This window comes from Chaetodon auriga, chromosome 15 (assembly GCF_051107435.1).
Source record: "Chaetodon auriga isolate fChaAug3 chromosome 15, fChaAug3.hap1, whole genome shotgun sequence".
Taxonomy (NCBI): Eukaryota; Metazoa; Chordata; class Actinopteri; order Chaetodontiformes; family Chaetodontidae; genus Chaetodon; species Chaetodon auriga.
Window position 1 is genome coordinate 23,600,597 of NC_135088.1, and position 210,990 is coordinate 23,811,586.

Here is a 210,990-nt window from a genome sequence, read left to right on the forward strand (position 1 = left end):
AATGATCACATTATGGTTTACACAGCATTCCAACTTTCTTGCTGGGTTGATGCATGCTGTTGCGTAAATGACTGTCGTCTTTAGGGCTGCATTACAGTAGACAGTGTGGTAGTTGCTCCATCACCCTCAAACTACTCATGTTCCCATATTGACTCACCTGAGGCAAATGATAAATTGATGGATTTTTCCACATCCATGTCCACTTGGCAGGGTTTCAAAACGGTTCAAATAGGCAGCTAAAGACACTCAAAGTAGTCCTACTAAAATAAGTTGAAATTTTACATATGCACCTTGTAGATGTCTATTAATCATTAACCAAATGCCAACTTTGAGAACATGATAGCTTACAGTTAGCTCAGTATCAGTGAGAAGGAGACAAGTGTGATGAGGTATGTGACATAAAATTTTAAAATTACCCTCTCCATCCAGGTAAGCTCCTGACTTTGCAGACTACAGTGACCAACCTCATTATGCAACACTTTGTAATTAGCTGTTGCCTATTCCAAATGTTTAGGTGTTTCATCTTCACCCCAGTGTAGTGATGGGCACGGCAGTTCTTTTAGATGTACTGAATCTCGAGAATCAGTTCACTAGAAAGATTCGTTCAAAAGATTCGTTCACCGAATCACCGAATCATTCAGTGCTTGGCAGGAGGAGCCTGCCACTCCTGAATTGATATATGGCTGAACGGTTCAGGTTTCAGTTCAGTTCACAGCTTCCAGGACCGGGAGACGAGAGTGTTGTGACTGTGTTGCTTTGACAAACACATTTGTAAATATAAAACTCGTTTATAAATCATGATGTTTTAAGTGTCCTGTGGTATGCTATTTAACTGGTCTACTCGGCAAATTGGGCTCAGTGAGTGATCCGTTCACTGAACGTATACCCCACAGTACATTCAGTGAAGGATTCACACTGAATATGCACCGTTCCCTCGCAAATTGTCGCAATGAGATGATCAGACAGTCACGCATTTTCTCAAACTGCGGGTTTTATACACTACTTGTTACATGCTGTATCCTACTGTACGTGAGTTGTTGCGGTGGCAAATGTAGCAGAGTTTAAAAAAAAGCTAGTTTTCTCCGAGGTACACTTGAACATAACACACCCCTATCTCCCTCCGTCGCTCCTGCCTAGTGCCTGCTACAGCCGGTGAGTCTCACTCTCTTCTCATTACTGCCAGCCTAACGTTTTAAGTTTGTTTATCTGGAAACTAAATCTGTTAAAACAACGGGGAACAACGGTCGCCATGAAAGTGTATCCCTCAGAGGAAAATGATTCAGGAGAGTGTAGTTCACTGAGTGATTCATGCGTCGGTGACGCGGCGCAGTCGGCGCGCGCGGTCCCTCTCTCAAGTGATTCATTCGTTTCTCAGTTCAGTTGAACTGTCAGCAGCGCCGCCTACTGACAGTTCACTTTCTCAGTTCACTTTCTCAGTTCAGTTGAACTGAGAAACGAACGAATCACTTGAAGTGATTCAGTTCAGTACGTTCACTTAAAAGATTCGTTCTTTTGAACGAATCGTTCGCGAACGAGACAACACTACCTCAATGTAAATTGCCTTAACTACACTGATAATACCTTTCCAAACAGGTTTGTGGTCCTGATTCCCAAACAATAAAATAAGGGTGATGAGATTCAGCTAAAGCTGGTAGGACTCAGTCAAATGCTCAAGGGCATGGCAGATTCATATGGACATATGTCTAAATGAAGATATTTTCTGTTCATTGCACCTCCTGGGTCTCAAAGCACTTTATGGTATTTTCTGCATGTCAACACTTACTCTTTGTGTTAAGGAGAAACTATTCAAAAGGGCCACAGTTGTTCTAGTGGATATTCCAGTAGGATTAGTTCAGTGAAAGTTTTAGGGCTATCAATATATTTTCCAGGGGAAAGTGGAACCCAATGTCCTTGTTATGCTCTTGTATGAACACAATGTATACATATACACTTCTGAATATTTCATAACTGTATGTTCAAATGTATGTCTTTCTTCTTTAAATGTGAGTAGATTTTTACCCTTTATACTGTGAGTGCAATAAAAAATAAAAATAAATAAAAATCAAGGACTCTGGCAGTGGTTTTGCATGCTTTGTCACATTTACCATGAATTACATTTATCTTGTGTGATAAGTGTAATTCATGGTAAATGCTACTTTGCAGATCATCATGTTGTGTTTCAGATATTTGTATTTTTCTTCTTGCTATTTTTCCCATCTTCTGCACATCCATTGGTTTCCATTCATTTTTGTATAATAATCAGTTAGTCAGTGCTTTTTGTCTTTAACTTTTTGTCAAAGTCACACTATTCCTATGTGGTTGTGCAGTCTGCTAATTTATTTATGTACACAAATGAAATGAATGAACTCAATAGCTGCCTGAAGCAGTTGGGAAAATACTTGCAAAAACACTGAGAATGTCCTTTAACACACTGCAGAGAAAATGTAAAGCACATAAAATGATAGGAACCACTCTGCTTAACAACATGAAAAGTCATCTTACAAAATTTAAACCTTTTAATAAATAAAAACTGATGTAATATACACCATTATGAATATACAACTACAACAAGCATACCAAGACATTTGAAATACAAAAAACTGACACTTCAATTTAGTTACTTTAAAAGCTTCAATTTTTAGGAAGAGTGGGGGTGAGCAGAAATTACAATAGCCATACATTCTTGTTAGTGTTTGTGCCAAAAAATATAAAAAGCATCATGAGCACTGACTTCTCAGAAATGGTGAAAATGAAAAAAAAAAAAAAAAAAAAAAAAAGAGTTGTTACATATCTGGATTAAAGATTTCCATGAACAGACATGTTGAGGTACTGAGTTGTCTACACCTGTAACTAACAGTGAACACACTCACAAGTTTTTGTTGTTTTCCAGAAAGTCATGATAACAAAAACAAGTTAAAAATGAAGTCTGCAACTCAAAATAGTTCTACACATCTCAGGAAGACTGAACAATTAAGAGGAGACAATGAGTTCAGTTTGTTCTTCTTCCACTTGTATTGCATTTTGTGATGAAAAAAGAGAGATAATTAGCTTCATGTGACTTGTACAAGTTTTCATTCTCCAAAAAGTTGAGTTGAGTGTTTGCAGCAAACCCTTTTAACTAGTTTTAAACAGCATCTTTATAACACAATATTTCAAGCTTCCTCTGGTCTTCAAACATAGTAACACTGCAGGCCCCTGGCAAGCAACAGCCTCTATCTAGTGGTGGGCTTTGGAGTAGTTTGGTTGGAGAAGAAACAGTCATGTCGACTTGAAAGTGACTGGAAGTCTTTATGTTACTCGCTCCTGTCACCATGTTGATGTTGGTTGTACTGCACAATAAAAGGGTACCTGCAGGGGTGAGTTGCTATGTTTACTTGACCTGAAAGAAAGACTATAGAGGGATGTGAATGTCTAAGATGAATACCGTATCAAAAGTCAAGATGAGCAAATTTGTTCACTCAGCACCAAACACAATGTGTGGATACTATTTGCAACCACCAATACATTAGACTTTGAAGCACTGTGAAGTTCAGACCAAAATAAACAAGAAAACTGTAAACGCAATCCCAAGAAAATCATTATGACATGTATTCAAATTTATGTCCTATTAAATTTCCTTACTTAAAATTTTGTCTCTCAAAATGTTAGTCCTAACTGACCTGTGTGTTCCCTGAAACAACAGCAGCCAAAGAAAACCATCTAGACACATGACCAATCCAGGTCACATGATGACTTACTGGCCAGCAACCTACAGTACAGTACAGGATTGTGTAGCTACATTTTGTCTGAAGCAAGGAAATAACAAACTTAAAAAAAAGCACCACAGATGTTTTTAAATAGCACCAGTTGTCAGAATGTATATGACATTTTTTTTTTTTTTTTTTTTTTTTTGGCAATGTACAGCACTGAATTGAATGTCACCAATGTCTAGAGTAATTTTTAGCAGCTGCTGCAATGCTCAACCTCCCCTTTTAAACAAAAGGCAACAGAACGTTCATCGCATTAACTTGCACATGCTTCAGTTTAGAACCAAAAACAAACCAAAAACAAACATTTGGATCCCCTTATGTCAGTTCAAAGCAGCATCATGAAGCACTGTGTCTGTTACATACATACGGTATATTTATGTGCTCTGCTGTGATACAAATTGAAAGAGAGCACCATAGTAGGGAAAAAGGATTCTCACCAGTCTTTCATGTCAAACAATATCTAAAAAAGACAAATATGTGACTGCAGAAGCCAGCCTGGTGATCAACAAAATAATCATAATAATAATAATAAGCTAGCAAGAAGCTAACTGTCCTCAAAAGAACAAATAAGTGTGGTAAGATGATGGCTCACAAATAATTCAACAACTACATTTGCTATTCACACCAAATGGACGTTGCTATAATTACTAATTTGTTGTATCCATCTCTGAGAGTCTGTGTAGTAGACAGTGAGATATACAGTACAGTGACAGCCATTTTGGTGTACCATTCTTTTTTTTGTACACAACTAAAAACCTCAGACGGACATCATATTTCTCTATTTTGTGTAAGATTCTGCATTGCTACAGTATAAAGCAGCAAATGGATATAAAAAATAATAGAATATAGACTTATACATTCTTGAAAACAAGTACTGTCCCCAAATATAGATACTCATATAACCATTTTACTTCCATGACGCTCTCTGTCCCTATGTGTGTGTGTGTGTGTGTGTGTGTGTGTGTGTGTGTGTGTGTGTGTGTGTTTGTGTGTGTGTTTCTCTATATTTCCTGTCTCTATAATATTAAAATTCTTCTTCTAATTTCTAGCATTTAGAATTTTTCCATAATCACATATAGACATTGGTCTGTTACATCATGTTATAATGTGTCACTGAAGCAGACCCTATACTACCCAGTTCCCACACTCTTCAATATAGTTGATGTGCCTCATATTTTCTTCTACAAAAAAATATATATGACAAGGTTTATCTATTTGAGATATTATTTACACAGTGTAATGAAACTTTTTTTTTTTTTTTTAAAATCTCAAGTCTATAATGCCTTTTTGTACACTCATGTTTGGACAACACTTGATACATTATAATATCTAATTACTTTATTCCATGGTGCTGTATTGATACACTGATGGCAAGTATCTGCAGTATTTTGAATTACAGGAAGACTGACTTTAAATGAGCCTGGTTATGTCTCAAGTTTAGTTAAATGAAGGTCTCTGCCTCAAAGCATCCGTCCTGCCAGGAAGAGAGGATATTTCTGCAATTCGCTCTTGTTTTGGTTTGTTGTGTAATTTGCCTGTGGGTCAGTCCACAGTTCCTGGAAGTAGTATCTATTATAATATCCATTTCCTTTAAAGGATGTTCTACAGAAACAAGAAAATCTATCTATTTGCATCTATTGCAGTTCATGGCCGAAATGTCAAGATAACATTATAAGCAATATGTCAGTTCTGACCATGGGCCAAAATATCAATATGTCTGTTTATTTACAGAAATTCTCATTTGGGATAAAATTGTCTATTTTTTTTATTTATTTATTTTTTTTTTTTGCTTTTGAGGAAATAAGGAAAATGGCAGTTTTAAGTGTTGGGTGCAGTGCATTTCCACAGCAACTAAACATGGTCTATTAAGTTAAAAATAAACCAATAAAAAACATTTTACTTGCGTGGTATGTGTTAGCACCAGAGACTCTCCACTCTTAGCATATGGGACGAAAGCCAGTTCAACATGTCAAAAATGTAGATATCCTCAAAAATATGATGGTAAGTCTCTTAATGCATCTGAAAATGTGTAAAGCCAGAGAAGAACGACACCAAACTCTGAGTCAGACTCTTGTTCTCAGCTCAAGAGTCAAGAGTGATACAGTACTGAGATTTTCTATATAAATTGTGTTTTAATGAGTGATAAAAAATATGTCATTTTTTTTTTCACCACAAACACAACTAATTCTAAGATATTTCAGAGTCTTGTACAGTACCATCAACTGCAAATCATCACTGCTATCTCAAAATGTGTGGCACTATTGGGGGCTCATATGACATATGGTATTTCACAAAGAATCAATCATTTTCTAATTTTACATCTATGTACTGTACGTAACACAAATCAGACTGCAGTTTGACATATAGAGCATCAAAACTGACTTCATTTCTTTTTACTCCAGACTACAGATTGTGAGGTAATGTTCACCTAATATTTACTATAAAAATATTGATTGATCATTGATCGACATCACAGAAGTAATTAAGAGCAAATCTACCTGCCCTAATTACTTCATCATCTAGAAACATTTGTGGCTGCTGTAACAGCTTAAAATCCACTGAATGTATCTAACTGCATGGCATGTGCTCTTATTGCATCCCAATGCTACAGTGACAAATCTGCCTTATAGGTCAAATCTGAAAATCTTGTCATTCAAATTTAGTTTCATTAGTTGCCAGAATAAGTGTACAGCAGTGTGATTTATAGTATTTAGAGTATTACAATTGGGTCTTCCCATACAGTCTGTGGTTTTACTTATTTGTTTTAGCTCATTCTTCTCATTTTACTTTTCAGATAAGCACAGCTGTTTTGTTGATCGCTGCTTCAAAATTTGAGATTTAACAGATCACTGATACAGCTACAGAATGTTTACTCTGCTAATGGTCAGTCCCCATTTTTGTCAGTTGCATTCAAATGTTTATACCATGCAAATAATATCTTTCACTATACAGTATGTACATGGACACATTGCTCAGTGGCACATTAAGAGGTATACAGTACTTCTTTGTTGAGTGCAGGCTGACCTCGTACTCAGCCTTGTTAAGATGCCTTACCCATCCAGCTCACACTGTCCTCCCTTCACATAAGTCTCATTAAAGCCCTTGGTGATGAAGTAACTGCACAGTCACACAAAGCTACAATTTCCCACCACCGCTTGTTTGAAGAGCTGTCTTGTCATTTTGAATTTTCAGGGTTTTCACTAAGTTGGTGTAGTCAAGTTTACATGGATTCATTCTCTCTATATTTAACCAAAACATATGTAAAAAAAAAAAAAACCATTCTGGTGAATCTTCACTATGTATAGACCAATGTACTTAGTTCAGTTTAGTGCTTTAGTTCAGTTAGTTGATCATTTTGGATGTGGTTTCCCCGAAGCATTTTAGAGGTGATGTGGAGGCTCACCCTGTTTTTTCCACTGACGGTGGTTAGAACAAACCTCCACTGTGCTCTGAGGGAGACTTCACTGTCAAACTTGAACTTGGAAAATATATATACTGGCTTTGCAAACACACTCACAGCAGCATCTACATAAAAACTATTTCCATATTGAAATAAAAAAATGGAAATATATTTTATTTTAATTTTGTAATGGCATGCATATTATTGACCAATTTTAATAAAATATGCAATTTCTTATTTTACATTTTACAATATATATACTAATTATATCTACAAATTTCAATAAAGAGTCTTCTGTATATTTCACTTATTTTTTCACATCTGTCAATGTTTTGGTTTCTTTTAAAAGTGGGATAATTACAATATGGAACAATATCTTCAGTGTTCAGTTGGCAAAGTGCATCAATTATGATTTTTCAGGTAAAATATATGCAGTGAATTGTAAAGTTAATTGCTCAACAGAAACAACATGATAGGTATGTATATTGGGACATTATGTTGGTACAGTATGTATATTACAAGCTATCACTGTTAATACAGTTACTTTTGTTTTAAAATTTTCATTTAAACTCTTTAAAGGTAGTTGAAGGATATTTAGACACCTATTCTACTGATATAATATTGTCCATTCCAAAATCTTATATCATTGATAGAAAATAGTGAATATTTTTTAAATATTTCTTAGAAATGTTCTGCCAGTCTTGCCAATTTCTTAGCAGTGTAAATATAGTCATTATAATCCTAAAAGGGGAATTAATTGTTAATTGATGGCAATCACTCTGCCCCTTTAGAGTGTTTACTTTGTCTTTTCATACACAGTGCTATATGCAATGACTTCTGTCTGTCAAGAAAGTACATCAGAGTTTTTCAGCAAAACAAACCCCTTGCCTTCATTCATTCAACTGATTTCTTTCAGAGCTCTGCTAAGAGTACCTACAGCAACACAAACATCAGAAGGTCTGTAGTGAAACATTCAATAAACCAAAATGTCCTTTTGAAAGGAAACTCTGGCACTCTTCTTCATCTATCTAACAAAATACCTTTCTATGAGTGGCATAAAAACGATGATATTCAACAGCAACAAGGTACAATTACATTTTTGACTTGTAGAACATCATGCATTAGAGTACCTGCAGTTTTTTAAATATCACAGTAGCTATGCCATAATAAGGCTTTTATGGAAGAAGAGGTCCTAGTTTCTCTTTCAGTGTGATTTTGAATCCAACCACGACTCCAACAAGCACTTTGTAACCACAGATTATTTTAAACAAAGGCAGCAGTGCAGCCTTTCCTCCTTTCTTCCTGTATATAAAAAGTCCCTAAATACAACAATGCAGGAACTACAGTTGAGAAAATGGAAGTGGCATTTCATTCTGACTGAATGATTCCTGCTGACTTTGTCATCTTTGGAAGTTAAGATAGTGGCTGCACTTTAGTTCCAGATGCTAACATTACATTTTTACAAACTGTACTGTTATTTCCACAATAAATGCATTATAATGACACACACACAATGTTCAACTGTTACTCCAACCTTGGAGACATAACAATTCCTCATAAATAAAGGCACTAACTGCTTTACTAAAACAGCTGTTTTTTTTGTTTGTTTTTTTGTTTGTTTGTTTGTTTGTTTGTTTGTTTGTTTTTAAACCAATCCTCGCACATCTGTACAATGCATTCATAAAATGTCTTCCAGGTTGCTTGAAATAGTCACAAGTCCAATTATTTTTGCTTATCTTTGTATGATAATAGATGTCAGGAGACTTTGAATTCCCTGCTTTATTTAAGAGATGTAAATGAGAAAAAAAAATCACATCTCTTCTTCTCTCCTCATGCACTTTAAAACTCAGTTATAAGAGGTCAGCTGTCAGAGCAGAACTTTTGAAACCTTGAGGCTGCTCCTTTTGCAAGCATTTATTGTGGAAATATCAAAACAACCAATTTAAGTCACTTAAAATGTGGCTGATTTTAGAAGACTATGTTGGAGTTGCAGCTGTGTCAGAATCTCTTCAAAATCACAATAAAAATGTACATAAATAAATAAATACATAAAAACTGCACATTGCCCCTGAACATACCTATGAGCAATACGACTCCAAAAACAGTTCAGCAGAACATGGGCACTGCTTTCTTGTCGTATTTAGAGCCCCAGATATGTTACCATAACATGTACAAGGGAATACAACTTCTGAAGAAACTGAGCACCTTTTGAGCAAAACTGGAAAAAAAAAAAAAAAAAACAGCAACAAAAGCTTAAATTGTTACAGTACACCTTCATCTGCTGTTGAGTCTAAAATATGATGGAGCAACAGCATGAAATGTGTGATATAGTTAAGTTTCTGATGTTATGGCACTTTTCTTGTCCAATAAAAATTCATTTTAGCCCCTTTATATCCACATCTCTGTGTCTGTTAGACAGTCAAATTCAATCAGCTCAATCACAAGAATCTTTCAAAATGAAACTGAGCAACATGTAAACAAAACTGCTGACACCAGTTTAGTACAAAACTCATAGTTTGTGTTTCCTTCAGTGCCACACACTATTTGCTTAAGGGATGACTGTACTCTTAGTGTTTCCATTTCAAATGACAAGCACATACAGAGACAAAATATAGAGGCTATGAATAGAAAATGGAAAAAACAGGTGGGTACTTAGACGCACACACACACACACACACACAGACACACAAATAAAAAATTGAAATAGAAATAAATATTAAACACAAGTGAAGCAGGCGACCAACCAGAAGCTCCATTAAGGCCAAACAATGCCATTCTGCCCTCTTATATGTATGAAAAAAATACTATCATATGCTATGGCACAAAATCTCATCCTCCACTATGTATGGTTGTTGTTGCTTTCTTAATTGAATTGTTTTTGGCATACTACAGTTCTTTCTGAATAACATTGGGGATTGTCTACACTACTTAAAGTAGAAGTACTGGAGGAGATGTACAGGAACAGACAAATCAAAGGAAATTGACAAGATTTTGCTCCAGTGCAAACTATTATGAGATATGAAAAGCTAAAGACTGAGCAGCCAATTGGAGCAATTAAGTGACTACTTATAATTGAATTACCACGTTTCATTGTGCCTGTTAAGGGCTTGTGTGTGTGTGTGTGTGTGTGTGTGTGTGTGTGTGTGTGTGTGTGTGTGTGAGAAACATAAATATATAGTAAGCTCCTGGTGTTCACTGCTGGATTACATCTATTCACTAAGACTTAGTGAACAGATGTCATCCAACAGTTAGTGACTAAGTAATTACATATAGTGAAAGTCAGTAGAATTCCTTCTGTAGGCCAAGTAGTCCAGGACTGTGTTTCTGTTTGTCAGACATTCCTTAGACAACAAGCCCATGTCCTGCTCATTTACGCCAGAGCAAATAAGATGAGTAGATGAGCAAAGGTGAATTTCTTCACTTATGTGACAGAATTGTCATTCTCCAAGATCTGAATTAACTAAATGTATGTACATCGAACAAAGCAGAGGTACATATAAGAATGGAAAGCTAGAACACATCATTAAAAGAAAAGCATGTGAAGTAAAATGATTAAAGAGATGGAAAAGGCTAGTTTGTTCTGCTGGCTGATCCTGGTGGTTGTGTGGTCTCGTGTCCTGTGCTCTGAGGTATACTTGGTAGAAAGTGAGAACACCATATTTGTGAGGTGAGTTTCTCGGCAGATAAGAGACGTTGCTGGCGGAGAGGATCCCGTGGAAGGTGCTGTAAACGGAGACCCACAGGGCTTTGGGGGGGATTGGCTCAGCACAAGAAACATGACCCAAGCCTGGAAAAGCCTTTCAAATAAATTAAGAATGGTAACACTGGTAAACTAGGATTAAAAAAAAAAGAAGAAAAAAAAAAAGAAAGGAAGGAAAAATAGGAACTGGTAACTGTGGACTGATTCTTATTGTATTTATCTTTTTGCACTGGAGTAAAATTTTGGAAAACTGTGACAGTTATTGTTTTGATCTGAATTGGCAGACTAAACTTTTATTCATACTTCTTTTTTTTTTTTAAAGGGAACACTACTTGATTTACAGATCATTCTTGTGCATTTGGGCATCGCAATCACTCATAAAAATAATCAAACCTTTTTCAGAGGAAAAGACTGAGAACCAGGAATCCAATCTGTGACACCATTCCGATCAACAATGCTTTTTTGTTGACAGTAAATTGGGACCAGCACTTTAGACGTTATCATTAAGCTGTAGTTTTTTAATGGAAAACATAAGTTTGGTCTCTGAAAAAAATTCTTCTTTGGGTTTTGATCTGGTTTCCGATTCTTCCAAGCACATTTGTTGTCATCACAGATTAGCTTGTGAACATGGCAGAATGCTTACTAATGCCGATTGAACTGACCAAGGGCGTAGCTAAAGAATATACCAAATCTGAATGCTGAAATTTAGTGCTATTTCCCTTAGATAATAAATTGCAAACATCTTTAATTGATAGTGTTGTTTTTTCCATCTGGTGTGTAGCTAGTGTTATTTTGGAATGGGGCGTATTGCATGGTTGTGACCTTGTCCTCAAGGGCTTTTAGAGGAGGGTGGCATGGTCTAGGTCTATGTTGTCCATGCTGGCCAAAATAGCTTTCTGGTCCTCCCGGGGTGGGCGGCGGTAAAGCAGAGCAGAAAAGCGAGTATATGGGTCATGGAGGATGGGCCGTTTCTTCTTCTTGCGGAGGTAGAGAGCTTCTTCGGGCTGGAGTACCTGAGAGGTGTAGGCCTGCTGGGTCTGAGAGGTGAAGACACCTGGTGGAGGGGAAATGAAAGGCAGGTGATTGGCACCAGAACTTACAGTGGTATTTTACAGGCAATTCTGCTCACCACTAATTATACCATGTTATGTGAAACCATGAGCATGCTCCACATCAATATCTATTGCAACTAAAAATGCAATTGATACAGCAATTCCCTGAAGTAAAACTGTCACTTTTAGATGAGGCCACAGAAAGAGTTTGAACAAGTTTCTTGAACAAAATGTGTCTCATGTATCTAGATGTTCAGTTTGTGTGTCAGCAGTTATTTTTGTAATAGGAAAATATACTTTTGGGAAACCTACTTATTTGCTGTCTTGCAGAAAGGTAGATGAGAAGACTCAACTCTCATGTTTGTACACTAAATATAGTATGGATGTGTAGCCAGTTTAGTTTAGCTTAGCTTAGCATAAAGACTGGGAGCTGAGGGAAACAGCTAGCCTGGCTCTGTCTAAAGATAACAAAATCCACAGCACTCCTAAAAGTTTCTATTGTATATATTAAATTTTGACAATAACACAACAGTAAACAACTATTTGCCATGTAAAGATATAGTGGAGTAATGGTGTCCTGAACAGAGAATGAAGTCACACACCCTGTGTGTGTGTTCCTATTGGCTGTTCTACTAATGCAGATTGACGTGAATGTATTGACTTATATCAGGTGAGGAAGGGAAGCTAAAAAAGGTGGAATCCAGACAGGTTTTGCAATTGTATGGAACGATGTGGCATTTCACCATTCTCTTCCAGTCACAAAGGGTTTGGATGGGTTTACAGCCCATTCCTGGATGATGTCACTTTTTCCTCCAATAGAGGAATTCTTGTCCTTATGGAGGAGGACGGTTTATGATGTCCTTTTGGACAAATGGACGAATGCTGGACGTGTGGACTTATCTGTAGAACATTGCCAGGGATGGATCAATCATCACCAAATTATTTCCCAGGTGTATTGCAAGAGAGGACATGAGGTGTGATGTGGATGAGAACTTGTGGCCAAATGCAGAAGACAGGCATGACTAGTAAAGTTGTATCTATATGCTATCCCTGTATATCTATGTAGCTATCCGTTATGTATGGTGAAAATGAGTACACATATTCATACATTCTCAACCATTCGGTATAGGACGTTTGGTTCAGGATTTTTGTTTATTTCTGCAACTGGCACAGAACTCGGAACACAAATTCAAATTCTATTAACAGTTAGCCATTTTAGTCAAACTGATATACTGTAGCTGCCACCCGAATGGCAAGCAGAGCTGAGAGACTAGAGCTGAGGGCTCTTCCCGTGACATTTAGATCCAGTTTAGCGGAGTGAGACAAAAACAGACTGCAAGCCAAATCCTTCTCACTGCAGATCTGGACTGTGCCAAAGTAATAACTAATGCTATAGGAGCAGAGAGTCATAGAGAAAACAGGATTTAAGCATACATATGGTCAAAGTGTTTCAGCCCACCTATAATTTGCCTTCATGTGTGCCTCTTAGTCAGTCCGTGGTATCTGCCTTGTATAAATGAGCACAAGCTGCAGCTGATCAGGAATTATCAACACGTCAGAGTCTTGCGATTGAGCATTACGAAGTTTATGTTACTTATTTTTTCTTACTGACAACATGTTAGTATTTACTTAGTACCTTTAATTTTACAGTAATAATTGTGGTCAGTAACCCACTGCTAAATGTTTACATTATTCAAAATAAATGACATGTAATTTTGTAGATGTTTTTGGTTTCTCTGCTGAACAGAACTGTGACCCCAAAACAGAGGTATATACGGAACCATGAATTTTATGTAGCCTGGTACTGTTTGAAATATACTGCAACATTTGGAATTCTTTTTTTTTTTTTTTTTTTTTTTGACATATAATGTTCGGTAGCATAGTCCATGCAATAAAGAACTGACATTATTCTTGATGATTTTTGTGCATGCCAAATCACTAAATACATAATTAAATCAAAAAGACTGTTGCGTTGAGCAGCATGATGGTAAAGAGAACTGTTGGAACAGTTTTGAATAAATGAACTCTGAGAAGAAAATGTGAGAGAAATGTGAGTTAGTCATGGTAAAAAACATACACTGCTTTGCCAAGTCAAATCATTATTAACTTTGCTGCTTAGTGTTTCAAAGGCTTGTTATTTATTGTATTGTCTTGTGATAATTTAGGTAAAAAAATAGAATAAAATAAAACAACATACATTTTAATGTGGTGACTTGGAACTTTTGGGTGATAAAAGGTAGTGCACACATTGTTATAACTGTACCTAAAAGCAATATTACATATGCTTGTTGAATTAAAAGGGCAAATTCATGTGGCAGTTTTGACAAGCAAAAAAATGCATTTTAGCTGTGGTCATTTTGATATGTCAAGTCTTTAATAATATCACTGTGTAGGAACAGGGTTCATACCTGTTTTCTTTCTGGTCTTGGAGTTATTGTTGTTCATCGTTATCTTCTTGGCCTTTTTAATACGTTGGTATCTCAGTGCATCAATCCTCTCAGACCCCGAAAGGGCACTCTGCGCACCTCGACGTTTTCTGGATAAAGAACAGAGAGAGGGGAAAACGGGTAACTCCAGGCCAAACATAGTCAGTGGACTGTGTTTCTGCACTACGGAGCGCAACAAAACCAGAAACCCACACGGTTTCAAAACAGCACTGCTCGTGCTAAGCAAGAGGCGCAGCACATTGCCTAAGGATCAATGTGAGACACCTACAGAGCTGTGCTCTGAAATCCAGCAGAGGCTTTTTCTCAAAGGTTTGAAGAACAAAGTGATTCATTCTGCTATTACAATACCTTGTACATCATCTAGATTGACAACTAACAAATATTTTGAGGTTTATGATGATTATGTTTTCCAAAATTAGTTCATAAATCCAGATGGTATTTTCAATTGTGCAGATAAAAGATATTTTGCTCAAATTGATCCAAACAATCTTTATCCAAATAAAAGCAAAGAGTTACACAATCCCTGAAACAATCTATTTACCTCAGGATGTAGATTAGAACAGTCAGTAAGGTTTTTGAGAGGATACAACATTTAAAAAGGCTGGCACTGTTGGTTTCAGAGGAAAATTCTCCAAAAACGAAGACTATTTTGCACAAAATGTAAGCAAGACTTTTCAATTGATATGTTTGCAGATTGGATGATTCTTTAGAAAATGTATCTATTCCACTCTGAAAATAACAGGTGCAAATGTTTCCTTGCTGTGGAGTGTATATTTCTCAGCTGCTCATGGTGGCATCTACAGTCCTCCCTCCCATTCATAGAGGCACTTATGATTTGGCAGCCCACAGATTTCTGCCACAAACACACACTTGGTTCTCTCAAGGCACAGAAAACAATTAGCATTATAGAGAGGCCATCTTCCCACCGTGGCTGCAGAGAGAAACCGATGGTCGTTAGTATAGGGGGAGAATCACAGCTGAGCAACAAAGCATCATCAATATGTATTCATAGACATGGATACTGTCTACAATGGGCTTCACCATGCTGACAGGGGGAGAGATGGCGGGAGGGGAAAATGACTACTTGGGAACAGTCACATAATGAAAAATAAGCCAAAGAAAAGCGAAGCACTAGGACAACAAATGTAACAAGAATTTACCCATATAATTGTTTCTTTTTTTGAAACGGAGGAGCAATATTTAGCGATGGCATGCATGGCAGTTTGCACATGGAACACGACTTTAAAGGGGAATACATTCAAAAGCACTTCATTGGGCAGTTCACTCAAACATTGGGGTCCTCAAGCCCCCTGTGTGTCCCCCCTCTGCAAGCCCTTGGTGAAATATTTGTTCCTTAGGATAAAAAGAAGTGCATAAGTTGTTTTGGCAGGACACTTGTTTCACATGGTACTGAGAACTGTTCTGCAGTCCAAACTTACAAGTGCAATTGTATATTACAGTAGATGGGTTGATTCATGCTCTACACAGATGCTTTATACAGGGGATTAAGGCCATGTGTCCACCAGGAATCTGCATAGAGTTATTTTGGCAAAAGAGAAGCTTGCAGTAAGTGTTGGTCATCCTATTGCTCTGTTGCTGGTTGCTGCTAAGACTGGTGCAATTCTGAAAGGCTGTAATATTTTTTAACTTCTTGAAACTAGCGGTGCTGAGACCTTTACACATGCTAGGCTTTCATCACTACAGGAAACATGCAACAGCATTTCTACTTACTTGTTAATGCAAAAAAAAAAGAGCTGTGAATGATGGCTCCCAGTGGACACACAGCTTAATGTGACGTCATAACGCCAATCTTACAAAATATTTCTTGGAGATTGGGGTCCAAAATATTTTCAATTGGTGTCATACAAGCATCTGTAAAATATAAATAGCAGAATGTGTCACGCTTGAGGAGAATGCTACAAAGCTTTTAGAATATGATCATCGGAAAATAAAGAAACCTTTCATAAATACACAGTACGACACACTTTGCAATAATCTATATACGACAGAAAGACACAAGACACCAAAATAAATTGGTGGTCATACCCGCTGAGAACAGTACATTTGCTTCATGTAATAAAAAATAGCATTATCTGGATGTAACTCCAGTTCAATGACTGTATGTGGCCATCTAATGGACTTCACTATCGGTTATTTTTTTAAATAAAGAAAGCAATGAGTAGCACAACACCCTTTGTTATAAGCATTGTCCTTTGCTGATCTGATGAGGCTGGTCCTTCAAACCCCTACTAGGTCCATCTTCAGACTGGCACAGATGAGGCCAGGATTATCTAGAGCAGCTGTATGTCAGTTTAACATCTTGCTGGATGTTAGGTACAAATGGTGAGTTGTAAGAATGGCATGTTGATGACTGCTTCCCACTCATGCTCCTTGAGCATCAAATGGCTCCCCCAAAGATGCCTGTGTCTGACCTACTGTACATAGTGCACATGGTTCTCTCACAGTTAATAGCAAAGACATGGTGTGACATCCTGAGAAAGGTGGCCATCTTAGTGTGGGCCTCATCATAATGCTTGACAATCTCCTCTGCAGTTTGGCCTTGTAGTGGGTGAGACAAGCAAATGAGCCTTCCAAGATTGCTAGGCTAGAGCTGCTCCCTGACCACTATTAGCATATCAGAAATTGGACAGGAACAAGCAGTAATTGATTCTTTCCTGAGGAAGATGGCTGAATGGGAGAGATGGCTTCCCACTGGGCCAAAGGGAAGAAGGAAGCAGGCACATACTGACTGTATTCCCGGCATGTGCAATCCCTTTGTTTGATTGCTGGGTCTTGACCACGTATTTGGTTGCAAAAGCCATTGCCAAGAGCGAGGCACTTTGCAGTACATTCTGTTGTTTCTTGGCAAATGACAAATGAGCAAGTGGGGACATATTAACCAAGCCTTACTACCTGGCATGTGGCTTTAAGAGAAGCTGGTGGTAAAGTCATCCACTTGCATTTTGATTATACTTCACAGAATATTTTGTTTGCTGTTTCACAGGATACTACAACGGATAACACGTCAAGCATAAAAACCTCTGTTTATGATTGTAGCTATAGGCCATCTGCGGAGACCCATACCATGGTGTCACACACAAGCATAAACAAAGCTTTAGTTAACTGCAGCTGCAAGGAGTGCAGTGGGTGTATTGAGTCAACATGGGGGTGGAGCAAAAGGAAGGCTTATCCATGATGATAACTCAACCCTATCTAAATGGATGACAAGTGCATTGATCTGTCTCAAGGTCCTGAGGCAGAGGCACACTTGGGTAAATCAGAAGTGAAGTAGAGAGCTGAGCTTGTGCGAAATACTGTCAACCTAATGTACAATGTCAAAACTTTATCAAATTTTAGGAGACATTTTTAAGGGCTTGCTTCATTTAATTTTTGGCCATGGCATATGGGACATAACTTAAGTGTAGTTTTACAGTCATGGACGAAAGCATTGGCACCCCTCTGGAAGTGTTGGTTTTCTAGCAATAGTCACACACTTTTGGAGGTTTTCTGATAAAATAACCTATGGATTAATAACCTATATTTCTAAGGAAGGCATGATGTTTTCTCCTTGGATTTCCAAATATTTCAATAAATCAATCTTCTCCCTCGCCTTTTACTGATTTACAGCACCAGAGGAAGCAAAATAGCCCTAGAGCATCACCGGGCCACAGCCATGCTTCACTTTAAGCACGATGCACCTCTCAGGGTATTCTTCATTCTTCATCCTCCAGACATAACCACTGGTCAGGAGGCCCAAAAAGTTCTAGTTTTGTTCTGTTGCTCTATAGAATTAACTGCCAAACCCATTGTCACTGATTTATATGGTTTTGGTTCAGTATTCTGTTCTGTTCATGCCTATGAAACAGCAGTATGTATGGATGAGGAAAAATGAAGCATTCACTGAAAAGTGCACCCTGTCTAAACTGAAGCATGGCAATAACTAGGTGATACTATAGGGCTATTTTGCTTCCTCTGGCACTGAAAATCAGCTGCATGTAAAGGGGAAGGTAGATTCATTTAAATATTTGGAAATCCTTGGAAAAAACATCATGTCTTCCATAGAAATCAATTGAACTGTAATGTTAGTCAACTGGAGCCTACTGTCCTTTAGAAATGGACTGATATTTGTCAGTAATGTTACCAGAGCTGAAGTCTGACTACCCATAACCTTAACACGAGATTCTAACAATGAGAAATGTGCTTTTATCAGTACAAAAGACACTTGTTGTGAAGGGGTGCCAATACTTTTGACCATGCAGTTTTCATTTCCCGCATTTCATCCAGCATTTTGGTGGTATTTTGTGTTGAATTTGGGGAAACCAATTGTTGTTTTAGTTGTGTTAAGTTATTGAAATGATCCTGGTTTGGTTATTTTATCAGAAAACCTCCAAAAGTGTGCGACTTTTGCTAGAAAACCAACACTTCCAGAGGGGTGCCAATACTTTCGTCCATGACTGTATCTCTCCACGATACGTGTTTGTGTGTAGAAACATGTATGAAGCTTAGAACTGTTCAGTGACAGAATAGTCCAGTTTGGCCATGTACAGATGTGAACTTTGGCTTTTGAACCACATCATTGTATTACATATCAACTGGTGACCTTTGCCAAAATAATTTTCAGAGTAATGAATGAAATAATCAATAAATGCTTGACTGAATATTTAAATTGGTTTGAGGCTGATAAGATTACTACTGCCTTACTTAAGAGTGAACCTGAAGTAGATTTATATGTGATGAGGTACTGTAATTGTTCTGGTACTGTTAACATACTAAAAATTTGCATGAAAATGTGGTCAGTTAGCAAACCACTCAAGCATGAAATCATGTCGGTGATACATCTCTGACCTAATCTATTACTTTAGCTAACAGACGCAATATGCATCAGTCAGAATGCATAATGTACTGAAGACTGCAGAACTTAAAATGCATAGCTACTTTGAGAAAAAGGAAAAAGGAAAGAACTGAAATTAACTACACATGTTGACTGAAGGAAGGAACAAATCAAAACAAAGACTCAAAGTCTTGTATTCCCCTTTAAAGGACGAGGTGATCAAAAAAGTCCCACCTGCTAACCCCCCCCTTTCAGACATGGATCCAACCCTTACCTATTGCGGTGTAGAGGACCTGGTCACAACAACGCTGCCCAGATAGCTGAGATCAATCAAAAACAAAGCAGGTAAGACTCCAGGAGCCATCAAGAACCACCATACTGCCCCTAATTCATAATGATGGAGACATTGCAGTACATGAGAAGCGGACAGGCCCTGTGACACACTTTGCCCAACAACCTCTCCTTGGTAGCCAGACCTGGGAGTGTCCTGGGGGCAATTAAAGGGGTTGGGCAGAGGAGGGTTGCAGAAAGGTAAAGGGAAGTAGGGTGGGAGAAAATCTGAGAGTTTGGAAGTTAAGGGAGAATTGGTCATGCAGTCAGGTTACTAAGGCCGAGGATGGGCCGCAGGGCCTGCCAAGATGAACTCTTCTTAAAGCATCCCTCCGCATGATTAAGGCATCTTCAAAGGCTTGGAGCTAGACATAACAATGGGTGTTTGTTTTTTCTGGGGAATCAATTTGATGAATATTATGGGATTCCTCCTGTTAGGTGAAAGCAGGGTAACGCATGATACAGATGGAAAAACAGGGATCCTGTGGTGATGTCAGCAATTTCCCAGGCTTTTAGGGGCTTGTGCCAAACTATTTACACAGTGCACTGGCAATAATATTTTTCATCTGGATGGACTGTAGCCCCAAAAGGTCTGAAATGTAATCTGTGAAGCAAATGCATTTTCTTATCAATTTAATAAATAATCTGTTTCACAATTTATCTTTATTATTTTTTTTTTTTTTCACTGGAAAATGAAATGTATTCATCAAGGTGATAACTTTTGGAACAGTGCTTCACAGATTTAATGATACCTCTAACTTGATGCCTGACATGAAAAGCAGCATTGACCAAACTGACTAAACTGAAAACTTCTCATCAATGAGCTCATCAACCATACAGTTTTCATTATTATTTTTCACATAGGACTGTTAACGGTTGAAAAAAAGCATAAACTATACTATAAAACTAATTTGCCACAGAGATGATTTTAAAAACTGATGGATATTGACAGCACTTCAGTAACCAAAATGTCAGAGCAACTTCACACATTAAAGCATTATGGGTTGTGGCAGATGACTTTAATGGTATCCCTCTCTGCATGCCTAATGCACCTACCCTGAAGCTGACAACTGGGGTGGAGAGGGCTCAGATGGAAGGATCTCCTCCTCAGTCCTCCTCTGAGATGGTATCTGCCCAAATATGTTGCTGCTTTCCATGGGGGGTGATGGGGAGTGGGAAGCTGGGTAGCTGGTTGCAGAGGTTGCGAAGGCCATGTGGGAACGGTAGCTGGGACTTGCTCTCCTGCTACCCGGGCCTTGGGCAGGTGAGGAGGAAGGGGAAGATCTCCTTGAGAAGCTGGCTGTGGAAGGAGGGAGGAGGGTAATCTCAGACATCTCTCGGGGTATGGGGGGTTGGGTAATGCTGGGACGTGGCCGGGGACGTACTACAATCTCTGGGGAGCCATCATGGGAACTAAGGGGGCTTTGCGTGAGGGGTGAGAGTCGAGAGGGCTGGAGAACCACCTGATGCCTGCCAGAATCCATCCTGCGAGCCTGTCTGGGGCTGAAACGAGGGGTGGTTTCAAACCATCGTGTGTCCAGGCTACTGAATGTGCTGGGGACAATATGGGCCATTGGATCGGTGAAAGGCAAAACCGGCACACCCATACCGTGGCTTGTGTGTCTTAGCTGCCCTAAATGTGCCTCTTGCATAGGTAAATGCTTGGCTGGGGAGCCATGAGGCTTGGTCTTGCTAGGAGACTTGCTTGAGTGGCTCTTTGGGGCTTCCAGTGGCAAGACAGCTGGGTAAGTGGGCATTGGAAGGGAGGAGGGCTGGAAAGCACTCAGGGGAAGAACATGAGGTGGAGGAGGATAGGGAGAGTCATGGCGGAGATGCAAAGGGTGATGTGGTGGAAAAATGAATTGGGGCCCCTCCAGACTTGCAAAGGTGAAATCCAGTCCCTGCCAAATCTCCGGTGACCGAGAGGAAGAGGTGAGTGTCAGAGGAAGTGGGAAACCAGAGACAGCATATTGTGGGAAATCACCATCCCCCATTTCTTCAGGAATCATGTGGTGACCAAAAGGACCTTCAGCAAGGTATGGAGGGGAGGACATGACAGAGCTGAGTGGGCTGGTATCAGGCATGTAGAAAGGAGGTGGGGGATCATGATCCCCAGGAGGGCCTAGATAGCCATAAAATGCTCTGTGATGGAGAGAGCCTCGGATTTGCCCTGTGGCCTGGAGCCGACTGCTCTCCATGATGGTCATACCTTCAAATGGTCGCTGGAAACGAGGACTGTAGGCTGGAGGTTGCAGGTAGGATTCCTGACTGGAAATGGGGGAAATCTGGTGAGGCCGAAGGGGGGCCATAACTGGTGGCAGAGGCCTGGGATCATCATTCTCTTCATCTGATTGCCGGAATTCAGGATAGAGGTCTGATTCTTCCACAAAGGGGAAGCCCTCAATTCGCCGGGGCTTAATAGACATTTCTGCATCAGTGGGATCTATGACAAAGCGTCCATCTGGGCCTCGGCTGATGAGTTCAATGGGTGTCGTTGCTTCGGCTTCTTGCTTGGAGATGCTGTACTTCTTGCTTGTTATTGCTCTTTTGGTCTTCATATATAAAGACAATTCCTCCTTCTTCCCTGGACTTGGTGGTGGTTTCTTCCCACGCTGGTCATGACTATCTTCAGATGATTCTGACGGAGATGCCTTTGAACGAATGCTCTCTGGGCTCACCTTTCCTGAAGATGACCTACAGAAAAGAATAAATAATATTTATTTGAAAATATATTAAAAATACAGTAGCCAGCTGATGGTGCTGAAGACAAATCCAGCTACAATAAAACAAACATGACAAAACACCTCACACATGGAGGTAAGTAATGAAAGGGCAGCTGTAAAAAATTACATCAATGACAACTACACTCCATTTACAGGATAAGGACTTCTATTTCAAAACACCTGTTTATCATGAGCCATTTGTGAACAAAAGTATATGTGTATTGCTACTGCACCATCTTTTCCTTCAATCTATCGGTCTTTTGCATATTTCTGGGAAAACTAAGCATGGGAAAAGGACACATCATGTGCTTTTGTGCCCCACTGTTATGCCGCCAACATATACTTCACTTGAAAAAGTGAGGGTAGGGGAGTGTAGATGCAGAGGTCTGATGACACAAGACAACTGTGCTTTTGTAATGTTTTTGTAAAGGTGCACATAAGGAGGGGATATCACACTCTAAATAGACCAGTGTGAGTCTCTAACATAGACTATATTAATTTCATGCACAATTCCAATACAACAAAGTGAGGAAAACTGACAACAACAAACTGGCGTGTGGTTACCCACACATGGCCTTTCACCCTTGCTGCATCTGAGGTGTTAAGTATTTGGACAGTGATACATTTTCAACTGCTCAATTGTTCTGGCACATTTGATTTAAAACTAAATAACTACAACAAAGAACTGAAAGTGATGGAAAACTTGGCCTCACATCGTAAGTATTTCTCTTAAAAAATTAAATCTTCATGATTAAAAAGTAACAATGTTAAAAAAAAATTGGGTATTATTTATTGAGAGTTTAACACTAAAAAAATGCTTCATCAGGACTGTGTGGGAGTGGTGTAGTTTGATTAGACTGATTGACACTGAACAATCAACAATCAATTGATCTTTACTGATGCTGCTGTATTCTGGAATTTCCCCTCACGGGACAAATAAAGGAATATTGAATTGAATTGAATCAACACACAAACTGTCATCAGATTCTGATTCAAAAGTTGCTTAAAACATTTGACATCACATTTTCCCAAGTGAGCCCAACTTTTTCAAAGCAGTGAGAAAAAAGAAATAAGATATGATATTCTCCAAAATATATAACCAAAACTTAGCAGAAAATATTGTGTTCATGTGGGAGAAAATAGGCTTTTGTGGCCTTTACAGGTTTCACATTTATATTGATTGTACATTGTAGGACTTGCAGCCCTTTAATACATAGTTCCCTAAACCTTTTGACAACATAACACAAAACAGGGGTACATATGGATACAAACACCCTCAAGTTAAAGTTGAAAGTCAGCAATACTGTGTTTTTCTTTCAACAATGTCTATAAAAATAGACATGTGTTTCTCTGCGTGGCAGACACATTTCAGTAGATATCTAAAAATGTGTAACCCTTACTGAGTATAAAAAGTTACACTCAGAGCTAGTTACATGGGGAAAAAGCCTCTTTTAATGCCATGAGCATTACTTTGCCATGAATATGTTGGGATGTAGGAAGTATATGTAGGAGAGGCTTTGATCCAAGGCACGTACAAACTAATGATAATAGTCGTCAATCAGAGCTTGGAGCGATACAGACTGCCAAAATCTGTCAAAACCAGGTCAAAGGTCAGTCTAATCAGAAGCTAGTCAAGATGGCCCCACAGGGGAAACAGTTTTTTTCTGCAACCAGCTTTGGGGTTGAAAAGTTCAGGCAGTGACACATATTCATATCAGTTGTATGTGAGAAGATGACAAGTACCCAAAACACTTTAAAATGTATGATATATTAAATGATCTAGGAAATATGTTCCCCTTTAGCTAGATATTTTTGTTAATGACTATAAAACATGTTCTTACAGAAAGGAGGAAATGAAAACCATGATTTGATTTGAAGCCACAATTACTTTATTTACTGGAAAATGAAACATATAGCCAATCCTCAGTGGAATAACAAAGGCTTGTGCTCACAACTGCCATGCTAGAAATATTAGTAGAGTATACTCGAGTGTTTCTACGGCGACTGCCAATGAAAAACAGTGTTACATATGATATTCCAGGTTTGTTTCCAGGGTGCAATCCCTCCTCATATGGTTTCTATGAAAAATCACATCAGATTTATTGACAATATACATGGTATATAACAGAAGCACATACATCACAATGACTACACTTGTCTTGAAACATAATTGCTGCCTTTTCTGTGTCCACATAGAAGACTGCTCATGCAATATTATTATTTTTTTTTAATAAAACCATGCAAAATGTGCTTACGTTGTCTCCTATGATGATATTAGGACTACAACCAAAAGGAATAGTGGCCAAAATGATCAAATGCAGGTTCTATAAAATCAGAATTCTCCCTTCATGTGTTTAGTACATATTACAGTAAGAAATACTGCCGATGCTCTTCAAACTGGCTGTATCAAGGCAAGAAGAACATTTAGGCAACACAGCAAATACTGCCTCATTAAAGAGAACCTGCATGAAAATTCAGTGATCATTGCTGGTGCTGTAAAATTATAGCTCTTTCAAATGTATTCCTAGATCAACAATTAGATAAAATACTGAGTATGTTTTCATAAGCTTATGCATGCTGTCATGGTCAGTGGTTGGCACTGATGTTGTAATCTTTATGAGCTAAAAGTGCAGAATGACAGTTAAAACACTTGACTTCCATTTAACAAGGTAGATTGATAGGTGGAGTAAAGAAAAGATGACTCTGACCTCTTCTGGAAGAAGAAAGGAATAGCTGTGAAGTCTTTCAAAGCCGAAGTGTCAAAAAGAAAATGTTTCACATCACTTTGACATGCAACAGTGATGTAAAGGATGAGCAAGGACAGTCACAAACAGCTCAAATCACAGATATACTCACAACGCTTGAGTAGAGTGCTGTGCTGTGTGTGGATTATGTTAAAGGAATAATCCAGTGTTTTGAGAAATACACTTACTTGCTTTATTGAGGGAGTTCGATGAGAAGTTTGATACCACTCTTATATTTGGTAAACATAGGCTTGCAGCCAGCATCCAGTTAGCTTAGCATAAAGACTGGAAATGGAGCAAAACAGCTGGCCTAGCTCTGTCTAATGGCGACAAAATCAGCCTACCAGCACCACTAAACTTTCCAAAGGAACACATTATGTCTCGTTGGTTTAATCTATACAAAAACTGAAGTGTAATCACAACAATTCAACATTTTAGGGTTGCTAGTAGGCTGACTTTGCTACCAACTGTCTACCAGAAGCAAAAAAGTGCATTTCCCAAAACGTCAAACTGTTTCTTTGACAAATGCTATGGAGTACTGTGACTGAACACACACCTCAAGATTTCATTGTTCTGGAAAGAAGTCCCTCAAGTTTAAGATACACATATCAGCAAATCAGCTGTATACTGTATAGTTTGGACTTACACTTAAAATGGCAAGAATGTTTTTAATGCAGTGTGTGGTGCAATTTACCACAATAAAACATGAATCTTTGCTTTCATTTCGACATCTGCCTTGGACCTGATGTTTTAATTAATCGATCACTAACATACAGTTAATGGTCATTATACTGTATGGAGTTGAGTAACAGGATCTCAGAGGCTAACAGCCTGATAGTGAGGACCAGGGGACACTTTGCTTAGCTAAGCATTGAGAATAGAAGCAGGGGGAAACAGTTAGTTAGTAAGCCTTCCCTATGTATTTACATCGTCACCCACATGGCAATATGGATTAATGATTTTTTTAAAAAAAAACCTAATAACAGCTGAACTTGATTGGATTTTTTCACCATCTTCTTACGATGAAGCTCCTTCATCATTCATCAATGGAAGACCACGACCAGTTTTGTTGTTGCCTTGTGGGGACATTTGGCCAGTAGCATGCAGATAGGTCAGGAGTCTGAGGAGCTGGGGTTGAACCAAAGTGCAAAGGGGTGTATACAGTGTGCAAGAACAGGGGGACAATGGTTGGCACACTCATTGAGGACTGGAAGGTTGGGGCCTGTACCTGCTTGCGTCCAGCCCCTCCCAGTAGGGCTCAACGCTGGGAATGAGGCTAAGTGGACTCCTGTAGAAGTGGGGAGATCAGACAGTAAGAAGAGGGAAGAATATGTGGGTAAAGAGAAGCCTGTCAGTGTGAGGTATTTTGAAAAAAAACAACAGAAAATGGGAGAAAAATAGCTTGTTATTATTATTAAATGGATTGGAAAAGACAGATTTGGAAAGAAACATTTTTAAGTCGCAGAGAAAATCTGAGAGAAAGAAATGTCAGAGAAAAAGTTTGAAGACAAGAAAGGCTGTCATGGAGCAACAAGAAGGAGATAAAGGCAAGAAAGAGGAAAGAAATAAGAATAAAGATGTGACCACTGCCTCTGGGACAGTTATTTATTGGTATAAGACCCTGAGCACTAGTCAGCTCATGCAACTCAAATTCCTCTTGGTGCATCCCACTGGTCTTGTTTTTTGCCCCTCACATCTTTGTTCCTCCCACTTAATACACATGAAGGGAGAGGAGGGTCAAGGAAGGAGAAATCAAGGGAATGTATATTTTGTGAAATGACAAGTCTTTCCCACTCATGATGTCTGAGCCAACATCACTTCCTGATGACAAGTCTACAGTTGTGGCACCGCTCTGTGACATCTTGTTGCCACAGAGTTGTGAAGCATGCTGTCATACACTGAGGCTAGCTTCCACACATCCACAGCAAATCTGTATTTGAACTGTTCAAGTCAGTTAATCAAGTAAGTTAGTCTTTTTAAGGTTTAGTTAAAGCCTGTCTGTGTAGAAATTTGATTGTAACAATTTTTTAAATTATTCAGATTATATGTGTTTAGAAAAATTTGACAATCCAGATGAAAGTTGGTGTTGTTCATGTTTCTTTCAGCTTATTACTCACTGTGAGATCCACTGGGAGTCAGAAGCAGTGATTGCTGTCTTTGCAGACAGTTGTTCTTTTTTTAATGCTACCACTGCGAGTCCCTGAGGTCAGATTTTAAACATGGGTGCTTTAATTTATGGGAAAAGGTTTTGTTTTTTTTGTAGGGTATCACTGTCTTTTAACATACATTTAAAGGTTGGTAATACTCTATATTTTCAAACTGTCCATAACTAGTATGAAAATACTAAAACCAAGAATGAGTATGTGGGGCAGCACTACAATGTACTACAATAAATTGGCTCATTGATGTGTTTTTCATTAGTTTTGGACAAAAATTTAGCTTTATGGCACAGAAGAATAAGATATATCAGGCTTTAGATATTTAAACAATACTTGTTAGTAGGACACATTCATTGCTAGTTATGATGTTTCCACAAGATTTGCTGATTACAAGAAAATAAAGGATAGCTCCAGACTTATTTCTGACCCATACCCAATAATTTTAACTACTTCATGAATCAGAAAAAACAAAATACAGCAAATGATAGGAATTCGTAGTTTTGTCCACACCAGCAGTTCATAAAACTGCCCTTTTGGTGATAATTGCATTTCAAGACAGCATCCATTTTACAGTAATTAACAACCTGTGGAGAAGTGTATCATTCTATAAAGACTTCCACCTAGGTTGGTCATATATTTTCTTACTTAGACTTCGCTTCTCCAAGCAGAACAGACCTTTCGTGTGGCATTTTGACAAGTCCAATGCCAGTGTACCATCATGATAGATACCTTCTATGGCTTACTAAAGAAACCACTATTATTGGTTCCACCTGTGCTCTTCCTGCTATGACATGTCACAATGTCTGCTGTGAAAAGAATCTATTAAGGAACCTGAGATGTCCTTCGTAATGATGGATTAGTTTCATTTTGGGATCACACACACAATAAACAGATCTGCAGTCGTGCTGTTATTAAACTCACAGCATTTTCTCGTAAGATTTGACATATATAGTATATATTGCACCATTGGATTCAGCCCATCTCACTTCATTAAGTGTACCACCTCACTTGTATAAAAGCATGTCAAATGTTTTCTCCGTCATTAGTGTAAATCTAGCAATGACTGTGGTTATTGGAAATCCATTGTAAAGCTTTCAGAATGCACAGAACACTGAGACTATTTGGATATTTTGTCGATGTTGTCAATTTGCTGTAACCTCCTTATGTTTCACCTTATGTATGTTCTGAGTTGTGTTTTTAGTCTGATTATTTGGAAAACCTCTTACCATCTTGTGATTTAACCTTTAAATTACCCATTGAGCAGCACATCCTCACGCACAATGGGTTGCAACTGGCTTGAACATGTGCAGGCACTACTTTTCAATGTGGACTCTCATTGGCTATTGTAGGCTGTGGACATGGAAGATCCTAACTGGTCACGTGAAGTGTAAATAGAAATGTCAGAGTACAGCGGCATTTTGATACCAACTTACACATACATACTTGTTGGAGTTATAATGGGGAAAATGTGGAAAATTAATATGACTGCTGGCTAATCTGAAATGATAAAGCAGCTTTCAGAGTATATTTATATTATTTTCCAGTCAATATTTAACAGGATTGGATTGTCTGGACCTTTGCCAAAATAACAAGATGCATTTGTAAATGGACAGGGCTATCAATCAGTGGATATGAGACTTCATAGGTGAGTTGCCTCAATTTTGTAATCATTTGTTTGTTTTTTGTTGCCGTTGATTGTACCTGCTTTTGTGATTGCATCTTGAAGCAGTTTGCATCAGTCAAATCACAGCAATCTTAGCTTTCCAACAATATGTTACAAACTTCAATGTAGCAGCAACATAGCTTCAGTTGCATTTTCCATTTTTTTCAATGGGAGTTGTTAAGTGTCTTGTTGTCTCGAAAGCAGGAGTCATTTATCGTAAAATGGAAAGAGCTGTTAGTTCTGAGATCAGCTTGCTCAGGGTGTCCAACTATTTAGGCAAAATATAATTCTCAACACCAACATGGGACTAACTCTATGTGGTTTGTCTTGAGCTACTAAGTGAGCTACTATAAGACAGAAAGCCACTAGAAAATGTGTACTATGTTCCTATTACAAAATCCATACAACACCCTGTCACTACTAGTCAGTAGGTCCAGTTAGATTTAACATTTTTGCTTCATTGTTCTAAAATTTTTCTGTCACAAACATTCAAAAACTAGCCTTTAAATGCACTTTTCTGTAATTAGCAAATGTAATCAGCAATTACATTTCAATACATCATCCATCCCCTTGAGTTGTGTATTGCATGCAACACTGTATTTGTACATTTGTTATGTCACAAACAGGCACCCTCGCAACTCCTGCAAGAAATCTAGCCTGCTGATAATTGGTTTGGTGCAAGTAAGAAACTGAAAAACAAATAAATAAACAATATACATTTTTGCATTCACAGTCACAAGAAACATTTGGGACTGACATCATGCCTAAAAGTTCTTATGTGAAGTTGTCATGTTTGCTTCAACAGCATAAGGTGATTTTTGCTGGGTCTCTGAAACATTTGCCATTTCTTTTCATAGAGCTGTAGTATGTATGTACATTAGGCGTTAGTGGAATACTGATTTTGGATTTTGTAAAACTGTCATAAAAGTTTTAGCATATTAAAAATAATGTACTTTACTATGGCTGCAATAACGTGAAGGTAGAGGGCTACGTATGTTCTCATAGAACTGGAGTTACATCCAGCAGCTATTATTTTCCTTGCTATAACGCTGATTCTGGTAACACAAAAATGTTGAATGTAACATTAAGACCAACGCACATAAATTTCTCTGTTGCTGGCTGCAAGAACCAATACGAATGTCTTCATCTTCTCCCATCATCCAAGGAAGTGAAGACCCAGTGGATTAACTTGATGAAAATGTACCCACAAAAACTGGAAAACTCTTAAGATAACAAATATAATATTATGTGTGCACTAGTCATTTAATTTGAAACTGGTCAATACAAAGCAGGATTCTTTTCAAAACTGAAGCTCAAGGATGGATTGATACTGACTTCAAAGTTTGAACCTGTAAATTTTGCCATTTTTATACTGCTTTACAGTTTATTTTGCTGATTAACCTGTTGAGTTTTGCATTAGCACATTCCACACTTAATGTGGCTAGTAGCATCTATTGTAGACACACACACTGAAGCAATGTTAAAGTATTTAATATTGAGGGACTATTAAGAGAAACTGTGTGAACATTAAGCCTAATTTCAAGTTAAATAAATATAGTTGTATGGTTGGATGTGGCAGACTGTTTTTTCATGTAGCTTTTGTGTTGTCTCACATAGCCAGACTGAACATTATCTCCACAATTCATGTAACACAAGCACAGGGGTTTCATTGTTACAGGAAAACCCCCTCTGCTGCATGCCACGTTTGTATGTATGTCTGTTGCTGCTGTATGTAAATGTCCTTCATAGACATGCCCATGCTACACTGACTACTGTGCCTGTGTAATATACTTTGGTGCAGCAGTGAGACAGTGTTGTGCATCATGTAGTTACTCACGGAGTTTCCATGCTTTTTCTGCAGTGGGTTATGGAAAGCGGGGGGTCTGGAAGAAGGGGAAAATACAGAAAAGACATTTACTGCCATTTAAGATCAGTTTGAAGTATATATGTCAATACTTTTTATGTTTGTGTTATAATTCCTTTAGAGTTGTCTGTCTCTTTTCAGAATTATTAAAAGAAAGGAATTACAGATGAGCACAAAATAAACTGGCTACCAGATCTTCATTTCTGGCATTCGGGCAGAGAGCAAACCCTAGAGATGTGTAAATACAGGCAAGGTTTAGGGAAGGATGTGAATGGATTGTTCTAAAAATCAGCTATGAATTTCACTTTAAGCAGGCCTCTAAGTTAGTGCACCTCGTATTTACAATGGGGAAAATGTCTTTTAGGTATTCATGATAAACAACACTGATCCAAGAGATTTACATGAAAGTTTTATAAAAACTTGATTTCCCAAAGACAACATTAGTGGTGCTACTGCAGAGCCCAGAGAAACAGGATAACAGTAAAAGGCAAAAGACTCTTTGTGGGGCAGCTGTGGCTCAGGAGATAGAGTGACCAGAAGGTTAGTGGTTTGATTCCTGGCCTCAGAAGCCTGCATGTTGAAGTGACCGGCTAGGTACTGAACCCCATATTGCTCCCAATTGGGATCCTGTGCATTGGTGTGTGAGTGTGTTAATGCTTGTGACAAGCCTCAGGCCACTTTTGTGTGAATGGGTGATTGCAAGCTTGTGTTGCAAAAAGCGCTCTTGTCTGACTAGAAAAGCATTATATAAATGCAGTCCATTTACCACTTACTTCGACAAAAACCGTAAAACATAAAGACTGACTATAGCCACAGCTGCCTTCTGATGTATCATCATGCCACTTTTAGTTTAGATTGTAACACAAACAATTAAATGGATGTTTCCTCTTTGAACATGCAGTACAGCAGAGAGGACATGAGTCAGATAAAGCAGCATGAGACTGCAGATCAAGTGAATGAATCAGAAGTGCAAGTTATATAAAATATGTGGCAAATGTGTCATACTTGAGTTTTTCATAAATGTATTCAAAGCCGATACAGTGATAAAAACAGCCAGCTTATGTTAAAACATGAAATGCATGAGGTGCCATATACTACTGTACATCATGAGGGAACCTTCTCAACTTATTTTTTGCAATATTTTAAAAGTTCCCTTAAAATTGGCTTAGTAAATGTGGAGATAGCTATCAATGACCAGGACTTTCCCCTCACCTCTTTTCCTCTTAAGCTTCCGCCGGCGTTGCTTGTTGACAAAGCAGGCAGCCATCGTACTGAACAGGACAGCTGCAGCCAGGAAACAGATGGTGGCCACAATACCAGCCACCACAGGTCTTGCTAGTCCACGTTCCTCCACCATCTCTGGGGGAGGGAAGAAGTCTGTGAGGCCAGCGGGAAAGAGTCAGGGACGTAAAAGCAGTTCAGTCTTAGTTCAATAGCAAAATGGTCAAGTGGTCAAAAAGAGGGACCTGACAGTTTGCAGGTGGAGATATGTTGGCCTATCCAGAGGTGGACAAAACGGCAGATTAATGGAGCAACATTTGGTAAATACAGCAATGTAAAATTTCACTATGCTCACCAGACTTGTACAGCACTCCATAAGATCAATGCTGACGTCAACATTCATTTTCTGGCCGTAAAACAGCAGGTGATATTTACTGTGAGATCACCACAGATATGAAAAAGAGCACACTGTCCCCCACAAGAACACACTGCGCCTTGATTCGGCAGCTATTTAACAATATCAGAAACGCAATCAGGATTTTCTGATGTTTTCATTTTGCAGGGTATGGATATAAGCCCTATTGCCATTCCCTCATTCCCTTATGCTTATTGCCAGGCTCTCTAATAACAAAGAGAAGAATCATCCAATCATTTTTAGGTTCCTACAGAGAAGCTTTTAAAGGGTCTATGAAAGGAAAATCCTTGCCATATCCAATGACACTTAAATATGTCAAAGCTGACCTTTTACGACTGCATGTGTCTTCAAAATAGGCATGATGACTTAGCTTAATGTAAATGCTTTTTCCAAAAATATGTGCATTTATAACTTGACAGTGTACAAACAGTGTAGAAAACTTCAGAGGCAAATGAGGTTTTAGTCATAGCACAAACCCTGATGATGAAGCTACATGTGCACAGTATCGCTTGAAGGCCGTTATTTTTGCTTTATTAACAATGACATTATTGTTGAGATCCCATCCGGACTGGTTCCAAGACAATACTCTACTTGGGAAAACAATTTGTGTCTGATATAAAGTTAAAAAAAAAAAAATTGAAAAAATTACATCTCCTCCTCCCTCATTGAAAAATCCAGAATCATGAACACAAGATGTCTCCTACTTCATAAGTAATTATGAGGTACTTGCACTTTACTTTTAATTGTACTTTACTATTTCCATTTCATGGTGCTTTATACTTCAACTCCACTAAATTTCAGAGGCAAACATGTACTTTTTAAACACTACATTTATTTGATAACTTGAGTCAGTAGTTACTTTTCAGATTCAGATTAATAATAGAAAATAGAATCAACAAGTAAATTATGACATATTATTATAGATTAAGACTAAAATTATCCTACCTTTACCAGCAGAACATTAAAGTGATGAACACACTATTACATCAATATGATCGAATAATTTAATACATCATTCTGAGACAGGCCATTTTACAAGCTGAGTACTTTAATTATTGCTCAAGTATATTTTGATGCTAATACTTTTGTAATTTTGCTTAAATAAAATTTTGACTACAGGACTTGTAGTTTTAACAGTGCCTTTCTACACTGTGCTATTGCTACTTCTAGCAATAAGTTAATTAAGTAAGGTATCTAAGCAGTGACACACTTAGGCTGTCTGAGGGATTGGGGCCAAAAAAAATAAAATGGGCACCAGTGGCATGTAGTGGGGCAGCAGTGTGCAGAGATTTGTGATGAATTTTTTGTTGAAACAGTTCCAAACTCTGGTTAAGATTCAACTTGTTTTATTATGTGTCTCAGATTTAAAGTATAACTACTGCACCTCCAAAAACAGAAAACTATTAACTATTTAACCATTCAGAGGGACGTATTGTAGAAGCTAATTCATTTTCTAGAATGGAGGGCAGCTTAAATGGCACTGCATCACATTTTCTCCACTGAAATCACAGTCTAGAGGGCACTTCATTATATTTTCATGCACACTGGGCCACTATAGAAGCCACCTTATCAAGTTTTATCTTCAACGGTTGCATCAAGGAGGGCACTTTTGTGGCATTACTTTCAAAGATGAGGCACTGAATGTGAAAACAGTCTTCTAGTGTCATCAATGTGCACAGTGAAGGTCAAACATCACAGTGAAGTAACTATAACACATTTTTGAGTGGAAGGGGACTTTAAAGGAACAGTAGAATATGAACTGTAACCCCAAAGCATGCCTCCTGCCTTCAGCCCAACATACATACACTTGTATGTATGCCTCTAGGTGGCAGCAACAATGTAGCCTACTGGAATTAAACATGAATCACCACCCAAGCCATAATGCAGTGCTTTTATAACTACTCATAAAGATCCTCTATCTAGACATTACTTAGGACAGCAGCAGATAAAATGCTTGTCCCATCAGAACTGCACAATCTTTTACAGTCTGACAGACATGACGTGTTAATGATCAAGCTGGAGCAGTGAGCACTTCAGACAGGAAAAAAACCCTATATGTTCACTTCTATCAGGCATACAGTATTTGAGATGATGTGGTCAGTCCTACATGAAAAACAGACATGAAAACAAGCCTTATTTATCACTAATTAGAATTACGGATTTGTTATCGGTTTCTTTTAGCACTGCCAGCTTTAACTGTAGGGAAACAGGAGGGAAACATGTTAAATCAATGAAACGTTATTTCAAAGATGACCTGCCCAAGGATGACATACTATACATGACAAGGATTGGATTTGTAAATACAGTAGTCTCTCACACTGGTCTTGGACAACCTGGCCTTGACTTTCAATTAGGATTCAAACTTAAAGTGACAGTAGAGTCCTTACTTATCTTCTTGAATATTCATGACATAAACAATCACTGTATGGAGTGCGACTATTTTGCAACCCTACAGTTGACCGCACTGTACCACATTGTAATGGTGCATTTCTCACAGTTGTGCTTTATGAATACCATTATGATAATGAAAACTCTGCCAATGTACTAAACTGGACAATACACTCTACAGCTACTTTAACTCCTACTATAGAGCTACCATTTTTTAAGACTGTCCTCCATTATTAAAGCTGGAGTTACAGAGACCTACATACTAATGATTTGCTCAGTGATGACCAGGGGGGACAATGTGTCAACCTTTGTTATGAACTTGTTAGAGTGGTTTATGTGCTGCAGTGAAGCATGACACAGCAAAATGCAAAGTACTGTACCTCAAGCAATATTGATACTTGAAATATCTACTGGTCAGCCAAACAGCTTTGTCATCTTTGGAAGCACATTGTGCATGCACATATTTTGAGTATGATATTGGTTGACAATATACATAGAGAAAGAAATAAATACCAGATGAACAGAGGAATGAGCAGTATTTGAGTATTTTGAGCAGCACATTGCATATCTCTCCACCTTTACCAGTAGAGGGCAGCAGAGTACATTGAAATCCAAGGAATTCTGAGCAACTCTTCCCTAAAAATGCTACCAACAGCTGCTCTTACAACATTATGTGTACTCAGTGACCTCTGCAGGGAAGCAACATCACATTTTGAGGGGTTTATTTTCAAATTCAAAACAGACATTCAGTTTTGAGGCCAAAAAAAGATTGGCTTTAATGGATCTTTGTTGTTTAGCATGAAGCAGCCCAGTGCAATCTGCGGGAGACAGGAGAACGATGATGTCATACTCTTCAGTATGGTACAAAGGAGTGTGCATGTAAAATGAGCTTAAATTTAATAGTGCTGCGTGAGTAAAATGTAAAGTTGAAGTTGCTGTGTGTGCAATACATCTATAGCCATTCCTCAGCTCAGAAATGATAAGATTGCCTAAGGTTAAAGATGAAGATTCCAGCTAGAGGTTGTTGGGTTGAATCCCAGCATTTACAAGAAAACTGCCTCTGAGTTCAAGGCAGTGAGTATCAAGAGGAACTGCTCCTTGTTCTCTCAGATTCAGATTCATTTTACATGCATATACAGTATACTGTACAATGGGGGGTTCGAACATTTGCAATTTGGACTTTCATATGATGAAGACAGGTGTAATTATGATTCATTAAATGATGTAATGGCTCACCTGTGCTGGACACTCCTACTATGTTGCTAGGTTCGCTGATCATGTCATCCATTATGGCCATGACACGGAACTCATACCATGCCTCCTAGGAGCAGGTGAACAGAGAGATCAACATTTAGAGGGGGAACCATCCAGGTCTTGTGTATAGCATCAGAAAGGTTCAGTCAGGCTGGAGGATTCTGTTTGTGTATCTGAAGACCAGCCAGCTAAAACACAAAGGTTTTGGAAAGAAATATTGTAGCTCAGTCACTCACCCTTACTGTGTCACAGTTTACTAGATTTGAAAGTCTTAATGTGAGAACAGCTACAAAAAATCATTGACTATCATTGAAACTCCCACATGAATGGCACAGTGGAACCAAGAAGTCATGCTTTGCAAGCAAATTTGGCATCAATCAATTTTTTTTTATTATTACAGGGTTTTACATTTATTTTATGTTTATTTTACAACCTAAGATCACATACACATACCACCCTGAACACACACCACCCAGCCAGTAAAAACAGTTGTATAACTTCTGTGACTCCGGGAGGAGCTTTCTGATTTTTGATAGTATTTCAGAAAATCCCACTCCTGACAACATATTGTTCAGGGATTATATACAGGGTTATCAGGGATTTGGACTTCACACTTGATATATTTAACAGTGAGGCTGCATCATAAACTATGGATGTGGATTTGACAGATGTGGGCATTTAGCAGGCAGGAAGTAGGCAAGTAGGGAACAGCATTTTTGGAGCTTGACCCATTCTTTCTCTCATCTGTTGCTTTAATCTTGACCATTCTTCATTCAGTCTGTCTCTCTCAAGTCCCCCAAGTTTTATGAATACGAATGTAAAAAAGATATATAATATGGATGATATAGTTTACTTTTCAATAATGGTTTTATTCTGACAGCGGAATGATTTAAACTGTAATAAGTGACCTGAATGTGGCTTTTTAAATGGTTTTAAAATCAATATCATACAATCATATTGTATTGGGAAAGCAAGAAATATACATAAAAACATGACAAGAATCTCATATAATCTCAATGGAAAATGAATAAGAGCAAATGAATTGATTACATGAATATCATAATGAATGACTAAAAGACATATTAAGCTTTTTAAAAACTTCTTTTCATCTTCTTGGTGTTGGCTGTGCTTACACAGTGCACAGCACTTTTACACAAATACACATATGCAGATAACCAAACATAACATGCCTCCTGGTAAAATTATCTCAGCCACTACAGTAAGAAATTTGTAGCAAAAAGTTATACAAGCTAGGTGTATTATGTGTGGCGAGAGAGCTGGAGAGATCTGTGTGTGGGTGTTTGCTGTGCAAAGAAGGGAGAGATAAAAGCATCTGCATTGAGCTGAAAGTGGTAGTTAGATTAAAGAAAGAATTTCAAACATGCCATGGCAAGAGAATTAGCCAGTATGAGTGAAATGTGAAATGTTGAAAAAGAGGAAATGTGTCAGAATTAATAAATCAGTAAAGATAGATTGATTTTCCTTTGCTGTATCAGGAAAGACTCCAGGAAATTCATTGTCCTCTAAACAGCACATTGTATTGATAATTTATGTTGATACAGTGTATGATATTGTATTTAATTTTGTGTTTCAATCTGTCTGAGGTGCTCAGTACAAGCCACGACCACAGCTGCAGAAACAAAGGCCTGTGTGTCTTTTGCGTGTTAGATAGAACATATGAGAACAAGAAATGCCACACAGTAAAACCCACAGAGATGGTCAGAAAGTGAGCCCAGTCAGTTTCTGCACACCTGCCCTTTTACTATGACAACCAAGGTGGACATAGCAGCACATTAGTCTACATATGCAGAAGCTGAGTTGAATATTTGTAATTTAGAGCATTAACGGCATAATTTGAAAAACAAGTCAACTTCTGCTGTGTGAACACAGCTTCAGTGTTCAGCTTCGTGCAATGAGTGAGTCATGAGTGATGAGTGAATATTGGAGTTACATTCATCAGGTGGACACAAACATGACTTCAAATGAATGATTTAGTTGTGTTGTAACAGCTGGATGTGTAAATAAGCAATGGTTTGCTGACAAGTTCACCTTGTCAACTTAAAAGTTGACAATATGTCAGTTTGTGTTCACAACTTGTTTCCGCTGCCCAAAGAAGCTTTCCAAATACAGTTGTAAATTAAATCTTACATAAATTATTTATTCATTATTTAAAATATTGTAGCTGACTGCATAGAGGCCTACTTACAGAGCAAACAGCTTATCAACCAAATAGCTGTCTGCTCATCTGCACATGCTGATTTGTTTACATATGTGGGGCTGCAGGTTATTGGCAACTTAACATGTGTAAACAATAGTGAAATACTAAGAAACAAGAGAAGACTTGGTTACTTTGCAGTCTTGAAGGAGACTGAACAAACTATTATGAGGACCATTGTAATTTACTTAGATGATCAGCCTTATTTATTCCAAACAGGGTACACAGACGAGGAGAACTGAAGCTAAGGTGATGAGTGCAAAGTTATTTTGATCTATAGTCAGAATGGACAGAATTCTTCTTTAATCAGGAATATAAGTATTTTCAAACCAAGACAAACAAGATAAAACATGTGATTTACTCTTGTGAAATACTTTACAATAACACCTTATTGTCTTGGTAAAATAAGGCTGCATTGAAGAATCACAAAAGGGATCTACAATGCTTGATAGTCTGCATCAGTCTACATAAAAGTAACATCAGGTAATAGTTGCATTTATAGCAGTCTGATCCTAATACAGTAGTTTTTATTTAAACCATAAAGATTTCAGTGTATGGCTTAACTTCTCTGAAAATTGGTGTTTAACCCTCCACCATGTCCCACACACCTCTTCAGCCTGGAAAAGGCATGTAGGTCTTGTATAATACTGTATGTAAAGTCTACAGTCCATGTCTTTTACCTGGATGAGGTCTCGGGCGAGCAACTCCGTCTCCCCAGCAGGAATGCTGTCATCCAAGACCTCCCATCGTTCCCCCAGACGAAACTCCATGACATAATGCTGGATAGGTGCTGTGTGATTGGCAGGTGGGATCCAGGTGAGCAGGACTCCCTGCTGCGTGCGATTGGCTGTGAGGCACCGTGGTGGGGTAAGCAGCACCAATGGTTCAGGGGTACTTATAGGAAATACTGGAAGAGCACATTAGAGATTTTGAATGACTCAGTTATATACATTCAATGAGCAGCTCCACCAGCATGATACCGTTGAATCAGCCCTCCTTTCAGCCCCTTTACACATGAGATTTTATATTAAATCATTCTCCAACATATGAACAAAATAGGTACTGTACTTTTATTCTCACTTCACACACACAGTTGTACCCTGACCACTTGTGGACATTGTTTGGATGAAAGATTTTTGAGTTCTTGCCATGATCCTCATTCACTATATCAAGTGGTCATTCTCATTAAAAACAACAATTCTTAATCATTATTTATTTATTCATGTTTTCCTTCAGTAAAGAGGACTATGCCCTAACAGATGTGTCAGGACATATGACTTCATGAACAGTGGATGACTTTTCTCCTTTCAAAAGGCTTTTTAAAGGAGAAGGACAACAAGCAGCCCCTGAGCTCAATGCTTTGTCTTCTTTGTTTCTGCTCCTTGGCTGACACACAAGGTGATGAAGCGTGAGTAGTTTTCCCAATTTGCAGCATGTCACTTATCTTTGAGTAATCATTTGTGACAGCTTCAATCCTACTGAATAAATGCCCCTTTCTTCGCTTCTGTAAGGAATTATATATTGCATAATGATTTAACAAAAGCCTAGCTTGAACTTTTACAATGTAGCTTTAACATTGTTGTCCTGATAATCTGTAATAATTTGTTTTTCCACTAAAAAGTTCTCTCATTAAATGTCACATTTAAGTACACAAATGTAAGATCCAACATAATGGGGCAGTGTCAGAACAATGTTTTAACAAACTGTAGCAAAAGAAAGATTGAGCAAATGTTGATTTCACCACCTGTGATGACAACAGTTGTCAGTACAGTTAGTGCGCTGTAGTTAATTACTTCTGTGAATTGTAGGATCACCACATGAAGAAATCTTGGCTGTTGTCTGGTTAACAGGTTCTTTCTCTGGATGCTAGTGTCTGTACATTTTGGTCACAGATGGTTTTGTGGAAGGAAAAAATGTTTTAGATTCTTGTAAAGTGTCTGACTAAGCACCTTTAGACATGAAGGCAAGGTGAAAATGAAAGCTTATAAAACATCAGCATGATCCTAACCTTCTCAGGATTTTTACATTCATCACAAGAAGTGGCCATTTTTCTTGACGTTGTGTACTTTTATATTTATATTAACCTGAGAACTTGCCATAGTTGCTCAAAATTGTTATTCCTTGTTTATAAACACAATATTCATATGGGAATGCTCAACACTCAATATTCATGAATTAAGGTTAATGACTATTGTAAAACTGAACACTTAATATATGAAAAACATGCAGTTTTGAATGATTTTTTGTTCCAAGTAGTTATTTTAGTTGCATGCCTGCGAAAGCCATTTCATTAATGGATCCCAGTGTTCCAGTCAAGCAGCACTGAGTATACTCACCTAGTGTGTTCACAGTGACAACCTCGCTGAAGGGGCCTGTGCCAAGCTTGTTTTGGGCCAGAACGCTGAACTGGTATGTTGTCTCTGGCTCCAAGGCGGGCACCACCATCCAGTCGTGGCCACCAGGCACGGGTACAGAAAGCCAGTCATGTGGACCTAAATGCTCCCTCTTCAGCCTGGACAGGAGTCAGGATGACAGGTGAGCAGACAGACAGAAAAGATTTGAAAAGAGATAAGTGATGATAAGATCATTTGTTATGAATTGAAGTCTACTTCATGTTGATATAAAAAAAAAAGTCTGTACAAAGGTTCAATCTAAAGTTAAATCTGAATTCTTTTTTCAGCATCATTATCATCACACAGTACAGAATATTACAATATAACATAATGTCATGGCATTTGTTTGACAATTGCACTCGGTCTGTGATTTGTTAGTTTTTAACAGGGGGGGGAGGCCCGAACTCCATTTTATGTTACAGAGGTGGTTTGGTCTGGGGGTGTATTTTCAGCAGCACAGACTATTGAATGACAATATTATGGGAATATTATAAGAATACTACAGGCAGCAGTGTGTCACTATGATTCTCATGCTCTTCCACAGCCACATGCTGCTGCTTCGATCATGAAGGTCATAGTACTCCACAGAGTATATACGCTACAATATAGTATAGAATTGAGTATTTTTAGTATTTTGTTCGGAGAATATTATAGATCCAAGATGAAACTGACAGAAGGGCAGTTACATATCCATCTGCTACTATGGACACCACCATGGATTTCTGAACACATAGCAGTTAGGCTACTGACATTTCAGAGTCATGGTCGGTCCCATAGATTCTAACGTGAACAAACTTGAGTCAGATGAAGGATCAATGAGTCAGGCAGACAACATATTCAACTAAAAAACACTCTGTCCGTGCACTTTCTCTGCGACTATAGGATGGAGAGGGGGGATGGAAGGTAAACAAGGGGGATGGCATCCCCCCCATCACCTACTGGTTCTACTTCTATCACTGATCCAACATCACACAATTTAAATACTCATTACACAAAGTTTTGAGCGGTCATTCACAACACTTGATGGTGATAAGCCCATGCTGCACTCAGCTTTGCAGGTTGCTGTTTGGCCATGCCATACATTCAGCGTTGACTGCACCATGACCAAATAAAGCAGAAAACTGTAAACACAGCTGTAACACTCCTTCTATTGACATACAGTAATAAAACAGAAATTCCTCTATGTTTAGATAGCAGTGTTTAGTCACGCAACACATCACCTACTGAGATTGGGAAGGTGACTGTTAACTGCATACAGTTGAGTTTTTGAGTATCAATATAACACTGGAAAAGTTTTTTTTTTGTTTTTTTTAAGCCCCTAGCGTAGAGTTTTTTAATACTATCTACTGATACAGTCTTATATGCTGTTTACATGTGTTTTGTTTTTCCCCTACATGATACAGCTGCACACTGCACACCTGAATGTAGGCCTCCACTAAAACGTAATATTAATTCACTTAAGATATGTTTGACAGTTGAATAGCCTGTCCTGTAAGATATTTGGAATAGTGCCCTGCAATATTTTACAAAATTTAAAAAAAAAAAAAAAAAGTGCCAGTGTGCATCTGTTTTCCAGGAGGGTTTAGACAGAATTTGGAAAGCTACTCTTCATCCCCAGCATGAACAAAATACTGATGTCTAAAAGCACTTTCTATGACATTGACTTTGGAAGCATGGACCACCTGAGAGATGACACTGAGATTGATCCAATCCAAAGCTGCACTGCTGGCATCACTCACTTATGTTTGCTCTCACCATGAATATCATTAATGAAAGCTATTGTCTGCTTTTTTATAATATATGTGTGTGTGTGTGTGTGTGTGTGTGTGTGTGTGTGTGTGTGAGCTGCTCTGCAGTTCCCTCATTGTTTTAATAATGCAAGATCACTTACAATAAACAGATTTGGGTTATAGTTGATCCTGATCCTGTGGTTTGGTTCTTAGACAATATTAATGGAGTTAAACAAAGATGACATTTTCCTTAAATCCTCAATTGCATACAGAATGCTGTTTAATGTTGTAGTGTCCTTTCCTGCTATAAAGCAATCTATAAAATGCTTTAAGTCAGAGCTTGTCACACACAACATGAAATGCAACACAGCCCAGTAGGCTAGTTTCTTTTTGACTGTCTGATTGGTTTCCAATGATTATACTACTACGAAAGTGGCTAAAAGTGATGTGTAATAATTTGATGATTTCAAAATGATTACTGGAAACTGTTTGTGGAGTGACCTAAGCTACTGTGCTGCAGTGACACTGCACGCAGCATCTCACTCAATAAAGCATTTCAAGTAGTAGTCACATTGCATACGAAGAGCACAGCAGAATGTTAAAGCTCCTTTTCTTCTTCTACTTTTCACCTGTTTGCACATGTCTGTGAACAGGTGTGCTGCATGTTTGGAAGTTAAAGTAGAGACTAGAATTACGAAACTTTTATCGGTGAAACCCAACTGTAGTCAATACTGTATTTGTCTGACAGTGATATTGTCTCATTAAAGTGATGCAGCTGGTGGCAATATAAAATAACATAGACCTTTAACTAAGCACTTATTTAAATAGTGTTATAACATCCTATAAAATCCACTGAAATCTGCTGAAATCCACATTTTTTTTTCTTTTTCTCTTTTTTTTGCTCTTATACCCATCAGCCAAAATGCAGATGGCTTGTGTGTAGACAGTACTTCGTACTCCTTTAAGAAAATCAAATACTGTATTTATTTAGCCACTTTGATATGCATTAAACCCTTACATCTCAGGATCAAGATTACCAGCAAAATGAAAACCAGAGAAAAAAACTGCATTTATATTACACTTTAACATTTTACACATCTTCACATGAAAAACATGAAAGTAACTTTATTACGATTATAATGCCCAGACATGGCTAAATCCTCAATTAATTAATTAAGTGAAACATTCAACCAAGGCCTTTTCTCAGTCAAGCAGCAGCAAAGCAGCAGCAGCAGCAGCAGCAGCAGCACGACAGAGAACTTCGGGTCATGTTCAGTTTAGTTGCAGCTGTTGTTATAAGAGATTATACAAAATTCAAATATCACATTAGGTTTTCCATGTATTTCCATTTTACAGCTATTCTGAACACAACCCTGGACAAGACATTTTCAGAGATAACAGAAGAAGTATTGGAAGAAGAAAAAGCAGGAAGCAAAGCATGCTGGGATGACTCACACATGGCCGTACCAAACTGAGAATGTCTGCTGGTAGCCTCCATCATAGCCCGCCTCCCAGGACACATTGGCCCAGGTGGAGGACGCCGCCACATGGACACTGGTGGGGGCGTGGGGGCTTGTGCCTGCAGGGAAGATGCAGCGAGAAAGGTTTTGTTAAAAGGGCACATTAGTCACTGACTGCTTTGCTGTGATACACTACATTAATTCAACTTGTCGAATACATTTACTGTGGGCTGGACCTGGTAATTTGTTTTTAAGCAACCAGCAACCCAACATAACATCTAACGCGAAAAAGAAAGTAAGAAAGGTAGCCTGAACAATGCAATCTTGAGAACTGGTCACAAATTACTTTTTGTAGGTTGTTTGTTACATGCCAAACATAAATAATGTAAGTAAAAGTACAAAGTATAATTTTTCCAGCCAAAATTCTTAACATGCATTTTTGGTTCTATTGTTTCTGGTTCTATTGTTTAGGTACTGTACTAAAGCCAAAACACCAGGAAACCAATCAGGAGCCAGCTCAATCCAGTTATTGTATTGCTCTTATTTGACTGGCTCACATCCAGAGAGGAAGTGCAGTACAGCCTGACAACAAGGCAATGGCAGGATTTTCCAGAGAAACTCAAATTTTAGAATTTCAACATTTCATAAACAGTTCTGGAACAAAATCATGGGAGAGCTTGCAGTGTGGTGTCCTTGAGAGGAGCGGTTGAGCGGACGATGGAGAGTTGCAGTTGCAGGATGCCAGAGAAAGTAATTCTAATACTGCTACATTCTTACCTGTGTTGCTACTACACAGTTACATGCTTACATGCTTACCTGTGTTAATACACAGGTAAGCATCTGTTCCAAACAGGTTTCCTCTTGGAGACTACCAAGTTAATCAATACAAAAAATGTCCACCACCAGCTACAGTTTTGATTTCGGGCTGCAAAATTGATAGTCGTTGGCTTGAAATGAGATTCTGCTTTTGTCTAGCTCTTTCTGAATACAAGGACCCGTTCCAAAAACAGTTACAAATGGAAATGTCTTGAATGTTTGAGCATAGGAACAGAAACTAAGAGACCAGGGCTCAGTGAACAGCTGTTAAAGAAAGAGATTCTGATGTAATATTTGTATTTATGTAAGTGTCTATGTGTATATGTGTGTTTGTCCATTTGTGTACATGTTGGGTACCTATGACTTGGACATGCGTGCTGGCAGTGATGCTCGTGGCAACATTGGTGGCGACACACTCCCACTCCCCGTGGTCCTCCTTTGTGAGTGACTTGAAGTGTAAGCTGCCTCTGGGCAGAACATTGTGCTTGCTTTTACTGGGCTTCCCTACCTACAGTCCACCCAGCCAAGCAAATACATTGTCAGCCAACAAAAGAGAGACGAGGAGAATAGGTTGGAACATGCAATTCAAAATTCACAACTTTCAAAAAAATATACAGGCCACACATACAGTAGGGATAGTTTACCAGCTGTCAAAACTACCAATCTATAATCTGACATCTTCTAAAATAATATTGCTTTCAAAGTCTGACATCAAATTATACAGGATGATGAATTATGAATTTCATAAGTGGGAGACAAAACAATAGCTAATCACACAGTAGTCAATGGGCAAGATTAAACATGCCTCATAATCAAGCAAACAATTGAGAGAATCTAATATGTTCCCTTGATTGCATATTTTATAGACATCGTTAAAATGTGATTAGAACCCCTAAAATGACATACAGTAGTTTGAGTTATTAAAATCTGAGCACCCACTACAGACAGGCAGGTTTCAGAAATGAATATTTCTCAATGGAAAACACTGAATGTGACACAAAACAACATGAAGAAATGATAAGAAACAGAGTGTGGCAGGTGTCCTACCTTCCTCCATGTGATGTTGGGAAAGGGGTCTCCTTCCGCCTCACAGGGAATGACCAGTTCTCTCCCAGCCTCCTGCCTGTACTCCCCTCCAGGAACCACTGAGAATTTGGGAGGGTCCTGTCCAGGGTGAAACAGCCAAAACAGGTAAGTAATAACTAATGAGCTGCTTAGGTAAACCTGCACTGCCTGCTGGATGCATCAGAGTTGTTTTCTTTTTAGGACAATCTAAAGGCACAGGCACGGAGTACCTTTAGCACCAGGGGAGCGGGAGGGGACCATCCCATGGAACCCAACGCATTGTAAGGCATGCAGGTATAGGTGCCGAGAGAGTCCTCTGTCACCTCTGCCACACGGATGCTGCCATCGTCCATTTGGCTCCAACCAGGGTACTGCGGATGGTTAAGTTATGGATTGTGTGTAAGGAAAAAGAAATGTTATGTTCTGGACCAATAATAATTAATGTTTCCCGTCAATAACTCAGGGTAACTCAATCTTTTCACTCAAATCAGACAGAGAAGCATTCTGAAAATGACGTAATTAACTGAATCAATAAAGCTTCAACCAAAGAAATTATGTATTCATTTCCAGTCTGAGGTAAAGTGAGTGGAACCAAAGCTGCACACCAGCTCACCTTATCTATCCGGAGAGGGAGGCCATCTTTCTTCCACTTAACCTGTGTTACAGGGGGGTTGGCATCTACAGGACAGCGGATGAAGCCGGGCAGACTAATGGCCACGTAGATGACAGATGGCATATTTACCACACGGGCAGGATCTGATGAAAAACATAAAGAAAACTGAGTGATTGAAGCTTGGGAAACCTGGTGCCTGGTGATTGTATGATGTGTATGGGGATGGGGAAAGATGGGGAAATCCCATACTTTCTGGGAAGTGATCTCATCATAAAATTATATATATATGTTCAACTCTGAACGCCAATGCACATTAGTTTGATCCTTGAACTGAAATTAAAGTTACACTATGCAGGATTTAACATTCAACCCGGACCCCTCCTGCCTGTCTCAACACCACCATAAGCACACTGCTTTACGCACACTGCAAGCTACTATTGTAGGAGTGTTCCATTTGTTGTAATGGAAAAGCTAATATTTTGAGCAAGCACACAGGGACCACAAGGGTTCAACTATTGTGTCACGCTATAGAAATGTTTTATCCTCCTGCACATAGTTACACCCTTTGCTATTCAATATGTTGTATAATATGTACAAGTATGTCGACAAAGTAGTATTACAGTAAATCCAATCAAAACTGTGTCCAGAGCTGTGTCTCCATTAGTGTCACTGATAAATGTTTGTTACTTTATATCCTGCTGAAAAAAACATTTTTTTTGCCAAATGAAACTATTGTCCCATTAGTTACAGACACTATCTAAAAAAACAAATTACTTCACACCATACCTGACCTGCCTCACCTCAAACTAAGCCTAATCAGATCAGCTCTCACATGTGTGAGTGTTATTACTATATGTGCTCCACATTAGCGGCTATCCTTTCACATTTTTCCCTCTGTATATTAAGTCTTAAATGTTTGGGATTTGAAATGGTGGAGCTATACCCTTTGTGCAAAGACATGAACACAAGAAGAAAGGGGGTCCATCTGGTAGAGAAAGGGTGCTAAGAGAAGGGAAAGGAAGGGAAAAAGAGGAGCATCTAAAAGTTCCCCATCCTAAATCCTGAATTCTGAAGAAGGGAGAGAGCTGTGTGGTGCTAAAATGAGGTCAAGAAGGAGTGCTTCAAAGTAGGCACTGGGTGATAAGGAGGAGAAATGGTGTGAGTGAGAGGAGGAGGAGGGGTGAGCACTATCAGTGGAGCGATAAAGGAAGAACGAGTGAGGCTAAGCACGAGCGTGGGAAAGAGAACAGGTGAGAGAGAGAGAGAGAGAGAGAGAGATGTGACTGGATGACGTAAGGTAGAGAGGAGCTTGCTAAGAAGAGGGGAGGATGAGGCTCTGTGACTGTGAACACAATAAAGCTGGCAAAAGGCAGCAAAAGGCATTTATCTGGCATTACAAAGGAGAGGAGGTGAGAGAGTGAGCCAGTGAATGTGAGTGAGTGCATGAGTGCATGAGTGCGTGACATGGTGAGACAGAGGGACTGAACGACAGCGAGAGATCGATTGACTGCACTGCTGCCCGAACAACTTTGTATTACAACTGATGTCCTCTGAAGTTCCAACCGCCGGCCCGGCAGCACTCTGCCACAAAAAGCCCAGAGGAGCACTGCCACCAGCACCACAGACAAGAATATCAGCCAAGTTTCTAAATATAGCTCTCAGACAGCACTATCGCTCACGACACGCCAGTTCCCACTGCAAGATGCTTTAGGGAAGTTATTCACTGGCAGGCATTTCAGAGAGAAACACAGAGAGGACAGAGAGAGAAGGAGGCTGTGAGAGAGTGATTTAAACAGAATGAGACAGAGGAGACAAAAATGGCATGAAACAAATGGAGAGGAGTGAATTTTGAGGATTTAGAGTAAGACACAAAGACAGGAAGAGGGAACACAAGGGAAAGATGAGAATAAGAGGAGAGAATAGGACAGACAGACAGAGAGAGAGAGAGAGAGAGAGAGACAGAGAGCCCTCTGCAGTCTGACAGGGAGAAGTCCTTGGTCTTACAGCGATGATGTAATCCCCCCTCACTTCTCCCTCCCTCTCACAACTGGTGTTGCTGCCTCTTATCATCACACGCTCACACACACACACACACACACACACACACACACACACACACACACACACACACCACAATCTAATGTACAGCCATCAAAGGAGGCAGGAGAGCAAGGGAATGCAAAATGTCTGTTGCCTTGACTACTGCCAGTGGTCGGTCACTGGTCGACGAGGCTAAAATCTCAGAGCTCATCGTCACTTGTCTCCTCCAAATAAGAGCCAGATGCTTTCCCAAAGTGACAAGTTCACCAGGGATCATCTCTCTGGAGCTCAGAGTGATGGATGGACTGAGTGACTGTTTTATAGGAGGAGAGAAAAGGAGGCGGCAACCCATGATGAAGACACAGGGAGGGAGAGATAGAAATGTGTTGGTGTGCAGATGAATATATATACATAAATGAGTGCAAATGAGAAATGAAGTGAGAGAGAAAGGAGAGGCAGTGAGAGAGAGGAAGCAGGAGGGACAGGCAGAAAGTAAGTATATGCCAAATAGAAAAGTGTTTTTGAAAAAGCAAATGGATGCTTGGGTGGGATTAGTTGTTTGGCTGAGAGGTGGAACAGTGTTAGCCCGGAGTTTGGTAGAGTGTCCAAATCGATTCCACAGTGCAGGGGATGCACCGAGCACAATTCCATCCAAATAAGACATGCAGTTCTATAGCAGTGTACGATTTGCCAGACATTTCCAACTATGGATAAGCTTTTGGTTAGCACTGAGGTCCCTTCTTCACAAAGTATAGAGATTAGGATTAGTCGTCTCAAACATCACAGCTAAGATACTACTCTACTAAAGCTAGAATTTGTCAAGACAGTCATTTGGTGATGTAGGAAGCACATATACCAAAACATCAAATAAAGAAATCTTTAACGCTACACTATGTTTTACATTTTTAAACAGAAGCCTTGTGATGTCAGCCTGACATTGCCAGAGCCAATAAAACATGAGCTCAGGGATTTGTCTGGTTCCCAGGTTATTGTGATGTTGCAACATTATTGGAGCTGTTGAAGTTTATTTAAAGTCAACTATTTTATGTTTGATGGTTTTCAGGGAAGCAGGCAGCACAAAATCATGCTATTTTCTCCACAAGGTATTAGGAACAATTACAGTATCCAGATAACCAAGGTACCAGTCTTTTTGCTAAAAAGACTTTTTTAACCAAACTCTACCGGCCAGTCCACATAGTCACTCACTGTCTCACAGAACAGCTACGCTTTCATTCTATCTAATGAATCAACCCACACTGACTGTGAAACAATCACATCATCACCCAGTTTTTGTTGTCCTCTGGCGCACTTAATTCAAGGCAGCTATTTAAACCATTTAAATCTGTTGTGCATTTACAGTAAAAAAGGTATCTACAGTCACTGATCAAGACTCCCAGGGGGACTATGAGCTTCTGCTTTCACTGTGGGCAAATTAATGTTATTTATTCTATTCTCCCCTACCCACGATGGTGGAGGGATTAAAGTTAAAACATTAATGTAATTGAATACATTCTAGACATTGTTATATTTGCATACATTTCCAGAATTGCACTGATATTGTATGAAATGACAAAACTGATGATAATAGAACACAACAGCATAACAACAACAGCATAAACAACAGCATACCATCACACGGTAATGGCCTGAGCTTAGGGTTTTACCAGGCAAATCTAGAGACTAAATGTGTTTCCTATTGTCCTGTATACTTTGTGCAAATGTATATTCATGACCACATCTTATCAGTCACTGCCTGTTTGCTCTGCAGAGATCCTCAGTCATTTTCTGTTCTGTGGTCACAGTTGTGTGGTTCATTAACTTAAAGTTGTTTTGTTCACTGTCACTCAGACGTGATCAAGCCACACCCACACAGTGCTGATGGATGAACATCAGCACGGCACATGACTTTTCAGTGTTAGTCTCCTCATGATCTGATAGCTGTGTGATGTTTGTACACAGACCTGGCTCTAAAAATGTTAAACAAAGAAAGTGGCCCAGACTGAACCACATGACACTATTCCAGCCAATCAGCAACAGGTGGTGCTCATGCTTCTGCACAAGACAAGAAGAAGGGGAAAAGGGAAACTGGGGGAAGGGGGCAATGGAATCAAGGACAGTAAGTCTGGCACATGCTAACATGCTGAACATCACAACATGATTGCATTGTCAAGAAGAAAAGATGGCCGAGAATAAGCCAAAGACGACATGGTTGGAAGAGCCAAAATTGAAAAAGAAGTGCGATGATAAGGTAAGGGCAAAGAACCACATCAACATCGGTGAGGCTTTCCAAAGTGGAGTGACCCAAACAAACGAAAGAGGAACCTTCACAATGTACCAGGGCAGACTCTTGAGTTTAGCACATATGATGAATGAAAAAGCAAAGTGTAAAAAGAAGGATACTCACATTGCACTGTTAGGTAAGCAGAGGCAGTCGGTGGTCGGCCCAGGCTGTTGCTAGGAGCACAGGTATATTTCCCAGCATCCTCTGGCTTGACTTGGGCAATGATGAGGGAACCATCAATAAGAATACTGACTCTGCGTTTTAGGTCACTGTAAAAATGAAGAGAAGGGAAACATTTCTGTTATATATAATGTTATTATAAATCAGTCAGGTAAGTGTGTTTTATCTGACATCGCCTCATCTGGAGGAATTCAGTGTGTAGATGTGATGACTCGCATGGACACTTGCATGGACTCCAGTTAATTTCCTATCTTATTTTGTTGTTACTTAATGTCTTGCATTCCAGCTTGTTTTACTTCCTGAATGTCTTATTTCTTCTCCCAAAAGAGCCTTACAGCCATTATTATTGTTGTGACTGAGTTCCTAGGGTATGACCTCTGCCTGGCTTGGATTGTGATTCTTGCCTAACCCTCTGTAAGTCCCCATTTCTGCGTACTTTTGACTTTTAGACCATTTGTTTGTACACATTTTAGCCTTTTTTTTCTGGATCCTTGTCTGTAATTTTTGTGCCACTGGCTGATTGTTTTGTTTATGACCTCAAGCTATTAAATAAACTTTGGAACTCTGTGGACCTCAACTCAGTGTTTTTGTCTGATCCTTGCATCACAGTAGAAAAAAAGGCAAAAATTTGGCAAACATCGAAGTCATATCTCAAAATAAGATTCATATGTACCAAATGAGCAACACATTGCAACAGCTGAGCTCTTCAACACTGAAGCTGCAAAAGCATTAACTGAAGAATATTTATGGACAGATGCACATTTATAGTCACGGATGTGCGATGTGAGACTTCAGTGAAGATGATGAGAGTATGTTTGCCCAGTGCCACATTTTCTTGCTATTTTTACTCATATTCCAGTGGATGTGTAACTCTGATGGTCATATAAATGATGTTCTGCACACAGCTTGATTCGTGATTCACAGTAGAACAGTTGCAGAGGAACTGTATGCCTAAAGGCTTCAAAGGTAGCTGAAAAACACAGGAAAATGTACTTGCCCCTGCTTATTAGTTACTGCCCTATAACACAAAATCATTACATTTTCCATTGTGACGTCGATTACTGATACCAATAGCAAGGGTAACTTTACCAGATGCAGAGGTTTGAGACTTTAAAAACCTCTAAAAACCATCCAGATTGAAGGCTTTGTGTTGGAACAGAAGAAGGGGATTTTGGTTCATGCTTGACTTAGCGTCACACACAGTGCCCGTAGATTTTTCAGCAGCACATTCATATCCCACAAATCCTACATTTCTTTTTCAAAAGGTGCTTGTCTATTGTGAGATCTGGTGTGTGTGTGTGTGTGTGTGTGTGTGTGTGTGTGTGTGTGTGTGTGTGTGTGTGTGTGCGTGTGTGTCTGAAGAACTATGCTTAAGTCACAGTCATGTTTGTGGAACAAGCTTCAAGTCCAATATCCTGTCAGTATAAGTATAGATTTAGTTAGATTTTGATTTAAGTATACATTTAAATAGGGTCAAGCAGAAGTTGTAACTGAGAAGAGACTTTGTTTTTGTGTTTTGTTGGTATAAAATTGCATTTTCAGGCTATCATGACTTGATCAAAAACATACTATCATTACAATATTAAATGTGCACTTCAACCATTTTGGATTGTAACTAATTTGTATTTTATCCACCAGGGTCCGTATTCACAAAGCTCCTTAGATTCCTCTAAGAGAGCTCCCAACTCAGCCTTAAAATTTCTAGAAAGGAATCTTAGCTTAAGAGTGATTCAGGAAGTGTCTGAGAGCAACTCTGAGCAAGGAGGGTACCGGAACTTTGATCTTAGTGAGGAGGTGTGGTTGACCCCGTTGCTCAGTATGACGCAGTCTTCTAAAAGCTGTGATTGGTTGTTACAAAAAGGAAAAAGACAAAAAAAAAAAAAGAAAGAAAAAAAAAATGCGCTCCGCACTCCTAGTAAAGAATGGACAGTAAAATCAACCAATCATATAGCTTGGACTGTATCAAGAAATTCTAAGTCGTCCTTTTCATTTCATTTTCCTTTTCATTAGCAAACCAACCTTATTGTGTAAATTAGTAGAATGTCCCTTTGAAACACAGTGTTACAGTACGACACAAAAGAGCACGCTGTGTTATCTCTCCCTTTAAGTTTTTATTTGGAAAGAGGGAACTGGAATGAGTTTTAAACCAGTCCTCAGATTTGGTTGTGCTCACTGGTGACCAGCCCCCTTTTCTCTTTGCTCCCTCCATTGCCCATTCAAGAGTACAGTGAGCAGAGGTGAGCTATATGAGTCTTGGAAGAGAAGCAAGTGAGAAGCAAGTCTTTTTCTTCTAAGGCCCCCATATTCTTTGTTCAGTCAGCAGAACTATTGCTTTTCAAAAAATAACCAGTGAAAGTGACACAACAACAGTGGTTACAAAATGTGTTGTCTCCATCAGGGATGATGTCATTGCTTTTCAAATGATTTTGGAATTTGAAATGGTTCTTCCTTCAAAAAAATGTCATTTCAGTGAGTTGTTAATGCTGCTCTGATTGAAACATGAGGGGAAAACAGATGTCTAGAAGCTCTGAGACTAAAAAAAGTTTTATGTGAAAGCCTTAAGTTCCCCCTATCCTCTTAAAAATACCAGTCAAAATACACCAACGCTGTTGCAGTATAAGCCATTGTGTGGACAGAAAAGCTCATGAAGTGGTGGTGGATGCTATGGGTGAGACTATTGTGAATTCTGCAAGGGCGAAGGCATGACGTGCCTTCACCATCATAGGATTCATAAACATGTAAAAAGTCCTGTTAGGAAGGTTAGCACCAGCACTATTTTAGCCACACAAAAACGCACAAAATCTCCTCATGTAAACAAAGGAGATAATAGTACACACTGTCACAAACTGGAGCCAAAAACTCTGTTTCTCATATGCCAGCACTGTAATGGACTTTTTGAATATCTTCACTCTGGAGGTAGTTTTCCATTTTCAGTGACCTAAAACTGTGTTTGTGTGTTAATAAAAGGCCAAAACGCACCGAAAAAGCTGTTTTGACAAAAACCCATGTACGTGTGAATTAGGCATTTGTTAAGTCGTCTCCTCAGTTTTCTTGTTCCTGGGTCTCTGTTTCTATTAAATACTTCCTGTCTCCTGCATTTGAGCCCAATGTACTCTGCTCTCTTTCTCATGACACAAACATAATTTTTGCAGGAAGGTACTCTGAAAAAAGGAGAGAATGGCACATCATTGCTTAAATATTTATCGACCCGTCCATCATGTTAAAGTAAGAAATGGTGTTATTTTGATAACCTGAGAAGGATGAGTGCTCAGCCTCAGCGTACTGCCAGCATTACAACGTATTCTGTCACCTGTCAGATTCTGTGACCTGTAGCACCGTAACAACCACTCTGTGTTCAGGTAAGAGCAGTGTGCATGCAGAAAAATATGATGTTTATTTATTTGATATTTGCTTAATGCTGAAAAAAACTGAATATTATTTGCAGCTTTTTGTTTTTATCTCTGCAGCTTTTGCACCATGCAATATGATTCAGGACAGTTCATAAATGTCAGAGAAGTAACTAAATATGTGTGAAAGCTCTACACCGTTTGAGTACAGAATCTCTGTGCTTTAACTATGTCTGCATTCGCCACCAAATAAAAAACAACTAAAAAAGATTTGAAAAGGGACTGAAAAAGGATTCAGACTGATGAGCTGAGCTGATAAGATTTGGATCTGGACTCAGTACATACAGATGATACTGCAGACCTGAGAGGTGATGAAGCAGCCTTCAGTTAAACAGGATGTAGAGCCAAAGCGTTGGCTTTATTCCAGCATTCCAGGCTTTGTTTCTTTTCTGCCTGTTTGTGCAGACTTAGAAATAAAACACTCGGATCTTGACTGTCTGCACTAGATAAATATTTCCTTTAGTCATTAAAAAAATTCACTTTTTCATCTAAAATGATCTTGTTTAAGTAATTATGCCACAACTATGTCCTTAATTTTTTTTTTTTTTTGAGGACAGGCAGTGAGACTTGTCTTCTTGTTTATCTATATTCCCTGGGAAACTCTTTGACTAGACTAAAAGCTGTGAAACATCAAAAAACAAACCGGGATCATCTGAGCAGCAACAGCACATAGTCTGTGACTCTCCCTGTCCCTTATGTAGATAATAGATTCATTACTGAAGGGCTAAATGTTCATGTTAAGGGTGTTATTTCAATCATTTTAACTATACATCAACTCTGAAAATTAAAATATCATTATCACTACCAGTTTTATCTTGTCCTTGTTTTACATTTTTAAAGGGTAGAAATCCTATTTTTGAAAGGATCTGCCACTATATCCTGTAAAGACCATGTGCTATTTTTATCTCCACATAATTAAATAATATGTTAGCTGGCATGAAATGTCAATACCAAGTCACAAAAGAAAAGCTCCCCTTTTGTCCTGCTATACTGCACACATGCATGAGAGCTCTTTTCATCCCTGCCTCTGTCTCCTTCAAAAGCAGTGCATTGAAGCAGATGATGATGTAATGTGATGCACTATGAATGTGTATCATGAACCTAACTTAACTTCAAGCTCTGGTGGCTGTGGGGCACTTTATGGGTAAGCAAAATGGACAATTGCATTGCCTCTGTCTGAACAGCTTGCAAGCATCAACAGAGGAAATGTCATCACTTGTGGCAACAGAGGGAGACTATTGACTGACATTTCTGGAGATCCATCGTCCAGAATTAGTGACACGCGTACCATCACAGAGTTGATGTACTTTTTTCTCTGTCAGTCTGTCTAAAAACTCATCATGCTAAAATGGCTCCACATCATGGCATCTCAATCCTTCTCTACATGGCGGACTTTTCTAAAAAATAAAAAGCGATGCATGTGGAGCTCACACAGAAACAAACCGCTTGAATACTGTACATACACATGCTTGTCTCAAAACCGTTTTGGACATGAAATATGAAACTTTGCTGGCTTCATTGAGCTGTTAAAGTGATTTACATAGATGGCTTTACACTTTATTCTGACTTGACATGACTGTGACAGAAAGATCTTTGCATGTTTGCGTGATATTTGCCACCGCCTGTGTGAGAGGAAGTGGTATTACTGCTAGAAAACAGCTATGAATTGAAAAATTTAATCACATCAAGGAAGAACAGTGTTTTCTGTTCCATCATTCGCTGTATCACTGATGCATTTTAAAATGTATTTTGCTGTTAAAGCCTTAATTATTTACCATTGTTCGGGGTTCACTCTCTTCTCTCATATTCATTTATTCATCCATGCAGTTGGATTTTGGAGGAGGGCTGGTCTGTTTATTGCTGTGGTTGTACAGCTTTTTTATCCTCTTCTACACTGCATCATGAAGGGAAACCCTTACACCAATCTGGCATGAGAAGAACTGTAAAACAAAATCTGTGTTTCAAAATGTATTAAACTGATTTTATTGTTTTAAAGCAAGCAACATGATACTTAAAGTTAAATACTTAGTACAGGAATCTTAATAAAGCAAAGACATACAGTTAATCTCTACCTATACTTATTTAGCCTTGTGCTGCAGCTTGTATATCCATCTGATGACATTTAATTCTGATTTTCACCATGTTTGAACTTTTACAGAAATGTTATGTGTAGAAATGTAGGATTGTTGTCATGCCTTTCAATAAAAGTGACTCCGACCAGCTAAATTGCCAGAATCTTTACTTAAGGCTTGAATGTCTAAAAGGGGCTCGACTGTATGCTCATACTCTGTATGACCACAACAGAGGAACATGAATCAGGATAAGACTGCTAACCCTGACTCAAGGAATTAACCAGAGGAGATCTGCTTCACTCAGTAAACTTCAGATTGTTGAAGCTAAATGAGCTCAACAGTACACCACTAAGTGATGCTGTCTTCTATTGCCTCAGCTGGACTGTTCTTTCAATGTGCATTGCCACTGAAGTCTGTTGCTTTACATTTCAGCTTTTTCTGCATATATCTAGCAGCATCCATCCTGAATAAGTTATGTTATTCTCCACCCAATCACCAAGCTGAAACAATTTGTATAAAACATATAATGACTACAGAAAACTATTTTGAAAAATACACATACTAATATTCTGCACATTTGAATCTTTGATAACAAGGATATTGTATTTAACATTGACTGTTCTTTCAACATTGATTTAACACTGACTGTCATGTAAAAATGACTTTTTTAGCTACTTTCACATTGCAGCTACTGGATTTTTTGTTAACATTATTTTAGGGAGCATTTTTTGCCTTGATAGTGACAGGTGAAGAGGTAGGAAATGGGGAGAGAGAGATGTAGAACATACAAGGATGGAGTCAGACCAGTAACAGTTTCGAGCATGCAGCCATGCTGCATGTGCTGTAACTATTTGTCTATCTGCTGCTAATAACACAGTAAAACAATTAGCCATCACTGCAAAGGCATTTCTACTTATTTGTTTATCAGTTTTTAGTTCTATAATTCCTCTTTAGCTAATATCCACCACAAAAACATTACAACACAGGACTCTTGACAGTGGCTGGTGAACAATAGGTACAGACAGGTGAGGTGATATGGTGCACAATAATGAACCCGATCATAACTTTACTTCTTGAAGAAGACATTATCCTCCTCCCAGAACCAGGTGTACGTCAGGTTGCGAGGGTAGGCCTCCGCCTGGCAGGTGAAGAAGGCGTCCTGCGAAATGTTCACTGTAATGTTCTCTGGTGGTGAGACAATAAAGGGAGGGCCTGTTGGAGAAAAACACAGTCTTGAAAAGGAGATACTGCACGGACACTTTGCCTCATTAGAAATGTATGATGATGGATTTTGTCAAAAAGGCATTGAGAAGATTTCTCATCACATATTATATTTTTTCTTGGAAGAAAATCCATTTTTGCTGGTGTGGAACCTGAAATTTGAAAAATAAGGAATAGGCCTGTCAATTTTTACTCAAAATTCAAATTAGTGTTCAAACACAGAAGAAAAAAAATCACACATTCAATCTACAATCAGTAGTAGAAGCAGTGGAGGCACCACAAACACTTTTGCCAGGTGAAATTTACTCGCGTGCTGAAGCACACATAAAAATCAAAGAGGCCATTCTAACTGGCTATCGACAAGGGATGCACCCTACTTTTTTCCCCTTTTAATGGTAAACCGTGTACAACAAATCTGTGTTGACATCAGCAAAGAAGAAGTTAGCCACTGGGCAGCAGAATCCTGCAGTGCCTTTGACTAAAGGGGCTAAGAGATCTAATGGAGCTAACAGCTAAAGGAGATAATAGAGCTACCAGAGCTGACAGCTAAAGGACTTAAACACGCAGCAGAGTGTCTGTTAGAAGAACTTTAAGTACTTAACAGTGAACTGCAGTTTGTCACAACACAACATGTGGTCAGTAAATGAAAACACTGAAGTACTTCAGCTGAGTACAGTCTAGAGGTAAAAGTACTTTGAGTTTGAAGTTGACATTAGAGACACCTTACATCAGTATTTATATTTCACCAAACTTCTGTCAGATATGAAAGTAACCAGATACATTTACTCCAGTTTTGTACTGAAGTACACTGTTGAGGTACTTGTACTTGATAACAAAAAGTGTATGTAACTTTCTTGATTATAAAATGCTTTATACAAATTATGTCACTAACAAACATGATTATAACAAAGTACAGGAACAACATTTTGATCTGGAGATGGTTTACATTCACTTTGGGACAGTTGAAATTGTTTTTCAGGATGGTTCCAGGACAGCGGTGGTCAAAAGTTAGTCTAGAGGCCTGCAAATATTGTACAACCCCACATTGTAAAAAAAAAAAAAAAAAACCACAATCATTTGCAAACAAAGTGTGTTAACCAAAAAACGTTTTATGAAGTATCCCTGATCCCATGTAATAATATCCTCCATACAATCATGTGTTCACAAAGTGCTGAACCTCATTCCATCCTCGCTTGTGAACGACTGGGCCTTTCGAGGATGCCCCTTTCATACCCAATCATGATACTATCACCTGTTACCACTGAACCTATTTACATGTGGAATGTTCCAAACAGGTGGTTTTGAAGCATTCCGCAAATTTCCCAGTCTTTTGCTTCCCCTCTCCCAACATTGTGTGACTGTGTGCCTGTCCACCGTAAGGCAGTCTGTTCTTTGTCTCAGAACTATGTAAAAAGACAGCACATACAGGACAAATACTGATCCTTTTACTGTCCACAGCATAAAACTAATGTGTGTGATGCTCTGCTATCCTGCAATGAACCTGACTGTACTGTCCACATAGGGAGCATGGATCCAGTGTGACATTCCCAAGGATATCGCACAGATTTTTATGTCTATGTAGTTTTTTATGTCTCTCAGTGGGAACTTCCCACTCAGCCACATCACATCCACTGTAGACACAACACAGGAATTAGTTATGTACTGGGTAAAGGCCATGTGGAGTATTTATGGTCATGTACACATTCTGTGTAGACACACAGGGATTAACTTGGGTGTATCCATTCTGCGTGGACATATCACATACTTATTTTGCACTCAGTAGAGGATTATGAAAATTTATTGAGTGATTCTGTGCCAGATGGATCATCCTGCTTGCATGCATGGATACATTTCTACCATGATTCTTGATTTGCAGTCACATCCTAGCTGTGACCATAACTACAGTCATATTCGGAGTTTGATCTGGAAGCTAAAAACAGCCTATTCTACCTTCATCTACTTTCAGCTACTTAACACCCTCTCTGTGGTTGGATTTGTCTGAGAGTATCACTCAGCACTTTAATGTGTAACTGTAACTGTGTGGATTTAATTCTTTCAAGAAAAGAGAAGGATCAAAAGACGGACAGGAAGATGGTCCAATCGTACAAAAAAAGTACCAAAGTACAAATGTCAGCCTCTGTTGCAGAGGAAGCATCAATGGGCCAAATGAGGTCATTGTCTGAGCTTGCAACCGATTAAAAGAGTACTAAGAGTCTACTGAGGGTTAAAAACAGAAAACACAGAACCAAAGCTTTGTGCTCAAGACTAGTGGGAGTGGTAAAAAGGAAGGAGTTCCACCAAAGCCTTAATACCTTGGCTGTGCAGATGACTGATGATGAAGGGATTGATGAAATGAAAAAAATGGCTGAGGTGTCCTCTGAGTTCAAGGCTGAGGAGTCAGTGGAGTCAATTTGAGAAATGCTAAAACCAAAGTGAAAACGGGGAATGAACTGATGTTCAGTAATCTTGTTTTTGTTTCACATTAGGTCAAGTAAAAATGATAGCTGCCAGAATCACCAGAAGAGGAAAAGCATCTGCCTTTTAGGAGCCTTTTTAACATTTGGCTCGAATGAGTTTCAAAACTCCTCAAGAAGAGGTCAGAAAACCTGGATTTCAATCCACCAAGAATGCTTCTTGGATGTATTTACACTTAGTTTTGTTTAGATCCTAAAGCTATGCTAAGCCAAGACACTTACCCTCAAGTGCTCCTGTCAGAAATCAGTCTATGAAAAACACTCAAAGTTCTTTTACAACGTAAGTCTGTATTCACACACACATTCGACAATCAAGATGGCGCCGTGGATGGCTGCCTCGGTGTGTTGGTGCGCGTTGTTTTGTTTTGTTTTGTTTTGTGTTTTAAACCTGTTTTTTGTGACGGTACCCGGAGCTCTTTCACCAGAGGAGAGCTCATGAACATCAGGGGAGCAACACCCGAGGATTTATTTCGTAAATTTCTGCTCCCAACAGTGGAAACTGATTCCTGTGTACAGGCAGAAACTAAAGCTCTGCAAACCTGTAGTGAGGACATCAAGGAAGTGGACCAGCAAGGCTGTGGAGGATCTCCAGGTGTGTTTGGACTCTACTGACTGGGATGTGTTCAGGACTGCTACCAACAGTCTGGATGGGTACACGGAGGCTGTGACGTCCTACATCAGCTTCTGTGAGGACTGCTGTGTTCCATCACGCACCAGGGTGAGTTACAATAACGACAAACCCTGGTTCACAGCCCAACTCAGACAGCTAAGGTTGGCAAAGGAAGAGGCCTTCAGGAGTGGGGACAAAGACAGATTCAAAGAGTCGAAGTACAAGTTTAGCAAGGCGGTGAAAGAGGCTAAATGACTACTCTGAGAAGCTCCAATACCAGTTCTAAGCTAAGGACTCTGTGTCTGCCTGGAAAGGGCTCAGGCAGATCATCAACTACAAGCCTAAAGCCCCCCACTCCATCAACGATCGACGCCTAGCCAACGACCTAAACGAGTTCTACTGCTGCTTTGAAAGACAAAGGGACAGTCCAGCAACCATCCCCCACGACACCTCCCAACAGCTCCAGCTCCAGTCACCTCCACCAATGCCCACCTTAAAGCCCCCCACCCACCCACCTCAGAGATGACCAGAAAGCAGCTGGACCAGATTCTGTCTCCCCATCCGCCTTGAAGCACTACGCTGATCAGCTGTCTCCAGTGTTCACAGACATTTTTAACACCTCACTGAAGACATGTCACGTGCCAGCCTGCTTCAAGTCTTCAACCATCATCCCTGTTCCCAAGAAGCCAAGGACCACAGGACTTAACGACTTCAGACCCATCGCCCTGACCTCTGTGGTCATGAAGTCCTTTGAGTGCCTTGTGCTCTCACACCTCAAAGACATCACTGACCCTCTCCTGGACCCCCTGCAGTTTGCCTACAGAGCCAACAGGTCTGTAGACGATGCAGTCAACTTGGCCCTCCACTTCATCCTCCAGCACCTGGACTCCGCAGGAACCTACGCCAGGATCCTGTTTGTGGATTTCAGCTCTGCCTTCAACACCATCGTCCCAACTCTGCTTCAGGAGAAGCTCTCCCAGCTGAGCATGCCTGACTCCACCTGCAAGTGGATTACAGACTTCCTGTCTGACAGGAAACAGTGTGTGAAGCTGGGGAAACACATCTCTGACGCAAAGACCATTAGCACCGGATCCCCCCAGGGCTGTGTTCTTTCTCCTCTGCTCTTCTCTCTGTATACAAACAGCTGCACCTTCAGTCACCAGTCTGTCAAGCTCCTGAAGTTTGCGGACAACACCACCGTCATCGGACTCATCTCTGATGCCGACGAGTCCACCTACAGGTGGGAGATTGACCATCTGGTGACCTGGTGCAAACAGAACAACCTAGAGCTCAATGCTCTAAAGACAGTGGAGATGGTTGTGGACCACAGGAAGAACTCAGCCTCACCTGCCCCCATCACCCTCTGCGACTCCACTATTGACACTGTGGAGTCTTTCCACTTCCTGGGAACTATCATCTCCCAGGACCTCAAGTGGGAGCCGTACATCAGCTCCCTCATCACGAAAGCACAGCAGAGGGTGTACTTCCTACGGCAGCTGAAGAAATTCAGCCTACCAAAGACAATGATGGTGCACTTCTACACAGCCATCGAGTCCATCCTCACCACCTCCATCACCATCTGGTACACTGCTGCCACCGCCAAGGGCAGACTGCAGCGTGTCATTAGGTCTGCAGAGAAGGTGACTGGCTGCAATCTCTCATCTCTTCAGGACCTGTACGCCTCCAGGATCCTGAGGCGTGCAAGAAATATTGTGGCTGATCCCTCTCACCCCGGACACAAACTCTTTGAGACACTCCCCTCTGGCAGGAGGCTGCGGTCCATCAGGACCAAAACCTCACCTGTAATTCTTTAATAGCTTATTTTTAGTAGATGTGTCATACACCAACCACCAAAACAAATTCCTCATATGTGTAAAATCTTACTTGGCAATAAAGCTTTTTCTGATTCTGATTCTGATTCTGATTCATACAACAGCATGGTTAGACAGCTCATTACAAACATTAACCATTCACACTGCATCAGAAGCAATTTTGGGTTCAGAAGTGCGAGTATACTTCAACACGTAGACTGCCAAGGCCAGGGATCAAACCACTGACCGCCTGATAAGTGGACAACCACTCTACCTCCTGAGTCACAGCCACTCCTAGTCGTATTAAGAGACTTGGGAAAATTAATTATTGCATTATTAAAACTGCCAAGGTGCAAATGACAGTGTAAGAATTTTCCAGCAACTACTGAACTGCATCAGCTGCCAAGCCAAATTACGCCGAAAAAAAACAAACAAAAAAAACCCTGTTGTTGAATCTCTCACTAAAATGCATTCGTTATAAGATTTCAAAATAACATTTATTTTGTTTGAAGATGATTTTAATTATTCTTCTTTTAGTTTCAGCAACATATTTGGACAGCTGTCGCTCAGGGGGTAGAGCGGGTCTTCCACTACTCAGAGGGTCAGTACACCTTTAGTCTAAATGTCAAATTGTCCCTGGGCAAGACTGAACCCAAGATTCCTCCTAATGCTGCATGTGAGTGAATTGTTATCGCTCCTGATGAGTAGTGGCACCTTGCATGGAGCCTCTGCATTGTAAGTCAAACAAGTGGTCCATTTCTTATCTCTTCATTTTCTGCCATATCTCTACCACACTTGATAATAAAGGCAGAAAATTCCAAACTAATTAAAATATGTTTTTATTTGAATGAATAAATAAATAAATAAATAAATAAATAAATAATACTGGTTGATTTTCTCGATTGAACTTTTGCAAACTGATTCAATTCAATTGTAATAAGCACAATGACTTTGTATATATGCACACTAATAGTCCATTATCATTGTAACAATTGACAGTATTGCAAATTTAATATAGGTCATGTAAACAGCATAATCCAGTTGGACTTTCTAAATTAGGCCTTATTCCGAATGGATCATTTTCCAATTAAGATATGGGATATGGCAATATTTTTTAGCAGCTTCTTGTTTGGACACATATACAGCGCATTTGAAACCCGCATCTCAGTTGGGGTTTTTACACACAGCCTCTTTCGTGTTTACAGTCAGCTTTGCCTACCTAACAGTTTGCTCCCTCTCCACAGCTTACTCATTTTCTTTAGCCATGTAAACATCTTAGTAGTTTTGCTTAGTGTCTTTTTGAGGTAAGGGTAAACCAGAATATCTAGTGCATGTATGTTACCATTATAGAGCACTGTAAGGATTTTCAGGCTAACATTTAACCTTATGTAGAGCAGTTTACAATATCAGTGTTTGATGGAAGAATATTAAATATTGTATGATTATGAAATATATCAAATTATATTCATCATTGTGGTAGTGAACTTTGCAGTACAATATCATTTCACTTTATCCATTAATAGATTAGAATTGTTCACATGGCCATAATCTACTACCAATGCCAAGTTCTCTTGGAGAGTGTTTTATCCTCTATGTACAGTATAGTTCCAAGACAGAGTACAAACTGCAATGCTTGCTCCAATTAGGATGACTGCCAGGAAATGTGGAAACTGAGCAGTACCTTGTCAGTAATTTAGCCCTTCTCTTTGGCATTCCTGTCATCTGAAATCCCTAAACACCAATCTCTGAATATTACTCAGACTGTCAAATATAAACATCCACCTGTGAGACAGCAATCATTACAGACTGGTTCATAATAACCTTTGAACACTTTCTCCTGACGATGAATGTACACATACCTGTAAACACCACACACACACACACACACACACACACACACACACACACACACAGATTTAGCCTCATATTTCTTCCAATTTATTCATGGCTTAATAAAACACAAAAAAGATAGACAAAAAATAAAAAGCAAATAAGGCACACACACACACACACACACACACACACACACACACACACACGCACGCATGCATGCATGCATGCACACAAACACATAAACACATATAACTGAGTTGAGCCAGTGTTGCAACTAAAAACTGCTAGTCCCATATGCTAGTTCTGATCTGTAGCCCACGGCCTGATCCTTTAACAGGCAGAGCATTTCCATCTGCCAGCCCCTTAGCAGGACAACCAGGACTAGCCTTGTGCTGGATGCATGTGTTTGAGTGTGTGTGTGTGTGTGTGTGTGTGTGTGTGCGTGTGTGTGTGCACGCGCGCGCGCGTGTGTTTGGGTGTGTGTGCCAACCCGCCCTATTTGGAACCAGCTGAGGGCTGGAGATTTGTTGGCACTGTAGTCTCTTAGCTGATCTGCAGCTCAGTGGCTTTCCAGGAGGGCCTCTATTAATCCGTCTTGCCCGTAAATTATACAGGACAGGTCAAACCACCACTCTGGCTCGGCCCTGGCTTTGTACTCAGTCACAAGTAAATATGTGATTTCTGTGAATATGTTCACCGTCTGTTCTCTGAAGAATGAAACTGACAACCAACATAAAAACTACAGAAACTGATCTCTTGAAAGCAAGCTGACACACAAAAAAAGTCATATTCATTGTAAGGAACAAGGTAAAGGGAAGAAATTCATACCAAGCTGACAAGCTGTTATGTATTGCTCTATACCTTTTATAATAATAATTTAATTATCTTATTAATTAATTGAATATTTAGTTTTGCAATGTAAGCCGAACAAGCAACTATTGTGAGCTTTCTATCTATGTTTATATCTATGTATAGAAAGTTTTACAGGATGGGTTAGAGTGTCCAACTGAATCAAAATCTAAGACTTGTCATCCTCACTGAGTCAATCCAGCCAGCTACAGCTACAGTGAGTTAGGTAACTGCCATTTTCACAATAGCCATATTTCACTAATATGGAGTCATTTCCATGTCCTAGCATTTTCCTTAAAACCTTAAAAGTCAACCTCATGATGCTGCTAGGGTAAAGGTCAGAGCTTTAGTTCTCATAGTCCAGTCTTGCTCTGTCATTCTTCTGCACAACTTGCACTTATTATGAAGAGTGCATGTCTTTCATTTAATTTAATTTAATTTAATCACTTCACTAGTCAAATCCTCTGTAGGACAGTTCATTCCTCTCTGGACTGGGTTCCACCCCATGATAATCTTCATGATTTTTAACAGTTGTTTAATTTAGCGATATTGCTTACTTTGATCACTTTAGACATATTTTTTTTTAGTTTCATAAATTGTCTCAATTGTTAATTGTTAATCTAGGACTTTTACTTACTTTGCTTACTCTATTTACTTTATTTTTTAGTTTTCATAAATTGTGGGTGTCAATGATTAATTCTATTTTCAATTAATTCTATTAATTGTTCGCCTGCTGCCATGTTTATACCTGTGATCTTGTTGTTCTGTCTAATCCATTGTACCAAAGGCTCAATAAAAATTGCAAATAGGATTGGATTTAGGGGACAGTCCTGTCTTGTTGATCTCTCCAGTTAAAATGAGTCCGTGCGCTTCCTGTTGATTTTTAGCTTAGCTGATGGTTTATCATAAAGGGATTTTGATGTATTATTAATTACTTGATTGAAACCAAATTTCTCCATAGTGTCAAATAAGAATTTCCATCTGACTGAGTGGAATGCCTTTTTCGTCATCTAAACTAACCAACATGGCCTGTATTTTATTTTTATTTATATGTCTGATAGTTTGTAGAGATCTTCTAATATTAGCGTGTGCCTGACGTGCAAGAACAAAACCTGTTTGATCCATATTGATTATACGGGGTAAAATTTTCTCAAGTCTTTTTGTCATAATTGAAGTAAATAATTTATAGTCCAAATTAAGCACACTAATTGGTCTGTAATTTGTGCAGTCTAATTTGTCCTTACTTCCCTTAGGTATAACTGATATAATCGTTTCTTTCCATGACGCAGGGGTTTCCCCTTCAGTCAGGACCCAGTTGAATGTTTTTATAAAATAGGTGTCAAAACCTCCTTCAGTTTCTTATACCACTTTGAACTGAATCTATCCACACCTGAGGATTTATTAGCTTTGAGTCTTATATGCTTTAAAAGTCTTTAATTTCCTGAATTTGGTGGTAAATTATCTTGGTTTTGGGTCCCTTATCTTGTATATTGCATTGTCTGCCTGTTGTTTTCTTAGCTTGTATCCTAATAGTTTTGATTCTTCGTAGTATTTTTGCTTTGTGTATAGCAATTTCTTTTGGATCTCTTGAGAGTATAACTCTTCAATCTGATTTCTTTTTTATTTCTATTTTAACTTTTGGGTCTGTTGACTCTTTATGTTCAGATCCTAGGTTTTTGAGTTCAGTCTGGAAGGTCTTAATTTCTACCTCTCTTTGTTTCTTAAGAAAAGTCGTCACTGGTCACTGCAATCACCCTCCCTCTCATTACTGCCATGCCCAGGTCATTTTTAGGGACAAGTAGAGTGGGCAGTGATCTGAGAGGTCCATTACTACAATATGGCAGTCTTGTACTTTGCTACTGTCTGTTCCAAATATTAAAAAATATTCAATTCTAGAATATGTTGAGTGTGGGAATGAGTAGAAGGTATAATCTTTAACTAATGGATTTAGGTGTCTCCAAATATCAATTAATCCTATTTCTGATAGTAGTAAATTCATTTTCTTTGTTATTTTTTTGGGGTGAGATATTCTTATTCCAGTTGAGTCAAGGTTTGGGTTAAGCGGAGTATTAAAATCACCAGCAAATATTGAAGTCCCCTGTGCTTCAGTTGTGATCCTCTCTATTACTTGGGTATAGAAATTTGGTTCTGAATCAGGAGGGATATACAAATTTCCATCAACCTTCCCACAATCAGTATGAATCTACCTTCCTAGTCTTTAATAGTAGACATATGTTCATATGTCATCCTTCCTGAAATTAGTATTACTGCTCCCCTAGTGTGTTTAGATTTATTTTAGGAGGAGAAGACATATTTAAACCCCTGTCTTTTGAGTTTTTCATGTTCAGCTTCCATCAGGTGGGTTCCCTAGTAGGCTCTGCATTTTCCCATCACTTCATGGGCATAATCATGGTCAAAGAAAATTGGTTTGTTGTTAAGATGAATTCTCTTTTTCCAAGCCAACTTCAATACCATTTCTTTGACATCATGCTGCTGAAAGTTTATCACAATGGACCGAGGTGTACTGTCAGGTCCCGGCTTCTGGGTCAAAGCTCTATGAGGCTGCTGAATCTGCAGGGACATACCGTCGGGGAGAGCCAGCTCCGTGGTCAGCAGGTTTTCCATAAACTTTATCATCAAGTCGCCCTCCAAGCCCTCCGATACACCATAAACCTGGATGTTGTTTCTTCTGGACCTACTTTACAAATCAGTGACTTTGTCTTGCAGCCTGCGTTGCTCTTTCAGCAGACTCAGCAGAGCCTCTTAAGTTGCAGCGCCGCTTGTTTCCATATCCGAAATGCGCTCCTCTGCCTCACTAATGGTCGTGACCTTGAGCCTGGTCCCGACTTCAGTTAGCTTCTGGTTTAGCTCATGTCTCAGCGTCGCTAGCCCGTCCTTGAAGTCTTTCTTTAAATCTCCCTTGAGGTCAGAAATAACTGAGTGAACGTCATTTTTGAAGTCGTGAATGTTATTCGAGATAACTAACAGTTCCCGAAGCAGCTTGTCTTTAGATTCGCCACTATCACTGCTAGCTAGCAGGTCGCTATTTTCTTTGTAGTTCGGCTCCATTTGTTTTTTGTTAGGCTAAAATTGTTCAGTTACCCTCCCTCTCCGGTTCGTATGGTCTCTTTTTTGTTTCCCCCCACTCATGTCTTGCCCTTCAGAGTTTTCATGCTAAAGTTTCCGAGTTGGGGGGTATTTTCAATAATGACTGAAACGGAGCAAATTACTATGCGTCTATCCTGAGCATGGCTTAACCGGAGGTCGTGACTTTCCATATAGATGATAGGAATTATCCTGGTGAAAACTGAGTGAAAGTTTTTCGTTTAGAGATCAAAATTCGACTCCTTTAGTTCAGACATGACCACTCAACTGTGTTCATGTGGGGCAGCAATCATTAAATTAGATACCCTGGAATGCCATGTTTGCTGCTTTATAATGATAAAGCATGATATCTTTTTTGGTGAGGAGTATCAAATCTAAGTATACTGCACCATTTGATACTGTGTACACTTTCAACTTGTGTGTAAAACAATTAGTGCACTGATGTGTGCATGACGTGGCACATTGTAGACAATAAATGATTCATTTGCTAAGTGTGCCTTGATTTTGTGTGTGTGTGTTTTGAGTGTGGACTGATACAGACAGATCGTTTTACTTACAGAACCTGACATTTCATTAAGAGCTGGAGGCAAACAGCTTGTCCATCCTCTGATTCTTTTTTTCTCTGTAGACCTCTATAAATAATAAAATACTCAGATGTATGAATACAATTGTTATGCTCTATCTAGTCTTAAATGTTCCTGCTATAAAATGCAGCTGTTAGTTGTCCCATCCTAATTTCAGAGTAGTCTAGTCCCACTCCTGAAAGTACAACTACATCATACACTATTTAAATTCTACCCAGCCTGTTTTGTTCTCATGGATGTGATAGTGCACTTGAGGGATCAACTAGCTGATATCACAAAGGTTGTGAGTGTTATACACTTGCAGCGAGATGATATGTTTACTGTTAACTCATTTCAAATGGAAAAAAAACTTTTACTGTTTCACTTCATAGTGATAACGTTGACGTGTCTGTCAGCTGCTCGCACCACTTTAGCTCAGACAGACTTTGGTCCTTTGATTATCATCACCATGACGTAGATGTTTGCAGTTCAAATGTGAATGTCTCGACAACTATTGGATGCATTTCCATCTGGTGCTCAGTAGAGTCTCGCAGAGCAGCTAGCATGATTGTACACTCTTGGTCTTTTAACATTTCTATTTCTACATTTATTTAGCAAGAAACTAAGAGTAACTAAGAAAGCTTTGGAATTGTTGGAACTGCTTTTAAAACGCATCACAACTTATTTTTACATTCATATTTTTACATGCACTAAACAATATACATAGTGTACCTATGGTACCTCATCACCATCTTAGTATTGTCACTGTGAGCATATCGGAATGCTGAGGTTTACATTAAACTTGCTCATAGCACCACTGTGCCAAAGTACAGCCACAGAGCTGCTAGCATGGCTGTAGACTCTAGTGGCTATTTTAATACATTTTTTCCGATAAAATTTTGTAGATCAAAATTTGACTGAGTGAGCAAGCACAGTTGGTTTGGGAGTTTACATAATTACTGTTGCTGTGGCTCAATGTAGATCATGTTGAGTGTCCTGTGGTGTACAGTAGGTCTGGCAGCTTGCTGTGTACATTATTGATGTACCTGAAACAACATTTCTACTAACTAATAGTAAACCCAGAAATATGCTCCATCTTTCTTGATTATAGGTACAGCTGTTTTCTATGTCCTTTCTCTATATGGCTATTCTTCCAAACCACTATCTTCCTGTTCCTCTCTGCTCTTTCCAACAGTAGGCCAACTTGAAGTAGTTTCATTATGTTGTACAAAATGTGTCTGTACACACTGAACTGACTGCAGACATTGAACAGAGAGTGCTAATGAAAATACTTCTAACTATACTTGTAACTATATAAATAACTGTAGTAGTCTAAATGCATATATATATATATATATATATACACACAAACACACACACACACACACACACACACACACACACATACATATATATTCTACATTTGCTTCAGATAATTTAATGTAAATTAAATCAAAAACATGTTATGCAATATCATATATTACATTTGGAGTGCTCTGTCTCCTCCCCTCATTAAAACCGCTGCATTTTAAAGATGAAGAAAGGAGCTGATGTGATTGGCTGCTAATGAAGGCCTGTCCAAACTCCACCTGCTGATACTTTATAACTCCCACATACCCACAAGAATGTGCTCATCCTACTTCATCTATCAAACATTGCATTGCAGGATTTTTATGAAAATCACTGTTTGCTCAGAGGGCATGAATAGATATTAGTATGTAGTTACTGTATTTTGTCAGACCCCTGGATTTAATATGATGTTAGATAGTTATCCACTGCAAGTGGCAGCACAGAAACTAGTACAAGGGTTTATCAGACTCTCATAAATTAGGTTCAGTTGGATGAGTGCTTTATTTTAGTGTGTCTTTTTTGACAGCTGATAGAGGTGCAGACAGGTGGTTTTGGATGGGAGAGGCATCATGTTGCTACAATGATATTTTCTCAGAGAAAATAAAAAATCACCCACAGCAGAGTCTCTTTCAAGGTGCTCTGATAAATGATACTTAATACATCCTGCACGGCACAGATTGTTGTGTACTGTACAATCATTCACACTGTTAGGATTTGTTTTCCTTTCCCCTTTTCCCCAGTGTTTTTTGTCTGTATGTATCTTCCCCTGTCTGTCTAAGCTGGGTGTGTCTCTGCACTCAGTCGGCTCCGCCTTGTCAGCAGTGCACCGGTCGAGCATCAGCCTGATTATGGTAGAGTATTTAAGGAAGACTATCGGCTCTACCTTTTGCCAGACTGTCCTGATTCCTTTGTGGTTTCCGAGTTCTTTCCAGTGGGAGTGTTGATAGTGTTCAGTCAGTTTCTCTGTTGTGTGCTCTTGTTGTTGTTCAGTGTTGGATGTTTGTATGGACTGCCACTTAAGTGCACTTTTTGTTTCAGTGCCTTCCTGCCTCGTCAGCATTTGAGTTGTGCCTCACCCCGTTCTATGGTGCTCTTTTGTTTGGCGTTTTCCACTCCGTGAGAGTGCGCTTTGTGTTTGTTTGTTCCGCTCAGATAGAGTGCCATTTAGGTTTTGTTTTCTCCACCCCTTTTGAGTGTGATTTGTGTTTTCATTATATTGTTAATAAATTCTTTTGTGTCTTTGAACCCTGTCTCCAGTCTGCATTTTGAGTCCAAAACGAAAACTTAAGGCACAGCCTAACACATATATACTTTGTGCAGTGTGTTTTGCTCTCTAGCTAGAGCTGACAGATGTCTGTCAAAGTGAGACATACAATGAAAAAAAGTTTTGAAAATGCAAGGACGAGTACTGTTTCCAAAATCACCTCTAAAAGGTCAGTTTAATTGTAACTAATTATCTGTGTGTACATGACTGTATAATGAACCATGGCAGCTACCACAGACCTAAACCACTGGCTGCATTGAAATGGCAAATGAATATCAGACAAACTTCTGAAATATGACAATAGATAAAACTGAATGAAATCTCTTTTCAACAGTTGGGTTGAAGCAAATAAAACTGATTCCAGTGGAGTGCAGTGGAGCTACATGTCCACCAGAAGAATTCTCAATTATTAAAGCAACAATTAAGACAAGTTGTTGCAAGATGAAAATAAAAAAACTTATGCTGCAAAAATTCAGACAAATGTTTTCACAGTTTTTTATCAAATAAGTTTTTATCAAAAGATTTCTGTGCCATAATAACATGTACAATTTTTTAACACTTCTAAGGCCACAGCAAATAAACATACCTTGTACTAGCAGCCGTGTGGTGTGAATGGCCTCTCCCTGGGGGCTGAAGGCTCGACACGTGTAGGCCCCACGATCCTCCCGGGTGATGGATAGCACCGTCAAACTCCCATCAGACACCTGAACACAAAAACATAAACATTTTACTGTTTAAAGTCTACTTTTTAGGTGGATTTGTGGTGACAAATAGCCTTTACCTTTGGTCTTCCAACCAAAGAACATTCGCTTTATATAGTATCACTGCACAAGATACTGAACCTCAAATTGCTCCTGATGCTGTTTCATCATGTGAGTGTGTGTGAATGGGTGAATGCAGACTTGTAAAAATGCTCTCATCAGAAGGTCAGTGGTCCTGATGCTTTGTGAACAATTAATGCTTGTAATGTGCACCACTATCTAGCCAAAATTATGTGAATGGATGAATGTAGACTTAGGCAGTAAAAGTACTTTGAGTGGTTGTCAGACTAGAAAAGTGCTACATAAATACAGTCCATTTACCATTTATCCACTGGGTCACTCTGTGGCCATATACAGTTAATGCACACACACACACAAACATACCTGTGAACGTTTTAGTCTAAATAAAGTTTTAAAATGTCAAACAAAGATATACAGTATATGTATGTACACAATTCCAGGACATGATATTTGATTAGGCAATATCTTCTTACACCATAGGGCTTAGTTTAAATGCAGGCCAGACAACTTTATTAGTATCATACATTTCAGACAGAGGCAGTTCAAAGTGCTTTATATAGTAAGGTGAAGAAATGCATTACAAATGTAGAAACACAATAAAATACAAGATAAAATCAATGCATATTGATTAATTTAGAAATATATAGAATAGATTAAATATAATTAAATGAAATACAAATAGAAAAATATGAATAATAGTAATAAACCACAAATACAGTTAAAGTGCATTTACAATGCAGTATTAAGATGACCCAAATTTAACAAAAGAAAATCACAGTGCCATAAAGAAACCAAGCATTCAAAGACACAGCAGAACAGTGGGTTTTAATTGAGTTTTTAATCGGTTGAAAAAAGAAGAAGAAGAAGAAAAAAAAAACCATTTAGTGCATTTACGTTTGTGCCACCAGATCCGCTGCATTGTAGCTAAAAGCAGCTTGTTTGGTTTTGACTCGAGGTACCACCAACTCACTGCTTCCAAAAGACCTGCTGGGTTTATACAGTATTCTTCAAGCAGAACTGTTTTTTTGGACCAATGCTGTGACATGATTTATAAACCAAAAGCAGTACTTCTTCTCTATAGCTAATAAGACACCAGTATAAAGATTTAATGTGCTCAACTTGTCTACTGGTCTGTAAGGGGAATCCATTAAAATAGCCCATCCTGCTGGAAATGAAGGCATGAATGGCTTTCTCCAAATCTTGTCTTGATATGACACGCAATTCTTGCGTGTCTGTGAGATGATGATATGTTGATGTAGTCATGGCCTTCATGTGGCAGCTGAAGCTCATACCCAAGTCTATTCAAATATTGAGATTACTAACTTGGCCTTTGTTTTCATAGCTCTGCAATCAAGCTGAGCAATAACTGTCAGTCTTTTTATTGAACTCAAACAAATTCAATTGTATCCAATTATGCACTTTCTCTAAGCACTGGCACAGTGAGTCAGGACCATAGTCATTTGATGAAACAGTAAATATACAAGTAAATCTGAATGTCATCTGCACAGCTATAATAAGCAATGTTATTGTCATGTATGATTTGACCTACAGGGACTAAAAGCATGTTATAATAGTAAAGGCCCAAGAATGGAACCATGAGAGTACTCCATATCATGGTGATCCATTCCGATTTATGATCACTAATGAAACAATATAGCCCCTCCCTTTAAAATACAGTATGATCTGAGCCAACTGAGGCCTGTTCCAAATAATAATAATACCATTTTTAGATAAAGTAATACTGCTGGCAACTGGAATTAAGAAAAGACAGATCTTTAAAGCCTGCTGTATTAAAGCAGGAATACAACTAATATCACAGCACCAGGTATATTGAAAAATATAATAGTGCTTCTCAGTCTCCTTTTTGGCTCAGAATACAATGAGATGTGATACCACTTGGAGCTGTCATTAACTGAGAAGCAGTTAGAAATGCATGCTACTGGTATTGGGGTGGGTTAATGGGGAGTACAGCTAGTGAGCTGTGAAAGCCAAAACTACCTAAAACTACAAGAATCTCACCAAATACACTCAACAAGAAGGACGGAGGGTTTATCAGACAATGTCTGCCAGGTTTAGACAAGGAAGAAGAATGTGTGCAATAAAAAAGCCAATTTATATGGTTCTTCTGCTTCAGTTTTTGACCCCACTGTCCACCATGAGTCCCACAATGTTAAAGGGGTGAAATGCTATATCAACCTATTGTATTCAGTGCCCTGAGTGCCCTAAGTGGTTCAACTTAACATGCAATGAAATTCCAAGGTCTTAAGATGAAATCAAAATTATTTTTCCTTGTCAAATTATTTTTCAGTCAGCTCTACTGTTAGACTGTAAAAGTCTGATCATAGAAGTGAAGACATTTTATGTTTAAGATAACATTATCCAAATCTGTTTTCATTATTGTAACTGCTTTGGGTTTGATTGAGCTTCTTTCATGGCAACTGGGCAGATATGAGGCTCTAATCTGGCAACAAAAGCTGCATCTGAGCTCTCTGTTACTTTTTGGTTTTTTAAGGCAGTAACTTAAGGAAGAACAGTGTGCAAAGTTTAAAGTGGAATGGTTCAGTTTCCCCCTCTATATCTGTGATGCGAAGATAAAAAGAAAAACTTTGGAAGATACCTACTTGTCTAACTCAGACTGTTTAAGCCTCATATTAGCTTTTGTTGAACTTTGGAATGCATTTTAGTTCAGAATGAGGACAGTACATTTTGTTCCCCATCACATCTGAAGCGCATTAGGAAGGGACCATTTAATTTCCAGTATAACAAGAGGAATGAACACAAGCAAAATCTGTTTCAATGTTCATATGGAAGCCTGATTAGTTTTAAGACAGACACGAAAAAATGTGAAACAACATGAAGCAATATGAGCGGCTTTCTTGCCTGCTTCTACTGTTGTTATTGACTTTAAAACAAGAGAGATGTTGGCAGTTTGCCACATTACTTCATTTTTCCAGTCCATTCCCTCAAATAAACAACCACATCTGACAGCAGAGAGGACAGCATGATGCAGCAGCTTCCAGTTTGCATGTGATTTGACAATTTTTCTTTCTCTTTTTTTTTTTTTTTTTTTGGTTTGCCGTGTTTTCACAATGATCCAAATTCAAGCAGTACCACCCAGATCCATCTATATATTTACTCACATGAAAGTGATCAGACTTTGGTATATTAACATCAAATGGTTATACCTACGTCTTCAAGCAGTGTAGAGCACATACTCATGTTAGCAGATCTACAGGTTTTACAGTTGGTCACCAATCTATATAAAATACGGTATAGTCTAGTGACCTGGAGAATGCTGCTGTCTCTGACTTGAACAAATTTAGACAGAACCAAACTGCCATTGCACATATATGAGTTTGGTTTTAGTTTTAAAATTTGTGCTTAATGAGAAAATTAACATTTGTGTTAATAGTATGTGCTGTACAGTATCTACCATTGAGTTCTGCATGTAGGAATGGAAATGACTCCCACTTTTATGAATTATTTAAATGACTGAGATGATTGCAACTGAAAGTTACCATGTATACACTGATCTGCTACAGTTACAAGAAGAAGCTCTGACAATAAACTCCACCAGGATAAATTCACAAAGTCAACCCCTCTCTCTCACATATGCATGTTGTTCTCTCTCTCTCTCTCTCTCTCTCTCTCTCTCTCTCTCTCTCTCTCTTTCTGTGAATGGTGTGTTTGAGCTTTGCCTCTGGTGTGTTTGTGTAGTTTCTCCTCTTTCCAGGCCTCGATGGTGGAGAGGAGGTTGGGGGGCTCAGGTCCTATCTGTTTGGCAGCATCTGGATGTTGCTCACCATCCAGATGCTGCCAGACATGGCATGTCAGTCCAGCTGGAAGGGATGCCTCTTCTTTTTGGGGGGGAATTTTTCTTTATCTGAATAGAGACTCTAAGGATGGAGGTTGTTATATGTTGTGTGGACTGTGATGATCATTAAGGTAAATATGTGACATCATCCATTGGTGTCTGAAGAGCCACTGTGAAGCTCAGTGACAGTTCCTGGGGATCCTGCATTTGTTTACTGAGTGCAACAGGACCCCTGCTTTGCCCCTGCAGCACCAATAACACAAATAATGAGTCAAAGCTATAAATATGATACATAAAGACATTATATAGTTATGTACCTTATACTTGGCACTGCTGACCATGAGGCTGCCTTCCCGCAGCCAGCTGACCGAGGGTTTGGGATTGCCGAAGGCCGTACAGGTCAAAGTGGTGCTACCCCCCTCCTTTGCCTCTACGTACTGAGGTGGCGTGTCCGTGAATGTGGGGGGCGCTGAGGAGTGAGGATAGGCAGAGGGTTAGAGACAAAGAATAAACAAGGACATATGGAAACTGTTTCGAAGGGATCAAGCACAAGTTACAAAGTTGCAGAGTTTATTTTCTTCTTGTCTTCTTGTTTTGACTCAACATATACTGGATAGTTGCATGCTGCTAACAGTATCTCACAATGACACTGTAACAATACAGCTCTGAGATTCCATTTAGTGAGCCCCTCTATAATACTCCCTCAATATATTCTTCTCAAAATATGATAATATAGCACACCGGCTGTATAAATAAAACCAGTGCTTAATTGTTAATTTCTTGGGTGTTGCTCTGTGTATGATGAACGATCTGCCAAACAGAAGGAAGACTGCCTTATTACACTGTGGCAAGCAAACACAAACACAGACCAGCTCAGACACTGTGACATTTACATGACTGCTGCTGGAACTCCTACTTAAAACAATTTCACAAAAGCTACAGTCAGTCCAACAAAGAGGTTAACATGCATTTTTGTTTTGAAAAATATGGCAACATTCAGCCAGGTCAGCTATGTTTAATACCCAAATTCTTTGGCTATCGGTGGGAAATGTTATGAATTATCCACTGGCTTTGCTAGTTCAGTCTATTTAGAAGTTCAAAACCTTTGAGTATTTTCTTGCACTCTCTTGTTTATTGTTAAGCATTAATTACCCACTGCCACTGAAACCACATAGTGTGTGAGCATTACTCAGTGCTTGCTAAGCATTGGGAGAAATTCCACAAATGAAGACAGAACTGCACTTTCAGCAAAATCCTGTAGTATTAACACTCATAAGATCAATCTATATGCTAACAAAACATTTATTTTTTGCAACACATACTGGCATATTTTGGCTCTTGATGAACATACATGGCAATGTGGAAAAAAACTGCCTCTTTGAAGTTTTCTCAGCTACATTAATCATGACATCTCTTGAATGCATGAAGTATTTATCTCTTCTAAAAAAAAGGAGGCAAGCAAGGAGTGACGAAGCTCTGCAGAGAGGGATGTAAGAGTCAACAAGTTCTAAACTGAATTGATACTGTTGCAACTAATACTAAATCTCTATTCCCGTGTTTGTATGTATGCCTCCTGTGTCTTACAGATCATGGCATCTGCGATCTTCCATTCTCCCATTTCCATTTCACTGTTTTCCTGCCTTTTTCTAAGTCAATGATGATGAATGCAGCATGGATTTTTTACTTGTTTGCACTATCCTTACGGTAAACACAAAATGTTTCAGTTTATCCCTTGAAGGAGTTTTAAATTGCCTTAAAGTGTAACAATGATGTGGAGAAAGGAATTTAACTAAATAGAGAAATGTAGATAACTGGGCTATTTTAAATTTTATATTAAATATCATCCACAAGCAGAAACCCAGGAGATAACAAAAACACTTAAACCACTGTCAAAAGTTTTGATGAGATGTTTAAGTGCACTGACACTGAAATCTTTGCAGGTACTGTACGTTCTTGGCAGCAGAAAATCTTCTCATTCCTCCTCTGAGGGACCAGAGTGTAGATAACAGCAGGAGACTGGCCAATCAAACAAATTACCAAGGGACCACTAAATAATGAATGTGTGTAAACTTTTACCTGGCTTTGCCTTTGCTGTCTGGCTGGTTGCACATGTCTCAGAGTCCACAATTTCAGATTTGTACCAGTACAGTAAATAAGTCGATGAAAACCAGGTAGTAGTGGAGTGCTTGTCACATAACTGAACAGGGAGAAGAGCTGAGGAGTAAACATGAATAGCTTTTATCCCTGGTGCTGTGTGCACATACACCAGCAGAGCATGCTCATGCATTTACATGCTCATAAAAGCCTTAATACTGGCAGTTTTAAACATCTATACACAGCCATATCTGTCCCTGGAAAATCCTCTGATCTGACATTTTTTGCAATACCAACATCGTTTTTCCAAATAAACAGGAGAACTTGTTTTTGTCCTTCTTCAAGGACATAAGTTCATTTAAGTCAGCGTTCTTTATCTCATTCTGTCTTCCAAACATCTCCATTTATAACCAGACCTCAGTTTTTTTTTAGTGATGTTGTACAGATAGTGACATGCCAGACATGCTGCATTTTATAAAACAATTTTTCTAAATCCTCTTTAGCTCAGAGGCCCTCTAGATTATGAGGAGGGATGATCATACAGGACAATTGGCACATCTTTCTACCAAAACATTCTTAAGCTGGTTTTCTAACTGCTCCACCCCCATTTAACCTAAACCAATGGCTTCCAGTGCACACACATGCCAGTGTCATTCTCTGTGATTCAATACAGATTTTGTTCAGTCATAATTCCTGTTTTGATATTCTCATCTAATCACCTTAGGACTGAAGCTGATCTGCTTACATGTGTAATCCTGTAGTCTCTCAATTGCAAACATGTCATTCCATCTGCAGCCATAAGCCCAGCCATAGTGCTAATTCCACACCACACGCTTTGCCACACCACAGAGATGGTGACCATACAAGCACTCTGACCATGCAGCTTCTTAGAGACATTTAAAGTATTTCTGATGATTCATTTAATATTCTTTGTAAGAAAATAGTGAAAAAAACAGCAAATGTGTTGACATTCTCTGCTTCCCAACCACAGGCCAGTCAAAATAGTATTTTGTCCAATTTTTTTATTCTTCTATAGTCAATCATCACTTCACATGATGGTGCACTCATTAGAAGCAATGACCTTGACCATTTTTAGACATGGCAGTAGATCTGGAGGGAAATGCATATCAGGGCATACTGTGCTGTTTGTTTGTTTACGTTTCATTCTCTGCTGCAGTACTTTATGTGAAGGATGATGTGTATGTATAAACTTTCATTTAATAAATTGCATTGGAAATATGAATATATTTTATATTTAAAAAAGTATGGTGGTTTATTATTATTTTGAAGAAAAAAACATTTCAGTTAACGATGAATGCCAAAGTTACATTACTGTCATGTGAATTGCAGCTGTGAGCAGATCCTATTTTTGTAACTCTCCTCAGTAGTGCATTCAAGGGCATTGTTAGTGCAAAAACTGATGTTGTGAAAGCTATAGTGTGAATATATATTTTATCACTTTAGTCTTTAAAAAAAAAAAACTGTGATGGATCTCCTTTTCCAAGCACATATGAGGTCTCTGCAAATTACTCCTATTCAACATTTCAACATAATAGGAATTCATGTAAAGCAGGAGCACCAAGAAAAGGTGTTGGAAGTAGTGTTGGAAGTAGTGCAAGTAGTGCAAACTGTGGTGAATTATATGTAGTATGACTGTTCTAGTTGAGTGAAATGCAGGAAAAACTGATCTGGAGTTTGTCAATTTTGTGCTGTGTGGAGGGAGACTGTGACTCATTCTTGACTACATCCTGTCATGGAAAATCTACAGGTAATAAGATGTGATTCGTATGTTCACCATGGCAGTGATTACCATCATGGGGTCAGAATACAATTGACCTATTTTGTGGCATACTGTATGTGACAGCCAATAAAATGTTAGTGCTAATGGCAGGCACATTGCAGGTACTGGCACAGAGCGTTACAGTGATATATACCAGACAAATGAAAATGCAAAGATATCTAAATGGACTGGACTGTGTTTTTGAAATGATTTGGGTTTCCTGGATAAGGTGCTGTGAGGGAACAGTAGTCTTGACTGGGTGTCTACAGACTCAAAATCAAAGATGTTTCTGTTGCTTTTAAAGCTATCACATTAATGGCATCTCTCTGTACCACCGTAGGAGGTCACATGAATAAATGCTTAATATCTACTGTGACAGTAATAATCTTGACTTTGGTAGTCTCTGTATTCTTCAAGCTTATTGCTCAGTAAATCGCTTTTGTGATTTCTCTGTGTCAATGCACAATGTTAGATTGGCAGATGGTAAAAGACATGTTGGTATTCCCTTCGGCCTCGTTTTGATAGAGCTGGGAATACTCATGCTGAGCTGAGCTGTGACCAAATACCATTCAAGCCTGGCTGCTGGCATGGTGTGAGTGTTTTTCCACAGCACAGCACGGTGACAGCTCCTTCCATGTCACCACAGTCGGCATCACATCAGGCTGCTCACATATGAAACAAGAGTAGGTGAGGTCAAAACAATGCATCAATAATCACCATGCACCATAATTAAAACAGGGCCGGTTCTGATTCTGTAATATTTTACAACGAACTGGGTTCATTGTACTCTGAAATACTTCTTTTTAACAAAATTCAGAATAGTAATGAAAGCTGTGGGTAAAATACTTCCTATGTTTAGAAAAATAGGTGTATTAACTTGTTCATTTTACAACTTATCATTTTCTTTATGTAGCATTTTGACATTTGACATTTTTATCCCCTTTCCCTCAAAGACCGAAACCTGTGCTGAGGATGTGTGTGTGTGTGTGTGTGTGTGTGTGTGTGTGTGTGTGTGTGTGTGTGTGTGTGCTTGCCAGTGCCAAAAACAGAGAAAAAGGAAAAATGAAGAGAGACATAAAGAGGAGCAGAGAAGCAGTACGGCAGAACTAAAGAGCGGGGAAAGAAAGACGGCAAAAAAAAGGGGAAAGACAGAGAAAGGGGCTGTTGTGCAGCATGCAGGCACTGCAGAGTTCTGCTGCAAAATACAGGGATGGCAAGCAGGAGGATGTGCTGAAGCTATTTTAGGGGGAGCAGTTGAAGACTAACCCTAGGAGATATGAACCTTGCTTCTTTGGCATCACCTCATGCTGGATTGGGGCTTGCACTGTGAGGGAAAGCGAGGAAAACAGTGGGAGTCTAAATCATCTTAGATGGAAAAAAAAGAAAAAGCAAACAGGGATGCTGTCCACAGGACTGTGTAAAGTTACAGTGATCCTCTTTATCCAGCTATCCATGCATCCGTTTTCTAAACCGCATAGCAGGTAAGAAATGCATATGTGTCAAACAGCAATAACTAGAATTAAATAGAAAGTACAACTAAAATAGAAGACTATGATTTAAAAGCTCATTCCATGTAATGACTGGGCTGGGATTTCTTTCATTCAAGCAAATAGCGTGCACAGTAATGACATCATTCGTACAAACACATCCTCTCTTCCTGCTCATCCTGTCTACTCACACTCTGAGTTTGAGGGCAATATAAGTTCATAGGAAACAAAGGTGTCAATTTGTAGAGGAAAAGTATCAGCACGATATAGAACTCGCACCCGCAATCTACATGCATCTCACTCGGAATCTATATGCATCACATCCTTCTTGTGCTCACAGTAATCACTGACAACCACTGATGTTTGACAATGATAGGGAAAGGTGGATTGCAAATGGGGGTCTATAAATAGAAGCACTGCTGGAGCCTCATGCAGCATGAGTATGTAGCAGGGCTGTGAACCTTAAAGATTCTGTCACTGCAACTCCTAAAAATAACAGTAACACTTAAACATATGGTGCTGCTACACCTAATTAAGCATTCAACACACTCCTACCATTAATGCCCAGATGATGAGAGTTAGGTATTCACAAACATGATGGGAGTCACATGTACAGCTTTACCACTGAAGGATGTGCACCAATGTTTTAAGTACCAACTGGTTCACTGTGATTGTATAATATCTACAGCCTGTTAGCACTGCATTACATCCACGATAGATGACATCTCAGAAATCACATTAAACTCTATAAACAGTAAGCCAAGAGAAAAAAATACATAAAGGAAAATAAATCAAGTAATACATACACACAGATTTATGTCCCTAAAATGTGGGTAATACATGGGAACACACACACACACACACACACACACACACACACACCTTTCATCTGCTGAGTCATCCACAGAATCAGCTAAAAATACAATTTTGAGCCTAAGTGACAGATAAATATAGAAATCATTCACTGTCACTTCTCGTAAACTTAAGAATAAAAGCTAATCAGGTTTCATACGACAAAAATACTCCTTTGTTTCAGAATACTTTTATTTTAGAGAACTGCAACTGTCTCCTCAGTGTAAAAAAATACAATTGCATTTTGGATAAATCACATCTCAGCCTAATTCCTATTATTTCATCCCTGTTTATGCATTTACATATGATAATGGTTTCACATAAATTAGATTAAAAAAATGAAAATCACTCACACATTCATTCATTCATTCATCTTCTATACCGCCTATCCCTTTCAGGGTTGCGGGGGGGCTGGAGCTTATCCCAGCTGTCAACAGGTGAGAGGCAGGGTACACCCTGAACCGGTCGCCAGTCGATTGCAGGGTCACATATACAGACAGACAACCATTCACGCTCACACTCACACCTAAGGACAATTTCTTGCTTCTTGCTGTGAGGCACGCGCACTACCTGCTGTGCCACCGTGCGGCCCTCACTCACACATTGTTGCAGAAAATCACTGCATCACTTTCTGACATAAAGTGCTTTATTTCCTTGAAGAATTAACAATTTGGCAGATGTAGGGCAAATCCTTGAATCTGATTGGGTTTTCTTGCTCTGATTATAGATGTGATTAATCATGTGACCACTTGAGAGTGATGGTGCGGTCACACCAAATTTCTGCCCCTTCATTTCTTTGTGGAATGAGACAAAACGTATCCCTTACAGTCACAAAATGATGGCGTCCTGTTTGCGTCATGCAGAGTTGAATCAGTTAATCTCTGACAAATGAAATCACAGTGCTTTCTAACATACAGCCAGTTTGAGAGAGTGGGTGAGACTGACATCTCATTCAGGAAATATTGATTGTTTGAATTTATGGAACTGCACTGTGAAATAACACAAGCAGCAGAGAAGGAGTACGGAAGCTCTGAAAGGCAAGGTGGAAAAAAAAAAATAAAACGGCCAATGTTTAAGTTTATCTCGTACGTACGAGGTACCATCTCGTACGTATGAGTTAGTATCTCGTACGTACGAGATAACTCGCAATTAATATTTTTTTTTTCACTTTTCCTTTCAGGCACTGGCCAAGCTATTTTGGAAGAAAAAAAAAATCTGAAACGAAAGGTTTTACCTTCTCAGTTACTTTAACTACAAATATCTGCTGTAAACCACAATGGGACTGAAAGATTTCTCCATAAAATATTTATATCACATAATTTTATATAGAATTATGAATGAAAGCTCCATGTGACAACACGTAGCTGTTCCGCCACTGACAGTATGCCACGTCATCCAGACTGACCTGCCATGCAAAAGTGAGTCGCAAGCGGCTCAAACATATTTGTAATCATTTTTATCAGGTGTTTGTCTTTTTCAATCGATGCTTTAAAGTAGTGGGCTAATGCACGTCATGTAGCCTACTGACTCTTGCGACAACAGATTTTAGATTCAGATCGTGGTCGATTTGGTTTTTTTTTTGTTGTTGTTGTTGTTTGTTTTTTTTACTGTGGTAACTAAGTGGCGTGCTCTGATTGAGTGGAGATGCAATCTATATCTATCTATCTATCTATCTATCTGAGAATGTCTTTTTATTTGCGTTATGTCGGTTTGTGTAATTTATGGTACCACTCAATAGGCTCTGTGCGCAAGCCTCGTGACGTACTTCCGATTCCGCCTGAAATCGGCAAACCAGTTTCCGGTTTACTTCCCTCTCCAGTCAAAACAGCGCTAAAATAAATACAAGGAATGAAAAATGAATCAACATCCACGAAAGAAGACGAAGTATAATGTGAGAGGGACTTTTAAGTTCCAGAAGACGGTGAATGGCTCTAATGAGCACTGTTGTGTGCCACTTTGTGCCGGCTCAAGTCGCTATAACAGTGAGCTTAGCTTCCACTGCTTCCCGAAGGACACCGAACTTCGTGCACAGTGGCTGCAGAAAATATGCAGGACGGGATTTTCGGTAACTCAGCATACGAAGGTATGCAGCCGACATTTCGAAAATGCCCAAATTCGAAATACCCCCAAAGGTAGACGGGTTTTAGCAGCAAACGCAGTGCCAACACTGTTTGAATGGAACAGTTACACAGCAACCAAGACAAGAGCCGGTGTTTGGGATCGCCGCCCTCGACTGACATCAAGCCCAGAAACATCACCTGTGCCCTGATCTTTGTCTGACACTGAAATGGACATAAAGTCAACACAGTTAGCACAAGAAGTAACAGTAAAGAACATACGAAGCAAACACAAAACTAAAAAATTAGCACGTTGCTAACGTCAGCTAGTCCAGTAATGTACTGACCAATAAATCACTTATCCTCGTACTGGTGAACGTAACTAGAGATGTAGAGACGAAACCCTTTTTCCCGTTTGCTCTTCGGAGCAGGGGAGTGGGCATCCACGATACGATGAACATCGTTGATAGATATCTTTGACAGATTATGCAGGCATCTTGTAAAGTTCATTGTGATGACTAGCTGACGTTAGCAACGTACTTTTGCATGGCAGGTCAGTCTGGATGACGTGGCATACTGTCAGTGGCGGAACAGCTACGTGTTGTCACATGGAGCTTTCATTCATAATTCTATATAAAATTATGTGATATAAATATTTTATGGAGAAATCTCTCAGTCCCATTGTGGTTTACAGCAGATATTTGTAGTTAAAGTAACTGAGAAGGTTAAACCTCTCGTTTCAGATTTTTTTTTTTCCTCCAAAATAACTGAGCCAGTGGCCCTGAGAGGCAAGGTGAAAAAAAATAATAATTGCGAGTACGAGATAAACTTAAACATTGGCCGTTTTATTTTTTTTTTCCACCTTGCCTTTCAGAGCTTCCGTAAAGGAGGGATGTTGCTGGGCTGCAGTGAGTGCAAGGACAGCAATAGAGGGCAATGACACAAAAGTGTCTGATAAGAAATTGTATAAGATACAACTTTGAATACTGCTGCTGTTAGCCTTCTGTCCATGCTAGCTCCTACGGGTTATGTCTTCAACCTTGCTCACACTGTTTTCCTGTTACCTCTGTTTTTTCCAACACCACACAAGTCAAATTCTCCAAGTGAAATCGGCTCTGACTGTCAGGCAAGACAGCTTTATGTAAACAGCACATTCCAAATTACCAACTGTGCCATTACTCTCAAACTCCTCTTACACAAGTAAAGCACATGAATGTGTATTCTTCACTTTCAACTTTTTTACTTTGAAATTAGCTCTTTAAAGCATTCTTAATTTTACGTATTAGAATTTGATATTTGATATGGCTCTATACCCACTGTAGCACATCTCTCACATGCAGAACACACCACTGCTGCAATCAAAGGCTGGACGACCTGCCTGAATGACTTCTTTCTGCCAGCCAAGCAGAGGTGGGACTTTTCTCCTGTGGAGCTGCATGTGAGTGACATCAGCAATCAGTAAAGCAGCAGGGACTCCCCAGAGACCTGGTCCCCTGACCCTGCCACTGCTTACACTGCTGTATGTCTCTCCATCAAAGGACCTCTATTTCACTGAGCATTTCGCCAAGCAAACTTCCTTGGCGTCAGCTACTCATCTTGCTTTCCAATGAATCAGGACAACGCCATAGCACTCAAGGCAGCTGCTGTCATATGTGGCAGTCCCATGCCACCTCCTGCCCTCCATATGAACTTTTATCTCCTTAGAAGATGAGAAGTTATTTGGTGATAGAAGATAATTCTGTGGAAGCTTTTGGGCGTGCCCCTGAACACTGCTGCAGGTGCACCAAGACTGACACGCAGCCACAGGATGGTGAGTGTGATGAGTATACCTGTTTTTATGAGGTAACAGCATGCAACCATATTTTCCCAGTAAGACAGTTGACAACATATACTATGCCATTGGCAACTATTTTTGAAGCAAGCCAGTTTGTCCTCATATTGACCTTGTACTAGTGAGGTCATACACTAGTAACTCAGCTATGTAACTAAGTAACTATGTCCTCACTGAAACACAGTGTCCTATTCAACAAACACCACAGGGAGGACATAGTGATTACAGCAAGATGTACAATACATCCAATTTGTGAAGCTCTGTAGTGGGATCATGTGTCATAATTGGAGTGATAATGTGAACCTGCAGTCTGTTAATTCTTGATTCCACATGGCCAAAAGTATTGTAGATTAAGCATTTTGGAATATGTCTAACTACATCATACGCACAGATTTTCATGACTTCGCTATTTCATATTTGGAAAATACCTTTTTAGTTTGACATCTCCAAATACATTTTGGTCTCATTTGAGTCCTGTTAAACTAAAAAAAAAAAAAAAAATCATTCCTTTTTGGTCACAGAAATCCAGCCAGCTGTGTCCTGTACAGCACCACTGACCAACCACTGATGACAACTGATAAAAGTGCTCAGGCTCATGTGGCAACAAGACACTAAAAACAGTGAAAGGAGTGATAAACACAAAGAGAGACAGAGAAAGGAGGCAGAAGAGGAAGCCTGAGGCCTTTAAACACTTCTGGGAGAGAGCAGAGGCAATGTGAAGTCAAACAGAACAAGAGCAACACTGATGAAACTGAGCTAATGTGCTGTGACCACAAGGGGGGACTGGGGGATGTACAGGACCGTATCTGGTGTGTCTGTTACCACAGCAACTGGTAAGAGTCATCATGTGCAGTCTGATTAGATGTCTTGATGAATGCTTAAGCCACCAAGTGAAGCCAAGAATATTCTTAGTTTCTGTGACAGAGTCCCATGAGCATGTCCACTTGTGTGGATAACTTTTTTGACACTCAGGTGTTTGTCTGGTGCTCTTCTCCAGAGACACAATTAGTGACAGAACATGTTATGTTTTACTCAGGGACAACTTTGTCAGTCCTCTAGTTATGACACAGCCACCTCAAGGCCAGTCATACACCACAAACAATGAGAGACAATCAGTGGAGACTTAACCTTTGGCTTTGTGGTTACTGAACAGTATCTCTACACAGGTGACCTTTAAGTGAAAATGTGACATTATGTCCAGAAAATAAGGAGAACCATCTTTCTATCTTCTAAGTCTATGTTCATAGTGACCAGTATGAATAATGCATGCAAATGGTACTTACCGTTGACGGTTAGATGCACCCAGCTGCCATTGTGGAAGGTGTCATACTGCTGCTCCAGCATGAGCACCTTACACTCATACCAGCCCTGGTCGTCTGAGCGCACATTCTCTATCCGCAGGGAGGACTTGCTGTGCAGAGTGGCCCGGCCTAGTCAACAGAGACAGAGATGAGGTGTCAGCAGAAAGGGACACAGAGAGGTGAGGATGGGTGGATTGAATTTAATGAAGGAAAGGAAGGGAGAGAGGGTACAGGTGAGATGTGAATGAATGAAGAGGGGAGAGAAGAGAAACGCCACATGAATGTTGAAGAGAAAATCAACTTTTGAAGAGTTCACATATAAATGTGCAGGGAGTATACTGCGGTGCATTCATGTAGGTGTCTCAGGGTAACAAAACAGTAAGCAAGATCTGTTTCTAAACAGTGTCACAGCTGCACAGTTAATGTGCAGCACAACATCAAAGTGCAGTTGTATATATGCAGTGAAATGTTTCATTCAAGCCACAGTGAGGCTAAGATGTCCTCATCTCCATGTGTGTGGCGGTCTATTTTAGAGATGCACTGAGGCAAGGACAGGTCATTACTTCCTTTGAGGAGTGGGAAGTGGCCAACATGACAACAGAGAACACTCAGGGTTACACAGGAGTCACAATCCATCAGAACACATAGCAGTTTTTGACTTGGTGAGTACTCACTCAGGAATAGCTGCATGTTACTTTTACAGATCAAAAGCTGAAAGAGGGGGATTGATGATGTTGCTCCAGGCAATCTGGCAACTGGATCATAACAGATGGCAACTGGCAATAAGGGCTATACAAATGGCTTTCAGGGAGCAGAAGACGGCTCAAAACATCAACATTATCAAAGCCTGGCTATCCCTCATTAATCCCCTAACTCGCTGCTATCCTCTCCACTTTGTGGGTATTCCTGACTAATTTTTGTTTGCCTTCCTAAATCCCCTCTGCAGCATGACACACCAGGTAAATATATCAGCTGCACTGGCAGCTGTCTCGGTGAGTTAAGGTAGACAGTCAAAGTGATGTTTGTTCCCAAGCCACATAGGCTTGGGAACAAACATCACTTTGTGTGTGTGTGTGTGTGTGTGTGTGTGTGTGTCTGTGTGTGTCTGTGTGTGTCTGTGTGTCTGTGTGAGATCTGTGTGTCCTGGCTAAGCTATTTATGTATCAGATTATATTTGTCCAGCTTCCAACCATGTCTGTCTCCTTTCTTGGCTGATAGGAGGGAACTGTGAATGTTACTGAGTGTAAGGTATGTATTTAAAATACTGTATACAGTATCTATGGATCCTTCACTATCTACTACTGTGTATACAGGACCTGACCTTTGATTCCACTTCCATTTCTCTTTGTCTGAGGGTATACAATATGTCCAAACACTACTGGGAGTCCTTTTTGGACGTGATGTATTCAAGCATAAAAGTTAATGAACAAGAAATCATGCATGGGCGTCTCTGTATAAACGCAGGGTACTATGCTGACAGCACAGTGGTGCTCAGGTTTTACATATGGCTCTTGCTTTGCTGACAGCATTTTTGGAATAACCCTGTGAATGTTCATGTAAATTAAGATGTGTTTAAGAAGTACAGAAATGAAAAAAGTGCATTGACAATCTGTGAAAATTGTTTTCAGGACGTGTGATGTCAAATTTTCAAGTCATCTACACCAGTGGTTTTCAAAGTGGGGGCTGCGGCCCCCTGGGCGCTGCCAGGGGGCGCTAGGGGGGCCTCAGAAAATTGGAGGGAAGATCAGAAAAAAAGCAAAAATAAAAAAATAATAATTATTAATTACTAATTATTTTTAAACCATTATTATAAAATATAATCTAATTATTTTTTAAATCATCATCATAAAATATAATTTATAAACATATATCATATCGAAATGTTATTTGCCATGTTCTGATTGCCTGGCAGTCAAAACATCGTTCATGACGTCATGAAGTCACGTGTAGCCCTGGCGGTTGGCACCATTTATCAAACTGCTTTGCTCCTCAAGCTAACGTAGCTAGCACAAAATGGACAAGTTTTTGACAAGAAAGAGACCGAAGGAACAGATCAACAGTCCTGCTGTGGAGGACACTGCTGCAAAAAAAACCTAAGAACTCCTGGCCAACTAAAATCAGAAGTTATGAGGCAGCATACATTAAGTATGGCTTTACAGCCATACAGAAAAATGGCCATGATTGCCCAAAATGTGTCCTCTGTCTGGAGACCCTCTCAAACGAGTGTTTAAAACCTTCAAAACTTCAGCATCAATTAACACAAAAACATCCGACAGAGGCCGAAAAAACAGTAGGCTTCAATTTTAACTAACTATTTTGTAGCATTGTCGGTGGGTTTGCAAAGGGGGTCCCCAGCCAGAAGCTAATGCTGTTTGGGGGGCCATGGCATGGAAAAGTTTGGGAACCCCTGATCTAATCTGCTGTGTTCTGCTTCTGTCATTAATATTCCTCAAATGTATTTGTAAATTAGCTCACAAAATATACAAAATAATAAAAGCCATGATGTTTTAACCAAGTACACAAATTAATAAAATAATAAAAAGTGACTTATGTTTAAAGCCCATTTTTGACATCCCATCCAAAAAATAAAAATAAAAATAAGTCCAGAGTGAGTCTAAATAAAAACTGTGTCTCTATGAAAGGTCCTGGTGGAAAAGAGTATTATAAACAGAACTGTATGTTGTACATTAAGGCCCAGCAAATCCCCACAAGTGTTTTCAATCACTCTGGCTGATTAGAGCTCCAGTCAAGTCAAAGTTGGGCTGGGAATTATGTGTGTCATAAGGACTAATATGAATGGCAGAGATGTACATTGTCCTGCTCTGACAGATGCAACAAATCCAATAAGAGTGAGGAAGATGTCAATTAAGCACAGTTTGTACACACCCACACAGTCCTGAGAAGAAGTCCAATTATGTAACACAAATGAAACCATCTGCGTGGATGGACCATGGGTCAGTACGGTTTTTAAAAACTGGACCTTGTGAAACTTAATGGGGTGTACGACAAGATCAAAATTGTCCAGAGAACAGCACAGTTTGCTTCAACTAGGTTGCACAATGTAGATAAATATATTTATTTGGTGCCTTTTTATTGGGCATCAACCTCATGTTTACGCATGTATTGCTGAAAAAATAGACTTGAATCATAAGTTAGTGCTTCAGGTCCTTAGACCTGAAGCGACCCGGCTGAAATGCGAGCCTGCATGGAGGCAGTGCAGACAGCTGCACTGACTAAAATGAGAGCGTATCTGTTGTGTGAGACATACAAGTAGAAAAAACAGGTTTGATAACACTTGTCAGCAAAATCCCTGTCAAAACCAATCATATGGAAAGCTAACACTGCCATAGAGACCAGGTTATGCCCAGGGTATAGTTGCAATAATGTTACTATTACAGACCATAATATATAGTCAAATCTAATGCTAGTTGTACCTCTAGAGGTATTTTTGTGAAAGTATTGCAAAAGTAGTGTAACTAGTAACACATTAATCTACACAGACCGTAACAATGTAAGGTAACTTATTGTGTCAAAACAACCTCAATGTCTGACGGTATGATTCTCTGTGTTTGCTCAGTGCACTGTTCACTATAGCTAGATACATTTTCACACCTCTGACAGCAAGAAAATGTCAAGCTATTTTAAGTACATACATAAAGCTTATCATTTTCCTGACAGGCTATACTTATGCAAATGATACTACCAAGAAGAAAATTTAAAATAAGTAAACACGTTGGACAGCACCAATCACTGTCATATTCAAATGCGAATTGCATTGCAATGCAGCAACTATCTGACAGTAGGTACACCAGGGTGCCAATTTTATTTATTTATTTATTTATTTTTGTTAGTTAAATAAGTTAAACTTTTCAACAGATACCAGATATGTTTGTTTTTCAGCAAATCACATGAGAGGAACAAAACCAACAAAATGTTTAAGTGTGTCTTTCACTACTTTCAGGCTTCTATACTCTGTTTGTGCTTCCAAGTTCCTAGCCTACTAGTCTTACTTGAAAACCAACCCAAAGTATAGTTTCATTTTTCTGAAAGGCTGAGTGTGTGTTTTGTGTGTGAGGTAATTAAGGAACATGTCAGCTAGTGCAACACTGTTGCTCTTTTATAATAGTTTTTGGACAGAAATGGAACTCTGTGGCACAGTCTAATTAGATATATCAGGCTTTGCACTCTAAAAATAAAAACTTAAATTTGTTGGCCTAACCATATTTTTTCAGCTAACTAAACAAAAATGGTTGAGTTGTGTTGTAAACTAATCAACATATACTCCAACTATCTTTTTCAAGTTTCTTGGCTAAAGTTGGTCTCACTTAATAACTTGAGTTAGCAAACCTCTAAACTGTGCATTTGAGGTCAGGACAAGTTCTAGAAAACTAGAGAACGTGAACTGGGGTTCCACCACAACCACACTGTGTCCATGTGCTGCCAACATCTCTTCGAGATTTTTTACTCTCAAGGTGAGTTTTTTGCTCAATATGGTACCAAAAGTCGGGGTTCACGCGTGTTAATTATACTTTATTTTATATATATATATATATATATATACACACACACACACACACACACACACACTTTATTTTATTATATATTTATTGGCCGTTTAACATTGGGATCTGGAGAAGTATCCCTCTCACGGCTAAAGAGAGTTCTTTCAATGCATAAATCATGTATAAATTAAATGGGAAGGACTCATTTAAATATGCAGGTAACTTAAGCATTGTTAAATAAACAAATGGGTGCACAGCCTAGTATAAGCGGGCACTGGGGAGCACACAGACACACTGAGCTCACTCGCTACCTGTGGTTGTTGTATGAGGGCTGTGTACACGTTGTGTATGTCGTGTTAGCAAGGTAGCCTGTTAGCAACTCAAAACGTGTTACCAAGCTATAATTAAACAGCCAGAGTCATCAAGATATAACACTGGACCGGACTAGAGTTGTTCCAATTCCAAGACCAGTATCAGATATGCCTCCTATACTGCCGAAAATGTCCGTCTGTTTACCAGTTAGCTACTTTAGCTTCGTTAGCTCCGTTAGCTCTGTTGGCTCCGTTAGTGGGGTTACAGTCGAACTGGAGCTCATTTATTCAACAAAATGAGCAGTGCTACAAATAACCGGTATACTGCGCACGTATGTCTTTGATGTTAAAGTTTAGTGTTACTTTAGAGACTAATTTTTACAGTCGGGAGTCACGTAAACATGACATACTGCTAGTCTTGTTCCAGTCGGTCGTCATGGAAACATGACGCTCTGTCAGTGATGTGGTTTGGACGAGAGTGAAAACAAATGTGTAGGAGATGAAAAATGAAACGATGTATCTAATCAGTTTATACCACCAGTACATATGACAACACATACTATACATACTATGAGACAGCACCAACAAAGAAACTCAATCTAATCTAAATATCAAATTAAATGATAAATTGGTGGACTGACAAGTTTGTGTATAGAGGATCTTATATGCTGTATATGCTGCATATTTTTTGAGTGTATATTTTGTTATTTATTTGTTTATCTTATCAAGTAACTGGACTTTTATTTCTTGTTGCAGTTGTCCTGTGAGGTGCAAATTTTGTGCCCTGCACAAACCAAGAGGGTCTCTTCAAGCACTATCGTCTGAGGCATGGAGGAGGAGCTAACTGGCCCTGTAGGACCCACAGGGCACTGAAAACACATCTTACAAGATCACATTGCAGGACAAGGAGAAGGGAGGAGACGTGCACTTTTTTTGTGAGTCTTGTGAATTCAGAGAAAATTGCACTCAATGCACATGTTTCATCCATCTTGCACATCATTTAAGAAATAGACAGACTGTGCATTGCCCTTTTTTGCGGTGTGAGTTTAAAACTAACAATTTAAAAACATTCACTTGTCATAGAAGCAGAAAACACAAACATAAACATGCCATTAGAACTTGTGTTAGAGAAAATGTAGCATGTGCCATTGCACCTGAAAATGTGAACCGGCCGTCAGATATCTGTGTTGAAAGTGAGACATCACAAACTGATGAGGATTCACATGACAGGGCTGAGGAAGAGTATATAGACATTGACACTATAGAACATAAAATTGCATCTCTTTTTCTGCGCATGCAAACTGTATTACATGTTTCAAAAAGTGCTTTACGGACAATTGTTGAGGAATTGAATGACATCCTCCATTTCACTAAATGTCATTCTCTACAAATAATCAAAGAGGTGCTAACCAAACATGACACTCAAGTAGATGATTGTGTTGTTAAAGAAATTAAGGATGCAACTGTAAAAAAAAATCCGCTTATTGTAAACATTGAAGCAAAAGGTGCTCTTTCCACTAATTACAGGAAGAAAATCTATTTTAACGAGCACTTCCCAGTGATTGCGCCAACTGAATACACATATAAATATACCCATAAATTGTATTGTATTATATTTAATGTTTAAATAAACATGTTTTACTGAACTAGTATTATTTGTATTTGTATCATATATAGGCATAATAGAAAAGTTTTAGTTGCGATAACTTTTCATGTTTGAGAGTATTTATAAGTACAACTCAAAATATTGAGTTTTGATGCATTTGAAAGGTAACTTATTTGAAACAAAAATAATTAGTTGAGACTGCTGAATTTTAAGTGTTTAAAAAAATCTAAATTTGAAGTTATCTCAAAGTTAATTTATAAGTTATCTCAACAAAAGATAATTTGTTGTCTTAAATTTATGTAGTTTTCGGACTACAAACGCAAACATCTATTGAGTTTTCATAGCCCTTTATTTTTTACGGTGTAGATACACAGACAATACCTGTTAGTAGGAAGGATTCCAATTCCATTCTGGATCTGGTTCCAAGTTGTTAAGATACCCAGATTCGTTAAGCTCTGCAGCCAACAAATCCCTTATTGAATCTTTCATTCATGATTTCTCTTAGATAGTCTCTTTTGTCTCTTTCTGACACTACAGGCATCTGGAAAGACTACTCAGCTTCTCTGGCTTCTGAAGTTGTAGCACAGCCCCCCAGTGTGGAGCAGACACCGTTTCCCATTGAAGCAAAAGGAAAAATGATTGAGGACAGTGATAGCGAGTTTCACAGAGCAGTGACTAAAGATGTGGTGAAACAACCTCACCCTTTGAGTAATTCAGTGGATTAGGTATGACGCTGAGTGAATAAAAACAGTACAAAAATTTACATACAGGGTGTCTTTATTACTCACCGAATAAAATACCGAAAAAGATTCAATAATTGAATTGAAAGGATTTGTATTCCATGAGTGGGTTTAGAACATGATTCAAATTCAATAAAACACTATTGAACCCCATCCCTTCTCGTTAGTAGGATCATTTCATTGTTGGTTTTGGTCTTTCATGGGATTGTTGACAATAAGAAAAATAAAGTCTCATCTTTTAAATGTGTCATTTTCTCTGTACCATATGATGCCACACACAGTTCCTCTGTTCACAAACATGCCTAAGAGTCCACAGGATACCATTTGATGAAGGGAAAACAAAGGAAAGTCCCTGAATCTCAATGCATCCCGTTTATGTTCTCCATTCAACACTTCCTTACACATAAACGACTGAATAGGTCAACTGCCAGCAGCTCCCAAAACGACCTATATAACCATTTCCAAAATAACATATACGATCATTGGAGAGTACCAGCGACAGGCATACTTGACCTTCATCATCGTCATGTCATGTCATCGTCATTTAAGGTGAAACAGTTGCCATTTGGAAAGGTTTAGGCACCAAAAGAGGTCTTGAAAGGGTCATGACTTAAGTTAAAATAAATACATCTCTTACCTAACATTATGTAAATTGCATGAGTTAATTATGTTGTTTGAGTTAAAATAAGTCAACATAGACTTTTGTTTTCACACAGGACATGAACATTGGTCTCCTGGGGGAAATTCCTGTGTTTGTTTGACCCATCCACTCACCCCAACCTCCTCCATATGCAGACTTCGTTGCTGTTTATATTACATCACCTGACTTTCTCCTTTGCTCCTATCAGAGGTTGCAGCCTAACAATAAATGTAAATATGGGTAATAAGCTGCTTGCACAGATGACCTATACAGATGTTTTTCTGGTGAGAATGGGCGGTCTCCATTGTATTCTGATCAGCCACATATACAGTAAATGGGATCTCCTTCCTCTTCAATACGAGAGCCCCCTGTACAGGGGGCAGCATGAGATGCGCGCAGCTCAGATGATCAATGCTCACACTAGAAAGCACTAATCCTAATTTGTAGCATACCAGAATACGGGGTGAAACTCAGCTAAAAGCCTCTACCAAGCATTGCCACCCAAACGAAACATAATTCATACCGCAATACATTGTATGGGCATATAACAAAAACACGAAAATTGTGTACATCCAATTTAGAGTGTCTGTTGTGTTCACCACTTCACACAAGCCACACAAGCCTGGCATTATATGAAAGTGGAGAGTCTGATGATCACGAAGATGTCTGCTTCCTCACTGTGCAATGAAAACTCGGCGAGCCAGCAACCAAAGATTAGCAGAAAAATATTTCGCAAAATCATAAAGTATGTCTTACCTTTGCTGTTTTGTGGTCAAAAGTTATATTCCAGCTCGAAAAGCGATGCTAATGTCTGCTCCTATGACTCTGTGTTAGTTTGAGAACGACCGCGAGGGTCCTGGTTGTTTACATAAAAAGGAGGGGGTTTCTAGAGTGGGGGGGGGGTGCTCACATGAAATACACTATCTGTAGGCTTACTTCCTTCTGGATCATCATTGGTGTTTCTATGGGGTGGGACTGCTGTAACTGCGCAGTTAGTTTCACTTCTCCGTCTCATTTACACGTGAATAGCTAGAGCGCTCAGAGAGGCTCACGGAGGACTCTGCTGAGCAGCCCGAGGTGTTATTTTACTGTTTTATTTGCATTTCATCCTTTTTTGAGAGCTAAGAACAACAGCAAGCAGAAAAAAAGGCTGCAACAGAGAAGATTCTGTAGCCTGTAAGCCTGTAAGAGATGACGGTACTCCGCTCAGATGCGCTCAGATGAGCGCCTGTGTTAAAACATCCGTAAAACTGCTCAGGTTCATTAATTTGGCAGGTACTTTTGCACAGTTACTCATCAGATATTACTTTACTAATTCGTAAATGAATTTGGCTACTATCACAAAAATTTCTACTGTGTTCAAGATGAATTTACTCTGACACAGTAACACATATCTTGATTCTGACACTTCTGTAGTAATCTCACAGGTCTTAGCTTTCTTTTGAGACCAAGATTATTCATACAGCCCTTGTAGTTGTGAAGATATACTCTATTTGTTTTGGGTAGGTCATTTCGGATAGGAGGCAGACAAAATAGGCCTTGTATTAAAGAGGCTAACTTCACTTAATCCAGGGTAGATAAAAACATAGGGAAAAAAGTGTGAGTTCATTCATCCATTTAAACTATAATGGAGACATGAAAGCAGATAAAATGGAGCCAGCTGGTCTGGATCACTAGTCAGCCTTCATTTTCCCAGGAAATCGTGTCTGGTGGCAGACAAAATTTCATAGTGAAAGCGAGTCTTATAGAGAACCAATCTAAATGCAGATGGGATCATTCTTCCAAAGCCATTACGTTGTGCAATCAACATTTACTTCATAATGATACCTAACCAGAAAAACCACCTATTGCCACTTTCACTACCAATGAGAATACCTCTCTATCACTTATTAGCACTTCTGTGAATGATATCTGTACTTCTGCCATCGGTAAGTAGGTTACCTGGTTAAATGGTTTATTTTTTGTCTGTTCAAATTGTGTTCATGGCTGATATACAATCAGGAGTCTGACCAGGGTGTTTTATTTTGAAAATTTATGCCGTTTCTGTGCCTGACTTCTTGTTGGGCTCAATCTGCTCTATGCAACTTGACATGGCATCTGTCAAAAATAAACTAGACTAGTATTCTCCACAGAGCAGAGCGGAGAGCCGCTTCTGGGGGAGAGAGACACCTGTAGAGTAAGTCATTTTAAACACAATGTCTCACAAATGTTAACATTCTTCTGTCTCTGCAGTGAAATACAGGATTTGCTTCTGAAAGTATTACTGTACGTGCCACAGATGCACAGGACATCAGAGCATGCTGACAATATGACGGCAGCAGTTTACAGGAATCCCCACTATAAAACATTTAGTCCATTTCAAAGACAGTAAAGCTGTCATGCAGATGGATTTAGAGTGGTTTAATATAGTGAATACTAGTATCGTCTCATCAAAACTCTCCTTTAGCCAGTCTGTTAGATTTGAAGAATGGATGATGTCATCACATGCAATTCAGGCCTGATTATCTTTTGAAACTATAGTCAGTAAGACAAAGCCTACATGGAGCCTTATGCACAGATACAGTAGTTATAGTCCCTCTTTATTTAAATTTATATTTAAACCATGCAGCCAAATTAGCTCTTGATGAATATGCAAATTAAGTCTATTCTACCCTGGGGAGCAGTGACAATGTGTCAGTATGTTGTTATTAAGCCCCAACGAGGTGTTTCTCTGTTAAATCTTCAAATTACACATAATTCACTGGAAGGGTTATTTCTCAGGTACACTCAAATGCTTCAAGGAGGAGTCATAAAGAAAGAATAAAAAAAAAACAAAAAAACAATCGCAATACTTAAATGAATCCATTTTTTATACATGCATGCTTCACCTGCAACTCTGAAGCCTTTGGATGCTGTTTAGCACTTTGCACAAAGACTTATTACCGGTGATGATAACACTCATCATTGTGAGCTGTATGCTGAGGTTGGTTGGCCCTCTCTCTGTAAAGCATGATAAACACTGGATTTTATGTATGTATAAGGCCAGCTTTGGTTGGATAATCACAACTATAATGTAACTGAGGTGGGTTAAATCAAGGGCAGCTGTACAAACTTTTCACCTCTCATCCAAGGGGCTTCTGCAGTTCTAACCGCCTGGTGAGGAGTCCCAATTATTTGACCTCTGTGGGGTCGTTATCATAGTTGTTGAAACCACTTGGGTGTGGCTGTCTGTGTAAATGACAGTCATTAAGGTTGTCATATGAGGCCAAGTTGTTAAATCTATTGGGAAGGGATGAAAGGACAGCATTATAGGTGGGTATAAGTACTGTCACAAACATTGTTCCTCTCTTTTCACAAAAATAGCCACCTTGAAAATCTATACATGGTTGTCCTTGAATGAGTGCCCCTTATCTTTCAGGTCTGAGTCTTCACAGGCAGTAGTAATGTCCATTTAGCTTCAGACAAAATTACAAATGTTCCAGCTGGTGTCTTTTGTGCTGGTAATGTAAACCAATGAAGGTTTAATGGCGCACTGCATGAGACAAATAGTCTCTCGGTGTATTTTCCTCCTAGCCATTGCAGTGAAATACACCAGCGGTCCCCAACCTTTATTGCACCACAGACTGGTTTCACGTAAAGCAATATTTTGACAGACCGGCAAAGAAACAAATAAAAACAAGTTATTAAAAATACAACTCACCATTACCCCGAATGTAGTTGTTGTAATCAGTGGGAGCATTGCGCTTGTTTCTCTTCAACGAGAAAACTTCATTGCCTCATTTGCAAGCTTGTCACAGCATTTCACGTAGAGCAGACTTGGTTGACAATCACCTGAAGCGATAAACCGGTATTTTAAGTAGGACTGCTGATATTGTCTCTTAAATGCAGCTTTCTTTTTCTTGGAAGTTGTAGGCTCTTCTTCTGTCTCATCATTTTGCCTTTTTCCCTTTCCAAAGAAGCTCTCCAAAGACATTTATTTTTTACTCATTTTTACTAGCTTGTGGGCTTACTTGTTTACTACCATATCAAGTGACCGAGACAAGCGGTTTGACATGTGAACAGAGGCACAGGCAGATGCAACTGATTTTTCTGTCTCTCTGTGCGGCCCGGTACCAAATGGGCCACGGACCGGAACAGTCTCATCAATTCATGTGTTTTAGGACACAAAGTCTCTGGAGTGGGTGCTATTCACTGTACAACAGCTTTATTCCAACATTCCAACAAGCAGACAATGACAATGATTTTCTGTAAGTTTGGTGGTTAAGTAAGAGTTCCTATTGACTGAGGTGAGAAGTCATAAAAGGGCTTTGGTGGCATTTAAAAGAATACTCCATCCTCTCTCTAGCCTTGTTTTGTATGTATTATTCATTTACTGCTCTCAGTGGCAATTATGTAATTATCACACACAAAGCCATTGTGACAAACTTCATGAAAGTCAAAAGCAATCCGCCGTTATCTATAAGTAGGGCAAGACCCCACAACCATAATTAATCATTTCAAATAACATCCAGTTCTGTTTTTGTGAGGAATATGTACCTATTCAAACTAATATAGCAAGATATGTGGGAGGGCCTTGTATTCAGTTAACTGATGACAGAAACACAAACGAACAACATTTTTTTAAAAAAGCAGCCAGCTGTTAAATAATGCAACATTTGTATTTCATTCATCATTTATGCAATATTTCTGAAATAAACATATACCTGCTAATGTTTTGTGGCTATAAATGCTTGTAAAGTCTCTCTAGTTAAAAAAAAAAAAAAAAAAAAAAAAACTGTTTTGTTTCTATGACAATAAAGTCATAAGTGAAAGGAACAGTGTCCCTATGGCAACTCAGCGGGACTTATGTTAATTGAAGAAATGAAGACAGTCCAGCTGTTCCTCCAATACTGGTCTATTCATCCAGTCGAGCCCCACTTCTTGTCTCTTCTAGCAGCTTCCTTTCGTCAACACATGGCAGTCTGTCACAGAGCTCCACTCCACATGAGTGGCATTAACTGTGATAGTATAAGAGGACTTGCCTTGGGTCCACATTTTCAACTTTGCATGAGTGGGTTCTGATGCTAATAATAATAATAATAATAATAATAATAATAATAATAATAATAATAATAATAAACTTTATTTGTAATGCACCTTATATTCAAGCAATCTCAACGTGCTACAGAGCAAAATTTAGCAAGTTTACAAAAAAGATCAAGGTCAATAAATAGTTAAAAAAAGGGGGGGGGGGGGACTTATATAGAACAACAATTAGTAAAAAGCTTTTTTAAAAAGATATATTTTAAGGTTTTATGCTGCTGACTGACATACTGTAGCTTGCGCAGATTCTCATATATACAGTGTTAGGACCTGGCAGCCTGTCTCACCCTTGTGTTTCCTTTTCCCTTTTCCCAATGTGGATTTTGTCTGTCTGTCTCCCCCTGTCTGTACAGCTGGGTGTGTCCCTGCACCTGGCCAGCTCCGCCTACTCAGAGCACACCGGCAGCTCATCAGGCTCATTAGGCACAGCTTAAAAGAACAGAGCTCTTTCCTAGCTGTGCCGGATTGTTCCAGTCTCTCCCTCCCAAGATCTTTACAGGCCTGGTTGTGCATTCAGTAGTGTTTCATCGTGAGTTTGCTAATGTGTTTCTTATGTGCCACCACATAAGGTGTGTTTCTTTGTTTCACTTGCCTGCCTGCCACTTCCTCGTGTGCCTTGCCTCAGACCCGTTGGAGCTCCCTTAGTTTTCTCCACTCCGTTAGAGTGCGTTTTGTGTTATTCGTTATTTTTCCACTCCTTTTGAGTGCGCTTTTTGTTGTAATAAATTTTTGTTCTTCTACCTGCCTTCTCTCTGGTCTGCATCATTGGGTCCTGTCGAAAGGATTGGTGACAAACCGTAAAAAATACAGTGCATTCGGAAAGCATTCACACCCGTTCACTATCCCAACATTTTGTTATGTTACAACCTTTTTCCAAAACAGATTAAATTCCTTTTTTGTCTCATGAATCTACACACAATACCCCATAATGACAAAGTGAAAAAGGTTTTTTAGAATTTTTTGCAAATTTATTCAAACTAAAAAACTGAAATATCGCATGTACATAAGTATTCACACCCTTTACTCAGGACTTTGTTGAGGCACCCTTGGTAGCGATTACAGCCTCAAGTCTTCTTGGGTGTGACGCTACAAGCTTGGCACACCTGTATTTACCTGTATGTATAGGATATTTCTCCCATTCTTCTCTGCAGATCCTCTCAAGCTCTGTCAGGTTAGATGGGGAGCGTCACTGCACAGCTAGCTTCAGGTCTTTCCAGAAATGTTCAATTGTGTTCAAGTCTGGGCTCTGGATGGGCCACTCAAGGACATTCACAGACTTGTTCGAAAGCCACTCCTTGTTGTCTTGGCTGTGTGCTTAGAGTCGTTGTCCCGTTGGAAGGTAAAACGTTGCCCCAGTCTGAGGTCCTGAGCACTCTGGAGCAGGTTTTCATGAAGGATCTCTCTTTACTTTGCTCCATTCATCTTTCCTCAATCCTGACTAGTCTCCCAGTTCCTGCCACTGAAAATCATCCCCAAAGCGTGATGCTGCCACCAACATACTTCACCTAAGGGATGGCATTAGCCAGGTGATGAGAGGTGCCTGGTTTCCCCCAGACGTGACACTTGGCATTCAGGCCAAAGAGTTCAATCTTGGTTTCATCCGACCAGAGAACCTTCTTTCTCATGGTCTGAGGGTCCTTTAGGTGCCTTTTGGCAAACTCCAAGTGGGCTGTCATGTGCCTTTTACCGAGTAGAGGCTTCCGTCTAGCCACTCTACCATAAAGGCCTGATTGGTGGAGTGCTGCAAAGATGGTTGTCCTCCTGGTAGGTTCTGTTATGAGTTGATTATTGAGCTGTGTTTGTTTGTTGCTTTGTGCTCATGTTTCCTTTTTTTTCTCCTGTGTTGGCTCATCCCGCTAATTTACACCTGCACTTAAGCCGCGTGGTGGCTTCGCCTCGCTGCCAGATTGTCTATGGCTCTTGCCTGACTTTCCAGCAATTTCTTGTCTTCCTAGCATCCTTAGATCTCTTGTTCTTGTCCTAGTCACCTTGTGCAGATTTTTGTTTGCTTCTTAGCGTTTGTAGCTTTTGGTTTTCTTGCATCGTTCCCTTAGTGGTTCCTACCTTAGTTACTTTATCCTTAGAGTTTGTCTGTTTTCCTACCCACTCGCCACGGTGTAGTTGATAGTTTAGTTTAGGGCTGAATTTGTGTTTGTTTTATATTTCGGGATTGTTTTGGTTGTATTTGTAGTTTTAATGGATTGTAATAAACCGTTTGTTTGTCAACGGCTCCCTTTGTTCAAGTGCTGTTTGTTTCAGCCTTTTTTGGGTCCAATCCAAAACTCTAGACTACTAGTCTTAATAGGTTCTCCCATCTCCACAGAGGAATGCTGGAGCTCTGTCAGAGTGACCATCGGGTTCTTGGTCACCTTCCTGACCAAGGCCCTTCCCCCCTATTGCTCAGTTTTGCTGGGACTGTGCTCTTAGGGACCTTCCGTGCTGCCAAAATTTTTGTACCCTTCCCCAGATCTGTGCCTCGATACAATCCTGTCTTGGAGGTTTACAGACAATTCCTTTGACTTCATGGCTTGGTTTCGGCTCTGACATGCACTGTCAACAGTGGGACCTGGTATAGAAAGGTGTGTGCCTTTCCAAATCATGTCCAATCAATTGAATTTACTACAGTTATAGTAAACAGTTTACAATCAAGTTGTAGAAACATCTCAAGGATGATCAGTGGAAACAGGATGCACCTTAGCTCAATTTTGAGTGTCATAGCAAAGGGTGTGAATACCTACGTACATGCAATATTTCATTTTTTTAGTTTTAATAAATTTGTAAAAATTTCTAAAAAAAAAAAAAAAAAAAACCTTTTCACTTTGTCATTATGGGGTATTGTGTGTAGATTGATGAGACAAAAAAAAGGAATATAATCCATTTTGGAAAAAGGTTTTAACATAACAAAATGTGGGGAAAGTGAAGGGGGGTGAAAACTTTCTGAATGCACTGTACACCACACATTCTTAATTCTCTGGCGTAAGTATGAACCCCACTGAACAATTTCTATTTCATTTTATTTGTTTTATTAGAAGATCAGTTTTCAACTAAGCAAGCTCCATTTAAATCTGAGCTCAAACTAGTCTGAATAACTTTGACAGAAGGGCAAAGCAGATTTATTAGCTTCAGGAAATGTCTGCTGGGGCCAGTCATTTTAAAATGTCACCATTCTTCTGGACCAGCTTAGAGATCTTCCATGACGATAGGTGACATTCAATAATGTAATCTGGGACCACTTCCTGCCATTTCTTTATTTTTTTCTCTGTCCCCCATTTCCAGTTTCATCTTCAGTTTCTATTGCTTTCTTCCTGCCTGGATATCACTTTATGTTCATCTCTTCCTCACTAAACTTTCTCATGGAAATGTTTAATATTTTGTCTGCCTTTTCTCTCACAGATGTTTTGCCCCTCTTCCTCTCTATGAAAAATATAGACAGTGGCTTCTTTGAGACCAAGGCCCTGGCTAAAATTGATTGAGACATCAGGATATTAAATTGTTTTTTTAAAAAAGCAAAATGAAGTTAAAAATGTATAAATATGGATAAATGTCTAAAAAAAAATGTAAGAGTCATAATTTTTGCAGTTAAAAGGTCAAAAGGTTGGAGAACATGTAAATGAGTATAGTTTGTTTGATATGTCAGGCCAGCATGTGTAGTCACTGTGACAGTCTAACTTGGGTTGCAGCATAATGTCAGTCTTTGTTTCTCTTTATTTTAATTGGAAAGCAAACAGCCAATTCAGGTGCGTGCCTAGGTAAAGGGGTGGGGCTTAGTCATAAGATGAGTAGGTTTCAGGTTTTGGAGGAATACAGACGCAAACTACCATCATCGAATGAACATCAGATGTTGTAAGAGAGAGAAACTTAAGGGCTGACGACCAGTTATCCAACCGTTTGGACTTGTTGCTGATTCACATGAGGAGACGGAGCTTTGTGACTGTAAGAGAGGACCTGGAAATTTTCTATGGACCACTATGGAGTACAGTTTCCCTCCTGCTGGTGTGCAACCACAGACTGTCGCTGCTGGTTTTCTTCTATGCTCTGCCTGCCACCCATTACCCCGTTTCCACTCACTTGCCCCACTGACTATCCCTGGATTAGTGAATACTGATAAACTTGCACATGCCATTTTATTTTGATTGCCTGTGGGAACAAGTGAAGCGGCCATTACAGTTTTTAGGCCTCCATGCTCCCAAGCCACGACTCAGACCTGTCGTTTAGTTTTTGGTTTGTTGCAGAGAGAGTGTGTGTGAGTGTGGGCCTACAGTATATTAGTTTATTATATGTTAAAGATGCCATGCACCTATGATATTAGAGCCTAGATAGAGGTAAAAGAGACTGAAAGGCAATAAGATAAACAAAGTATTATTTTATGTTTATTGATATTGGGTATAATTTTTTTTTTATATATATATATATATATATATATATATATATTTTTTTATTTTTTTTTTTTTTTTTTAATTTATTTTTTTTTTCTTTCATTCATATCCTTCAACTCTCTGCTCTAGTCAGGAATCTAACCATAGGTTCTGTAACTTAGCAGGCTTTCCTGTCAGGTATTTGAGCTCAGTTAGTGGGCGTATATGTATCTGTCAAGTTTGATGTATTTGGGTATTCTTGAGGCTGTACCAAAGGTGGAAACAATATTCCTAGCAAAAGGACAAATACATCTAAATCTAATCAAACCTAATCCTTGAAGACAAAGTGTGAGGGATGCAGAAAGATTGCACAAACACTATATTTTTGCCACAAACGTTCCTTCCTGCTGCCTGCTGAAGGTAAAAAGGCAAAAGGTACCTTTTCCTGTAACTGTTGTAGACAGAAGTCAATCAGTCAGCTGCCTTTCAGATTGGAGAATAGTGTCTGCCACAGTAATGGCGTAATGTTTCTAATAAGAATAAATGTGTGACACCGTATCCACATACACATGATAAACCACTCCCCTCAAGGAATAACAGTAATACTGTGATCTTAAATCTACTGAAAAACAATCACTGCCCCTTTAACCCTGGCTTTAAACCTTGATCTTATGAACATTTTACACAGATTAACTACAAATGTAAGTGTCCCAAATCTTAAGGAAATCCTGCAAAGGGCAGTGGCCAGAAGAATAAACAATGTCTACACACAAAAACCATGCATACAATGCATGCAGACAGTTTTCAAGAGACAGCTACAGGTGAAATGATGAGGTGGACATATCAAACATTGTTTAGGCTGTTTGCCAGTTTCACTGATTGTGTTATTATTTTTCAGTCTACACAGCTTTTTGTAAAATGTCATGAGGCACAGTTCTTAACTTTAATTTGGTTGATTGATGAGTGATGAATTTCTCTTAATTTATACTGGCACCATTGCTTCCCTGTTCATGATATTGACATTTAATCCTGAATTGTTAAGCACTTTATAAAGTCTGTTTCAATACGAGCACCATAGATTAACTGTCCATCATCTGTCTGATGTATAATAATGATAGTTTACACGCATATGCGATTAATTAGTGACATGGCACTATAAATAGCCACAGCATAGCGGTCGTGCATAGTGACAGCTGTTCTGATGCTGTTGGAGAACCTTGCCTACTGTTATTACTCCACAACACTCAAGAGGGAAATGTAGTGTAACTATTTAGATTATTATAAACTAGAGGGTGACTAATTAATCAGTTTGGCAGATGCAATTTTATAAACTACTGGTATCAATCTATCCTGATGGCTGCACAGCCTCCACCAACCACACGAGGACGGACATCACTGTTTTGCATGCTCCATACATGAAGTCAATGTGTAAGACATGTATGTCACTCTGTACCTGAGATCATTTCTATTTAAATGAAAGTACTTTATATAATACAGCTCTACTTGTAAATTATGAGCATAATAAGGTTTTTGTTTATGATATGGCATTATTAATGCAGTAGACTGAAGCTGCTTTCATGGCCATTCCTTCAACAGTTATTCAGTTCCTTTCTTTTAGTGTTGACTTTGTTGATCTCCTTTTTTCTGCTACAAATTATCATTATTATGTCAGCCTTTAAAAATCCACTACCAATTGACCTCCATCCAAAATGTGTGTGGATGACTTAATTTGTTATGACATGAATGAATGTATGATAAAAGCTCTTTAAATCAAACACATACCAAATAGGGGGATTATTTCTGAAATTTAATGATCAGAGGGAAGGAAATCAGAAGTAGGCAAGGGAAAAATCCCACTCACTGCCCGGGCAAATTTCACCTTGAGCACAATACATAAATAATCTGAGGTGGAAAGAGCTGCTGCCTCCAAAGGAAATGTCATCTCATTAAAGCTGTCTACATTAGTTAGTAAACATATTTATTACAGTCTACACTAGTGAGCACACCACTGATCAAAGGAAGCACTGTCAACAAGGTGATGGTTTATTTGATGGTTTAATATCTTTGTTTAAACCCTTTTACCAAACAGACAGATCTTGGTTTGATCCTCTGGTAAATATATATTCACTGGTTTCACTAAGACAAGAATCATGAATAAAATACATGTCATTTGGATAAACACCAATAAGGAAAATTTTATTATTAGCTCTGTGAAGGAGGTTATGTTTTTGGCTCGGTTTGTTTGTCTGTCTGTCAGAAGCATTACACAAAAACTACTGGCTGACTCTCATCTAACTTAATGGAAGGGTGCGGCATGGGCCAAGGAAGAACCCATTCAATTTTAGAGTGGATCCAAATCACAGCTGCAGGTACAGTACACAAATTATTTTTCACTTTCATTAATGAATGCTGAGACATTTGGTCGTGTTGGAATAAATGCCATACATCTTCAAATTCAGTGGATGGTTGTAAAATCAGCAGTGACAAAACATAGTCGGATGAAGGTGGATTGTGACTCCATATAACAATCCACATTCATAGGTACCAATAAGTGAAGTTCACCACTTTGTGAACACATGATTGTATGAAGAAGATTACTACATGGGTTTGGGAACACTTGAGAAAACCATCAGTTAACATTTAATTTGCAAATGAGTATCAAATGGAGCATTCAGGGACAGTGTCTTCATTGGAGAATCAGTTCAACTGTGACATTGCAACAATGCTTTTTTCTCAAATGAAGGTGTGGCTATGGAAAAGTAAATACACACATATCATGCCACTACTTATACTCTTACTCACATCCAAATGTGACATTCTAATAGTTTTGGAAATATTTCCAAACATACATATAGTGGTTATGTTTGCAGAGTTGCCTATCATAGACGAGTGGATTTTGGGCCTTGGTGGAGGGCTGCACTCGCGAAGTGCCCTTCAACTTATTACTGTAATAGTTTCAACAATTTCAGAGACACAGAGGTCAGGAACTGTAGAATGCGGACTGTTGGTTTTCACTCGTACTTCCTTGCCCATGTTGTTAGATCAGGAGGATGAGGGCGAAATGGATAAATTACACCTCGACCACACACGTTCTTTGTAAAAGTCAACAAAGCACCTCCTACTAAGATATTGCTCTGCTAGCTACCCACTAGCTAATGGTCAAGAGCATTTTTATATGATGGGCAGAGTTGGCGTGTCACGCAAAATCACATTTCATTGGACAAATTAATGTAACTGCCCCTGAATTCAATATAATGTAGATGTGTACTCCTGGGTGTGTAAGTACACTGTGACATCACTGTTTAGTGTTACTGCAGGTGAAGCAGAGCGTACTTCTGCATGTATCCAACCGCATCCATAAGTGATGCTAGCTGTGGTCAGAGATTCAACAGGCATGAAATTTTCAACCAGAAAGGGCAGACATATTGAGTCACTTTTTAAGCGTGAACATGTCGGTTTTCACCATCTTACCAGCGTATTCCGGGTCCACATGAGGAGGGTAGAAGCGAAAGTTGATGAAAAAGGGGATGGGCATTCCATACTTGAACCACTCCACCACATAGGGCTGGCCGTTCAGGGGGTGGGACACGTCGCATCCCAGGATGACGTTCTCTCCTGCACGTGCCGTCACAAACTGGGGCTCCTCTCGCACTCCGTGGGCACCTGGGGGAACAGCGTTCACAGTTTAGCCAGGTCGCAATCAAAGCTGGTCTACAGCTTGTGGCTCAAAGCAGAAGCTACAGGTCACAATGTAACAAAAAACAATGCTTCAATTTTTCATTTCCATATTTAAAAGTGTCAGTGGCTTTTCAGCATTTCACACAATTCCATTTTAATTTTAATCTTCACATAATTAATGCTGACTCTACTGCCTGTGCAATAATCCTGTAACCACAGGACAAGCAGAAGGAATCAAGGGACATATAGGCAGACACGCGTGATTTTCCTATTTCTTTTATTTTTCATGCAAACTAAGTTATGTCAACAGAGAACAGTAATGGCTAAATGCTATTATTTTTGAGGGTGTGAGAATAACAAATTCTACTTCTGGGTGGCGAATACAAGACCTACACCAGCTTTCTATCTTAGATGGTTAGAGTGTCCTATCTTAGCTTAAGGACTGGGCTAGCCAATAATTCCCTGTTTGACGGTTATGTGACTATTTCTTGACTCTGACCATTTGCCAGGCAACCAGTAGAGACTCCAGGTTGTAATTGGTCCTAGCCAAGCGATAATCCGGCACACATAACTCCCCATAAAACAGCAAAGTGTTGGTTCGACACAAACAAACAGAATTTAATTGTGTGAATTAATGATGAATTAATGTTTTAGAGGAGCTGGTAGGCAAATTTTGTGACTTTAGGACAGAGCCAGGGCTGCTTTTTCCCCTGTCACTGTGCAAAGCTAACCAGCTGATGACAGCACCATCACATTTAGACTTAGACTTGTACTTTATTGATCCCAATTTGGGAAATTCTTTTACTGGACAGGTATGAGAGTGGTATATTCTCATCTACCTCTCTGCAAAAAAAGCAAGTAAGAGTATTTTGAGTTTAGTAAATGTTGAACGATTCCTTTAAGGGCACTTGACAGCAGTATTTGAGGCAGGGGAAAAAAACACCTTTTCAAGTTCGGCCTTGTGTTATTCTTGAGCCAGTGTTGACACTCCATTCTTCACCTTTCTTTGACAAGCTTGCTTCTCTAATCCTAAGGGACATTTTAGCATCAGTCAATTTGAAGTAAACAACCTTGGTGTTTGGTAAGATGATTCCACTAGTTTGACAGAAATGACACAGCTCACATTAGAGATGGTCCAGATTGGAAATGGAATAGAGTTTCACCATGGTAGTGTTTGTGCGTGATCATACAAATGTGTGCAAAGTTCTATCACTCAGAAGAACAAAGACTGCTGTGACAAATCCAATGCTGAGCCAAGGCCAATGGGTTGGGAAAAGTGAGATTAACGACACTTGCACATGAATGTGATTTATCTCAACAGAATTTTTTTCACCTATTTCGTCTGACAGAATGTGGGCAGACAAAAACATGAATGAGGTAATGTGACAGTAATGCACCTGATGTTCAATCATACTTGGACCTTTAACCGTTAAAAAAAGAATTCACTAGCTCAGGGATCGAGCAATACCAGTGAAACTGTGTGTCTGCGGACAGGCTGCTGAACAGCCACATCGATCCCAGGCTAATTACTATGTAGCTTAGCTTTATGAGCGGAAACCCGGTGTGGTAGCATTTTACCAGTCGATACGGCTAATCAGATGTACTCAGTTCTTGTTCCTCTGTGGCCTGTAAGGGAGCCAGGCAGGCAGGTTCTTCTGCACACAGATGACGGCCTACTGCCTGTATTACCTCTCATTAGTGAAAGCAAACCATGTAAGGCAAACCAACGTGACCATTACATCTGCAAATAAATGGAGGAGACAAATGGGGCTGGGCGATATGGCTGAAAACTGTATCACAATATAAGTGTTTTATATCGGTCGATATCGATAATTATTGATATTTTTATGATGTATTTAAAATAAGGACCAGGAGACAAATAAATTAAATTTAAACATTTTTATTTTAAATTTAACCTTCCTCTGATTATAATCAACTCAGCTATCAAGGCAGAAAGGAAAGGAAATGTCAACACAACCATGGAAAACACTCAAATAATAAATGTCAATAAAAGTCTAAAATCACAATGAACACTCAACAATTATATCTTAACATTAAGGTGCAAAAATAAAGAATACGTAACAAATGCTTAATAAAGTCTAACAAAATAGTGCAAAGTGTAAAAATGTAAACATAGAGAAACCTGAGAACTTTTTTTCTGCAGGTTTAGTGCCAGGACGTTCACAAGCTGATTAAGCTTCTGGTGAATAAAGTGTTTTAAAATATGTGCAATGTTTTATAAACATAGGAGAAATTAAAATAAACTGAGGTCCACTTTACATCTGTAACACAGAAAATAAATGGCAGTCTTAGAAAAGTACTTTCGGCCAGGTATAACATTGAGGTCAAGCACGTGTAAGAGGTTTTTATAAGCTGTCTTCTCCACCGTGCTCAGTGGGAGTATGTCCTTATCTATATGATATGTCAATGTCTCCGTTGTGTCTTTGTGCCTTTTAGATGATTTGTCAGAAGGCACTGAAGCAGAGTAACTCTGCATGGCGGTCTGCTGCTTGTGCGGTGGTGCTGCGGTACGGATGTTGTTGGACGCTGGCGAATACGGCTGCGCTCCGAAGGGTGAGTGCGGCTAAGGTGATAAAACAAGTTTGTGGTATTAACCGGTCTTGGTGGGGATGATGGTCTTGCATACTTTACAGACCACATTGGTCTCACTACGGTCCGACTTACAAAATCCAAAAAACTGCCATACTAGCGAGCTGACTTTCCCTGTTTTATCGACAATTTCTTTGCTCACTGCAGCACTCACTCTCTATTTCTCATCTCAGTCCTCGCGAAGAATCAAACACGAGACAACGCGATGGCGCAACCGAACTTATACTGTTACATGATTGGCTGTTAGCGTGTCACTCCCAGTTATCAGTGATTACTCCCTACATTGCTAGGTTACCAGAGAGCGAGTGCCTTTGTTCATGCAACCAACCTTGCTTCGCGACTTGTTTCTTCCGACGAAGAAAAAAAATTATCGAATGTTTTATCAAACACATTTTTTATTGATATTGATTACGTGTCTATCGTGAGACATATCGTTATCGTTTTATCGCCCAGCCCTAGGGACAAATCACTAGTCTTGGTGTTATATTCTGTAGCAAGCAAATGTGAGTCAGTGGCAACACATGGAGGTACCATGTGGGCACTGCAGGAATTGTGACTAGTCAGATTGAGCTGCTTGTGTTTTCCAAAACCAGTGGAGATTGTTGAGGGTGAAGGCAACATGACTACAGTTGAAAAAAAGTCTCCAACATCTTCTTTTCAGTAACACACATTTAGCAAAGCCATCTCCACTGCAAGCCCCCTGCTCAAAGTCCTAAACACATAAATGAAATAAATGTACAGCATGGAATACTGACGCTGTAGTGGAGCTTCTTTCCAACCAATGTGTCTGTCTGATTCATTTGCACTGCTACAAGCATCAATGACTTATTAAATATAAATAAAATTAGTATTAAAAATGCAATATAAGCAATTAAAGACAAGAGAGCTAATCAAACTTTGTTCATCTGAAAGCGATCACTGTCACTTGCTGGAGTTTAGGTTATCACAGAATGATGGTTCAGTACTGACTAGTGAAAACAGCTAAAATGGCTAACTGTAAATAATGAAGGAATACCAAAACTAACCCAAAAGACATTCACTTATCAGTCTCTTCTTACTGCAACACAAAGAGGGGACATCACACCTCCTTAACCTCATGTACACATTTTTCCTTTGAACTGAAGCATGAGTTAGACCTACACTTTGTGTACAATCATATGAATAGTGTGGTATCTGGCTAAATAAAGAAAGGTTCCTACCAAAAAATGCTTTCAATATACAGTATATAGAATTACCACAATGAGAAAAACTTAAATGTGTCCATAATGTGACAGTTAACAGAAATAAATAACCACATGTATTCAATGAAATGTTTCAGAAAAAACAGAAAATGTAGAATTAAACCATGTACTGTATGAATGTAATAATCTGACATACATAAATGGTTTCAATTTATTATTATTATTTTTTCTTTTTCAGTTGGGAAATAACAGGAGATGCAATAACACATGGTCTAGAGGTGCTTGGACAAACCGTAGCAGAAAGATGAACAGAAGAATCACTGAAAGCAGTACAGGACAATGAGGCGGTAATGCTTGGGTTATCTACATTTTCCCTTCAGCAGAGGTGCTGTGTGTAACAGCAAGAACAAGGTCAGGAGAAAACAGCTTGCTAAAAGCACAAACACTCAAAGTATGACATTCTGCTGCGCTTCAATCCCATCAATTGATGTTTCTCCATTTTGCAATTACCAAAATGTGCTCCTTGTGTTATCTGTCTTGACTTGACAGCTTGAGCTTTCAAATGCATATTAAGGCTCCAGTAGAAAAGCATGAAAAGCCTCCACAGTCACCTTGAACTGAGGTCAGATGGAAAAGCAACTAATTGTCTAGATTTTGCACTAAACAGAAGATGTTTATCTTATAATTAGGCATGAATGTCAGACTAATGGAATAAATACACTCAAAAGATTCACAGTGAAATGGAAATCAACAAATACCAGAGAAGCTGTGTTTCCCCAAACTCAGGGCTGAGAGGCAGAGCACACATTCACCATTTCAACAGAGCACTGCAATCGCCTTGTAAAATACAATGCACAATATGGAATAGCTCAGATTACATCATTACCGTCAAAGGCCTGTAAGTGCCACACAGCATTCAGTATATAGCCCCCCTATGTAGCATATTACATCACTGAGAGGCTGCGTATCAGAGGAAGCCTGTAGATTCATGATTTGATGTGCATGTATGCTCTCGTGCTTGCTGGCAGAGCCAGATAATAACTAAGCAAGTGTGCTTTTCCCACTGGTGAACCCCCTGCCACACCACCCCCATCCCCTCACTGACACACACGCATACACGCACACACACCAACTCAAGCAGCACTACGTGTTGATTGGCTGCTGGTGACATCATGGCTGATAGCACAAAAACAGGTCTGTTGGAAGGTATGACTTCACTGTTTATAACTCATGAGAAGGAGTAAGAAGACACAGAGAGGTGAAGCAGAGCTGATTTGTTCATCCTCTTCCCCACCCATGAGGATTTAGCTCATTTACAATCAAAGACCCAGTGGAGGGCAAGGTATAACCACTGAGGTGCACTCTCACGCTCACTCACTCACACACACACACACACACACACACACACACACACACACACACACACACACACACACACACACAGTACCAAGAGTGTCAGCAAGGTGGAAGAGGAGTTCATGTTTTCTGGGAATTTGTGATGGTTACCAGGGTACTGTCACACTTGTTTAAGGTAGAGCTACAGAAGCCACTATCGCAAAAATATCAAAATATATTCAGCTCCAATATTAGCTACATCAAGGGAGACACCACAAGCCAATAAAATACAAATGTTTGTTCAGTAACCTGAATGAACTTTACTGTTGACCCCAGCACTGAAATCAATTTATAAAATGCTGTCATTTTATAGGTTAGTTCAAAAGTGAAGCAAACTATATCTGAATTTCCACAAAATTGTCAAAAGAAAATTGAAATGAATTCGTTCTATCCCCTGCTATTATGTGATTGAAATAAGTTGTTTGTGCAAGATTGTGTACATTATGTTCTCACAGATCGTGTTTACCTCTGAATGTGGCAAAAGCTTTATTTGAGCTTTGGGAGACAGTGCTCACATCACCCGGCCAGGAGAGGAGAGTGAGACCAAGAACACATTTGTCTAATGTGGAGACAGTGTGCAGAGGCATAGCAGTGCTGGTCGTTTGTAAGATCCTAGTATAGCTGGCCACAGTCCATCACTGTCAGGTTCTGTGTACGTTTTTCAGAGGTTCTGTTATTTAAAAATGATTTTAAGCATCTACGCATGCAGCAACAGACATTGCATTTAAAGTCTTTCCAGGCCAACTGTCCTGAAGTTTAAGCACCCAACTTGTTCATATTAATGGTGTTTTTAAGTGCATTTTATATTAATGCTTTTGCACAGTGCATTTTAACTCTAGTAGCAGTGTTTCAGAAGCGTTTGATGCAATAATGTAAGTGCAAAATGTGATACTGTCACATCCCTGGTTGGCAGCGGAGCAGAGGGGGAGTGGAGAGGCATACGCTGCACTGACACAGCAATGACATGTAACAGGTGGGGCTATTTTCCTTCAGCTAGGATGATCATCGGTTGACAAAAAAGTTCTAAACTTAGCCAAGAAGATCAATAGATCACAACTGAGAGAGGGAGACAATGAGGACGAAATTAGAATGGTAACTGGCTTCCTTTTTGAACTTGCACAAAAAGCTTTATTTTAAAGCAAGCCAATTTCAGTAAAATATTACAGAAACATTCACTCCCAGTCACTTGAGTTGCAGTTATGTAACATAAAATCTTCACCTTATAGACATTTAAAATAAATGTTCTTGCCATTGTTTCTTACATTGCAAAGAAAAGAGAGAATATTTAATATGATTTTGGTGTGTTAATGGTGTAGTCTACTTCATACACTCCAGTACACAGTGCAATTTATAGGTCTGTGTTATTTACGAGCAATATTTGTTTCCAAGTCCTAGGACGTCAAAGCTAAACTGTTCTTCTTCTGCCATATGACAGTATAACAGAGGACGTGTGAAAGTATAATCCTATGTGACAGTACAAACAGGCCTATTTTCACATTGAGGCCTCACAGAAAACAACATTCTATATTTATTCAAAGTGACAAACAAGACCGTGCATGAAAATTTAGTGAGATGCAATAAATAAACAACACAAGTATGACACATTACCACACACAAGACACACTCCAACATAATATTTCAGCTGAGACTCTGTGCTGGCACTTAAAACACTGAATATACTCAAGCGTCCCTCATTGCTGTCTCAGCTGGTCCCCTGGCTCAATGCTGGCTCTGTCTCACAGTGACAACTGGCCCACTCTGCTAAGTGCCAACAAAAATGAAAAATAAATGACATTTTTAAACAATACAACACAAATAATTGATGACCATAGCAAGGTTATTGCATTATTACACAGCCTATTACTCCTGCACCTGTCCTTGTCTTCCTATATCTTATTCCAAAGTTGAACTCTGCGATGGTGCTAATAAAACAACAGCTCCCTGAAAATAATGGAGACATGAATAATGTTGCCAGTCAGCCCACTAAGCCAAGTGGATGTACAATGTAATGGAGGGTCTCCACAAGTATTAACCAAGGAAAATAAGCCAGTTCTTCGTAGAAATGAATTATTTTCCAGCGTGTAAGTAATTCATATCATATAAGAGTGTCTAGCTGCTATCATGGTCAACTATTTAGATTCTAAGTAACTTACAAAATGTTTTATTTGTATTTGTTGACAGGGCAGGTATGTAGGTTGCAATATCTATGCTCAGATCAGGTAGTGACAGTCCAGCATCGTACCTAGCAGTCCAAGATGATGGACACGTTCACAGAATTGCTACTCAGATAGGTGTTGCAGTGACATCAGCATCAAACTGCTCAGCTGCCAGGCTGGCCATTCCCTGGAGCCAATGGCAGCGCACTGGCCGGATACGGGAGGTAACTTCAGAAATGTCAGAGTATCACTGGGCTTCTTTGACCAGCTATTCTATTGAGTCTTAAACTGAGTATTTGTGTTTGCTTCCAGGGATCCTGAAGAGGAGTGGGTTTTTTTTCTTTTTTTTCCTTCTTTTTTTTTTTTTTTTAGATAAGGACTCATTCATTAGTATTTTAACTGTGGCTTTTGTATTTAGCACTAATTTCATCCTTGACGGAGGTTTGAGAGCATTTTCTACTTAAATCTAGTTATCATTATGGTTTTTTCATTTTCATGTTTTTAGGAGTCTCTTCACACTGACATTGACTCGAAACAATAACATTAATTTGTGAGAAAGTAAACAAGAATTAACAATAATAGGTTATTGGACCTAAATATATCTCTAAATCCTGTCCCTTGGACAAATAAAGTTTAAGATCCTAGGCCTGAATGCCAGCAGCTCTCTGAGCCTGCACTTAAGCAGTACTTGCAGTCAAACGCTAACATGCTCACAGAGACAATGCTAACACACTGATGTTTAGCCGGAATAAAGTTTAACATGTTCTATCTTAGTGTAGCATGTTAGCATGATAACTTTGATCATTAGCACTGCTCAAAAAGTACAGCCAATTTAGTCATAAACTGAAGTATCTGACAAATTAAAAATCTGATCTGTTGGTGGTGCTAGAGGAAATGTCCCGGGATCACTAAAGTGATTACAACACACCCTATGGTGAACATGCATGTGTGAACCACACAAAAGATTTCTCTCAAAACCGTAAATGTCAATCTCAGCTTGCTAGATTCATCCTCTGGTGACCATGAATGCCTGCACAAAATTAACATGATGATCCATCCCAATAATTCCCACATTTCAATCTGAAAGTAGTAGCCCGACAGACCGACCAACAATGCCATCCCTTGAGCCTTGGAACTAGCATGGCAGACTAGAATATGCTTGTGAGTAAAAGGAGACAAATCTACAAAGTAAAAGATTTCTTCTTTCTTGCTGTCACTCAGCCTCTAAAACTGTATCACTACCTGCTATCAAAATCTGGACGCTTAAATCTTGGGACTCAAAGTTATGCAGTGGCTACAAAGGCAAATATTCACAGTATACATTGCATAGGTGAAATAGCAAACAACTGTGCCATTTTTGCTGAAACTAAGATGTATATGCTTTGCTTGAAATGCTGATATTTGCATGTGTCACCAGACGACCAAACCATTCACTCGTTCTTGTTTCAGATTTGATTCCAAGATTCATCTCAGTACAAGAAACTGTCTGATGCAAATTACTGTTTAGCCGAAGACAGAATGCAATCCACCCTGTTACTGTATATTAAAACATAATACCCTTCCCTACAATTAAAGTGGTACTTAAAAAGGTTACTAGTAAGATGACTGAGCACAACAAAATATTTCTGCATTTATAAGCCCAAAGAGGGAATTTCAGAGAAAACAGCATCAAAATACTTTCCTAAACCAAAAGCATTAGAAAAGACCATTAAGAGCTTCTACTCCCCTGCATGAGATCAAAGATGAGTACAGTTTTAGATCAATAGAACAAAATCATGTGAACTACAGTATATTCATTGTACAAATACCTCTTGCAGGAGGATGAATCCATTTGGGAAGAAAAAAACCGCAGCGTTTGAAGCTCTAGCTTAGTTTACATAGGGAGGAAAAACAAAATCAAAACATTTTGCCTACAAGCATAGGGAAATTGCATTGCTCATTTGTTTTTGTCAACTTGTGCTACAACCCTCAGATATATCAGGGTGGTCTAAAACACTAATGCTCCACCAAAGGGAGGCAGATGTGACCTAATTCTGGTTTCCTACTCTGCGAGCAACCCTCATCATTTGGAATTCAAAGGAGATCTTTGCAGGGTGCAGAGGCATCTGATCCCTCCTGCATCACATGAAAAGCTATAATATTTTGGTGGCAGCCTTGATATTGTCTCACTGCAAACATTTGTGAATAGACTGGACAGCAAAACAACAGAGTTGACTTTCAAAGGCCTTTAATCCTGGATGCAATCTCCATGTGCTGTTAGTCCATGCAAGCAGCCAAAGCTACCAGTCAAGGTGACTGACTCTGGTTTGTGTCAGACAACTCTTACATATAGACTTCACTGGTCAGTCCACTTCATGGAGTCCACAATAGCATTTTGTCAATTAATCTTGTCCTTCATGACCAGATTCTCCTGGTGCTGATACTTACAGTCTGTTCTATTCAAATTCTTGAATGAAATTTAGATTTCAGTGTTCTCTAGCAGATTATTGCAAAGGCACTGTAAGAAGCAAAAGAAATAACTGACAATAATAAATGACAGTGCATCCCATAAGAGCAATCCCAACAATTCACTCCAAATAGCTGCTACTTCTTGTGTGCTGATGATTCTACTTAACCTGTACAGTACTTATACAGTTCTGTCTTGGAGATCTTTCTGCTGACAGCTCTTTTAATGACATCTCTTTGGCCCTTTCCCCTATAGGTTTGCCCTTCGCTCCTCTCTGCCTGCCCCCTTTTCCCACCAGAAATGTCCTAGATTGAAATTCATCGCCTGTGATATTCCTTGTGGTGACATAAATTCAGATAGAGCAGATGGTTGAGACAAGAAAACAAAGGCAAAGTCGAACTGAAAGGGCAATATCTAAAAGTTCTTTTGGCCATTCTGATGATGTGGAAGTCAACGAGTTCAGACCTTTAATCCCTTCTAATGAACTGATTTAACCGAGTAAAAAATTGTTTTGTTTTGTTTTGTTTTGTTTTGTTTTGGGTTTTCTTTGAAAAGTTGATGTTTTGCACAAGTCAGAAATCTAGAAAGAGAACAGATTAGAAAGAGACCTTCAGGCAGTCACATTGTGGAGAACAGAGTTGAATTTAGTGTGCATCTGGGCACACAGTATTTAAGATTCAAATTGAAAATGTGTGTTATTGGAAGTATTTATTTATTTGTTTGTTTTTCATTTTTTTGACAGTAACCAGTAGCACTCCTACATTTCTCCATAGGTGACTGTATAATGTAGGAGTTCTCAACGTGTGACCTGGTGGTGGCTCTCAGAAACTTAAGTGATGTGAATCGCATGCATCATACTTTAATTATTCCATTTCAATACTTTCACTTTCAAATCCTAAAAACAAAAAGTTGACAGGAAGCATAACCTGATAATTGATGTGTTTACTAAATTCCCCTCTGGTACAGCAGGTGGCAGTACCTGTAACATCTAGTGACAAAGAATCGTTCACTTAAATGGCACCAGCCAACAAAAGAAGTAGAAGAAGAAATGTGAGTGAGATGGAGTACTTGCCAAAAAGGCACTTAATGAAGAGCAAAAGCAGTCAAAGTCATGCTTTTTGTAAAATATGTCATAAGATTTCACACAAAGGGAAAAACACCAAATCTGCCAAACATAAACGTGCCAAAGAAGTGCAGAAACATGCTTCGCCAATTTTTCATAATCATCCTCTCCTACCAATTGACCAATTGTCTCTCTTGCCAGTTGCCATTCTCAAACTCACAAGTGAAACATAATGTATAAGTGAAGTGTACATATCCATCAAGTAATACATAAATAAACTCTATATTTATATGCTCTTTGTGATTTAATTTATATAATGCAGGGATGTTCACAGCAGTTCACTTTTAACCAGGTATCTGATTCTGACCACCTATCTGCAGTCACTTAATGAAGGAACTGGTTAACCCAGTGCTTGCTGCTCTGATATTTTAAAGCAAGTGGTGGCCTGGTGGTGATTTTAGGCAGACTTGTCCCTATTTAAGGGCTATGTGGTCAGTGGTGAGGGTGGTGGGACGGCTCAGGGCAGGGCGTTGGAAAATTTTGCTTATTGTCAAATCCTAGTGTTGACGTGTATGTACTACTGTGTCAAACTGCGCCCCCCTCACAAGCATCTGTCACATTCAGAATGACAACTTTAGAAAGTTACTAGTTGCATGGCAACTAATGGCGTCTCCCACGTGAATTTCTGTCATTGGTTTATTTCAGTGGACAACTCAGCAGTTTAATGTGGAAGTGAGATGGAAAAGCCACCACGAAAAAAGCGCTGTATGGTTCCAGAGGCGGTTTCAGGAAAAATGGATCCCTGAATTGTCACTAAGGAATCAAAACTTTTAGAACCCCTGGTTAAACCGGGTCATATTCATATGTTGTACCTCTGATATATGAAATGTTTTACAATGTGCTGTGCTGCTCCTCAGGCTCTGTGGGCCTCAGCTTTAGTTCCTCCTCCTACCTTGTGCTATTGGCTGGTGAATCGGTGGACCAGCAGGCAATAATTGTCCATCTGGGCGTATACTGCATAAAGGCTGAGGATCTACACTTCTTGGCAGGCAGCTAAAATGTTTCAGGATTGTGAGCTACTTTGTCAGGACTTCAAAGGTCCACAGCTGCTTTGTATGTTGTTGTCAGAAATGTTGTGATTTTGCTTTTATATTTCAATTCATGAAGTATTCTAAGTTATTATTTATGTTACTGTTGGTTAGTCAACAACTGTGTCTTTAACTCATTGCCAGGAAGCACCCTTTTCTTACATTCCCATTCTTGCTTCCCTGTGCTGACACAGACTTACGTTTTGTACTTTAACTGTTCTTGTTGGGTAGTTTATTTATTGCTGTGATTCTTTTTTAAGCCTGGCAGAGATAATTACACCAATTATATTAATTTGACTATTTTTCTGACATCTATTGTGTATCTGGGCTGTCATCAAGTGGGTATGACAATTTTCACAGCTTTCTTTTTCTAGCTTATGAACCCTGATGAGCTCTGTAATTCTACCAGAAGTAATTAGGAGAGTTTGTGAATTCCAAATAAATATCTAATTATTAATTATAAAGATTATTATTAATATAAATATAAGTATATATAAAATGCTCATATTCATCTATGTTTCAGAAAGACAGCCATATCACTCTTTCAAATACTGTCCGAAGAATCTGCTAGTTAGGGTGCATTTAAAATATTCTTTTGGAAAAGTGGTGTTTCCACTTTTGAACCTGTCGCAGGCCTAAGAGTCTTAGACTTTGCCATGGAGTGTCTGTGAGGACGACAAAGAAGTGTTTTTGAGCCTCTTACCTCCCGTTGACTGGCAGGAATTAAGGCCAGATGGCTAAGGTTGGATCAGTGGACACTCTAGTACAGGAATGCTCACAAAGAAGTGAGACTGACATGAAACTAATATTGAACTCTGTTCACTGTGAGCCTCTACTTCATCTTTATGACTGTTAGTGCCACTTAACAATCAGCAGCAAAAACACACCAATTACCGCACCACTTTGCATCTGCATATGATTTTGCATCATCAAAATAAATGACATTATTTTGTATTACAGCTGCATTATGCAGTGCTAAAAATGTAATTTAAACTTGGGGAGAATGAAAAAAAGTGGTGTTGCTATGTTTTGCTTTCACTGGCATTCTTGCTGCTGATTCGATGAAGGTTCTGTGCTCTCTTCTTGCAGCATGGCAGGTGCTTTCACACCTGCCAAGCTGCAATTGAATCAAGCTCTGGCACATCTACACCCTTGGTACAATTCGTCAGGGAAGGTGAGAACGCCCTGATGAAACTCAGAGTGCTAATGTTGGAGCACTTCCGAGTGAAGCCTGGAATATCATGAGAGGAACAACTAATCGGAATAAATGCCGCACATTACGGGCTGCCTATGTAACAAGGCATTCTTGTCAGGAATGGTGTACACAGGCATTTTGCATCTGCTTGGCTGTCAGCATGCATTACAAGCTTCAACTTGCCTCACTTTTCATTATAAAGAAACAGGTCATGATAACATTCCATTACCACCAAATGCTCTTAACTAGAGAGGCTAACAGCACTGCTCAGTGTTCGTGACTGAGACAATAGAGTCAAATGAAGGTGGACCTTTGGTCACAAACATCACAGTGATTGTATTAAGTGCAAGATGTGCTCCAAGGAGTACACATGTGTTGATGTAAGCTTCAAAGTATTCTCAAAAGAGATTTTAACAGAGCCAGTCATTCTTTCCTGACTGCAGAGGTAACACGAAAAAGTTACTGAAGATACAGAAAAATAGTACTTGACCCTGATCACTGCTGTCAATGGCTACATTTCAAAATCCATAACAGTTTGCAGTGCACTCATATCAGGTTACTCAACAGCCAGTTGGCTCTGAGTAAATATTTTGGGTTTCCATCAGAATTGAACATTTCCAAAAATGTACAATCAAATTGAGAATGGAACACAAATCTGTGTATCCTCAGTCCGAAATGGTCAAAAGCTCAGGGAATAGCTAAGTAAGTGGACTTTTGGTTTAGAACACTCAGCAAAGATCCAATCAAAAGGTTTGTGATGAACAATGATTTGATTCATCAACAGACAATCAGTGTACTGTCTGCAACAGCACGGCTACGGTGACAGTAAAGACTAGTCTGCCAATTGATTTATGTGTTGCACTCTCAAATCACATCACCATTATTGCAGCGGTATCTTCAAACTGAATGCACCTTTACTGACACAGATGGTTGGCAGTCACTTTTGCTGGATGGAGGAATCCCACATTCAAGGAAGCAATCATTTCTATATTCCTATAGAATCAAATGCCTCCATCGAATATGGAAAGGCACTGAGAATCAACATGACGGCCTGCAGCCCTTGACCACTTTCAGCTGGCTGAGTCCCTCCAGCTCTCACAGACCCCAACTCACAAGCAGTCACTTCTAGTTCCCACACTCACACACGAGAATTTTATGGTGCCTGTCCAGCACAGTGATAGAGAGCTTAATAAACCAGCAGCTGGGTGAGTCAAAACTGTCCACCTTACATTGCTTTTGGTGTGTTGAAAGGCTTTATCAGTGATGATAAAACCTGAAATGACATGAGCAAACCTACATAATCTAAATTAGGGAGATCAAATGCTCTGTGGAGATTTAGTTTAATTTTGAATGGATGGGTGCATACAATATAGGTTGTTTGAATATGAGGATACCCAGACTTGAGCTGTATTTATTAATGATAAAAATACAAATTTTGCTTGAAGTGCAACTCATCACCATTGCCAGTGGCACAGGTTGTCTCTCCAAGTTTCCATTTGCCTTCACAGTTGTACTTTAAGAGATAGTGAAATGAAAAATGAAAACAGTACATTTGAATAAGATTCCCTACTGTATCACATCTTGGTGGACTGACTGCATTATAGACAGGAGAAACTGGGGATCGAACAGCCAACTCTAAGATTAAAGGATACTTGCTCTTCCTCTGGAGCCATTTAATATTATTCTGCCATAGGGCGTAGTCAACGCTTTATCTGTGTCTAATCTGACCGATTGTTTCACATTATTCAAAAATGCATGAGCACTGAGCTGAACAGAATGATTGTGGGAAAGACGTGCAGCTCAGAAATAGTCTACAATGATTGGCTGATTCACAAATTACAAACTATCTTCACATTGCGAACTCTATTTTACAGGCATGGATAGATCCAACCTCTCCTGCTGTACAACACAAATGTCAAACAAGTCTACAAAATACTGTCTTTTTATGTAAGAGATCTGACATTCTATCATCATATAATTTAAAATACAAGAGCTGTACATTTGACATTTTATGACTTCAAACATATGATACATTGCTATTCAGTTGTGTAATCCTGCTGCTTGACTCTCCCTGGGTCCTTGTGTGAAGCTCTGAATACATTTCCGACTGTTCTCCTTTATGATTTATCAATAAAGTGCATTCAATTCAATCATTCAATATTTTCTATTTTTCTTATTTTCATGAAACGCATAGGCTTATATCTGTCATTACTCTCTTTCAAGTACTTCAATCTGTTTTACTACAGGATTTTTTTAATAATTAAATACTAAAGTCATACCCAATGAGCAGAAATTTTGGATAGAAAAAAGTGCACATTTGAAATACCTTATTTAATATCAACAATAATAAACTTCATTTCTATAACCACTTTCTTACAGGAATTGCAGCTCTTGCAGTGCTTTACAGGAAAGAAATCACATGCTCCAAGTCTGTGCTTCACATAGAAAAGCCAGAATGGACACAAAAATGGATAAGAAATTAATGGACAATGAAATGGAGAATAGAACCCAATTGATAATGATAGTAAAAGCAAAATAGAATGAAGATGAAAACAAAAATAAAAACAATGCATAAAACCACAGGATAAAATGATAAAATATAGGTAAAAATAGATACATAGAATGCATAAAATCAAGTAAAACACAACAATTTAAAAGTGCAAGAGGCAAAGCACAAACGTTTCAGGCCTGTATCAGGAAGTCATGGCTAGATAACGGGAAGAGATCCGTTTTCAGCTTTCTTTTGAAAACAGTGAGCTGCTTCCCTAATGTCTATAGGTCATCTGTTCCAGGGCTTTGGGGCATAATGGACAAAGGCTGTGTCCCCAATTGTCTTTTGACTTTTGCTGGAACACTCCAGTAGACCAGCAGCAGACGATGGAAATGTTCTTGAAGGCAAATATTAAACAAGGGAGTTAGTGATTTAGCTTGGTCCTTTCTTATGCACGTTTCATGAAGTGAGATTAGTGTGTTATGCAGCCATCTTTGAGATTAACTCCTCTTTTTTGGTATCATGAAACTGGTTCACTTTTAACCTTGACCATGATAGCCTATGCTGCTTGTGGCCTATTGCTATTAAAACAAAGTATAATAATAGATTAAAAGAAAATTTCTAACCGATAACGAATAATTAACCACCCTAAACACCAAATGAATGGAGATTAGAGCTGCATGTTAGCTGTGCCAAGTTTCTTTCATTCCAAATAGGATTCCTGACAGTGCAGATAACTTGTGCTCTTATTCCATAACTGCAGCTCAGCATATCATGAGGTGAGTATTAAATCAATGGACTCAATGAGACTGTAAATAAAAAGTAGATTTATTGTCACCTTTTATTTTAAAAAATGCTAGTTAAATTAGAAATGGTCAGACAGACCTTGTCAGGCATTCTTTTTCCACACAGAATATCTGTAGTTTTCTCCTCTGCTTTGGCACAAGAAACAGCCTGATCGCTTATATGTAATAGTTTGTTTATCGTGAGACAAACTGTCTCACATGTTCGACCATAATTGAGAAGGTAAGAACTCCAGCATTTGTTTATAGCCTTATTTTCTTATCAACTTCTTATTACAGCTTTACCTGGTTTACTATATTTGGATGTTATTCTTACTCTTTCTACAGCTTCAGGTTAATATGATCAGTTTCATATCATATTTGAACTCCAATCATGGTCCTGATAGTGTCAACCAAACTACTTGAGAACACTGCCTCTTTCAAATAAACACACTCAGAGCCACACTGAAAACCAGTTGATAACCAGCTTCATGATACCAGATATCCAGGATCACTAAGGCTGAGCTCCCTGAACTCAGGTAGTCCAGAAATATCCAGACTAAGTTGAATTTTCTTTGTGATACAGGCCCCATGCTTAGACAGTTTTCCAAAAAAGATGTGTCAAACTGATGTGAATGTGTGAAACAACAACTGAATCTTCTCTGACAAATTTGCCCATCTTTCTTGGTGAAACTACTTCAAACTGTTTATTCATTTCTCTTTGCTTACAGTAGGAGAAATGTGACAACTCTGCCCAGTGCTCTCTGCAATTTGAACATTTAACCCAAACAGGACAAACAGAGAGGGACACTTCTATCCTTGAGTTGTACACAACTCAACTCAACTTAACTTTTCTTGGCTTCCCTCATATGAGCAGGCACAAACAAAAAAATTGCAACGATCAAGAGCTTTCTGAACATGAACCACAGTTTTTAGATGTCTTGCATTACTACATTCAGTAACTCTCCATGGTGCTAATCACCAGCAGATGTTGCCCGCACGCGTATTATATAGAAGAAGAATCGGGGGGAGACATTCCCCTTTATTTGTCACACACATGCACATGCGCGCACTGCACACGAGGTGAAATTTGTCCTCCGCATTTCACCCATCCTGGTCGTCCCTCCCCCGCAGTGGGCAGCCAGACCGGCGCCCGGGGACCCATCTTCGCCGTCACCATTGGTCAGGTGGTGATCTTCTTGCATGTTTTTAGTGGGGGTATATTTTTACGGAGGATACCCCAGGTGAACACAGGGAGAACATGCAAACATGCAAACTCCACACAGAAAGGCCCTCTTTTTTTTTGCAGCAGGCACCCAAGGTGGAGGACACACCCCCGGTGTATCGCCCGCAGCGAGAATCGAACCCAGGGGCGACAGTGTTGCCACCGTGCTATCTGTGCTTAGCTATGATAGATTTTACTTTGGGCCCAGCTGGTGCTGTCTCTCTTCAGCTGCTTTTGGCTGCTTTTGAAGGTTACTTTAAGGCCTGATGTAAGCTTCAAGGATCAAAATCCTTCAGCAAACTGGTTGGAGATGTGATTACAAATCAGTGGCATTCCCCATCTACATTACTTCAGTGATATTTCAGTGTGTCTAAGCATTTTCTACTTCTTCATTAATATGCCCCATCCACTGTGTCTTCCCATGACAATGTGAGTTCTCTAATGTAAGCAAATCACTTAGTGTTACTACAGTTACAGGTCAGACCTGCTTTTGCTGATCCCCAGCCTCTTTCTGGGAGAAATCATTAGAGTAACTTTTCTGCAAGCACAGCAGGCCATGCACCACACACTCGCTCTCTCTCTCTCTCTCTCTCTCTCTCTCTCTCTCACACACACACACACACACACACTTAAGCTACCTACTATAATAGGAGGACAGTCAATACTATTCTTATTAACAACGATAGCTTTTGTCACATTTCCCTCCCTCTTAAAACAGGGATATAAGTCCTTCTGTTTTCATAAGAACATTCAGCAAAGTTGCTGGCTGCTGCACTTTAGTTAACCACACACTCATTTGCTATACCAGCCAGTTAATTGCTCTTCAAGTGTTTTCTCTTGTAAAACTAAATTACTGTTTGAAAATTGAAAAAATTATCCTTCCAATAAAGTATAAATCTCATCATATCGAAGACGCCACACTCAAAAACAGACTTGGACTAGTCACACAAAGGTGAGCTTTGTGCTACATTGGCAGTGTGTCATTATGCATCCATCCAAGGATTTAAAGGCTTACAAAATGTAAAATGAATGAATAAATAAATAAAATTGGCTATATTATTGGCTATATTTTGGTATTGATTCAAATAAAAGGCTGTTGTGGTACAGCCTTACATGAAGGAAAGCAAATACTGTCCCATTCAAAGTCACTACTTTTCACATTAACTTCATATTATAGAGTTTCTACAAAAAGAATGTGGGGGGGTCTAAACACAACAGCCAGTGCCAATAAATGTTCAAGTTATTATGTAATGCTGAGGCTTCTGCACCTCTACACTGATTCTGGTTCAGATTGGCAAAAACAGGCCTATGGCTCAGCAAAAAAATCATAAACTTGTCATGGTAAAACTACACAGTGTCAGGTGATTTCTCTCTGCAGCACAATATAATGGCCATAATGACCCAGAGGAGTGTTGTGGAACTTATTTCCTGCTGCACAGAGAAGCCTTCAAGCAGGAAAAATTTCAGTGAGCCTGTTTATACTTTCACAATATAACAGGTTTATATGCAGAATTAAATAACAGCAGTCATTATTCACTTGGTCTAAAAAAAATGCAAATCACACAGCATTTGTCTCAATAGGCACATGCCAACACATCTGCCCTTGAATCTACTATTCAACAGCAACTGCCTTCAAAGGAGACATTTAAACAATCCAAGACATTCAGCCTGTGTAGTGAGTAGCTGACATCTGGCAGAAACCGGAGGGAACACTTGCTTTAAAGCAAATCTCTCTAGCTATATGAGCTATCACTCTGATTAATCACCATCTGCGTCCTCAGACCTGACTTGTGTTTGCCAACCACAATCAATAAACAAACATCCGATCGAGATTTGACAAAGGACACTGAACAACATACTTTGATGAGATAATAAAATAGGATTCATGGCAGATATGTAGGTCAAATCCTGTATTTTTGTTGTGTTATGTTGTGCAAAATTCTCTCGTCTAATCTTCACAGTAAGCACATTTTACCAGGTGGTAGAGGAGATACAATGCCAGTTCCCATAATATATCTCCATTTAGATGTGACAGCTATTTCCTGAGCGCCTCAGGTCCACAGTGCACTCTAGCTGTTCTGAACAGACCCAAGCCTGATTCCAAAAAAGTTAGGACGTTGCATTACAGAAATGAAGTAGATGTGCTAATTTGCCAGTTTTTTTGACATATACTCAACTGAAAACAATACAGAGATAACATATCAAATGTTTTACCTCATCAACTTCATTGATTTCTGTAAATATATGCTAATTCAGCATTTGATGCAGCAACACATTTCAAACAAGTTTGGAAAGGAGCAATAAAAGACTAATCACCATTACAGACTACAATGTGATAACTGAAATGTAAAATAAATAAAATAGACAATTAGCAACCACACTGCTCCAATGTTACTGATAGCCTCTAAGGTTAACTAACAATGTGACATGACCTCTCCATTGGTCCAGACTGAGTGACCAGAGGATGCTCTCAGTGCTCTGAAACTGGAACAGTGAATTTCCCAGCGACAGTTTGGATGATGGTCCAACCACGGAGTTCATTTCATTTACCATAACTATGACAAAATATGTCCATCAAAGACCGTTTTCTATGAGATGGTACCAATGACTTTCAAACTCTAACTGTGACCATATCAACATGCAGTATTGACGAAGAAAGATCAGACTTAAATGTTTTTTAAAAAAATAAAAACTTTATCAAAAGCTCTGTTTATTTCATTGATAAAAAGATGACATATTATAGACCTTTTACCTTAAAGCAGCAGTTTCCTGTGGTGCGTGCATATCAGGACTATAGTAGGACAGCACAGTCAGGACTTTGCTAGAGAGAGAGAGTGTGTGTCTGTGTGTGTGAGTGCGTGTGTGCGTGCATGTGTCATTCGATGCAGAAAGTGTCGGTTATATGTGGGGAGATTCCAAAATGAAACCGTAGTGAGCCAAGCATGTACTGTATGAAAAATGCTGATGTTTCAGCTAGACTGCAGGTTTATTTAAAGCAGCAATCAGAGCTTCAGTCTAAAACTAGCTAGCCTCGTATGCACCTCACACTTGAGCCGCTAACCTACTAACTGATGTATGCTGGTGATGTATTTGGTGTTAAGTAAAGGGTAACACATTTGCATGCATTTAAAAGAATCTATGCTGCATCATAAGTCATTATGTCAGATACTAAAATATACTTAACACCAACAATGAAACATTACAATGAGGTATGCTGCATTACAGATGCAACCATATGAACTTCACTTTACTTAAAGCATACATTGATAACTTATGATCGTTCATGGAGTATTATAGCATCCTATGAGCCCTTACAACAGTCTATTGTTGAGGTGTGTGTATAGAGGGGTACAAGTAGTCAAAACGTATTATAAGCCCCATCAGTCAGTCTGTAGTTTATAACCTGTCAAGAGCACTCATAAGACCCTTGGATTTATAAGTCATTTAAGCTAGATTTATAGTTATTCATAACTGATAATACAGTGCACCATAAAGCATTATGAGTGTAGTCATAATTCATTATGATTTATTATGATGAGCATTATAATTCACTATGAATGCGCTCATAATGCACTATAGATGTGGTCTTCATAGAAAGTGTTCCTGAAAAATGAAAAGGAAACATCCCGGTAATCATTTGCTACGCTTAATATTAGGGCCTATTAGCATAAATACTGGTAACAACATTTAACAGTCATTTGTCTGCAGTATCTGCTGCAAGTTGTTTCAGTGCAACACTGCTGCCGCACAGCAATGAGGGGATCATGTGTCATATACTGTGCCACAAAGGCCAGACAGCACCATCATCAATCAGTTTGTCCATTGCATGCATTTTCTACTGCTTCTCTCAAAGGGACCCATATGTAGGCTTGCCTATAGAATTTGCCTCTGGGCTTGCTACATCAGGGTTAGGGTGTGAAGCTCAGATCTTGGGATGAATTTAGTGTAGCATAGCTTATGCTATGGTGAGGTATCTTATGGCCCTATCCAATGAATGTTTAATAGGTCTGGAGAAGTCTGTGTGGAGGAAGCTGACTGTGCTGCATCAGTAGGCCAGGCTGTAAAATGAGACAGGAGAGGAAGCCAGCCAGCTCAGGATGGTGGGAGGAGAGGAAAGGAAGGGTGAGTGCAGTATCCAGAGAAAGCATACAGAACAGGACAGCAACCAAGATGTATGTTCGCAGGAAGTCACTATCAAAAACCACACTACTGCACTAAAAACCCTCCAAATGGAAATGGTATGGGTTTGAATAGTATATTTCAGAAATGCTCTATTCAAAACCTGCAGTGAAATCCGGGTTATTTTAGGAGGAACAGACTACACAGGGTATTAACTTCAATTGCTTTACTCTGCCAACTGCTAGTAAGGTACACTGCTCTGTTTGGTAAATTCAATGCATTTTATCCACTCATGCTTCCTTTGCCTGATAGTGGCAGTGAATGTGTCCATGTTTGTAAAACGGACAGTGTGTGAGCAGTAAAGAAGCACTTTACTGTGGACAATGGGATCTCCAAGCAGATCAGGAATAAACTGTCAACTCATGCGAAGGCTTTCCTTTAGGCATTTGGGCTGAATTTGACTGCAGACACACACTGATGGCAGGATGCATTACCACTGTCTTTAAACAATCAGGATCACTTCAGAGGTTTAATGCAATGTCATAATAGTAAAGTTACGAAGCCAAAGGATATGACAAGCTTTGTGAGAGACCCCAGAACTGCCATGCAATAGCTCCATGACTGCTAGATCTCAGGATTGCTAAAGGCTGAATAGGGAGAACCAGAGAGTTGACAGAAACAGTGACATCAGAGCAGTCTCCACATCATTCACAGCTATTGTGGAACACTGCCACATAGCCACACCAAGCATCTCCACTTTGACGTGTTAAACTGCCCAAATCTAAAGCCTGGAGTGATGCATGGAGTTAGGCCTTAAGACCAAGATGAAGCTTCATTAAAATTTCTCATGCGTCTGAACTGTGTCCTTCACAGTACCTCCCTACTCACTGATTGGAATAAAGCTTCCTCTGCCCATCAGGGACTGAGTTACTCTGTACATCTGCCTATCCATATGCCCAACTGCAAGCCCCACGCAGCTGCAAACGATGTGCTAATGAGGCAGTAATCTTACAGCAGATATCAGGAAAAAGAAAATCATTTCACTTCACAAAAAATTCCACAATTTCAAGAAAGATACTGGCACATCTGCAGAGAGCAAAGTTAGCAGCAAAACTGAACAAAACTGTTCTACCTCACCTATTTGATTTATTAATGATTGTATCAAAAGTATGCAGATTGCCTCATCTACATGTTTGGGTATCAGTTGGTGAATCAAACCCTCAAAACAAAATAAAACTAGCCACAATTAAACTCACAAATCACCTGTAATTGATGTGAAGCTCGCACAATTCACAACAAATCCTTAACAAAGGGTAAGACCATGAGTCGATGTCAAGTCAAGTCACGATTTATTTATAAAGCACATTTAAAAACGACCTCAGTCGACCAAAGTGCTGTACAGTAGTAAAATCAGAGTATATCATAAACACTATAATAAATAAAACAATACAAGGTATAATAACAAGTCAATCTAAAACAAATTCAATAAAAGAAAGCAAAAAAGAGAGTAAAAAGAGAGAGAAAGAGAAAGCCAAGATTGCTCACCTACCTGGGAGTGAACGCCAAGGAGAAAAGATTTGTTTTAAGAGTGTTTTAAAGTGCTCAATGGACTGTGCAGCTCTAACATGGAGAGGTAGGCTATTCCACAGCTTAGGAGCCGCCACTGAGAAGGCTCTGTCTCCATGAGAGGAGAGCCTGGACCTAGGTACTGCCCGGAGCAACTGGTTTGATGACCTAAGCAGCCTAGCAGTGGTGTGCAGCTGTACAAGCTCTGATAAATAAGGTGGTGCCAAACCATTTACACATTTAAAAACAATTAGTGAAACTTTAAACTGGATCCTAAAATTAACGGGCAGCCAGTGCAAAGATGCAAGGACAGGACTAATGTGGTCACGCCTTTTCTTTCCAGTCAGCAGGCGGGCGGCAGCATTTTGAACGACCTGCAAGCGGCGCAGTGCTGTCTGGTCAAGGCCAACAAACAACGAATTACAATAATCTAAACATGAAGTAATAAAGGTATGAATCACTCTTTCCAAAACATTGCTTGGAAGATATGCCTTAGCTTTTGCCAACATCCTTAATTGAAAAAAGCTCATTTTGACTATGGAGGATATCTGCTTATCAAACCTAAAGTTACTGTCTAAAATAACACCAAGGTTCCTTGCATAAGGATGACAGTAAGACTTAAGGGTGCCAATAGCGCTGTCATATCCATCCAGCAGATTTTGCTGACCAAATAAAATTATCTCAGTTTTATTTTTGTTCAGAGACAGAAAGTTCACTGCCATCCAAGTTTGGATATCTTTGAGGCAGTCTAGTAAGACCTGAACAGAGACTCGCTCATTCATTTTTAGTGGCAAATAGATTTGCACATCATCAGCAAAGCAATGAAAAGAGATATTGTACTTTCTAAATATGGATCCCAAAGGTAACATGTATCGAGAAAAGGAGGGGGCCCAAAACAGAACCTTGTGGCACTCCACAGCTTAGGGGGGAAGTGGCCAAAGAGTACTGGTCCAGCTGGACAGAAAAGCTCCTGTCTGAGAGGTAGGACTGAAACCACTTCAAAACAGTGCCCCTAATGCCCACATGGGTATTTAAACGTGACAGAAGAATATTATGATTCACTGTGTCAAAGGCAGCCAATCTAAAAAGGACCAGGACAGCAGAGTTACCAGAGTCAACTGTCAAAAGAAGGTCATTTAAAATTCTTAAAAGCGCAGTTTCTGTACTATGGTGTGCCTTGAACCCAGACTGGAACTTCTCTGAGATGCCATTAAGGTCAATAAAAGACTGCAGTTGTTCATATACCACCTTCTCCAAGACCTTAGAAAGAAAAGGAAGCTTGGAGATGGGCCTAAAGTTCGATAAAACTGTTTGGTCAAGGTTATGTTTTTTGATGAGGGGCTGGACCACAGCATGTTTTAAGGCAGCTGGAACACAGGCGGTCATCAAAAATGAATTTATCAGGTCCAAAACACAGGGGCCAATGGTATGGAAAGCCTCCTTAAAAAGGCGGGGTGGGATGCTGTCAAGAGGACAATAGGAAGGTCTGAGGTGCTGGATAATATCAGTTAGAACTGAGAGGGACACTAGGTCAAAACCCTCAAAAACAGCAGGGCAGATAGGAGAAACAGCAGGATCAGATGCAGACAGCATAATAGAGGACCTGATATCAGAGATCTTGCCAATAAAAAATTTCAGGAAATCTTCACACAGTTCTTACAGTTTAGGTGAAGGAACAATAGCATTGTGATCACAGGGGTTTAAAAGATTGTTCAAAGTATTAAAGAGAAACTGAGGTTTATTGCTGTTAGCTGTCTCATGATTGGGTAGAAACTGACTTTTAGAAACTTTGACAGCTTTTTGATATTCCAAAAGACTCTCTTTTAGGATGTCTAAAGAAACTTGGAGATGATCTTTTTTCCACTTCCTCTCCGCACGTCTGCATGTGTGTCGTAAGGTGCGAGTGGTGTCATTAAGCCATGGCGCGAAGTTCCTCCACCCAAGTCAAACTCAAAAAAAGACACACAAAGACACAGAGACCCTGCTCTTAGTGACAATGATGGAGAGAACTAAACTCTCAAAAGTGCTGTTACACTGAACTAGAATAGACACCCACAATGCTCATGGCCACAACTGCAACATATCTTTTTCACGCAAGGGCATAAACATGAGCAAACATCTAATGATCATCATCAACATCTAATTGCAGCACGTACAGATGAACTAATGCATAGGTCAATCACATGAGCATAGATTCAAGGATATCATCTGTCATCATCAGATGTGATCACACATCTTCATTGTATGCAACTATGAGTTACAGTATGAATTCTTACCAAGTTAGTGATGCGGCATTTAACTCTAGCATCAGCAAACAAGTTAGCTATATAATGCTAATGGTGTTCAGCTAACCTGTCTTGTCTTTGTGTTTTCCTTTCCCCTTTTCCCTAGTGTTATTTGTCGGTCTGTATCTTCCCCTGTCTGTCTAAGCTGGGTGTGTCCCTGTACTCAGCCGGCTCCACCTTGTCAGCAGTGCACCTGTCGCGCATCAGCCTGATTATGGCAGAATATTTAAGGAAGACTCTCGGCTCTACCTTTTGCCAGATTGTCTTGATTCCTTCATGGTTTCCTAGTTCATTCCAGTGTAAGTGTTGATAGTGTTCAGCCAGTTCCTCCTTTGTGTGCTCTTTCAGTTATGTGTTGGATTTTTGTATGGACTGCCACTTAGGTGTGCTTTTTGTTTCAGTGCCTTCACCCTGATCCAGGGTGCTCCTTCTTGTTTGTAATAATTTCCACTCCTTGAGAGTGTGGTTTGTGTTTGTTTGTTCCACTCCTTTTGAGTGTGCTTTGTGTTTGTATTATATTGTTATAATAAATTCCTTTTGTTTTATTAACTCTCGTCTCTGGTCTGCAAATTTGAGTCCTAAAATATCACTAAAGCAAAAGCCTAACAAATGGGCAACCTTGGATCATTAACTAGCTAGCAGGCATTCATAACTCTACAACAACAACAACAACAACAACAACAAATATTTATACGTGCACTGAAAAATTATTTTGTGGGGAGTGAATTATATACAAATCACCACATACATTTGTGAATGTGGGTATTCATTCATATTGAAATTAGTGCCAAAGGAATTGCAAAATGTCAAAGGAATGACACCAAAATAGAATGTTCAGTACTCCCAAATGTAAAATCAACAGTGGCTCTGCAAGTTGTCAATACATCTGGGCATTTTTTTGATGATGTCCCCATTCGGTGTACCCTGACTGCATCAGAAGGGCTACTGCAATTACTAGCTGGACAGCTTTAAGATGCCTCATTTAAGGACACTGGTACAGTATATTCAGAACAAATACTAGTGAGCAATACCTTCCTGTCTAGCAGTGCTGTGCTGCAAGGGCTGCTCCAAGTCACATACTTCAATGTGACAAGTATGTCATACTCATATCTACCATGATCTATTTCAGCCTCTCACAGATCAGAGGGGTAGCTCTGAGGGAGTTAGAAGGGAGTCATTTCTTAAAACAGAGGTGTTGTCTTTATGAGGGCGAAGGGCAATAGAGCCATCGCCCTCAGGCACCTATTAGTGCACCTGTCCAAAGGACCACAAGACTACATCTCTATTTCATCCCAAGTACTGTCAATATGCTTCATAGCAATTAGCTCTCTGGCTACATTCTTTGCACTACCCTGGTCACATGTGGCACATATTTGCAGTCCTCAGTAAAATACCAACACTCTGTGGATTGCTCATATATAATTGACATGGATCTGCAAAAATCTAAAGCTACACATGAAGTATCTCTTGCTGACAATCTTTTCCATCAGTTCATCCAGCCAAGCAACCCCAATAGACTAGTCACTGAACCAAACTGCTGGGAGCTCAGGGGTTTGACAGCAACTGCCAGTCACTGCTCCTTGGCCCATATACCAGCTTGATTGACAGCTAAAGGTTGGTGACTTTTATGAAGTGTGCTATTTGCCCTGGGCAACAGGGATGCTACTTTTCATTAAGCTCAGTGGGAGTGAAGTCTTCCCCTGTATATGTAGCACCAGCCATCCATGGCAGACTGTACTGTACAGATACAGCTGTACATAAAGTGTGGATACAGGTGATGTTTGGAATCATGCTGATTTGAATATCGGCCATTGCACATCATTTGAACTGATTCCACTTCCAATTTCTTTCCATAAAAATCTTCTGTCTCTGTCCAATTAAAAAAAAAAAGCCCATATTTGCAAGTCTCCAATCCTTATTTTGATCTTATTTTTATTATTACATTATTATATCAAGTGGGTTTTATTCTCCATCTTATTTTGCATTAACTGTCTATCCTTGTTTTTATGATCATTCTAAATTTTCTTAATGTGAAGCACTTGGTGCATGTGATTTCGTTGTTGTAAAGCACTTTCAGCTGCAATTCTTGTGTGAAAGGTGCTATACAAATAAAGTTTATTGTTATTTACTTGTATCCGTAAACTGGTGTTGAAACTGTTCAACTTCAATAAAGACAGTCAGATCTACATGAAGGTGACAGTGGGAATATCAAGTCTAAAAATAACAGCCAACAACTGCCAACTTTAAAAACGTTGAGGTTTTTTTGTTTGTTTTTTTGAGGGGAGAGCATTGATGCAGTGTGCAAGAGGCTTTAAGCTGAGATGCATCCTCTGATTTTGACAAGATGCATGACCTCAATCCAGGAAGCTGAACGTTGGAATTAGAAAAACACTTTATCTGAAGCCATGTGGCTCAGTGTAGGCCATCTCACTCTGATTCTGTTTTAATTCATAACATTTGCAATGAGAAGCAAGGCACATCGACACCCACACACAAGCACACACACATTCATACAAGGTGAAGAGACTGAAAATGTGCACAACAGAAAAGGAAATGAATCTTCTGAAGTCCTAGGACCATGAAAATGGACTGATGGGTGTTACACCAAACTGCAGCCTCATTCAACTGAGCCCCAAGTCCACTAGAAAAGTACGTGAGAAAGTTGGCAATAATATAATTGAACACGTGACAATCTGAGAGTTTCTACGTTGAAATATGTTGAGTCATTTCATCAGTGAACAGTATCAGATTAATATAAGGCCAGATCAGGGCATTCCCATTGAAGGCTAAATCTGTCTCAGGCCACACAGTCCGTTAGTGAGAAAACGCTGAACGCCCACAGGATTTAAATCCACACTGTGAATGAGACATGAGTCTCCCTGTTCTTGGTCAGCAACTTTGTTTTTGCCAAGCAGCCACCCACTTACAGGGAGAACACTCATTAAGCGATCATAGTGTAGAGATCATCAAAAAACAGGGATACCAGGAAAGTTAGTCAAATCAATCAGGCACCAGTGCTCCTTTCCAGCTCCATTTACACACATAGTTTACCCCAAAACACACACACACTGACTTGGGAGACAACATCACTGAATCACAAACACAAGTTCAACAGTTCTCTGGGCACTTCAGAGCTCCAGAGGAAGCTTACTTCAGTCAAACAAACAGACCCTTAATGATGTGCATCATCAAGGTTCACACTATAATCAGTAAGAGCAAAAACGTAAGCAAGAGTAAATACAGCCAAGAGGAATTCAAGATCCCATCATTCAGTTCCAGAGGTGACCAGAGGTGGATTAATAGGATCAACACAAATAAAAACTTCATCACAAGGATGAAAGACATGGAAAGTCTGACACATGTCTCTAACATTCTTGTCAAAAATAGATGGTCATGGACAATGCAGACATAAAGGTGCTTTCAGACAGCTAGAGGTTACCACTGCTTCCATTTTTCAAATGTTAGCACAATGGTGTGCGAGGCAGTGGCTGCTCTGGTGGATGCTCAGCTGTATGCTGCTGCAGCCTCAATTTATGTTGGTCAATGTTAACTTTTATTGAAACTGCAACTGGACCTTGTATATCAAATCCTATATAAACAGTGACAGAGAGAAATGGAATATAAAAAAATACATTTTTGTTCCGTGGTATTACAGATATAGTTCCTGTGTGGTCACTACATTTCACTCAATCCTCAATAAGAGGACAAAGATACGAAATAAGACATAACCTCAACAGACTTCAGGTTGAACTTTCTCACTTTCTGGTGAATCAGTTAAAATCGCCTGCTGAAGTACATATCTGTTGCCATGGTTACCAAATTATCTTGTTTAAATATATATGCACTATACATTGCTTACAGTCAACAGATCAGGAGAAATATTTCTCGAACAGCAGATGGATTTAACAGCAGTTTACTTTTTGACTTCATTGCACAAGTTGGTCTGTTTTGCTTTCACACGACAAAGAAACGACATCAGAGTGTCCACAGACTGGGACCCTCCTTTTGCAGGCAGTCTCAGTCAAGGTGTTCAGTCTGCAACTTGTTTGGTTCAACAGAACCAAACAGGTTATATGTGAAAGCACCCTCAGTGGAACGACAGCTAAATGCTCTTGATAGTTTTTTTCCACTGTTTCTTTCCAGCATACTCCAAACAACATCCTCTTCACACATACATCTCCACTCACCCCCTCCTCCTCCGTCGCAAGCCCTCTTGGCATGATGTGGTAAATGTATTTATCAAGCAACTCTGTGGCATTTATCTAACAGCTTAGTCATAATTAGTCCAACTTAGTCCTGGGCAGACAGCCTGTTAGTGGGCATATGTTCAGATCCTGGTTAAAGACACATTTATCCCCAAGGGGATACTTGCATGTGTTGATGTGTGTGTATGTTGTGTGTGTGTGTGTGTGTGTGTGTGTGTGTGTGTGTGCGTGGGGCAACAAGTGGGTGTGTCTACGTATGGCAGCAGACGGTTGCTGTGGAGCGCACCCTGAGCCTCCATTAACACAACCCACCATGGTCCCTTCCCTCGGCTACCCAGCCAGGCTGAGAGAGGCCACTTGAAACCTGGAGGGAAGTGAGTTCATCCAACTGTACGGAAGAGGAAGACAACAGGATGGAGCAGGAGAAAAGAGAGACAGGAAGAGGAGGGGAGGGAGACCTGAGTCACAGTGGAAAAGAGAGAGAAGGGAGAGAGGGATGGATGGAACAAGGTGAGAAAGAGAGGAAACCAGAGAGGAGGGGACAGCAGAGGGAAAGAGAGGCAGTCTGGCTCAGGTCCAGGGTTATCACTGGCAAAAGTCGAGGCATTTGCCAGCTGCCAGCTGGAGACAGAAGCACTCGGCCAGAAGGATGCTGCCCTGCGCAGCTTCTGTCGGCTGGTGTGTTCGCCTGTGTTTGTGTATCTGTGTGCAAAGCATGAGTGCTGCAGAGCAGAGAGTTCTGTTGATGTGTTAAAGCATGGGACAAGGACCATATGCATAACCAGTTACACTAAGTGAAGGGACAATCTTTACAAAACACAAACAAGCGCAGTCACAGGCGCTCCTTCTTTGCTATCCAGAAGTTAATGCTCATTTCTGCCAAGTTGCCTGCAGTCCCAACCATGGAGGAGACGAGGGAAGCCGCTTAAAAACATCTCCCTAAGTCTCCTTTTGGCAGACAACGCTTAAGTGTATCCTCTTTAGGCAGGACATTACATAACTGTTTGCCATGTAGCCAGCTGAACCCAGTGGCATGCCGGAACGATGTCAACAAAAATAAATATATATAAACTTGCAAGATTCTGTGTCAAAAGATTAACACACCATGATGAAAAGCTTATTTATACCATCAAGCACTCGTTTCTTCATCGTCTAATCAGTGATGCTGAGGCACAGACATCGTCCCAGTTTCCTCCATCTCTGCTCTCTCTTAAAGATGAGCAGTAGAGAGGAAAGGAAGGAGGGGGACAAAAGTAACATGAAGCTGCTGCAGCTTCACCTGCTCACCATACGTGTCCCTGTCACCATCAATGTGAGACAAGCTCACGTGCAAACAACACACACATACACACTGTCAGACCGCCAAATTACATGTGGGTCCACCGCCTATAGGATGAGGTCATTCATAATGACAGCTTGGAACATTAGTCGATTGACTGATGGAACTTTTTTCAAGTAATTTGTGAAGCATAAAGCCCAAAGATTCATCCTTTCAAATGTGAATATTCTATGAGAGTACTCTGAACCTTTGCTGTTGGTCAGACAAAACAATCCATATGAATAATTAAGTTTGCGCTTTGGGAAATAGTTGTCAGCACTTTTCACAATTTTATAGTCCAATAGAAAGCAATCAACAGATTAACTGATAATAATCAAAATAATCATTAGTTGCAGCTCTGTTTATAATATGGTGGGAGGTGAACCTGATTGCAGATGGATCTGGCTATATACTGAGATCATTTCACTCATCAGTGTTGCTTTCAGACACCTCTGCTTTGTTTTGACCACACAAAACCATCAGGGGAGCCTCTTTTCTCTGTCATCAATCTGCAGGGAGGTCAGAGATCAGCTGCAGGTTGGGGGATCTTCCAGCTGTGATGCCATTTTCCCACCCTTCAGCTCTTCTCAACAAGAAAGGCATTTGTGAATATAGCATTTGCATTTGTGAACATGGCTTTAAGCTAAAGTTTAGTCATCATACAAATGATCAAAGTTGCATCACACATGACTGACTGAAAAGCAGTCTCTGCGTCTTGGGAACTGTTTAAATTCACCTTAATGTGATGCTGGCTCAGAAAGCGCTCCCTCTAGCGGACACAAATGGCATGACTCAGCTTCAGCTGGAACAGCTCCCTAGAAGAGGTTAATCCACTCATAGCATTTTAATGACATCCACACCAGCGCACCATACTAATCACAGTTGCCTTCGCAATTCACGAAACGCTGGCAGCCGATGTGGAGCTCAGTAAAAGCGGCTGCGGCAGTCCAGTGTTGTCTGCATAACGTCCTGGAGCCACCGGAAAGAAAACTCACATCCTGGGAGGAACATGTCAGCCTAAATAAGCCGCAAAATCTATCACTCTGTAGCCCAAAACGTCACAACTCCCATTGAGCCATTTATTACCGAGAGGCACGCATCTCCATGATGCATTACAGTGGGAATAAACAGGGTGTCCTCTTTTAAAATAGGTTTAACTAAAGGAGTTCCCTGTCCACTGTGGTAAAGCTCCACTGTAATTCATTTAACGGTGGAGCGGTCCGTTTCGCTCGTCATACGCCGGCCCGGCTCCACACAGGTGCGGTGATGAACACACGTATGAACTTCATGACGTAAAGTGTGACATTTTTAGCATGCAAGCGACACATTCAAAGTTCGATAAAGCACTAGCTGGAAACGGCTTTTTACGAGATAAATAGTGAAAAAGCCGAGTTAAAACTTGAGCAGTAGGCGCTGGTGGATACAGATTCTGCACTTCGACTCACCTTGAGCGGCCGTTCCTCGGGTGCTGAATACACTTGCTATCAAAGTGGCCACATACCAAATCATAGTACTATTGCCGACCAAAAATAAAGCTCATCATATCTCAAAGTGCCCCTTTCGGTGAATCTCTCATCGCCGAGTGGTCCAGGACAAACTGAAGCGGGCCGGTATCCTGGTTTCTTGTTAGCCGTGCCCTGGACACTTTTCCATCGGCGCTTTCCCCTCTCTCTTCCCCTCTCCTCCGCTCTCCTCTCGCATCCTGAGACGGATCACCTGCGCCAATGGGACGAGAGCAGACGAGGCAGTGAAACCAAGTCCCAGCTTTTAGATAACCGCAGCACCGCCTCTGCACTCGTTTCATTGGTAGGCGTGGGAGAGGTAAGGTCGCTGATTGGTTGTCTGCGCTGTCGGTATCCCAGCTGGAATGTTGCGTTCAGGACATGTAGTAATACGCGGAGGTTCCAAACTTCGGCTCAAAGAAATGACATCAGTGTGCTCACACCCGTTTGAAAGAGAGCTTGCTTTCTCATTATTCGCTTTTTCATCCTTAACGCACTTACATGAACGATTACAGCAGTAGCATCAGAATATCACCTTTTAAAACGTTATCTGATTTTTATTGTGGAGGTTGAGACAAAAGCATCTGGCCACCCACAAACCCCCAGACAAAAATAGCTAGAGAAGAGATCATAACAGAGAAGGGAAAAATCATTGCATAAAACCTGATTGATTAATATAGTAACTTAAAGTTAAGTTTTCACAAGTGGGCTACCTTAAGGATTGGCCAAACTTCCTTTTAAAAGCAGAGGCCTCATTATGGTATTTACTGAATTACTTCATGTTTGCAGCAGGCTACAGCGATGCCTACACAACATCACAATCCCAACCACCAAACTTCAACAGGTGGTTACTCTGTTGAATAAATTAGATGGAAATCTCTCCGGTTTGCTTGAAAGACATTGATGCTGCTAATAAGTGACAGTAGTTATTTACAACATTCTGAGTTTGAGGAACCGGGATTTATAGGCAAAACTGCAAGTTTCGAACTTCTATGTCGTGAAAAGCTTGTTGCATCTTCCCGCTTTTCACGGAGGGCATGAATGCAGCATTAGAGGGAACCGTTTCAAGGTGGGTTGTCGCGTGAAGCCGTAGCGGAGCTGCGGTATCATCCTGCGCAAATAGATGAGAGAAATCCTCCAGCTTGTTTATCCTCAGATCACTGCCATACATGCATTCAAGTCAGCTGTCGAAATACGAGGAGTCATTTCAGTTACAATGTACATTATGTATGAATGAAACAGTGATGACCAGTGTGCTTAGATTTAAAATAATAATAATAATAATGATGATGATGATGATGATACAAGACCTCGAACACTGACTAACACAATTTCTTTAAACAAATAAGTTGTCTGACTTCAGCATGATTCATCTTCGTTGATGCAGTGATTCAGTCAAGGACAGTTTAAAATTCCACTGACTCAGTCTGCCTTGCTCATAGAGCATCCCATCATGCCTCAGAGCCAATTCTCATCCACCTCCAAGTCTAAAGACCCCACTGTTCCTTCAGGGAGCTCCTCCAGCCTCTTCAAGGATGACAAACACATTCATTTGAAGTTATCTGAGGTCATTCTGTTTTACCTTGCTGACGCTGTTCTCATTCGTTGGTATTCTTAGTCATATCCAAGTTTTCTCTGCTTGCACATTTTGTTTCATCCACACAATTTTCACTGCAGAAATCAAATCTTGCCTCATAACAGAGAAACTTATGATGTTTTTTTTTAAAAAAAAAAGATCACGCTCCAGCTCAAGTGTTTTACAGTTCAACATTATTCAGAGGGTAAACAAATCATTCAAAACTAGTCAATGATGACAAAAGTGACAGATGCTACAACACTCATCTTCTCAACAACTTAATAATTTGAGGCTGTTTATTAAAAAAATCTTTTGTCTAACATTCCTCTCTAAACCTCGACTTGCTCGTGTGGTTAGCTGCAGCACTTTTTCTGATCTGGTAGTGAGAAGAGCTGTAAATAAATGATTGTTTACATAACTGACTTTCCTTTACTCCCTTTAATCTATTAGGAAGGGAGAAGTAGGCGTACAGCTCAAAAAAAAAAAAAAAAAAAAAAAAAAAAAAAAGGACAATAAAGCTGATCAAAGGTAGGGAAATATAAAACAATCATGTATTTACAAGTAGATGGTAAATAGATACATATATGAAAAAGGAAAAGTGAGCAACATATAATGATTATACACAAGTCAAGCTAAAAATTGTAAACAAATAGTGCAAAGGAACAATTACTAAATGGGTAATGTAATAGATTACTCATATACATGAAGTGGGTGGTTATAATGCATTTAGTTTATTTCTACACAGTACATAAAGCATGCAGCATTTAGTTCATGATAATATGGGACAGCAAAGGCAGCATGTCCTTAGACCTGAGGGGCAGGAATTAGAGGGGTTTGTTTGTTTGTTTGTTTGTTTGTTTTTCAGGCATTTGTTACAATTCTAATTGGCTTCAGTAACCGATTGATTAAGAGAATGAAGCCTACAGATTTTCTGCACATCAACTTATCATCTCAGCTTTTTTGGTTGATTTTTCTCTTGTTTGTTTACTTTCTTGGGTTTGTTAATTCATATTTGGGACCTTTTGTTGATGCACAATAATTCAATCAGAATTCTATAAAGATGTGTTAGATATAAACATGTTTTGGGAGGAAGGAGATTTCTTTAGAGGGAGAAAATGAGAGAAAAATAATGGATCAATTTGAGTATTTCTTGTCATAATTAATCATATATGCTCTCAGTGATGTGCTCCAGTATTTGTCTGGTTTGTGATGGTTTGTAAGCCTCTGGGTGAATCTCAGATTCTGGGCTTACAAGAGGATGAGGATGCTTGAGTGCATGAGAAAAAGAAAATATTTCAGCAAAATGAGTTGTATCCATGATGTACACCAACAAATAAATACTGTTTCTCTCGGCAATTCCATTTCCAATGTCAATGTCAATGTCTTTTGGTCTGTCTGTTCTCCATTTCATTCCAGACTGAATTATCTTAACAGATATCAGATGGATTACCAGGAAATTTGGCATAGATGATCCTAATGACTTTGGTGGTCCCCTGACTTTTCCTCTAGCACTGCCTTTCAGGGTTCACAATTGTGGCCCTGAGTGAAATACTGCAACAACTGTTGGATGGATTGTCATGAAATTTGGCACAGACACTCATCATCCCCCTTACAATGAATTGCAGTCACTTTGGCAATCCCTCACTTTGTACATAGCACATCATCAGGTCTCTGTCAAACATCGGCATGTTAGCATTGTTAATGTGAACATAGTAGCATGCTGATGTTAGCATTCAGCTCAAAGCACCACGCTGTGCAAGTACAGTACAGCACCACAGAGACCTGGCATGGCCGGAGACTCTTATTCTGTCTCAGTCTCAACATGATGATGTATCACATTGTACTTATTTTGTCATTCAGCGGTCTTCATTTTTGCATCATTAAAATTAGCTTGCAAAATAATGTCAAGAATAAAGGATTGGAAATAAAACAACAGGGAATTGATCAAGAAATGTGACTTGGCCCGGAGAAAGATTTTTGACTGGACTCTGCAAGTCTAAATTTTAGAACTTTTACATATTACGTAAACCTATGTGTGAAATTGAAACCGTCTCTTGTTTACTCTCTTTTCTTTTTCTTTGAGTGATGGAGATGGTAATATAAAGCAGCATTTTGAGCCAAATATCCAGGTACAAAATATCTACCCTCACTGTCACACTCTGCTTCTCTTTCCTGGAGCCACTTTGATCTCCATCTCTCCTCTATCTCTCAGTGCCTGTGAGGCCTCAGCTACTCATGCTGGCTCCTCTACAAGAAGCAGCCACGAGAGTGTGGCATGTCAAGCCCGAGCATGTCAGCACCTCTGACAGAGACATCACTGGCTACAGATGAAGCTGCAGCTGGAGGCCCTTTTCTTGATGCTCAACAGCCATTGCAGCCACTGTGGTGATGGGAGTACAGCCATGTCTCACAGCTAACTGTCATACCGAGAATAGAGCATTCAGATTCAGCTTTCATGGTGTTCCGTGTTCGACTCCACCACACTTAGTTATTATTCCTCCCTGATGATTAAAGAGAAAGGAGTGACTCGTTAACTGTTGATTGTGGCTACTGACTGTAACATACGCGTGGTAATAATGAAACTCAGATGGTATTACATCATTTTATAAGATAAAATTCAGTCTCTTGTGTCTCCCCAGTTTCAGTAGCATAAGACAACATTTTTTTGAAAACTGATAAATTTGTCGTTAAAGTCATTTTTTTTTCTTTTTGTTTTTGAGCAAAGATGCTGAATATTTACTGGTTCCAGCTTCTCAAATATAAATACTATCCAGTTTCTCAGTGATGGTAAACCGAATTTCTCTGAGTTTGGACTATTAGTTGAAGAAAACAAAATATATGAATAGAACTGGAAACGTGTAACTTGACACTTTTCTCTATTTTCTGATATTTTATAGACCAAACAATTACGCTGTTCATCCACAAAGTAGTTAACCACTTTAATTACTTCCTGGAAGTAAACGGGCAGGTTACTAATATAATCCATAATGAAAATTATTGTTTAGTTGCTGCCCGAGTGGCCAATATTACTGATGTCAAATTACTCCAAACTACTGTCAAAACAGGATCACCAGAAAGCAGCTGTTAAAAATATATACACTGAAAGAAAGGCATTGTTACTGTTCAGTGTTGCTTCAAACACACCCTTTACAACACATGCAAATGCCACATGTTGAGGTGATGTCTTTGATAAACATTACAGGATAATTTTATTGTTTAGGGAAACAGATTTATAGTTCATAGACAATCCAACAAGTGTCAAGAACAAACAAGACAAAGAGTCTACAGCCACTATCAGGCAGTACAGATATGTATTTCCTTGCTTACTCATCCACATTTCCACAATTGATATCTATTTCATCATCTCCCCATGGAGCGTCAGTGTAGAGCCAAAATGTATGACCCCCTGGCTGTGCACACACAGCATGTGCAGATAAACGTGAACAGGTTTTGCCAACGCAATATAATCAGACTCACTGATGCTGACAGCAGAGTTTGAATTTGGCCTATATCCATGCCTTCAGGCTCAGTGGTACATTGAGGTAAATGCTAATATCACCATGATAACATGCTCACAATGACAATGCCAGCATACTGATGTTCAACAGGTAATGCATGCCGTGTTCACCACCTTGCTTTAGGGTGTTAGCATGCTAATGTTCTAATTAGAGCTAAACACACAGTACAGCTGAAGCTGATGGGAATGTTATCATCTATTTACAATTGATTACAAACCAAAGTGTTGGACAAATGAAAAACATCTTTTATGTTTTTTTAATTTCATGTTCATCAATGAAAACACAAAATCGAATGATGGCACCAGAGGAAAAGTCAGGGGATTATTAAAAAGCATTGACTGGGAATGAATGAAAACAAAAATTTATGCCAATCTAGTAAGATTTTGAGAAATTTCACTAAATAAGTGGGACATCAGACCTCCTCGTGGGGCTGGAGGAAAAGTTAGGTAGAACAAAGTGGTGGATCGACAGACCAGCTGAACAGCATTGGTATCCTTAGAGCCAGATAGCAAACATTTTGACTCATCACGGTAGGAAAAGCACAGATATTGCAACATTTATGATGGCTCTGTTGTCTTCAAATGTCTCAGTCAACCATGACAGTGTGACAGTAAGCCAAAATGCACAACAGCAGGAACCAGTACCTAAATGGAATTCAGCCATCTTTGTTTTAATTATTTACATTTGCTTGTACTTTTGGATACTGTGACGTGCCAAAATCTCTGCTGTGAGATTATTTCCAGGTGCAGAGTTCATAAACAGCTAGCTTCTAGGATGGATTAGTTGGTTTACCAACAGACAGCACTCGTGACCTGTTACTGAAGTCGCATGTGCTATTAAATTCCTGTCACTGTATAATATATAAAAATATAAATAGTGCATTCCTTTTGTAGTCCATCCCATGCAGTGTTAGTGTGGAGGGCAATGAGGGAATCTGACAGGAAAAGCACACTCTTTAGAGTCTCACACAAAGTATCAGGAAGCAGTGATATTTTACAGTTTACAACTTAGAAGGGGTCACACAGCAGTTGTCAACATGCCTGTAAATATGAATTCCAGAGACTCCCCATTTTCACTACATTAGGAGCGCCCCAGTAATACATCTGTTACAAGCTTTATTATGTTGGACTGTGGTCAGATTTTTCAACCTCACAATGATCACAATGTCTTTGTTGGGTTTGGAATTAAGAACTCATTCAACATTAAAATAACAACTACTTAAGGATTTATTATGGGCAAATTATTGTGAAATTGCTTTTTAGCCATGCTAGCAGTATGGCTTTAATGAAAGCAGTGTCAGTCTGTCGTTGCACCGTTTTGGTCCAGACTGAAACTACTCTAAATCATTTGATGGAGTGTCATGAATTTTGGTAGAGAGAAGCTGACTAACTTTGGTGATCCCCTGACCTTTCAGCTTGTGTAGCTCCACCATCGGGTCAAAATATCCACTTATCCTGTGAAATAGTGTATATACATCTACACAATGGAATGGCACTCATGGTATTCATGGTTCCCAGAGGATTAACCCTGCTGACTTTGGTGATCTGTTGACTGTTCTTGCATCAACATAATGTGGACAGTTTTGAGTGTAACATTTTGATGACTATTTGATGGATTGCAATGAAATTTAGTGCAGACAGCCATGGTCTATATGAGCTCTGGTGATAGTCTGACTCCTTTTAAGATAAGATAAGATATTCCTTTATTAGTCCCACAGTGGGGAAATTTCCAGTATTACAGCAGCAAAGTGGATAGCAAAAAATAGAGAGCATCAGTAAAAAGGATATTAAATAACAAACAAACAATATAAACAAGGAATATTGAAAATATGAACAATAGGTACTGATGATAGTACTCCTGACTGGAGTATTGATATTGCACATAGGAGTAATAATACACCTGATTGAAAGTTTGATATATTGCACCTTAAGTTGAAATTCATCTGAGCAAAATATTTTCACAGTATAAGTGAACACAGTTGATGTGAATTATAATGCAGTATAATGTCATATTGAAAGTCTTGGTGAGTGTGTGGTCTACTGGGAGCACTGCTGGTTGTAAAGTCTGACTGCTGCAGGAAGGAAGGACCTGCAATAGCATTCCTTCACACACTTCGAGTGAAGCAGGTCTGTCGCTGAATGAGCTCTCCAGTGCTGTTAAAGTGGCCTGCAGGGGGTGGGAGTCGTTCTCGATCATGGATGACAGCTTAGCCATCATCCTCCTCTCTCCTACCACCTCCACTGAGTTGAAGGGGCATCCCAGGACAGAGCTGGCCTTCTTGATCAGTTTGTCAAGTCTTTTCCTGTCAGCTGCTCCCCCAGCAGACCACTCCATAAAAGATGGCTGATGCCACCACAGTGTCATAAAAGGTCTTGCCCCCTGCACTCCACACGACGACGTGCTGCAGACGACCAGGTTGGACACACAGTCCCGGGTGCTCACATACTGTGGACGGTTGGTGAGATCTATGTCATCTATGTTTAACCAACACTTTCATGCTGACAACATTACAAACCTATCTGATATTGGCTACCTTCATTCTAACAACCACCCTCAGTCTAATTATTATTCCATTTATTTCTCTGGGACTACTGAGGATGAAAAACTAATTTTGGATCTCAGCTGTTTTTCTTTCACAATCACATTACAGTCTCACATAGCTGCTAGCTGTAAATTCTTGGTTTAGTGATACTGGAGACCTTTTAGGGCATGTAAGCATATATTACATCTGTGGGCAGTGGAGTGAGCTCAAAGTGACACTCGCAACCATAGCATACTTAAGTCATTTACCTTATTAACTCACCTTCTGCTTTTTCAGTCTGCTTCCTCAACACCTTTAGGGCATTTACAGATGCTGGCCGGCTCAGACTTGTCTAAGGCAGACTGCTCATCAGATGAAGAGATGTTGCAGGAGTTGACCAACTCAAAGCTACAAGAACCTCATTGCTTCAGCAAGGAACGTAGCAGCATTTGGTCAGTACTGGTTTGTGTGAGTGCATCATCTTACCTGCATATAGAATTGGAGGTAATAAAATTGCATTTACAAATAATTTACAAATTAATGATTGCTGTATTTAATATTTAAACATGAAACATTCTTCTACCAATTGCTGAATCCTAGAATGAATGCAACAAAAACATTGCAAAATATGTGAATGAATATATTGGACTCATTCCAGGATTGTCTACAATGAGAACAGGTGTAGAATGAAGAGTTGAGCTTGATTCAGAGAATGGATGTGGGTCTGTCTCCAGGCACTGATGATGAAACAGCTCTGGGATCACAGAGTGATCACTAGCATTGTCAGTGATCAGCTTGATAATGTATTTTCAACAAAATAAATAAATAGATAATTAAGATAAATTATCCAACCGTTTTTGACATAAATTTCTTCATACAGTCAGATTATGGGGACTCCCCTTCCTTATGGGGACAAAACACAAGTCCCCATAATGTAAATCATTAAATCTTAGGTTGAAGACTTGGGTTAAGGTTAGGGTAAGGTTGTTCTCAAGGTCAGGATTGTACGGGAAGGTGACACTCACCCACATGAAACATACTCACAGACTCATGTGCATGTGTTCCACAGGTACCAAGGGGTCAGGAGGATGCTACACAAGGTCTCAGAGTCTCAAATTCATCAACAGCCAGATATGGAGGGTGACATACTGTACAATGCTTGGCCACCAGCAAAGGTGTATCACCTGCAGCCTTCAGAAGCACAACTTAATACATGAATTAGCACATGTGCCAACCCCCATCAGGGGCATGACACCAATGGGCCTATGGAGTTACCGTAGAGGCAGGTTCACACCATGGAGACTGAGAAGTAGCAACAGAAAGAGTGACTGGGCATTGGGGAGTCTTGACTGTGTTTGTGGTGCTGCGGATGTTTTTCATGTTCCCTTGAGGTGGCAGAGAGTGCAGAGCCAAGAGAGCTGTGATAAGGAAAATGTGGAGAGTTGTAGCTTTAGGAGCAGAAGCAACAAAACAGGATGGCTCATCAGCCATTGCAAATCTCACCTGAGTACAAGATTCAGTTTGAAACCAAATCCTGGTTTCCCACTGACTGAGTCCCACCGGAATGCACTTGAATCCCCTCCCTACCTTACCTTTCCACTGTGATATCGTTGCTATGGGTGGTGTATCATTCCTAAGAGTGACGGGAATTCCGGCTCTTTTAACAGAGCTGGTTCTCACGGCTCGGCTCTCATAAAAGAGCCGGCTCTTTTGGCTCCCAAGTGGCTCTTCAGATTTTTTGTTGCTTAAATTTATTTATTACCAAAATAATGTAAAATTTTATGTAAAATTAATTACTAATGTGCAAAACATAGTTTATATCAAATTTTACTGCATTTCCTGCGGTCACTCATTTTCTCACCTTTCCAGTATTTTGTCTGTCGCAGCTCTGTGTGTGTGTGTGTGTGTGTGTGTGTGTGTGTGTGTGTGCGCGCGCGCGCTGTGTCTGTACCCCCCGCTCCTCCCCCTCCTGCTCAGTGCGTACACACAGAAGCCACCACACATCATGTAGCTGACCAATCACGTGCAGCTTGAATGGAAAAAAAAGTCGAGAAAAAACAAAAAAAAACCCAAAGCAGCTCCTACTCCGGCTCCCAGGCAGGAGCCGGCCCCGATTGTTCACTTCAAAGAGCCGGCTCTAAGAGCCGTTTCGTTCACGACCGACACATCACTAATTCCTAATCAAACATTTATAATTGAAGTAGCCTAGGCAACAGTCTTTTAACTGACTATTTCTGTATCTGGCCTCACTTTTGCAGGAGGAAGACATGGATTACTCGTTTCCTTCTAGAAAGAGAAGGATAACTTCTACTCCCCAGTCTCTTTCAGTTGAGTCAACTCTCCACTGTTTCCTCCACTGCCTAAAAGGACAAACCCGCTGTTAAACTGCAGATGAAGTGACACAGTGGCCCTGTCACTGTCCGAGCTCAAAGAAACCATGCTGGACCTTCTGGACTGACTGAAACACACACTAATTGCCCCTGAAGCAATCTCAAGCAAGAGTTTTTTGTCTGGATCAGGTTAATGATAGTGTGTTACTCTATGCTTTAATGTTGTCCTAGCTTTATTGTATTGTTGTGAAATTAACAAGCCAGCGAGTCCTGGTGTTGCTGTTTGAGATACATCAATCATTGTACTTGCTGCTAGGTTTCTGTGTGGTTAGCATGTTATATCTACTGTGTGTAGTTTTCTACCTTTGTGGCAAAGCTGGTACTCTGTACTTCATCAGTTGAAAGACCTGAGCCACGGTTGCTCGCACGCCAGGTTTCTCTGTGATAAAGAGACAGTTTTTGTGTTTTTCCATGGCAGTTAAGATCTCTTTTTGCTTCACTTTGTGCGCCTCTCTCTCTCTCTCTTTACTAACCCAAATATGCATACACTCACTTGCCTTTACAGGCGTTCATACAAACACCTTAAAAGTATGTCTAACACCAATATAACTCCACCATCTTGTTGTCAGAGGCATGTTAACACATCCTCCATTGTGCTTCTCATCTCCTTGTCGAGGTTGGCGGTCTTGAACCTTGTGTGACGTAGCCACTGACGCAATCAATCACATCTGCCATCATGCCCCCTCTCTCCCTTACATGCTCTCCCTCTCACACACACACAAACGTGCAACATGCTTGCTTGGCACCTTAATGCTTGTTGGTGTAGTTGCTTATATCTGCTTGTCTTTTAGCTGTACTTATTGATCTCTATGACTATGTCATTTTATAAATGTCTGATTGTTAATGATTGTTGATCAGTATTGCTGAAGTTAAAATAAACACTTTTTTGAAGAATTGTGTTGGATAATTTGTGCATAAGTGTTGTGGTAACAGCTGGTTGTGAGGGTCAGTGCTCAGATTCAACCCTTCACTGTTCACCTAATAAATGTAAAATGGTCTATTAAACATCAACATCAACAACCTTTTTGTGGGACTGTGTCCACAGTTGGTTATTGGGTGGTGCCCTGTTATTACTTCTTATTAATAATGTCATTGATGTGAATCCAGTTAGTGGTATCAATAAGTGCTAATAACCAAACCTGCTACTACTTGTTCTCAACACGTAATTCGTTCATCCATACATAACCTTGGATACCTTAATGACCTCACCACTGAAAGCCATAACTTGAGGCGACTGGGACTGAAAGCAATAGCTTCAAGTCTTCAAGACTTACCAGTTTATTACATACTGGAATGCTTTGTCAAGCTCCACAGCCATTCTGGGCATTCATTAGATTTCAGTCATAACTCAGGCTACATTTGATTGCTCTCATGAATACAAACATTGCATTCTCTGTCCTCCGGGTTTGCCATGCACATGACTGAGACAGAGTGGGAACTGGTGTAGAGGAGATCAATTTGGGTTGTCTGCTGGCCTCCCCCTCCTTTTTGTTCTCTCTCACACACATTTTCTGTCTCCTTCTCACCCAACCTTTCCCTAAAACCCAAGAGAGTGTAAGGTCCAGCTGGCATATAGCCCAGGCCATGCCTTCTCCCCCTCAGACCACCACCATAGGGAGTGAACTAAAAACCTCAAACACAATATCCAGGTCACCAGACAACTGTGGCAAGATATGACAGAAACACTGACAAGTATTAATGAAACTATAATTTTAATGTCAAATTGGGACAACAGTTCACATTATTGATCGTGTGCTAATGCTTGGCATTTAAAATTGTTACTTACAGCAATCTATTAAGAGGCAAGAATAGTGCTAATATCATATTTTGTTTAGTTTTAGTTGAAAACTTGTGTGTACTCATGTTACAGACAAGATATTGTTTTAAGTCAGGCAAGAATAGAATTACAGCCATCATTGTTAAATAAAATGACTGAAAAAATACACAAAAAATGAAATCTCTAGAAACCACCAGACAATGAATAGGACATATGTCACATCAAATATCTCAAGGACATGCGTATAAATAGAAAAGAGAGGAGGACCCAGGATGGATCCTTGAGGAACCTCATCAATAAATTTTGCAACAAAGACTGCAATGTCATACAAGGGATGCAATAATGGCTGAGAGAAATTAATCAAGTAAATCAACTAAGATATTCATTCATTCATCTTCTATACCAACTATCCCTTTCGGGGTTGTGGGGGGGCTGGAGCCTATCCCAGCTGTCAACGGGCTGTCAACGGGTGAGAGGCGGGGTACACCAGTCAATCAACATATAGAGACAGACAACCATTCACGCTCACACTCACGCCTAAGGACAATTTTAGAGTCACCAATTAACCTAATGAGCATGTTTTTGGTCTGTGGGAGGAAGCCGGAGTGCCTGGAGAGAACCAAATTTCACACATAAAGGCCCTGCCCCACCCGGGGATCAAACCTTCTTGCTGTGAGGCACGCGCACTACCTGCTGCGCCACCGTGCCACCGCAACTAAGATATATTTGAGCATTTTGTGAAATGTCACATTAAAATCAAGGCATGCCAAAATAAAAAATTACAAGTATCTGTTATTAAAATATGTTTTTAGCGGAGTTCACAGAACCCAAAACACCACACTCAGACAGACAAGACAGGAGGCAGATGAAATATAATTTCATGAATATAATGCAGGATATGAGTTTGGATGAGGCAGAATCTAACGTGACTAAAGGCAAGTGGAGACAGGTCCAAGTTCTTATGTGAGAGCAGACCGACAGGGCATGGCCGACAACAGGTGAGAATGAGACACACAGGGAGCACAGACAGGGAGGTGCAAGTTTGGAGGACAGGTAGCAGACAAGACGACAATATTCTGACAAAGATACGTGTGCTTTTCTTGAGCTCTGGTTGTTTACCACACAGCAACACAGACGATATGACTAATACTGGCTCTTATATACTGTGCTGTGGCGGTTCTGGGGAGGGGCCAACAGGGGCCAGTGCCCCTGTAGCACTGATTCTGGACCCCCCCTGTGGCCCCCCCTCCGAACGTAGATTATACAGTAACGCCGAGTCGCCGACGTCAAAGGTGGAACTAAAGTGCGTGGCTTAACATTCTAGCCGGACCCTTTAGTGCGCTGCACCACTGAAAAAAAATGAGCGCGAACATGTGAAGCAGTCCGAAGATTACCACAACGACGAACGATCTTACACTGTCAAGGTAAGACTTCTGGTAAAGAAATGTTGTTTGCTAACTTTATGAATTATAATAGCATCCTGCCAGAACACCAGGTGTTAATGTCATCTTAAGGTGATTGTATGGTTCTAGCTGACGTTAGTTACTATCCTTAACGTACGTTATCAACAAAACCAAGCAAGCCCGCAACAGTAGGGTTGCTGAAGTGTAATTCCTCTTAATTGCTTTTTGTCTGTAGTGAAAAATGAGTACAGTACAGCTCGTACAGCTCATTGAGCCATACAAAGAAGTTTTTTTTTGAGCTCTACAGACTCTGTAAAATAGCTGTCGCAATCCCAGTAAGCACTGCTGCTTGTGAACGGAGTTTTTCCACATTAAAGCTTGTGAAAACCTACCTCAGATCCACTATGAATGACGACAGATTAAGCAATCTGGGTGTACTTAGCATCGAGTCTAGGAGGGCAAAAGCACTGAATCTTGACTCATTTGTTGATCGGTTTGCCAGAAATCACCAAAACCACAGAATACAGTTGCTGTAATAGTAGGGCAGCTTAAGACTATCCCACAAGATCTGCAACTATATGAATCTCTTATCAGCACTTAATTCAGTAATACTGTGACTATTATACTGTTTTTCATCATCACTGTAACGTTATGACTGCAATGGTTTAACAAGTTTTATGAAAATAAAAAGTCAAATAAGATTTCGAATCTTTGTCTTTTTTGCCGCGGGTTTAATGTGCCCCTCTATCAAAACCCCTGGCCCCAGCCAGGCCCCCTCAGTGAAATTGGTCTAGAACCGCCACTGATACTGTGAAGGCAGGTGAGTCTTAATTGCTTGATTTAGCATACCTGTGCTCAGGAGAAGAGGAGGCTGGGCCCAACCTGCCAGCCAAGTCCTGCAGAAATACAGACTTAGACTTGACAGATAGGGGAGAGACAGACAGGGGACAAAACGGGGGGGACAACACAGGAGCACAACAGGAAAAAGGAAATCTCCACAAATATACTCGTTTGGTAACTCTGAGCAAGTCAGTCAATATGATCTGGACAGAAAGTAAACTACTTTAACAAGCATTACAGCTTGAATGATACATGCATTATTTATGCTTCATATCACCATGAACCTCAGCCATAAAGTCAAGCCAACTAAAGCATTATGGTGCCAGTTAGGGGTCCTCAAAACCAGGCTTTTTCCAGAAAGGCTGGACAAATGGACAGAATGTGAGGAAACAAAGCCACTAATCAAAGAGCTGATTTTGATGCCAAGAATAAACAGGCCAGTAGTTTGTTGCTCGTTAGGGTTAGGGTCAACCCTAACCCTAACCCTGTGTGGTGGCTACGTCTCCTGGGATGTGGAGGCGTTAGTCCGCGAAGCCCAACGAACGGAACCAGACCCCAGTGGCAGTCCTCCTCACTCTCTCTTCATCCCAGTGGGAGCACGCTCCCAGGTGCTGCAGTGGGGGCACTCTTTGAAACTGGCCTGCCATGGCATGACCCGGACCCTGTCTTTAATCAGGAGGAAGTTTTGGTGGCCAGCCATGGAGATGGATGTCAGAGGATTCGTCGTGGTGTGCGCAGTCTGTGCCCGGGGTAAGGCATCGCACCGGGCTCCCTCCGGTCTCCTCCAGCCTCTCCTGTTTCCCCACCGTCCTTGGTCTCACATCGCTGTGGACTTCATCACGGGCCTGCCACGATCCAAAGGTAATGACACAATTTTCACTATCATGGACCGTGGTGTTATCTGGGTTACCGTCGGCTAAAGAAACTGCTGGCCACAGGTTTTCCATATCCATGGAATTCTTGTTGATATTGTGTCTGACAGAGGGCCACAATTTTTTTTCTCAGGTATGGAGAAATTTTTGCTCTGCTCTGGGTGCCTCTACCAGTCTCTCCTCAGGCTACCATCCCCAGACGGACAGACGGAGCAAGCTAACCAGGACGAAAGCCACACTGCAGTGTGTAGCGGCCCAAAACCCCTCTGACTGGGTGAACACCTCCCGTGGGTTGAGTGTACGCCCTGACCACCTCAGCTACCAACCTCTCTCCCTTGAAGGCTTCATTGGGATTCTAACCGCCACTTTTCCCTGATCAGGAGGGGAGGATCGCAGTGCTGTCAGTCCAAGAGCATGTTTGCTGGTGCCACAAGGTCTGGAGGGACATACGGGCGGCCCTGTTACACACTGCCGACAGCAACAAGAGGGTGGTGGATTGGCCGGTGTCTATGAAAATCCACCCCACATTTCTTGTCTCCCAGCTAAAACCTGTTGCCTCCAGCCAATTGTGCCCGCCAAGCCCCCTCCTCCCGTCCGTATCATTGGTGACCACCCGACCTTCGGGGTGCAGCATCTGGTGGATGTCCAACAATGGGGCAGGGGTCTCCAATATTTATGAGATTGGAAGGGTTATGGCTCAGTGGAACGCTCATGGGTTCCCTGGTGCTTTATTGTGGACTCTGATTTTGTCCAGGACTTCCCCTGGTAGGCCTGGTGGGACACTGGGAGTCGGGGGGCGGGGGGGGGGGGTACTGCTAAACTGTCCTTTTTGACATTGTGTTTTGTGTGTGTTTCTGTTAGGGGTTTTTGTTTTTCAGTCCCTCTGTTTCCCGCAGTGGGGGTGTGGCCTGGCTGTGCAGAGGGCAGACAGTGCACCTGACGCTTATCCTGATCCTGATTTCTTCCTGCATTTAAGCAGCGTGGCGGCTCTGACTTGCTGCCAGATTGTTTTGAGCTCTCGCTAAAACTTTCCAGCCATTCCTTGTCGTTGCATCCTAGATCTTGTTGTTTCCTAGCCACTGTTGAGCGTGTCTTTGTTTCTTCATTGTCTCGTTTTTTTGCCTGTTGTTACTCTCCTTTATTTTCTAGCGTTTAGTGTGTGTTTTGTTTCTACCCACTCACCACGGTGTAGTTGGCTTTTTGTTTTAGGGCTGATTTTGCGTTTGTTTATTGTTTATTGTTTATTATTTTGTTGGTTATCCTGGCACTGTTTTTGTTCTGTAAAATGAACTGTTGTGTTTTGAAGGGCTCTTTTCGTTTTGGTGCCTTTTTGTCTGCCACTGGGGTCCTACAAAAAAGTATACTTTGATCTACCCAATCATAACACTAAGGTATGCTTCCATGAAGCATTAGTGTGACTACGATAGATAGCATTGTTTACCTCATATAACATTTAAAAAATTAAACAGTTCTTCATTTAGTGGAATAACAAATGCTTTACGATTCGTTTCTGTATTTTGTCACCTTCATTAAATAGGCAAACGGGGGTTGTTACAATGCTTTTTAGGAGAAAAGAAAAAATATGTTTGAAGAAGAAAAAACTGATGGCAATTATATTTATTTCTAAACACACAGCAGCAGGGTGTGTGGATTCCAAGAGAGACAATGTCAAGAAAACACAAGGGATAAATTAAGCTCAGGGATTATTGTTGCCCTCAGACAAAAAAATCAGGCAAAAGCATTTTTCATGTATGAATGAAAATAATTTGATACTTTTTCTCTCCATGTCCTGCCTCTCAGTGCATACAGGTAAACACTTCTTGTTATTTGTATTTAAATGAATGACCACAATGCCATACATACAATGCGAGTGTCTGTTTTGTTTTTCCTCCATGCTACTATTTCAAACAGTAGCAGCAAAGCATTTCCTGGAGCCTTACCCTAACCCTAACCATAACCATAACCATAACCATAACCACTATTTGCCTATTCCTAACCCTATACCTAACCTAACCTTACCTAACCTGTAACCCTATCCTCAGTCTTCACCCTAAAATTTAATGATTTACATTAAGGGGTCCTGCATTTTGTCCCCATAAGGCAGGTGAGTCCGCACAATGTGACTGTGTAAACAGATTTTTGTCTCACAACGTGATAAATACCTAGTCTCTCTCTCTCTCTCTCTCTCACACACACACACACACACACACACACTACATCTGTTTCCCAAACTGGCACCCGATTTATAGATTTTTGTATTTCAGGAAAGCATGGTGGTTGCAGTCGTGTCACTGTGTTTCTCTGCTGCCAAGTCAAGCACTTATTTTTGGTCCATGTTGTTCTTCATTAAAACCGTGGCTAATGTTCCTCCCATTTATAGGAGGACTGTGGGAGAGGCAAAGTCTTCCAAATGTCGAAGCATAACTCAGCTCCTCCAAATAGTTGAATTTAATTGCAGTTTTTAACTTAAAGAAGGCGTTGCGCTTTTGCACACCTCTGACTCAAGCTGTTCAGAATGACGCCAAAGCTCAACATTTACACTTCTGCAGTTACACAACACCTGTTAACAGCATCTGTTAAGTTCAGATTCAGTTGTTATTCACTTAACGCACAAACAACTTCCTTGTATAACGTAGAGAAAAATATAGTTATGTCATATACATGCGTGTTTTTCATCAGCATTCAATAGTCCAGTGGACGATGTTTAATTGGAACGATGTTTGCTCTCATGTGAGCTATCCTGTGCAGTACAGATCTATTCTGACAGAGCTTTGATTGGCTCTGCGTGACTGACCTGACATGTCATCTTTGATGTGCTGTTGTAGTTCATCCTGCACTATGTAGAAGATAAAATTTAAAATTAATTTCTTTAGAGTTGAACTCACAAAAAATCAGAAAAGATGAGAGAACATCTCACCTTTCCAATAGCTTTCAAGACTTCAAGTAACATGAAGCATGGAGTTCATATGTTTTTCATCGGAAGGATCCGTGGTTTCCTGCATTTAAGCCTTTTTATTTTTTGATAAAGCTTATGTATTTATTAGGAGGATAACGCTATACACTCAGCCTCTTTAAAGTACTCTTTTGAAAGCTTCAGTAGAGGAGAACAAATTTCTTTTATATCTGTCATTTAACATCTGTATTATTTATTGGCTGCCAAAGTCCATTTTAATCATAGTGAAGAACAAGGGTGGCCAGACCACTCTGGGAAACAACACAAATTGAACAATACGAACATTAAAAATGATTTTATTCATATAGACCAGCTACAGTAAGTGTAGGAGGTGTGACAACACTCCTCTGTCATTATGTCCTCATCAGTCATTATGTCCTTGACTATCATTACTTTCATTTTTTACAGTTCTTACACTAATATGTGTATATTTTTGAATATTCATTGATATATGTTTTGTACAGTTTCCTCCATTCAGTAGTTTAAAGAAGATCGTAAAGGCAACTGAATGTGACAAAGAATTTCAGTTTGAGATACAGCATCTCACTTCTATGGGCCATGGCACGAACAGAGAGAGAGAGAGAGAGAGAGTGTGTGTGTGTGTGTGTGTGTGTGTGTGTGTGTGTGTGTGTGTGTGTGTGTGTGCGTGTGTGTGTGTGTGTGTGTGTGTGTGTGTGTCATGGCCTGCTAAGCCAGCACACCTTTATGCCTGGTGTTCATGCCATTATGACAAAGTAAACTGTCAAAGAGGCCTCTGGAGCTCTCTTCAGTTTGGGTTTAAGTTAAAATAACTGTGATAAATAGTTATTATTTTGAAGTTTACAAGCAGTAGAAGTGAGAGTAAATGTGAAAGACCTTTGCTTTTCTCTTTCACTAAAGTCCAAAATTCCACTCCTAGCAGTTGACAATAAGTCAATGTGACTTATTGTTGGGTTATAGCAGTGTCACCAACATGCCTTCAGCATGCTGTCATGGAAACAAATATGTATACGGTCATAACAGTTGCTGTGGTGATTGGTAGTAACGTAAACACATAAATCAAACAGTGGGTGAACTGCTAGGGCAGTTTTACGTTTGATTTTTATGTTCCTTTATACAGGTACAACCAAATGGCCCAGCCAGTGCTCTGAAATACAGGCACTTTTAATAAAAAATAAATAAATTAGATATGAATTGTGACTAAAGCTGCTTCTGTGATCATAAACTAAAATGTGTGACATGCAAAAAATAAACAGATTGAAATAGATGATTTAGAAGCTTTTTCAAATTTTGTTAGAAGCTACAATGATTCTCACAGCCATGTCCAGCAGTGCCTGATGTTACTTATGCAATGGAATACTACAGTGATAGCAGATAGTCTCATTTGAAATTAATGAACTGACACTGGAGAGCAATGCAATCAAGGCATGAAGTGTCATCCTGGTGTACGAGCCACTCCAGTCCTCCAGAGAGACCACAGGCTTCCCATGCTGAACCTTATATCTCTTAGCACTTAGGAGGAGCAGTGTAATAAACCTACAGCATCTATTAATTAGCTTGCATTCTCCTGCATGGCCTAATTTCATAGCTGCTGGCACTCCTATGAGGGCCCCATTGGGGGATGTTTAATCTATAACTTTTGAAAGAACTGAAGGCTTTAGTGAACCAGAGACATTAGCATGGTGTGTCCTGCACCTCGATCCGAACAAAGGAAGAGAAAACTAATCTTATTAATGGGGAATGCACAGCCCTGCAGGCACCAGAATAATTCTATCTGACAATCCAGAAGCAGGATCTCTGTGCCTGCCACAGGACTGAAGTCCAGACTTATACACAGTATGCAGGACACAGGAAGGATTGAAAGGAAAGCATACTGTGTAGCAGCCACACTGAAAGGCCCCAGCTTTCCACTTTTTTCAGAATGGAGTCCCTGTTCCCCTGAGTGCGGACACATCCAGACAAGTTGCCAACAGATTTGTCTTTGCACTGGTCTCAGCTGAGACCACTGCTGACCTATGCCCTCTTGCAGTTGTGTCTTTATCAAAGAAGAGGCAGCTAAAACAACCCCTTCCACAAAATCCAGAGACCATGTTCTGTGTGCTCAGGCTTGAGCAGTCTGAGGTAAACAAACTGAATGGATGTCTTCTGATGTCTTTTTAGTTCAAAATTCCCTTTGTGTGTTACCCTGAACAGTCTGCTGAGCTGAAGCAGGGACATGCTGTTAGTTCAACCCCACCTCACTCTTGTGAGGGTAAATTCACTGGCATCACTTCTGCAGGGACGGGGTCAGGGTGGATGTAAAAAACACACACCTTTGACACCGGAGAACTTGTATGTGCTATTGCAACTTTGTAGTAAATTGTTCTGAGAAGACAGGTTTGGACGAAACACGGGAATATAAACAGGACTACCAAGACCAAGACTTGATTTTGCTAACTCAAACTGCTGAGGCCTCAAATGTGCTTAAATTAAACTTAATAGCACATTTTGCACAGAATGTGCATTTTGTCCTTCCTCTCTGACGCTGTAGTTTTACTGTGAAGCAATTGCCTCACAGGGGAGGAATTATTACAGCGACCAACAGCTCTATTAACATGTACTGTACATGGCATGTGAGCATTGTATAAAGACTTGAAAAAATATGCACTTATCCTTTGAAGCAGCTGTTGGACATTTTGGAAAATTTGCTTTTTTTCCCCAAGAGTTAGATAATAAGATGTTTAACATTCTTATGTCTGTATGGTTAATATAAGAGTACAGCCAGCAGCTGGTTAGCTTAGCTAAGACTGGAAGCAGAGGGAAGCAGCCAGTCTGTCCTAAAAGCCCCTCTTAAACTCTTCAATTAACATATCATATCTTGTGTGTTTTAATCAGTACAAAGTTTCAAATGTGTGCAGGACTATTTCTGTTGTTGATCTCTCTATACCTGCTCAATTCATCCTCCAGTACTTACAGCAAACAGTCATTAGGTAGGGCAGCATTTTCTGGTGGTTATAAAAGGTTCCCACCCCCTATGTCAGTGGTGATGTTCAAAATTATGCAAGCATTATAGCGGCAGTATTATTGTTTAAGGAAACTGTCTTGTCATGGTCAAATTAGAAAGACCTTAACTATAACTTCAACCCATAATAGAAATCCTCGAGGCTTCACAGTGAATGGGAAAAGACCCTGAAAGATCAGAGTGGGAGACAGATGTTTCCATCCATCTGTCACTGTGATAACAATACTCTTATCTAGGTTATATCATATTACTTCCTTCAAACTGTTTGAGAAATACCTGCGTGGAAATTATTTCTCTCTTTATTTTCATGTATAGATAAGTTGTTTGTCTTTTAAGACACCATGCTCGTTTCAGTCACAAATTTCCCCAGAGTGCTTTAACAATGGCACATTCAATCACTTCCTGATGAGTCTGGCTGACTAAGAAAAAAGGGTTAAATGTATCTGACCCCACTTGGGACCATTGAATGGTGATGAGATGATTAAATCTCAAAAGCTGTTAAGTGGAGTCAAACTGAGTGCAGAGCAGATATTCTTCAATAATATCACTTTAGACAATGCCCACAGGACAGGCATTTTTCTTGTGGAATGAGATGAACAGTAGTAGAAGTAATCATCCACCTTTACAGTATAAGCTTTACAAAAAGCCTCTATAATCAAAGGGGACTGGGGCTGCCCAGTTTGTTCTCCGAGTTGGCAGAATGTGCAAGCACCTGGTTGCATGTCAGAAAAGCCTGCCTTTGTGCCAGAGATGTACAGAAACCTTTTTCAGGGAAACTCAGGTGCTTTCCACTGTCTCCTTTATCATCAGTGAAGCAATCAAACACATATGTCCAGAGTAATGAATTAGAGTTGGGGCATCTGAAGTCTTTAGGACAAACTGGGTCAACAAGTAACCTTAATAGATAAAACGAGTACACTCATAACAATGGGTATTTTACACTCAATGGCAACTTTATTAGGTAGACCTGGACACTCTAATGCAATCCAATACAACATCTCTACCATGAAGTCTACCTTTATGTGGTTTATAATGTTCAGTTTATGATGATATCATTGGAAATGTGTGAATAAAACTATATGTATTGAGGTCAGCCGAAATCCACAAAACATGCAAACTTCCTGAAGAAAGGACCAAGGCTGAGACTGAAGAAGCACTGTGTCATGATGGTGAGGACTCAAAAGCAGGATACAGAAACAAGGCAGGTCGGTTGAAAGGCAGCTTCACTTGGTCAAAAATACAAAATAGGTTTGGCAACAGATAAGCAGCCAGCGTGGCACAGGTTGGTGCAAAGACAGAAAGGCAGGAGAAAGGGTTTGACTGCTAAGGTGAGTACACAATAGACCAAGGGGTCATCTGCCAAGGGGATGGGCAGGTGAGCAGGTATACAACATGAGGGGATGACTGGATGATTAGGGGCAGGTGTGTGAGTAGGAAATAACTGGGTGACAAGGGAAAGGCAGGAAGGGCCACTGCTGATGGTACAAGGAATGATAACATCTGGAAAAAGAGGGTTCGTACTGGGAAAACATGAATGGGGTGAAAGTAATGAAATGTGAGTTGCATGGAGGTTGAACCTGTGACATTTTAACCAGTGGTCTTACTGTGAAGCACAATTAAAATCTAATATGGCTAAGTACCAACAAAACGCAGAGATGCCTGCACTGCATAGTCATGGTGCCCATCACAATTATTTATCAGTTTTTTCCCATTGCAAGCTTTTCTCCTACATACTTAGATCTTTATACTGATCATTTGTTTTGTCAGATACAAGTTGAGAGAATCGAGCTAGTCTAGTACATTTTTGTATGACACCAAGACATTGGAAGGAGATTGAGTTAACATATCACAAATACATTCTAATAAATACGTTCAGTGTGAAAATTTTTGGACTTGACAGATACAGTATTCAATTCATTCAACATTTCCTAACTATAGGTGATCAGCTTCAGATCTCATACTGACAGAATCCTTACAGTGGTAATAAGACACAGTATTTCCTGTGTCACTGCTTTCGTGTGAAAGAGGCATATGCTGTATACGTGACTCTGAGTACAGTTTTCTCTGTTCCTTGGTGCATGACTACTCAGTGATGTGCGGTGAGGTTCATGACTGGTGAGGCACTGACTCCTCTGGAATCAGGTGTAAAAATATATGAACCCAAAATAGAAGCCTATATTTCAATTTTGACCTTAATTGAAACATTTAGTTGTTTTAAATGCTTGTAATTATGCTTTAATCAATTCCACACTGGTAACACTACGATAGCAAGAAAAACAAAAGAATATTTAATATAAGGTCAAATTTGATTTTATTAAAATTTAATTAATTTATTTTTTTTATTGGCTGATCTCTCTTTTTTGAATTAAAATTGAACACTCACTGTCACCCTCTGCATAGGAGAGCATGCAGCGACGTGCATTGCACCGATGGAGCTCAGCACTGCCACCTATCAGTGCGGCACAGTACTTTCTGCCTCACCTGGAGCATTTTCACTGCACATTCATGACCAATATATATATAGAGAGACAGCAATGGGCATGCGCCAACTGCACAGCAAAGGCCCGTCTCCCACGTATTTGAACAGGAAATGCATACATTTAGTGATTTTGACCATAGAAATGTTGAACTCATACAGAAAAAAAATTACAGAACAGTCATGAGCTTCAGTCCGAATTTCCTCCTCTTAATGAATTTATAAACCACAGCAAGTTTTTTAAAATTATATTTTAACAAGTGAGGCACTGCCTCCCCTGCTTCCCCTGAACACACATCACTGTGACTACTATATGGTCTTGACATGTAATGCAATGCTCAGGCCCATCTGCCAGTGAAATCCTACAACACACTTAACTCCAAGTGCTGCTGCTTCTTTGGTGTCATGAGAATCAAGAAGCTCTCACATGTATGCTGTATATGTTTTTATATTGTTGCTGCTAACTAACAAACTTTCCTGTCCTTTATAGCTTGTCGCCCCTTTTTGTTACAAAAGCAGTACACCTCAATAAGAGTACATGGGGTGGAGAAAATGTTTTCTACTAAAAGCAATCTGCATAATCCTGCATCCTACCAATGGACCAAAGTTAGTGATGCTCAGAGTAAGTGATGCTTGTGTATCAATCAATGAGACAATCAACATTAATGATGATCAATGATTCTGCAAAACGCTGGTGAGCTAAGCATTATTGCCACCCACCCTTGCTAGCATTAAGAGATTTACTTGGCATGGTAATTAACAGGGCAATAAGTTTACACAGTTTAAAAGATGCTGTTTGTACCATAAACTCTTGTCTACAAATCTTTGCTCTTTTGTGGAGCAGTTTAATCAGACAGGAGGTTAATACACTGAATGTGTGGGAAAATGTAAGGAAAAAGGAGAGAGGGTTCAATAGCAAGCGCCATGCCAGTAGCAGGTAATACAGGTTTTGTCCATTTTTGCGTGTAATTACATAATGACTGACAGTGAGTGGGAAGCACCTCCAACAACTGCAGGATGGTACTTAACATAATAGAAAGTAATTTGATGGAAAGAAAGCATATATTCAATATTTATAAAATGTTACAATTTGATGATGCATATTGTGCCCAGCTAACTGCCATTGAGGACCTCCAGCGTAACTGGTGTCTAAGAAGGGCACGCAGCATCAGCAGAGACAGCTCCCATCCCAACCATGGACTTCTTGCCCCCCTGCCATCTGATAGGAGGTTTAGGAGCCTCCGTTCTGGCACCAGCAGGCACAGGAACAGCTTCTTCCCCAGAGCTGTTAGCCTGCTGAACTCCGTCCCCCAGCAGGTGGTCAATCTTGAGTCACTCACTGTTCTCCAATTGTACGTCAATTTATGTCAAAGGGTAAGGCCATTACTAAACATAATGTACAGTACTATTGTTATGCGGACAACACCGGGTTATACTGTATGCTATTATAGCATACTATCTGCCTTTCTCATATAAATTGCTGGACTTCTCAAAACTTCCTCAAATTATCTTGTTTGTTTCACCCTATTCATTCACTCAGACAGTTTGTAATCTTGGAGCTCTATCACATACAATTAAGCCGACTACAAGAAATCTGGGTGTCTTATTCAGTTCTGGTCTTTGTTTTGAGGACCAACTGACAATCCCTGTCACAGGGATGCCCGGTGCCCTGTAGTAATATCGCCATGACACGGACTTACTGTCGTGTCTTACCATTGGCATTGATGACATAATACGTAACCATCCACACATATTATAAATCTTTCAAAACAGTAAATAAGGAAGCGAAGACATTATATAGTTTAGCACGTTTAATGAAGTATTTGCATGTTAACGCTTACCTCCTTGTATGTTTGTTTCTCCTACACTTAGTAGTTCTGGTTCAGTCCCAGCTTGTGAAACTGAGGCAGAGGAGTCCATCCTCATTTATGGAGAGGGGCGGCAATGGACTGTGCCAAGTGTGGTCGAGAGGAGGGTGTCACATCAGTCAACTCTTTTCTGCTGCCACTGTTTCATCTGCTCACCTGCTCAGCCTGCAACCTTCACCAGCCTTCCACGCCCACTTGTTCAATCACTTAACACACACCTGGAATTCATCACCTATTCAGTACAATACTTAAGTCCCTCTTCCACTACCATACCTTGCCAGATTGTCCTTAGCCCTTATGCAAGACTCTCCAGCAATCACTTTAGAACAGATTCCCCGTTTTTGACCCAGCCTGCCTTCGACCTAGCCTGCTCTCCTGTTCCCCGGTAAAGACTCCTGTTCTGTGACCCTGACTACGATTTTCACCTTGCCCCCTCTGGACCATAGTATCTGTGAGACTCAGGCGCTTCTCTGTTCAGTCAGTACTGCATTTGGATCCTGGTATCTCCGTTACAGAGGGGGGTCCAAATTGATTAGTGTATATATGTATTCTTTTGGCATCTAATAGACTATAGGGCCATTGCAATTTATTATGTTTTGTTACATGTTTTGATGAGGTTATTATGGCTATACTGAATGGGATCTATGATGTATTGGGGTGTTAATTGAAAATTAAATATTGTTTGCGTCTGTAGGAGGGGCTAAGAGAATATAGGTGGCCAGCACCCATGGGTGCGAGGTTCACTCTGCCAAACTCCAGCCTGTTGCTAGGACCAGGACTGCTGGCCTAGTGCATAGGGCCCCTCCAAGGGCTTAACGTATGCTTTGTTTGGTAGCTTAGTTCTGTTTTTGTCATTGTTTATGTAATTTTCTTGAGCCATTATTTAATCCTTTATTTTTCTTTTCTTTTCTTTTTTTTTTCCAAGACATTTTTTGTCTTTTTGTGTATTATTCTTCAGCCCAACCTGTAAATGGCCCAGGTTTCTGCACAATAAATTACCACGTGGGGATACTACATCCTGCATCAGCCTGTGCCTTCCTTTTGTTCCCACTCACCATCCTAACAATCCCTAAGTGACATATTTTCAGAATTGACTAAATTTTATTCAATGTATAAAAATAGCAGCACATTGAACAACAAACTGTACAAATTGAATGCAATATCTGCAGGATGTTTGGATAAAATTGGCAATTTGGATACATTTTGAGCAGATTATTTCCCATGAATGTTGTATCAGAGATGAGTTGTCCTGATATTTTTAGAAACATTTTATGCAATTCTCGGTCTGTATTGTGCATTTCACAAATTCAGAGTTGTATTCTCCCTGGTGCTTGGCCATTATTCTGTTAGCTATTTGGTTGTCTGTGCTTTTCAAATGCACACACTGTTTAGCAGTGAGTGAAGGCTCTGTGTCAAGGTTTTTGGGTTTTTGGGAACCCAAAATGGCAACAAGCTCTCACACAATCACTGGCAAACACACTCAGTATGAACAGTCTCTTCTTGTGCTCCTGGTGGCAGCACACACTCACTTCCATGTTTAGGGCTACACTGCCTCCTCTTATCCCACCTCTCATCTGAAGGCACAACTTTGCATATCAACAAGACACCAAAAAACTGCACAGTCATCCCATAGAATAGGAGAAACTGGATGATGCACAAATGAAGTGTAGAGGTGAGTGAGGACAAGAACAAAAGAAAAGCAGGACAAGGAAAAGGGAACAGAATAGGTGACAGATGCACTGTAGAAAAAGAAAGAGAGGGGGAAAGTGTCAAATGGAATCTGTGGTCTGAAAAAAATGGGATCTCTGGATGGAATGGAAAAAGATTCCATTGTGATATATCAGTGGTTGAAATGGCAGAAGTGATCATTGGCTGATAAAATGATCTGATAGTATTTTATGCATCATCATGAATCATGAAACATGTGTTTCCTCAGGAGCTCATGGCTTTTAAAGTCCCCTGTTTAAGCACTGTGGATGCACATATCAAAGAGCATTAAATTAACTCATATCTCCACGTTTATTGATATACTCAACATTTTGTGTGATGAAAGATTGTTGACACTACTTCAATACATGGTGCTTATAAAATGTTTTCACTTCTCTTGGAATTTTTAATGTTTCATAATTGATCTGAATTAATAGCCACAAATTCTTGATTGAATTGAAATCTGGACTCACCACTCCAGGACATTAACATTGTTGTTCTGAAATGATACCTGTCTCCTGTTACCTTAATGTATGGACTCATTGTCTTTCTGGAAAAACAAATCTTGTTCAAAATTTTTGTGCAAAAAGTTTTTTACCTGACAGGACCTTTTTATATTTTGCTGTATTTATTTTATTATCGACCCTCACAAGCCTCTCAGGGTATGCTGCACAAAAGCAACAACAGGTGTGACACCACCAGCATGCTTCATGGTGAGGATGGTACAGTATGTTTACAATAATGTGCAGTGTTTGGCTTTCACCAAACATGGAGTTTAGTCTAATGGCCAAGACTGGAACACTTTCAAAGTTATTGTAGGTCTCTTTGTGTTCTCCCTCTCTGCTTTCTTGTACACTCAGTTGTTCACAGCTTGCTCCAGGCAGATCTACAGCTGTGCCATGCTCTTTCCATTTCATGAAGATTGATTGAACTGGACTCAAAGCGATGTTCAGTAATTTGGAAATGTTCTGTACACAGGCACTTTTCAGTCGCCTTTTCACAGAGTTGGTTGGTTGGAGCTTTCCTTTGTCTGACTGGTGTAGGTTTTGCCATGATACTGATAATGGAAGCAAATAAAGGACACAAAGATTTGAATCTTACGAGTTGCTGTTTTCCTTATTGTGAAATTTAGTGCAACCCAGTTGCTGACATTGGCTTGGTCAGATTAAAACACCACAATTCAAGATATGAAAATTAAGATCTGAACATCTGGGATACCAAGGATAAGCAATCAAGCCTGAATTGAACTAATTTATGTAGCCCTTGACTATATATATATATATATATATTTCTCGACTGGGCTTCTACTATTTTAAAGCAGATTATAGCTGTGAGACTTATTCAGTCTGGTGCTGTTTTGGGCTGCCTCATCATCCATGTTTTTGCTTTTTGCTCTCATTTACGAAAGAGAGCTATGTATGAAACAGTGATGGAGACTTGTAATATTACAGAGCCATAGTACTACTGACTTGTGTGACTAGTGATACAAATATTTAGTCCACTTATAAAATGTGATGTATTACAATAGATTAAAGGCCCTGCATGCTATTGTGCAGTTCTGGGGTTTATAGTGCAGAGGTTTACAGAGGTAAACCAACTTTACATACTAGTATTAATCAAGCCATCTCTGCCTGCACACACCCATACAGTCCAGAGAAAAGGTCAGATCAGCAGGAGCATTAAACTACCCAACAGTGCATAAAACAGTTATCTCCACCTCAACAAGATGGATTAGAATGCACCTTACATTTTAACATCTCAATTAAAACTAGCAGTGCTTTGAGCTAAATTCAGCATGCTAACATGCTCACAATTACAATGCTAGCATGCTAATGATTTGCAGGTATAATGTTTACCAAGCTGAACCTTAGTTCAGTGTACAAACACGCCAACATACTGAATCGTAAAATAAAGACATGGCAGTGTCATTAGTTTGGAAGGAATTAGTCATAGACCAAAGTTCTGATAGTGGTACCAGACAAAAAGTTACCAAAGTTTTCACAGTACATCATGAAAGGGATATGAATGTCTGAACCAAATTTCAAAGCAATCCAATTACTATTGAGACATTTTACCCAGAACTGTAAATGTCAACCTCATGATGGCAGTAAAGAAAAAGTTAGGGGGTCGCCAAAGTCAGATTCATCCTCTGGTAACCAATATTACGCACACTTTGCTGCCAATTAATCTTGCAGAAACTGAAATATTTCAGTGGATGAATGAAAACTTGTGGTGGTGGTGCTATATGATTCATCTTCTGGGGACCATATAAAATAATAATATGAAATAACCAAACTTTTCAGAAGGATTTAATAATTGTTATTAATTTTATCAACTGTCACAGACGAAACATGCTCAACTCTCACTTTTGTATCTTTTCTATACATAACACATTACCTTTTCGGTTTGTTTACAAGCCTGAGGTGGAGGACCAGATTTGAAAAGCTATTTGACACTCATTTCAGGTAAGAGTGCCCCTCCAGATTGACACTTCAACTGGATGCCACCATGAAAAACATCTCAGGTAAGTAACATCGACTACCTTGGCTTCCCCACGCACAATGATGATCCCAGCTGGATTGGATCTTGAAGTGCACTGGCGAGTAACAAGCTGGGTGGGAGAAATACGTCAACCTGACCCACTACCACCCAGCACTGTGAGTCACAACTATGACTGTATTCCTCCCATCCATTCAGGCCTGCTCACATCTTGAAGCTCTGTCAGGGAGCAACTCATTCAGTATCATCCTGATACCTTGCTGACTAGTACAGGGGATTGTGGGAGACTGCTTATGCTTACTCTCAGAGAAGACAGAGTTGTGATTTTTCTGACTTTCAGCTCAGAGACAGTGTAGGTGCTTATATTATCATACTACCACATACTGTATGTATGTAAAGTGCTCAGCATGGTGGATGATGCAATAACATACTGACTATGTTTACATGCAGTCAATATTCAGGTTATGGTCAATATTCCAGTTTCTGAAACACTCGGTATAACCTGTTTACATGCGTGAGCAAACAGGGTTATTCCTGTATACATGGTAATTAATCAATTGGGATATCCCAATCAATGCGTGTCATTTCAGCTTCTTCTTCCTGTATCCAAAAACAACAACAACAACAGCAGCACGGCGGATAATGAACAGCCCAGGGCCGGTAGCAGTTGCCTTTGTTTGCGCTTTGGTGCTGGTACTGACCTACCACCAGTACTTGACACTTGACACACAAAAGTGTGGTGTCCTCCGTTTCACCATGTTTTCAACAAGTAGTTCCTGCACTCAAAAGACCAAGATTCCTTGCGAATAGAACATGTGCAGAACACAAATTAATATTCCGTTCGATGGGGATATTTCGATAGGCGTATACCTGACCAAATACTCGGGTTAGAAAAGGAGTAACTCAGGGGTCGTATGGTATCATTTTAGTGATGTTATGTAAAATAGCCGTACTGATACAGTGTGCCGACAGTTGCATTGACTGACTAACAGATTGAGAAACGTTACTGTAGAACAGGAGTCCCCAAAGTATTATGTCTGGATTATCATCATTGATTATACATCACTGAGATTTAGGTTTTTCCTTTTGGATTAATTCTATGGTCACTTAATGACCTGTTCAGGCCTTGTTGAATCATAAATAGCAAATGTTTTTTCATATGAATAAAGCAGCAGTCAAAAAGACATTACCCAGTAAAATCCATGCATCAGACAATCTGTCTCAATGGATGGTTGGCATCAAGATGGCACTGTGCTAGGTGGCAACCTGTTGCAGTAGCTCCGCCGGTTTTGTTGTTTTTTTCGTTCAGTTAGTGTGTTTCTATTTCTTAACTGCATTTTTGGTAACTGTGTCGCAATGTTAGCGCACAGTTTTACAACTTTTTTGGTGGCCTTTTTGTTACTTTTTACACTCTTCGTAACAGAGGGCCATATAGATGGAAGTGGGGACATTGTCTACACACGCGATCAGCTGATCGCGTTCTGTAAACCCACGCTGCTGCCTGGAGAGAGGATTGTAGTCCTGGATGAGCTGAAGAGACGATGTTGGGACTGCAGAGCCGGAGCCAAACGGAGAGCGAAGGCACAGAGATACAGACCGTCCATTCCGGTGATCATCACAGGGAACGTGAGGTCCAAATAAGACGGACGAGCTCGTCACACTGGTCAGGACTCAATGGGAATACGGACAGTGCAGCCTGATGGCCTTCACGGAGTCATGGTTGCATTCAGCCCCCCCCCCCCCGGCATAGCTGATGTGATGCCTGCTGTTATTAACACATCAGTATATCCCTATTGTCCAGAGGCAGCCTGTGTCCACGAGAACAGTGAGTAGGTGGGTGCAGGAGGCTAATGAGTCACTGCAGGACTGCTTTGAGACAACAGACTGGAATGTGTTGTGTGAGCCACATGGGGAGGACATCAACAGCCTGACAGAGTGTATCACAGAGTACATCAAATTCTGTGAACAGACCATACTGCCAACCCGGACAGTGCGCTGCTTTCCCAACAACATGCTCTGCATCACCAGTAAACTGAAAAGTCTGCTGAACAAGAAGAAACAAGCTTTCAGGCCAGGGGACAGAAAAGAACTGAGGAGGGAAAAGCTGAGGCAGATCAGAGATGCCTACAGGAAGGAGCTGGAGGCCAAACTCCAGCAGAACAGAGTGAAGGATGTGTGGACAGGAATGAAGGAGATCACGGGCTCAAGGTAAAAGACAGACCAGCAGCCGGCAACCTGCTTTTCTCTTCCCCTTGTACACCTCAGACTTTCAGTACAACTCTTCATCGTGCCACCTACAAAAGTTTTCGGATGACTCAACGGTGGGGGGGTGTGTAAAGGATGGACGAGAGGAGGAATACAGAGCAGTGGTGGACGATATTGTGGAATGGTCTGGTAGAAATCACCTGCTGCTTAACGTGGCCAAGACCAAGGAGATGGTGATTGATTTCAGAAGTAACAGGACGACCATAGAAGCACTATGTTTTCTGGGGGAGAATGTCACAGTGGTGGAGGATTACAAATACCTTGGAGTGCACTTCGACAACAGACTGAACTGAATAACTCACATCAATGTGGTTTACAAGAAGGGGATGAGCAGACACTATGTCCTGAGGAGGCTCAGGTCATTCAATGTGTGCAGCAAGATGTTGGAGATCTTCTACCAGTCTGTTGTTGCCAGTGCACTCTTCTTTGCTGCAGTGTGCTGGGGGAGTAGCATCAGAGTCGGTGACACCAACAGACTGAGCAAACTGTTCAGGAAGGCCGGCTCCGTTATTGGCTGCAAACTAGTCACTTTTGAGGAGGTGGTGGAGAGGAGGACACTGAACAGACTGTTATCCATCATGGATAACCCTGGACATCCTTCGACAACCAGCGGTGCTCCTTCAATAGACTGCTCCAGCTCCACTGTCACAAGGACCGCTTCAGGAAATCATTCCTGCCACGAGCCATCACACTGTACAACAGCTACTCAAACAGTTAATCCATCAACCTCACAAACTCTTGTGTTTTACATATTATTTTTACATATTATCTGCACTGCTGCAATATTGCACATTGCACAGTTCAGATTTATTTGTCATCTGAAACTGCACAAATTTTTTGATGTAAATACTGTTTATATACTTTGTTATATTGTATTTTTATTATATTATAATAATATTATTTAATATATACTACACATTTCAATACATATTATATAACTAAATATCTAGTTTTACTTAGTCATATTTTTCTTAGTGTTCCTGTTTATATTTTTTGTTACTTTTTTTGTTTCTTTTTTCTAAACAATTGTGTATACATTCTGTTTTTGTCTGTATGTTTAATTGCTACTGCAACAAAATAATTTCCCAAATTGGGATCAATAATGAAGCAGTCTAAAGTCTAAAGGTTAATTCAGTGGCCACTTCATGAGGTAAACCTACAATCTATTGCATTAACACCTTTATGACGGTAAACAAAATAACATTATATCATACACTGAAAAAAAGAACATGTTGGATTTACTTAATTCATTAGTGGACATTGGTTGCACACAGATGTTTTGCTTTGGCAGCAACTTAAACAATTGAGTTAAATTAACACAAGTTATTCATATTCAATAAACCTGTGTATTTTGTGTTGATAAAGTGTGATTGAAACATATTTTGATAAATTGGAGCTCTTGGAACATTTTAATCCTTCACAATTTTATCACTTTATCCTAACACTATTCAATAACTTTTACTCCAATACTATTTGGTCACTTAAATACTACATGTTATTTTCATATTACATGTTAGTAGTTCTAGTGTCAAATACAAAATTTTCCAATGGAGGCCTTAAAACAGATTGTATTGTTCTCTTCCAAGATGGTTGCCTGTAACCACTAGTAACCTTTCAAAACTAAATGTCTAATTTCACTGCAGTGACAGTAGTTAAAGAATTGACATGACATTACTGCTCTACTGAAATACAAATCAACAGTGAATAAGTAATGTCAATTTTCCAGTGTTTTATCATCTCAATCATGGCAGCAAGATTAAATTAAATAGTAATTGTAATTGTAAACGATTCAATGTAATTCTTGAACTGATTAAACATTAAGTAACATTCATTCATTCATTCATCTTCTATACACCCTGGGTACACCCTGAACCGGTCGCCAGCCGATTGCAGGGCAACATATAGAGACAAACAACCATTCACACTCACACTCACACCTATGGACAATTTAGAGTCACCAATTAAACTAAGGAGCATGTTTTTGGTCTGTGGGAGGAAGCCGGAGTGCCCAGAGAGAACCCACACATGCACGGGAAGAACATGCAAACTTCACACAGAAAGGCCCTGCCCCACCCAGGGATCGAACCGGCAACCTTCTTGCTGTGAGGCACGCGCACTACCTGCTGCCCCCATTAAGTAACATAGACATTAAAATAAATTATTGCTGGAATGGCAAACACCTTTCTATTAACTCTCTTAATCATTAACAATACAAATTTTTACCCCAATAAATAATAAAAATGAACAGTTGCATGTCAAAATCTTTATTCAAGAGCCACAGGATAAATAGCGATACAGTGAGTTTTAAAAATTCCAACACTGACCTTACTGTCACATCTTGATTCAAAACAGTATTCTTAGAAGAAGTATTCAAAATTCTTAACTCCAACTGAATTAAACTAAACATCCCGTTTCACACTGCCCTGATGGGACTATTTAGACTGTGCACAGTTCTCCATCTCTTCACTTGTAAAGACAAATAGAAACTAAAATTGAAGAATGCTGTCAATCAGAGAACTTGTAGCAGAGAAGAAGAGGAAAAAAACTGGCCTTGTCCACAGGGCAGTTACAGAATAACAGTTACAGTATGAACACTTAACAATGAACGCTGTGATTTGTTGTGGGTTGTTGATTGTTCACCTGGAACTTCAATCTACAAAATGCAGGAGAGCAAGTGTGAGCTTTAAATGTCCTCTTGGAGCTAACCACCTCACATGCACAACAACAGTGAGCTCTCCTTACTGGAGCAGTTTTGTCTTTAAGTTTTGGGCTTTTCTCGAGAGTTGAGTCGCATCCAACTCCATTACCATGTTTTGAATCACCTCAAAAGAGCTGTGATAGGTAACTCATGTTCAGGAAGTAAAAAAGTCCAAACAGCATGGCTGTTGCAAGGGCCACGTTATCCAGATCTTGAAGAACCACCACACCCTCGATGATGATGCCAACCTCAGAAAAGTCATTGCCTGGCGTCTCCCTGGTGACGTAGATTCCCACTGTCGTTTTCTCGATGGCACTCAGTGCAGTGGCCTCAGTCATGTCCTGGTTAAAGATAAAACATTTCTTGAAGATTTCAGCTAAAGTGATTACATTAATCACCTGTCTGACAATATATACAGACAGAAGTTGAACCCATGGCAGAGTTTTGATTTCACAGATGTATTCATGAGGTGGCCAGTGTGTGTATGCATGTGCTGAGCGATTCAATAAAATCTGTAATGAATTATAATTACGGTAACTTAAAAAGCAAATACAACGTCCTGTTCTCACCACAAAAACTTGAGCCCACGATCCATCAGCTGACTCCAGGTGAAATGCAGACTTGAGTTTGTCTGTCAATCTGCAGCTAAACAGAAAAAAAGGGAGAGAGGTAAAGGGGGGAGAGGGGACAGGGGACAGGGAGAGGGGGGAGAGGGAGAAAGGGGGTAGCTAACTTAATACCGCTAATGACATTAGCAGAGGCTGTTCAATGGCCAAATCTCACTAATGCTACGGTACAGTCAATACACAATGTAACTGAACAGTCAGTTGGCAAACCAATTCAAACAGAAGACCAAAGTATGTTAGGAGCGCCGCAAAGTTAAGTTAAATGTGACATTAACGGCTCCCGCTCAAAAAACAAATTCAAATGAAACACAGTGATAAAACAGCACGAGCAAATAAGCTCACGGCACTTATTCAATGTTAACGTTACATGGTGACTCTCAAGACATTAAACTACATTTGGCCAAGATTTTGACAATATTCAATTAGAAAATCAAGACTTACCAACCAAAATAGTGGCGTACCATACCGCAAGCCGTTGGATTTGACTGAGATGGTTTACTTCTCAGACCTCTACCAACAATGCAAAGCACGCACAAATCGCGTGCAATATCACAATAATTAACATTGCTACATTATTGACTCACTTCATTCCAACATGATCTGAACAAATTCATGTATCCTCTCTGCATCTTCTATACTATACAGTTACACTTAACGTTAGAACATGAGGCAATTGTGTTAAATACACCCAAGATGCTTACATAAATCCAAGAGATGGCCAGTCTCCTTTTTTCAGTGTAGGCATCATCAAAGTAGATTCGGTGGTAGAACAGACTGTACAGGTTTACCTAATGAAGTCCACTGATCACTGAGCATAGCATCAGTCCAGCATTTCTATAGTGTCCCAGGCTTATTTGTGAGATTGGTAAAACAGCAAAACTGCTGGTCAGTTGCAAACCTGTAGATGTAGCAATTAGCAGTTCTCCTCAGCTCTACAGATCATTTTTGCCTCTTTCAGATCATTATTTTGGTTTTCCGATCTACATCTTTACTGTTTTGGTTGACTCTTGCTTCTCTCATAATAGCTGTTTTAAGTGAGAGTGTTCTAAAAAGGGGCCACTACTGTGGAGAAATTCTTACAAAACCCTTGATAGTATCCAACCATGCCTAAAAAGCGTTCTTTCTTAGTGGTTGGAGATTGAAACTGATCAATAGCCAGAACTTTTCTCTTACTGGGCGAACCTGACCCTGGCCAACAATCTTCCCCAAATATGTGACTGTCCCTTGGGCAAACTCGCATTTAGCCAGATTTACAGCGAGATTGGCCCAAGCAAGACGATCAAACAAAGCTCTGATGCGGTGTACATGCTCCTCCCAAGTCTCACTATATATGACAACATCATCTAAATACACTGCGCATCCCTCCAAGGTGGCAACACTGTCGCCTCACAGCAAGAAGGTCCCGGGTTCGATTCTCACTGCGGGCACCGGGGGTGTGTCCTCCACCACGCGGTGCGTGCTGCTTGAGGAAAAAGGCCTTTCTGTGTGGAGTTTGCATGTTCTCCCCGTGTTCACCTGGGGTATCCTCCATAAAATATACCCCCACTAAAAACATGCAAGAAGATCACCACCTGACCAATGGTGACAAAGGAACTGGGTCCCCGGGCGCCGGTTGGATGGCAGCCCACCGCTCCTGGTCTGCCGCGGAGGAAGGACGACCAGGATGGGTTAAAGGCGGAAGTTAAATTTCACCAGTGCATGGGCGTGTGTGGGCATGATATGTATCTGTGTGATGAATAAAGGGGATTGTCCCTTCTTCTCTCTTCTTCTTCCAACCCTGCCACAACCTTGTTCATCAACCGCTGAAAAGTTGCTGGTGCATTTCCCAGCCCAAATGATATGACAGTGTAGGAGTAAAGGCCTGAAGGTGTTATGAATGCTGCAATGTCTCGAGCCCGTCTGGACAGGGGCACCTGCCAGTAACCCTTCAAAAGATCAAACTTGCTTACAAATTTAGCGGAACCCACCTGATCAACACAATCCTCGATATGAGGAAGTGGAAAAGAGTCTGGCTTGGTGATATTATTCACTTTGCGAAAGTCTGTACATGGTCTAAATGTTTGGTCTGGTTTGCATACAAACACACATGGGAAGGCCCAGCTAGAACATGAGGACACTGCAATGTTGTGTTCTAACATGTAGTTCACCTCTGACTCCAACTGAGTGTGTTTTTCCTGAGAGACCCAGTAAAACCTTTGTCGTATTGGTTCAGCATCTCCTACGTCAATATCATGTTCCATTAGATGTGTTTTTGTTGGAGTGTCTGAAAACAAAGCAGGAAATGACAAAATTAGGTCAGACAGTTCTTTTTTCTTTATGTCAGGCAAATGGTCCAACAACTTATCCAGGTCATTTAGTGACTCAGAATTTTTTTGTCGGCCTTGCATCACACAGTCGTCTGGAGTAAGGACTGGCTCCTCACCACCTTCTTTCCCCAAAGACAAAGACACTATACCCAAAGAAGCCACCAGGGCCACCGGCTTTGGTTCTTTTTCAGTCTGTTCTGTAGCGGAATGAAGAAAATAAGGTTTTAGCATGTTTATATGGCAGAACTGAGTTGACCTTTTCCGGTCAGGGGTAGAAATCAAATAGTTCACGTCTGAGCACGGGCGAAGAACAGAGTAGGGGCCTGAAAACTTTGCCTGAAAGGGGAACCCATCATTGGAAGGAGTGCCAGAACCTTATCACCTGGACTTAACACATGCACTTCAGCATAGCAATCATATAATCACTTCCTGTTTTTGCCAATTTTCCTGCCGCATACAAATGTGTTTTAAACCCATTAACTTTGTAGGTGGAGGAGACTGCTTCCAATCAGCATGTAACACTGCTAATGGACCATGAACCATGTGACCAAACACAGGGTCATTTGGGCTAAAACCCGTACTCTCCTGGGTCACCTCTCAAGCAGCTAACAGCAACCAGGGCAAACCTTCCTCCCAGTCACGACCAAGCTCAGTACAATAAGAGCACAAAAGCAACTTAAGTGTCTGATGGAACCTCTCAATAGCTCCCTGGCTATCTGGATGATAAGCAGTGGATTGGACATGAGTAATACAAAGTTTCCTCAACATCTTTGCACACAGGCCAGATGTAAAATTTGTTCCCTGATCACTTTGGATAACCTTTGGAATGTCAAAGACAGAAATGAACTGGGTTAAAGCTTTCAGGATAGACCTAGTAGTAATGTTTCGCAGAGGATAGGCAACAAGATATCTGGTAGTTTGACACATGACAGTGAAAAGATACATGCTACCAGTTTTAGACTTGGGCAGTGGGCCCACACAGTCAATCTGCGAATGCTCAAAAGGCTGACCTGCTGCTGATATGGGATGCAATGGAGCAGGTTTTATTGACTGATTCGGTTTTCCTGTGAGCTGTGACAGGTTTTGGAGCAGGTTTTATTGACTGATTCGGTTTTCCTGTGAGCTGTGACAGGTTTTGATGTACACTGAAATGTGAAAATGAAAAATGAAAATGAAATGTGAGCTGAAAATTTTTCAAGGGAGGCCAGTAAAAGTAATGGAAGATTTTATCATACGTCTTCTTAACTCCCAAATGGCCAGCTACCATGCCAGCTTTGTTGGAACCACAATCTGGAACCTGGCACCGCCAACAAACCTATCACCTTGAGGCAGCCATTTTCTCACCACATTAATTGTAATTGTACTTGTTCTTCACTCACTTCTTCGACATTTTGGTTTTTCTTTAGTTTTTGTAACTTCAAATTTTGCTTGTCAGTTGTCTTTTGCCCGCCTATTTGTGTGTTATTTTAATATTTTGTCTACTTTTACTCGCCACGCTAAACCGCATAACTTTTTAAAGCCGAACTCTTCTTTTCTTCAACCATCAAGGCAATCACTTAAGAATATTTTTCTAGATATTTTCGACCGGCCATCAAAAGTATTCTCAACTTTATTATTGACCGAGAAGTTTTGCCATACAGCCGTCAACCTCTTTGGACCAAAGTCCTGCAGCCAGCTGGTGTCCTTTTGAGCTGGAAATAGACTCTCACTGTATCGAGAACTTACGCTTCAGATGATGAGATTGATCTACCATTAATTCATTAATCATTATTAAATCAGCATTAAAATTAAAAAGACTGAATAAAATTCTTCTGAGCTGAGGAAGGTTGGTGCCCCTTTTTCTATTAACAAGTGCAAACATTAAACCCAAAGGTTTAATGACCTGATTTCCCTACAATAGTAATATCTTTGCAATATTGTTTTCGCCACTGGTCTCTCAGGCTTTATATTACTTACTATTACTGACATTGCTTGCTGTCTTAATCAGACTTGATTTGACTTTGACAATGGTCACCATGATCTAAAAATCACACTGCCAGAAACTCTTGCCATGTAGTGGTCTGGTGACTGGCAACGCCTGTCACAATGTCACGTCTTATTTCACAATCATATGTAAGTGCAGAGGTCATCTGGGAGGCGGTTGAAGCAAGTGTCAATCATGGTGAAAAGTTGTCTGTGATGCTGGTGGTCTTGTGTAGAGAAAAAAAAATAGAACGAATGAAACAACGGCTGTGGATGGCACAGAGAGGACAGTATAGGTTGTTGATACTTAAATAGAAGTTGATATAACAAATGCTTGAACATCACACAAGTACAAGTGTCTAGTTGGCTGCATATTTTCCTATACAAAATGTTGCTGCGGTATGTTGAACAATATCATGGCGGGAAAATAACTGTTGGTGTTTGGTAAACAACTGAAGAGAGCACCTGATGGGTCAACACTAAGGAACACGTCATAGGAGATGTCACATTAGGTGTGTCGAGACTAAACATCAGGGTGTCATGGGGCATCCCAGATGCTGCATGACAGGTAATTTAGCACATCAAAGACAAGTATAGATGCCTGATTATTGTTCATAATTGGCTAAGGTTCTGGTATTTCCTTAGAAACAACAAAATAGTCTCACAATTGGGCAAGGATCATGTTGTCTGCAAGGAAAACCTACAGGCTATTTCACCATGGATTTCTAGTCTCCACCTCTGGGCAGCCGAGGCCATGCTGCCACTCAAAACCAAAACTGGTTCTCTTAAACTAACTATGTTTCTTTCTTATTAGCACCGAGTAGCTAGTTTGCTCAGTGTGCGTGGGTGTTAGAAGCTCATATGCAATGCATCCTGGTACATGTAAGGACTGCCAGCACGGCTCATGCAGGAAAGCTCAGCTTTCTTCGATATAGCTTTTTTGCTTCAATTAACTACATTTACCATTAACACTGATTGGACATTACATAAAACATGGCAAAATTAGCCTTTAAATCCCTCCTTGCACCTGCAGCATACAGTCAAAGAAACATATTAAATGTAAATGAATATATATATATGCAGATATATCTGCATTTATATCTATATATGTATAAAATACCCCAGTCTAAAGCTTGAATTGATAAGAAAACAGCATATAACATATTTTAATATAGAACTACAAAATCCACAAGACACATACATTCAGGCCCCATGCTGACTTGTAGCCAGCGTGAAACTTAACTGACTCACTGGCTGATATTTCCATGTGTGGGCTCTAACTGTGAATAATCATGACTAACATTGATGACCTTTCTGGTCCAGCCAACGCCACGTACTGTACAGCCTGAGCAGGCATTGTTGCCTCTGACATCATCTGGTCAGCAGCCACCCACCAACACCTGATGTAAGTGAGCGGCTTGTCACTGTGTTGTCCTTCAAGCATTGTCATCATGATACTACCTCTCATCAGCTGCTCACATGCATCGTTCACTGTGTGCTGAACAGGGGAGAACATGAATGAGTCACCCACCTCTCTGTCCCCCTCATCTGCTCCTACATGCTTTATTTTCCATATCTCATTGACAGGGTAAGTGAATGGGGGCTGGGTTTCTCAGGGTGAGTCACCAAAACTCCAAGTTCAGATTCCCAGTGGGCCTTGAGTGAGCAAGAACACAGTCAGTCAGCATTTGAGACCTTGAACCAAGACTCATTTAAGTTCACAGATGGCCACTGTCTCACCCCAAAAAGCACCATTGTGATCAAATTCTCAGATTTTCAAACTAAATTGTTTACTGGTTCTATTAATATATATTAAAATTATGCAAACACCAATTATCTATGTAATACATATAGAGATCCTCTATAATTTTCTTATTGTTCTTTTTGTCAGTAAAATAGAATCCATCTTCCTTTCTTATTGCTCATAGTAGATTTTTTTGTGGCATTCTCATAGTGTGCACTTAGAGCAATGCCTTCAGAATCATTTTTTTGATGCCTGCTGTTGCTATGGTTTTTTGCCTTATTTTATCATGTTGATGTTAAGGACTCCCCAAATTCTGTTTTTCTGTGTTGTGTTGTGTTGTGTTGTGTTGTGTTGTGTTGTGTTGTGTTGTGTTGTGTGTGTTTTTCAGCAATATATATTCACTGTGATGGTGAACCACCTACATCAGCTTACATCAACATGCACTGTAGGCTTGAGGTAAACCTGCTGGTTTACCTGGAGTTTCAGAGCATAGTGCAACTCACTGACAAACTGAACTGACTTTCTAAAGGCGAAACAGTTTCATTTGTCAGGGTTGTTGATGCATGAGAATTACAATTAGAATGAAATGTTTTCATGGAAAAAAAAGACTGTAGGTAGATGTGCAGCACTGATGGTAAGTTGTGACATATTAGATGTAGGAGATATACATCAAATAAAACTGTAGCAAAGTCTCAACTCAGTGGAGGAGTGTTTCAGTCAGGCCCGACACACTAATATAAAAGTGCAAATTAGTGAGTTAATCACCTTGGGTTTAATTTTTAAATTTGACCCCTATTCATTATCAAATCTAAGTGAATGCATTTACAATTCATTGTCTCAAACAATTTACTGGTTCATAATTGGATGGTGGAGCATAATTTAGTGTTGTAATGCTATTTTGGACCAAGCCAGCTGAGCTTCGATTGACCCTCATGTTAATTCATTAGTTCTTGTTGGCTGCGCAGACTGCAGACTCCTGCATGCCTGAAAGGCAGAGACAACTTGCAATGGAAAGACCGTAAAAACTCACAGCATCAATCTTCACATTAGGAATGAACCAGAGACTGCATCCACTTTGGCTCTGTATCAGTGGCCAGGTGGCCATGGTCAGTGTTTTGACACCAAGGTAAAGGTTGTGCCAGTGTGAACATGTGTTCACAGCTTCAGTGCTTACGCACTTTGGCTCATGGTAGGTGAGAAATGATGCAGAGAACACTCACTCTGTCATGTAATCACAGTTTAGCTAATTGGTCTGATGTCCTTTCAGTGTGTGAGCGTTTACATTGCTGGAGTCACTCAGAAGTTCCCACATCCAAATCGCTGGCGGGTTTGTGAGCTGAGATAAAACCAGGTAGTGGGTATTAAACAGCAAAGGTTGTAGCCTAAAAGAGCTGAGTACCTAAAGTGGTCAGGCTGATATACTGGCTGATATTATGGTAGCTATGGTATTGCAGATATAAGAACAGAGTCAGTACAGAAATACATACACACTGTCATCATTATATAGTTTGTCCACCAGAGAGCACTGACAAGTTTATTTTTTTAACAGTGATATGTCCCTGTACAAAATCCTCACTCACTTCCTGGTTAACCAGCCCACGCCATCATGCTGCTTTCACATTCCCTGCCCCAAACACACTCAACCAGACCACCACTTGCTCAGTGTAATGCACACACCTGATGACGATCAGCTGATTAGACACACAATATAACATACCTGGGTGCAGTGTGCATCTGGATTGTTTGCCTGAGACCCCAACACTTCTCCTATCTCCTGCCCTGTGAAATAATCCTGTGTGCATCCTTGAAACCACACACACATGCACACACACACACACCTGCAAACTAATTTCCTGTACACTGAACTTGAAAAGAAAAGAGAAGTATCAATAAATGTCCATTTGCAGCTAACTTCACTCTGCCTGTGTCCTGTTTCCAATTCCCCAACCATCTGACCATGGTTTGCCTGTTCCCCGCCTCTTTCTACACTGTCCCAGTGCCTCACCTTACCCAGAGTGTATTCCACTCTTTTCAGTCTTACTCTGATTTTTCTGATTTTTCAAAGTCCCAAATATTGATATCAGGAACATTATACTATGTACAGTATAGTTGGTCGAGAGGGGTAGACCTTAACCACCTGCAATATCTGGGTTTTATTTGGTCACTTGGAGGCAGTGGAAGCAGCTATGAACAAAACATTAACATATTATCACCTTATAAAGTTGATATGGGACAGCTGCTTCAGTATCACATCCTGCAGATGCAAAGCAACATCATTTTTAATTTGGAGGCATGTTTTATGGCCATCTGGTGAATGTTCACTCTCTGCAAAAAGAAATGTAAGAAAAGTATCTGACACTTTAGCTGCTAGATGTTCAGTTCTGGTAGTGTACAGTGGGTTATAGAGCTTTTTTGCTGCAAACAACTGCCTTCAAAAACAATGAGAGCAGTGAGAGTGAACCAGAACATATAGCATATATGTGGCCTTGAAGCCAATGCAGTGAGCTGAGAGATGCTAAGGGGAACTGCAGAGTAAGGTGATAACTCTCTGTGGGTCCATTACTTCAGGGAACACTTTGCATTCAAGCAGTCATTGTTCATCAAAATATTGATTACAACCACTTTAATGCGATAACAAGATGATTCTCATGTGATGATTTTGAATACTGCAGCAATCAATGAGCCAAACTTAGTTTGCAGTATGTTGTACCTTCACACAGGTTAATGCAGTTCAAAGTTATTTTCAAGGAAAGGTGAAAATGATTAGAGAAACATACTGAAATTACTGAGAAAAGTCTTTCCAAAGTTGGACACAAGTGATTCTTCCCTCCCTTGATGAGAAAAATGAGCCTATGAGCCAAATCCCACTGTCACCATATTGAAAATACTGACATTTTAGATACAGCATTTACAATTCAGAGTGACTCTAATGCAAAAGCACATTAACAGGTTCATAAATGATGAAAACTGTTTTCAATGTACCTTTAAAAGCAGGAGTGTTTTAGAGATCTGTCCACAGCTTATCAGACAGGCCATTCCAACTAGTGTATGCATTAAAGCTGAAAGCAACATCACCTGCTCTTCATGCATACACTGCATACACTGCAAAGAGGGCTGCTGTCAGGTGTCATGATAACAATAATGTGGATGCAGAAGTTTAAACTATTTTAATAATTCAAGCATTGAATCCAAAAAGCCAGTCTCAAATGGCTTCACAGTGGAGCCACTTTGTGTCTAATTATGTAGGTGTGAGAGTGAATTGTCAAATGAACAACTGGACTGTGTGGGGTTATAGGAAGAGCAAGTGAATCTGGTGTGGATTTTGTTGTTTTGATGCAAAAGGAAAAAAAAAAAAGAAAGAAAAAAACACAATTTTACTTTAGTTTCATCACAGTTGTTCATCTTTCTTAACTTTTTTCCTTTTTTTTTTAGATCTACAACATGAATAAACTAAAATGTCTGGCTCATACTTATTAATATTTTAAATTGTCTGCTTTGGAAATGCTTATGTCATTAAGTTTCTATCAGCAGTCTCATGATTAACACAGTGCTACAAATGATTTATTTAAGCAGTCCATACTAGATGTCAGTGGAGGATGCTTGTCATTTGCAGTCCTTCTAAACTCATCAGGGTATGGGTTTGCTGGTATGCAGTGCACCTGCATGTTTATGCAACATTTTATAAATTGATTAGACAAGACATACAGTGTACAGAATGTTAATTGTGTTTAAAATTAGCTCATACAATCCAACAAATAGTCATGATAAACCATTGCTAGATGCCCAAGGTGAGGAGAATAAAAATGAAATCAGCAGCAAAAAAAATTAACACAGAAAGCGTGATGTGGAGATTAAAGTTTCATTTTGAATTGCAAAAACTTACCACAGTGCCAGCAGTTTGTGCCCTTCATGTATTGATAATTTGTCATGGTTAGTCTGGTCTGGCTAACTTGAGCCAAAGAAACATAAAATTTCCTCAAAATATCTAATGAAACCAGTCTAATGCATGCTGTTTAACTTGCACAGGCAGATATTTGTACCAAGTTAAAAATGGCTGTCTGGGGAAAAAATGTGATTTTGAAACACTTGAACATAATCCGCCGTTCAGTCAAACTCAAGTATGCAATTTTTAAAGCAACTGAGATCTCTGAATGTCTTACTTTGCCACAGGGGGGCACCATTGCTTCACTTTTGTTTATTAAACCATAGCTGTGAATGGCATGAAGAGATACTGTAATGATAAGTTATCAAGAGCAGGCAAAGAAGGATTTAATACCAAAGATACCACATGAATATTATCTGAATGAATGACAAGACTAACTGGTTCATGAAAGATTACCAGCACATTCAAGGAAATTCTCTATTACAAGTTCATTATGGTGAGGAGATGTCTGATACCATAACATACTGTATAGCAATGCTTAATGTCCTTCATAACATTTGTAACCCTAGAATTGTAATTAAGTATGAAACAAATATTTTCATTCACCAGGTTGCTTCCACTTGCACTTGTTCTAGGCTGTCTTCGGAGGGAAAGCCTCGCAATGCGGTTATCTCTGATGACAAGGTACTTTTTCACTCAGTGTTTGACATTTTTAGTGTTTAGAAGCATCTTCAGAAGCTGTGGAATTCCCAGTGCTCCCTGCTGAATGTGGCTTCTGTCCCAATGGGTAAGCTCAGGGGCTGAAGGTGTCGTGATCCAACATGGACCAATGCACATTTTAAAAAAGTTATCTAACACATATGTATGGGCACACACATTCATTTAATTAACTTGAGCTGAAAAGTTCCAAAAATATGACAACCTTTGACACATTGGCTTGATGTTAGGTAATTGTACTGTTTACAGTAGATGGCATACAGTATGCAGAAACTTTAGCTTTAATAGCTTAGATTCTTTGGTTAGATTATTTCAATTAAAGTGAGAGAAATCTGACAGTGTGGGTTTCCAATCCTCAATAAGAAATCTAATGGGGTCTGCTGACATCAAATATCAGCTGTTTATCAAAACAAAATCAAATACGTACGTTTGAACATACATTCAGTTGCCAGGTTATCAAGTCCACCTAGCATAAGTAATGCAGTCTAATACAGTCCAGCAATAAATCAACCCCTCATGAAGGTTTGAATGTTCAGTTTTGGTTCAAACTGTTTCAAATGTGTTGATTCAACTGTGTGATCATCCGGGAGACTGCACTGAGTGTGCTGTTGAACTGCAATACATTATACTGACAACTGTTTCTGCTCTTTTACCCACCACATTTATGTCAAGGCTGTCCTGCAAGGTTGTAGGCTAACAGAAAAAATACACACACTCCCAATGGGTGTGTGTATGTGCGTGGGTGAACACAGGGTGTGTGCGTGGGTGTGTGGGTGTGTGGGTTTGTACAATCTATATATGAAGGTACTGCGTAGCCCCAAAGGACATGAATTGGAGTGTAGGCAAAGTAAATTAATGCCTGTTAACAATAAAAACCACCTGCATGGGTGATGTGGGCTAATATATTTTGTTATATTAGGGTTAGGGTTAGGGTTATATTATGGGTTATATTATGTGTGTTATATCACACATAATGTGTGTGTGTGTGTGTGTGTGTATGTATGTATATCCATCCATCCATCCATTTTCTATACTGACTATCCCTTTCGGGGTTGGGGGGGGGGGGGGGGGGGCTGTGTGTGTGTATGTATGTATATATATGTGTGTGTGTGTGTGTGTGTGTGTGTGTGTGTGTTTGTGTGTGTGTGTGTGTGTGTATATACATACATACATACGTATACACACACACACACACACACATATATACTGGATATATATATATACTGGATATACTGGTGTGGAGAACACACTGTGACTTCTCTGTCATAAGGCTGGGGAATGGCAGTTCCCTTTGCTGGCAGTGCTCAAGCTTCCAAAGTTCCATCTGTCAAAAACACATAATCTTTGATGGTAACTGCAATCTGATGATAGAGATGATGGCTTTAAGAGTATGAAGAATGCAGTCCAGAGTAAGAGGAACATCAGAAGTATCACTCTTCCAGTAGTTGAGTGTGAATCATTGGACTTTTGGTATGGCAGTCATTAACTTATCTATATGTGGAATTAGTCATCTACACCTTAAACATAAAATACCTATTGTAAGTATAACAGTCCATAAATGAAATAATTGAAATGATATTTAGACTTGCAGGAGGTTTTTGTTAATGTTTTCATTGATTTACTTTTGTCTGGTATTAGCCATCTCTAGCCTACACAGAAAACTGCCATCTCAAAGGAGTTTGTCTCCACCAACCAATGAATCTGCAGTTTACATCCATATCTATCTATATGTCTCATATATGTAGTGTATTTTAGCAAAATGGAAGTTATCACTATATTGACGTGATTAATTTCCAGTGAGAAACATGTTGTCTTCACTCGGAGATTATTTTTACAGAGGAGTACAGAGTACTGCTAGAGAGCTTCATCACATGGTGCAACAACAATCACCCGACTACAATCCTTCAAATATGCTACAAATTGTAAAATGTGGATGCTTCACACACATCTTCAAGTGGGCAGCACAGTCACAATCACCATAGTTTCAATGTTAACACCCAATTCATCAATTCAGTATCTGACCAAATGTGAAATATGGTCCCATTCTCCCCTTCTGTTCCTGAGTTATGGTGTTGAATAATGGGCAGAAAAGTGTTTTTACAGGGTATTATGATGTCACAGTGAAGCAGACCTTTGACCTTAAGGATATGTTGTCATCACTCCATGATTATGATGATGATGTTTCAATTAGCCCATGAATTTTTGAGTTATGCCCAAAAACGTGTTTGTGAGGTCACAGTAACCTTTGACCACAAAAAATCAGTTTAGGTTACCCTTGAGTTAGATGTGTGTGAAATCTTGTCATAATTAGCATTTGATTTTTTGAGTTATGGCCAACAAAGTTTAATTGTAATGGCATTACATATAACAGCAAACTTGATGATGTTATTCTCATTCTAAAATCTATACAATTTCACGTACCAATGGAACTGGCCTGTGTCTGCCCCTGCATTATGATAGCAATGCACAATGACTCATTTTTTCACCTACTGACACCTGAGACCTTATTTTTATCAGAATTCACTCTTAGGTTGCTAATTATTTTAGTCTGAACATTTTTGTGCTGTGGTATGTTCTAAAGCCTGACTCAGATTCCTCCACCATTATTTTATTTTGCACTGAAACTATCTTTTCAAGTATCTTCCTGATACCTTATGGGCTGATATACAGTATATAGGTCAGTCTAAACCTACAACGTCCTCCAACAACGCTGTACTTGCATTTGGAGATTTGGATGAGCAGACCAAGAGATGATAAAAATTGTTGTGTACATGCTGATGTCACCAGAGAAAAACTATAAACTTCTCACACCCTGCTCCTTCTACTCTGCAGTCATCAGCAGCCGACACATACCTCAGCTCAGTTGAGGTAGATTTAAAAGCAACGCGTGTCATGCCATACTATTTAAAAAGAAAAAGTAGGTGCTTTTACACAATAATAATAATAATTAGAGGTTAGCATAAACTCTTTTTTCTTTGATAAAAAATTAACCAGCAGGATTGTAATTTGTTTACATTAGTTTTCGAGTTTTATTACAATTAGTTGTTCAGTCATTGCTGGGTGGAAATATATGCCAGTGGTGGAAAACAGATACTAAAGTTCGCTACTGCAATGCAAAAATATCCCTTCCAAGTCCTGCATTGAAACACGTTTTGACATGTGTGGCCACGAGTGCTGTATTATTCTATATATTTTATTAGTACTATATCATTATTGATGCATTCATGTGCAAGCAACAATTTCATGTTGTAACTGGAAACTAATTGAAAACTATGTCATAAACTGTTTGTAGTAGAATCTATTAATATTATATTTCATGTGTCTTGTGTGTAAAGTCTTAATCTGCAAAGTAACTAGTAAGTGTATATAATATTCTCCTCTCAAATGTAGTGAAGTACAAGTATAAAAAGGAAATACTGAGTGAAATGCTCACAGTTGAGTAAACATAGTTACTTTCTATCACTGAAATCTACTGGGGAAACAGACATGAGATAGAGGGAAAACTGCAGATCCCCACAGTTCCCTGAGATATGATGGATCAAAACAAGATCAAGGTTTCAACTCCTACAATGCTGAGTACTAGTATATGTACATAAACAGTGAAATACAGGACACTGACACTTGCTGAATACACTGTTTCCTGTTACTTATCTTACCAAGTATTCCAGTTCTGAGGTAGGGGCTACATCCTTTGATTCACCAACAAAGCACAAATTCAATGTGAATGTCACAGCATTATCATGATCTAGTGACGCAAAGTAATATTACTGCTATGTTACAGTGGCAACAGTAGGTTATAGAGTCAGTGTATGGACATTATGTAATTTATTATCACAAGCCTGTTTCTGGTCCCTCATCTAGTTGGGATGTTGCACTGCAACCAAATTGTAGGCGTTGCTTGACCACAAGAGAGCAGCATTTCACCACAAACAAGAGAAAGGTGCTACAAGCTGTGGTTAGCAGAGTGAAACTTCAACCTCTGAGAAGTTTGTCTTTGCTATTCTTTTAGAGAAAAATAAAGGAAAAACAACAACTTATATATATGTGTGTATGTGTGTGTGTGTGTGTGTGTGTGTGTGTGTGTACAATAATGTATTGAAATTAAAATTCTGTAAATGAGTGTAGCCTGTGTGGTCTAAGGAAAAGTATGGGGGAAACATAGGTTTTCTTCATTTCAAGTGTCAAGTCAAAGCCTTATAAACAAATGATCATTGCATTCTCGTCCTTCTGCATGGGAACACATAACCTTACAGGGGTGTGTGCGAATGAGAAAGGGAGCAATCTTAATGATACATATGGTTCACCTGCAGCTTTAAAGTGAGGCCCTGCTTTACAGGGCCAGGAGCAATAATACTATATTGGCAAAAAGAAAGAGAGAGAGGCAGTAAATCTGGAGGGATATAACATGGTGTCAAATGCTGGCAGCCAGTAAACTGTAGCCTGGCTCTTTTCTTGGTTGATTCTTCCCACTGTCAGGGCCAATTTACACGGACCCCAGTGCCCCCGTTTCATTTCACACAGGACTGACTGCTAGTGATTTGGCTGAGGGCAGGTGTATTGCACTAACAGGTAGCCTTTGAGCTTCCACTGACCTGACAGAGCAATTAAATCACTTTCACAGGGTTTGCTGCATGCACCCCCTGGGCTACAACTGTCATTTGAGCATTTAGCAAAAGGAGAGTGTGTGTTCTCTGCTGAGTGGCGAGGGGAGGGGGAGTAGCAGCATGGTTTTGCTCTCTGGCGATCAGGCTGCGAGTGGCTGAAAACAGTGGATTAAGGGAAGGGTCATGGCCTTGCTGATGGGATTTTTCTGAAAATATAGCCGTGTCCCACAGCAGTGTTTTACTTTAAAATATATAAATAATGTTTGACATCATGGGTACATTATTAATAGTGGAAGAAGGTACTGTTTGAAATACATTAAAACCTGCTTAGAGGGGAATGTTTCCTAAAGGATGAATAAATCAAATATATTAAAAATCATGGTTGAACAATAGAGAATCAAAACTACAAATAGAATAGATAACAAACAAAAATAAAAAATAAAAATGAATTAATTACACAGTAAGAAAAGCAAAATGATAACAGAAAAAATACAACAGCAATCACAAAAAAAAATAATAATAATAAATAAAGATTAAAACAAAAAAGCTGAAAAGAAAAAAAAAGGAAACAACATAATCACTGGCAGTGGGAGAAATAATGAGACTTTGCCCAACCACTGGTAAAGAAAGGGTGTGTGTGTGTCAGGAGACAACCAAATACCCACCATTAGCAACAAAAATCAATCCTACTTTCACAAATTTCCAGTTTCCTCATACCATTTTATTCCACAGAGCTTTATGTCAGCCTGAAATGGTGAGTAAACTTCACAACGCAACAAAAAAAGAAAGAAAGGGGTAAACTGAGCTTTAGCCTCCATTACCTCTATAGTCTATATTTAATACTGATGTGAGACGTAAAGCTGGAACACTGTACCAGGTGGCAGCAGATAATCCATGGATCCTATAGATGTGTTGTGTTCACATGGAAATAGCTAGAAAGCTGACTGAATCTTCTTTGTGTACTTATCCTTATACGTACAGATTTGATGATGATTTGACTCATACAGTTATCTGGAAGCCGACTTCAATTGTGGAACAACAAAAACAACAAAATCTTTTTGGACATGCCTTCTGTAAAACAATACTATACATGCTATGTATTGAAAGTCCAAGTTAAATTACAGTATTGGAGTAAAAATGACAGAGGTGGAATGTGACCACATACTTACATACATTTTTGAGGTATTTGAAGTAATATGCTCAATCATTCCACAGTATGGTGCTTTATATGACTCGGTCATTATATTTCTAAGGGAGATATTTTGTCTTTCAGATAAGGATATTGCATATAAAATATATGATCAGCTGATAAAATATGATCCAATGCAATATATTGAATTACCCAACACATAGTATATATAATAGTTAACATTAGCTCCATTTTCACAAAGTAAAAATGTCACTTACAAATTCAGGCATCATAAATAATATTCCTGTCATATATAACTCAGAATGGCCCCATTTAGTGCAGTCATAATGGCTTGTTTTTCATTTTTTTCAAACTACGTTGCTTTGAATATATTATCTAATTATCTAACTGTATGTAAAACATAGTTTCACCATGACCAGATGCTGAAATAAACTGCTGCTTACATGATAATGCATCAGTAATTAGAACAAAATCCACTCTCCTTCTATCTATATAATAGTGTTTAATAGCCTAACCTACACATTCTGTACATTGTGCTTTTTATATTTTGCTGATTACACTTACTGTTACTGAAATAACATGTTTAAGATAAGATAAAATATTATTAATCCCACACCAGAGAAATTAAATGATTAATACGGCACTTTTACTTGCTGAGTGTTCTCAAACTCTGATTTTTTACATTTAATTGAGTAATGCTTCCACTACATAAAATGTAGATCATAGCAGATATTTGAATGTTGAAATGCTTGTCCAAACGGTGCGAAATGAGCTAAAACAAACAAAAAAAAAAACATTAGCCTCATTAGAGTTTAAAGACAGACACTAGAAAACCACAGTAAACCAGGAAGGTGTAAAGAACAAGGTGTAACAGGTATTTCCACAGAGGAATGTGTTGCCATCTGATTGCCAAAACAATAGAAAACAAATATCTGCATTAAATCCCTTCATGGACTTTATTTTCAGATATGTTTATGTAAAGGTGTCATCTTTTGAGAGTAATTTGATACATTTTAATTGGTCACAAAATGACTGTTACTGATACCTAGAATGTTCTTATCATGGCTTATATGTACCTGCTAAGGATTTGACAATAATCCTACTGTACCATTCTCTGTCAATATAAGCCATATTTAAATTGTGTGCAAATGAAACCTGTAAGAAGTGATTGAAATCACTGACAGTGACTAATAAATTATTTAGGCCTCATTTCAGACTCACTGTTTATATGATACCTGTTGTACATTGCTTCAAATAGAAAAAAAGGCATGGTGATCATGGAGCATCTGCTCAAATTGTTTGGAGCTAAAAATTGTGTGGAAAATCCTTTAAAGATCCGTAATGGAGACTGGCCTGGACTGCCAGCATTCCTCCATAATCTCAACCCTGCACACACCCTCAACATTTGTTCACATTCACTCTTCCTTTCTTCTCCTATCACACATAGCCTCACATCCTCTCCAGTAGGCTAACATTTGCTCAAGTAAAACAGGCTGGTCACTGATTCTGCTTTAGGTTAGTGCTCTTTCAAAGATGTTATATGTTGTGATAGATTTCCAAACTGAGCAAGAACAGCTTCTGCTGTGATTGTGGAGAGGGCAGATATCTGTGGACAGAAATAGAAAGGAATGGGCGAGGTTGGTGTTTAAAGGAAAAAGCCGTCAGGGATTTCAAAATATCAAGAAAAAGAATTGTAACACTTCAGAGTATTGAAGTAGTCTTTAAAACAGGGTTCATCTTATCGTTTTCTTTTTTCTACAACTCAAGTCAAGCATCATGGAATGTTCTTCGGTGCTACTTACCTGAAACTCAATGATACACTGATTTTGTAGATTTAACAATGCACAAATTTATTTCCACACAAATAGGTTTCATTTCTATTCACTGGTAAGTCCTCTCAAATAATTTTCAATCTGCTGACAGAAAGGTGAAATGGAGCTCATGTTATTGTGAGAAGCTCAGCACGCACGACAAGCTCAGATTACTACTAGTCTACTTCAGCTAATTCATACAATGAATCAATTTAATAAATGCAAAATTCAGCACAAACACTTTGAGCACAAATAGTACATATAAATCAGTCTTAATGCAAATATATCTGCTATAAAGTAACAACTGTGCCATATGAAACTCAGAAGCTATAAGAATAAGCTGAAATAAAACTGACATAGCTAGCTAGCGTCTTCGCTACAACTTTGATGGGTTAAAATAGAGGAATAGCAGTGACACAAGAGCCTGTTAGAGCCTGCTTTGTCATTAAAAGCAGAATATCATGCTTTCCTTTACGGTCAGTCACAAACAACCCGGGGAATGTGCTGGCAGTCAAAGGCAACAGTTGAATGCCACTGCATTGAGATAGTTCAAATGCATTCAGATCTCAGCACAGACCCAGTGGAAGAGGAGCAGTCTTTTACAATCGAACAATTTGCCTTGCCTATGGGAGTGTGAGGATATGGACCAATCAGAATTCAGGGTGGTCTTGACCACCTGACCCTACTAAACAAATGTTTTAATATCATTCAGCTTGTAAACATGTAAATGAGCTTGAAGTGACACCACATGTGACCCATTAGGTTCTTTTCTGGAGGGTATTTGTTGCGTGTCAAGTACATTTGTTTGGATGGAGGAAACTCTCATAGTCAACACACCATTTCCAAGGCAGATTGAGCATGCTTCTCTTTCAAATGGCTAATGAGCACCTACAGGGAGCAGTAGTACAAATCATTTGCTTTGTGATAAAATGACACTGGCATCTACGGCACACAAATAGTCTACAAATTATCTAAGGCCTGATATTGTGAGTAGTTATTCTAATAGGGTTTCATTTTTTATTCCTTCACTCCAAATAGTGACTGCAGAAAGAGCCATGTTATTCTAAACACAAAATCAGAATTTTGTACTTTGAAGGTCACCATATGTAAAGAATCATATGAGAAGAAAACTTACTTTTTCTTAACAATAAAGAAATGAATGTAATGCAAATGTGACATTTCACACTCATGTCTGTGACATAAAATACAGCTCAAAATACTTAAAGATTGAACAGGTGGTGCACAGAATATTTGAAAATAAGTCCTTAAGGGGCAATTCAAAAAAGTTAGCATTAATTCCGCTCTCTGCAGAAAGTTACATATAACAGCAGAGTAGCTTTTTATCGGTGTCATGAAACACCAGAGTGTTAGAGCTATGGTATACATGCAACATGTAAAATGTAAAGTAATATGCTACAGAAATGGCTTGCGACTGTGATCTTAAGTAACCTCATTAAAGATGTACTTTCATGATGGTTCATCTGAGACATACATTACAGAGTCTTCCGGGCCTGAAGAATTAATGAAATTTGAACACATGCATGCCTACAGAAAGAAAGAGAGTCTGCTTTCACTTGGAGCATTTCAGATATGTCTGTGGCTTTTAATCAGGCTGGCAATTACTCGTGCTGCCTAATTTTGTTTTTCTTTTTATTTATTTTTACACAGGGACATACTGTAGATCATTTCCATCTTTAGTAAACATGTAATAAGTGACAAGTTACACACTCACCCTGTTCAATTACAGTTTTGCATCTGATGTCTGATTTTATAGAAATGAGAATCCATGTCTTATTATTGTTGACAATCATATGGTCACTGCCATGAAAAAAATCAATCTGCTGCTTTTATCGAGGGGATAGCTCAGAGTCATCAAACTGCCATTTACAGTGAGAGACCTCACCAAGAACCAAGCAGACAGAAGAAGAGAGTAGTTACATCAAATTTGTTGTGTTTGTAGGAATTTGTAGGAGACTATGGCTGTTGTTTCCTATTAACTGTGTAATTTTGCTTGTCCTTTGATAATCTTGGGAGAATATCGTTTTAGATGTAATCTTGGAGCAGTTGGGCACATGGAGAATGGAGTCAGACAGTTTTTTGACCTCTTGCTTTCATGAACTATTCTCACTTGAATTTGTTTCAGTAATTTGACAACGTTGGCAACAGACAGTTACTCTGCTACTTATTCTTGTATTGAAGTAAATAATTCAACTTTACCAAGTGGATTAGGACAAAGGAAATCATCAGAGCGTCAAGATAAGGCTTCATTCATTGAAAACATAGAAGTACATTATTTATTTATTTTTTCTTCTCTTTTCACTTACATTTTTGAGTTTTCACCAGAATATAAACATAACAGTGCAGCAGTGACTAAGTGTATTATTTCTGATGTATTAATGCATAAATACCATTTTAATGTTGTCAACGCGAAGCTGATTTTGAATAATAAATACTGTATATAATAATACTCTGAAAAACAGAGGCAGACAGATGGAGATCACATTGCCCATAAAACCATTTTGTAGATCACTATCAGCTCCCATATCAGCACATCACATTTAATTTATCACTAAAACACCATGATAAGATAGCTGAAGAAATCAAGAAATATGCCAAACATGATCTGTTTAGATCACCTTGGTGGAGAAGGTGAGCTTGACTGATGAAATCAAAGCAGCCGCACAAGCCAGATGCAATCGAGTCCCAATCCACGTTAATTAGCATTAGCTCAGTGAGCATCTCGCCTCATCAGGGGTAATCAGGGGGGCAGAGCTGAAGCAGTGGAGCACATTGAGGTGATACTGAGCCTAGCACACTATGGCAAAGCATCTGTAAGGATGGCACAGGGCCAATTGATCTAGAGCTCAACAGGCAGACATAGGGGACCAAATCAGTCCTGATTCTGGACCCAGGCCAGATTGGAGGTGCTAAGGGAGCACTCCATCACTGAGATGTGCTCCCTTCTACCCAACCAACCAGGCAATTTGTTGGCCTCAGAATCCTGTGTACCACGCATGCCAGGCATGCTGGGTTTTGTGACAGCTGTGGGCAGAGAGTAGAGACATTCGGTCAGTCTTGGCAACTGGAAAGGAGGGACAGGTGGAGCAGAGCTCATCCGATTCTTGCATGCGTGAGGGGGCTGAGTCAGCCAAAGCCTCATATTATCATCATAATGCAGAAATCCAGTACATAACCCCTATCAGGGCTGCATGTTGATGCCTGAAAAGAGTAAATGCGCTGGCACTGACCTAACACTGACCGATGAGGACACGTGATGTGACACGGTTTATTGCCCAGCCCTCAAGCATCATGGTTATTTAGTTATTTGAATGGAAGAGCAGCAAAATACAAGCTGAGAAGCGACAAGTACATAGATAAGAAAAATACCTCAAGGAGATAGAATGTGTTCAATTTTTCACTAATTAGGAAAGAAAATAAAAGCTTTATGGACGATAATAGATGTGCTTTTACAAGAGAGATTTTATTATTATCATTACCACATAACCACTAAACTACTTGAAACTTTTACTTAAATCATGTAGATACATACATGGTAGATGTACTTGCATTCCAACGTGCTGCACCTCTGATTAATTCTGACCTTGGGTGGTACATCAAAAGTACTTATCCATTTGCATCCCACTAAACCCTGGATGTGCCAGGTTTCATCATCAGAAAGGTTGAGGAACAATTAGTCTTTTAATGTCTCTCCTTCATGTCCATTAATTAGGCATCTGACTCTATCTCAACAGAACCTAATTTTTATTCTACTTTACATACTCAAATTCATTTGTCGCCTCTACAGAGACAAAATGTATGACTAAATTAAGTATTTTTCCAATGTTGCTCAGCTGGAAGTGTATATGTCAGTGTTTTTTTATGAAATATCACCATCGATTTTAACACAATATTGAGGTTTTAAATGGCAAGTTCATTATTATCATTGTTTATTTGTTTATCATAATAAAAACTCTTCAAATATCTGTGAACTGTGACTTGTATAGTAAGGACGTATCTCTGGCTGTGCAAAAGAATAAAGCACTGCTTGAATCAGTCAAGAGTAGCAAAAAATTTCAATGGAAAAAGTAAACTTGGTAAGTCATTCCCCTTTTTTTCTCTTTTGCATTTCAAATACAAATGAAACATTTGTATTGTTGAAATCACAGTTTGGACATTTGCTGTAAATGTTCAAACTGTGATTTCAGCTAGCACATTTATATACTTCACATGGGACCTGCAGTAGCTAGCTAGCGTTTCTTTCAGCTAGCCTCTTAAAGCTAGATAAATATAAATTCTAAGATGTCTAAATTGCTACATTACTGACCTCATGCATCTCAGCAAAAAGTAAGAGTTCTGACTTTATTATTTTGTCATTTAGCTTCCTGTCTGCATTGTGTTCATTGATGTGATCACCTTGTGCCTGCGCGTTAGCATATGTCCGACCAGTTTTACAATATAATGTGCAGTGCCAGGCTTGGCAGAAGTGGAAGAAAATGAGAGCCTTTCTTCTATAGCAGACTGACAAACATGGCTAATTAGATCAGTTCTCTGCCCACACAGCATCAGAGTCAGTTGGTCATGTTGTCATGGTGACTGGTCAGTATGTGTTGGCATCCAGGTTTTATCATGTGTTTATACCAAATGACACGAAAACAAAAGTTGTCTGCATTTGCTTGTTCATAACGTGTGTTAATACAGTGTTTCTTCATTCAAAACACAGAGTGACAGTGGAGGCTAATTTGCTTAATCATACACAGTCCAGTTTTCCAAATTCTATAATCAATTTAATTTGTATCATATATCATATCATGAAAACACGTATTTTAATTTGTGTGGATTAATCAGATTAATTAAATAATCAGACGCCAGCAAAGTAAAAATCATCTAGTTTTGATTGCTTGCTTGTGGTTTATGATTGTTTGTGAAGACTTTAAATATTAATGACTTAATTATCTCCATCATTGCAAGTATGTGCACTTTTTCATGTTATCCGTGATGTTCTTTTAATTGTGCTTGTACGTTGGTGGTGCAACCATGTAACTGTCCTTTTAAAATGAACTGTCAAATAAACAAACAAACAAAAACCGGAAATGAAACAACCACCAAACAGCAGACAATATAAGGTCAATACACACTATTTTTAAAGAAAGTATGAAAGATCTTTATTCGCCACCAGCAAATATTTGACAGTGATATAGCCTTGCTAATAATGATGCCGCATTTCCACACAAAACAAATCATTGTTCACATAAAGTAGTACTGTAAGTGCAGGACAAACTCTAAGGACTAGACATGTTTGATAGACAGACTGTACCATAACTAGACTTTTACAGTCTTAGTACTTAAGAAGAGAAGAATAGTTGCATTATACAAGCATCATGCAAACATATTGGACAAGATGGAGAGATGACAGATGTGCAGAATTCGGCTAGCCTGAATGACTTAAATTATGAGCAGATTAGTAGGGTTCATTCAGTCTGTCAGTTCAGGGTTATGTGTACTCGTGTGTGTGTGTGTGTGTGTGTGTGTGTGTGTGTGTGTGTGTGATAGATGGATAGAGAGAAATAGAGAGAGGGAGAGAGACACACAGAGAGAGAGGGAGAGAATGTGCTGGTTGTGCAGGATGACAGATATTTTTTCTATGACACTAAATTTGAAACATATAACAGCCTGTTTACAGCTGTTGTTGTTTTGACACCTTTATGAATTGAAACTGGACTGCAACTGCATTCATCTTCAGCTAGACCTGAGTGGAACTTTGCTGGTGTCTGCCTTTCTTCGATTAAACTTTGTTGAATAAAAGATGGAAAAAGCCTCCATGCCTTGCCATTCTCCCTTTAACAATCTATTTCCTTCCACCTTCACAGAAGTCTCTTTCTCAATAACACATCCTGTTTGTTGGTCTCATTCAGAGCAGCATAATTTTTTTCCTTGCTAGAAGCTTCTCTTTTACATTCCCTCCCTTCCCTCCCACTCACACATCTTTCAGTCTTGCCGATTCTGTTCACCACTCTTGATTTTTGGCTGTACTGTAACCACCTGATTTCATCTTCCACAGACCCTGGGTCAAGGAGCCTCTGAAATGCAGCTTGTAAAGATCCTTCCATCCCTTTGCTCTGCCTCTGAGTCCACGTGTGGCTCGCTCATGCCTGCTGTCAGCTCCCATTACCTAATTGGAATTGAGATGCATCTGGCCTGCATTTTTGTCTGCACTGCACTCCTGGTGGAGATAACGTAGCAACCTCCCCCCCAGGATTCTTATTCATGCCGGCCCACTGAGAGAGGCTTTCTTTCCCCTCATGTGTGGTCAAACAGGTGTTTACATGGCTAAAAAAAAAAAAAAAAAAAAAAAATGAAGTTGGCACAGAGCAGATCACAGCTAACTGCAGGAAGGCAATTCCTATGGTTCACTACAGTTAATAAGAGCGCTGTTTAATTCATGAGATCTGTCATGCTACAGTGGCTTCATCTTCACCGTAGATAAAAATTACAGCAGCTTCAAACTCTTTATCCATCAGTATCAATGACCTTGCAGCTCCAGGTCTGAGATCCGTGAAAATATTTCTAAAGCTATGTTTACATCCACATGGCATTGAGCATCATGAAGCTGGACATGCTTTATCACCAGGCATGAAAAAGCCTGAATCACATTATTGGTAGAGATCCTTACACGAGGGGAAATAAAAGTAGCACGTCACATCAAATGGATTATAGCTCATTAATATCCATTAACTGAGCAGAGAAACTACTGGCAAATGACCCAAATCCGAAAGTATTTGAGGACAGCTTTTGTAAGAAAATGAGAGCTTGAAAACAAAAGGAAGAGTGTTAATTGTAAGAGATAACTTTGTTCCACTCTTCAGCTTGTCCCTCATATTCAGTATACTGGTGCTCTTATTATTTTCACTGAAATGCAAATGATGGTACATGTGAAAGAGATTCTTAACAGCTAAAAAGGAAGGTATTTATTGTCTTAAAGTCTTGTTACTTTAGAAATGATGATAAGAAGAGATTTGATCCGAGGTTACAGAGTTTGTCCTCTCCAACTTTTTCTCATATTACACTCATAGGCTTTTCTAAGTAGGCAAATCTTTTCTCACTGTCTGGTCTGAGACATCTCACAGTAAAGGTTGTGTAAAAGCAAATAGTGTTTGGATGCTAGTTTTCCACACCATGAGGTAGTGGCTTTAGTCATTTGTCTCAACATAGAGCAGCCTGAAATAGTCTCACAATGAAAAAGCGAGATATGGACAGCTTCAGTGAGATTTACAGCCCCGCCTTGAATACTGAAAGGTCTTCAGAGAGTGATATGTTGAAGGAGCAGAGAGGGATAGGAGATATCTGACTTTCATTTTCGCTGAGAACAAATGTGTAGCCCTTCTGTGCTGAGACCCAAAGACCAATGTAATTTATCTGACACAAAAGGCTGAATGGCATTCAGTCAGGCCCTTTGAAAAGCTGAACGTTTCCCAGTTGGCAGCAGCGGATTTTTGGACTAATCTGTGGAGATAATACACATTAAAGCTGGGCTAAGGCACTGACATACATCACAGTACCTCTGCAAGACCAATGGATTTCAAAATGGCCGTTGTGAATAAGTTGGAATCTGTCTCTTGTACATATTAAATGTTTAGTTGCTGTTCTCATTCTTCTTATTTATATATTTCATATTTTAAAGAAATCTGTTCCAAACATTTATCTTAATGTTGGATGTCATACATCATTGATAAATATGATGACCACAGACTTTGGTGTTGATCAATTCAAAACCATATAAAACTATTTCATTTTGTAATACATCAATTCAATTATTCTCAAATGCTTTCCATCATCCCTCCGTAAGTCAGTGGAGACATTACCTGGTTTCACTGGCACTGTATTAGTGAACTGTACACAGCCATCCTTGTCTCCTAGAAATTCATTTTATATTATGCCAATTTGTATTCCAAAAGAAATGAAATTGTCAGTGAACACTTAACTGCCGTGTTCACTATCAACATTTTGCAACTTGCTAGATATGTTAATAAAAACATTTTCCCATTATGTTTATGTAAAACAGAATTCAGGTGACACTACATTTCTCCTATATTACTAGTACATGAACTCAATTTCTAGGAGACAGGGTCAAATGAAAGACACTATTTAGCTGCATTATAGCAGTAGTATTGTGTATGTGACCCATTCTTGACTTTGCTAGTTCAATTTTGACCAGTCGTTTATGGAAGAGCAATACTGGAGTATGCCTTTAAGCTAAAATCCTGCCGGCAAAGTTAAACTTCAGCAGAGTACTTTAACCTCGGCAGGTTATTTTGGGACTGTCTCCACCTCTGGTTTCTGTCAGAGAAATCCATTTATCCAGAGGCCAGGCCAAAGTTTCCATTTTCTCACCAGTTATCACTGTAATGTGGACTGTTGGGGTCTGTGGACTGCAGTAGCAGCACATCATTACCTGATGCCTGAGTCAGTCACGGAGCCTTGACTCTCCCTTTTTGATGTGTTCTAGTCTGACAAGAAAGTAGCAGCAGCACTTTGCTTGGAACACATGTTTGATCAATGAAGACACACAACTTGCTTGTGCAAGTGAATTCTCTGAAATCCAACAACCTGTACCAGTTACCATGGTAATGGTTGCTATGGTGTTTATAAGAATGGTGATATGGGAATGTATATGCAAGGTGAAAAGAGCTACATAGTAATGTTTGATAATCGGGTTTTGGCAGCTCAAGCCAGTCTAATCTACAATATCTTTACTTTTGTACTGTCTGTCAATGTTTAGTCATTTCTGGTTTGATGAAAGGAATTCTCACATGAACAGGGTACATTCTTGTATGGAGGTCTTAGAAATTAAAACCTGATTAAGTACCTGGCATTCCCTGAAAAGGCAGCTTTGCATCACTTTAACATAATCCTTCTTTTTCTTCCTCTGTGGTGATGACTTGTCTTATGCGAGAGGGTAAATATGTGTGCGCATGGATGATCTCACGTAAGCTCACCGAGGGGGCTTCACCCGCTTCATCCTCACTGACCACCTCCCACTGAGCCATCTGGCACCCTTTTTTCAGATGTCTATCTGCTTGTTTATTTGAGTGGGTGTGTGTGAATGCGTGACTCTGCCTGTGTGTGCACTGAACTGAGCAGCAAGCTCCAGTATTATACATGTAAACACTGCTATGCCATGATTTATTGATCTCACCTTTTATCTCACAGTGCACCCTAGATGCTCCAGTGATCCAGGATGCAGATTTTTCACCACCAGCTATTTATTCATTTGTTGGTTTATTTTGACAGGTAAACAAATGTGGGAAAGCCTCCACTCCCATGGAGGCAGTGTCTCTATTTGCCTTGTAATCAAATCATAAACACACAAATGTGTGTTATTGAATCTTTTACCGGTCTATAAATATTCACTGATGATTATCTAGGATCACTCCTAAATTTGAAAAATTACAAAGTATGTTTGTCTTAAACTAAATATTTCAAGCACTAATAACCCCTGATGTGCTTCAGTTTGTGGGTGTGTTTCAATCCAGCGTGAAAATAACCTTTACACAATGCAGGCATGGTTGATGTCTTAAGGTCTACTGCTTCACACTCAGTTTGCAGATCTAATTTTAGCCTGACTTGTTGTTCCCCCTTGAGGATCAAGGCTTTGCCTTGAGGGCAATGGCAGTATAAATAGTGCTAAATACAGTAATTGAGCAATTGTATGATAACAACATGGCAGCATCAAACTTGATGTTTCTATGACAGATTTGTTAAGCATGAGAAATGATTACTTGAGACATATTGTGTCCCTCTGAGAAAAACTGTCCTATTTCTTTGATCTCAATTTATTTTGTACTTTCTATTTATTTTCCTTTCCCAAGCTTTTGATTCCCCCAAGCCTGACATTATGGGCCTGAGTGGGAATTACTAAGACAAGAGAAAAACTATTATTAACCCATGGAAATCCATGAATCCCCTCTATGCCGCAGATTATTTTTCTGATTCTTACTTTGGGGGAGGGGGTTAAGGGGCAAGATGCTGCCGTGGAGAATTTTGTGTGACAGAAGCTTTCAGTTTGCCTGTCTATCACTGTGTAAGACGTGAGACATGAGGGATATAAATACACTGCCTAGATACCCTTGTCCCCATCCTTCACCAATCTTCTCTCACGTGGTCCCTCTGATTGCACACGCCTCCCATGGAGGATGGAGGTCCATCTGAGTGTACTGAGTTCTTCGCCCTCATGATGATAAGGACCTCAAAATAGCAAAAGCCTCCATCATTCTCAAATTGGCCAGCCGCTGCAATGTAATGAGCAAAACCACTGACGGGACGGATCCAGTGCTTTTATTGCATTAGGCTTGTCTTCTTTTCTGTCTTCATTTCTGTCATGAGACAACATGACAAATCTGTAAAACGACAAGTCAGAGGGTGCACTGGCAGATTAATTTGATTGATTATAGGAATTATACCTTTCAGCAGAGATGTGACCTTGCAGTACAGAGATGTTCAGTTCAGACTCTGAATCCATGTCTCGTTTGCTGGTCAAACAAATGTCTTGGCTCTGTAGACAGACATGCTGAGCTGCACACACTGATGCAGTGACCCAGATCAAACACCTGGGACCAGAGGGGAAAAGGCTGAGCACAGGAATACCTCTACCATCAAGAGCAGGGGAAATATATTATATATTGACCATTTAACATTTTCATATGACAGATTGGGTGTTTTTTTTTTCTTTTTGCTACTACTCATTTTTCAAAGTAAAGCCAATTATTTTTGCTATTAGTCAGTCTCACTCAGTGCACAGCTATGTTTTTCGGTAATGGTTGTTTGTGCCAGTTGTTTCCTATGTTCCTAGGCAAAATGGGTTGAATTAAAAATGGAACAGGTGATTGTGGTGTTGTCAAAAAAATGTAAAACTCATTGTAGGCATATGAGGTGAGCTGTATGACTGCTGATAACACATACAGCTAAAAATAACATCCTGACAAAGGTGAGAATCAGCCCACATTAGCCATTATATGTATATGTTGTGACCTTCACTCCACATCTTAACACAACTGAGCTTGAGTGTTTAACAGCAACACACTGAAACATCTCAACATTTGGTGAATTTGGTACATACATTCAGGATGAATTGCAATAACTTTATCAAAAACCTCACTAAAATTGGCAATCAGTCCATTATTTTGGTTTAAAATATAAGTCTAATGGGCGATGGCTACAGCTGATTAGCCTCAGCTCATAAGAATGACATTGTTACTTTGAGTTCACTTCAGCACTAATTACTAAATGTTAGCATACCAACTCACTAAGCTAAGTTGGTGAGTAACAAACACCACCTGCTAAACATTTGTATGTTAGCGCTGTCATTGTGAGCAAGTTAACATGTTGATGTTAGCATTTAGCTCAAAGCACCGCTGTGCCCAAGTACAGCCTCATAGAGCCATCAACAGCATGGCTATAGAGTCTTTGTTTTGTCACCCATTTCGAAATACTTAATTAATATATTCAGTGTTGTAAACAAAGAGTTACATCACAATGTGAAAAAAATTAACTTTCAAAGTTTTTATGTGGTCTGCTTTGCAGTTTCATAAGAATTTTTTCAACAGTCCCATTTTGGGGAGCTTCCACTGCACAGACACCTTAATAGAATGTTTCATGCTTTCTGCTGTCATCCTGCCCCTCAAGCTTAGCCAAACATTGAACACGAACATTTTTCCATGGAGCTGAATGTTTTCACCTGTTGTGTCTCTCCTCCTGGTTTCTTGTGAGCTGAAACCACTCAAGTGGCTCTGCCTGTCTGGGCCTGCCTTTAGTCAAATTACTTCAAAACATCATGGCACAATACAAGTAGGAAAACGAGACACATGATAATATGTACAACTATCAATTTTTCATTACACCTTGCAACACAAGCTCCAACAAACCACAAGAGAAGCAATAAATTAAATGAAATTGAGATCTGGCAGACACATGCCTGGATAACTGACAACTTCACTCCCTCAGGCATAAACCTAGAGAAAAGGTTTCATTTTTCATGAAAATATGCTTGCTGAGTGCAAAAAGTCCTGAAGAATTAATGTGTGGTGCAAAAATGACAGTATGCTTCCAGAGCCAGAGCAGTGAGCCAAACACTTAGAAAATGAGTTTGACCATTCAGTTCATTGACTGGCACAGGTTGTGTGGGACCATGGAGTATACACATCATACACTATACTAAGGCCGTGAGAGATGGAATGAGGCTGCATCATGTGAAAGTACATCAGCCTGAGCGAACATATGAGTGAATCACTCAGCCGCTGAAACTTTATCAATCAGGGGGCTATGTGGTCATGTGAGGAGCTGGATCAGCAAAGTCCATAGGGCTTTGACAGCCAGTGCTTTCGTCTGCCCCTTTATTAGCACTGCAATGGCTTTGCTGAACCAATCAATGAGGGCTAGACTTTACAGGCATGTATGACTGTCTCAACCGCCCCCCTCCACTTTGCTTATCGATACAATGCTTGCAATGCTTCTGTAGAGACGCTATCAGTTATTTTTACAAGGACCACTAAATGGATGCACACTCCAGATAAGTGAGTCGCAATGGGAGAAAGGTTAAAGCTGACAACATGCGTTTAATGTCATGACAATTCACTACTCTTAGAGCTGTTTTAGAATTTGCAAAACCTGATGCCAACATGTATAGACCCTTTTCAACAGTTACTTTGAGGAAAAGCACAGATGGAATCAATAACATTAATGTTGTCTGCATTCCATTTAGGTGAGTCATTTCCAGGCCACTGATATTGTGCATGCTCACTCACTGACATGGTTTACTGGTACTTAATGGAATGAAGCTATTCTTAATGTTCTTTTTTACACCAATGGTTTTCCTAAATATTGTCTGTTGTAAAAAGAGTCTCTTGTGTATGTACAACCTACTAAATAGTTTTACAACTAATTGATAATAAAAAAATACATTTTGAAAGAAAAGTAATGCATTTGAATGTTGTTGATGTGTCACAAAATGTTGATACTGAATATATCAGAAAAAATTATACTGACTATACATTTAATCTGCAGTATGCCGAAAATACCCGGATATCGTCAGCAAAACTCTCCAGTATGCATTGGACCAGTCTACCTCGCCTAATGTGTCCCATAATGTAAAGCACTGGAGCAGTCGTTACAACTAGCCAATAATGGGAAGGTTGTTGTTTTGTTTTGTCTTTTACCATTTTCATTTGCTATTTCATCACTGAATTCACTTCTCACCATTTTTGAGGCAAGAAATCAACCATGTAGATTTGGAATATTGGCAGTTTTACTGATTTTATTGACTGATGACAAATTGAAAAACTTTTTTGGAGTTGAGAAGCTCCTTAAGTACCTGCCAGCCAGCTAGTCTCACTCATAGACCCTGCTTACCCCACAGTCATACAGACCACAGCCAAGACAGCAGACAAGCCAGGCTCACAATGGAAAGATTCTCAGCTATTATTCTGTCATTACATTAATTTTTTTTTTTTTTTACATATTTTACTGCAATTATGCAGCTATTGCCACAGGGGAAATGTTCACAATATGATCAAACCAGCATGAACATTAACACAAACAAAAATACCATCAGTCAACAAGTTTTATGAAAAGGCACCCAGTTTGATTGAAGCAATGATAACAGGGATAACATTACACTTCCAGAGCAGCAGAAATACCAGGAGGATGAGCTCCAAATCACATTACATTTGCAGTGAAGTAATGCAACCAAACACTGGTGAATCTGGTTCCTTCCAATCACCCAATAGATGTTACCCATCTTTCAGGTGAAAATCTACATTAATAATTTCTCATTTTTTAGAGCATAAGGGGATGCTGCACAGTAGTGGCAGTATCATAATGGGTGAGCTTGTAGGACCCAAAAGTAGAACACAGAGATCAGCGCAAGCAGTTTATTAGTAACAGTATAGATGTTCAGAAAATGAAATTCAGTGGAACTTGATCCAGGCGGCTGATGAAGAATGGCAGACGAAGGAACATCAGGGAGACAAGGCAGGGAGAGTTTAGCTGACTTTTGGTGGTTCTGAATACAGCCAAGGTCTTCAATCATGGTGGTTCACAGGGATTTAAGACACAAAACCACAATCTTTCCCTGACCTTAATCTAAGTGCTGTAAGTGCTGTGTTGATGTTGATAAAAGTGTTCATAGACTTTCCATTTGAATAAAAGTTTTTTTGTATTTCAGCTTTTGTATGATTAAAATTCAATGAAATATGCTCATGAAGGCACTAAGATGATGACCTGAGGATGACTCCTTAGCCCCGACCATCTTCTGGAAACATAAATGTTTGCTGCAGATACTAACAGTGCTGGTGAATGTTGACTCTTATTCAAGCCAAGCAAGCTGAGAGGATTTCTCTTCCTCTCCCTGTGAATGGGCCAATGTGTCCATCTGGTATTTGAAAAGCTGCACATCCAAACTGTGATTCCATTTACAATATTTCAGTGTGTTTGGGAACTGTGGGAACTTCGAAATGGAGACATGAGATGTAGGCTAGTGTGAGAGGAGAAACAAATGGCTCGCCTGGGGTGAGAGAGCAGCAGAAGGCTTTGTTTGTGTGCAGTATGGTGGTACACGTGTGTGTGGGCTTGGCTGCAACAAGGACACCACAGAGTCACAGTTAATAGTACTGACAAAGCATGGTGCACCTCAAGGTAATCATGAGCAAAAGCAGATAGCTGGAAGTTCATTTAGAAAGAAATACTTTGTCTTTATCTCCTCACATATACTAAAGAAACAAGTGACAATAAATTTACACACACAGTGATATACACCAAGTGATACCTGGATGATGATGCTACATAAAGGATCACCAAAGCTATTAGAATTCATCCTGAGAGGAAAATCTACTAACGGACAAGAGGCTTGTGCTCATGACAGAACGTAAACATGAATGGCATCCTCTTCTGTTAAGCTGTAGCATTGGTTAGCAGTATCGGTTAGCTTTAAACTGGTAATGTTAGACTAGGGTTAGGGGAATAGATGCATGTTTCCTTCTGTGCAATGATATGGCTGGTGGGTGCCTCTCAAATGGATTTTTTGGTACTTTGAGCAGTATGAGCTGAATAACAAATAATTCCATTATATTTGAGAGAAGGCAGACATCCCTATGGCTGATATCCCGACTTGTAAGAGGAAAAAATATATGTTTGATTTTTCCTGTGCCTTTAAGTGTGAAAGCAGTGTTTTGGGTTCTTCTTTTTACAAAGTGTCATATGTAGGTCAGAGGTCATATGAAGAGCAGCGTGCTGGGGAAACATGCTGAGTTGCAGAACATTTTGAAAGCATAGTCCTGGTGTTAAGTGAATCATGGTTACATAGTGATTAGACAGTTAATGTATTGATTTCTCAACAGTAGAAGGTAATATGTTATAGCTATGGTGCAATTATCAGCGCTATCAACTACAGTGAAAACAATTTGATTTCAAGACCGGATATGGCAGTGGTTGGTATTTAACAATTACAGCAAGCCTATATGCAGCAATTTTGCACATTACAGTACCATTTTAGCCCAGTTTGTTCATTGCATAACTATTCTGAGTAAGTCAACAGCAAAAAAGCAAGAAAATTCTGCTTAGATTTCCATAACTTGACTGTACTGTATTGATCTCTCAAGAGCATTTGATACAGTGGATCATGTACTGCTCTTAAAAATACATCGTAGTCTCGGATTGACAACTTAGCTTTTAAATGGTTTCAGAGTTACCTTAGCGACAGACAGCAGTGTGTGTGTATCGGTGATAATAAATCTGAATTTGTGCAAATAGCAAGAGGTGTCCCGCAAGGCTCCATTTTGGGGCCTGTTTTGTTCTCACTTTACAATAATGATATTACCTCAGTTGTCACTGGGAGTAATATTCATTTATATTCAGATGACACCATTTTGTACTGCATTGCAAATGATGCACACTCTGCCTTAAATTCCCTCCAACACTGCTTTTCTGATGTACAAGTTGCACTCAATAATCATAAACTGGTTCTCAATGCAGACAAAACAAAATTCATGTTGTTCACCAGATCAAAAAATCTTGACAGCTTCATCATCTCTACCAGGAATGGTACAAATATTGAAAGGGTGACGGAGTATAAGTACCTCGGTGTTTGGATTGATGAAAAGTTAACCTTTAAGTGTCATGTTTCCAAGCTGGTGTCTTCCTTGAGAATGAAAATTGGTTTCTTGTATAGAAACAGACTCTCCTTTCCGCTGCATTGTAGAAAAATACTTGTTGAGGCAACTTTTTTATCAGTGTTAGACTATGGTGATATTTTATACATGCATGCCTCTGCTGCCACTCTGAAGTCTTTGGATTCTGTTTATCACTCGGCCTTGAGATTCATCACTGGAGATAGTTATGACACCCATCACTGTGACCTGTATACTAAGGTTGGGTGGCCCCCTCTCAGTGTAAGACGGGAAAGACACTGGGTTTTATTTATTTATAAAGCTCTTATCTGTCTTTTAGCTTCATACATTAGTTCAATGCTTTCTTCTAATGTGGGTTCTTATCAAACTCGGTCCAGCGATTGGATCACGCTGCAGCTGCCAGTTGTTTTTACTGAACTTGGAAAATTCAGTTTTTCATATTGCGCACCTGCAACGTGGAATAACATGCAGAGCCATTTAAAGCTTTCATCATTTTTATCCATAGGGCAATTTAAATCTTTAACTATCACATTTTGCTTCTAGGTGTTCCTGTTTTACTTGATTAATGGTTTTTACATTTTTACCGTTTTTATTCATTGTTGTTGCTTTTACTTATCTTATTTTATTTCAAATGGGTTTTTATTGCTTTTTCTTGTTGCACTTTTCTGTAAGTTTTATGTAATTTTCTCTTTGGCTCTTTCCATGTCTAAGTGCTTTTGTTTTTATTGTTTTTTATTGTTTTACTCAGCTACACTGTAAATGAGGTCTCTACCTCAATGTATTTCCGAGTTAAAATGAAGGTTGAATGAGTACTAAAACAATATATTATTACTCTATTTGTTGGAAAGAAACAATAGAT

At 39.6% G+C, this 210,990-nt stretch overlaps 1 protein-coding gene across 4 annotated transcripts; it reads right to left on the bottom strand.

Annotated features, from left to right (window-relative positions):
- Positions 1 to 11,316: 11,316 nt before the first annotated feature.
- Positions 11,317 to 141,049, bottom strand: igsf9bb (immunoglobulin superfamily, member 9Bb). Of its 4 annotated transcripts, XR_013078228.1 has the most exons (21): positions 140,754 to 141,049; positions 107,977 to 108,168; positions 87,273 to 87,419; positions 76,206 to 76,357; positions 71,879 to 71,996; positions 57,283 to 57,424; positions 50,677 to 50,822; positions 46,233 to 46,375; positions 45,850 to 45,990; positions 45,602 to 45,718; positions 44,912 to 45,062; positions 43,734 to 43,857; positions 40,492 to 40,667; positions 38,836 to 39,062; positions 35,923 to 36,007; positions 31,875 to 32,039; positions 30,636 to 30,681; positions 20,566 to 22,203; positions 19,454 to 19,499; positions 14,310 to 14,437; positions 11,317 to 11,903 (listed from the first exon to the last, which is right to left on the bottom strand). XR_013078228.1 is itself a non-coding variant. In XM_076750139.1 (20 exons), the coding sequence occupies exons 1-20, from the start codon at positions 140,815 to 140,817 to the stop codon at positions 11,689 to 11,691; spliced, it is 4,305 nt and encodes a 1,434-aa protein (XP_076606254.1). In that variant the 5' UTR covers positions 140,818 to 141,049; the 3' UTR covers positions 11,554 to 11,688. The 4 variants fall into 4 exon arrangements, 3 of the variants coding, with proteins under 3 accessions (XP_076606254.1, XP_076606255.1, XP_076606253.1); XM_076750139.1 differs by lacking the exon at positions 19,454 to 19,499 and having other exon boundaries at positions 11,554 to 11,903; positions 43,746 to 43,857; XM_076750140.1 differs by lacking the exon at positions 19,454 to 19,499 and having other exon boundaries at positions 11,554 to 11,903; positions 31,875 to 32,021.
- Positions 141,050 to 210,990: the final 69,941 nt, after the last annotated feature.

What these genes read in the sequence shown, in the direction of transcription:
- igsf9bb (XM_076750138.1), bottom strand. Translation starts at nt 140,817, where the DNA reads ATGATTTGGTATGTGGCCACTTTGATAGCAAGTGTATTCAGCACCCGA. An exon ending in CCGAGGAACGGCCGCTCAAG is followed by an intron (nt 108,169 to 140,753) that starts GTGAGTCGAAGT and finishes CTGTTCCCCCAG; the next exon opens with GTGCCCACGGAGTGCGAGAG. An exon ending in CCGCTCCCCTGGTGCTAAAG is followed by an intron (nt 45,719 to 45,849) that starts GTACTCCGTGCC and finishes CACCCTGGACAG; the next exon opens with GACCCTCCCAAATTCTCAGT.